At 37.8% G+C, this 288,358-nt stretch overlaps 1 protein-coding gene across 1 annotated transcript; it reads left to right on the top strand.

The window, feature by feature from the left end:
• The first annotated feature begins 154,066 nt into the window (after positions 1–154,066).
• On the top strand, positions 154,067–273,446 carry ST6GALNAC3 (ST6 N-acetylgalactosaminide alpha-2,6-sialyltransferase 3). Its single transcript, XM_070939447.1, has 3 exons — positions 154,067–154,425; positions 267,287–267,394; positions 273,260–273,446. Exons 1-3 carry the CDS (start codon positions 154,067–154,069, stop codon positions 273,444–273,446), a joined length of 654 nt encoding a protein of 217 aa, XP_070795548.1.
• The last annotated feature ends 14,912 nt before the right edge of the window (positions 273,447–288,358 follow it).

Below are 288,358 nucleotides of genomic sequence, written 5' to 3'. Positions count from 1 at the left end.
TCTCATACGTACTGGTCAGCTTTCTTGCCTGCTTCCTGCAGGCTCTCATGACAAGGCCCTGCTACTGTCAGCTTGCACCAAATCAGGTAGAAGGCGCCTTCAGACCCTTTGCCCAGGTTTGACTCTGAGGAAATTAATTTAATTATAAAGTCTTTTTCAGATGTAAAAATGGGCTCAGTAGACCAGAATCTCAGGAATCTGATGCTAATCTGCCTCAGGTACAAACATTCTCATCTTAATTTGCTTGTGGCAGCAGCTGCTCCGATGATTTTGAAAACAGGGAGCGCAAAGGGAGATTTCATTTATTTCTTCTATAAGGTGGAACAGCACCTGTCAGGACCCACAATTTCCATTAAATTGGAATATTTTTTTAAAAAAATTGATTTATATGCCGCCCTTCTCCGGAGACTCAGGGCGGCTTACAGTGCGTTAAGCAATAGCCTTCATACTTTTGTATATTTATACAAATATTTGTTATAAAGAAGTTAGATTTCTTTGCCATACAAAGAATTTCTTTTTTCCCTATTTGTAGAAATAATCTTACTTTTGTTTCTCCACTTTCTTGTTTTCTACCCTTGTATTATTCAGCAATTTATATTTCTTTGGTAAATGGACAAACATCTAAACATATCACGTTAAATAAATAAATATCTCCCCATTCTGTAATTTTAAATTACTGCATTTCTTATTCGATTCTTAGATTGACTCTAATTTTTTCTTTGATTTAACCTCATATTTTCAGGCTGTTGCTGTCTTCTTACAAGCTCCTGTACCCATTATCACTTGCTAGGTTTCTGCTGGATGGATGGCAGTAGTCATTTGAAGAAGCTCTTTTCTGAAAAAAGCTCACTGCCTTTTAATACTTCATTTGGGTAGAGATGGCCACCTTCCATAGGGTCAGTAGGATAAAAGGCAGATGAAATTTTGTCTTGCCAGTAAATCCTAAACTGCCTTAACTAAAATATTTGGTTTGTTTTCCAAGATTTTTTTAAAAAATTGGTCCTTTTATAGTTACGTGTAACTATTGAAAGGAAAAAAAAAGCTTTGGGATAGTTTTAATGCAGTACTTTTCCTCTTAAGAGTCCCTATCATTATAGTTTTCCAAAGTTTTATTTTGTAATTTTTGTGGTTGAACAATGCACTTTTGTAAAGAGAAAGTCTGGCAGTGATTTTTTATTATTATTATTATTTAATAGAAAAGCAGTTACTTCAATTACATACTGGCATTTATAGGAAAGGCTTTTCTAGTGGTTATTTAAGGAATGTTATTATGTGAAAGAAGCTTTTAAAAAAAGTTTAAACTCACCCAGAATTTGGACAAAGGAAACTGCTAATAGTAGAAAATTGAACTCTACATACTTCAAAAATCATTTGGAAGAAGTGCTTTGGACTTCATGCAAGCATGAACACATCGTGAGTCAAATATTTGAAGTTATGACCTTCACACCAAGGTTTTCAGTCGCTGTATGACTTCTTTCAGATAGAGACATGGTTTCAAATATGGTATACCCTTTGTATCCTTGATCTACTGTCCTTCAGTTTAGTAGTTTTTTTGGTGCCACAGATAAAATTTGTTCACTATTGTATGCTTACATAATGCCACTATATGCATGTGTAAAAGTCTATTTGCTGCTTAATAAACATTCAAGTGTAATGGAAACCCTTCTTGCTACTCACCCATTAAATTGAGGGTTTACAGTTTGTCACTTCCAGTATACCTGTTTGATGGATAGAAAGCTTGTGTGATGAGAAGGGAAGTAACAAGACTAAAGACAGGGCTTATAGCTTTGAAAAACTAATACCTTGTCTCTTTGTAAATCCAAGAAATGATTTTGCCTCAATCATCTATCAAAGCTTTGCAGCAGAATTCTAGAAATCCCAGACTAGACAGAAGTGCTTGAACATCCTATCAGCAGCAAGGTCTAACACTGTGATGGTGATCCTATGGCACATGTGCCACAGGTGGCACGTGGAGCCCTCTCTGCGGGCATGCGAGCCATCGCCCAGTTGAGCTCCACTGTGCATGCGGGGACACTTCCCACCAGCCAACTGATTTTCAGGTCTGCCCTGCAAGCGGGAGATGCCCGCGCATGCGCGGGGGATCTACCTTTCTCCTCACTTTCTGCTGCCTATGCCTTCCCTCCCAGCCATTTTGGGAGGCTTTCCTCCCCCGGCTGTTTTGGGAGGCAAGGCTTTTTTTTCCCCTCCCAGCCATTTTGGGAGGTTTTTTTCCCCCCTCCCAGCCGTTTTGGGAGGCAAGGCTTTTTTTCCTCTCCCAGCCGTTTTGGGAGGCGAGGGTTTCTCCCCCCTCCATGCTGTTTTGGGATGTGAGGCCAAAAGGGGGGGTTGCACGCACATGTGTGGGGGGAGGGAGGGAGGTCACATGTGCATGCGGGGGTCGCATGTGCGGGGGATTGCTCGTGCATGTGCAGGGGGCGGGTTGTGCAGGAGGGGCATTGCATTATGGGTGTGGGCATGTGAGCACGCATGCATACGCTCTTGGCACCCAAGGAAAAAGGGTTAGCCATCCCTGGTCTAATAGCAAACTTAAATAAATATGAACAAATTAACTATTGGATGTTGAGAAGATATAACTCTGGTGAAGGATTAATGTGTTTTATGAAAAAGCAGTGAAGAAGCCACTTCTGTCCTTGGAGGTAAAGCAGGAAAGGCTTTGTGTTTCTGTTACTTTGCTGCAATTAAAAATAAGTTAAAATTGAAATCTTGCTTCTCTTTCACTTCTGAAGAGTTCTTCAAACTATTTTTTTTCCTTCATGGACCAAAAGAGGCACAGTTTTTTAATATTCAAATAGACAATTCAAGAGTGTCATTCTATTTTTAACTTGACCTGTCATATACATTTAATTATGCCGATCACATTACTTATTTAATTGTATTTATGTGCATACAGGAAGGCATAGATATTTGGTCTATAATAAATCAGAAATGGTTCTGACAGATATTTGTCATTTGATATGGACAGTTGTACTCATTTTTTAATATTGTTCATACTGTTCAATTTTCTCTTTTAAGGTTTGATGGGGAAAGCTCTTTATTTTTAAGATTGATTAATTGATTACAGGTCATGACCTTCAAAATGAAACAATCAGATCAATATGTCAAAGTAAACCTTACAATGATTGTCCATTTTCTAATTTGCAAACTGCTTAATTAAATCCCTGAGCCAAACAGAAGAAACAGAACATACAGAATGAAATTACTTTAGCTCTAGAGTTGCCATATGGTGAGTGGGATCTTATCCTAACCAGAAGGTTTTGCTAAAGCGGTTTCTTTTTACCCCCTATCATTTAAATTCATGTCTAGGTGGTGATTTAAAATATATATATATATAATAATGAATAAGATGGATTCACTAAGATAGATTTTTCACATCTGTCAGAATGGAAGCCTAAGGCGTGTCTATATTTTGCATAATTAGATTTTCATTTTTTAAAAAATGGATATCTTTCTCCACTGCTGCAAAAAATGTTTATTATTTGATAAGGGACAAAGCAATCTGACAAGTATTTGATTTCATCAAAAAGTATTTTGGATGATTGGATTATTTAGGTACTTTTAATTGGTATTAACATAATTAACATTCTGCTTGTCTTCCAAGACTGCAGTAATTGTTCTCACCTGCCCTAATGGTGTTTTTATCCACTAGACTTAGTGATGGTCTACATCCCTTTAAATCACGGATGTCAAACTCGCCGCATCACGTTACCATCACATGATGTTTCACGACGTTTTCTCCATTCGTGGAGCTGGGGTGGGCGTGGCTGGTGTGTAACTCATCCGGCCCGCAGGGCACCAGTTTGACACTCCTGCTTTAAATGTACATTACTGTATGCCACTTCAGCTGTGAACTATACATATACTATGCTTCCTGATTAGCCAAGCTCTCTGTCATCTTTAAATGTTATGATTGCAAGGACAGTAGCATAAAACAAAAAAATAATGATGTGGAGGATTTTTTCCAAGGTATACACTAAACTGTTTATCCCAGATTCTATCAGATTGATTGCTGTCAACTGATTCATAATCCTATAATTGTAAGCTTTAATAAGCTGCCTTTATTACATTGCCGTGCATAGCAGAGTCATATACAGGACTCCAATTAGGGTATAGTTATCAGAAACAATTATCAGACAATCATAAAACAGCTGTATTCTAGGCAGAATAACTTTTATACACCCATACATACACACAGAATTTTAGCTATTCCAATTAATGGGTGCCCATGCTGTGCTGAGAAAGCTGTGATGGTAATTAAAGCAATAATTTGATGCTAATCAAATTATAGAACTGTCCGAACTGATAAACAAATCCAGAATGCTAGCCCACTTTTTTATTCATAAACCACCTGTTGTCCTTCAATGCCTGACTTCTGATTTTTTCAGGAACACAAGATCTTGTCAGAAACTAGTTTGTACTATAATAGTACTCCTATCTCCCAAGTGTCCAATGAAGCTCCAGCGGTTATCAGTATTACTGTTAGCCTGCTTCAAAACAGTGTCTGAGAACCCATAACATTGGGCATAGGCTAGTGTGATGATCCAGGGTGTGGCACGAAAGCAACACAGCCAGAGAACAGGTCTAACTCCCCTTTATTGCTCCAACTTTGCCCCCAAACATCCCCATGTTTACTACGAGTCCTGAAGCAAAGCTCTCACAGGCACCTTCAGCAACCTCTGGCTGTGAGTAGTCCAGTAAACCAAGTTAGCCAAACAGTAACCAGGGCCAGCACTCTAATAAGCTAGGTTATGCGAAACAGTAACCAGGGCCAGCAGTCCAATAAGCCAGGTTAGCCAAACAGTAACCAGAGCAAGAAGTTCAGCAAAGCAGGCAAACTGGGCAAGCCCCACAAGACAGAGCACAGTAATTTCCAGGCGTCAGCAAGTGTACATGAGGCTCCACAGATTCAATGCTTGTTCCTGACAAATGCCCTTCCCACTGGCACCTCCTTACATTCAGTCCCCAGGTATGCCTTGTGAAGGAGGGCAGGGCACTCTCCTCCTTTGTAGCCGGCTCAGTCTGTGTTGGTCTTCTCTCTTCTCTCCATGCTCTAGGATCAGGAGGAGGTGGTTCTTGCTCTTCGCCTGCGCTTTTGTCTCTCCTGCTCCTCCCTGTCTGCAATCCTAAAAAGTCTTGCCCATACTGACTCTGCTCTTCCCCAGTTTCCTCCAAGGCCAACGGAGCTGCGCTCTCAATCTCTGTCAGCTCTTGTTCCAGGTCATCTTCCCCTGCAGATTCAGATGGGGACATGACAGGCTCGCTCAGTCTCTATGGCTGTTAGACTATATAGTTTACCTGCGGTTCAATCAATATATAGTCAGCAGCACTGAAGATGTTGGCTGGTATAATTGTAAGCTGCTCAGAGTCAACTTATATGGGAGATGGGCGCTATAAAAATTTGATAAATAATAATAGTTTAATTAGTATTGCTTTGTCAGTGAAAGGCCGCCTGCTTCCTACTGACCTCCAAGGATGGTCTGTTTTTGGTTTATGATTCAAGGTTTAGGCATGAAACCCAGAACTTGGCCACAAAAGATGATCTTCATTGGATAAAGTTTGGTCTGTCAGTCTAAAGAAGCATTCTTTTGTATTTTCACCTCCACGGTCTATGTATCCCAAGAACTTTGAAGAGCATCAGGTTGGAGAACTATCTAAATCCTTCATGGTAGAGTGTTATGATGAAACACAAGTGATTCATTTTGGCTACAGTCAGGAAGGATTAAAGGAGTATAAACAGTGTAGAAATAAACATTGTGAAATTTAATCTGAGTGTTGTCATTAAGTTTCTGGACTTGACTGGGGAAAGCCAAATTGATATTCATACCCAGATATGGAGCTCATTGGGTGACTTCAAGCCAGTTACTCCCTCAATACAATTTAATTCATAGAGTTATTTTGAGGATTAAATGATAAAGGAATTTAGTGTGTATATTGTTTTGAGCTTCTAGAAAAAAAAACCATAATATAGACAGGTACTATTGCCTTCACCCTGTAGAGATTTTTTAATTAATTACTACCTTTAGGGCAAGTTATTCAATATCACTGGATCAGAAAGGTTTGTTTCTTCTGAAAAGTAGAATATATTCTCCACATAAATTGTAAATATTTAAAACAGAAACATTTTATTTGATTGATAGAGACAAAGTCATTAGTATAAATTTCAAATTAAATCCCAGTGGAAACGAACATTTCTCTGGTAAATACATCCAATCATGATATATTTTATGCTTGAAAGAATTGAGAATTAATGCAGGCAGTAAAACCTCAATCTATACAGGTTGAGTGACAGATTAAACTCAAGGGACTCTCAAATAGTTTAGAATCATAAATGTCTACATTATTTCACATCAGAGTTCTGAATGAAGTTGTCTTATGCCTCACGTAAGAAAAGAGCTGATTATGTTATATAAGATTCTTGGCTGGCCTGTCATTGGTCCATTTTATGTGAATCACTTCATTTCTAGAAGGCTTTTCTTCTGCTTGGAGAATCAGATTAGCTGTAGACTCCCTCTGTGTGGGAGATGGGCGGTTTCTCAATTCGATAAATAAATAAGATTATGAGGTAGTAATGGTGCGGTGATATGAAATGCACACAATGCTACACAAGCAGCTTATTTGTGAATGTGTGACTAGGTACAGATCAAGTCCTCTCTGCACAAGAATTGGAAATCTAATATATTACCTAACTCCTTTCTTAGTAAATACTCAGGTATTTGTATATGTGTATATTTGCACAACATAGGGTGAACATTTATAAGCATGGATTACAGGAAGTCCTTGACTTAGGACTGGAGGCTTAGTGATGGTTTGAAGACTCCAAAAAAGGCATTTGCGACCCAGATTGAAAGATCTGATGGCTGATCCCCACCTTCACCTCACCCCATGGTCACATGACCTCATTTTGGATACTCAGTAACCAGTCTGGATTTATGGCTATTTGCAGCCTCCCATGATCACATGGTCGTGATTTATTTATTTATTTATTTTTTGGTGAAATATTCCATTTTCTGGCAGAAAAACCCCACCCTTTGCAGTCATGTAATGACCACCCTGTTCTTTTTATAACTGCCACTTTTGTTTTACATCCACTGTGTTCACTAACAATCATCACAAAAAAAGTTTGTAAAATCAGGCATGGTCACATATTGACTCATTTAACGAGCGGCACAAGTTATGACCATAATTCCCGGCTCATTTACGGTCATTAGTTGAGGACTACCTGTACTTCCCTTGCCCAGAATAGCCCTCAGTAACTAACAACTCTCAAGTAAACTAACTTGGATGCTTTTTTCTAACCCTTGTATAGAATAAAGTGTACCTTTGAATAGAGCAAATTATTTTCTTTAAGACATCACGCTCTGTTTTCCTACACTTTCAAACCAGCCTTTGAATTGTGAAAGGTTATGTTTTAATTTCTCCCTCTTTCTTATAGCTTTAGATTTATAAAAACGTTCATACATGGAAAATGAAATGTAACATGGATCAGAAATTAAATATTATTCCTTTAACAATTTGACACAAATGCTTAAAGAACTTTACCTATATTTTGTTACCTTAGCAGCTGTTCTCTTTTATGATCTATTCTGGAATCTTCACAAGTATTGACAGCAGATTGACTGCTCCTTTTTACTTTTTTTTTTTTTTTGCTCTCACCTTTATAGTCATTTGGCATTTCAACAGTTTTCTAGGACTTTTCAAAGACAATCCCTATGGTTTGGACAGCTAGTTCCTTTAGAACTCTAGGATGAAATTTGTTTGATCCGGAAGAAAATTCCCTGACCACCTTACTATCAAACGTCAGTTCTATCCTTCCATTGTTTTTGATGGAAAAGATTGCATCAAAATATGATTTAAATAGTTTTGTTTGGACTTTATTACTTGTTAATAAATCATTTTGCCATTATTATTCAACATTTGGTCTACTGTTTTTTTCCTTTCCTTTTAATTAGAATATATTCTCTTTTTTTTCTTATACTTATTCCTAAAATGCATTCTTGAATCCATTCTTCATTTTGCTGACATCATTTCTATGGTTTTTGTCTACCTGTTCATATTCTTCCTTTGTGATCTTTTCATTTCCTAGATTCTTTTTTGTTTGTTTGTTTGTTTGTTTGTTTCCATAAACTCTTTTGTTTAAGTGCAATGGCATTTTCTACTGCCTTTCATTTTCCCCTGTCATTAGATTTATTTGCACTTAAGTTCCTATATCCTTTAGTTTCTTCTACATAGGATCTAATTCATATCGTTCCGGGTTCATTAAACCCACTTTTTTGAGATCTAACAAGCAGATTGAATAACTAAGCCCAGTAAAATTCCCATAAAATCAAGAGCTTCAGCAGCACATGGTAACTTTGTTCCAGTGTTTCTCCTACTTCTACTTACTTAACAAAGGATTTCCTATTGATTAGTATCAACTATCAAGATAACTACCTTCTATCCTCTGAAGAAAGTTGTCAGCAAGGCAACTCAAGGATTTCCTGGAACTACCATGCTTGGCAGAATTTGTCACCTGACAGATGTTGGAATAATTAAAGTCTTCCAGCGCTATGATTTCATGCTTCTTTGGAAAATCTGCAGTTGTTTCTGAAAGGCATTATTAACATATTTCCTTGGTTGAACACATGATAGTAGACACAAGCAGTGACCCTTCTTTCGTTTGTTTTAACTCAAATACTCTGTAACGTCGCAACATTATTTCATTTGGATTTCTGAGCATGCATTGATGCTTTTAATATATTGGGCAACTCCTTTAGGCTTTCTGCTGCATAGTTCATTTTGAATAAAATGTATCTTTTAATAGATGTATTTTAGTCATAAGAGTCATCCTGATGGGGTTTTATATACATAAAAGCCAGGGGTGAAATGCTCCCGGTTTGGACCGGATCGCCTGATCCGGTAGCGATGGCAGCAGGTGGTTCGGAGAACCAGTAGCAAAAATCCCTGCCCCCCCATGCCCAGCTGAGTCGCACGATCATCAGAGGCTTTTTTTAAAAAAAAACTTTTAAAAGCATTTTTTCTACAACCTTCTGACGAAAAAATGCTTTTGAAAGTAAAAAAAAAACATCTGATGATCGCACGGGATGGGATCCCGTGAGGCTTTTCAAAGCATTTTTTCCTGCAACCTCTTGGCCGAAGAGGTGGTAAAAAAAATGCTTTTAAAAGTCTCTGATGATCCCAGCTGAGTTGCCTGATCGGCAGAGGCTTTTCAGCATTAGAAAAAATGCTTTGAAAAGTTAAAAAAAAAAAAGTTGGCCATGCCCACAGAACTGGTAGTAACAAATTTTACATTTCACCCCTGATAAAAGCCATTTGCACATCAACTAAATAACTTAGGCCAAAGTCCCATATACTCTCCTATCTTCATCATTTGTATAGTCAACCATTATTTGTTAACTTTTAGTTTTTCCCATAAATTGGAGGTCTTGTATATTCTTCTGAATTTTTTTCATGTGGATAGCTGGCCCTTGCAGTATTGTTTGTACTGCAGGTGTCCTGATAGCAAGGGATAATTGCAGGGGATTTGGGAATTCTCATGTCTCTGATCTTTGCTTCTGACATGTAATGCACATCAAAAGTTGATGGACATGGTCAACAGATGATATTTTCCCCCTTTCTTGCTAGTAGTGAGTAACTCTTCTCTTTGTCTTTAATATGGCACAAATACATTTGCCCTGTTTTTTTAAGGATCGACTATCTCCTCTCCAATTCTGGAGTGTCCCTTTTTCTTCTTTCATCTATAAAGGTTTATTTTTGTTTTTTTTTTAATTTTTTTTTAATTTTTTTATTTTGTCGAGTATATATATATATATATATATATATATATATATATATATATATATATATATATATGTGTGTGTGTGTGTGTGTGTGTGTATAAGCATGAATTGAATACATAAAATGAATATAATTAAAGGGAACATTAGGACAGGGACGGTAGGCACGCTGGTGCTCTTATGCATGCCCCTTACAGACCTCTTAAGTATGGGGTAAGGTCAACAGTAGACAGTTTTAAGTTAAAGTTTTGGGGGTTTTGGGATGAGACCACAGAGTCTGGTAGCGTATTCCAGGCATTAACAACTCTGTTATTAAAGTCATATTTTCTGCAATCGAGTTTGGAGAGGTTCACTTTATCTATTGTATCTATTGTGTGCTGGTGTATTGTTGTGGTTGAAGCTGAAGTAGTAGTCTGGAAACGACTGCTATTCTTCAGTAGTGAAGAATAATTTCTGTTGTTTTGAATTCTAGTTGTTACTCTCATTCATCGGACTTCTTTTTGGTGGAAAGCCTTTTCCATTGTTAGTTTGTGTCGCCTTCCTTTGAAATAATGAATCCTTTTTTTTCTCATCAGCTGGTCATTCACTATTCCAATACTTTTTTTTTCAAGGACTGCTGCAAGCTGTATTAGCTGAAAATATATGCCAAATTGTTTTCAACAGGAAGACAAACATACCATCAACATTATAGATCACAACTGCAGATTTCTGCCCATGCATTTTCATTCACCTTTACTCACTCTATGTGTTATAGTTGGTGGTGCACCAGAACAAGTGATAACACATATAGTTCAAGAAGGTCTCCTCAGGAAATTTCAAGGCATCTGGGATGATCTCACCACAGCCATACCAGACGCAGTTAAATGATTAGCTTTCTTAGATATTGAATTAAAACATTTAACCAGTTGCAATTCTATGGCTTCATATTATGGCAATTTTATTATGGTTTAATCTTAATTTAATATATTATTTCCTGTAGTGTATTATCCACATACCTGCATTTTGCTTCCTACAATACCACTGGTAGAAAGACTTAATATCTGCCTATCCCATAGGGGAATAGGGGAATAAAATGTCAAATCCAGTCTAAACAACGCCTGACTTGTGTGACCAACTGTAATAATAATACTAAATTGTTCTTTTCTCAGATTCTTGAGTTAACCAAATTCTTGTCTTTAAGAAAAAAGTTCTTCTTGATATTGTCTAATCTAGGTTATTCAAAGAAAATAGCTGATTAGTAACTTAGATATTAACATGACATTATTTATATAAACAAATTTAATATAGCGATCCAAACCAGAAGACTCTGGGTGGATTACAGAATCAGAGAGACAATTAAAAACATGAAACAAACAAGGCAGTTTAAAAGCAAACATTCTAATAAAAACATTTGCATTAGGCTACTAGCAAGTATCAAGTGATGTAAAATTTACAATAAGTATTGTAGAATTTATAAATCCAGTATATGTGTGCTTTGTACTGTATGGCTAGAATCCACTTTAATTATTGAGTTCCCTTTAGAAAGAATAATTGCTGAGCGTGATACTGCGAAGCAGCTCTTCTCAAACCATCTGATGGTCATTGCTTCTGTGGATATGTGGGTGAAGGATATCTCACCTACCAAATATGCTGTATATTTGACATATCTAAGCAGCAGTGGATTTGTTTTGCAAGAGTAGCCTGTTCTGACCTAGACTCCCTTAAAAAGCAGGAAGCAGGAATGGGTCCCAGCAAAACCTCTTTTATTTACACAACTGTGAATTAGGTTCATTCACAGTCAGCAAGGTTTGTCCAAAATTTTTCAAAGGAATATTTCTCAACTCACCTTATCTCATTTGGCAAGCTGCCAAGTAACTTGTTTCCAACCACAGTACAAGGTAAAACTTGGCTGATTCCAATAAAAACGGGGAAGAACTTTTTCAAGGACTTTAACAAATTAATAGCAGAATATATATGGCAGGGGAAGAAAGCAAGAATTAAATTAAAGCACTTGCAGGACACAAGAGAAAGAGGAGGACTGGCACTATCCGATTGGGAAACATACTATAAGGCATCAGCATTAATTTGGATCAAGGAGTGGATGGAACTCAAAAACCAAAGACTACTGAATTTGGAAGGATTCGATCTCCAGCGAGGATGGCATGCCTTCCTATGGAAGGGCACAGACAAAAGACACGAATATTTCTAGAGACAATTAGACATGCATTATATCAAACATGGCAGAGTATTAAAAAGGCACACTACAATAAGATTCTGGAATGGTTGTCAACAACGGAAGCCCAGATCTACCCAAACGCCATGGATTATAATAAAACGAAAACCTATAAGGATCTACTAAATAACCTGGGGGAACTAAGAACGAGGCAAGAACTGAAGGAGATGGGTACAGACATTGACTGGTGGCCCTATGCACAAATAAAATCAAGATATAAGAAAGATTTGGCTCAATTTGAATTCCAAAAAGGTCAAACTGAATTAGATAAAATTTTGCAAGGGACACAGGATAAACTGATCAAAAAAAATTATAATTACTTAAGAGGATACAAATTAGAAGAAGAGGTAGTGAAAGAAAATATGATAACGTGGGCAAAAAATTTCGGCTATAATATTGAACTAGACAAATGGGAAAAATTATGGACAATAAATTATAAATTGACAATGTCTGTACCCTACAAAGAAAACCTCTATAAAATGTTCTATAGGTGGCACCTGCCACCAGCCAGATTGGCAAGAATGTTCCCCAGCACGCCACCAACATGTTGGAAATGCAGACACCACAAAGGCACTTATTACCATATGTGGTGGACCTGCCCAATGGCAAAACAATATTGGCAAATGATTAAAACATAAATAGAGGAAATAACACACCAAAAGATAGAATTAAGATCAGAAACCTTCCTACTTGGTATAGTAAATGGACAGTATGGAAAAGAAACAACATACTTAATCATACATATGATAACAGCAGCACGAATAATATACGCACAATATTGGAAGAGTAATGATATACCAACAGAAGACAGGGTAATTAGCAAAACCATGGAATGTGCAGAACTAGATAGACTAACAAAGGAACTACAAAACAGGGAGGAACATGACTATTACTTAGTATGGGAAAAGTGGTATGTCTGGTTGGAAGATAGGAAAGGGATAAAAGACTAGGAAATAAATGAAATGACCAAATATAGAAAGAGGAAAGTAAACTACAAATATAGGTCAACCAAGAATTATAAAGATAGATAGAAGGGAAAGATCAAACAAGGAGGAGTCAAAATACGAATGAGAGTATATATTACAGTTGCGATAAACTGGACGTGTATGTAAATTGGTGTCTATATGTTTATATGTTTTGTATGTTTTACTGTTTTGTTTAGTCTGTATTTATAAATAAAAAACTTCTATAAAAAAATAAAATAAAATCTCCAGGTTTGTGTCTTGCCCAATCTGGTAATGTTCTCCCAAAAAAAAAAAACAAGGCAAAACTAGGCAGAGTCTCTCAGAGTCATGGAATGAACGAATTGTTTCCTGCAAAAGCCCACTCCCTGTTCGCTCCTCTTTTATTTCCTATGGGAGGGGCCAATCACCTCCAAGGTGTGGCTTACTCCCAAGTCGGCCATGCTTTCTGAGTTGTTCTTGTCTTCTGGCAGCTCTGCGCATGTGCACAATGGGAATGGGCTCCAGCTGTTCCTCTCCCTCACTGCTGCCTAACTCCCTCTCTGCCTCTGACGCAGAGCTCTCGGCCGAGCTTTCCCCAGCCCGCAGGACTGACCCAAGTTTCTCCCCAACCTCCTCACTGTCCGATTCTGCTGCCAGCTCTGCTGGCCACTGGCGGGCCACAACACCTGTTATAGGCTATGTGGATACATAATTATTTGGCTCTGAAGGGATTGCCAATTGGATGCATGGTGTGAAGACACTAGTGTAACCACCTTTAACAACTGAGGAAGTTTGAATTTTTTGTTTCTTGTGTGTGTGTGTGCGTGTGTGTGTGTAAACACATACATATGCAATATATATAATACACACACAAACACATACTGGTACAGACTGTATGAAGAGTTATGTATACCTATAGCAGGAGTGTCAAACTCAATTTCATTGAGGGTTGCATCAGGGTTGTGTTTGATCTTGGGGGACTGGGGTGGCGTGGCCAGCTCAACGTCACTTGTGTCAGGAGGGCACCTGAGGTGGCCTGAGCGCTTTTCCAGCGAAAATGGCCTCCCAAGCTCCATTTTCAACTGTGATGGCTTCCTGCAACCCTCTGCCAATGAAAATGGAGCTCTGAAGTAGCGGTCACCAACTGGTGGTCCGTGGATCGCAGGTGGTCTGCGAGAAAATTTTGGTGGTCCGGAGAAAAATTATTTGCATCTTTTATATTGCACTAAATCAGGAGTCCTCAAACTACGGCCTCTGGAACGGATACGTGCAATGAACACTTGTGTTGCTGCAGAGAGTCTCCCCCTTTGGGGTCTTTTTGTGTGGGTCGGAGGGGGGCAGAAATTCTGACTTGGGGTCTGATTCGGCCTCCTGGTGTGGGGCTTTGGGTGAAGGCTGGAGAGAAGCGCCGCTGCTGGCTAAGAGCCGGAGGGCCTTGTTCCAGTGGGACTGCATCATGGCCTGGAACTGGCTGACCATCTCAGACCGCTGAGCCTCCAGTACCTGGTACCTGGTCTTGCACTCCTGCAGGTCTTTCCTCTGCTTGGAAAGCCTATACTCGTAGTCCTGAGTGAGGTGCTTCTGCTGAGCCTCCTTCTCGGCCAGATCCAATTTGAACTGAGCCAGTTGTTTTACTAACTTTCTCATGGTGGCTGCTTAGCTCCAACAACTGCTTCCTGTTGGGGCCCTAAGGAGCCCGGGCAGGCAGGCAAAGAGTGGCTGGGAGGGGAGGGGAGGGGAGGGGCAAGTAGAGGCTGTTGAGGCACCCTCAACATGAGTTGGCCATGCCCACCCAGTCACATGCCCACCTAGCCACACCCACACAGGTGGTCATTAGGCAGATCATATTAGTGGTCCATGGGATTTAAAATTATAAATTTAGTGGTCCCTGAGGTCTGAAAGGTTGGGGACCCCTGCTCTGGAGGACTGCCCGTGGCCCTCGCGAGCTCCATTTTTGGCTGTGACGGCCTCTTGCAACCCTCTTCCAGTGCAAACGGAGCTCTGGAGGACCACTGGTCCTTTGCTGTTTCCAGGGTGTCCCCATGGGCCAGATCTAAGCACCCTGCAGGCCAGATCTGGCCCATGGGCCTTGAGTTTGACACCCCTGACCTATAGAATGGCACATGGTACATCTCTGCTCCATGAGCTATATTGGCTGCTAGTTTGCTTCTGTGTGCAATTCAGATGCTGGTTTTGGTCTCTAAAGCTCTCCATGACATGGGATCAGATTATTTGAGGAACCCATCCCATCAGGTCTAGCAGAAGAGGTATGCTCTGGATCACTCTGCTAGGGAGCTCCATCTGCCAGAACCCAGGAAACATGGCTTTTCTGTTGTACTCTGTGTAACATCATTCCCCTAAACCCAGTCTTCAGGAAAGCCTTGAAAATTTGGTTTTTCCATCAACCCTGGGGATCCTATGGCAAGCTTGCAAAGTGGCTGAATGAGGATAAATGACGGTTGTCTCCTCGCTGTCTTGAAGTTCTTTTATATATTTTTTTAATTTTTTATTTCTGTTACTTATGTCTGATCTGTTTTATAGTTGGATTTTTGATTCTTACTATGTTTGCAAGTCATTCAGAGTCACTCTTTGTGAGATGGGTGGCTATATATATATATAGTGTATTTGCTAAATAAATAAATAAATCTCCGGGTGTTTTGTCAAGGAATAAATACACATATTTTATACACTTGCACATACACACATACAGAAAGGACCATTTTCCATGTGCTGAATTCTGATAATGCAGGAAGATGCCTTTTTGGAGAGATGAGACCATTTCCTCCCTTCTAATAGGGACCGACAGTGTCAAAGCTGACAGTTTCCATGATTTGTTTAGCAGGGAAGGTCCTTCTTACACTTATCAGCATGCCTGCAGCTTGTAACTACACTTCAGAATCTCTGGCTTGGAGCCAGCCTGCTTGCAGAACCTAATGTGGCTCGTGATGATATGCAAGGATAAACTCGATCGTGATTTATATGTCACAATGTTTTGAAGTTGTGAAGGATCCAGAAACAAAGCCGTGCCTTTTCAATACATAAAACTGACCTCTGAGATAAATGCTTTGCTTTTGCTGACCTTTAAAGCAGTTCTGAACTACCGTGTTTCTCCAAAAAGAAGGCCGGGTCTTATTTTATTTTGACACCCCCCCCCAAAAAAAATGGCTAGGCCTTCTTTTTGGAAGGTTCTAATTATTGACTCACCTCGCGGTGGTGCCATCGACAGCCCAGTCCAGGAGGAGCCTGCTGCTGGCCCACTTCTTCTGCGGCCTCTTGACGCCATTCACATGCATCGCCCTGGCCTCTGTTTTGCCTTTAGATGCCTGCCGGAAGGCATCTGCAGCCGATAACAGAGCTCTGGATCGATCCAGAGCTCTGTTATTGGCTGCAGATAACAGATGCTGTCAGGCATCTGAAGGCAAAATGGAGGCCAGGGCGATGCGTGCGAGTGGCGGCAAGTGGCCACAGAAGAAGGCGAGGCAGGTGTTGGGATGTGCGAGGCCTAGTAAATAGGGCAGTTCAACCCCCCATCCCCACCCTAGTTTATTTTTTACCTGTGCGCCTCGTCCCACCCCGTGTACCCCGGGGTGTGCAGGGTCTTAATTAGGGTTAATTTATAGGTGTGGCTTAATTTGATTGCATGCGCTCAAAAATATGATAGGGCTTCTTTGCAAGGTGGGGCGTCTTTTTGGAGAAACACGGTACTGCTAATTTTAAGAGCACCAAAAATGAGCCTGGTTTTGTGCGGTAAGCCGAGCCAGTTGTAGGGAAGAAAGAAGTAAGGGAAAAGTCTCACAGAAAATGTATTGTGTCCCATTATAAAGAATTGGGTAGGTGTATCTCCATTTTTCTCTTGGTTCCCATGCTGTTACTCTAATATTTACTGCCCTTGAGCTAAACAGTGTGAGATCCTGATTACCAATGGGGACTCTGTCTTATGAATCATGGTTCCTTGGAGTTCTTGTCTCTGTCAATGCCTTTTTATGACCATGGTGAAAAATGTTTGTAGAAGCTCTTTTTTCCCATTGCCAAGCAAGTACAAAGAAGCTGAGTGAAGACCTTATTAACTTTTTTGGGGATAAGGAACCTTGTTGCTGTTGTAATGGAACTTTCAACCTTTAGTGAGAAATAGATTCCCGCCCCCCTTTCTGGGAGTCTGAAAGGAACAAGGAGCCAAACAAAATAGGAAGATTTCTATTCTTGAATAGCTGTAAATCAAGAAAATATGTGATATGTATAACCTTTTCTGCATTTTTAAGTTTTTGAAACAAGACAGATATCTTTATTACAACCAAAGTCCAGTCGCAGCACATGGCAATAACAATAAAACAAAAACACATGGGGCACCTGTACATTTAAAAAAAAAAACATCCATGGAAATTTTTTAGCATAAGTAGAAGGAGTGAAGGGGGACGCGGTAGCTCAGTGGCTAAGATGCTGAGCTTGTCGATCGAAAGGTTTGCAGTTCAGTGGTTCGAATCCCTAGTGCCGCGTAATGGGGTGAGCTCCCATTACTTGTCCTAGCTTCTGCCAACCTAGCAGTTCAAAAGCATGTAAAAAATGCAAGTAGAAATATAAGGACCACCTTTGGTGGGAAGGTAACAGCGTTCCGTTGCGCCTTTGGCATTTAGTCATGCCGATCACATGACCACAGAGATGTCTTTGGACAGTGCTGACTCTTCGGCTTGAAATGGAGATGAGCACCTTCCCCTAGAGTCAGGAACGACTAGCACATATATGTGAGGGGAACCTTTACCTTAACTTTAGAAGGAGTGATTCCTTTTAATAATATTTTTTCAAAGGATCTCAAAGATTGTGAGAATATGAAGAAAAGTCAATAACTCAATCTGAGCACAAACCAAGCGTGGAGGACATCAGCAACAGAGTGAAAACAGTAAATCACTGAAGAATTCATTTTAAAAAGTTTTTTGGCTAAAAGAAGTTATTTTCAGACAATTCCAGAAATAAAGTCAGTAGCTTCTCCCTTTCTCAGGATTGGATTTCACCAATGCAGTTTATCACTTGAAGTGCTCAGCATTTTGAAAATTTCCCATTGCATTTGATTTAGAATAAAATAGATTGCAAATATAGGCTTGAAATCACCACGGTTGATGTATAGATTGAAGCATAGCTTTCCCTAGCTGATGTAAAGATCAATAAGAAAAGTAATTTGATTGAACGCATAATGGAAACTGAAAAAACTTGGAAGTAAAGTTCCTTATTGTATTTACCGCTATCTGTCCATATTATCCTACCCTTTCACCTTAGCAGCCACATTACAGCAAGAAAAAATAAAGGTAAAACAGATTCCGTGACTTCTCCGATAGCCATCAACAGGGGGGCGGGGAAGGTAATTGTCTGCTTTATCTTAGATACAATTTACAGTCGCCTAAAATGTGCTTTTGGAAAAATTAGATGGTGTGAGAACAGTGTGGGAAGGGTTTTGAGTTAAAAACCTACTTTTCTGAGGCTGGATGAACGAGTCATAATCAATATTTCATTTGTGACAATTGAGGAGCAATATTGTAATATTTCTTTCAGTAAAGCATTCAGTTAAAGTGGGAAAAGGAAAGTGTAGTTTAATTCTGATGTTGGGATAGAATTCTTATTCACATTCGAGTGAAAATAAAGTTGGTTCGTAGTATCCATTGATTTAGAAATAATTTCCCGAGCTAATGTGGGTGTGAGCCATGCTAATAAAAATACATGAAAGGAACTATTTATTGGCACGAGATGACCTTTAAAATGTTGCTACTATACTATTATTCTAAAAGCTAATCTGTGTTATAATAAGCTGTTGTATGTTGAGCAACTGCTTTTCTTGGTAGTTCATGTCCAATTATTTATTTCTTCCCTCTAATTTAATGACTTTTTCTTTAGGTTTATGATTTTATAATAGCTTATCTCTTGCCTCTGGCGAGTTTAGCTTCTATGATAATGACATTGGCTATGCAAATATTTTGTTGTTCCACAATACCATAGCTAATTACTAGCAGAAGACTCATTATTGGTTGCATGGAGAGTCTGATCAGAGATGGCTACAATGCAACATTACTGTTGGACACTAATGTTTGTTTAAAGTTTTGTTGCTTTAGGCAAATAATTAGAAAACTAAGATTCTAAGCATAAGATAAGAGCTCAGTTTTCAGATACCTTTTCAGAGCTTTCTATTTGGATGATAGGTGTTACTTTGGCATCCTTTACATTAGATAGCCCTTTACAGTTTTAGGTGGTTTAAGAAGAGAACCCAGATTAAGTTATTTGTGATAACAGATTTGAAAATTTAATAGTTATTAAATTATCTTGTTAATTCCCAGTTAGAACTATGTGCCACTAAGTTTGTTTGAATTCAGAAGGCAAATTTAATTTATTGGATTGCTCTACTGCACGATTGTGTTGCATAATGCACCAATCCTAAAATGGTTCGTTAAGCCACTTAGCATGATATGTAAACCCAGCCATCAGTCAGTATTAATTTGATCTGTAGCTCAGATTGAATCAAGCCATTGTGCTTTATTCAAAAGAAGTGATTAAAATAAGTCCATGCCTGATTGTGATCCATGTTTTTTAAGATGTCATTTCTGATTCTGGCCCATTAACTGAGAAAATAGAGAAATAAAACAATGCATCGTGATCAAAATGTAGGTTTTCTATTTCATATATATTTAGTTGCCCTAACCTGAACATCTTCAAGTTTCTGAACATAAATTATAACAATTCCCAAGAATATACACCTGAAATGCTTGAAGTTGAGTCCAAACATCTGAAGGGGTTCCTAGAATGAGAAAGGCTAATTTATGTAATACAAGAAATTCTTCAGTAACATCTTTAAAGCAATAATAGTACATTATTAGTAAGATAGGAATGTTACATACTGAAGATTCTGGCCAGGAATATAAAAAGCTACCTTAGACTAGAGCAGGGTTATCAAACTCAATTTCATTAAGGGCCGCATCAGGGTTATGTTTGATCTCAAAGGACCGGGGTGGGCATGGCCAGGCTGGGCATGGCCAGCTCAATGTCACTTGTGTTGGGGGCGCCTGTGGTGGCCTGAGCGCTCTGCCAGCAAAAATGGATTCCCAAGCTCCATTTTCAGCTGTGATGGCCTCCTGCAACCCTCTGCCAGTGAAAACAAAGCTTGGGAGGATCGCCCACAGCCCTCACAAGCTCTGTTTTTGCTGGCAGAAGCACTGCGGGTCGGTCCTTCGCTGTTTCCAGAGCGGCCCTGCAGGCCAGATCTAAGCATCCTGCAGCCCGGCTCCGGCCTTGATTTTGACACCCCTGGACTACAGCTAGGAAAGAACTGACAATTGGGGGCTACTCAATATTTTGTAGGGGTGGGAGGGAACAGGGAGGAGCAAGAACCAGAAGAAGTGAGAATCAGAGTCTCCAATGAACTAAAATGTCAGGTTTATCTCTCATTTACACCAACAAAATCAACTTTACACCCAAATCTATAGAGGTCTTTATATGGTTTTACTTTAATGGGATATTTGCCTGTACTTCTGGATTTTATAGTGAATAAAATAGGCCACACTTTTCCAAAAGCTTTAATGGAGCCAAATTTGACACTAGAACTCAAAAAGAGATAAATGCAGAACATTTTAGCTTCCCTGGACATTCCATTACAAATGTCAAAATAGCAGTTTTAGAGTAGCAACAACAACAAATTTCCGTGTCAGCACAATTGAGCTTGAGAAGGTAAGCTCATACATCAGTAATTTTCAGGCAATCTCAGAAGGCTTGAACAAACACAGTGAAGTTTTTAACCTATTACAATTGTAAAGTACTTGTAATCTGGCTCACATATAAATGCTCTCTTTCCCCATCCCTGGGTATTTGAGTCCTACATCGCTTAAGCCATACCGTACATGTGATGAAATGAGGGGAGGCTTATGAAGCCTAAGGGCTTATCATAAAAACTTTTAGCTTTAAATGGTGCTGCTAGACTCTTTCATTTTTTATGGTTCTTCAACAAGGGATGATGATGGCGACGACGACATGAGTATGTCTGTTTCTCATATATAAATGAGTTAGGGTTAGAACATTTTTTTTATCCTTGTTCAGTGCAAGAGTATTTTGTTTTTTCAAACCACCTTTTTGTCATATGTTCCCATTTTTTGTTCCCATTATTTGGTTAGTGATTAAGATATAGGGCAAAGAGTAGAGAGAGGTAGATTTAAATCCATCAATAGGAATGCATGCTGAAGCATGCAGTGGGCAGTCACAACCTATTTTACCTCATGAGGAAGAGGGAACCGCAATTGGAGGAAATGTAATATTTACTACCTTAAATTTCTTCAGGAAAGGTAGAATATACATTTAACAAAGGAAATACTTTTTTGCAAACCATTTGTGAAATACAAACTTAATATTCTCTTATATATGGAACTGCTTATTGGATCTTTTTAGGTCCGATAAAAGATTATAGAATATTTATATTGATTTTTTAAAATGTAAATATTTACATCCTGCTTTCCACTAGACAATTTCTCTAAAACAGCTTGCATTAAAACAGTTAAAAGCAGAGCTAAGGACTGCTAGGCTTTAAATCAACATTAAAATAAATTCTAAAGGGTTTTTGGTAAATAATGTATTCAGTAGGGGATTGAAAATAAAATAGAATTTATTTCTAGATGAGCTTTCTGGGATAAAATATTCCATAGTCAGAATGTTTACAGACTTAAAAGCCCTCTCTTTGTCATTGTTGTCTCATTCCCAGTGTATGCCGAACACACTGGAAGCTCTTGAAGGACATTTTTCTACCTAGGAAGTTGATGCTTCAAGAATTTATCTTTAGGGACTTCTATGAGATTTGATTAGAAGTTCAGTATTCTCATGTTTTGATGTCATTCAGAACTTCTTCGTTCCCCTCAAATGTTTCAATGCTCATTTTAAAAGCATAAAAATCCAAAGTGGTGAGAGCAGGGCTGGTATATGTGGGGTGTTGGATTTAAGTGAGGGACAGGCAAGCATTTTCTTTTTCTTTATATGCATACAGTTCTCCTTTTAATATGTTCTGGGTTTTCTGGGGCTCACACGAGTCCTACTAAAATTTGTGTATATTTTAAATTTTGAGAGTATAGGAAGAGGTGGCAAGAGAAGAAATTCCTAAATAAAATGATTTTATTAGCGAGGTCATGTGGGAAGTACACCCCAAAAGGACAGTGCCAGCTGTCACCCCAAAAGGACAGACACCTCCCAGCACCAGACACCTCAGAAAACAGTGCCAAGAGACTCAAGCTAGCCCTTCCCCTTTTAAGAAAACCAAGAAGAAACACTTAAGTAGAGCCATTAAGATAAGGGGAATCACATTAAAAATAAACTTTCCAAGATAAACCGAAACTCCATTTTTCCTGCCTCCCTGACAGGTTTAACTCCTAAAACAGGAAAAACAAAAGACCTGGGACTAAGATTAACCCAGTAAAACAGGAAAACAAAACCCAGGGTTATCAGAAACACATCAAAACCCATCAAACTGCAGGTGCTTCAAAGGGGAATTAAGCATAAAAGGCAAACTTGGAAGTTTGCTTGCAAGCCAGGAACCCTCCAGCTGTGTCACTACTTTTCTTGCCTTCCTGAATTAAAGAATCCTGCTTTCTGGCAGCTCCCTTCTGTGTCATTTCTTCTGAGCATCGGTGACTGCTTCCTACCTGGGAACGAACCAGGAGTTTTTCTTCCAACAATCACATGAAATGGTAGGAGAATGATTACATTTAATTGTGAATTCAGTGAATCTGGGTTGTTTTCATATTTCAGTGGGAAATATGACATAGGAAGGCCAATATATCCTATTCATTCCCCAATACATTTTAGGATACATGCCAAGATGAATTTTTGTTCCACGTTTATTAATTATATTACAACAACGTAAACACCATTATGGTTTCCTTTTGATTATTTTTTAGGTATTCTGATTGTACCAGTATGGTGTAATGGTTAAGTCATCCAGCTAGAAACGAGGAGATCACGAATTCTAGTCCCACCATAGGCACAAAGCTAGCTAGTGGACTTTGAGATAGTCATGCTCTCTCAGCTGTAGGAGGAAGACAATGGCAAACCAAATCTTCCCCCAAAAGTCCCATAAGTACTAGTACAGGTTATCACAAAGAATTAAAGCTAACTCAAAGGCAGTATTAATAAAAACCACCTAGAGCAGAGTTCCTCAACCTTTCTGGGTTGGTGGCCCGAAGGGGGGAGAGGGGCAGGCACCTGTATGTGTGCATATGTGTGCACAAATGGAGTTGCGAGTGATGCAAATGGGGCTGTGAGCATGCGTGCAACACTCACAGTGACACTAGCGCCAGCACAATGCTCATGGCAACACTAGTGTGAGTGGGAAGATGTGCATGCGTGCACTGGCCAGCCACTCACATGGCCAAGTGGCCACGAGGCTACAGCCTGGTAGTGGGCTGTGGCCCACAGGTTGAGAACTAGAGTCACTATCAGTGAAATGGGGAGCATAGAAATTTAATAATTAATTAATTATTATTTTTATTTTAAAAAGGACAAATTTAAAGAGTACCAAATGCATTTGATACTCTTTCACACAACTGGATTGAAAAATATCTCATCATTTTTGGAATCAGCAGAGACATTTAGCAATTTATAAATATTTTAATGAAGTTTTAGCTAGCAGAAATGATAACTAATGGGAAAGAGTTAGGAAAAGTCAAATACAAACATGGAATTTTCCATAGTGACTCGTTATCATCTTTACACTATATATTATCAATGGCCCCACTGTCAATAATTTTGATCAAGACAAATTGTAAATATGAATTGGCCAAAAAAGGAGTAAAAGTTTTTCATTTGCTCTATGTGGATGATTTAAAATTATTTGGGGGGAAAAAAAGACTGAACTAGATTCCTTATTAAAAAGCACAAAAAACTTCAGTAAAAAAAGGAATGTGATTTGACATTGACAAGTAGGCAACCATAGCCATAGAGGTACGCAAAATTGTTGAAGATAATAGAATACAGCTTAAATATGAAGATATGATAAAAGTAGTAGGAGAACCTGGAAGCTTCCAGTTTATTACAGAATGAAGTCAAAGAAAATACTTGACAAAATATATCAAATGAGTTTGGAAAATTTTAAAATCAAATTTGTGGAAACATCATTAAAGCAATTAATACTTGGGTTGTCTGTTATTTGAAATACATCAGGAATGATAATTTGGATGTTTTGCACCCAAAATAATCATACTGATCAGCTGTGTTTTCCAAGAGCGGAATGGAGCAGACGACTTCAGCAGGTGAAACAGACTTTGGAAGGAAAAGAAAGCATGACCTGAATGAATTAAGAACAGCCAATAATCCTTGCTAAAGAAAGTCAATCAAGAAAAGCTCTTGAAACAACAAAGAGGAAAGCTGAATATAGAAAAGAAACAATTGAAAACCATTTTGTTAATTGGAAGAACAAACCAATACATGGTCAATACCTGAAGGATATAGAAGGAAAAGCTCATAAGACAAAAACACATGGAAGATCAGAAGTATTAAAGAAAGAAACCGAAGACTTTATTTTAATGGCTCAAGAACAAGTTTTGCCAACAAATTGCATGAAGACAAATACTGTATGTTACAAGCAACAGCAAATGTAACCCTTGTAGTAAAAAGAACGAAACAATTGACCATTTAATCAATGACTGCAGCAAAAAAATGATTACAAGGAGGGATGTGACCCAAGTTGTCAGAATTATTCTTTGGAAACTTTGCCCAAAGTTTGAAACTGAATGTCATAAAAAGTACTGGGACCATCAAGTTGAGAAGGTTTTGGAAAATGAGTGGGCTAAGATCCTATGGGACTTTAAGATCCAAATAGACAGGCATATTGTCTATAACATGCCTGATAGAACAGTTCCATGATGTTGGTATTCTGGATGATGATAGGATTGAGGTGAAAACAATTGGAAAAAATTATGAAATACCAGGACTTGCAGATTGAAGTTAAATATTTATGAAAAAAAAAGTTATTATATCAATGGTGATTGGAACCCTTAGATCAATACCTAAAGGACTTCCTTGATTTCTGGAAATACTGAATTCATCAGACCTGAACACCCTAATTTTGCAAACTACCCTTCTTGGAACTCCCGATATTCTTAGAGGCTATGTTAATCGTTCTTAGATCCTTGGTTAGGACTTAAATCACTTCTGCCAGTCTTAGACTGTAAATCTAACTGTAGATTACCCACACAAAACAATAATAATTCTGATTATGGACACCATTTCTGTTTTGGTAAGATGTGGGCAGCAGTATGTTGGCTTGGGAAGTATTCTAAAATTAGAGATCCTAGCATAGCCCAAGCATACTAGTGATATCTCTGGCATTTCATTGTTTTTGTGGCAAATTGGTCAAATGTGCCCAGCTTACCTGAATTTCTTAACATTAGCAAGGGATGTTAGCATACATATTGCTGGAGTTGGTAACTTAATCTTCTCTATATCTATAAACTTAGTCCTAACGGACAGGAAGTAACAGGTGAAGCTAGGCAAAATCACATCAGATACCTGTACAATTATCACAGGAGCCCCCCAGGGCTGTGTGCTCTCTCCACTTCTCTCTATACACCAATGACTATGTCTCAAAAGATCCCTCTGTTAAAGTACTGAAGTTTGCAGATGATACAACAGTGATTGGTCTCATTCGAGACAAGGACGAATCTGCATAAAGACGGGATCTATAAACAGAAGCCCCCTACCTTTCGGGCATCAGGGACCGGTTCTGTGGAAAGAAGTTTTTGCGCAGATCAGAGGGGAAGTGGTTCCGTATGCTGCCTGTATCCCACAGATGGGGCTTCACTTGTTTGCATGGTCCTGTTTCTGCATGTTGTGTGCCGGTGCAGGGACCAGAGGTTGGGATCCCCTGTTTTAAAACATATTACATGAAAGGCATTACTAACCAAAGGCACGATGGGTGGTAGAGTTAAATACCTATGGCATGTGAAAGATTGTAATTTAGAGTGCAAGAGGAGTACATTGTAATAAGTGTGAATGAAGAAATAATATTAATGGAAGAAAAACATGTTGGTGAAACGAAGACAAAAGGAAGGCTAGGATAGGTCTCAGTGAAGATTGCCTAATTTTGTGGAGTTGATGAATACATGCTTCCCTCAACACCATAGCAGTAATAGAGAAAATAAAGAAGAGAAGATGAATACATGCAAGGAGATGGGAGTGTAAGATTCCGTATGAATGAAAGGACTAAAATTTATGTCAGAAAATATGAATTGAGATTCATCATTCATTATGGGTCCAAATAAAAATATGACTGTACAAACTAATAATTGATTCAAACTACATTCCCATAGATGGCATTGATGGAAGATGGGAGTTTGGGGGGGGGAATGTTCAGACTTCTAAATGTAATTTTATCTTCTGTGTGTGTGTGTGTGTGTGTGTGTGTGTGTGTGTGTGTGTGTAGTTATTCTGCTAGGTTTGGGGAGAAAAACGAACATGGAAGAAAAGGGAAGATATAAAAGAAATTGTAGTGAAAATGGAATGACTGCAACAAGAGGAACTGCAAGTCCTGTATGACAGAGTATTAGAAAATAGATTAATCTTCCAACAAAATGAATGAGGAATGGAAAGAGGATGTAGAAGTTGTTCAGAATACAATGAAAATAATTATGTAGCAGAATGTCTCAGAATTACAATAACAGAAGAATGATAAAGGAGGCTTGATGGAATAATGAAATGAAAAAATATTACAAGAAAAAATGCACATAAGGGAATGATTACAGATAGAAATGAGGATGAGAAGGAGTTATTCTATAATGTATGTGTAGAGAAAAAGATACCTGCAAAGACCGTATCAAAGAGAACAAGTAACAATTAAGATGAAAGAAATACTATAAAATATGAAAATGATTTTGATGGATAGAAAATATTTTGTAGGGTGAAGAGGTTAAATGAACCTCCTGTAGAATGAATGGAATTAAAATTAACTTATTGGGATGAAACTAAATGCAGGAAGAAGTATTTCAGAGATCCCTCCGGAAACACCAAAATACTAAAGGGAATATATACATTCAATGTTATAAATGTATAACTGGAAACACTTCTGGGGGCTTCAGCTGGCCTTGAGGGAGGAAGGCTGGATTGAGTGAGCAGAGGAGTGTGGAGGTGATTCCAATGGGAAAAGCACTTCCTCTCACTCAGCCAAGCCTTCCTCCTGCAAGGCCTAGCAAAGAACTAGTAGCTTCCAATGTGTGTGCTATGCCTCTGGGAAGACCTTGTCCTTCCCTCTCCCTCCAATCCTGTCACCACCCTGAACAGCACTTCTCTCACACCTGCTGTTTTCACCTGAGGAGCCACCACTGCTGCCTTTTTTCTCTTGCCCAGCGATGAAGTGCATCTCATCAACCCAGTAAACTGTACTCTCCACCGTCTGTGGGGTATTGCATTTCAGATAAGCAGCAGAAGTCAGGACTCCCCTTCTCTCACTGATGCCCTGTCTCCTTCGCCAACTCTGTCCTGCTGGCTCTTCCCTGGCCAGGCTCACCAAGCTACTTTCAGCAAACAGTGCTCTGCCATACTGCTGTGTTTGCTACGTATAGCCTCGGGTTCTGCCCTTGCCCAGCACATGCATCTTGGGCTACCAACAGGAGAAGAAGACAGCAAAGGTCAACTGGGGACAGTGATGACCGTGGGCAGTAGAGGTAGGCGGCAGAGTGCAGGGCAGCCAAATGGGTACAGATTGGTGGAGATAGGCAATTTGATCATGAGACTTCAACGGCCAAAACTCAAGGATTGTTCATAACCGCCATTTGTTCAGCACCGTCATAACTTCAAATGGTTGCTAAATAAATGGTTCTTAAGCAAGGCCTACCTATAAGCAAAATCTAGGAAGAGCAGAGAAGCATCAAATGAGTGAAGGAACGTTCACAAATTCCACTCCTTTGTACATGTGCCATTATGTCGCATGGAGGGCTATGAGCTTCCATTGTAAGTAATTATTCCTTTTCTGCGGTCTGCATGGCACAGTTTTAAACAGAAAAAAACCTTTTCATCGTCTTCCCATTAGAATATGAGTTAGAAAAGAAATGTCTCAACAGGCAGTGGTGGGATTCTACCAGTTTGGACCGGTTTGGGCGAACCGTTAACTCCAACTTTCAGCCGTGAGCGAACTGGTTCTCTCTTTCTTTGAAGTGGGCCTGCGCCCCCCCCCATTATACTCACCTATATTTCTGCTTCTGAAGTCCAGCTGATCGGGGCAGCAGAATAGATTGCAGCTCCTCAGCTGTTTTCCTTGCTCTCAGCAATGCGGAAGTTCAATTTTCTGCAAACTGCACGTGCGCGCTCAACGAATTGGTTGTTAAACCGGTAGGAACCCACCCCTGTCAACAAGAATAAAATCTTTTTCATCTCCTTCTTCTTAAGAGTGAATAATAGCCTGAGTACAGTACGTATAGTTTTTTTCCCACGAAGTTTAAAAAAAACTAAAAATAGACTGTATTCATTGTGAATTGTCATTAACACCAATCTCTCCCCCCCTCAGTTTTTTTCCCGCTCCTCCAAACATCAATCATTTCATATAAATCAAACTTTGATGAAGACACTCATGAACATTTCCTGTCAAAATTGATTGATAGGATTCTAGAAAAGAAACTATTTTTTTAAACTGCCTCCGTTAAAATCAGTGATAATGCTCCGATTGAGTTCAACCAAAGAAAGATTATTTTAGTGTAAATAGAAGAGTTATCTCATAACACTGTTGCACCAATTGTTTTTACCCAGGACCAGGATTTCCACAGTTCGAATAAAAAGCAAATTAAGTTACTGGAAACTTTTTTAAAAAACGTATTTATACATTTATGGAACTTTTCACTTTAAGTAGGAACTCTGGCTTAATTTTAGTTTTGTTTGTTTTCTTCAGAACATTGTACTGCAGCTGGCCTGATTCCAAATAGAGTATTGGATTTTTCAATTCTTGTTCCTTTTTTCAGTTGGCAGGATTATAGGATAAAGTTGCAGAAGATAGTCAGGTTGCAAAAGCAACAATCCATAGATGGAGGGTAGACCAGAACATGACATCACATACAAGGTAGGGGTGGGTTCTAAAAATTTTTACTACCGGTTCTGTGGGCGTGGCTTATTTTGTGGGCATGGCTTGATGGTCATGTGACAATTCTTTAGGATTTAGCAGAGGTACTACCAGGCTTTTAACTGCTTGTAGAGCTGTACCGGTCTACTCATTTGTTTTTGGAGGCACTAGTCTACCCATTTGTTTTTGGAGGCACCGGTCTACTTATTTGTTTTTGGAGGCACCGGTCTACCCATTTATTTTTGCAAGCACCGGTCTACTCATTTGTTTTTGGAGGCACTGGTCTACCCATTTATTTTTGCAGGCACCGGTCTGCTCATTTATTTTTGCAGGCACTGATCTACCCATTTATTTTCGCAGGCACCAGTCTACTCATTTGTTTTCTTTTAACACTGATCAGCTGTAGGGCGGCCCTTTGAAGCCCCACAGCAAGAGTTTAAACAGATTTTTTCCCTCTAGCTGATCAGCTGGGACTCAGGAGGCAGCAATAGATTGGGGGTGGGGCCAAATAAAAGGTAAGAATAATGCGGGGGGCGGGGGGGCAGAACCTGTTCGGTGATGTCATATCGTCACCGCTACCGGCTTAGCAGAACTGGGCAGAACTGGGAGGAACCCACCACTGATACAAAGGAAGAAGACTGTAGATAGTCCTCAACTTACAGCCATTCAATTAGTGGCTGTTCGAAGTTATGACACTGAAAAAAGTGACCTGTGACCATTTTTCACTCTTACAAATGCTGCAGCATTCCTGTGGTCACATGATCAAAAATCAGATACTTGGCAACAACCATGTATTTATGTCGGTTGCAGTGTCATGGGGTCATATGATCTCCTTCTGTGACCTGACAAAGAAAGGCAATGGGGAAGCCAGATTCATTTAACAGGTGTGTTACTTGAAATGTCTTTGAGTATTAGTAGCTTGGGTTGGTAGTTACCGTATTTTTCGGCATATAAGACAAAACTTTTTCTTTAAAATATTTACCTAAAAATGGAGGGGTGTCTTATACACAGGGGCCCGAGAGGAGAACCGCGTCGCAAAACTGCCAATACCGTATCTCTACAAACTAGCCTCACAAGCAAAACTTCCAATTGCAGAGATGAGCTAACAGGTTTCCTCCAATCGTGAGCCTTATGTAACTGATGTCAGATGATGCTGCGGAAAATGTATAGCCAGTGCCAAGATGTGACAGGGAACAGTAATATTGGAGCATTCTGAGCCCATAAAAATGTCAGAAAACAAAAAATAAATACCGATACCGGTAAGTAAATGTCTCAGTCTGCAAAATAAATGTCTTCTATTTAATGTTTAAAATATTGATTTCTGAATTTTGGTTAAGAAAAGGGGGGGCATCCTATACATAGGGGCATCTTATAGATGGAGAAATAATGTATGTTGTTGGTTTGAGCTCTGAGCTTGGCAATTGGTTGCAAAGGTTTCATCCCCATTCAAAGAAACATCTTCAGTGCGTCTCCTCAAATGGGGACGAAACCTTTGCAACCAAATCGCCAAGCTCGTAGCTCAAACCAACAACATAGTTGTGTTGTGGTCACCGGCAGCCTGCGGAGCTGGCAGCAGAGTTGGACAGTGAGGAAGCTGGGGAGGAACATGGACCAGTCCTAGAGTCTGAGGAAGGCTCAGACAAGGGCTCTGCGTTGGAGGCAGAGATGGGGCCAGGGCCATCTGGGAGTTATGTGCTGATTCTGGAGCCTCTAGAGCAGTGTTTCTCAACCTTGGAAGCTTGAAGATGGGTGGACTTCAATGCCCAGAATCCCCCAGCCAGCGCTGCTGGCTGAGGGATTCTGGGTGTTGAAGTCCACCCACCTTCAAGCTACCAAGGTTGAGAAACACTGCTCTAGAGTCTGAAGGCAGCGAGGCAGAGGAACAGGGGGAGCATGTTCCCAGTGCGCAGATGTGCAGAGCTGCCAGAAGGCAAGAACAGTTAAGACAAAAGGAGCAACTCGGGAGTAAGGCTTGGAGATGATTGGCTCCTCCTATAAGACATAAAGGAGGAGCAAAGGCACCTGAGCCGTTGCAGGAAGCAACTTGGTTCGTGCTGGTTGGTTTAAATTCTGAAGCTCCATTTTGACTCTGTGTTCTGTGTGGCCTTGCAAAACTAATTGCCAATTAGGTCTTTGGCAGTGTGTCAAGAGAGATAAAGGTGGGTGCTCATCAGCCTTATCCCGAAGGATTGTGGCAGACTTCTGTTGGACTCTTTACAAACTATCATCACAGGCTGTGAATGAACAAAATTCACAGCTGTTGAAATAAAAAGAGGGTTTTGGGGATTAATTGTGTGCTTTTTACTGTCTCAGGAAGCCTAGGTCAGAACAAGTTGTGTTACTAACTTAACAGCTGCAGGAATTTAACAACCACTGCAAGAAAGTTCATAAAATGGGACAAAGCTCACTTAACAAGTGAGCTCCACCCTTAGCAGTGGAAATTTTGGGCTCAATTGTGATTGTGAGTTGATGATTACCTGTATGCAGGTTCTTTTTGGCAATGAGATAATCAGGCTGCAGAACCAACCCTAAACCAAAGTCCTGTCAGTTCCCTAGTAACTTGCAATTTTCTCTCACTTTTCCATTGCAAGTCACTAGTTTCTTCTGCATAAGAGCCAGCTAGTTCAACATTATTCTGCCATCATAGACCATCACCAAGGGACTTCATTTTTAAAGAAGTAAAGACCAGCATCCTTGAATGAGATTCCTTATTGCGTTGTTTAGATAGGAAGTTGTCGTACATAAACAACAACAGATAGCATCACCGTAATTTCAAATGGCGAGCAGATCACAAAAGGATTTTTTAAAAATGTTTTAATTTCATGGCAAAAAGAAATGAAGCAAGTTTTCATTTGTATAGTCTATTTTTATTAGTGTTGGCTGATTTAGCGTAGGTAAATTTAGTGTGAATTTGGAAATACTTCTTTGCTTGAGGAAAAAGAGGCTAAAGTTCTGTTGGTATGCTCTGTAAGTGGAGCAGAGAAGGTATTTGCAAAATATTTTGTTTAGATGCCTCGACATGTTATTTTTCTTTCTTTCTTAAGCTGTTACCTCTCTGAAAGAAAATACAGATTGCAAAATAAAACATTAAAAATGAGCAGTGGAAAAGTTACCTTTTGGCACATTGTACACATATTCTTGCCAAGATTTCTTTTGTTGGGCAGTTATTGCCTTTTTATTTTCAGGTGGTGAATATACCACCGTTCTTCAAATAAATAAAGCATTGCAGTATTCATCTTCGTAACATTCTGCTCCAGTATCACAATTACTGCAATTCAGTAAAGGATTTTTAAAAAGTACTATAGTTTTTAGTGAGAAGAAGGGGGGGGGAGTCCTCAACTCATTGTTTTAAAGTATTTTGCATAGTTTTGATCTTTTTTTCAAGTAAGTAAGCGACACAATGTGCATCTAATTATCTCAGTTTCTGAGCGTCTATATTTATTTCTTGTGAAAGGCTAATCAAGTTCCTTTTCCATTTGCTGGTATAAAAGCAGAACAGATTACTTTATTGGTGCAAATATATTATGCCTGCCCTGACATTTATGTTTTCAACTGTGATTGCTGAATTATTTCAATAGATGTAAATCATGTACACAAGACTAATGGTGTAAAACCACAAGAGCTTATTTACTCCCTTTCTTGTAGGCAGTGGAGACTTTACAATAGTTTTAAATTTAACTTAATAGGCTTTCTCCCACTTGGTTTCCAAGAAGCATTAACCTTAGGTTCAAATACAAAACATTTTTTGTGACAGTTGGGAAATTTAGGTATTCAGTGCAAATGCTATAAGATTTTGTGTTTACTCACAACAGATTTGTTAAACTTTCTGATCCTAGAGCAACTTCATGCTGGAGGGCACATACCCCCAAATCATGTACCCTTTATCATAATTATCGTACTTTTCGGAGTATAAGATGCACTTTTTTGCCCCCTAAAAGAGGGTGGAAATGTTGGTGTGTCTTCTACACCGAATTTAGCCATTTTTGGTCTTCCGAAGCCCTGCCCTGCATGTCCCGTTTTTGCAAAAAACAGGCCCATTTTTCGCAAAAACGGGGCATACAGAGGCTTTGTGAAGTCTGCAGAGTGCTCCTGTAGGCTGGGGAGGGTAAAAACTTTTTTTTTCTTGCTTACCTCTTCAAAGTCTTGGTGCGTTTTATACACTGGTGCGTCTTATAGTCCGAAAAATACGATAAATATTGTCAGTACTATTCTTCAGTCATTTAAGGTTTTTTTTTCTCCATTTTTGTCATATGGAAAATTAGAATTTGATATCATAGTTATCTTTTAATTGTTCCTGAGAACATTATATAATTTTTATAGAAATATTTTCCAGGTTCAACTCCCAGAGGTTATTTCGTTGGAAAGTATTACATTTGAATGCTGCATGAGAAGCTATGTTTCATTGAAATAATGACTAATTTTCAACTGAACTTTAAATTACAATTTTGGGTTATTATCTCATTCACATTCTTGCCTTAAATGTACAAGTATATTTTAAATTAATTATCGTATCTAGTTATTTTCTCCTAGCTGAGAAGAAGGTGGATCAGGAGCCCTTATGTAGCCCCTATAAATTTGATCTATGAATTAATTGTTTAGGCCAACTGTTTTCATGTGAAATTTTGACAATTCTATCCTTGAACTAGCTATTAAAATACAAGTACACGTAATGCTTGACTTAAAACTACAATTGGGACCAGAATCTCAATCACTGAGTGAAGCAGATGCTACGTGATCACTTTGCCCAATGACCGCAATCCCTGCTCTCCCGGTTGCGGTCATTAAGCATATTGCATGGATTGTCAAATGGAGTGCCAGGGATAGACTCACTCTCTGTCCTACCATACCTATTGGGACCCAGCCCCTCTTCCCATCATGTCTGGTTCTTTCACCTTTTTCTGCAGGCAGGCCCATTGTTGTGATCATTGGAAATTGCACAATTTGGAGAAAGGGCTTTCAAACTAGCAGAATAATTGCATTCACTAGCCTTCCGGGTCTAAGAAGACTAGAAAACTAGTGAACATAATCATTCTGAAGGCTAGGAATCTCCGTGTGGAGAAGATAATGCCTCTGCCAAACTGCTGAAATCAGGTTTAGATCTTTAAGGTGCAAGCCCTGTTTCTGCAGCCTGGCAGAGAGGCTGAGTTGCCCTCTGTTCACAGAAGAGGACATCTCTGCTGGGCTACAGGTACAGGCCTCAGATCTTCAGGGAATCGTCTTAGCGGGTGTTGTCAATTGTAACCTTCCCATTGGCTTTAAGGGGAGGCCAGCAGAGAAGATTGAAAATGGCAATCTCATGACTGCAGGGTGCTTGGCAAATGGTTTTAAGTGTGTATAGGTTGCCAAATGCCCAAAAATGTAGTTATGTGATCGTGGAGGGCAGTGCTGCAATGATTGGAAGTGCTTTATGGACTGTAAAGCACCCTTTCTGAGGCAGTCATAACTCTGAACAATCATTAAACAACAGGTTGTACATCAAAGATGGCCTGTGCTGTGAATGTTGTCATATAAATTGTATTTATGTTTGCTAAGATTTTTTTTTTAATGTTAGAGGAATTGATTCTAGGAATTACATGCTAGTAATAGATGGATTGTAATATTTAAGATACAACTTTCTGAAAGAGCAGTATTGACAGGAAGTCTCCAATAAAGATCAATGAACTCATACAGAGATTTCCAATTAGCAGTACCATACAATTTGAAACTATTGAACTTTATTGAAAATCCTATCTTAATGCATAGTAATGTACCTCTTTCATGAAGGACACTTGTAAAAAAACCAAGGAGAGAATAATTCCACATTACTGTCAAAGATTCTGGAGATAACCTTGATTTTCATGATTAGCAGACATGGAGAAATCCTATTGCTAGTAGAACAGTTGAGGAAAGCAGTTGTATTTTTCTGGTTTTAATGTCATTATTCCAAAGTATTTGTTGCACTAGTGCCTGATATTTCAGAGTTATTTTTTATATTTTTGCCGAAGAAGATTATAGGTATCTTATCTTCCAAAAGACCCGCAACAAAAGTTTAAGTCCCTTGTGTAAACTAAATGACTGTTCTGAAGAGAAGCATTTTCTAGAAAAGAGGGGATACTTAGTAAGTGTTATATTCAGAATGAGTACCTTCCTTGGGTCATTATGTTCTCTCCAGCTGCTAGGTGTGCAATTTGCCAAGGATAGTTTAATGGACCACTATGATTTTATTCTTTGACCTCTTCACCTGTGCAATGCATGAGATTGGGATGGCTTTGGTTATCTGTTCATTTTCTGATCATCTACAGTAATGTTCAAAAGGATAAAAGTTCATCTGAAACTAGTACTTACTTGATTGTTGTACACTGGCCAGAGCTACTTCCATTGAGATGGGTGGCTTCATAAATGACTCATCATAGTTTTCTCTAATGAAGTGTTTTGAACTAATTTTGTGATGTAGAAAAATACCCATTCCCTGTTACTACAAAGCAGCCATGTTACTCTTAATGGAACAGCAAAAGGTGGATTGTGTTGCAGTACCTAAAGCTTCACAGCCCAGGATTGCTAAATTATTGTTCTGGTCCAGTATCTAAATTACTTAATGTACTAATGGCTACTTTATTAATTTGTTTAATGCTAAACCATTATGTTAATCAAGTACCTTAGGCATGGAAGCCAAAGAAAGCAGAACTGATATACCTACCCCATTGCATTGACTGTTCCTTTCCCTACCTTGTGGTAATATATGTAGGCAATTTCTGATCTGGAAGACTCGCATGGAGCTTTGCAGAACACAAGGACATATTTGAACTACTAATGTTAACACTAAATATCAAAAAGAATGTTGGAAATAGATTTTAAAAAGGCAAGAGACAATACATAATTAGCTCATGGTATTCAAGTAAAAGTGATTGTCATGTTCTTTGATAACTATAGCTATAGTTATAATTATAACTATAATTTGACAGTTTAAGTTTTTAAGTTACTAACTGTGCCATACATAGTTTAGAATAACAGGAGTTAAAACAAACTAAGAGAGAGCACTTCTTTTAAGAGTTATTTAAAGAGATTTGTGTAATGTAGATGCCCTTATTGGGTTAAATGTTTCTTTTGATCTTGAAAAAGAAGACTTCTTATTTTGTAAGGGATCTCAAAGCCCACCCTATATTACATTCCAAATCATCCCTATTTAACTCATGAAACATACACACACACACACATATATAGGCTTTTTTAAAAAAAAAATACATTGTCCATAAGTCTTATTTCAAAAGTTAACAGTAAGAAAATTGGGAAAGGCAATTTCAGTTCCGGAAACAATTTGACAGTATCCTCATATGCAATATTGTTGACCTATGAGAAACAGAAAAGATGACCAGTTGGTTGAAATTATAAAAAGGGGGTAGGAAAAGGGAGGAACAAAGGCCAAAGTAGTAAAACATTTTACTAAATGTCAGTGAATACATTAAGACATTAAAATTCAGAAAATGTTTCCTTCTCTCCCCCCCCACATCTTTTTGAGATAAAAGAAAAGAAATGGCATGTGAATTTGCTGTAAGATTAAGATCAACGTGGCAAACTTTTTACTTAAATATATAATATTGAAAACCTGGTATATCCCTCTGAAGAAAATAGTTTTCAATTAGAAAGGTACATCAAACAGGTGCCTAATAATGTGGGATGTACTTTGTTTTCTTTCTTTGTGGAATGTGTAGAACATCCAAATTGACTCATTAAATGCTTTGGGGCACTGATAGTATCATTGGAGTTTTAATTTTAACACTGTATTCAAAACAAACATTCTCACTACCACAAGCAATAACCTGGTATCTTAATCCAATGGCGCCACTAAGGAAAATAATTTCTTTATGGATTGATACTTTTCTCCTGCCAAATGGAGACTGTCTATTGTGAGGAACACATTTTACATTCCCACCCCAAATGAATGGCAGTGAGTGAACAAAGCAAACAAATAATATGAACCAGGAGATGATATTTATGGAACTGAAGCACAGTCAGAATAATACCCAACATTGGTTAGTACAATAATTAGACCTGTTCAAAAAAACAGACGTGGCAAAGTTAAGAACACTACATTTTGTAATACTATTAAGTCAACAGTATATTATTCACATATAGCAGGGGTGAAATCCAGCAGCTTCTGACAGGTTCTGGAGAACCGGTAGTGGAAATTTTGAGTAGTTGGGAGAACTGGCAAATACCACCTCTGGCTGGCCCAGGAGTGGGGTGGGAATGGAGATTTTGCAGTACCCTTCCCCTGAAATACCCACCAAGCCACGCCCACCAAGCAACACCAAGCTCACCAAGCCAGGCCCACAGAACTGGTAGTAAAAAAATTTGGATTTCATCACTGACATATAAATAATCCTCGATTTACGACCATTCCTTTAGTGATTGTTTGAAGTTACAACTTACATGAAAGGTGCTGAATGAAAGGTCTTACAAAGCTATGGCTGTTGCTGCACCCCCTGTGGTCATGTGATCAAAATTCAGGCACTTGGCAGACCACCCACACTTACCACTGGAAGGATATTCAACCTATCTCTCTCTCCGTACATGTTGTTATGGTCCCCTGCACCCTTCAGCCCTTGCCACCCTAGTTGACTTTTGCCATCTCCTTGCTGTTGCTGCTGACCAAGCATGTCCAGCCTGTCTTCTCCAGATCGCACTCCCTGCTTTTTCTTGGGAGACCTGGAGAAGATGTGCCTTGAAAAAAAGGCTAAGGGAAACCAGCCTTGTTAGCACTAGGAACAAGAAGGTCACCTATGGTGGTGAAGTACAAAATGTCAGGGGTCTTAGTATGCAGGATGACAATAGTGACTGGGCTGGGTTGGCTGGGGCTTCCTGAGATGGCTGTGACTTCACACCATGATGCTGGATTGTGACTTTGTACCACAATATTGGTGCTTCCTAGGATGGTTGTCTTTTTGTGCTGTACTGTTTGGATTTTCTACTGTGGTTGGGGCTTTGCACCACCTTCTGGTCTGTGGCATTGTACTCATGTTGCTGAGACTTCCTAGGTAGTAAACGTTCATGCTGTACCGTGGCTCAGGAGCTTCTTGCCGACCCAGAGGCATGGAATGCCAAGAAAGCCCTGACCTGCAGCATGGCAAGCAGCCCCAGAGCCAGTTATAACCAACTTAGCCAACAATTTAAATAGCCAAAGGACTTGCTGGACATATTTTATAGATTTAATTGAGAGGTCAATGTGTTCCATTTATTACCTTTAACCAAGAATAACCAGAGTGTGTTCCATTAAATTAGAATAAAAGGATTAAAACAGGTGAATTCAACTATTATAATGGACATTAAGCTAATAGCAAACAGGCAATTATAAATGTGATTGTGTTTAAAGCAAAATATGCAAATTTTCTTCTGATTGGTGAGATGATCTGAACTGTGTAAGGTTGGCACATGGCAATTTTAAATTGCTCAAAGTGCATTTTAATTAGCATCCTCTGCATGTCAAAATCTCTAATATTTTCCTTCCTTGTGCACTCCATTAGAAAAATTCTAAATACCCTGTATAAAACATTAAATATATAGACTCTAAGCCACACTTTGAAATGAAATTGTTTTCGTGTTTTCGATTGGATGTTGGATTTAAATCAGAACTGGTAACTGCTTTGTGAATATGTCACAATAAAATAACTCATATTAAATTTTATTCTTTTTCAAAGAGACTGGGAAAACTGCAGTTTATATTTATGATAAACTAAACAATTAAAATAGTATATTAAAGCCACCCTATGTTATGGTATCTGCATAGAACAAATTCTATCCTATCTGGCTGAATGTCTCATTAGTCTGTATAATGCTAACTCTCATTTCCCAGGATTTAGATATAAAAGTTAATATGTTACACTGAAGCAAAATGGTAGGAAGATATTATCTTTCATTCTTTGGTTCTCTTCCAGGTGGAGAGAGGCTCAGAGTTCTAGGTTTGGGGTGTCCATGTTACATATTGGTTTGGACCTATTTAATACAATCATGCAGTCTGCTATACTACAGTGTATAGACACTGCAGTGGAACCTACATAGACAACATTTAGGGTGGGACTTGTTTCTTGAATGCATTCTCCTGTCTAGCTAGCATGCTTTTTAAAACCAGTGGGGCAGTGGTGAAATCCTACGAGGATTGCCACTGGTTTGCTGCCCACGCATGCGCGCTGAGTGCCAAAAGCGTGCTGTGTGTGCATGTGCGGCATGCACCAAATGCGCACTTCATGTGGAAAAAGAAGACTTCACTAGGTAAGTAGAACAGTGAGGGGGGGAACAGCTGTGCCGCGTGTTTAGCTTCACTAGAAAGTAGGTTTTCCTGCTTTCTAGCGATTTTAAATTGCGCAGCACAGCTGATCATTGGAAATACCAGTTCAGATGAACTGGTAGCTTTTTTAAACTACCGGTTTGCCTGAACCAGTAGCTTTTTTTTTCTACCGGTTCGCCCGAAGTAATAGATTTTATCACTACCTGTTCGCCCGAACTGGGGCGAACTGGTAGCATTTCACCCCTGCAGTGGGGAGTCTCTCACTTGGTGCTCTCTGAGCTTGGTTGTTTTCTTGCAGACAGTTTATTACCCAAAGTAGATAACATCATTAGTGCTAGTAAAGAGTGGAATTTGCATTCAGTTTATATTCTAGTGGCTTGCCCTGTCAGTGTTAGTGGAAGGGATCTTGGAGGTTCTTTCATTGGGCTGTTTATTGTTTGGAAATTCCTTGATGAAGTATTGTTTACTTCTTGATTGGTGGTCTGATGTTAATCTTGGAGTTAAATCTATGTTCATCAGAGAACACCAAGGATCCCTTATTTCAACCCTGAGCTACAAATATCCTCCTTTATTGGTAAAACCAATGAACCAAAAACACTACACCGTACATCGGCAGCAGACAGTACCTGAATAGAGTTAGAACAGGGGTGTCAAACTGGCGGCCCATGGGCCGGATGCATCATGTGCAGGCCATGCCCACTCCAGCTCTGTGAAAGGGAAAATGTTTTGATATGTCATGTGTCATCAACGTGATGCAGCAAATGTGACAGCTGTGGGTTAGAATTATAAGGAGATGGAGCACTTTAACTCCCAATCCCACCATATTCCATCTGGAATCTTTTAAGTTCTGTAATAGAAAATATATTTGTAGCTGAAGAAACCTTGCCTGTTTCAGCAATGATTGGTTCCAGCCATTGGCTCCATTGTAATTCTTTTCTTGAAATTTTTGGGCCTGGTTCAACTTGTCAGAAAGTTGTTGGCAAAATAAATTCATGCTCTGGACATCTAAGGAAAAACAGTTTTTTATGGCTGATCTGGAAGACAATTTAATCCCATCAGTTTACCTGTTTTAGAGACTTTATTTGTTATCTAAGCTATGATAATCAAGAAAAAAAGCTTCAGGCAGACCCCAATGTAAAACATACATTCAGTTAGAATTAGGTAACAGATTTGATCTAAAACAATGTTTTAAGTCTACAATTTAATATATACAGCAATCATCCTTAATTAGATTTACATTTAGAGTATTGATGTTGCTTTATCTGTTGATTTTGAATAATGGCTGGTGACTGAATTAATATACACTGGTTAGATTGTTTGTAAATTTTAATGGCTTACAGAGTATATTTATGTTGTTCTTTCTTTGTAAAATAAAATAATACTGGCTTCTTTTTTCTACTCAGATAGTATAGCACCTACTGAAATCCTTATGGATCTGACAAAAATAGATTCCAACTTTATTTAGTTGAGTTATCCAGAAAATATCTGGTAGAGTTAGTATAGTTCCTTTTTCCAATTTAGGCATTCTAGCAGAACCTTAATTAGAATTATCACTACCGAGTACATGTTTTTTCAATATCCCACATTAAAAGATGGGTGCTTTTCATGTAGCTGCTGGTAATTGCAGCATTATACAGTATATTAATGATAATAAGTGAATTTATGAAATAAGGTGAGAACAGCTGGAAGATTATTTTCTTTGGGAGAAAGTTTTCTTATTGTTTAGGTTTGCTTAAAAAATCAGTTCCATTGTGAGCACAAGAAGTAAGAAACTAATGAATTAGTGTCCCCTTTATAACCTTTGGTTACCATCTACTGTTATCTATGGCTCAAGTAAAATAAAATTAGTTTTACAAGCATTATGGCTTTATTCTGTGTATTTCTCTTGCCTTTTAGAAGTGCCTTACTGATGCTTCTGCTTCAAACGTGTCATTTTCTGTAACCAATAAATGAAATGTGTATTGTATTTCTGGCAAGAACGTCTTTGTATGACGGAATCACTTCATTTGCAGTTTCAAAGAGCAGATTTAGCTGGCCATAATGTATCTTTCAGAAGATCCATCTATTAAGCAAAAACCGTAAATCCCTTAATCCCAAAAGCCCTGTGAAAATGGAATAATGTATGTCATAATGTCATGTCAATCATACGTTTATGATTCAAAAGAATTCATGGGAGCCCAATTCATTAAAGGCATATCTGGGCAACGATACACATAGAGAAAACCTACTATAGTTAATGTGTCCTATCAGATGAAAGTGAATATTAAACTATGTCCTTGTGCTAGATAACAAATTGTATGAAAGCACTAAATTAATGCACAGGGAAGAGAGATACAAGTTTATCGTGCATACATTGCACATTCTATTCTAGTACATGTCCTTTGTGGTCACAAATTTTCTGCAAGCTGACATGAAAAAAAAATCCTGTATCTGGATAGTATCATGGTGTAATAGTTTTAACATGAACCTTCAGCTTGTTCTGGGACCATTAACTCAAATAATGTGTACTATCTGGAATTTAACGCACATCTGATAGTGCTCAGAGAGATGAGTGACTTATCAAAGATATTTGCCTGCTAGCCCTATACCTCTAACCATAATTCTGGGGGGAAGTTCTTCCATAGCAACAGTCAGCTGGTCATCTCTTTCCAGGGGAAAAGTTGTATACTATGTTAATAAATTAGTTAATTAATAATACAAATCGTAAATTTAAGGTAGAACTTTTTGTTTTGTTTTGCTGGAAAAATAACACCAGGCTTCTGATTTGGAATATGCTTACAATTCATAGTGAGCATTATACTATATTTCTGTGAAAAATACTATCCCTTCCAACTCTTTGTCCTTCAAGGTTCTGTATTTATGCCTGCAAAAGTACTGCATAGGTAAAGAACAGATGCCATGATGCAGTCAAGATTCAGATCCTCGTTGTCTTCTTTTTTTTCAGAATAAGAAACTACTTTAAGTAAGCTTTCCCAATAAAGTTTGAATCTTTAGACTGACCCAAGGATGTGTTTGAAGACAAGAAGTTTATCAGTATTACCTTTAAATATTTTGAACTACATATTTGGGGCAGAGGTGGGTTTCAGCAGGTCCTGACCAGTTCTGGAGAACCAGTAGTGGAAATTTTGAGTAGTTCGAAGAACCGGTAGTAAAAATTCTGACTGGCCCCCCCGCCATCTATTCTCTGCCTCCCAAGTCCCAGCTGATTGGGAGGAAATGGAGATTTTGCAGTAACCTTCCCCTGCCACGCCCACCAAGCTATGCCATGCCCACCAAGCCACATCCACAGAACCGGTAGTAAACGTTTTTGAAGCCCACCACTGATTTGGGGGAAGATTTTAATGTGAGGTGAGAACCCAACGTTGCTTAGAGGCTAAACTTACAGTATACAGTTTTTAAGCTTGGAATGTCTTGAGCATTATCTATGAGACTCAAGTTCTGTATATTAACAAAAGGAGCTTCTTTTCCAAATCTGAATTCTTTAACCTGACAGTCATATCCAGTGCTGCTTCACAAGTGTTCTAACATCCTTGGCTGCTTCTTACTTAGTGGTTGAGTGCATCTTTAATATATATAAGAGGAATTATTCCCCGCATGATAGATTTTCCACCTTTTTTTTTCTTAATTGGTTGTTCACAGTTCAGTGATGTCACCATAAAACCAGCAATTCTTGGTCCTTACAGATGCAAATTCTTTTGAGTCTCTTTTCTTTATTCTGAGAAAATAACTTAGAAAGATGAAAATAATTTAAAAATGGTTCCAGATTGAGTACAAATTGTTTATTCAATTTATTAATTTTTTTATTATATTATTTTTTTATTTTTAATGCCTGCACCGATTAGGGTTTGCTGGACAGATGGACAGATTAAAGAATCTGAAAGGAATTTGAAAACAGTAAAAAAAAATTAGGATCTGAGTAAATAAAATATATAAAAGCAGCTATTTCAATATAGTGCAGGCAATTACAACACAAAATAAAGGAGCAACATTCAAAAGGCCTGGAAGAAGGTGAAATGTCTTAATATTAAATTTCAAAAAGACAATATTATGTGTACCAGAGGAACTTTAGCACTTGAATTAGGTAATTTTTAATCTGTGATTTGAATTTACTCATCACTAAATCTGTTTTACCCCTATTTTTCATCAGTCTACAAATTGATGGATTTTTGTATCAATAGGAAAGGGGATTTTCAAGATTTTTAAAAACATTTTATTTTAAAATAAAAAAAGTAATACACTCATATTTGTAACTTTTTTTTCAAAGTGTCACCTACCTGTATCGTTTGTCTCTCTCTAATTAGTCCTTCTTAGCTGATTTATTTATCTTCCTTGCTTACTTTTATTGCTTAAATATTTGTTAGCCAGCAGCAATCTTCCAGATGTCCCGGGAGCTCAAAAACATGAAGCAAAGTGTTTTCACTTAGTGTTTGATTGTTTTCCCTATTTCTCTTATTTTGGTTTATATTTTTCTGAACATGAAAACTCCAAGCTATAATCTTTGCAGCTGTAGCCATGTTAGCTAGCTATGAATTAGTGCAGTATTCCCTTTAGATATTTTAAACTACAGTTCCAAAAACAATATTTGGTTGAACAAGTTGTAGTAAGCTCACTTGTATATCACGCTAAATCACAATGGAGGGTTTGCATCAAGCTGTGATAAAAACAAATAAGTCATTGTAGGAAGTTAACACCCAGCCCTCTCTTAGAAGAATGAAATATTCTAGGAAATATTTAAAAAGGCAGAATATTATATTCCCTGGATGAGAAATGGAGAAACATGTTTTTTAGGCAGGAAGCAGACTCACACTTAATAGCACCCACCCTCCTCAATGCCCCATAGAAGATATCACACTTAAGAGATAAAGAGATAGCTAGGTCTATTCATAAGCAAATGCCCTCACCCAAGATCCAACAAAGATAGGATTAGTCCTCTACCCATCTAGCAACAGAATTCACCACATAGCACCTGGGGAAATTGTATCACCCCACAAGGTTCAACCAAGCCTGGGACTCAAAAGACAACTTACAAAGTTACCCCTGCATGGCCCTATGGGAGTCTGACAACCAATCAGAACACAAGCTCAAATTCAAAGCCCAACAGAAGGCATAAAACCCAGGCACTCTAACCATCTCTGCCCACTTTTCTGCCCATGATGTCAAGCCATGTGATTCTGTTCATCAATAAACTTTCTTTCCAAGCAACGTCCATGAATCCAGTGTCTTTTTCCCCACTTGGAACTGAACCCAGATGGATATTTCTTCCAACAATTTATATAGTTGTGTGACATGATATATAGATCTCTGTTTTTAGGGTAGGAGCAGATAATGTTTTATAATTTGCAAAATGTGATCACTGGCCATGCTAGATGAGGCTAATGGGATTTTTACTTCAACACAGCTGAGGAGCGTCACATTGTTTATTTCCAATTTATAAAAACTAAAAAAAGAAGAAGAAGAAAGATGGGTTTGGAATGGCAAGGCTGCACTTTGCAACTCTGTTGTGGATTTTAAAAAAAAACAAAACTATTTTTAAATGTCTCATTTCTCAGTAAAATAGCAAACAGTGTTTTTGTCCCAGGAGATATTTGATGTGTTAAGAATTTGGAAACCCCAAATTATTTACAATTGATTGATGGTAAGGATTTCCAGAATCAAATCCAGGCTTGTTCACTACTGTTAATCTAATCGCCTTATCCTCTAGAATGCCAGGGTGCTACCAGCTGTAACAAAGTACCAATAAATTCTGAGACTTGGGGAAGAAAATGAGGAAGAAAAAATGAGAGATCAAAAAGTGTTACTAATGATTGAGGTTAGATATCACATAACAAAAGCAGAATCAAATCTACTAATAAGGGAATTTGTCAGACAGGACAAACACGAGCTTGCAAAAGCACATAATAGGACAGGAAGAAAACCAGATTCAGAATGAAATCCTGTAATAAAAGAACTGTCAGGTATATAATGAGCCAAACCAAGATGAAAAATAAAGAGCTTGGAAAAGTAAAGATTGCACCTCTTTTAAAGTCTGAAAATAATCAAAAGGAATCTCACAAAGTAAGGTTTAAGAAAGAACGATATCTTTGCCAGATAAAATAGCCGGGCAAATTTTTCATACATTCATGAATACATTCATGTATGCAACAGGTGAACTGGTGATACTTCGGCATTAAAATACTGAAACCTGGATTATCATTTTTTGTAGAACTGTTCAGACAAAAGCTTCATTATGCAAAATCCTGATTTCTTTTAACCAGCTTTGTTGAACTATCCAGAATCAAACTTGTAGATGAGCAAAATAATCATGATTTCTTGGCCAATTTCTAATTTTTGTTTGCTTTGTACCTCTTGAACTTAGCTAGAAACTTTGACAGTGGAGCACAAAAGTAAGTCAGGAAATCACACTTTCCTACATCATCCAAAGTTGCAACTAGTGAGCCAATTGTGGATATAGATAATGATTCCAGACCCTTAACCATATTTATTCACTGCCTCTAGAACAGTAGAAAGGGAAGGACAACTCCTATTTGTTTCCTTTTTGCTGTTCTGTTGTACCTAAAGGTAGTTTCAGGGGTACTCATAGTTGTGTGTTACAGTGCAGACTGCAGAAATCGGAGTGGTTTACAAAGTGACAGGCAGTTCTCACTGGTTCTATGCAGGCAATTGTGCATACCTTTTCACTTAATTTGGTATAAATTAATGAACTGCATAATTAAAACTTGATGTTTTTGTTTTTTTAATAAAAGTATTATTGGATATTGCAACTTGGAATCCTTAAGAATCTTTTTCTCATGGACTTATCCAACCATAGTTGCTTAAAGTTGTCGTCATATAAGTGTAGGAAATATTTTCAGTGAGTCTGAAATATGGTCCTTTAAGGCATTCAGAACAGTGCCCAAATGAAGGGCTGGTGTGGCTGTCTTGAGCCAGAGACACTCCATTTCTGTTTAAATTCAATTTTTGTCTCTCTTTCCCTTATGTGTCCCCTTACCCAGCCCTGCAAATTCCTGGAAGGATTAATTTGTTAATATTATCAAAGAACTCCTACCAGCCTGCCTCAGAGAAGCAGCAGATTCAAGGCCAATTCCCCTTCTTGTTGTTGTAATTTTCTTCTTGTACATAAGTTATTTTGAAAATGATTTATAGTCAGCCTATCAGTTTATCAGTTAGGACAAGAGGGAAGGGGCCTGCAATATTTTAACCAGGAACCCACCTTTGGAGGAAGGTTCTGCACAGGTCGGGGGCATGAATAATTTACTCAATTTGTGACATGGGTCCCAGAGAGCTTCTCTTTATTGCTGTAAATAATAAACAGGTTACAATCACGGCCTAGCGGGATAATTGGCTCTTGGCACCAGGTAATAACAATCCCAGCATCTGACAGGGCCTATCCACAATTTGGTGAATATAAGATCAGCTGAATAAATGTCATCTTTGTGCTTGTTTATACAATCTATTGCTTCCATTTTGATTTTTCTTTTTCACATTTTGTGTACCAGTTGGTAAATCTTAAGAGCAGGATTGAAAGACACTTTATTGCCAGTAAATGATTGGTGTAAATGACCAGAACATTCAATGTGATAGCAACACATTTCAGAAATGAAAATTTCATATATTAATATTGGCATTTCTTTTTAGAAATTAGGCTTTGCTTTATAAAAATAGCAACTTTCTAGCCATATTATCTAGTGTGGGTGAATGGGTGCATGGTTGTGTGCAGGTAGTAGAAACACACCACCATGTAGAGTTCAGAAATACAGGTATCTCACAAGGCCAGAAATGCAGATATATTCAGTAACTTAGCTGGAGTGAGACCAAAAGAGATTTGCTTCCAGTTTAAAATAAAGTCTTCCTTCTCTTCAGAACAAATGACTCCTTAACACCACTCTCCTACAAGAAGCAGAATTAAAAAGCCTTTAAATAATGTAAACCTTTGGTTCCAGGACGATAAGAGTCACATTTGGAAATGAAGTTTTAAATGCGTAGAAACAAAAAATGTTAAAAGTGGAATCAAGCTACACTGTTTCCCTCAAAATAAGACATCCCCTGATAATAAACCCAATCGGGCTTTTGAGTACATGGCAATAAGGCCAAGCGCTTATTTCAGGGTTCAAAAAAAAGGGGAAAACAAATTATTTGGGGTGCTACCTGCTTCTAGAGAGGATAAGGGGAATGCCTATAGAATGGATTGTTTTTATGGTAATAGTGAATAATATACAAGATTGAAATACTAAATAAAAAAAGAGTCTTATCGTGACGGCCTAATCTAACCGTGGATCCGTTTCACATCATCTATTTCTCTGCACATCATCATCATCACATCATGTTTCTCTGCAGTGAAATGTTTATGGCTAGCATCTCACAAGCATTTCATTATAGGACTGTATATGCGTTTAAGTACAATTTGAAGGCAAATATCTAGCAGTGAAAGAAAAGGCAAGGAAAATCAGATCCGACAGAGTTAAGTTTGAAGATGAGCTTCAAAAATTTCATTTTTAGTTATGATAATACAATTTTGAAAATCTTCCTACAGCTAAAATTACTAACACATGAATTTCACCATACATACCTATTTGAGGGTCTGTTACAAAGACAAGGTGGTCAAAACTATTTTGCAAAGCACCAAAAGGCAAGACGAGAAACAATGGATGGAAACTAATCAAGGAGAGAAGCAACCTAGAACTAAGGAGAAATTTCCTAATGGTGAGACCAATCAATCAATGGAACAACGCCTTCAGTAGTTGTGATCACTCCATCACTGGAGGCTTTCAAAAAGAGACTGGACAATTATTTATCTGAAATAGTATGGGGCCTCCTGCTTGAGCAGGGGTTGGCTAGAAGACCTCCAAGGTCCCTTCCACCTCTATTATTCTATTTTGGTTATGTGGTTTTTTTGAAAGGAAATCCAGAAGTCACAAAGATCACAAGTACACCACAAACACTATGGTTGTTGGAAGCACTAAGATCTAAGGCAAGATCTGATGCCCAACACATTTTAAGGACACCAAGTTATGAAAGACCGACACTCCTATATGAAAGCACCATAGTACTGTCCTTTGCAGCTTATGAAGAAAAGACATGTAATTCTGCAAGATATGCCTTAGTCCTAGAACACAGATAGTATTGGATCAGCTTGAAAAACCACCTAGCCCAGCTATTGGGTTCCTTTACTGCCCTACCCAATTTCTTCGAATTTCTGATGTGCTGAGCATGAAAAAAACAACCCATACTTTTTTTTCCAGTATATGTCTGATGTTCATTCTCATTCTTGACACATATTCACACACATGTCTATAATTTATTTCACATTAATCCTTTGATTGATGGGACTGATTCGGTAGACATGCTTTACTGCATGGAGGGAAAAGGGAGGGAAATTTATGTGCACAGTTTTATACAGTTAGTTGACAGAAGTTATGATTACTTTGACAAGTTTGACTGTCATTGTCTTTAGAAAATTCAGAAATAGAAGTGCTTGTTTCAGCTTTCATGGGCAAAACTAAATGCAGAGCTTTAAAACAGAAATGACTTAGGAAATCTTCTCAATATATTATATTTTAAAATTATTTTTAAAGTTATGGGCACAATAATAATATTGATTTATTTGTCTAATAATTTACTATGGCAATATATAAATTATTCTACTTGGTATAATGGATATCTATTTTTTGGAATTTATTGTGAAAACAGTTAATTTCACTTACCTTGTTTGGCAGTAAATTACATGGTCTAAAATGAAACTAGATAACTTCAATATATATTACTGGTATTTGCATTGAATTACTAGAATAGAGTCCTGATTCTGGCCAGTACTAAGCCACACATTTCACTGAGTCCATCTCAGTGAAAACCTCACCTGGAAAAACAACACGATCCAGGTGATCAGGAAGGCCCAACAGAGACTCCATTTCCTTAGGGTCTTGCGTAAAAACAGGGTGGAACAACAATTGATTATCTCCTTTTACCGGTCCACAATAGAAAGAATCTTCACTTATTGCGTCATGGTATGGCATGCTGGTCTGACAGCCGCGGATATAAAAACATTACAGAGGATGGTGAGCACAGCACAAAACATGGTGGGCTGTCCCCTGATACCACTAGATGAGATCACTAGGGCTCGCTGCCTTAGAAGAGTGAGGAAAATTCTCAGGGATACTCTCACCCTGGTCATCCCTTCTTTACCCTCCTACCATCGGGAAGGAGATATAGAAGTATAGCCAGCCGTACAAACAGGCTGAAGAACAATTTTTATCCATGGGCTGTCAGACTCCTGAATGAGAAATAACATCATAACTATGTAATATGATGGACTTCAGGGCCGGCGCAATGTGTAACATGTTCACACTGGTGCAATAGGACTGGGTGTTTTGTTAATATGGGTTAGGGATTTTCTGTCTTCACTGTGAGTTGTATTGTGTTGGGGGGGGTGCACTGAGGGAGCTCATTGCACATACATTGTCCACTGACAATAAAGATTTGAATTTGAATTTGACGTACTATTTTAACTCATTTTTCTCTTCACATTCACATCACATGAACCTCTCATTGATGAAATGTGAGATTTTACTAAATAGAGTGAACATTTTTCCAAATGAAAACATCCAGATCCCCCAAAGCAAAACAGTCCTTTATTCCTGAAGTTAACACAAACACAATCAAGAGCTGTTATACAATTTTCTTTTCTACGGAAAGCGGAAAAAAAATTCCTTTCACTGATTTTTTTTTTTTTTGAAGTTATCTTCACAACCTTGATGTTAGAGCCTTTGAAAACCGACATAGTTTCAATTTCTTTTATCAAAGCGAGTCTTTTAATTTCTGAAGCATGGTGGGTGTTTGTTTGGTGTTTTGCCTCTAGCTGAAGTGTAAAAAAAGGGTTTTATTTTCTTTAAAAAGCTTCTTTTTCCTTATTTGGTATACATTACAGCCAACTTGCACATCTAATGTATGATTTGGATTCATACACTGCTCTGTATCTTCTGAAAATATTTTTTCCTTGATGCCAGCAGTTTTACAAATCAGAAATGTAAGCTGGCAGGCTGTAATCCTTTAAGACAGCTTTCACAATCTTCTGGGCACAGGTGTAATCAGCTGGACTTTTGTGAACATGGCAAAGCTATTGTAAACATGCTTTCTGCTACGTACAATTGAAGAGCTGGTATTTTGATCATTGTTGTAAAAATGTTATATCAAAATGTTAATTGATCAGCATCAACTGTTCTGCTCCTATTTCATTGTCTTTAAATTCGTTTTAATTTAAAAAAAAAGAAAACCTGCTAGTCAAGGCTAGATAATATAGCAGCACTGTTTTTGTTTTTCTTTCATTAATTCAGTTGGCAACAGTGTTAGCATTTGCTTGTTTGAACGGGATCGGCAAACATTCTCAACGTGTTTTAATGCTCAAGGCATTTGTAAATGTGTTATTGGCTTGCAAATGCTTTGGAACCTGCATGGAATATCAAAGAAACTTGTTCAATTTGTATGTTCGGTTTGGCCGCAAACTGAGGATTTTTAAAAAAATGTGATTTTTCTGATAATCAGAGTTTTACAGAAATATACTTGTCAAACTCTCTTCAATCAATACCTGTCAAACATTTATACAGTAGTATATCCCAAAGGTGGTTTTTTCAGAAGGCAACTGGACTTTCTTGTTTTTTCTTTTGAAGATGTTCGCTTCTCATCCAAGAAGCTTCTTCAGTTCTGCAGGGTAGTGGGGAATGGAAGGATTTATATCAGTGGTGAAATCCAATTTTTTTTACTACCGGTTCTGTGGGCGTGGCTTGGTGGGTGTGGCGTGGCTTGGTGGGCGTGGCAGGGGGAAATCTCCATTCTCAGCCCACTCCTGGGGGGTGGATATTGCAAAATCTCCATCCCCACATCCTTTTAGAGGGTTGTTGAAGCATTTGGAGATATATCTGTGTCCTCAGGGTCACCTGAGTAGTGCTCCTGGTTTCTATGATCCGCAATTTTTTTCCTCTGGAAATCCATTCCTACTGCCACACCATTCAAAGGGTGTTCATCCCACCTAAAAGCTAAAAGTCTTTTAAAAAGCACCTTTGGGACAACCATGACTTGGATGACTGAGAATCTCTACAAACATACGGTAGTATAGTTTGTGCAAAATCATTAACTAATGGAAAGGCTAGACCTGCTTCTACATCAGCTATCTTGCCTTGAGAAGTTCCCAGATTCAATTTCTGATATCTCAATTGGGACTAATAAAGGTTAAACAACTAGTGGTACATTCCTGGTCATTAATTCCAATTGAAATATAAACACAGATCAGGGATCAATTTGTTAACTCATAGCATCATTGTGCATATAGTTATTCAGAAAAAAAGATGGCTTGAATCAAATTATAGAATAGAATAACAGAGTTCGAAGGGACCTTGGAGGTCATCTAGTCCAACCCCATGCTCCAGCAGGAGACCCTATACCAGAGGTCTGCAACTTTAAACACTCAAGGAGCCATTTGGACCCATTTCCCACAGAAAAGAAAACCCTGGAAACCACAAAACCCTTCCCATGCCTGACTATTTCTTGAGCGGCCACAAAACTAGCATATGTAGTTGAATTAAATGTTCAGTTTTCTTCTGAAACTTTTCTTTTCTTGGATTTATCCATGGTTGGCCTACCGGGGGTTGAAAAGCTCAATAAATAGTGTGCCGGCTGGTGTCGCACACTGGGGGTTGTGATGCATATTTTGAATGACAGGGAGCCACAGCAGAGGGGTGAAAGAGACACATGCGGCTCCAGAGCCACAGGTTGCTGACCCCTGCCCTATACCAAGGTCCCCAACCCACAGGCCACGGACCAGCAGCTGACCATGAAAATCAATATACTTTTGCATCTCACAAATATTCAGGTGTAACATGCACCATATCCATTAATTTCAGGTTTTTACTGTGTAACTCATTGCATTACATGGTAGAAGTTGTCTCTCACTGACATAAATCAATACAGTGTTCTAATACTAGGTTATGTCATCATTCCACGCTCTCATTTGAAGTTCCACAGTGTACTTACATAAGTGTATTTAGTTGGAAATAATTTGTAATAATTACTGGTGTAATAATTTATGTTTTTATAAATATTCATTATTTGCCACCCTTAGATATTTTTTGAGAGGGGCGGTTCTATTTCAAACATACGAATCTGTGCAGCCTTTCTCTATCCCTTCCAAGTCTAATGGAAATTGAAATAGTTAATGGACTGTATATCACAGTCTCCTGGGGAATGGAATTGAAACACAGCTTGAGCCAAAATTTTGAAGCTCTGCGTTGTAACCCTGAATTGGGTCACCAGAAAAAATGGGAAGAGCAATAGTTTGATGGACTGAACTCATGCCATTCTTGAGCTGCTGCACATGTTACTCATTTTCTTTTGCTACACCTTGTTTCTTTGGGTCACAACAGAGGCCACAAGTGGTCAAAGGCAAATCAAATTTTGTTCAAGGTTTAAAGTGCTTATACAGGAGAGATTCTTGTGGCTTCACAGAAAAATAAATCCTGCTGAAAATGCCCTTATATACTTCATAAAAAAAAAAAAAGATTTCAGAGCAAATTCAGAGGCTGATTTCCTTCAGTATTTGAAACAGTGGAGATTCTACATTTGTTTTAAATGATTTTCAATCTCTCTCTCTATAGATGTTCCAGTTGGAATGTGTAAATTTATAAAGTCCAGACATGCAATCCCAAAAAGGGGTATGACAATAATGTACTCATCAAAGGGTTCTGCTGGTAGAGCCTTGTGTTTTGACCATTAGTAATAACACTTAAAATAATATGATAATGACAAGGAGGAGGAGGAGGATGCAGTCTTTATGCAAATTGTTACCTACTATAAATAATCCACACCTGTACTTAAGGTACCTGGATATTTCAAGTGAGAGCATAAGGTTGCCTACCATTTGTCATCATGAGCCTTGGCAGTAAATTCTTCATAGTGCAAAACCAATCCTATGAAGATGAGAAAGGGAATGTGAAGTACAACGATGGTTTCAGGGGGAAAGTAAAATTGTTCATTTCTTTCTTTTACTGTTATATTATTTTACTGTTTACTTTTACTGTTAATTATTTTAATTTTTGTCTTGTTCATATTTGAATGTATTTACTCTTTGTTTTTATCTTACATTAAGTAAAAACCTTCAGGTTACCAGCTTACAGAGTAAATCACCACCATAAAAAATATTTTAATAAGAAGGCAGACTGAGTGACCCATCTACTTTGGAAATTATGACTTCTCAATTGCTAATCCTTTCCAGGTAGGGAAAGATAATCTGGTGATGAAAAAGGTCAACTTCGTGTACTTTAAATTTTTATCCCACTTGCTAAAGTTTTCACTTCAAATTTATTTTATTACAAGTCTCTTTGATCCAAATAACGACATACAAATAATGCTAGAATAAGTACTACTTAGCCTCTAGGTCTTAGAACTAGCTTTATAGTGGGCAAGGTGGAGACATCCTTTGTTAAAGCTGGTGAAAATCTGGCATGTCAAGAGTCCACTACTTCATTAGCCCCATGGCAGGAAGAAACAGTATCTGTTCCTCTAATATATAGATTGAGCCACCTCATGTAGATGAACCAGGACTGTAATGTACATATTAACTTGAAAATCCCATTTTTATTTTTATCATATTAAAAATACCTTAATATTTGATATATCTTAAGGAGAGGTTAGTACAAATCTCTCTCTCTATAAAAATAGCTCTGTGTTTGTATGTGTGTGTGTGTATGTTCCAGCATAACTCTGGAACGCTTCGAGCAATTTCAACCAAACTTGGTACACAGATGACTTACTCCCTGGAAAAAAAATACTGTGGGGGTAAGATACCCATAACACCCCTCAGAGTGTGTGTTCTGTTAAGATACAGCCAGTTGTGCCTTAAAATGGTTTCTACTGTACAGCACAGTAATGGCTTCACAGTACTCCACAAGGGGCTCCCTCTGGTAAAGTGGAAAATCCAACATTAGAAACATTAGTTTGGTCCGGACACTTTCAACAAGGCTTTGATTATTCTTGAGGACAAATATGTGGCCATGATCACTAAAACATTACTGCAACTCGGCCTGCCTGCACCATTACGAGACCAACACAACATACTTCATGCAGATTACATACAAGAAAAGAACTACAACGTAGAACAACTTAATGCATATATCTCAGACAAGAAGCCACTTCTAAATCAAAGTCAGAAAAAAAGATACCAAACAGGGTGGATAAAAATCAATGATTTTTTTTAAAAAAATCAAAAAAATCAGATTTTTTTAATTTAAATCGGATTTTTTTGATTTTTATTGAATTTATTTTAATAAAAAACTTTTGGGGTAAAAATCTATCGTAAGATAGTTTTCTATTTAAGATACATAAATAATTTAGTTTATTCAGCATGAAACGGAGCTTAGTTATGTAGCATGAGGCTGTATATTCTGCAACACTGGGATTATCGGTGAGTCAACAGTGGGTCAAAGGAGTAGCAGAGATGATAGTTGCTCTTTAAAAATTATGATTTAAATCGAGTTGATTTAAATCAAGCCTTTTTACTAGTGATTTAAATCATGATTTAAATTGTGATTTAAATCAACTCGATTTAAATCAAATCCACCCTGATACCAAATGATCATGGATCAGCTAGCAAAACAACAAGGTGGTATCATTTTACTTGATCCTTCTGGGGGCACAGGGAAAACATTTTTAACTAATTTAATTCTCACTGAATTCAGGTTCAGGGTGAAGTTGCTCTTCCTGTCTAATACAGGATTGGGATAAATAAATACCTGTGCAACGCCTGGTTATCAGCTAGTATTCAATAAAGAAGAAAGATTTTACATTGTCACACCCAGGCAACCAGATCCATACACATAGAGTTCAAACTAACTACTTTATTGTATTCTGCCTACAATACCAGAGAGCCAATTTTGTCTAGTGGTTAAAGCATCAGACTTGAAAGTGGGAGATTTGTGAGTTCAATTCCTGCCTTGGCCAAGAAAGTTAGCTGGGTGACTTTGGGCCAATCATTCTTTGTTGGCCCAAGACATCTGGGAGTTGTTGTTGTGGAGAAACTAGGAGGAGGAAGGGTTCACTGCCTTGAGTTATTTGTAAAAATAGTAAAAGTGGGATACAAATAAACAAATACAGGATAGATAAGGGTTTGTGGTGCTGGGGGGGGGGGCTCAATCCATTCTTTCTCAAGGCTAATTCTCTGCTTGAGCCCTTCTCCCTGTCTTGATGGTTATTTCCCAACATACATGGAAGGAAGCATCCAAAATATTTTAGTAGATGAGAAATTACACCTAAGCTTAACCATCTTGGTCTTTGAACCTTCTTTGGAATAGAAACGTGCCCTTTCAGTTTGTTTTCCTGTGCAGATTTTCTAGATATAAATGGTTTGAAAGCAACTTGTGCAAGTATGAATCAAAGACATTTCCCTTTTTATTCTGACTAAGTTTTATATATTTTTTTTTGGTCTCCATAAAAGTGAGTTAGAGCTGACAATACATTATAATATTGTATGACTTTATATAACATCATTCTGGTGAGAGGAGCCCGTTCAAATTAAATCTCAGATGGGTATTAAAACCTACTTTGATGGAATAGTAATTACTTTAAAATCTCATTCCAGTGAAGTTGGATGGTTTATATTTAGGGAAGAGACATTAAAGATGAACGGCTCCCATGCCATTAATTATCAGAGAATATCATAATTAAAGCATTGTTCATACTTCGGCCTTGAAAATAAAAGTGGAAGGTATTGCCAATCTTTTTCTTCCTGGTAGGAATTAACATCTGCCTGACAAGCAAAAATATAATCAGGCTTCAGGTTTGTTAATAAAAAGATGAGAATACCCCATTGCATCTTTTGAAGTTTAGGAGAAGACATTGGCTATCCCACCTGTATCAACCATTTATTCTGGCGGAACTTTCTACACTCTTGAATAACTAACCCTTTTGAGTTTAGTTTAGTTTAGTTTATTGTCATTGCACATAGTACAACGAAATTAACTGCTGTCTTCAGTGTACATTATAACTATAAAAATAAAAACACAAATATAAATCTTTTACATTCTATATAATTGAAATTGAAATTGATATTGCACTATACCGTAGAATTCAATATGGTTATGCCCTGGGATAGAAGCTGTTTTTCAGCCTATTTGTCCTTGTTTTTATTATCCTGTACCGTCTGCCAGATGGTAATAGTTCCAAAAAAGGGTGCCCAGGATGAGATGGATTTTTAAGAATGTTTTGAACTTTCTTAAGGCAGCGGGAGCTATAAAGTTCTTCCAAAGAGGGGAGAGGGCAACCAATGTTCCTCTGGGCAATGATGTTGACCCTCTAGAGTGCTGTCCTATCTGCCACAGTGCAATTTGCAAACCATACACAGATGCAGAAGTATATGTCTAGTTATTATGTTAATTCAGCCTTTCATGATGAAAAGGAAAATATAAAATAATAACCAAGGACAAATTCAGGCATGACACTTCTTACATATTTACTCAGTAAATGGAAGGAGAGACAAAGTAGTACAGAGCGTTCTTATATCAAACATCCATATGCCTAAGTAAGTAAGTAAGATGAGAGATACATTCTGCAAAAAGTAGTTTGTTGACTAGAGAGCGCTAGGAAATTCATGTATTAAAAAATGAGTTGATAAGAAGACTTAGATATCTGTAGTACTTGGAACTTATTGCAATGACAAAAAAGAAGAGGAGCCAGAGTAGATCTGTGCATATTAGTAGAAGTGCTGTCTAAGAGTTATTGTTGGGTCCCTAAACAATGCCAGCTCATGACTGTTCTGTCTATTGATACTGCAGAAGAACGCATTATTTAAGATTATGGAGTGTGAGTAACATGTAACTAGGATGAGTGAGAGAACAATCTAACCGTGGTATGAATTAAATTACTTTAGATTTAAGTGTCAGAAGTGGTTTAAAAATATAATTAGAAAGGATAAAGGGTAATCTTTTCATGGCTGAGGAGCACATTATGTTTGAAGGACACAGGCCTTGCATTGAGCAGGAATTTTTCACACATGTGGGTGTGCCAAAATTTTTCCTTTGTTTTTTGTTTCTTGCTTGAAAATGGTGGGAAATTGAATTAACAATTTTCAAGAGTCTTAGTCAGACGTTCTACAGACCCTGCATGTGGGGCCTAAGGGCTGCATGTGGTTTAGGGGGTCATGGCCTTGCCTGATCTAAAAGCTAAGAAATTTAGATAACAGTGAAAAAAGAATGTTTTAATATGCAGGCTTTAGCTCAGTTCACCCGTGGGAAGATATGGTTCAAACCCAAAAGACTAAATAAGAAAAATCTGCCTGAACTCTGTTTATAGAAGAATGAATTTAAATGACATCTCTATGTATGCTTGATAATAACCGGGGTAGGGGGGAGGAATCACTGTGGAAAGTACAACCCATTCTTTGTCAAAATAGATTATTTGAGATCTTTGTGAAAGACTATTTTCTGGCATGAGTCATGTTTTTTCATCTATTGATGTATCTAATATAGAACATCCAAAGAGGAATTCACTTGGATTTTTAGTGCTTGAATGAATGATCATTGTAACTCTTTGTAACTCAGACTTTCCACCATCCTGTTCACAAAATAAATGGAGAGGTTATTTTCCTATTCCATTACACAACAGTGAGTTTAAGAAGCTGCTTCCTGCTAGGCAGAGTAAGTGTGAATATCCCTTGGGACACCTTTCATACTTCTTTAACCTCCGAAAGCAACATTACAGCTGATCTGCAGATAGACAAAATAGGATATAAGTTATTTAATACAGACTGCACTGTGACTGAAATGCAGACTGTAATTTAACTTGAAGCGTGCTATTCCATGCTACTCTCTGCTTGACTTGTTTCCCGGGGAACTTTTCAAAGCAACACAGATGTAGGTAGTGAAAAGATATTCCTTGGAGTATTTCTAAGGTGGTAAGATGTATAAAGGGAAATATTTTAGGAGGATATGTGAAAAAAGCACATCATCTTAACATGACATTAAGATTACCTTAAGAGCAAGACAGAGGTGAAATCCAGCAGGTTCTGACAGGTTCTGGAGAACTGGTAACGGAAATTTTGAGCAGTTCGGAGAACCAGCAGCGGAAATTTTGAGTAGTTCAGAGAACTGGCAAATACAACCTCTGGCTGGCCCCAGAGTGGGGTGGGAATGGAGATTTTGCAGTATCCTTCCCCTGCCATGCCCACCAAGCCACGCCCACCAAGCCACGCCACGCCCACCAAGCCACGCCCACAGAGCCCGTAGTAAAAAAATTTGGATTTCACCACTAGAGCAAGATTATTCAGAGTATCCCATATCCAAACATTTCCTAGCTAGAAGTGTAGCGCTTTTAAGTCTTTGACTTAAAACCACAGTTGAGCCCAACATTTCGGTTGCTAAGCAAGACAGTTGTTAAGTGAACTTTTCCCCATTTTGCAACCTTTCTTGGTACAGTTGTCAAGAGAATCACTGCAATTGTTAAGTTAGTAAGAGTTGTGATGGCACAGTGGTTAGAATGCAGTACTGCAGGGCTAACTCACTGCTCACTCCAGGAGTTCGATTCTGAGCGGCTCAAGGTTGATTCAGCCTTCCATCCTTTTGAGGTCAGTAAAATGAGGACCCAGATTGTCGGGAGCAATATGTTGACTCCTTAAACTCCATAAACTGCTTAGAGAGGGCTGTAAAGCACTATGAAGAGGTATATAAGTCTAAGTGATGTGCTATGGCTAGTAATGTGGTTGTTAAGTGAATCTGGTTTTCTTATTGGTTTTGCTTGTCAGAAAGTCACAAAAGGTGATTACATGAGCCTGGGACACTGCAACTGTCATAAATACATGCCAGTTGCCAAGTGTCCAAATTCTGACCACTTGACAGTGGGATGCTGCAATGGTCATTAGTGTGAAAAACGGTCATAAGTCACTGTTTTCAGTGCCTTTGTAACTTTGAACGGTCATTAAATTAATGGTTGCAACTATGAATCTACCTGTATTCACAGATTCCTGGAGGAGAAGCCAGGACTTCCTGTATTCCTGTCTGTGAATTGCTCTTTTAACTTTTCTACCATTGAAATGTCTGCTTTTATCGATATTTTGAATAGCAAACTGTTTGCAGCTTAGATTGTGGATAGCATATAATTCAATACATTTAAGTCTTATGAAAAAAACCATATTTCATTCCTAGTTGTTTTTGCATGTCTTATGTTTATCTATAAAAAAGATATATCTGGTTCAAATAATCTTCTGTCATATTTAGAAGATCTTCTTTCTCACCATGATCAGTGAGTTCTTTACACCAATTAGCTGAGGCAAGCTTTGTAGTTTTCCAAATTTAGGAAAGTCATGAGGCGGTTTCTGCTTCGTCTTGGTTAAATTTCAATCCCACTTTTAGAATTAGCCTTCCGTATCTGAGAACTTAACTGGATGGGACATATGATCAATGGATAGTGAGGCTGTTCAGCCATGAAAATATATTGAGGTTGAATTGTCAATTTACCCAGCTTGCAATATATGAATCGGTTCCTATGCTTTCAAAAATGGTTTTCTGCTTGTAATGTAAATCAAAACTATTTCATGCTCATGAGCCTATTTTGTAGTCGTTCATTCTGCATTTCACAGATTAGTCACTTGAAAAGTGGCAGCTGATCTATAGTGTAGGCACGTTTTCCTTGCCTGATAAAATGGCTATGAATTTTTCAAAATGGCAAACAGTGGTGGTCATATCCCTGATTATGAAGGCCTTGTATCATTCTGGAGAAAATTCTTCAGTTTGATGAATCACAAACTCTACTGTCTTCATCCTGATGAACCAGGACAGCCCTACTCTTATGATCAGTTTCTGATGACTGCTTCATAGCCTCTTTTGTCCCTCAACTGCATCAAAATGGAGAAAGAATCATGTGACTTTTAAGAACTATAATAAATATGTATAATATTGGCGTCATAATAATGCATGATAGGTTCTATCAGTATTCTTATGGACTGGGTTGCCTGAAGTTTTTTTCATGAGGATTTTTAAATGAGTGGATATTCCAGCTAGTATCACCTTGCTCTGTCCTGCCTCAAATCCCATAGCTCTAATTGTTTCAGATTGCTGTTGTGACAATAGGGAGTTGTTTCTTCACCTTTTGTTTAGACTAGACTAGAGAATAATTGTCTACATTGTGCTCCCGCAAAACAAGTCGCCTTATTTTGAAACCGTTTTTTTTTTCTGTTGTGAGCTATCTAACATGAGCTGCTATGAATCATTTTACTATATACCATTGATTTCTAGGCAAAACAAGATAGACTTACGATTTATACAAGTTAGCATGAATTCTTTATCTGATCATCCTAGGGTGTACAAAATTAATCAAAGTTGATTGTTTATAAATCAGGAGGACTAAATCTGGGTGAAACGTAAACCTTAGGATGTAAAAATAAATTCATAATTAGGACTCAAATAAACATTAGTAATTTGGCATACATTCTGTTTTTTTTAACTACGTATCTTAAATGCTATTTTAAAAGTTGATGAAGACTTTGGGGGGAGGGGAGAAATGGATGATTATCTTCTCTTTCCCTTAAGGTTCATTCATGTATGCAAGCAAAAACCAAAAAAGAACGTGTGATTGGCAACATATTCTATTTAAAGCTATAAAGATAAGTCTAATGAAAAAGGAAGGGCCCCATTAATTTGGGAAGGCTGAAATCAAATGAAAAATGATCAGCTGATGAGTGATATGCAATTTGTTCTCTAGCCTCTTTAATAATGTGCGAATGTCACATTACATAACAGTTAAAGTGATTAATCCTGGAAACAGACTAAGATAGGATAGATCTTGTGTGTTTTCCCTTCAGTATTGGATAACTTGTCCGATTAATCTCTCTCAGATGAATAGTCTTAAATTAAATAAATAGCATTATTTATCTGGATTTATGGCTAAGAAAAAACTTGCTTAGATTTTCTAAGGAAGTCTCCATTGTTATTTTTCTAGACCCAAAAGATAATTTTTCAAGATTTATGGGTATACAGCCTCACCATTAAACATTCCTCTCTCTGGTACTGAGTATGCAACTTCATTTGAAATCTTAATTTGACAACCAAGTTCATTGCCAATGTCTGTATTCATAGGAGTTTTAAGAGACTGCTTTTGGGTTAAGATTTATTTTCCTTATCTGGAACTTGCACCTCAATAGTAGAATGACTTTACAATCATTACATAAAGATGACAATCAGGTAATAAATGAAGACATTTGGTTAAAAAATTGACATAAAAGAAAGCAACTGGTGGAACTACTGAGGCTATCAGCTTATACTGATTTATATGGGACTAAGCCATGCTGAAATTAATATAGGAAGCAGCTACAGTTTCCTCTGATGCATTCCCCTAATGGGTTATTTTTTCTTCCTTTCAATCTGATTATGATTGATAAGTCTCTGCAGTTTTCTTGGCAAGGTTTTTCGGAAGCGGTTTGCCATTACCTGCTTCCTAGGGCTGAAACAAAGTGACTGGTCCAAAATCACTCGGCTGACTTGGTGCCTAGTGGATGAAAGCTATGGTATTCAAATTTTGTTCACCAGGCAAGGTTTCCATGAGAATTATCTAAGGGGTTGAGCATCACATTTTCAGTTATATTGTGTTATTGCAACATTCATTGTAACATTTTGTTAAAATAAACTATGTTTTTTAATGAGGTCTGCGCTGATATTTCACATTGAGTAGAGTTCCTTTGTTATCTCAAATGTGAAGACCGCTGCATTAGAAGAAGTGAATGGAGGAGGCCAACTAAGAGTGAGAAGTGTAGCTTCCTACTTCCCATGTTTCCCTGAAAATAAGAGTGGATCTTATTTTCTTTTGGGCCCCAAAATAAGCAGTAGGGCTTATTTATTTGAGTGTCTTATTTTGCAACATTCTCTCTCCCGGTACCTCTGCCTCTGGTGCTGCCAGTGCCACTGTGCAAGTCTCCTGTGAGCCAGGCAGCCGCGCAGCAGGTCTGGATCACCTGTCTCTCTCTCCCCACCTCTGCCTCTGCGTTCGGACTTAATCTGCACTGTGCCAAGAAGCCAGTGGGCTGCAGCTGCTGCCCGACACTGTTGTCTGCCTCTTGTGCTGGCCCACCCCCCTGGCTTGTTTTTGGGGTAGGGTTTATATTAGGCCCACCCAAAAATCAGGCTAGGATTTATTTTCAGGATGGGTCTTATTTTCGGGGAAACATGTAGTCATTCATTGATCTGAGATGGATGATGATGTCATTAAAACTGGACTGAATGTTGTCTGTTATAGAATTTTTCAAGTCTCCAAATTTCACCATTTAAATGGCACTCGAGTCCACTCTATTCCGTATTATAGCACACTATGGACACTTCTGTCCTCTGAGTCTGTAGCATTTTCAAGAATCAGCAGCCAATCTTAAAGTGCTCTTCTGGGTCAGTAATAAAGAGAGATAACTAGTCAATGCTCTGCTCTTGCCCTACTTCTGAAATGACAGTGAAATTCAGTCACTTCTGTAGCAATATTCCTTGCCGTTCTCTATTTGTATTAAATCTGCCCCCTCCCTCCTCAAGGAATTGTTCAGAAAAAAAGTTGTGAATTGGCTGCCACACTTCTAGTGGCAACATACACCCATTGGTAGACTGTCAATCCACCTCATTATTTGATTGGAATCCTTCGTTGGAAGCTCCTTCAGTCTCTTCCATTCCTTTCTGGTAACTGGTTTGAATGCAGTAACCGCTTAGTTCTGGATGCCACTTGCATTGAACATAGAAGAAAAAACAGCACCCTCTGTTCCCTAAAGTATGGCTCTCTAGTGAAAAATAGGCCTTCCTTCTGAATAGATGCATCATGTTGTTTCACTCGATGCTCATTTCCATGATGAATATATTTCAGTGAAATTAGGTTGTCATAGGTTAGTAACCTTGGCCAAGCACATTTGAAAGCAGGAAATATTTCTGAACTAAGAGGGATTAAGAGATGAGGAAACAGTTGTCTAAGAAAAGCGGCAGGATGGTGGTGGTTTAAGTGGGGGAGAAAAAGATAGGCTTGCCTTTAAACTCGAACTCTTCACCAAGATCTGCTATGTATATGAATACAGAAGATAAGCAATTTTCATACAGGAAAACGAGGCACATCACCTATTGCAGGAAGGTATTCCTCATAATACCCTCCTGCAATAGTGCCACAGGTAGTCCTTGACTTATTACCATTCATTTAGTGACCAAAGTTATAACAGGACTGAAAAAGAGACTTATGATTGATTTTCACACAACTGTCTCCATAGTCATGCGATCAAATTTTGACACTTGGCAACTGGCATGTATTATGACAGTTGCCTATCCTGGTGTCATATGATCAATCTTTGTAACCTTCCCAGCTGGTTTCCGACAAGCAAAGTCAAGGGGGGAAGCCAGATTCACTTAAGGACCGCATGATTCATGTAATAGCTGCAGTGATTCACTTAAGAATAAAAGGTCATAAAATGAAACACAACTCACTTAATTGCCTTGCTTAGCAACAGAAATTTAGGGCTCCATTGTGTGCATAACAAATTCACACAATACTTGGGTCAGCCAGAAGTAAGATTTATTAAGCTGTTTGCAAAGAGCAGGTGAGACTTCTCTGGCACAAGAATAGACATTCACACCAAGTTACAGATCTCAGCATATTTTCACCGACCTTCCTAGCCAGGCCAATTGATAGGTCTGGTTCAGTCACATGTTTACAGTCCGCCTATAATCTTCTATTCTACCTTTAAAATTAATCAGGCCTGTGTTGCTAAGCACCCAGCCCTCCTCAGCCCCCTTCAAGATGAGAATCTTCTTGTCACTCCCCTATCTTGTTTTTCTGTACAATTCAGTACCTGCTCCATATCTCAAGTCAGGAGCTGGTATGTTCAGGGGTCACAGGTCGGTCAATCATGGCTGTGCTCTAGCTATGTTAATATTGTGACTATACTTTAAAATACTAACTCTAGGCAAGTAAACAAAGAATATAATATACAAGCTATGCGCTAGTCTACATTATGGAAAATTACAACCTATTATTTTGTATTTATTTACTATCTTGGGTCAAACCTTGTTAACTCTTTGTGCTTCTATTTTGATAATAACTTGAAATCATCCCCTACAATTGTGATCATAAGTCAAGGACTACCTGCATGTGTGTTTGATCTAAAGAGAGGTTCCAGATATGGGAGAAGAAAACCAGCGATGAAATCCAAACCGGTTTGCTACCAGTTCGCTGGCCGTGCATGCACACTGCATGCCAAATGTATGCTGCATGCACAGTGCACACCAAAAATGTGGTCTGTGCATGCACGCACATGTGCAGTACATGCCAAAAGGAAGCTTGGAAAGCTAAGTAGAAGCAAGGGGGGATCAGCTGTGGCGCGCAATTTAGCTTTGCTAGAAAGTAGGATTTCCTGCTTTCTAGCAAAGCTAAACTGCGCTGTACAGCTGATCCCCCCGTTGTTCTATTTACCTTCCCATGCTTCCTTTTGGCGCATACTGTGCATGCGCAGTACGCACCAAAAGGAAGCTTGGGAAGGTAAGTAGAACAGTGAGGGGGGAAAATCAGCTGTGGCGTGTGATTTAGCTTTGCTAGAGAGCAGGATTTCTCGGTTTCTAGCAAAGCTAAATCCCGCTGCACAACTGATCACTGGAAATACTGGTTCAGAAGAACTGGTTGCTTTTTTTATCACTTTTTTTTTTACTTTTAGCTTTTTTTAAACTACATTTCACCCAAACTGGTAGTTTTTATCAACCGGAGCGAACCGGTAGCATTTCACCCCTGAAAAAACCCCTCTTGATAATTGACCAGGTGGTTCATGGCCTGACATATATAAAGCAGAGTCATGGAATTAGGCTTAGATTTGAGCAGGCATATGATTGAGCATAATAATAATTTTATTCAACATACTGTTGCAAATATTGCCATAGTGTTTGATTGATGGGTTGTGGGGACACTACTAATTTGTTTTGTTGATCTGGAAGTTTCATTGCAGTGATAAATGGCAATCATCTTTTAAAGAGAATAAAAGGCATGGCATTCTGGAATTATAGGTGCTGTTTTTATTTCAAAAGTAGTAGTCAGCCAAATGTTCAATTCAGAACATGTGGATAAATTATGTGGCTGCAAGTGCATGTGAATAAATGCTTAGCAAAACACTATGCAGCACAACATAGTTATAAATTGTAAATTATTATGCAATTCGAGAAAATTCTAAATCTTTGATTCATGGGGGCAAAATCACACACCTCCTTGTAACATTTGACACAGCATTGACCATCATATTTTGAATGTTCTCCCAGACCATTTCAGGCCAACACTGTTTGCAGAAGCAAATCACAGAATGTTTTTAGTTTCTCCAACAAACCAAATTTGGAAAGGATGAGGGTGATGGATGACTATGACAAGGTTAGTGTGCATCACTTCCTCTCTCTCCTCGCAGTGTTCCATTGTCCTAACCCCAGCCCCTTCCTTTCCTTTTATCTCTTCCTGTTCTTTTCGTTATGTAGCAAAATAGAATAGAATAGAATAGAATAGAATAGAATAGAATAGAATAGAATAGAATAGAATAGAATAGAATAGAATAGAATTCTTTATTGGCCAAGTGTGATTGGACACACAAGGAATTTGTCTTTGGTGCATATGCTTTCAGTGTACATAAAAAGACAAGATACACAATAGCAATAGCATATAGACATACATTGCTTCATAGTGCTTTATAGCACTCTATAAATGGTTTACAGAGTCCAACAATATGGGTCCTCATTTTACCGATCTTGGAAGGAGGGAAGGCTGAGTCAACCTTGAGCCAATCAGGATTGAACTTCTGGCCTTCTTATTTTTCTGATCTACAACTTCAGCTAGCATTAGTCAATAGGCAATGGAAATGTCATAGCAATCTAAAATTTTTGACGGATCACAGATGAAAGACTGCTGTAAGGTAATTGGGATGAGGATCTGCTTCCTGACCTAGGAATAACCTATAAATAAAGTAATAAGGTGAGAGCCAACTTGGTACAATGGTTAAAGGAACTAAGCTAGAGTTCTGGTCCTGCCCTAGGCACAAAGCCAAGTGGGTAATTTCAGCCTTAGGAAGAGGACAGTGACAAATCACTTCCTAAACAAGTAAAATGGCATGGAGTGTCTCAATGGCACACATGTTCACAGAAAAAGTAATGAAAAAAAATTAGGGAGTGCAGCTTCCTCCAATTACAAGAAACTGAAGATCTTCCTACCTTTACCCAAACCCTAAATAAACTAGGTTGGGAGTGTAGAGATGTGTTCAAATTTCACGACTTTGAGCAAACTTGTTTTATTTCCTCAGAGATACTTATCCTAAAGAAAAGTCATCCAATTTATTTTAGATTTGGCTTCAGGCAAAGTTATAGATAAAGCTCTATTTGTAAGAGGGTTGGAGAAGGCAGATGGCAGCAGGATCAAATGATGATACAGCTTTGGTGAAATTTCTTTTTGTTCTTGGAAGTTCAGTAAAGATTATAGTATTCTCAGGCAAGTCCACTAAATTATCATAGTTGTTCATCATACTAGATTCAAAAAGGTAAATATGAATTTGGAGTACCCATAAATTCACACTGCATTTTCCCCCCTGGGTTTATGTGCCATTTCAGGAAAAGGGGGATTTAAGGAAATGCTGCAATTCTTACGGATATCTGCATATGCTTCAGATCACTTTCTCCTCTTTGCATCTCGATTGCTGTTCCACTGAGTTGCATATCAAGAAAATAAGTCCAGGTGCTAGAAGCTTCCTTTGGAAAAAAGAAATGTAAATCTTGTATCTGATTAGACTAGCTTTTCAGCAACCCATACAGAATGAATCTGTCTTCTGTTTGTGTGATTTGTCAGAGTTTATGGTAGGTTTTTACACAGCTCACACCATTACTTTTAAAGCAATAAAACCAACCATGCAGAAAAGCCACCAATAAATGTTAGGAAAAAGAGATGTTTTGTTACATTCTAAAGTCACTGAAGGTTGAGTTCAACTCAGCTGGCTGGCCCAGAAAGATACTGGTGATATGATGATGAAATATGTGTTTAGCTGGATTACATGCATATAAATTACCACCTCCTTGCTGCTTTATTGGGAATATTGAGGGATTAGATTTCATTATATAAAGGTGATTTTCTGGAAAAATTCAATTAAATGTTGAATTTTCTCTTGTTCTGCAGAAATCATTATCGGATATAATGAAATCATGTTTGCACTTTCTTTAAAGTGGCTTCATGAATATGATTTGGGCCTTTGGTCTGTAGTCATTATATTAAATATATAATCTATTAAATAAAAATAGTAAAAATATATCTCTGAACATTATGTAATAAACTTAAGTGCTATAGATCCCAAAGTGACTGCATTCAGGCTGATGAAACCAGTGTAGAACATATTTCCTGCTTATGAACATAATATGAATAAGATATTCTGGACTGATCTTTTCCTATTATTCTAACCATATTTTTCCTTATATAATATAGAATATTTAAACAACATTCTATATTTTATTTTAGTTTTTTTTCCCCACTTGTTCTCAGTGGCTTTAGTGACTTAATATATAGGATGCAGTAGTCCCAAGTACTAACAAACATGATTTTAATGCATGTAGTTCCCTATTGGGTTCATGCCTAAACCGCCTAGAGTCACCTGGCAGGAGAGATGGGTTTAAAATTTAATAAATACAATGAATAAGAAATAAAGTAAAAAAAAATATTAGTCTTTGACAGTGGTGAAATGTAAAATTTGTTACTACCGGTTCTGTGGGTGTGGCTTGGTGGAGGGGGGGGTTAATGTGACTGGGTGGGCGTGGCCAACTTTTTTTTTTTAACTTTTAAAACCATTTTTTCTACAACCTCTTCGGCCGAAGAGGTTGTAAAAAATGCTTTTAAGAGCCTCTGCCGATCAGGCAACTCAGCTGGGATCGTCAGAGGCGTTTAAAAAGATTTTTTCTACAACCTCTTCGGCCGATCATCAGCTTTTTTTTTTTTTTTTTACTTTTACTTTTAAAAGCATTTTTTCGGCCAAAGAGATTGTAAAAAAATTGCTTTTAAAAATTAAAAAAAAGCCTCGGATGATTGCGTGGCTCAGCTCAGCTGGGCATGTGGGGGGGGCAGGGATTTTTGCTACCAGTTCTCCAAACCATCGGTCTCCATTGCTACTGGATCAGGTGATCCGGTCTGAACCGGGAGCATTTCACCCCTGGTCTTTGACCTTTTCAGGTAGGAATAGGAACAGGATGTAGTTTGGCCAGGAAGTTGCTTGAGCTTCAGAAGGTTTTGATTGATCCGTATGCTCTTGAGTTTCATCACAAAACAGATTAAATGACTCAAGGTAGAATATCACATTAAGATGCCATAACACTGTGCTTTTTTCCTCCATTAGTGGTGAGCCTTTCCTAAGGCATCTCGTGATAACCTTTAGAAAGATCAAATTCCTGGAGAATGAATAATGAGATAATTGTAAATGTTGTACATATCACGAAAAGACATGTTGTGCTCTTAGCAATAAGGCTTGTTGCTGTGGCAATTATCTCAGGTAAACAAGCTAAGGGGGTTAGGCCATATTAACCTCCAGGGATTTTGTGGAGGCACCAGGTAAGGATGATTCAATAATAATTTTCTAATTAATTTGCCAGTCGAATGTATTCATGGACATTTAGCAACAAATATGCTTGCTTGGAGAGGCAACTTAACTGAAAGCCTCAAACTATGTATTTATAATTATAAAAGGGGAGGAGAATTTTCTGTTTCTTCTTTTTCTTTTTTTCAGCCAGGGTGGATTCTACATGCTAAATGTTATATTTATTTAATCACTGTTTCCTCTTTTTTTCTACACCATGTTTTCTTCTTTTTTGCTGTTGTTAGGGTTGAATGTATGATTTTGTTTCATTTCATTTTGTTTGTTTTCTGTTTTGTATTTTACTTTTTATGATAGTACAATAAATAATATTTTAAAAAATAATTCATTATTTCAGGGGTTTAGATGTGGATATCCAATAGACACACACACCCCTAAACATGTACATGTTCATGTATTTATCTTAAGAATTTATCAACTCATACATAGTAAAGTTTGGGACCCTCACACACAGTTCTAACATACATTGTTCACTGCACACCTGCTATATAGTGTGATTCTGGACACGTATGCACATATTTGACTTTTGAAATGTCCTTCTTTCAGATTGATTGTGCACTTAATTGGGGTAGAAAGAGGTTGCCTCTGGGCCTTGGCTGTAGTGAGTAGGGCTGAATATGTTTTTAAAAAAATTCCTTTTGGCATTTTTCAGTGACTGGAAAAATTAGGGCCAAATGGATGCCTTAAGCATCCGGTAGAAAATTATGCCCTTAAAATCTCCCCACCTTGCTTCCACAAGGCCTGAATGCGATTTTTATGATTTACAAGAAATGGAAAATAGCGTGTTATGTTTCTGCAAACTCTTCCCAGATATATCAAAAGCAAAACAAGTAGGTTCAAAAATGTCAGCTGTGCTAACAGTTTGCAAAAAGTCAGCAACAAACAACCTGAAAAAAAGGCTATTACACCTAGTCCTAATTTATTGACTACAATTGGGACTGGCAACTCGGTCGTTAAGCAAAGCAGTTGCTAAGTGACACTGTAACACAAATTGTGATTTAACTTCAACTTTTCTTTTCTTTATAGACTTGTGGAGGTCATATATGGGAGGGCTGGTGGCAAGATTACTTTTCCAATATCACTGTAACTAAACAAGGCAGTCTCTAAATAAGGACTATCCACTAAAATAAGGGACAGGAGGGAGCAATTCCTCCCTTCCAAAAGTAACACCAAAATTTAAACTTCAGTTTCATTGTGAATATGATTTTCATTTGATATATAGCAGTCCTTGGAATTATTTTAGAATAACTTCGTCTCTTGTTGTTTTACCAAAGATTTAAATTATTTTAATATTGTCGAGAGAAGTCAGAGTTCAGTCCATTTGTAGGAGCTCTGATGACTTCAAACTGAGTGGTGAATAGTTCTGGGCTGCCCACCTTTAGCCTAAGAGCACTGTGGCATTCACCGTAGACAATTATTTATGCAGTTCTTGTCGAACAGAAAGCATATGAAAACACTGCCTAATAACACTGCACAAAATCTTTTCCACTTTATGACCATTCACCTCATTTTTTCCTGCAGGTTAAAATGTAGGAGATAACATAGAGGAAAGATGCTAGTTTCTAACGTTGTTTATGTCAGCAAGCATCTCGAGATATAGCTCTATATTCGTGAAACTATTTCAGGGATTCAAAAGTAAACCTTCAAATGCTCTCCTTACTGGCTGGAGAAAGCTAGTGTAAAGAATATTTTTAAATCCAACTACATACCAACATCCATGCATAGATAATGTAAGAGAATTAAGAAAACTGCCCCATTTATTTTTGGGGAGAAAATCTGGAGTGGGCACAAGAGCATAACATGTTTAGTTATGCTTAGTTAATGTTTAGTTAAACATTAGATTACAGACAGCATTCTAAATTGTTATCTGCTAATTTTTGGACAGGCACAGTGTAAAAACATTAACATTTCAAATGAGCATCAATCTCGCTTATGGATTGCTGTAAACACTCACTTTGTGGAGGCAGCAAATTATGACTAGCAGCAGTGTCCTTGGATGTTTGTGTGTCTGCATGTCTATATGAATGTATATCCATAGAGAGAAGGAGAGGGAAAGTGAATGAAAGAAGAGTATCTATATTTCAAGGGAAATATGGCAGCTTTTATCCTCAAATGTCTACTAAATCTGGTTGCCTGTCAGAGAAATATGGCTTTGCCAATTCTTTTTGAAGCCATAATAATCTTTTTGTTTTATTTCTTCTTTCAAGTCGAAAGTGCTGCGGAATGACCTCTTTCTCCCTTTTTGCTTTGAGAGCAAACTGCTACTCTGATGGAACTTGAAATTCTTTTTGGTTATTTGGGCGTGGTCTGAAGGACAAGAAGCAGGGGTGAAATGCTCCCGGTTTGGACTGGATCGCCCGATCCGGTAGCGATGGAGGCAGGTGGTTCGGAGAACCGATAGCAAAAATCCCTGCCCCCCCCCCATGCCCAGCTGAACCGTTTGACCATCAGAGGCTTTTTTTCTTTTAAAAGCCTCTGCCGATCAGGCAACTCAGCTTGGATCGTCAGAGGCTTTTAAACGAAAAAAAGCCTTTTTTTCTTTTTAAAGCCTGTGACGATCCAAGCTGAGTTGCCTGATTGGCAGAGGCATTTGAAAGCATTTTTTAACAACCTTTTCGCTTTTCGTCTTACGAAAAGCATATGAAACCTTCTTCCACAGGACAGCTTTACGAGAAAATATTTTATGGGTAGTCCTTGACTTACAACCGTAATTGAGCACGGAACTACAGTCATAAGTTGTAATAGTTGTTAAACGGCTCATGATGGAACTGATCCAATTTTATGACCTTTTTTTGTAGCGGGTGTACAACCACAATTGAGCCCAACATTTCTGTTGCTAAACAAGACAGTTGTTAAGTGAGTTTTGGCCCATTTTGTGACCTTTCTTGCCACAGTTGTTAAGTAAATCACTACAGTTGTTAAGTTAGTGACACCGTTGTGAAGTGAATATGGCTTCCCCATTGTCTTTGCTTATCAGAGGGTCACAAAAGGGGATCACATGACTCCGAGACCCTGCAACTGTCATAAAAACATGCAAGATGCCAAGCGTCTGAATTTTGACCACAGAGTTGTTGAAACAGTCATAAGAGAGAAAAATTATTGTAAGTCACTTTTTTCGCTGCTGTTGTAACTTTGAACGATCGCTAAATGAATGATTGTAAGGCAAGGATTACCTGTAACTGGAACACAGTCATGAAGTGAATGTTGCAGTCATTAAGTAAATTCATTGTTCACAATAGTAATAGCATTTAGCAATAGCACTTAGACTTATATACCACTTTACATGCTTTACAGCCCTCTCTAAGCGGTTTACAGAGTCAGCCTATTGCCCCCAAACACTCTGGGTCCTCATTTTACCCACCTCAGAAAGATGGAAGGCCAAGTCAACCTTGGGTGCAATAGGAAGTAAATGCTAGTTTCCTGCAAAAAATATTGTGAATTGTGATAATATGACAGTGGGGTGCTGCAAATGGTTGTAAATGTAGGCTGGTTGCCAAGTTCCAAAAATGTAGTCATTTGACCATGAGAGAAGGACATCAGAACTTCGAATCCAAGTCATAAGTACCTTTTTCGGAGTTCCTCATAACCTCAAACAGTCACTAAGCAACAAGTCATTAAACGAGGATTACCTGTATCTACCATCTGTAGCCACTCATATCTCATATAAACTGCGTAATATATAGACGTGCGAACGGTCTCTCAGATTTCTGGACCTTCCATCCTATAAGGGAAAAGAAGGACGAGATTTCAGATATGCTTAAATGTTGCTTCAATATTCCAAGGAAATAGACAGGACAATATCTACATTTTGTGCTGAAGGAAGAAAATGGTACACATACAATATATGACATTAACATTCTAATATTGCATAAAACTTCTGACACTGCTCACTCAGGATTTTTCTTTGACGGTTATATTAACTGGGCATTAATTTGTAAATGCTTCTGGCAAGATGGGCATTGTGATTTTTGCTTGCTCTGTACATAAAGAACGGCATATACAATATAGGTATTTTGCAGAACAACAGACTGTGAAAATCCTTCTTATTCTTGAGTGGCTTTTAAAAAGAAAATGAAGTGAGAAACTGGTTTCTATAGTTAGCTGGAAATCAGACAGGCTGGCTAGCAAGCGTATCAGAGCTATTTAAAGAAAAAGCAATTTTGTCCAACCAGTGATAGGCAATTGCTTAAAAGTTATGATTCCCTTCATTTTAAAATGCTTTCATAGCCACAAATGTTTTCACTGTCCATGGCTCAATGGAAAAGATAACAGGATTCAATTTTTTTCCCTCCTCTTCTGCAACAGTCTCTTCTAACTTATGGCATATTTCCTGGGGAATGTGGAATTTGGGGCATTTGGATACTACTATGCTTGTTTTATGCATGAAAAGGACTTTCTTACTTTTCTTTCACAATCAAAAAATAACAACCATGAACAGATGGAAGGGGAAAAAAATAGGAAATGCTATTGTTTAATACACTGTTTAAGTTGCTTAAGTAGAAGAGGATGGTGATCTCTTTGCCATATAATTCTGTCATTTGATATGTATAAATGGTTTGATCTTTTCATTTATTGTATTAAAATGCAACAGAAATCTTTCCCTTCTCTTTCCATTTCCTCATCCCCCTTTCTTTCTTTCTTTCTTTCTTTCTTTCTTTCTTTCTTTCTTTCTTTCTTTCTTTCTTTCTTTCTTTCTTTCTTTCTTTCCCCCTTTCCCTTTTTCTCCCTTCCTCCTCCTTCTCCTCCTCCCCTCCCCTTCCCACATTTCAATGAACAGGCAGTATTAAATAAAACAAGTTTCACTCCAGTAGTTGTTAAAATAAAAGCAATTTATTAATTGTAGTCATTATTGTTTTTAAATGCATAACACATGAGTAAAATGAAATGAGGCCTGAAAAGTGGCACCAATTTGATAATAAACTGCTACAATGTACTGTACAATTGAATTTATTATAGCTGTAGAAATAAATTCTAATAGACCAAGGACTGTGTTACATATTATTACATCATCTAAAATATTCTGGGTTTTTACATTAATCTATACTTTTAAAGTAAAATCTTCTAGGTCAGCCACTATCACAAAACCAGCGTGCACATAGGCATGTTCTCGCTGCTACAAATATTTGTATTATCCATTTGGCTAAATTTTGCATTTTATATCCAGGTCATGCCCAACATTTGTAAGTAAACAGATTATTAACCCTAGCTCTTGGAGGCCATTCTTCATATTCTAATATGGCTGCATGCCTTTCACATTCTTATTCTTTTTTTATTACTGCTATTATTTTACCACAGAAAGATAGGGTATTTTTGTTGAACATGTTATCTGAGTTTCCAATAAATCAAAGAGAAAAAAAAGACAGCTTTAACATCTAAATATTTCAGTGGATCAACATATAAGAGGTTCTGGAGAATAAATCTTATCATCCCCCACTTTTTAAATTGCTCTTGGAGGACTTCAGAGGATGGAAGAATAGCAAACAAAGTCATAAAGACAGATCAGCTGAAGTTTTAAGCCCTTAGTAGTTTTCTATTCATCAAGATTCTTAAAATACCCCAAACAAATACGCTAATTTGAGAGTAATCAGAAAAGGGGGAAAATCTGCCTCTGTGTGTGTGTTTGTGAGCGTGAGAGAGAGAGAGACTGTAAACAAAATGTAGCTTGCAAGTGGCTTTCCCCTGTTTATGGCTTAATTAATTAATGAATCAAATTAATTTTGAGTTATTCAGTCAACCCATGGTTATAGAAACTAGGACTCATGACAGAAATTAAGAATGGTGTATTTATGGGCCCAAATGCATCTGCAACATTTCTTGCAACACTCATAGTAATCAAATAAGTAAATATTCATTAAAAAAAGAGGACATGACAGAACTTTGGAGAAATTACCTAATGTTGCAAGATTTTAGTGTTCTCACATGAAGTCACAGAGGTGAATTGCCAAAATCTTGCAGGACCTGTAAAAAAGCAGAGGGAAGCAATTGGCAATTTTATTGATATAAACAATTAAAAACACAATTTTAGCTTACTTTGCCAATGTTATTATTCAAGATTTCAGAGAGTTACCATTTTCATAAGAAGAATTGTGAAATTTGTAGTGCCAATATATCTGGACAGCATATAGTATCAACACATCTGACAAAGATTAGTCAACTCTAATATGATTTTCAACACATTTCTATTATTTCAACATTAGTCAACACTACCTAGGCCAAGTTTTGCATCATTTTAGATAGGATTTTCCTAACTTTGCTTACAGAAACTTATGCAGATTTTTTTAAATCTCATTTGAGTTCATGTAACAGGTGAGATTTAAACCAATAACTTTTGATACGAATACCGGTATCATAACAGTTAGCATCCAGATACAACCAGTTGTAGTAAATTTTAAGTATAAAGAGGTATACTTAAATATATTGAAGTATATTTCTTCAGTAAATGCTGAAGAAATACTAATTAAATTTGAAATTAACCCTAACACTAATACTGTCATTTATAGCATATCAAGTCTTGAAAGACATGTAATATAATAATTAGTGAAAAATATAACTATTTCCATTCTAGACATGAACTAATGAATAGTTCAGTTAAAAGGGAATTGAACAATTGAGCCTTATATTTAAAAGAAAATGGAAATGACACAATTATACGTTCTTTTTTAGGAATATGACATATCTACGTATATCCTAATTGTTGGTATGTGGGCAATAGTATATTGTCTAACATGACAGTGTCCAGATTAGAGAACTATGGTGTACAGAATAGCATAGACATGTTTGCAGTACCAACCAAAACATGCTCAAATAAATAAATTAGCAAAGAGTGGATATGACTAAGGATCATAACCTAGTCTACAATACCTTTTCTACAATACAAAGAAAGCATTATTTGAAAGCCTTGAGTGAAAACATTCATGATGGATAGCTATTCTCTGGTCAAGGTCCAATCACTGACAACAATAGAAAATAGAAGACTGTGACTTGGAATGTAAAAAGAGTAAATGAATTAACAGATGAAATGAAAGAAAAATGTGTTGTATTTATGAAACTAAGAGACAGAGAATGGAAACAATAGATACGAATGAAGATTGACTAATTTGGTTGAGGGGAGCTGATGAATACATGCAGCGAAGTGAAGGTGTAGGTTTAATTATAAATACAATGGCTAAAATGGATGTCAGAAAGTATGACTATATATAAATGTAATTCCAAGATCCCAAAATGAATAGAATTGTGATTATTAGTATCATCTTACAAAAGATCCATACATAGATAGAAAAATAATAAAAAAAGAATGGGTGATTTGACTGTATAGCTAGAATGAAGGACACAAGAATAATGAGAGGCTCTGAATATGATCAGCCCCATTTGGTAAACCAGACCAGGAAATCAACTCCTCTGGAAGACTAATGCTACTTTTATTGTGATTGGCTATAATTAGAGATTATTGCAAGTCTGATTGTGCTGTGCCTTTTCCTCCTTTCTATAGTTCAGTGGGTTATGGGATGTCTGACTCAGCTGCTTCCTAATGTTATTTCATACTGGACTTTAAACATGCTTCAGTCCTTCTTGCCTAGATAATGGTTCCTTCATACTTCTGTCAAGATCATCTTGACACCGAATGTCAGGAATTGATCTTGAAGAAAAATAGATAGGGGGAAAATGAGGGGGGAGGGGGGACAGAAATTATTACTGGAAAAAGTATTACTGTAGAATATGAATTAATCTCTCCAGAAGGAATGGAAAGTGGATTTGGGGGGGGGGGAGACTATTTGGGATGGAGTGAAATACTTTTCACACCACAAAAGTGATATAGAATAAAAATGTGGCATAATGAAATGAGTTTCTAGTTTAAGAAAAAGTGCTTATCAGAGGATGCTGCAAAAAATAGTAAAACAAATATATTGTACAAGATATGTAGAGAGAAGAACTTATAAAGAATATAAAAGAAAGCAAAGCACTGTTAAGGTTAAAAGAGATAAAGAAAATGCAGAGTGATTTTTGATGGAAATGAAAAAAAATGGAGGTGGGAAAAAGCGCTAAATGAAGAGCCTCTATAGCAGAGAGATTAGAATCAATCAAAGCAAAGATTGATCTGGAATGAAACTCAAATGAGAGAATGCTAAAAGCAGTATTTTAGAGAGCCGTGTGGGAATAGTAGTGATGTGTCAAATAATGGAATTAAAAATAAATTTTAAAAGATGAAAAGGAAGTCATAAATGTCAGAATGATGAAAAATTCTGATGGTATGGTTACAAGTGTAGGGAATATAATTTGAGAAGTGTTGAAATATGGATGTGGTTTTTTTATGGAGTATCTGTGAAGCTTGTTTAATGTGTGTTTGGAGACTGAGAAAACTGATGAATGATACAATGCTGTTAATATTCCCCTATATAAAAGATAAGCAGAAAGAATAATTGAAAATACTTTTTTTCTTTCTCTTATTTTTTATTTTATTCATAAGGAAGTTAAAATGCAAAACTAAAAAAAAAACCCACAAAAAACACAAAACAATCAAGACATTAAAAAAGTGCATTGAAAAGAAAAAAGCCAACATATATACACATGTCATCCCACTATTTGAATTTTGATTAATATATTAGTACAATATTGGTTCCCGACCCTTGCAAAACAGTCCCCCTCCCCAATTTTTAAATTAGTAGATCTATTTGAAAATTATTCTCCTGTCATCTGTATACTATATTAATGACAAAATATTTAACAGGAAGAATACTAATAAAAAAGACAAGGTTAAAATTTCAGATCCTCTCTTAACAAACTGTTATTGTAATCAAAAGGCAAAAGGTTTCTGTGTCTAGTCATGTCTGACGCTAGGATGCAGTGCTCACCTTCATTTCTTGGCCAAAGGAGCAAGCGTTGTCCGAAGACATTTTCCATGGTTATGTGGCCAGCATGGTTATATGCCAAAGGTGCATGGAATGCTGTTACCTACCCACCAAAGTGGTACCTTAATCTACATGCATTTGCATGGTTCTGAACTATTAAGTGGGCAGGAGCTGGAACAGGAATGGGAGCTCATCCATTTCATGGAGTTTGGGTCTCGAACCTGGGCTGTCATCTTTCCTTGATCATTCTGTTTCTCTATTTAGGTAAGGAAATATCTTTGAAATGATGACTCAACAGGGTATGGGTTACCTAATAAAGATCAAAACTCAAAGCAAATTCAGGAAAGGAGTGAGTAATGAAGAGGAAGGGGAAGAAGGAACATGGTTTGATGGAATTGAAGAGTACCTCAAAAGAAAAAAAAATGAGTAGTTTAAAGAATGAAAGGCAATATATGAAACTGTGTGGAAATGATGGAAAGAAAGATGGGTTGTAAGTTATGGAGAGATACTATTACTGATTTTTATGTAAACCAAATTCCTTTACTTTTATTCAATCTCATACTTTAAATTTTTGACTCAATATCCTTACTCTTTTCTTGTGATTTGCATAATGTTGCTTATTCCAAAAGGAAATAATATGATTCTTATGCATATGTGCATATGTACATACTATTAAGTTAAGTCACATGTGATTATTGGGGAAAAGTTACACAGTTATACATATTCCATTGCTATCTGCTGTAGTATGCAGATTTAGTTATAGAATAATGGACAAATTTATGATAGAATAATCATTTGGTTATTGAAAATGAAATGCACTCTTTATTACTTTTAAGAAAAATAACATATGACTCAAAGACATGATAAATATATCGGGTAATCATAGATATTTGGCAATGATTAAATTCTGCCCACGCACAGCTTTACAGTATATGAAAATTGGGAATAGTTTCAATTTGCTGCTTTAGGGGGAAAGAAAAAGGAAAGAGCTGCATTCCTTTTCTGATTAGCGCAATTTGGGATTTTGTAGCTTGACTAACTGAGTGAGTGTGGATATGTGTATATATGTATATACACAAACGCACACATATATGTCTGAAATTTCATTGAACTAGACTTTTATTCATTTTCATTCAAAGTACTACTAGAAAAAGCATAGGTCAAATTTGAAATTGCCCTGTCCTTTGTCTTCAGTTCTCATAAATTTAATTCTAAAAAGAGTGATTCATCTTGTCTTCTGCTTATTGATTTTGATATACACACTAGGCAGAATGATTCTGATTGCTTTATGTGAGACAACGATCAGAGTTTTCTTATTATTGAGATTGAATTTTCAGAATTGCTAGAAAAGGATGGCAATACTCATAGATTGCTTGGGTATATTAGGAGTGTGAAGAGGTTGTGTTCATCCAGTTTTATCCTATACAACATATTGATCATAGCAATACTAAATTAATGCATGTTTCACTTAGTAAAGATCAACAAAAAGGACTTATGAATGTAATTTTATTTTTAATATTTGAATAGTGAAGTGTATGAAAGGATCGGAGCACATTAAAATTATTATAAATTGCTATTAAGGTTTTACTGAGTCTTTTTGGTACATATACTTTTTTAAATAAGATCATAATCCCTAGAAAAATGTTCTTGGTATCAGCAAGTTATTTTATTGGTACTTTTTTTGGTATAAATTCTGAGGTGATGACGGGAATGTTCAGATTAGCGTAAAAAAAATACGACCAGTTTAATCATGTTGAAAGATTGGGGACAGCGTCATGGTTGAGAGTTTACACCAAATGGCATTGGGAATAAAGAGGAGAGAATAAGGAATTTAATGTTCATTCCATTCATACAGACTACACTATTTTTCTCTTTAGAGAGCGAGCCATCAGATAAATAGATTTCTAGCCTTTAAAACAAAATACAAATTATAAAAAAAATGTTATAGCAACTTGAGGTCATGTTTAAAAAAACAATAATGAGCACACAAGATGCCGTTCAAGCTCATTAATTTATTTTCCTTGCCAGTTTAGAGTCATTCAATTGCTTTGAGTATGTAGGAGAAGACCAGGCAGAGCTGGGGGATGGAGTTAAGCACGTCATCAGCTTAGATTTGTTATGTTCCCACAAATGGTCTAAGACCAATCCCTCCTGAGTTCCACTGACCTTTATCTGGCACCAATTTAATGCTGAATTTTAATTGACTAGATTCTTGTATATAGATTTGAATAAATCTTCTATGCTTCAACTTAACTGATGATCCCGATTCTTTGTGTCTGATGCTGTAAAGTGATTGAATAGCTGCACATAGTATTTAAATAGGGAGATGTTAAGAAATATAAACTCGGCGTACTTGAAGGATTATTCAAATGAAAGATATTTAAGAGACTGGAGAAGATGGATAGATTATATTCAAAATAAATATCGGAATAAGAAATTGCAGATAGGTTATGAATGACTATATAGATATTTGGTGTGTCTTTAAGTAATCAAGTTAGGGGGGTAATTAGGGAATTGAAGGAACAAGAGATGTGGAATGTTATAATTATTTAGACTAGGATTGATCATGATTGTTGAAGATTATACCCTGTAATTTGTTCCGGGAAGAGGAGGGGGGAGGGGGGAGGTTGGGGCAGGGAAGGGGGGGGGGGAATATGTAAACTTTTTTGTAAAACTTTTCAATAAAAAAAAAGAAGAAAGAAATATAAACTTGAAAATAGATACCCTATTTTCCCCAAAATAAGACATCCCCTGATAATAAGCCCAATCAGGCTTTTGAGCACATGGCAATAAGGCCAAGCGCTTATTTCAGGGTTCAAAAAAATATAAGTATTACTTATTACTTATTTTTGGGGAAACACAGTAAAGTAATTTTCACTTCTCACTTTATTCCAAAGTCATCCCAAATATGGTGCAGCCCTCAGTGTTCTTACGATTATTATCTTGATCTATCATATATTTTACTTGCTATCTTCCTATAAACTACAGGGAATGAGGACTGTCTTCTAAATTTGTATTCCTTCACCTCCCTGGAGAAAATAATGAGTAGCTGTCAGTGAGCAGTCCAAAGATCCCTTAGGAGAGGGCTGTCCAAACTTGGCAACTTTAAGACTCATGGACCTCAACTCCCAGGATTCCCCAGCCAGCTAAACACTGAAGTTATATTGACAGATAGTCCTTGACTTAAAATCATTTGTTTAGTGACCATTTTGAACTTAACAATGGCACTGAAAAAAGTGACTTACACACTCATGACCATTGCAACATGTCTATGGTCACAATGATCAAAATTCAGATGTTTGGCAACTGGCTTGTATTTATGACGGTTGCAGTGTTCCAGGGTCAAAGTCAACGCGGAAGCCAGATTCACTTAACAGCCGTGTTAACTAATTTAACAAATGCAGGGATTCACTTAATAACTGTGGCAAGAAAGGTGGTAAAATGGGGCAAAGCTCACTTAACAACTGTCTTGTTTAGCAGTGGAAATTTTGTGCTGAGTTGTGGTTGTAAGTCATGGACGGCCTGGTTGGTTTTCCCCCCTTAGGTTAAAAAATAAACTCGTGTTGAGGTGTTTTTTTGTTAATTATTTTTTTTAATCCCATTTGCAGCGCAAGACCATTGTTGTAATTGGCTTTGCAGTCGCTTTTCTAGTCGTCATCATTGCCCGCCTTACAAATGAAGTCAGCTTTCCTCTCATGCTCAGCTGCTTTGGACAATCCAGTGTCCAATGGATGCCATTTTCCTATACACAAAAACGACATCTAAGGGCACACTATGGATACCTTAATGTGAAAAACCAAGAGGTAAGGATTCACGTGGAGTTATGTGATGTTCTTTCATAAAGCCAGTTTTAAGGGGTAAAGTTTATGTGGGTAAATGGAACTGTTAATTGAAAATGGAAATGTTATTCATTTTCTAAACAATGAATTAAAATTAATTAGCAGTAATTATTTATGGTAACTCTTTTTGCATGATTTTAAATAAAGTCAGATGCAGGTAGTCAATCAATCAATCAATTTATTAGTCTTAGACCAGAGACCAGAACAAATAAAAACGCTCAGTAAATATACAATTAAAAATGCTAGTATAAAATAATAAATAACAATTAAAATCTATAATAAAATCCAGTCTGTCAATTATACATGATCTAATTATACTACCGTGTTTCCCTGAAAATAAGACATCCCCTGATAATAAGCCCAATTGGCCTTTTGAGCGCATGCGCTAAAAATAAGCCCTCCCTGAAAACAAACCCTCCCCGAAAATATTTAAAAGCATGCGCAGCCGGTCCCCGCCATTTCTTCTGGTTAGGGTTAGGGAGACAGAACTGGAAATCAGGTAAGGCGGCAAGAGAAGCCCCGTCTTGCTCCACGCGCTCCAAAATAATAAGACCAAGCGCTTATTTCGGGGTTCAAAAAAAAAGACAGGGTCTTATTTTCGGGGAAACACAGTACAATTACAATCCATAAACTGTGTGGCCCGTTGTAGCTTCAAGACTAAAAGGGAAAAGACTAAGAAGTGCAAAGGGTTTGCCACCTTTGTTATATAACACAACTATGGTGGAGAAGACACGTGTTTACAACGAATCCCCAGTGCTGCTGCACAGAATCTGGCCACCTGCTCTGTAGTTACGGACTGTACATCCTTAAGCAGCCACTCAAGATAGGTAGAATCAGATCGGCCAGGTAGTCCACGACGTACAACCACAATTGCGCCTAAAATTTTCATTGCTAAGCAAGACACTTGTTAAGTGAGTTTGCTCCATCTTATGAATGTTTTGCCACAGTTATTAAGTGAACCATAGAGTCATTAAATGAATCTGGCTTTCCCCATTGACTTTGCTTGGTGGAAGTCAGCTGGGAAGATTACAGATGGTGATCACATCAATCCAGTACAACCGTCATAAATACATGCCAGTTGCCAAGCAACTACATTTTGATCACGTGACTGTGGGGCTGCTGCAAAGTTGTGTGAAAAACGGTCATAAGTCATTTTTTTCAGTGCCCTGGTAACTTTGAACAGTCACTAAATGAGTGGTTGTAAGTCAAGGACTATCTATGGAACAGGATTTATTATCTATTAAGTGGAATTGGGATTTGGGCCTTGAATCAAGGCCCTCAAGCGCTCTTACAAAGCAAAACGAGTAGTTTGCTTTTGAAGGGATAAATAATATTTCAGTTAGAGTGTAACTTTCTTCTGTGAAGATTTTTCATTTAAGCACAGCATCTTCATCATAAGGTATAATTAAAATATCCTCATTCATTAATTGCCGAGAAAAGACATGCCTTGCCTAACTTTTGATTAAAGTTCTTTTCATGATGTGGTGCTATTAGAACATTAGTCTGGCGTTGTAGCTATAGCAACAGTGATCAGAAACAATTTACACAAAGATACTTATAGAACTGTTTACAGTTTAAATCATTTCTGACTTTGGGGTTATGCCTGTGGGAACCCAAGGTGAATTCACTCATTGTATATAATTTGCTAAACTCTTATGAAAAACAGCTATTACAGACTTTAAAAGAATTAGTCTGTAAATTGAGGATGCTGGTTTCCCCCCTCCTGAGAATATAATTACTATTTTTGCTCTAATGATACAATTTTAATTGATGAGCTGAAAGAATGCTGTATTAATTCTCTTAGATTCAGTAGATTAAATGTGTGTAATAAAGAGAAGAAAGAGAAAAAGTTTTTTTCTAATGATATAATTGTTTTTAATATTTTTTTTAAAAAAAATAGTGTCTAGAAAATTACATTTGTACTTCTTTAAAATATTTTAAAGGCTAAAACAAAATTGTTCTTCTTTTCATGTTACATGAGAGCATCCATTGCAGGGCTCTCCAACCTTGGCAACGTTAAGTCTGGAGGACTTCAACTCCCAGAATTCTAAACTAAAGCTGCATTCAAAATTATTTATTTAGCAAAGATCTGTAATATTTTGCTTATGAAATTTAATTACAGTATTGTATATTCTATTCACAAAGGAAAGTTGAACAAATACATTGCCTTGTCTTTTTTAATTTTAATGTATCATCTGTTTTGATTATTATTCTGTCCTTCCTTGGGCTTTCTAAAATTTCCAAAGATATCTCTTTTGTTTGACTTTAATTCTATTTATTTTCACAATTCGGAAAAAAAAGTCTTGTTTCATTGGTCTCGCTCTCTACCTACCCTAATTTTTCTCACTATGCGGTAGTCACAGACAAAATTCTGATATCTAACATGGAATTTTGTACGGAAAATGGGAAGTAACATCTTTAGAATTGCATAAATTTGGGACCAAGAAATGAAATCAGTATCTTGTGAAATGAAAACAACAAATCTCTTTTCTTTCTTTTGCTTTGTTTTTTTTTTTTAAATGTTGCCAAAATTGGTAGATAGATTACATTTAGAGATGATTTCATTAGTTTTGAATTGTCTTGTGTTCAATTATTTGAATAGGAATAGGAATAGACAGTCTCAGGTTTACAGGTTTAATAGAGCCCATAGCACTCCTGTCTTAGCGCTACAAAGCAGGTTATTGAGCCTTGGTGGCGCAGCAGACTAAAGCATTGTTAAGTAACACCAGCTGCCTGCAATTACTGCAAGTTCAAATCTCACCAGGTTCAGGGTTGACTTAGCCTTCCATCCTTTTGAGGTAGGTAAAATGAGCACCCGGTTTGCGGGGGCAATAAGCTGACTTTGTATAAAAAAGAACACCGCTTTGGGGGGGCGGGTGAAAGCCCTACTAAGCAGGTATATATAAAAGTATGAAGGCTATTGCTTAACGCATTGTAAGCCACCCTGAGTCTCCGGAGAAGGGTGGCATATAAATTGAACCAATAAATAAATAAATAAATTACCAAAACTAAGTTAGCTGGAAAGCTACCGAATTTTTTGGACTATAAGATGCACCGGAGTATAAGATGCATGAAGATTTTGAAGACGAAAACAAGAAAAAAAGATTTTTTGCCCTCCCCAACCTCCAGGAGCACTCTGCAGGCCTCCCAAACCCTCTGTGTGTCCTGCTTTTACGAAAAGCTTTTCACAAAAACTGGATGCGCAGAGGGTTTGGGAGGCCTGCAGAGTGCTCCTGGGGGCCGAGGAGGAGGGCAAAAATGTGACGCATGGGGGGTTTGGGAGGCCAAAAATGGACCATTTTTCGTAAAAACTGGGCATGCAGAGGGTTTGGGAGGCCAAAAACAGGGTTTTTTGGAGTATAAGACGCACCAACATTTCCACCCTCTTTTAGGGTGGAAAGTACGGTAATTAGATTAGCTGTGTTTCCATAGTAGGGACAATACAAGGCAGCTGAAGTTTCTCTGATGTGGGGATGAAAGCACAACTAACTCATTGTTTCCTCCTGCAATTACTTCTTTGGAAAAACAATCCTTTATGTGGATGCTCACTGTGAACCACCATGACAGGAGAATGAATAATGGGACAGTGCTGCTTTTTTAAAACCTATGAAGACTTTCTGAACTTTGTTTTCCAGGAACAGGTAGAAAGGAGAAGTATTTCTTCAGATTTATTTCTTGCTTCTATTTTATAGAAGCAAAAACATCCTAAGACTCATTTGTTGTTTTCATTTTCTACCTTGACATGTTGACTCTATTTTGGACATAACTCTTTTATTTTGCTTACTGAAAGCAACATTTAATTTAAAAGATTTTTAAAAATTGTAAAATATTTAATCAATACAAGATAGCTTTCTTCTTCTTTGCTTTATGCTACTTTGTTTTCATTATCATTTCATCATTAGGCAGATGGCAGCGGCCAGCAGAATTTTTATTACAAGATGGACTTAATAAAGCAAATGGTCTTTCTGGATAGGAATTGCATTAGTATGATATGATATTTTATGTTAACTGTTTTATAGTTTTGATGTGTGCCACACAGAATCACTTTTTCATGAGATGGGCAGTCATAGGAATTTGATGAATGTACCCCATTAGGAACATCAAAACATATATTTTGAAAGAGGGGGAAAAAATCCATGGTGATCTGATTATGCTTTTTGAAAAATACATGATTACACAAGGAACACATACAATGACAACAATTATTTTCTTTCTGAATAGCACTTTATAGACATGACTTGTTTATTTACAGTCAACAACTAGTTTAGGGCAATAATGGCTACTTATTGAGTTTTGGAAACATAAACAAAACATATGCAGGTAGTCCTCAAGATATAACAGATCACTTAATGAACATAAACGGAACATATGTAGGTATTTCTCAAGATATGATAGGTCACTTAAAGAACATTCAAAGACAGACACCCGAAAACCACATGACTCTGTTTCAAAGTTATGACAGCTGCAGCACTCCTCATTCACCTTCATTCAGCCTTACAACAGACCATCCGGATGCTGCAGTGCCCTCTCCCCTCTCTTTACCCCCCCACACTAAGATGACCCTTCCCCATGCCCTCAGGAAGCAGCCACCATTTTCGGGGGTGTCTGACAATTCCTTGGGAAAGTAGTGGCTACTTTCAGAGTTTTCTGCTCTGGTCAATTGGCCATCAGGAGACCTCTTAGCTCTTGGTAGGCTTTCAAAACCACACCCTGCATGCTAAGGCAACATGTTTAGAATGAACAATGGGTCAAGTTACATGGAATGGAAACGCATGGCAAGAAACTGGAAATGTTTTTCCAGGAATGCTCATCTCTCATGTCGGGATTAATTAGGCAATGCTAGTGTGGCCCTTCACGATGGACAAGGTGGCCTCCTCGCAAGTAGCCTGGCCACCCAGCATTGCGCCTGTCTCCACTCCACCCTGCACATCCTTGGATCAGGAGGAGGTGTGGACTCCACCTCATCATCTTTGCTGACACCACCAGCAGCTCAAGTTCTTCACGTGGAGCCTCCAGACTAACTCACTACAGCTGCGTCTCCCTTAACTCAGGCTCAGCGTGCCACCCATCCAATCAACCCAGCTGTGGTTGCTTTGTCAGGCTGGAGCCCTCTGCTCCCCAATCCAAACAGCCATGTGGCTCTGTGCTCTCTTTCCCCAAGGTGGCAGGACCTGGCTTATCCTCCTCCTCCAAACTCATGTCCAGAGACGGGTTCTGAGGAAGGTCCATGACAGAAGCAAGCAAGGAAAGAAAATCTTTCTGTAGCTTTTTATCTTGAGGAGCTGCAGAAAAAAAATCAGTTCTTAACATTTAGGCTAAAGCACAACAAATGCAAACAAGGAAGAAGTTGGGTCCTTGTAAAAGCTTTTTGCTGTTCGACTGACTGTCTTTGGGGCCCAGCTAGACAACATTTCTGGCAAGAAAATGGCAACAAATTTAACAAAAAGCATCCAACATTACCTATTGTTGCATGTGGTAGTACAATTTAAGTGAATCAAAAGCCAAAAAGAAACATAAAACATATAAAAGTCAATAATTTTATGCCTATTTTTCTTAATTACAAGCCTCCTCAAAGTTGTAAAAAAAAAAAGTAATACAGAAAACAGTTTACAGTGTACAGAAAATTATATTCTCCCTCACGAATTACACATTGATAAAACGTTTGACCCAAGAATATTTTAAGATTTGAGAAGGAAGAAAGTGTTATGTCAGAATATCTACCAGTGGCCACATGATACATAAATTATTAGAGAAGTGTAATAGATGTAATAGACGTTTTGGTAAAATGAAGAACATTCACTGCCCCAGAAAATTATTAATGCTATGCAAAAACCTAGGAAAGTTAGGTGGTAAATTTCAAAAACTCAAAATTTGCTCGGCCAGCAGTAAACAAATGTTGCTCCAGAATCACATGATGAGACTGATAAATATAAAACAGTAGCTTATGTTACCTTTTCCATCACCCATAAATAATGAGATAAGAAGCAACCAGGAGTGCACAAAACATAGGTGTCTTTTTGTGTCCATTGCTTTGATTGGGCCACAGTTGAGATACAACTGTACAGGTAGTCCTTGATTTACAACAGTTCATTTAGTGATCATTCAAAATTACAATGGCATTGAAAAAAGTGACTTATGACAATTTTTATAGTTATAACATTTGTAACATCCCGATGATCATGTGATCAAAATTCAGATGCTTGGCAACTGGTTCATATTTATGACCATTGCTAAGGTCAAGTGTCTACCTTTTGCAAACTTTTGACAAGCAAAGTCAAAGGGGAAGCCAGCTTTACTTAACAACTGAGTTACTAACTTGTCAATCGCAGTGATTCACTTAAAAACTGTGGCAAGAAAGGTCGTAAAATGAGGCAAAACTCACTTAACAAATGTTTCACTTAACAACATACATTTTGGGCTCCATTGTGACCGTAAATTGAGGACTACCTGCAGTGGTGGGATTCAAGTAATTTAACAACTGGTTCTCTGCCCTAATGATTTGTTCCAACAACCAGTTTGCCAAACTGCTCAGAAAGTTAACAACCAGTTCTCCTGAAGTGGTGCAAACTGGCTGAATCCCACCACTGATTACCTGTATTCTGCATTTTGGCTTTTCTTGCTACCTCATGAAATTGGCTAATTCAAGCAGCATCAGGCTGAAAGCTAACATACAAAAATCTCATACCCTGCTTTTGACCCAGCCACCTGTTCTACATTAAATGAGAACATGCCATGAAAGAAACATCTGCAGTGAAGGATAGTGGATATACTCTTTCATATCATTCCATCACAACATCTTAGAAAAGATGGGTTGATGAAAGAATGAAAAGACCTCTTGCTGGTCATTTAGCTGGTCCCTGGTTCTTGCCTCTCCGAGTGAAGCCAATATTCAGAGACGAAAACACGTCTTCTACTTATCTTGCTGTTCTTAGCAATTAATCCTTAGATATACTGTAAAGTTTTTAATTCAAGAGATTGCATATAGTCATCATGGTAAATTCTGGAATGGCAAAGGATTTCTACTGACACCAATAATAATGATTTATGATGTAAAGGAACATCATATAAAAGATACACAATAGAAAATCTAACCAATTAAGCTAAAATAATAACATCTGGCTTATATGTATCTCAAGGTGACTTTACTGAATACAGTTGTGTAACTGAGAAGGGCAGTCTCTTTAGACATTTCATATAATCAATACAAATATAAGCTTAGCTTGCTCTTACGGAAGCCGAATGCTAATACCTTTGCTGACTTCAACCACTCTTTTTCATATAAAATTTTTATCTCATTGCTCTTTTAAGTATCCTCACATACTATTTTCTAAAGTGGAAAATTTCCCAATCTATCTCTATTTGCGTTGTTTACTCATCACAATGCTTTACTTTCTAAAATCTTTGGATTTTTGTCATTGAGACAATACATTGTACAACATCCCATCTAATGTAGCCTGTGAATACTTCATGAATTACATAGACTCTGATGATAGCAGGATATGTTGCATAGCAAGTCTTAATAAATAACTCTGGCAATGTTTATATTCAGAGCAAATTAGCCTCTCAAATTGAGTGGAATTCAAACCACTCTGTAGTAAATTTGGGTAATCCCGTTGTTAGAAGAAACATCCTTCTAGGTTCTGCTCCAAGTGGGGAAAAAGACACTGGAAACATGGAGACTGCTTGGAAAGATGGTTTAATGGTGGACAGGATCACATGGCTTGAGTTCCTGAACAGAAAAGGGCAGATACAGTAAATCCTCAGGTTTTTATGCTCTCTCTGGCTCTGCATTTCTTGGGGCCCCGAAAGAGTATCCTGATTGGTTGTCAGACTCCCAGGGGGTGGGGGCCTTGCTGGCTGATGGTCACATGTGCTTCCCAGGTCACATGTGGTGAGTTTCTGTTGCTATTGTGTAGAGAGCTAATCCTATCTTTGGCAATTCCTACTATGGCTCTGCCTGAAGGAGGTAGATCTTTGTTATGTAGAATAGACTGGCCTGGGCCTTAATGGCCCATTGACAAAGGGTGGGGGCAGGAAGGTGGGAGCTGCTTTGTCTGTAAAATATGCTTCTCATATTTCTCATCCAGGGAAATATAATATTCTGCCTTTTTCATATTTCCTAAAATATTTCATTCTTCCAGGAAAGGGGTGGGTGCTAACTTCCTACACCGTCAAGTGACAAGCCTCACCCAGTGTAATTGTTTCCATTTTGAGAATGGAATCCAAGACTTTAGATCAGGACTATAACAGTAAAAATAAAAATGTAATAATCGCCATATCAAAGGGAACAAAGAACAGTAGCTACATAAATCATCTGCAATCATTAGTAAATATTGACTTTTCGTACATACTTTGTTTCTCGTTCTCAACACAGTTTACATCTATTAGGCAAATATAAAAAGCAAATAATGACACATTGTAGTTAAATCTCATCAAGGTTATTAATCTGAGTACAAAAAGAATAATGCTAGAAATGGCCAGATTCCTTGATTTGAAAAATTTACAAATGGTGCCTGAAAAATCTTCCCAAAAGGAAAAAAAATAAAGTATCTTCAGGATTAAAAGTCTTTAGTGTGGTGCTGGTAGTATTACTGTTGTTGTTTTCTTCCGATTCCTAAGCATTCTGTCTTCAGCATGCCAAAACAAAGTACAGCTAGAAGAAATGCTCTGGCTGATGGCTTAATGTTCAGTATCTGACACTGAATAGGCCATCAGTAGCTGGGCTATTGTCTATGTCAGTGCACAGCTGAAGCTCTTCTCAATTTCTCCACTCGCAGGATTCACTTAAAGAGAACTAAGACATACTACTGGTAAGTGACAATACAGAGGCCAAGTCAGTCACAAAATAAGATCTGATTGAGGCAAAGGTTGGCCTAGTCAGGGTTTGTACTTTTCAGTGGCAATCTGGAAATTGTTCAGTCCTTTACACAGCATGTGTTATGGAATTGTATGTTCAGTTTTCCTCAGATCAAGAACAAACATTTGCTGTTTGAATAGCTTGAGCCTACCTCTGCCTTTTAGGCAGAAAAGTGTGGAATGTTCTCTATTTTGTAGAGTTTACTTCCCTATGTAGGAAAAAGACACACAGGGTGGTATTTTTGTCTCTTATTTACATATGCAGGATCCATAAATGTACATGTGATTCATGGTGAGAAAAAAAAAAACTCCTGCCCTGTTAGCATTATCTGCATACCTACTTTGATATCACCTTGTTTCCATTTATGTAGACCCAATACTATTCAATGCATGACCCTTATCGGTTTCATAGATATAGTTCAGCTAGAATAGAATTATCATGCTAAAGTGGGAAGGAAACAACGTTTGATAGGAACAGCCTAGTGATATCAGAAAATTAGCATGAAAAAATGTCATAGCAAAAGCACTTTAAGGCCTTTCCTTAGTTAATAAAAATTATACTGTACTACACCCAAAATAATGGGTCTCACTGCCTAGCAGAATAGTAAATACAGTATGTCAATAAAGGTTTGCATTTGTGTATTTGCATACACAATACAGCATATTGTGTAGCTGATTCATTATCATCTAGGAACTAACATCACAGTTCTCATTCATTACCTGTTTTCTACTTATTCCAGTTAAGTGGTACTCTTATTTTCATTTGCTAGGGAAAGAATAACCTTGTAGAAGGTCACTCAGTTTAGAGGGTTTTTATAAAAAGAGCCTTAAGAACAAGACTAAAGTCTCAATATATTTACAATAGTGATTAGCCCAGTTCTGAATGAATAATAACATGCACTGAAAGAGTTTCCAAGTTTTCTTTCTTTTTTTAAAGCTTCTTCTACATGCACTCTTGCTCCTTGGAAAATGCAGTTAAGTACAATAGCCTCCAAACAGCTGCAGGCACTAAGGACAATGAGCCAGTGACTTAGGTAATATTGGCACTGTGAAATATAACTGCTGGTAACAATCAGTTAATAACCTAACACCTCAATGGAGTAAATTGCTCCCACCACCTATAATTTTTCCTTTCCTATTTTTCTCCACCTTTATTTCTGGCAGAGAAGGATGAAGGTGAAAACGGTGGCTGATGCCACTTGATGCATTTGGTTCCCCTAAGAGGCGGTTTCTGGGATGGTGAGACAGGAAAAGTGTAATGCCTGGAAATTGATGATGATTCAATAGAAGCAGCTGTAAATGAAGACTGCTTATGTGGGAGGCTATAATTAGTATCAATTTGCCTTAAAAAGTAGTTCAGATGAAAAGAAACATGCCAGCAAAGATAAGGTTTATCATTTTTTTTCTAGAAATAAGCTATGAATATAAAAAGCTAAATCTCACTTTATTTTGCCTGGACGGTCTGTTGTGTTGTGCATTCAAGCATGAGGTACAATACACATTTTGCATGAACACCCCTCTGTGCCCATTTATACTGATATTGTATATAGCCCCCTTTCACAATTTGGAGCTTCCTCCACATATGTTGAGATCACAGTTCCTCACTTTCCAAACAAGCATGCCAAAGAGTTACATAAATTGACTGAAAATTTTGAGAGTCGTTGCTCAAAGACATTTGGTGAACATATCAGATTGGGTAAGATTGATGTGGTGGGACTTCCGTTTCTGGATTTCAGAACCAAAAGGTTTTTTTGCAAGGCTTTTGGTGGTTATTATCAAAGATGTAATTTCTACTGTTGAGAATTTTGGCAAGCTGATTTGGATGTATTTGGCAATTATTGGGCAGAGCATTGCAGAACGTGCTTATATGGAGGATAACTGAGCAAGTTGGAAATGTGCTTTTAAACTCTGCTTTTTCCAGACATTTTGTTGGATTATGATTTCTGTGTTTCAGTGTTCTCTAATTGATTTTCACCGAGTGCTTGAAACAATATCTATAATTTGCCAGTTCAAGACCAGGAACATTCCAGTTTTTTACAGGATGATATTTCCTAACTAAATGCATTTTGATCCTGGAAAACATAAGGAAGCAGTTCTGCCTGTATATATAGTTCTACTTTATTGACTTAAATATAGTTAGTAGACATGGTTTATCATCTTAGGTGGAGACTGCAATAATGCTAAGAAATTTTGGAATCAGATATTGTTATTAGTTTAAAAAATTTAGAAAATTTTATAATACCGAAACCTAAAGCTTTTCTTATAGGGATGGGGATAAACAAGTGGAGAAAAAACATGGGACTTTGTTTTTATTATGACTATGATGGCAAGATTGTTATATACTATAAATGTTTTATATACAAATATTAGGTTATTAAGATGGAAGGAAAGAAAAATATACACCCACAATGAAAAAATGGACTTTGAATTTAATTCAACTACCAAGATGATGAAATGGGTCGATTTGTTCAGAGGCAATAAATTTCATGCAATCCAGAGGCCATTGATAGATTTCTTACAAGGTAAAAGAAAAGCATCAGCTTTTGACCTTGAGTTTTGAAGATTAGGTTGAATTTGACTTGAGAAGTATTGTAGCTTTTTTAAACATAAGACTACTTAAATTTGATAACGTGTTATCTTTTAGATGAAATTAAGACAACATTTTATGAATACTAGCTTTTAGTATTTTAAAATATTCTATAGATCAATGTTACTTCTTTAAACTTAAAAAGAAGTACCGGTAGTTGTATTGTTAGTATCTCTACTAAAAGAAAGTCAGAGGTCACTTTTGTTATATTTGTTAGATGTATATTTTTGTCACTTTTAATTTGTTGTATTGTTCTGTTTCTTTTTTATGTTAGTTGATATTTTAAAGTGGTGAAATGTAAAATTTGTTACTACCGGTTCTGTGGGCGTGGCTTGGTGGTGATGGGTAATGTGACTGGGTGGGCGTGGCCAACTTTTTTTTTTAACTTTTAAAACCATTTTTTCTACAACCTCTTCGGCCGAAGAGGTTGTAAAAAATGCTTTTAAGAGCCTCTGCCGATCAGGCAACTCAGCTGGGATCGTCAGAGGCTTTTAAAAGCATTTTTTTCCTACAACCTCTTCGGCTGAAGAGGTTGTAGAAAAATTGCTTTTAAAAGTTAAAAAAAAAGCCTCTTATGATCGCACGGTTCAGCTGGGCATGGCGGTGGTGCAGGGATTTTTGCTACCGGTTCCCCGAACCACCCGCCGCCATCGCTACCAGATCAGGTGATCCGATCTGAACCGGAAGCATTTCACCCCTGATATTTTAATATATGATATTGAAATGATAGATGATAGGTAGATGATACATGGATGGTAGATAGAAGATAGATAGATGAACAGATAGACAGATATAGGTGTCAAGGATAAAAAGCCTAGGAAATGGAACCCCATTCCTCCCCCAACATCTCATTGGGAGAATATTGAAGCAGTTACAAGTGTTGGATTTGGTTAAGAAATTGCACACATTTTACAATTTAAGAATGAAATTCAATCGGTGAGTTTCTCTATTGCGCGTTTTAATTTTCATCAATGTAATTTAATGGGTGTCTATTCTTTAGGATTGTAATTATGATTGTATTAGTTTTAGCAACCTAAAACAGCATCTATTGATGTATGTTCATATTCATGACTGAATACATTGCCTTTGAAAATTTCTATCTCCTGATTATTCAAGATAATCAATCAATATTAATCTCATGTACTATTTGAAGTCCAGTTTAATTTTAAGCTTCAACATAGCCTGAGCTTTGAACTTGTGCAATAGTTTCCTGAAGACTTAATCTTTCTGATGAATTTTAATATGTGAAACTGGCATACTGAGCGATATCAAGAAATCCAGAGTGGCTTGCAAAGATGTGTTTGATCTTAACATATCTGAAGGCTATTGAATAGTTTTTTTATGAGACACATTAACATCTCGCCTGAATAACTTTTCAGTTGAATCTTTCCATACCATTAAGAAGAATGCTTTGGGAAAGAATTATGTCACTGAAATATAACATCTGTTATTTTTTATTATTCAAGATAATAGCAGCATTAACGTCCTGATTCGCAGCAACATCTTCTAATCTTGTGGGGTACAGAACTCATATTTTCATCTGTAATTGATACAAGATACAAATTTGTTCAGCCTCTTGGTGTAATTTATTGTTATGCCCGCAGGTTTTAACAAACCTTTTTTTTGGCGGGGTGGGGGGGGTATAGTTATGTTTCTACTTATGTATTATTCATTCCCATATCTGGGTGTGTGTATATACTTATATATACATATACATAGATATAAACATACATATCACATCACATCTCAGAATCTTACTCAGCTGGAATAATAGAATCATGGAATAAGAAGGAGCCATTAATCCAATTCCCTGCTCACTGCAGGAATCCAAATTAAGTCAGCCCAGACAGATGGCTGTCTAACCTTTCATTGAACATAGCCAATGCAAGAGAGCTCACCAGTTCTCTATATATTATAGGTTCCACTGTCAAATTGGTCTTACTGCTTGGAAGTTTTTTTTTTATAAAATTCAATCAGAATCTCTTTTCCCATAGTCTGAATCTGTTATTCTCTACTCTGCACAGTGAATGATGAAGAGCAGCGCCTGACCACCTCCCATGTGATATTATTTCAGATATTTGAGGCTGGTTTCTTCTAATTCCTTCCAGAAGTTCTAATTCCTCTTCATAAGTTCGTCCTTTTTGCCTGTGTGTGAATGGTTCCATTTTTCTAAAACCATCTGGAAGAACTGGACAAGAAAACTAGGATTGTGGTCTGACTAACTCAAAATTGAATCGTTACTTCTTGTGATTTGGAAACTATTTTTTTTTGGTTGAGTCAAATTGTATCAACTGCTGATTCACATTTTGTTCATAATTATCCACTATTCCAATATCTTTTTTTCACATTTTTCAAGCTACTGTATCTCCCTTGCTAAGCATGTGTTTTTTATTTCCTAAATTAAGAATTTAGCATTTTAATCTGTTAAATATCATTCTGATATTTTCTGTCCATTTTTTAACTTTTAGGATTGCTTTGGGTGTTATTTCTTCCTAGTAAGGCATTAACCATGATACCTAATTATGTGTTATTTGCAGCTTTGAGAAGCATTCCCTAATTTTGTCATCCAGATCACTAATCATCAACATCTACAGGAGGACCAAGAAATGAACCTTACAGCATCCCTACTTCACACCTCTTTCAGTTTGCAGATTGATATAGAATCTTTGAGTGCAATTTTCACACAACCAGTGTAGCAGTTTAATTAGGCCACCCAAGCCTAATGTCAAATTCACACAATGCATTAAGGAAATACCCAATGAAAAAATGAAGTAAGATTAACATGGCAAGATTGTTCTTGTCAAATCTGTATTGAGCCTTTCCTGAATTTTAATCCCATCGTTTCCCAGTGCTCAAACTTGTGGAAAACTGCTGTCTCCTTGTAAGGACAGAGCATATTTGGGCAATCTCCCATCCTCTCCTTATCTGGAGAGATTCCAAGGAACTAGTTTACTCACCAATTCCTTGTATTTGCTGTGGTGTGGTCATTGGCTCCACTTTTGCAGAGCCATTTGCCATACCTACCGAAGAAGTCAGTACATCAAAATAATTTTAAGCAAAAAACCACATTCATGAATTGTCCCTGCTATAAATATAGTTCAATATCCAGAAAAGCATATCAGCATGAATACAAGTTCTACATGTTGCCCTCTGTGTAATGATTAAAATATCTAGATCTCAGTGGAGAAGATATTTACAATACTACCAGTTCGTGTTCAGAAACAAGAACAGCTGTGCTGCTAACAGAAAACACACATCTCAAGTAAGACAAGCAGGCTGAAAATTATGTATTGGCAGTTAACATTTTTATTTGTACATAGTGCTATGCAAAACTAAAAGGAAATATCACTCCTCTAGGATTAATACATTCTGCAACATAAATGGACTAATAGTCTGACATCAGAAGAAGGTTTAGCTGATTAAAATATATATCTTTACTATTGCATGTTCAGTTTATAAAATGAAATGAAAGCGATGTGCATGGACCCTTTTGTTTCCAAACTGGTTGTATAAATACTTTAAGTACTGGATTGGACCAGTAAAACCCTGCTTTAAATCCCCACTGAATAACAAAACTCTGTGATCTTAAACCAGCCACCACCAACAATGCAACTACCCTTCAAAAAGACCTTGACTAAGTGTCAGATTGGTCTAACAAGCGGCAACTTCAAATCTCAACCAACAAATGCTCTGTGTTGCACATTGGCAAAAAAATAAAACATAAAAACATAAAAACATAAAATACAAATTAGATGGACATGACCTTGTAGATGACCCTCACTCTGTCAAGGACCTTGGAGTACTCATTTCTAAAGATCTAAGTGCCAAAGCCCACTGTAACAACATTGCCAAAAAGGCATTAAGAGTTGTTAACCTAATCTTGCCTAGCTTCTTCTCTGGTAATATTATACTACTAACTAGCGCATACAAAACATTTGCTAGACCAATTCTCGAATACAGCTCATCTGTCTGGAACCCACACTGCATATCGGACATAAATACAATTGAGAGTCCAGAGATATTTTACGAGGAGAGTCCTCCATTCCTCTACCCACAATAAAATACCTAATGCCACCAGACTTCAAATTTTGGGCTCGGACAACTTAGAACTACGGCAACTTTGGTTGCCTAAGAGTAGTTCATAAAATTATCCGCCACAATGTCCTACCTGTCAATGACTACTTCAGCTTAAAGCACAACAATTACACAAGCAAATAATAGATACAAACTCAAGGTAAACCACTCCAAACTCGATTGCAGAAAATATGACTTCAGTAACAGAGTGGTCAATGTCTGGAATGCACTACCTGACTCTGTGGTTTCTTTCCCAAACCCCCAAAACTTTAACCTTAAACTGTCTACTATTAACCTCACTCCATTCCTAAGAGGTCTATAAGGGGTGTGCATAAGTGCACCAGCGTGCCTACTGTCCCTGTCCTAATATTCCTTTTTTTTTTTTTTAATACCACAAGGTTATTGCAGGGATAAAAGAGAGATCTTCATCTATGCTTCCTCAAGCTGTCAGGGAAAATACAGAATAGAAATATTTTCCTGGAAATATGATACCAATTGTCATATAATTATAAGAATACTTTTTCACACTGTTAATATGTCTAGTAGCAGTTACCAAAATGATCAACACATGGAAACTGCTTAATCTTCGCAAACAAAATAGGTTTCCACTCACTTGCTCCACAAAGTATAATAAAAGATGCCAATCTCTATGGCTTATGATGCCTGCATTATTGGTTCCTCATTTGAAAGCAGAAGCACAAAAATCCTGTGCTGTGACTTTTTGTCTTCCTTCTAATAAATTAACTAATCAGAGGTCTTGTTTTTTTGGATGTTAAGAGGGAACGATAATCCTGGAAATGCATTGGTTTCCAGAGAAAGTTGGAACAGTAATGATATTTATAACTCTGAATCAAATCAAGCCCTAAATTTTACATACATCCTAGGTAACATTTGGATAAAGCCATATCAGACCCCAATTATTTTCCTTATTGGTATATTTATGGACATAGGATTTTTAAAAAGCATCTCAAAAGTGTACCTGTTTAAAAGAATTAATTTTGCATATACAGGTAGTCCTTGACTTACAACAGTTCGTTTAGTGAGCTACATTCAGATGCTTGACAACAATTTATGACAGTTGTTGTGTCTAAAAGAGGTCCTGTGATCATCTTTTGCAACCTCCTCAATGGGGAAGCCAGATTGACTTAGCAACCATGTTACTAATTTAACAACTGCAGTGATTCGCTTAACAAATGGGGCAAGAAGAGTCGTAAAATGGGATACAACTCACTTAACAAATTTATCCCTTAGCAACATAAATTCTGGGCTCAGTTGTCGTTGTAAGTCAAGGACTACCTGTATTTTACAAATTCAATATCAGGGTTTTTTTTTCCCCTGGTGATTTCATCTATAGCGTTGTCAATCATCTCCAGTTGTGGTCTACTTTCATTCACATTTATTTTTGCTTCAACATATTATGGGGAAGCCCAATGGTGAAATATAAAATTTGTTACTACCGGTTCTGTGGGTGTGGCTTGGTGGGGGGGAGGTAATGTGACTGGGTGGGCGTGGCCAATTTTTTTTTAACTTTTAAAACCATTTTTTCTACAACCTCTAAAGAGCTTGTAAAAAAAATGCTTTCAAAAGGCCCTGACAATCCCAGCTGAGTTGCCTGATTAGCAGAGGCTTTTTAAAAAAGCCTCTGCCAATCAGGCAACTCAGCTGGGATTGTCAGAGGCATTTAAAAGAAAAAAAGGGTTTTTTTCTTTTAAATGCCTCTGACGATCCCAGCTGAGTTTTTAAAAAAGCCTCTGCCGATCAGGCAACTCAGCTTGGATTGTCAGAGGCATTTAAAAGAAAAAAAAGTTTTTTTCTTTTAAAAGCCTTTGACGATCCCAAAGCCCAACTGAGCCGTGCAATCATCAGAGGCTTTTTTTTTTTACTTTTAAAAGCATTTTTTCGGCCGAAGAGGTTGTAGAAAAAATGCTTTTAAAAGTAAAAAAAAAAAGCCTCTGATGATTGTGCGGCTCAGCTGGGCATGTGGGGGGAGCAGGGATTTTTGCTACTGGTTCTCCGAACCACCCACCTCCATCACTACCGGATCAGGTGATCCAGTCCGAACTGGGAGCATTTCACCCTTGGGGAAGCCATAGCCAAAGATCTCTGCCACTGGTAGACAGTGTATGGTGTATATGTAGAAATGTATGTGTATCCGAGTCAAGACTGCATGGTTGGTCACATTTTATATAATACATAGTTTCTAGAAGAATTAATATTGAGCTTTTTAAATCTACTGTCTTTAAATTATATTAAGATAATCTTTTATTATCTTAAATGATTAATTAATTATCTTTTATTATCTTGATAATATGTATCTATTAAACATAATTATATTAATCCAATGTTAAAACTTACACTTCTGTTTTAATAACTATTACAGATACTTTTAGGTTTATTTTCCCTACATGTATCATGTCTTTGATGGGTGACCTATGCTAGGAAACTGAATGGGGAGAGTGTGATCCTGCTCTACCTCTAGCCTATTAGCAGCTATTGAGACCATCATTTATAGTATCTTTATAGATTTCCTGGAAGCTTAGGCTTTCAGAAGTGGTGCTTTACAATGCTTGCAGTCGTTCCTGTCTGGTTGAGGTCCAGAAGGTGGTATTAGGGGACTTCTGTTCAACAGCTAGGGCCACTGACTTCTGCACTGCAGGTTCTGTGTTCCCGTGTTTTTCTACCTCTACATAAACATAATGGTATGGTGGAATGATCTTGAGGGACCAGAGAAAGAGATGCTGCTAGGGATTGGTCAAAGAAGAGAGGAAAGAGTCCCTGGTCATGGCTTAACAGTCAGAGAAAGAAAGTTAGGGAGGAGGACCTACCTTAATAGACCAGGCTATTTCTTGATTGCTTTGTTTTTATATTTTTAAAATAAGTGGTATTTATCAATTGTTTTAGCTTTGTTGTATACTGTCCAGAGTTGCTTTTGGTTAGATGGTTGGATATATAAAGTAGATGAGAGACGGAGACAGAGACAGAGAGAGATGGCAGGAGATTGTACTTTCAGACTTGAAAGATTCTATTAATATACCCTTACAAAAAAATACAAGAAGCTCACCTGATTCTGTTTCTTGTCTGGTTTACCTGGAAGGGCTGAAAATAAACTACTAGAGGAGATTAACTAGAACTATATGGTATAGCTTTGGCAAAAAGAGAGTGATTGGTAGAAAGTCACAAGGTTTGACGTACTCAAATATCATGCAACACATTTTGGGTAAAACAAGCATGGGTTTAAGATTGTTAAATGACTTTTTTTTTTTTTGAATAAAGCAATGCTCCAGATTAACCAGATTCCATTTTTGTTGCATATTTAATTAATTAAGTATGACTTAATTTCACTGGTGAAATCCAAATTTTTTTTACTACCGGTTCTGTGGGTAGTGGCTTGGTGGCATGGCAGGGGAAGGATACTGCAAAATCTCCAATCCCTCCCCACTCCTGGGGGAAGGATATTGCAAAATCTCCATTCCCACCACACTCTGGGGCCAGCCAGAGGTGGTATTTGCCGGTTCTCTGAACTACTCAAAATTTCTGCTACTGGTTCTCCGAAATACTGAAAATTTCCGCTACCAGTTCTCCAGGACCTGTCAGAACCTGCTGGATTTCACCCCTGCTTAATTTCTGAATGAAGAGCTACCTGCCAGATTCGTTTTCACATAATTAATTGTAAATATATTTGGGTCTCTTTCATTTTCTCACATAATTCATCATTTCACAACGTTCCTTCCATTGATCTGAACCTTACATATCTATAAAAATATATTTTAGACAACAAAAGGTTTAAAATATAGTTCTATAGATTATCATGTTTATCCCTGTTACAGCATGCACTTTAAAAAGTACAGTATGCTTTCCCTTTAGAAATGGGCTGCTGCTGGATTAAAATCATTTGACAGTGAATTGCACTATGGCATATCTCAAATTATTGTTTTATAACAATATGAAACTTTAGTACCTTCCCGTTTGTTATTTCTAGAATTGCCTTGATAGAGGATCTGACAGTCTTGGAGTGATATGTAGTTTCAGAAGCTTCACTTGTTTTATTATTTTGATATATAAATGGCTATGCTATTTTGGGCTCATTTTTTTTCTCACTTACCTCACTGTGAGAGATTTATGAGCTCACACATTTATGTAACATGCTGTTCATGTGAATTAGGATTGGAAACATTTTTAAATAACATGTAGAGATGTCTAACTGGCAGCATTCTCGGAAGTAAATGGAACAAAAGAGCATAGAAGAAAGCTTTAAGTTCTTTAACTAGTACACTATTATCAGAAAATATTTGATGATTCAATAACTCATTTCAAAACTAAATGTCTGGGGTAGTTACATCTTATTTTCTGCTTCCCAGCTGTAAGGAGAAGCACATTAATATATGGTTGTAAAACTTTATGTTTTAGTTCCCATTATATATCTTCTGTCTGCTATAAAAGTTGTAAATTTGGGAGATGTTACAAATTATAAACCTGATATGATTACATGTAGATGGTGTTGCTTAAAAGTTTGTGAACTCTTTTGAATTTTCAGTATTTCTGTATAAATATGACATGTGATCTCTTCCCCACACATCCTAAAACTAGATAAAGAAACCTTTATACAAATGAGACAAAAACAATATATTGGTTAATTTATTTATGAAAATTATCCAAACATCTATATTTATGTTTGGCAAAAGCATACAAACCTTTGCTTTCAGAAACTAGTGTGTCCCCTTGGACAGTAAAACCTGCAACCCAATGTTTCAAAAAACTGTTGATCAGTCCTACACAATGACTCAGTGGTGGGTTTCAAATTTTTTTACTACCAGTTCTGTGAGCAAGGCTTGGTGGGCGTGGCAGGGGAAGCATACTGTAAAATCTCCATTCCCTCCCCACTCCAGGGTAAGGTTACTGCAAATCCCCAATTCCTCCCGATCAGCTGGAACTCAGGTGGCAGAGAATAGAAAGGGATGGGGCCAGTCAGAGGTGGTATTTACCGGGTCTCCGAACTATTCAAAATTTCCGCTACCGGTTCTTCAGAACTGATCCGAACCTGCTGAAACCCACCTCTGCAATGACTTGAAGGAATGTTGGCCAGTTCTCCTTACAGAACAGCTTCATTTGAGAAATGTTGCTGGCCTTCCTCACGTGAACTGCCTACTTCAAGTTCTTGTATTTACATTTCTGTAAGATTAAAGGTAAGGTCTTTTGATTTGGTAATTCCAAAATATTAACTTTCTTCTGCTTTAACCATCATTGCTTTAACCATACAATTTGTATATTTTGGATGGTTGTCTTGGTACATGACCCATTTTGTCTTGAGCTTCAGTTCATGGATATATAATCCTGACATTTTTTTGTAGAATTTGCTGGTACAATTCAAAAATCATAATTCCGTCAATGTGGGCAAGCTGTCCTGGTTCAAAGGCAGCAAAGCAGACCCAAACCATTATGTCACTACCATCTTTCACAGATTGGGATTTTGTAGGAGAAGGACTGGCAGAGCCAGGGAAAAGAATAAAAAGAGGTATCAGCCTAGAATCATTACGTAGCCACAAACAAACTAAGTCCAACTCTCTCCTTGATTGTCCTTACCCTTATCTAACTATAACCAGGTACTGACCAATAGGCTTTTAGCTGGACATAGGCTTTTAGCAATAAATCAATTATATTGGACTCTCACGGGTGAATTTGGTCTTTCACCCCTAACAGTTTTTTTATGCAAGAATGGAGCATTTGCCTTTTGTCAAACATAACATTTTCATTCGAGCTGAAAAATCATATTTTGGTTTCACCCATCCACAGATCATTCTTCTGCTTTCTGGCTTACCCACTTGGTCTTTTACAATCTGTAGATGGGCAGCAATGTTGTTTTTGGAAGGCAGTCACTTTCTCCTTTTGTAGTCCACACATACCACTGTTGTTCAGTGTTGTTCTGACAGTGGTCTCATGAACAATGACTTTGCCAATGAAAGAGAGACTTTTAGTTCCTTGGACATTATTCTGGGCTTCGTTGATGTATTACACACATTGCTCCTGGTGTCGTCTTGGTTAGTTAACTATTCCTGGGATGGGTAACAATGGTGTTAAATTGTCTCCATTAATTCATGATCTGCCTGATAGTAGACTGGTGGAGTCTAAACATTTTGAAAATAGTTTTGTCACCTTTTCCAGTCTGGTGAGCATCAATAACTGCTTTACAGAAATCCTCAGAAATCTGTTTTAGTCATAACACATTTCCACATACCGTGTTGTGAAAACCAGCTTTTGATAGTGAATACTAGAATTCTGTTCTTTAAATCAGCGGTCCCCAACCTTTGTATCTTGGTGTCCTGGCTGGTAATAGAGGGGAACTGAGCCACGTGAGTGGTGGGCTGGCACGCATGCGCAGCTCCACTCACCAAGAGAGAAAAGAAGCTTTTGGGGCGCCCCTCATGCGAGTGAGCTGCATTTGCACATTGGCCTGCCTCTCACACGGCCCAGTTTCAAATAGACGGCCCAGTAACGGGCTGTGGGCCAAGGGTTGGGGACAGTGGTGAAATTCAAAATTTTTTACTACCGGTTCTGTAGCGTGGCTTGGTGGGCATGGCAGGGGAAGGATACTGCAAAATCTCCATTCCCACCCCACTCCAGGGGAATGATACTGCAAAATCTCCATTCCTACCCCACTCTGGGGCCAGCCGGAGGTGGCATTTGCTGGTTCTCCAAACTACTCAAAATTTCCGCTACCGGTTCTCCGAACTATTGCTGGATTTCACCCCTGGTTGGGGCCCCCTGCTTTAAAGAAGGCAGGACTTCCCACACTCACATCTGATTATCATCCCATGAATGATAACATCTGATTCTAATTCCCTCTTCAAATGAACTGGTAATCCTAGAGGTTCACATATTTTCACTATACAAATATGTACCTTTGGTTCATTTTCCTCAGTAAAAAAACCCGAATATAATATTTTCTATTCATTTGTTTAATTGGGTTTTCTATGTAGTTTTAGGACTTATCTGGAGAACAGAATAGGTCACATTTATGCAAAAATGCTGAAAATCCAAAAGGGTTCACAAACTTTTAAGCATCATTCTATCTCTTTACATTCCTTCTCAGTATGTATATATGTGTGTGTGTATATACATATAATACCTACACACAGATACAGATAAACTGGGTTATTAAAACATTGTGTGTGTGTGTGTGTGTGTGTGTGTGTGTGTGTGTGTGTGTGTGTGTGTGTAGCAGGAGTGGTATGGAGATAATGAACGAATGGAATAAAGGAGCTGTATTCAAAATGCTCCATCATAATATTCTCAGTTGGGTGTATTCGAAGGAGACAAAGCTCTAAAGGTTGAATAATATTCTGTTTTCTCCTAGGGCAAAACTCAGACCATCTCAAATGCTCTTAACTATAGCAAAGAATGAGTTCTCATTCAGAACAAGATTCTCACTCCATTGTTTGACTCTCTGAGCTAAAAAAAAAAAAAATGTGGATGGTTATCCAAGGTGACCTCTTGTGTATAACCAGACTGCAGAAAAGTTTGCAGAGAGGATTTTTAAACCCCTTTTTGAAAACATAAAAAAGAATCCTCATAAGAAATGATGGAAATAATTGTTATCTTACATTTAAATACTGGAATCTTTTGTTTAAATATTTCACATTTTTAAATACACCCTGAAGCAATTCAGACTTTAAAGCGGAGAAGAACAAAGTCATGTCATCAACATGTTTTCAATTACCAACTAAATGTCCGTGCAATGTCAGAGAAATTGTAATTTTATAAATGCACTGAGATTTCATTATTTTAATTAACGTTCCCCCATTCCCAGTTTTTCTATAGTTTGCACAATATATTTCTATGAGCATGGACTATCACTATTTAATAAGTTGCAGAAACATGTCATGTTTAGACCATACCCAGCTGCTGCTTAACTCTGGCAAAATTAAATTAAATAAATTATAGTAAAAATTGCATAATACATTATTATATCCAGACTTAATTGGTAAGTACTTCTTTATTTTATATTTTAAAATGTTAAGAAGGCAAAGAGGCGGAAAAAAGACCATTAATACATACAGACATTGTAGCTTGGGGCCATATCTTTCAACTACAGAAGGTCAGAAAGCTCAATAGCCTAAGTAACCAGTTCTAAATGAACCATGAATAGCATCACTGAGTCACTCCACAAACAGTTTGTGCAGATACCAACAGTGTTTTGTATCAATAGGTACAAGAACTAAATCTCAACCAGCACAGAGAATTCTGAAAAGATATTAACATCCATTGCCTTTCTGAAATTGAGGATGCCCATATGTGCCCCCTGATCAAGCCTCTTCTGTTATATTCATATTAAATGTTCATAAAAGTCTTTTTAGATAAAGCATTGCATCATTTTAAAAGATGGCAACATGGACGTAAGATTGTGTATCTTCTTCAGCAAGTAGATCTGTCCACCAGAATTTATCAAGAGAATGAAACACTTGAAACAATGCTCAAAATGGCTGCAGTATTCTGAGTAGGAATAACAAAAATAGGGAAAAGAGGCCGTATAAGACTACCCCTCTTCCAACGCACACCAAATAAAAATTAAAAAATATCAGATTTGATTTCAATATGGTATTTCGTACCAGGTTTTTTTCCTGTCACCCTGTCCTGTCACCCATGCAGCCTTGATGAGATCGACACAGCTTCCCCTCAATGTTGTCGGCACTCCCGTAGCGTCATTGGTCAGTGCCAGCAACTCAGATTTAGGAAGCTGTGCCGATCTCGTCAAGGCTGCATGCCGCTGAATGCTGGACCCATCTGGTTGCTGAGCGGAGCTTCCCCCAGGCATCCAGGTGGATATTACCGATGCTCTGACTTCCCCAGCTGACCCCCAGTGATGACGAGCCCCCGCTGTCTGGGGAAATGCCCACCTTCGAGTGATTTTTTAAAAAACTTGTTTCTCCCTAGTTTTAAATTAGGATACTAGATGGACCGGCTTTGGGTTGGAAATTATGTCCATTTTTTAGTAGTATGTTTACATATTGTTGGTCTTTTATCTTGTGAAGAGACCCAACATTCTGGTCTAGGGTACATATAATAGATTTTTGCAATTGAGTTCCCTATAAATGAGAGGATCAGTGGAAATAAGGTTAGTTTTATTTAATAGGTAACAAAGGCTAATAAAGAGCATTCTAAATATAGTTTATTATTATCTAAACTAGGTTGTTTTATTTCACTGCAATGAAGAAGGTGAAACTAGTTTGCTGGGTTGAACATGTACTATTTAATGTTGTGCTGGCTGGGGATTGTATGAATTGAAATCAAAACATACCTGGAGGATTCAAGTTTGGAACATGCAATTGTAGAAAGTTACTCTCAGTGAAGGTCATCCCTAACTCTAGAAATGTGCATTTGAACGGCTTCTTTTGGAGCTACAATGCCTTTTTTCTCTTGCGGGATGGGCAAAGTTTTACGGAGTGCCTTATTTGGCGATGTGCTATATGAGCAATTGGATAACGTTCTCCATACGGTCCTTTTTTTAAAGTACAGCGAGGTAGGCTGGAAGAGCCGAGGAGGACTTGCATGCACGATCGCCTCCCCGAAGTGCCCCACAGCAAGAAGGTCGAAACTGAAGCGAGGCATTTATCTGCTTTCGGTGAAGGCGCTTAGAACCGCTTCTAACGTGGAAGTTTGAAAGCTGGTTCCTTCAACGGATTTTGTTCCCCAATGTATTTCCCCAAGAAATTCTCAGCCTCCAGCCGAAGGGGGGGGGATTGACTTTGAAACTGGATCCCCTCCCGCGTCTTCGCTTCTGCATTGGCCGATGCCGTGGCGAACTTAAAAGAGGCTTAATGAACTACGGCCAAGTCACGGCCTTCCCTTTTGACGGGATTTTTTTTCCGGGGGGGGCGGGGAGAGTGGGAAGAAGCAGCTTCCCGAATAAAACAGATCTGCAGCGTCAACAAGCCTGCAGAGAAGTTTGCACCAGAGTGGCAGAGCACCGGGTTAGTTGCCGAAAGGGAATTGCACCGGAATGTGACCAAAGAAGAGGCCCTGCAACCGATGAAAAACCCAGGCAAGCCCCCACAGGAGAATAACTTTTCTTCCCTCGCCAATGGGCCAGTTGGCGGGCAGAGGCCGGTCCGGCTCCTTTGCACATCCGCCCCTGCAGGTTTCAGTAGAGGCTGCGAATAGGCGCGCAAGGGGCTGGGCAGGAAGCTCGTCCTCCCTTCCCCCCTCCCTCCCGCGGCCCCGCTCCTTTCTTCCCACGGCTCCGGGTCTGCTGCCTGCTGTCATGAAGAGCCAGACTAGCTGCAGCCGGGGAGGGACGGGAGGGGGCGGAGGAGCCGGGAGCAGCAGACGCAGCCTCCGCGCGCAGGAGACAGACTGAAGGGAGGAGGAGGCGGAGGCAGCTGCTCTGCGAAAGGCAGCCTTCCGCCCTGGGGCGGGTGAGATGGAGGGGCTTTCGGAGGGAAGGTGAGTGCGGACAGCCTGGCGGGCTTTTTCCTTCTCCAGCCTTTGCCTGGCGGCGGGATGCGGCTGTTGCTCCCCGCCAAGGCAGACAGGAGTTGCTACTCCAAGACGACGACCTAGACAGCTAGCAACTAAGTGTCGGGCAAACCGATGACACTATGGGAGTGCCGACAACATTAAGGGGAAGCTGTGCCGATCTCGTCAAGGCTGCATGCAGCTGAATGCTGGACCCAGCTGGTTGTTGTGCGGAGCTTCCCCCACCGTCCCAGGCATCCAGGTGGATATTACCGACGCTCTGACTTCCCCAGCTGACCCCCAGTGATGGCGAGCCCCAGCTGTCTGGGGAAGTCGGAGCGTCGGTAATATCCACCTGGGTGCCTGGGGGAAGCTCCGCTCAGCAACCAGCTGGGTCAAGCATTCAGCGGCATGCAGCCTTGACGAGATCGGCACAGCTTCCCCTCAAAGTTGTCGGCGTTCCCGTAGCGTCATCGGTCAGCGACGGCAACTCAGATTCGGGTTAGAAATCTCTAGCAATGACTAGAGATGGTAGTAGCTGCTCTTACCGCTTCCATCAGTCTGTCAAGGTAGATATCGTAGGCTTATACCCGGCGCATAAGACGACCCCTGACTTTTGAGAAGATTTTCCTGTGTTAAAAAGTCATCTTATACGCCGGAAAATACGGTATATATATTGATCAGGGAAGTACACTAATAGTGTCTATTCCAGCACAGATGGCAGCAATTCCATGTTTTAAAAGAACATGTGTGAAGAAGTACTTCCACTGTTAATTTCAATGGATGATTATGGGTTCTGTCTTCCCATCCACATTTTATACACCATGCTTGATTTTATATTCTTTATATTTTATATTCTTCTGTTGGGTTTCTCCTATCTTTCCTTTGCTTTTAGTCAAGAAGCCTAAATTGCTTTATACTTTCCTTGCAAGGGAAAAGTTAGTTCCCTAGTAATTTTGCATAACCTTTTTGTTTGTTTTTTTCAGCTTCACAGTATTCTTTTTGAGACTGTTGATTAGAACTTCATCTAGTCTTACAACTAACTGTAGATAGCATGAAATCTGCTGTTCCTCAAAACATCTACACAGCAGGGATTTTATTGAAATGTCCATTATAGCCCTAAATTCAATGTTCCAGATTTTTCCCTGACTGTTTTCATATCTTTTGCAAAAATATTCTTATTTGTACAAACCTTAACATGACTTGTCTTTTCTAAAAGCAGCCTTTTGTTACTATAGGTAGTCCTCACTATCATAATTAGGACCAGAGTCTCAGTCGTTGAGTGAAGCAGTTGTTAAGCAAGATGCCCTTGTGAGTACTTAGCTCAATCACCACAATCCCAACACTTTCATCTGCAGTTGTTAAGTGATGTCATGGGTTATTTGAACATACCCAGTTTTGATAAAGGTCTGGATGAGACCATATTGACCTCCCCAAGTATAAAATAAATCACTGGGCTTTATATTTTGGCAATCTTGTAATATGGCAAAAACATAAAACTGCCTTTGCTGTTGGACACAGACTTTATAAATTAACAAAGTTACAGCATTTAAGAAGTTAATTGTTTACATGAGGACTTAAAACATTTTTAAATAGCAAACTAGACTGACTCAACTGTAGTTAGATTTTAGTTATTGTTTACTGTTTTTGTTCTTGAGACAATTTTCTTGTCCTAGTAAACTTACACAGAAGACCTTGGGCCAGCCCTTTCTAAACTTTCCGCAAATGCAAATAATGCATACAATACAATAGACTTCCCTGCTTTCAAATCATTTTATTCCCTCCAATTTTCAGGGAGATTTTAGTTTTTCTATATCTTTCCTTTATCTCTTGAGTTGACTCTAATCAAAACTTCTCCTGAAACCATCTCCTGCTGCATCATTTTGCATTCTTAGAGGTTTTCCATCATCTAAAAGCACAACTTTTACAACTTCAGCCACCAAATCTGGTGTAAAGCACAATACTGTTATGTTTTGCTAGCATTTTCAGGCTGGAAGTCTTCCCTCAGCTCTGAGCTTTGCTTCCTTCAACCAATTCAGCAATCGTCAACTTCCTTTTACTATAATCATTGTAATTTACTGATTGCCTATTATTTTCCAACTGACCTTTTCTTTCTCTCTTTCTTAAAAATCCCAGCCAGAAGTTTTTAACCAATTACAAACCATACGGGCCTTCTAACTACCATTCCAAATTTGTTGATACCCCTTCATTTTAGTCAACATCAAGCCTCTCTTACATAGCAACTGTAACCAAGGCAACCACATCTGTCTTTGGCCCAATGCAAAAAAGCAAAACTGAGTTTCTGGCCTGCTCAGTTACATAGCAACCTCATCCAGAGGTCACTCCCAGGACACAACATTTACACATGCACAAACAAAAATACAGTAGTTCTTCAGAAGTGCATAGCTCTCCTCTTCCATGAAGCATGCCTCACGTTCATTAACGAGAGGTAACTTTTGATCATGCATAAATTACGACTTTATCATGTTTGCATTGGGTGAAGAGGTTTATTATTTTTGAAAGAGCCTTAGATGATAATCTATTTGTTGTGATTTTCTCTGTTAATTATATATATATTTTCAATTTAAAATGCATTGTGTATAAAAATTATATGACTTTTGTGTATATACACAATTGTATGCCTTTTCTGCAGTGAACCCAATGTTGCTTAAGCCACATTTACAAAAGGATTTTCATCTGATTCTTTTAACTATTTTCAATAATATGTGCATCATATAGGTTTATGTGCATTTTTGATATACACAAACATATACTGAATTGCAACGTTTTGAATATTTGTAGGATTGTGATGGCGAACCTATGGCATGGGTGCCAGAAGTGGCACGCAGAGGCATCTCTCCATGCATGTGAGCTGTCACCTGTTGCTTTTCCGGGTTCCGGTGCCCCGGGCAACTGCTCTTCTGGTTTCCAGCGCATGCATGCTCACCGGCCAGCTGGTCTTCATGCGTGCACGTATGCCAGAAACTGGAAGATCAGGTGGCCGGTGTGCATGCGCATGGCGGAAACCAGAAGAGCAGCCGCCCGGTACATGCATGTGCACTGGGCAGCTGCTCTTCCGGTTTCCGGAGCACACGCACGCACTCCCGTTTCAGCACTTGGTGCCGAAAAGGTTCACCGACACTGTTGTAGGATAACCAAGCCTTAATAGTTTAAAAATATTAAATATTAAATATTAAAAATATTAAATTAGATATGGTTGCCCCAAAATGCAAGCCAAATGAATTTCTTCCTCATCTGCATTTGGTGACTTTGTCACACATTTAGAATAGACAAAAACATAAGACACATCTTTTCAAAACGAAGCTTTTGCTCCGGTCACATATTAAAGCAAATCATTAACAAATCTTATTTTTCAATTAGCACAACTAAATATTTTAAAACAAGTATTTCCCTCAAATCTATCTATATAACTATGCCATTATCCCCAAAAACCCTTCGCTTAAATCTTAAATCCTAACCAATTATCAATCTATTTTCTTTTTCATTTGCTTAGATGGATATATTTTAACATTATAAATCATACAATTATTTTAAACATTCAAAAAAAATTTAATTTCAACATACCCATTTTTTTTCTAACTATTAAATTCAAAATTTATATTCTTTATTTCTATTATTAAATCTATCATTATTCATTTTATCTTAACTATCACTCTCACTTTAATTATCCCACGTCATTTTATATTTTCCTAAAAAACAAACAATCCCCCCCCCCAACATTATTGTCTTTATTTTTGTTGTTAAACCAATCATTTTTATTTCTTGGCTGTTAAACACAGCATAACCATTTATTTTGGCTGTTGAACACAGCGTATCCTTTTTTATTTTTTGGCTGTTACACAGCATGCCCTTTGTTTGGCTGTTAAACACAGCATATTAATTTTTGTTTTTTGGCCGTTACACGGCATATTCAGTTTGGTTTGGCTATTATACAGCATAATCATTTTGTTTGGCTGTTCAACACAGCATATTATAACTTTTTGGCTGTTGAACACAGCATATTCATAGTTGGTTTAACTATCAACCTCTACTTAAACCTTTCTTTGTTGTTTCCATCTATCCATTCATTGCTTTTTCACATAATCTTATTTTTCTGTATCCTTTTTCATGACATTCATGACATTTTAACATTGAGACATGGTTCTTGTACAATACATATCTTTAACTGTATTTATAAATTCCTTTTAACATTTTCAATTAATCATATTTCTTCTTATTTCTTCTTCTTTTAATTAAATCAAATCTTCTTTTTAAAATCCAGTTCAAATTTTAAAATGTTTAGTCTTTTAGCCATATCTCCAGATTAATTCTCTTAGTTCTGTTCCAAAATTAGTTGTTTCTTGGGTCTTTGTCTCTTTAAAATTGTAGTTTTAAAAAGTTTTTCCAAAGCCCCTTTGTTGCATAGCCACTGTTTTAGGCTAGGGGTCTTCTAATTATTAGTGATATTCCAAACGTTGTTACAAGCCTGGGCTGTTGTCACTCACCCGGCTTCAAAGAGCTCTGTTTTTCTCCGTTTTCCTCCAGCACTTTTCTTGCTTGGTTGTCACAGCTTCGTGGCAGCCACCATGGCTGCCACCTCCCGCCACCGACTCACAGAGGGTTCCCTCCAACCTCCAAGGAACTTGCCTGTTCCTCTCAGTCGTCCGAGGTGCCCCTCTTCTTCCCCCACCCCTGCAAGATGGGTTCAGTCCAAAGACCCATCGGTGGCGGTTCGGCAGCTGGGGTTTTCGCGGGGCTCATCAGAGCCTGCTATTTCCCCGACTGTCTCGCCGCGACACCAAACCGGAAATCCCAGCCAGGAACTTTTGGAGGTGCGTGTTTAGAGCTTTGTTCCTGATCTTGCGGTGAACAGTGGGGCTTTTGGGGGAAAGTTGGAGCAATAAAGGAGAATGAAGCCTTCATTCCGGCTGTGTTGTTTCTGTGCCCAGCCCCAGGTCATCACAGTTATGTTTTTCTTTCCATTGTCTTGTGGTGTGGTGTGGTATGGTGCGATGAAAGGCTAGCCAACTCAGGTATGCTGTACTGAGAAATTATTGCTCATATGGGATTCTGGAATCAAATAATTTAGGTGAGAGGACAATTCTTTGGTTTTCTTTAATTACACATACTTCTAAACAAAACTCCAATAATATTTTAGTTGATTTTTCTGTAATGATGGAATGAAATTACATATGACACTAATCTATATGGAGTTCCCAATCTTGAGTTTGAAAATCAGACCAGTTCCTGCTAAAAATATGTAATACATTTCTTTAAACATGTAAGGCATTATACAGATGGTTTAATGTATAATTCATGATGATTCTTGAGTCTTCCAACTGTGAAGGGCATGCTATTGTTCTTTTTTCTTTTGTGTTTTATGTTCAGTTATTGTTGTAGTCCCCATGCTTTGCTTACAATCTTCTATATGGCTCCAGAAAACTCATTAAGACATGAATTATGTGTAACAAAGTGCCATACTTTGTTGTATCCCAGTTTGGCACAATGACATCTGTAATTTATAAATTCTACGTAAGAAGGACATTTTACATATTGGATTTTAGAAGGAAGACTGCAGGTTGGAATGTATTAATGGATAGATTTATTATTATAAGTTCTATACTGTAGTGCAAATTTTAATTTTAAGATTAGGTCAGTAAAGCACATGGAAAGTACCTCTAGCTATTTGTGTTCATTTGAGGAAAATATCTAATAGGATGTTAAACCATAGTGCTTCATTGACTTGAGAGTATTTCACCTGATAATTTAGCATGTGTTTAGGTACAAGAAGTAATAGGCTAGTTACGGAAATAAATATCACTTCTTGCAATATTATTTATATATTTATTTAGATTTAGAGGTCACTTGACCTTCAGAACATCTCTAGGCAACTTACATTTTAGAAAAATAGAAAATAATAAAAAGAATTTGGCAGGTCCAAAGAAACCACACTTCGTTTAATATAAAACACAACAAATGGGCGATCTCTGCACCATCACTCAAGCCCTAGGAGGACAGCCAAGTTTTTAAAGACTTCTAGAACATCATTAGGATGTTAGCCAAACAGATATCTGGAGGTATATCATGCCAGATTCCAGGAGCCAGCCACTGTGTCAGAGAAGGTCCCAATAGGTGGCATTGTTTGAGTGAAGGAACTTGAAGCACACTACCAGCCATCTCCTGTGCGTACTTATTAATTTTTTAAACATAAAAATAAAAGTTTACAAGCTTTAATTGATGCCAAATTGGAAAGCCAAATTTTAAAGGAACTTTATTGTTATGGTTGATTACAAATTCTACCAGATTTGGCAGACTGGATTTGGTATTTTTATCCACCTATGAAGTTCTTTCCAAAACATCATCATCATCATCATCATCATCATCAGTCATCATCACATAAATAAACATGCATTATGGGTGATTCTCCAGCACATTTCTTGAAACTCGAGGAATTTGTAGAGATTCTATGGATTTTTATGGAATTTAGCAGATTGTTGGTTTTCCAATTGGAATTAGCGATTGTGCTTTACCTGTTTTTAAATTGAAGACTGAATCAAAGCTTATGAGGCCAGAGATTTACTGATTACATGATTTATGGTTGAAGGGAAAAAAATTTTTTTGCTAATCAATTATTTTTTTATACAGCATCTCAACAGTTTCTGAAAACCTGCTCTAGAGGATCAGAGGTGCTCTGAAAGAGCATGGAAAGTAGCCACTGGGGATTATAAAGAAAAGTAAAAAAATCAGCAAAAAAATAATATTTTAAAAAATTATTTGCTACATCTCATTCTTTTGCATGGAAGAGCAAGGTTAGCTCCAATAATATTTTGTTCAGTCTAAATTTTGCTCTTAACATAGTTCATTTACCAGATACTGTGCAAGTAGTTATCTCTCAATTTAACCATGGACTACTCTATGTTTCCCCAAGACAGGTTATTTCATGCTGTCATGGTTACTTCTCTGTAAGATGACAATAAACCTACAATGTTCTATTTCTATACCTCTATTATAAATAAAAAGTCTTGATATATCATACTAATAAACATGATAAGTATTATTGCAATAGTATAATATTTGACAGATAAAATATTGTTATATTACTAATTCACCTTTGTTTGTCTCCAAGCAAAACAGAGGAAACTATACTGACAAAGGAGAATAGAGCACATAAACCAACTAAAGCCTTTTGAAACACCCTAAGTAAGCCAAAAGTCCCAGCAGCTTCAGAAGAAAAAAGAGAAGTCATCTACAACATACAGTGTAAAGACTGAAACAGCCACTACATAAGATAAATAGGCAGAAGACTAGCAGAACACGTCAATGAACACTAACTAGCAGTCAAAAGACATGATGAAAACTCTTTAATTTCACAACATAGAGTCAGAGTTAACCATAGTTTCAACTGGGAAACTGTGGACCAGTGCTGAAATCCAATTTTTTTTACTACCGGTTCTGTGGGCGTGCCTTGGTGGGCATGGTGTGGCTTGGTGGGCCACCCCACTCCAGTGGAAGGATACTGCAAAATCTCCATTCCCACCCCACTCTTGGGCCAGCCAGAGGTGGTATTTGCCGGTTCTCCGAACTACTCAAAATTTTTGCTACCGGTTCTCTGAACTGCTCAAAATTTCCACTACCGGTTCTCCAGAACCTGTTAGAACCTGCTGGATTTCACCCCTGCTGTGGACCATCCTAAACAAAGCCAAGTCCAAAAACACTAGAGAAAAAATTTCTGGAAGCCTGGTACTCTGACAAATTGGCCATCAATAGACACATAGACATAAATAACATCTACATATTATGCAAAGCAGACAATCAACAAGCCAGAAAGGGAACAAAATGACCAAAATACCTCCGTCTTCCCAGCAATCAGCATTCAGATGAGCATAGATTAACACCAAAATTAAGATCAGGCCAATAAATCAAGAAGTAAATATTGTCCCAGCCCAACAAGCTAACAGTTAACAGCCCAGCCAAAGAACATACTAGATCATTCACACTAACACTGACAGAGCAAGCCACCAGAATATAAACTGAACGCAAACCCCACTCCTTAGTAGCACTGATGATGTTACTTAGTTTGGGTAATGAAATGTTTGCAAGAAAACAACCAAGCTCAGAGACCATCAAAGACCCCTCAGAGATCATTGTAATTAATCTCTTGATTTCAATAAATTTCTGCAGCACCTTTACCTAACATATTTTTAACATTACTAAGTTTGTTTCATGTGACTATTGAATGAGAATTCATAATATGTTTTGAATGTATGTCTCTATGAAAGTATATTTTGGCTATACTTTCAAGAGAATTCAAGATGCTAATGAGACTATATTTGCACCACATTGTACAGTGTGCACAAATACCACATTTATCCTGATAACACTCTGTTTTCTGCTTAAACAAGGACTATGCATAGAATTTCCTGGAAATGATAAAATATTTCAATTAAAAAGAGTGCGCATAGACCTCTAAACTTTACAGAAAAGGTTGCTATCTTTTGTATTATAAAATCGCATAAATGCCTATTGCAAACTATCATGACACAAAGGTGACAAAACGTGTGTTGTGATGTCATGATGCAAGCTTTGCCCTTTCATTTTTGCATCGGGCTACACGTTTCATCAGTAACCTTCGTTTCTCTTCTTGTGAAAGCCTAAATGGAAAAGATCACTGTAGTATTATCAATGGTTTGTATATCTGAAATACACAAATGCAGTAATTTCATGTTTTCTCCCTTGAAAGAGGATTATTTGAAATCAAACATCAGTGGATGAATCTTTGTGATACCATACATATTTGTGCTCAGACCTTGAAGTGCTTTGTTTTTTCAAGCAGCTTCAATTGCTTCATTTTGCGAGATGATTTACAGTGCGTTCTGCTTAGCCTTTTCCTCAATGTCATGCTTTCTTTCATTGTAAATCAATTGAGGAGTGAAACAGTATAATTTTTTTTTCCTGAGAACTCAAGATAAATTATGTCTGCTCTTCCACCAATGTAGAGGTATACTCAAGAAATTCAGCAAATTTGTCAAACACAATCTCCCTTTAAATAACCTATTCTCAGTGACCCTTAAATACTCAGTGATACCACAGTGTTCTATCATCTTGACAACAAATGAGTGAAAATTTTGCAAGGAGAAATTCCATCATCAGAAATTCTGATTTGTTTGTGACTCTAATCCAAGCACGCTGGGTGGTAGGGAGTTTCTAATAGGAGGTGATGGTTTGGCATTACTCATCCATTTACTATATAGAACAATGATGGCTAACCTTTTCTGGACCGAGTACCCAAAGCACGTGTGTGCACAAATGCATGTGTGCGCGCCCAACCTCCCAAAATGCATGCGCTTGTGCCCTATACATGCGCCCCACCCCCATGCATGTGCACCCACTCCAGCATACGACCCACCCCACACACATGCACACACCTCGCCCCCGCGCATGCACGGCAGAGACCCAAAGACCAACTGACCGGTGGGAGGTGCATGCACATGCGCAGTGGAGCTAAACTGAGGTGATGGCTCATGTGCCCACAGAGAGGGTGCTGCGTGCCAGCTCTGGCACACTTGCAATAGATTTGCCATCACGGATATGGAGTATATTTCGAAGTCAGCTTGGAGAGAAGTATCCTATCTAAACTGCAATAATCCAGACAACCACTAGGTCTCAGGAAAGAGACCCAGAAAGCTATAACGCTTTGCTGCCCACCCAGTGATTGTCTGCTTTTTCCCCCCAGTCCCAATCAGCTAACCTAATGGTGCTCAGTCATTTTAAATTGATTGATCTGTTATGGCTTTAACACATAACAGGTGTGAATTAATTTAAACCTCACCTGAGTCCTCAGTAATGCTGCTTAAGGTACAAAGTACAGACAGTCCTTGTTTAGCAACCACAACTGGGACCAGCAATTCAGTTGTTAAGTGAAATGTTTGCCAAGTAAAACCACAAATGTGCTTATGATGTAACTTCAACTTTCCTCTGCTTTACACACCTACAAAGGCATAAATACAAGGATTGGTTGCAAAGATAATTTTTCATTGCCGTCGTAATTACAAGTGGTCACTAAACAAAGCAATTGTTAAACAAGGACTACCTATATCAGTGAAGTTACCTTTCCATTCACCTATGTAGATATTCACTAACTCAATCTTCTCTTTGTTTCTATTTTCAACCCTCAACTGTTCTTTACTTTTTATTTATTTATCATTCAAATTTATATAGCCACCCATCTCATATATATTCTGGGTAACTTATTAACAATTAAAACAAATATAAAAACAAAACACCAATACAACAACTTAAAAAAACAATATAAAAGTATATTAAAACCATAACAATTCGTAGCCAAGGCAATCATACCTGACAATAGCACTCAATGCAACCACTGGCTTTGTTCTGCCACTTTCCCTCAGGATCATATGAAAGACCAGCAGGATTGTGGCCAATCTAATCTCTGGGACAACAATCTAGGCTTTCCTTCTCCTAGATCTCCCCAGGTGACACTCTTAATTGACAGGACCTGGAACATGAGCCTCCTGCTGAACCTGGACAGATAGATGCAGTTAGGAAGAGATGGTCCCTCACATGACCCAGTCCAGTTTGCATAATCTTTATCTTTATCTTTTATTTGATTTGTATACCGCCCTACTCCCGAAGGACTCAGGGCGGTGAACAGCCAACAATAAAATACATAAATACACAAAATTTAAAAACCCGATAAAATCAAATTAAACTTTTTGGCCCAGACAAATTAAAATACCCCAATAATTTAAAAACAGATTAAAATTTACATATTTAAAAAGGGAAGAGATCAGGCCAAGCCCGCTTGATGGAATAAAAAGGTCTTCACAGCACGGCGGAAGGAGCGCAGATCCGGGATCCTCCGTATCTCCGGGGGGAGCTCATTCCAGATGGTAGGTGCCCCCACAGAGAAGGCTCTCCCCCTAGGGGCCGCCAGTCGACACTGTTTGTCGACACTAATGTGCAATGTACCATATTCATTCCTTTACAATACCCAGGGTTTCTTAATTATTGGAATTCCCAATTTACAAATAGTGTACAATTGCTGTACTGTGTTTCTCTAGTTTCCTCTACTCAAACTTTCTTGTTTGTCCTAGACTTTCTTCAGATTTCTTTTCCAATTTCCCATAAGTTCATTGTACTCCATGGATGTATGAGTGGCAGTTCAGTTTAGAAGGTCATATTGTCTTTGAGGGTCATATCTGCCTTTTTAATGGACATTTCATGATCTTCCACATCCAACAAACACCTAACCTAAGGATCAATTGGACTTGGCCTGATATGCTAACATGAGAGTTAGCAGAAATTATCTACATCTTCATTTTTAAAACACTCTCAATGTATTTTCAAAAATGTTTTTAAATTCATCATGTGGAAATTACAAAAGCGCATTTACCTCATGTTTATATCCTAGACTGGACCAGAGATGGGTTTCAGCAGGTTCTGACCAGTTCTGGAGAACCAGTAGCAGAAATTTTGAGTAGTTCGGAGAACCGGTAAATACCATCTCTGACTGGCCCTGCCCCCATCTATTCTCTGCCTCCTGAGTCCCAGCTGATCGGGAGGAAATGGGGATTTTGCAGTAACCTTCCCCTGACATGCCCACCGTGCCACGCCCACCAAGCCACACCCACAGAACCGGTAGTAAAAATTTTTGAAACCCACCACTGGACTGAACATATTAATAAACTTTTTTCTTGTGTGCTTTATAACCATGACTATGTTGGTGAATGCGCAAACCTAACGTGGGGAAGGTGCACATATTTGTTCCAATGAACAGGGCAAATGTTATATATTCACTAAGGCTTCTATATTACTAATACCTAAATAAAAATTATTATAGCATTAAGCTGTATCCTGGCAATAATATTAATTATAACAGTTATAATGTCAAGTGGTTACATTCTATTTTGTAATCTTTTACAAAATAGCTACAGTAACATAGATTTAAATACAAGTAATAAAAAAAAAAATCTTGATCCTCTAAGGAAAAACAGTTTGCTATGTATTCATTCCTTTTGAATATCCAAGGTTTCACAGGTTCATCTTAATTACTGGAATTCTGATTTACACATAGTGTTTTTAAGATTTGTCACCAAAGTTTTTGTTTTGTGCATTCCTAAAAATATGCAATATATACATCTGGAAATACATTTGTTGGGGTTGCCATGGTAGTTGAATATGCCCTATTTTGAAGTCTTTCATTGTAAAATGGAACAAGTCAGGCTGACGGAGATGACTCGATCAGTTGTGCTATCTGTAATAGGCAGGCAGGAAAATACATAAAGCATTAACACTTGTTTTAGAATCTATAACAATACCATTTTTTGAATGACTATATTTATAAATGAGCTGGGGTGGCGCAGTGGTTAGAATGCAGTATTGCAGTCTACTTCTGCTGACTGCTACAGTTCGGAAGTTCGAATCTCACCAGGCTCAAGTTTGACTCAGCCTTCCATCCTTCCGAGGTGGGTAAAATGAGGACTCAGATTGTTGGGGGCAACATGCTAACTCTGCAAAACACTTAGAGAGGGCTGTAAAGCACTATGAAGCAATATATAAGTCTAAGTGCCATTGCTATTGCTAAATAGTTCAAAGAGTGATATGGCAGTATGCAGGCAAAATGTCTCATGTTTTAAAAAAATGAATTTGTATTTTGTTGAAACATATTTATTATTGTTATTATATAAATATTTCTTCCTTGAAATGTTTTGGCAGAATATCTTACCTAAAAGCAAAATTGCATAGGAACCTGGATGCTGTCTTTGTCTAGATCAGATAATCAGATAATATTGTAGTGCTGTCTGTAGTAACTGGCATTTCAGACATCTTTTTCCCTTATACAGAGAGAGGTACTGGAATTGATACTACCTAGAGTTTATTTATTGATTAGGTTTATGTACCGATTATCTTGTCTAGAGATGGGACTTAAGATCTTCTGCGTAAGAATCTGAGTTATATCCCACTGTAACAATAAAGAATAGCAATTAATATAGCAGGTAAAGCAGCACAGGCACTTCTTTTTTCAGTATACCTTGAATATTTATATAGACAAATCATTCTTTTTAGTCTTACCCCAGCCTTATCTCTTTGCTTTTCCCACCTTACCCCAACCCCCTACAGAAAACTGAATTAATGCCCTTGGTTGAAGGAAAGCATTATCTTTTGCATGGCGCTCTGCCCTTGCTAAGAAAGTGACATTTTCATTTTGTCTTTTGCTTTTAGATTGGACAACGGTAGGGATTCTCTTAGGTCACAGGGCATCTTGTATAAAAGAAACACTTTTCAATAGTGCTGACACTGTAGGAAAGCTTACTGAAGCAATTGAAGGCAGAATCATTTTCACAAGAATCCATGTATGAAGGTCAGTTTGCACCTTGACTTCTCTGAAACAGGGACAGAGAGGAAAATGTATTCTGGTGCAGAACCAACTACTTGTGTGATATAAATACCTGAGGATAATCAATGGACTGTGTACAGAAAGACTTCCTTTTCTATATAATGCATAGCTTGATTCTTCTTTAACTCTGAATTCTTCTCAAATCTGCACAATTTTGAAAGTGTACAAACTAGAGGTGAAATTCAGCAGGTTCCGACAGATTCTGGAAAACTGGTAGCGGAAATTTTGATCAGTTTGGAGAACCGGTAGTGGAAATTTTGAGTAGTTCAGAGAACCGGCAAATACCACCCCTGGCTGCCCCCAGAGTGGGGTGGGAATGGAGATTTTGCAATATCCTTCCCCCAGGAGTGGGGAAGGAATGGGGATTTTGCAGTATCTTTCCCCTGGAGTGGGGTGGAAATTGAGATTTTGCAGTATCTTTCCCCTGCCACACCTACCAAGCCATGGCCACCAAGCCACACCACGGCCACCAAGAACCGGTAGCAAAAAAAATTTGAATTTCACCACTGGTATATACTAAATAACATTGGGTTTGATCGGGTTGTAAGTTGGTCTATTACAGTAGATATGACCATAGTGCAAAGTTAAATAGGACGCGCCAGTGACCTTCCTTCTACCCTTAATCTCTTTAATCTCTCCCTCTTTGCCTCTCTTTCACACACATATCAGTTGGAAAAAAGAAGAGGTTATACCTGATTAGAATGTGGTAGCAGCTTGGCTGACCTCCCTCGAACAGTCCTTCCATATTATGTTACATGCCAATTTCCTATGGCAATGAGGTTGAGAAATGCTTTCGTATGATTGCACTAATTTTTTAAAAAGCTTGTAGTATCTAAGAAGTAGAGAACATGAGAATGACATTAAAAAATGGAGCGAGACCTTGAGATAGGATGCTTTAGGACACAAATAAGGTTTCTCTCAGAAGTAGAAGTAGAAGTTCTCTCCATCACAGAAGAATTAGATGGCTAGACTGGAGATTTCCACCCTTGATGCAATATTCCAAGAAAGTAACACAGCTGCATCTGTTCTTTTACCTTGTTTATGTTTAAGTAGCACTTCAAATGTGAAAACTGTTTCATTGTGGAAAAAAACCCTGGAAAGCATATACAGGTAGTCAGGGGTGGGTTCTACTTACCTTTACTACCGGTTCGCAACGGGATTGCACACACGCGCTCGCTTCGCTCGCACACACGCGTTGCTTCTTGCAAACCGGTCTGAACTGGGGGCAACCCACCACTGCAGGTAGTCCTCAACTTATGACCACAATTGAGCCCAAAATTTATGTTGCTAAGTGAGAAATTTCTTAAGTGGTTTTTGTCCCATTTTATGACTTTTCTTGCCAAAGTTGTTAAGTGAATCACTGCACTTGATAAGTTAGTAACCCAGTTGTTAAGTGAATCTGGCTTCCCCATTGACTTTGCTTGTCGGAAGGTTGCAAAAGGTGATCACATGACCCTGGGACACTGCAACTGTCATAAATGTGAGACAGTTGCCAAGCATCTGAATTTTGATCATGTGAGGCTGCAACGGTCATAAATGTGAAAAATGGTCACTTTTTTCAGTGCCATTGTAATTTTGAACAGTCACTACCCTGTTTCCCCTAAAATAAGACATCCCCTGATAATAAGCCCAATCAGGCTTTTGAGCACATGTGCTAAAATAAGACCCCCCCCAAAAAAATAATCCCTCCCAAAAAATATTTAAACGTATGTACAGCCAGTCCCTGCCATTTCCTCTGGTTAGGGTTAGGGAGACAGAGCTGGAAATCAGGTAAAACGGCAAGAGGAGCCCCATCTTGCTCCATGCGCCCAAAATAATAAGACATCCCTGAAAATAAGGCCAAGCACTTATTTTGGAGTTTTAAAAAATGTAAGACAGGGTCTTATTTTCGGGGAAACACGGTAAATGAACTGTTGTAAATTGAGGACTACCTGTGTAGTGGTATTGCCTGATGGACTCCAGACTGGAAATCTATGTCAGACAGAGTTCTCACTCATTCACTTACCTGTAATGACATATAGGTGTGTACAAAACAAAATATGTAAAATTCCTGTCTGGGACAATCCACAGAAAATTTGGATACTGTTTACCTATGGAAGTGCTTTTTTTTTACATACTCTTACAGTCCCCAAAACATTCAGTGCCTTGCTGTCCAGTGGCAAATGACCACTGTTTTTAGCAATGCTCACATTTACTAGAGCCTGCTTTGTTTTGAAAAACATACTTAAGATTTTTCAATGGTGCTGATGCTAAGCAATCAGCAAAACTGAAGTCCTTTGCTCCTTCATTACAGAGTCATGTTCCCTGCATCTTCATTGTTACTTTTAAATTAGATCGTAGCATTACTGTAGTTAATTGCTTTAGACAGCAAATGGAAGAGCAGGCAGGGATTTTATTTATTTATCTATAGTGCCTAGTGGAATTTAATCAATAATAAATGATACTGTGTTTCCTCGAAAATACAACCTACCTTAAAAATAAGTCCTAGCCTGATTTTTTGGGGTGGGCCTAATATAAGCCCTACCCCAAAAATAAGCCCTAGTGAAGAGTTTGGGTGTGGCCAGCACAGGACGCAGCCCTTCCATTCCCTTGAATTTTTTCCCATTGCTGTTCAAGCTTTTTGAAAAATATATTAAAAGTTTCTTCCAGCATATGTAAGCTTTATTCTACTTTGTGAAGGGTTCTAAGTAGAAGTGGACAATAAACCATTAGATATTAAACATTTAAAATGATAGCTCTGCACATCTTTAAATATTCATATATGCAAACATATGCACAAACCCAAAGATTCTCATTTTTGCAGTTCAAGGGAAAAAATGTCATAACAGCTATGATTACAGGTGGCTTTCTGGCTCATATGCTTGCTTATTTGAAGAAGACAGTAAAGTACAAAGGAAATGCCTGTCGATCATAGTTCATTTATATGCTAGTTTACTAAACCAGAGTGCTATAGAGTGGACTGGGTTTATTGTATCATAGAGTGTTTGTCTATTTAGATCCTGAATTAATGAGTAAGTTACTTCTCCCATTCATAGTGGGTTGATTCTATTCTTTATCCTATTTATTAAATTTATTCTATAGAGACATCATAATCCATCAGAATTGTTTATTTTCACTCATGAAATAGAAAAAGAGCTGCTGTGTTATAATGGAGATAGAAACGGAGTACGTGAGGTTTAGTAGCCAAATGGTGGATTTGTTGAATGTAGTTGGGGAAAGAAAATAGGCAGATACCATATTACATATATTTCATTGCTACACTGCATTATCTTAACTGAAACATTCCAATCCTTGATGCTCATACAGGTGATCTTCATTTAGCAACCACTTGTTCAGCTTCTGTCCAAACTTGCAACAAGGTTGAACAAGGGGTCCTTATAAACAGTCCTAAAAATTCCAGATGTCGCAGCACCCAGACACGACAGTTGCAGTGTCCCACAGTCCTGTAATCACTGTTGGCAACCTTATTTGTTGACTTCCAAGAAGCAGTCAATGGTGAAGGCAGCAAGAGGTTGCAAAATATGGCCATGTGGCATCCTCGTTTAATGACCTGAAATGATTCACTTAACAATGGCAATGGGGAAGTGCTGGAACCGTTGTTGCTAAGCAACATGGCCATGTGATGTCACGCTTTAAAAACCGCCTCACTCAGCAATGGAAATTCTGGTCCCATTTGTTATTGTTAACTAAGGATTACCTGTATTGTGTTATAATGCAACAGTCTAATGTGCTTTTCAGGAATTGCATACTAGGAGATAACATATGTGGAAATCCATGGAATTTTCTAAAGAAAGTTTAAGAAAAACGTACTAAATTCTAAAAAAAAATTCTAAAATGAATAATAAACGCAAGGATGAAATTTATATTACGGCTATGAATGGTTTGAAAGTTGATTCCTTAGAACAGAGGCATGTTTGAAAGCCTGGAAAAAAACACACCAGAGGCTTATGTGAAGTCTAAAACACCTCTTTCAAATAATTTCTTATGGGTATAGTGTCCTATTGTATAGTCCCAACTCTTTACTAAATCCCAGAATTCCCTTGTGATTTTCTTTACTTGGTGCACTCAAAATGTTTTAAAATCCATTGTAGCATCATCTTTATTTATATATGCAATAGTTTGATTTTGCATATCAAATATTAGCAGCCTAAAAAAGAATGTGTGAAGTGCAAATGTAATATTTGATCTACATTTTGTAGGTCAAACAGCATAGTTACTCAGTGATATTAAAATGTACAAAACAGCAGAGTTGTTCATTAACACACTGATATATTAGCTGTCAAATGACATTTCCTAATCAACAGATACCTATACTATGCATATTAATAAGCCTACACATAGTCTTTTAAGAGATTACCACTAACTAGTTATAATGAACAGGGTGACGTACCATGTTGAAAAATGTTGAGCTGTGACCTTTATGACTCTATTTTCCATTAGCAATTAATAGCACTGGATCAATTTTTGCCACTGTTATTTTTGTCAGCACAAGTAAACAGATGAAAGGAAAGATTTATTAAGTCATAGAGTGAAGATGTTTCTGATCACAAGCCATGTTTTTCATGTTCAGGACAAAATATTTTGCTGCAGGCTATAAAGGCAATCTTTTCAAGAGCAGAATAATTTTTGCTTATGGAATTATGTAAATGAGTATCAGCCTGAAGGATCCATTTGCTTGTGGGAAAACTTGGCAGCAGTGGGTAAGGCTGGGACCAAGCATAGATTAAACTGATGCTATTCTTCCTTTTTTGCCCATTATCTTCTCTATTTTCTTTTCTTTTTTTTCTCCCCTCCCTCATCCCACCCTCTCATCTAATTATTAAGTCTATACTCAACACAGCATATTTTTTTTTAGGAAAGCCTGCATTGGTACCACAGCAGCTCTTCCTAAGCATTTTACTGGTAGCAGTGACTACTTTTTTCTGGTAGAAAGCTCTACTTATTGTTTAGCTTGCTGGTTGATTATGTAGAAATGTTTTTCTTCAGTACATATAACTCGTAGCCCTTTGTGTTCTTGTTATGCCATCCTACATGCTGGTTCACAAGTGCATCATCTGGGGATGATATAAGGTTTTGAGCACTGTCTCCCTTCAAATATATTGGTTTTCAGTGAAGTAGTCATGTACAGAGAAGCACAACCCCACAGGGGCAGCTGTTGCTGGCAGCTTTCATGACACGAAGAAGTGAGTAGGCCAGGAACAGTTCTTGCCACAATTTTGCATTGCTATGCAGTGGAGAAAAGAGAAATACAGTGAATGGAATGAGTAATAGGACTACAGTTGTAACATGTGTTGATGATACTCATTAAGTGCCAAATAAATAATTGAGAAAGCTGCTTGTTATTTCCTTTTTTTTTAAAAAAATAATTTTTATTGAGTATTTTACATTTTAAAACAATACACACAATAGCAAAAAAACAACAACAGAAAAACCAAAAAACCAAACACACACACTAAACGTTAAAATACAATACTAACTACAGATATATACAATTTTACAACTTTATCAACTTTTGTCTTTACTCTTAGCTTTTATCCTCCCACTTCTTCTCTTTATTTTTAAATATTCATAATTAAGTGTTTTGTCAGCAGGGTCATTATTTACATTCATATCCAGTATGTTAATATCAAATTTCACTTTATATTCCTATTTCTTAATTTGATTTCTGTTTTCCAACCATGTATAAAACCTATTCCACATTTTATAATAATCCGAGTCTTCTCTTTCTTTGAACTCAGTAGTTAATTTATCCATTTCGGCGCATTCGAGGATTTTCTTTATTATTGTTTCTTCTGATGGTGTATTGGACGACTTCCACATTTGCACTAAAGTAATTCTGGCTGCCGTTAGAATATGCAATATAATATAATAGAGACTTTTTTCCATTTTTCTATCAATCATTCTCAGGAGGAACATCTGTGGTTTAAAATCTATCTTTTGGAGTATAATCTCTTCCAACCACCCTTTAATTTTATACCAAAATTTCCTCACCTTAAGGCACATCCACCACATGTGGTAGTATGTCCCTAGTTTGTGACCATATCTCCAACATTGAGGTGATAAATTGGGGTACATTTTTGCCAGTCTCGCTGATGCTAAATGCCACCTATAAAACATTTTATAGCTGTTTTCTTTGTATGATACTGCCATGGTCAATTTATAATTTTTCTCCCACAATTTTTCCCATTTATCCAATTCTATGGAATGTCCGAAATTCCTAGCCCAACTTATCATCGTTTCCTTTACTGTTTCTTCTTCCAATTTGTATCCTAGTAGGTAATTATAGATATTTGTAATCTTTTTTCTTCCCGATCCTAATATTAATTTATCTAATTCTAATAGTTTAACTGCTTGTTATTTCCATGCCTTCCTATTATCTACAGCTCCCTCTTCTTTTCTGTTGTTACCTCTCTATTCTACATACATTCTGTTGGTCTTCAAGGGTACGTTAGTAGAAGAACCAGTCAAACTCTGTTGGTCAGTCAAAAGTACCACTCAAATTTGGTTGTTCAAAAAGAGAAAATAAAAAATGAAAATATTAACCTTAATGTGAACGTGGGTAAATATTTACAGGAGCATTGCATGACAATTGAGAATTTTTTTTTTCTGGATAAACTTTTCTTTCTTTTAATGAGTTGGCTTAATGGAAGTTTGTACTTTCTCTAGGCGAAAATTGGTACTTTAAAACTCTATATGTATTATATTACTCTCTGCAATTCTATCCATATTATTAAATTAGTAAATTTCTTGTAAAGCTTCAAGAAACTTTTTTCTAAAAGCATTTTTGTGTACAGACAAAGCATGCTCATCATATCATATGTACATGTTGATTCTTGCATGTGATGATGTGAAACACATGGCCACTATTTCCTGTGTATTAAAACAAGTTGAGAGAGAACTTTTTAAAAGGTTTCTCATGTTTTATAATCTGTTTCTATTAGTTGTAGAGAGAACATCAAAGTGGGAGGATGGAGCTTTCATTTTTAATGTAGATTGAAACTTCTAAGCAGTTGTTGAAATTTTAAAAAAATCAAATAGAAGTCTCGCAGGAAAATGACTACTCTTGTTCTAAAGGGTTTCAGGTATTAGATAGTCAAGAACTATGTATGAATACATATATGTTGTTGGATGACATGGACTTCTATACTGAACCAACTTTTTTAAAATCGTCACACTAGTAGTAATGTGATACAGCATTATTTATTCCTCCTTTTGTTTATTTTTATTTTTTCAATTTGATTATGCTTATAAAACTTTTAACCTTTTTCAGTTGGATCTTCAGGGTACTAAATCTTTTTACCCTTAGTGATGGAAACGAAAACCTTAGTATTCCAAATAGATTATACTATTCAGTCATACATTTATACATGGATACAGATCAGGGGTGGTATTCACTTACCTTTGCTACCGGTTTACAAATGTGAGCGTGTGTGCTCTCTCGCGCGCTATATTCACAAGTGCCACTTCTGCGCATGCACAGAGCCTCCCATGCATGTGCAGAGCATCAAAAACAGGACGTGATGACATCCAGGCGGGTGGGCGGAGCCTCCCGCAGCTGCCACTACCGGTTCACCCGAACAGGATAGAACCAGCTGAATACCACCACTGGTACAGATCCATGTCACTGCTATCACTGAAACCAGGCAAAAATATCCCAAGAAGGATGCCTTTCGACAGCAGTGGTCCCCAATCTTTTGGGTACCAGGGACCGTGAAGAGAGGTTTTTCCACAGACCGAAGGGGGCTTGATTTTGTGTGTGCTGCCTGAGTCCCGCAGATGGGATTTCGCTTATTTACGCAGACCAGTTTCTAGCATGCCACGGACTGGTCCTGATCCATGGACCAGGGGTTGGGGACCTCCTGCTCTACAGCATCCACCCAGCAATTCTTGACTTTTTAAGTTTGTTGATATAGATCTATAATAAAACATAGTTCAGGTGCACTGAGTTAAAGGGGAATTGCAAGATTATTAGAAACATCAGATCTATGCTGCGAAACTCTGAATGAAGCCTAGATGGTAGGAAAGAGATGTAACCAACTCACAGGAATAATTAGAGTACTAATAAGCATGATAACATATTAAGGCATTGATAGAGCAAAAAAGCAGGACTCTACCTTTGACTGATCAAATAGCTATGAACAGCTACTGAATGCTTTGCTCTTTCCAAATATACTATGAATCAGAATGAAAGCACATTACTTGTTTTGGTCATTAGATAGTATTATCTCTGTGGAATGCCAATTCATATCTCTTTGTGCTATGCACAGTTCTCATATACAACATTTTAATAATCTTCATGCTGTGCTATGAATTTGTAAGTAGTCTGAAAATGGAAAAGCACCACAGGACCGTATGTTTTTTAAAGTTTATTTTCATTATTGTACTTCAGGAGGTGTGGTTAGAAAGAACAGGAAATAAAGGTAGCAATAGCAATTTGGGAAGTAAAGTATTAAGGTAAAGAATTTGCAACCTTAAAGGGAGTGAGAAAAAGGGTTCTGATTCATTATGAAAAAGGGTATTTTCATCCAGGATTATTTTTCACAATCCTCCATAGTAACCTACACTGTAGATAGTTTGTGTGAATTATTTCTGCTGAGATACAGAGGTTGCATTTGTAACTCATGTACTGTTACATTGCCTACTGTATTTGCCCATAGTTTCTGCCACTTCTTGTTCAGCCATAAGTCGTGTCCAACTCTTTGCAACACTACGGACCGCAGCACACGAGGCCCCCCTGTCCTCCACTGTCTCATAGAGTTTGCCAAAATCCATTGCGTCAATAAGACTATCTAACCATCTTGTCCTCTGCTGTCCCCTTCTCCTTTTGTCTTCAATCTTTTCTAACATCAGAGTCTTTTCCAGTGAGTCCTTTCTTCTCATTAGGTTTCCAAACTATTTGAGCTTCATATTTTAGCCTTTTAGTATTGTCCAGGGGGTTTTCTTGCAAAAAGGATACTAGAGTCCCATTTCCTTCTCCGGTGGCCCACATTTTGTCACTCATACATCAGTTATCAGACACTTTATTTTCCTTTCTGATCAAAAAATTACAATCTTCGTTCTATAAAACCTAAACTGAACAATATTATGTAAAGGTTGCCAAGTTTCTAACAATAGCTATGGCTATGGCTGGCAGGAGCTGGTGAATATCTTTTTCTCATTATTAATTGTTTCAGTTTTAGGTTTTTTATTGCTGTGTTTTAAATTGTACACTTGTTTATTGGTCTGAGTGAACTATAAATTTCTCTTCATTCCAGTGTTTAGGTATTTGCTTATATGATAAATGGTTTTGAAGATGGATTCTGGTTTTCTAGTATAAACTGCTCATCTCCTATTTTATGCCCTCCAGATGTGTTGGATTATAATTGCTATCATGTTCCACCTGAGCATGATGGAAATTCTATGTCATATCTAGAAATCACTAAGTTGTGAATGATTAATAGAAACAGAGCTCTCCATTCTTTGACTGTGCGGTGACATACAACCTTGCTTGTGATCAAGTACACAAGGCAGCAATCATTTGACCTTTTGTATTTATCTTCCCAAATTCATTTTATTGTCTCTGTAAATCATTGAGATTATTACAGCCAAGTTTGAGATTTTAAAATGGAAATCATTTAATATGCTTGATTATTGTTATTATGATTAGTGGCACAATGAGACAGATGTTCAGACTGGATTTGGCATTTTTATGCATCTATCAGGTTCTTCCAAGGACCTGGATAGTCAGATATCAATGTCTAATGATCTTAAAGGTATCCCCACAAGATGTAAGCTGTCCCAAATAAAGCTGCCTTTTGCAATTGATTGATGGTGATTTTGTCAATGCTGATGAGAGGTGCCCCAGGTATTTTGAGATTACATCCACTATTGATGCAATCAATCTACCTATCACTATTGATACTATGTTTACTTCCTTTTCCTCACAGTCATTCTACTTCTATTTGCAGGTCTTTATATTTTGTGCTTTCCTTCTGTTACACCTATTTCTTCACATATAATAAACTATATTTAGGATTGTATTTTTGTAGGAACCTTATCAACGGACATCAAAGTGTGAGTTTTATCCTTTGTTTCTTTTTAGGCAGCAACAAAGATAAGAACAGCTGTAACTTAAAAAAAATTATAATGACAAACCAAAAATAGAATAAATTTCAAGGGCCTACAGCTTCAGTTTTTTATTTTCTTTGTAAGTCATCTCATAGAATCTATTTGACAGTTTGCCTAACTTCAGGGTAAAATAATTTTTGCTTCATTATTTATAATAAATCCATAGTCATGGTTGTCACTTTTTTGCACATTTCCAGTTACTAAAAACATTGTGTATGATCAAAATCTTCCCATCCAACTATAGAGGTCCAAAGTGTATAGTTTGAATTAGTGATGATGTCCAAGCAGAGAGCATGAAGAGACAAGCATGTTTATCTCACCGGTTTCTTTTTGTCCTAAATGACTTTGTACCTATTTCCAAGGTTTATGATGGGGAAAATTTTGAGATATTTGTCAAAGAGGAACATACAAAAGACACTAGGGATTATAGTGATTATAGTGATTGGGTCTTTAATGGTAAGGTGACCAGATTTTAACATTGGTAAAGAGGGACATTGTGGGCGTGGCTTATTTTGTGGGCGTGGCTAGCTGGTCATGTGACTGGGTGGGCGTGGCTAGCTGGTCATGTGACCGGGTGGCCATGGCTATGTCTATAGGGTAAGGTGAACAGATTTTAACATTGGTAAGAAGGACACCATTGTGGGCGTGGCTTATTGTGTGGGCGTGGCTTGGAGGCCATGTGACTGGGTGGGCGTGGCCACCTGGTCATGTGACCGGGTGGCCATGGCTATGTGTATAGGGACTACTCAGAGGGCTGAAAAGTCATTTCTGACAGGTCCTCACACTTTTGACTGGTCCTCACACTTATGACCATCCTCACATTTATGCCCGTGCAGCATTCTTAACAACCATGTCACTCATTTCACAACTGCTTCTCTTCAACATGGTGACAAGATAGGGCAAAAATGTAAAATGTGAGGACAGTCGTAAGTTCGAGGACTGGTCAAAAGTGTGAGGACCAGTCAAAAATAACTTTTTCAGCCCTCTGAGTAGTCCATATGCACAAAAGGACTAACCAGAGGGCTGAAAAAAGTCATTTCTGACAGGTCCTCGCACTTTTGACTGGTCCTCACACTTATGACCATCCTCACATTTATGCCCGTGCAGCATTCTTAACAACCATGTCACTCATTTCACAACTGCTTCTCTTCAACATGGTGACAAGATAGGGCAAAAATGTAAAATGTGAAGACAGTCGTAAGTTCGAGGACTGGTCAAAAGTGTGAGGACCAGTCAAAAATAACTTTTTCAGCCCTCTGAGTAGTCCATATGCACAAAAGGACTAACCAGAGAGCTGAAAAAAGTCATTTCTGACAGGTCCTCGCACTTTTGACTGGTCCTCACACTTATGACCATCCTCACATTTATGCCCATGCAGCATTCTTAACAACCATGTCACTCATTTCACAACTGCTTCTCTTCACCATGATGACAAGATAGGGCAAAAATGTAAAATGTGAGGACAGTCATAAGTTCGAGGACTGCTCAAAAGTGTGAGGACCAGTCAAAAATAACTTTTTCAGCCCTCTGAGTAGTCCATATGCATTAAAGGATTACAGCAATAGAGAGGGATGAAGGAATGGAAATTAGAGTAGGAGTGAGGGTAAGAGAGGGAGGAAGAGAGGAGGAGAAGGAGAAAGACAGAGGAAGTAGGGAGGAGAAAAAGAGGGTGGGGGGAAGAGAAAGTAAGAAGGAAAGAAAAGAGAGAGGTGGTAGGTTTGAGGAGAAAGATTGCTGTACAATAAAAAAGATGAAAGGGAAGAAAGCCAACCCCAAGCAAATATAAAGATATTAAGATAAAGAAGAATTGTTAAACTTTAAAGAATAAAAGAGAACAAATATGAATAAATAGCAATAATTAGAAACACACATACAAACATACAATGTATTTTCTTTGAACAGAATATTTGGCTGGTTCACAAATTTAAACAGCGTTTAGTCATTTCAATTAAATTTACAATTTCTATATTTCCTTTTTGCCATATTTATTCCTCATCTATTTTTTAAAAAAACCAATATTACCCTTCATCCTCATCTCTAATCTTAATCAAATTCAATTTTTCCCTTCTATTCTATATTATACCCCTTCCCATTGTCATCTATTTTTATATCCATCCTCACATTGTTTAATTATGTAATTATGTAATACAGTTGTTTAATACAAATTCAACATTTTAATATAAATCAATTAGTTATAAAACTATCTTTTTTGTATATTAATCAATATGAACATGAATATTCCAATTATTTCCATGCAATCCAATTTCTTACAAATCAATTAATTATATTTACCAATAATAATAAACCAAATAATTTCTCCCATATATTCCTCCGAACCACAACTTAACCATTTCTGCTTTCAACACAATATACAATTAATAGTATCTCAATTATTACAATTCCCTAGTTAAATACAGCTTTTTTTCCTTTGTGTTTTAAAATCTTGAACTCTCCTCCTAAATTTCCCAATGTTTGCAGTTTTTCACCTACCTTTTTTGGGGAGGAAAAATAAAAATAAAAATAAATCTCTCTCTGCCTCATTTTGTCACGTTGCACCAAAGACCCTGGTTTCGTTTTCGTTTCTGAAGTTTAGCTAGGGGAAAAAAAAACTGCTTTACACTGATTGCCTGTAGGGCGGCCCTTTGAAGCCCCGGGCAAGAGTTTAAACAGTTTTTTTTTCTTCTAGCCATCAGCTGGGGCTCAAGAAAAATCGGGACTTTTTTGAAACGCCGCGGGACGCGGGACAAATTGCTCAAAAGCGGGACTGTCCCGCCAAAAGCGGGACGTCTGGTCACCTTATTTAATGGGGATGTAAAACAAACATTTGGTCCAAGTAACACATTTACCATTTTGAGACTATCTGGAGGATGTGACCCAAAATGGGGAAATCTACTGAATGCATGACTTGACAGGAAAGCAAGGGATAAGAATGTACTCTTTCCATGCTCAGTACCTCAGTTTACCTGTGTCCTTTTTTCTGGAGAGAATGGCTTACTTCCAAACAAAGCATTGAACTACAGTCATCCTCCACACTAATTTTCTAATACTACTTAAAGGGTCAAGTGGGACCAAGACAACTTCATAAAAATAAAGAATCTACTGAATGCTATAAAGGCATGTCAACTTCCTTCCAATGTTTTTTTTTTAAGCAGAACATCTCAGACTAGGCAAGGTTTCTATTAGGAAACAAGAAGTATATAGGCATAATCTTGTCCCCTGGCATTACTTTGTCTACCTTTGATTTAAAGTTACTGAATGTAATTTTTATAAACATTAGGAATGTAAGTTTTCCTTTTTCCCCTCTCAATTTCTTTTACTTTAGTATCAGGTATTTCCAAAGGCTAAGTTTGAGAACAGAGGCTTGTTTCTTAATATGAAATTTCCACCAAGGTTTTTTCAACGAGGAATAAAGGTTTTAAATAAATATTGGTGATTTAAAGAGAATGTTACTGTTTTAAATATGAACTACCTTAAAGGAAATCAATATTTCAGTAAATAACTGAACCACAAGACAATTCTCTTGGCTAATGATATACTAAGTGGAATCACCTGTAACTAGGGTGACACAATACAAGATAAGTGTTATCCTTCCTGTTGAGTTATAATTTTTCAGAAGTTAAGTTAAAAGAAAAAAAAGGGAATAGATGAAATTCAGCACTGAATTTTGTACAGGAAAATAAAATGAGACTTGGTATCACAGTCAAATACCAGCCACAAATTCCTGGCTCTGAACATGTTTAACTTTTTCTACAAAAGTAGAGAAATTCCTGAAGCAAATGATTTTGTGCCTTCGTTTCCTGGACTTGCCCTGCTTTTAGAAGATTTCCAACATATAATCATGATGGAAGAAGTCCTCTTTAACTCTCTAAGTCTCTCCTGCTCCTCCTCCTCTTCTCCCTCTCCCTGCCTTTCCCTTGCCTTCTTCCTCTCTTTTTTACCAAAGAGAAAGTTTAGGATATTCTGACTCTGAGATCATGTATGTGAACAAAGAGCCCTCTCTCACTCATGGGAATTTAGACTGTGAAACTGACCCTGTAGTCTGGAATGCAGGTTGTGTTCACAAGACACATTCTCAAAATGTTCTCTACCTCACAGGATTTCTGTTTTGAGGATAAAATGAAGGGAGAAACACATGTACTGTAAGCACTCTTGAGCTTCTGGAGGAAAGGCAAAATGTAACGCTAACAACTAAAATTAAAATAAGACTGCTGCTTAGGGGATACATCATTCTGCATTAATATTGCCTGCCTATTTAAAACCTTCCAACTTAAGGAGGAGAGAAATTGATTGGTTTCGTGTTTGTTCTGTAATAACAATAAAAACTTTACACATGCATATTTTAAAACAACTTCACTCCTCCGCTCCAAGAATTAATCCTGCAGCTAAATCCTATAGCAAGTTGCTATGAGTTTTAAAATCTCCATAAGCATTGTGTAGTTTTACAAATAGTCCCAGTTTGACTCTGAATATCTGGCTGGAGGGATGCATGCATTTGCTTAATAGAGAACGTGACTAGTCATTACAAATGCAGGAACTCTTTGGCATTTTATTTAGATTTGCTGGTGCTGCTTATTCTTTTTTTGCAAATTTTGTTTAAAAAGTCATGGAATAATGGCACTGTAATACTACTTATTGTTACTACTCTTTGGGATTTTGCCTGCATATTAAAAATGATAGGTTTTTTGGCTTTTAGTGATGACATATTAAATAAGAAACTATGACTTCAATGAAGTTAAAGTTCATTAGAAAGTTTGAACTTGGTTGTCTGAGCTCTACTGTTGTAAGTCAAGGTAGTCCTTGACTTACAACCATTCATTTAGCAACTGTTCAAAGTTACAATGGCACTGAAAAAAGTGACAACAGGTTCTCACGCTTATGACCGTTGCAACATCCTCAGAATCACATTGTAGAGTTGCCAGGTGTCCACTATTTGAGCGGACAGTCCACTTTTTTCACATTATGTTCACTATTTTTTTTCACAAAATAGTGGACATTTTTTTTATTCAAAAGCTTTATGATGAAATGGTACGTAATCTAAAGCTGTACAGTCTAAGAGAATAAGGATAGGAGAATCGCGTTTTGTCTTTTTTTTCATAAGTTAGAATGAGACAAAGATCGAATATCCATTGAACTCGATTCTCCGAAAAAATTAATGATGAGATTAAAATAAAAATATATTATAAAATTATGTACAGTTCACATTTTTAAAATGTATTGTAGCTTGTGTCGACTGACCTAAAATGGTGTCGAGTGATGAGAGTGACAGCAGCGAGATTTTGAAATCTTTAAAACGAAAGAGAGGAGTGTGCAAATACACCAAAGACCGGGAAGCTCCTTTTGCATGGATTACCAACAATGAAACTGACAGAACAAATACAACGGCCTACTATAAATTGTGTCAGAAATCGTTCACAATTGAATATAATGGTATAAAAGCTGTCACACAGCATGCAAGCACAAAAAATCATTTAGATAAGGAGAAAATAGCTTCCAGCAACAAGCGAATCAATTCATTTTTCATTGTTAAAGACTCTTCTTTCAGTGAGAAAGTGACTGTAGCTGAAATGGCTGAAACTTACCATGGGATCAAACACCATATTTCTTTCCTGGCTCAAGATTGCGGTATTAAGTTAATGAAGCAAATTTTTGATGATTCAGAAATTGTAAAAAAGATGTCTTGTGGAAGAACCAAATCATCAGCTATTGTCAATGAGGTTTTGTATCCTTTTTCTATTGAGTTGGTTCTCAATGATCTTAAAACTGGAATTCCATTTTCTCTCTCCACTGACGTATCAAACAAGGGAAATTGCAAAATGTATCCCGTTGTTGCACAATATTTTACTTGTGAAGAAGGACTGTATGTGAAAATTTTAGACTTTTATGAGGATTCTTTCGAAGATTCTACATCAATAAAAAATCAGCTGTGTCAAGTTCTTAATGATAACGAATTGGAAATAAATAATGTTTCAGCTTACTCAGCAGATAATGCATCGGTCAATTATGGAGTGAACAAATCTGTTTACCAAAAATTATTGCTGGAAAATGACAATATTGTAGCTGCTCATTGCAATAATCACATTTTACACAACAGCGCAAAAAATGCATTAAAGCAGTTATCTTTTGATATCGAAAATGTAGTGCTGAAGGTTTTTGCCGAATTTTCGAATTCTGCGAAGAAACGAGAAGAGTTGAAATCATTTTTTGAGTTTTGCAAGTCAGAATTCCATGAAGTTTTGTGCCATGTTCCAACACGTTGGTTAAGTTTGTTTAAAGCGGTCGAAAGACTTCTTTTAAACTGGATACCTCTAAAATCGTATTTTATTTCTCTTGGATCTGATGAGTGCCATAAGGTTATCTGGAACCTTATTTCGGATCAGGAAAATGAACTCGCAAAGGACGATGAACCAACAATTTTAGAATTGTATTTATATTTCACGCACTTCTTCATGTCAATAATGCAAGACACCCTACTGAAGCTGGAAAGCAAGAAAATTCTTGCATGTGATCTTCACATTATCATGTGTAAGCTGCGTGATTCTTTGCAAAAAAAATACGATGAGCAGTTTTTTGGAATGAAAGTTTTATTTGCCTTACGTAAAAAACATTTGCTGAGAATGCCGTGCAAAAGTTCAAGAAAGAAGCCATCAACGTGTATCAAAGAGCCATTGCGTACCTAGAAAAGTGGTATAATTTCACCAATTCAATATATGAGACGCTAAATTGTTTCAATCTAATTGATCTAATTAATCCTCCAACTTTAGAAGAAATGATGAACATCTGGTTATTATCACCATGGCGAGAAGAACTTCCACCCAACACTCTCTTCGATGAAATTTCTGCCTTAGAAGAAGTTTATGTTCATCTGCAGGGCGATTCATCCCTTGATAAGTGGACGTACTTTTTCAAGAAAGAGCCAGTTTACTGAAACTGTTCCAGTATTGTGCATCAATTCCGGTATCAAATGCAAACGTTGAACAAATTTTCAGTGTCATGGGAAATTTGTGGACTGACGAACGTAACCGACTGCTTGTACCATCAGTTCGAAGTGAACTTTGTATATTTTTTAATATTTCTCAACGTTGTACTGAAATTAAAGAATTATTCCTTAAACACAAAGAATTGATCAAAGCTGCGCAGTCAAATAAAAAGTACACACGACAGCAAAGTAAAATGTAATTTAATATTTTACATATTATTATAATATATTTTATGTTTTGAATTTTAAGTAAAGTTTTGAAGTGATTATTTTAATACGTGTTAAAATGTTTGTAAGAAAATATATAATTTAATTGTAATTTTTTTTTAATTTTTTTACTACTTAACCCCCCTCCCCCCGCTTGTCTGCTATTTTTTGGAAGCAGACCTGGCAACCCTAATCACTTGATCAAAATTCCCACACTTGGCAACTGGATTATATTTACAATGGTTGTAAATTGAGGCCTACCTTTATTTCTATTTTTTTAAGGTACACAGTGACTACCTATGCAATTTAATTATGCAAGGCTGTATTTCTTAATATAATATTACTTGCTCAGATCACAGAAAAAATAATTGCAAGAAATAAATATTGGTATGGAAATATTGAAGTGATTTGTTTCCGTTGGGGAAAAAAATCAGTTCTCTAAATTGATGCCTTCCAAGTTGTTACTATTAAAGTATGATTCCCTCCAGGTGTATTGGACTTCAGCTAAGGAATGGGGGAATGCAGCAGAAATCATAATCTGATGCCTGGAGGCTATTAGAGCCTGAATGAGGAGAAACATGTTCAAATTCAATCCAAGTAAAACAGAGTGGCCATTAATTCACCAGCTGACTGATTCTGGGATAATATTGACTTTGACAGGAGCATTTCCCCAGACGGAGTAGACTGTAACACAGGATCCTTCTGGTTTCATAGCTCCTGCTCTAAGACAAGTAGAGATTGTGACCAGGAAGACTTCTGCACAATTCTGGCTGGTGAATGGGGTCGCAGCATTACCTGGCATAGGATGGACTGAGAATGGTCATGAATGCCCTTGGAATCTCACAATTGGATTGATATTATTCGTTTTACAAGGTGCTGCCTATGAAGACCACCCAGAAGCTTTAGCTGCTTCAAAAAGTGTTATATAGCATATAAGGAAGTAAGGAAGTGAGCTTCAGGCTTCACTCAGGTCTCCAAATAGGCGGGAAAATACTTGAATCTCATTGGCTAAGCCGTCTAGCAGCCCTCTATAAAAGAGAACACTGCCAGACAAACAGGTTGTTGGGTTGTACTGGTCTACTATTAAAGAGCTGTCGTTACTCAAGAACTGTGTCCGTCTTTTCTTTCACCAAATCTAACAAAAAGCAACAGCCTATGTGCATACTGGGTGGCTTTGATCCTGCCATATTATATTACTGCTGTGAAAACCACACTGATTACCAGTGTGTTTCTCAGTACAGTTCAAAAAACAGGTTGCTATCTATAAAGCTTCGTGTGGATTGAGGCTTGGATTTCCAAGGAATTAACTTTCTCAGCTAGATTGTACCTAAGAAAAAAAAAATTAGGCCAGTGATGGCTAACCTTTTTGCCATCACGTGCCAGGAGAGGGGGGGGGGAATCGCGCATGCCCACACCCATAATTCTATGCACCCCACCCCTGCACATGTGCGTGCGACTTCCACCCGCTCCCGGCACGCTATGGCTGGGTAGGCCCCAAAATGGGAAGGCCGTTTTCGCCCTCCCCAGACTCATAGAGAGGTTCTGGAGCCGGGTGAGAGAGAAAAACGGGCCTTCCCCACCACCTCCCAGGCCCTCCGGAGGCAGGAAACAGTTTCCCTTCTGGTGGGCCCAAAACACCCAAAAATCAGCTGAGCTCACGTGCCCACTGATATAGCTATATAGGTTTGCCATCATGGATTTAGGCAACTAAACAGCACCTGCTAAAGGCTTCTTCCTATTATGAGTACAGTGGGAGGGTATGTGATAGCAGGCATTATTTGTGTTTCATTTACACCCCTGAAGCAAGGGTAGTTCCCACTCCCATGGTCTTTTTAAAAAGCTAGCATAAACAGCTTTTTTAAAAAAAGACTTTGGGAATTATTAACACGGACATAGAAACAAGCTACTATGATTACCACCCAGCATGCCTAACTTGAAATTTGTAATCCAAGTCTTGCCTCACAAAAGCTAATGCATATGGTAGGTAGTTTCTGTTATTCTATTACCTATGCCAATCTGCTAAATTTCCTGCAGGGATCATGGTGGTGGCGTTTGTGTATTCCATTCTCAATCAAAATGTTTGATGGATGGGGTATCTTAATATTCAGGATCTAATTAACCAATTTAATTTGGATTGGAGGCTTTCCTGTCCAGGTGTTTATTTAATGAGATGTTCAGAAATTACTTTTTTGCTGGAGCTACCTGCAGATGCTAAAATTATAATAATGCTTCCAAAGCTCATTGCCAAGTGCCAGTTTTCTCACAGAGTAAGTATGTATTGCAAACTGCCTAAGATTCAGGGTTTTACTGGATATGAATGGTGCCTCACATGCACTTAGAAAGGACCTGGCCTAAGGACCAGGGGTGAAATCCAGCAGGTTCGGACAGGTTCTGGAGAACCGGTAGTGGAAATTTTGAGCAGTTCGGAGAATCGGCTGGCTCCAGAGTGGGGTGGGAATGGAGATTTTTGGGAATGGAGATTCCCCTGCCATGCCCACCAAGCCATACCATGCCCACCAAGCCACACCATGCCCACCAAGCCACGCCCACAGAACCAGTAGTAAAAAAATTTGGATTTCACCACTGCTAAGACAGTCTCTGTGGAGAATGCTTTCCAGCATGGTATACATAGTATTTGTATGTTTATTTATTTATTTGTGGCATATTGACTGTCAGAGTAGGGCCGGGGGGTCATTGCAGGAAGGATGTAAATGTGCTTCAATATAGCAACACAGTCAATCATACATGGAACTCTTTAGAGCTCAACAGAAGTTGGTGTCAGTTTTGCATCTAAGTGGAGAGACACTTGAGAAGCAAGATGCCAATTCTTTCTGAAGGGTCTCCAGGAACAGCTTTCTCTGTGTGTGTACGAGTGATGTGTTTGAAACACCTACCAGGCTCAATAATCAAAACAGCTGATTATTTTGGTAGCCCAGAGAATAAAATCTGAAAAGCATGAATGATATGATAAACACTGGATCAAAGCTTCACCTTCATTCCGATGACAGCCATTACTGTGAGCCATATATTTTATTATACGTTTTGACACTTCAGGAAATAAAAACATGCCTTTCCATCATGTGCATCTCCAACCTGTCCAGATGGCAGGAGACCACAACTCACCAAGTACATTTAGTAAGTTACATTTCTTATCCTTTAATCATAAAAGAAGCTAAATGGCCACCTATTTTTTGCACACGCAAAGGTGCTCTTTTTTCTTTGCTCTGCTTGCTTCAGGCCATAACATATGGTTTCTCCCACGAGGAAAACTGTCTCTTCTACTCAGTTTTATGTTCTCTGAAGTTACTGCTTTTGGTTCTTTTACCCTCAGTCAAACAATTAAAATTTTACTTTATCAAGCATGAGAAGAGTACAGAGAAAACAAAATAACTTCTCTTCTTTAATGCCCTAATTTTTCCCATGACTTTCTTTGAAATGTTAAGACTGTGTAAGCGTATTAACTGAATGCATATAAAGAGGGAGAATCGACTTTGCTCTCTTCTAAAACATTAACTTCCAAAAGAACTTATTAACATGTAAACCATAAAACACGCACCCACATGAATCTACAGGTGTCCACGTTTTTCTCAAAACATACATATTTTCTATCTGTTTCCTAATGTATGGGTGTTTATAAGCAATGTTTTAAATAAACACTTCTTTGGGTGTGATTTCCTACCTTGAGGCAAATTCTTATTTTTAAAAAATGATTTAATACACATTTTGAATACATTTGGTATTCCCAGCTTTGTGTGAAATTGTAAAGCCAAGCAATGCTTCAAAGATAGATAGATTACATTTTGGATGTTCTTGTTATTTTTAGAAGAAAATGTGCGATGGAATTGTTTTACATCCTGACAGCTTATCAAAGGCCTGGTATTATTTATCTTACTCCAACCATCCCAAATCTTTTTCTTTGTTCCAAGGTGTCTTATACAATGTTCCCCTTCTTTCTTCTATCCAAACACATGGTGGTCTCTGTCATAATCCAACATCATTGAACATTTCACCTTCCGATTACTCCATCTCAAGATTTTCTTCTTCATGGTCACAAATCCTGGATCTCTTACTTTTAGCCCACCCACCCCAAGACAAGCATAAGTGTGAGAAACAATACAGGTAGTCCTCATCTTACAACCACAATTGGGACCAGAACTTCTATCACTAAGTAAAGTGCTTGTTAGGTGAGTTTTATGATCAATTTTGCTCAGAGGTGGTATTCAACCAGTTCGGTGTGAACAGGTAGTGGCAACCTGCGGGTAGGCCTGCCTACCCGCTCAGCTGCAGTCCCGTTCTATATCGCTGTGTTTTTGATGCCGCACGCATGTGCAGACGGCGCACATGAGCAAATTGCTATGTTTGATGCCGCACGCATGCACAGATGGCGCACATGTGAGAATTGCCATGTTTTGTGACGCCGCACACATGTGACTGTGTGTGCTCACATTTCCGGTGCTGGACGAACTGATTGCTACAGTATGTGAATCCCACCTCTGATTTTGCTGCTGTCATTAAGCAAATCATCACATTATTGTTGTAAAGTGAACCACATAATTTTTAAGCAAATCCCCCATTGATTTTGCTTTTCAGAAGCCAGCTGGGAAAGTTACAAATGGTGATTACAGAACCCCAGGATAGTGCAACCATCATAAATACATGCCAGTTACTAAGTGCCTAAATTTTTATCATGTGACTATGGGGATACTGTGTGAATGTAAGTGTGAGGATCGGTCATAAGTCACTTTTTTCCAGCACCATTATAACTTCAAACGGTCACTTGATTGTACGTTGTACGTTGTCACTAGTGTTTGTAAGTTGAGGACTATTTGTATCCTGAACCACCAGTAATTGTTGGTTTGATCTGATCCAGAAATTTATTATAACATATTACTCATATGTTATAGTGTTATTAGTTCACATGATGTTGTTGACTCTATTCAGATAGGCATTCTAAGTCCCAACTTCTCTTTATGTTGCTACTTTTTTTTAATATAGGAATTAAAATTCTATTCTCTTGGGAGAGAGAGTTAATTGAAATTGTATCAGTCAACACAACGCTTTCTCCCTTTTAAACATCAGTCACTAAGACATCAGCGACAATTAGCAGTGCAATCTTAGTTGCAAATTGGAGGCAGCAGTAGGTTGGACAACTAAAATGTTGACATTGCTCTCGCTAGTTTGTATTGCACGAAATTCAAATGGGAAATGCAAAAATAGATTATAGTGATTGGGAGCTTTAAATCATTGATTTTTTCCTACATGTAATAGCATCACATTTATTCTGTGTGTTGTTTATAACCAGCTGTTTCTTGTTCCTTGAAGGCAAGAAGAATTCAGCCTAGCGTAGGGTCTTCATTGTGTAACATAGTGCCTAAGAAAGGTTTACATGATGCATGTTGGAAACATATTGTGCTACCCTGTGAGATACCAGAAGCGAGAAACTATTTTGGTCTCTCCTGTTGAGAATCATTCACAATTCAGTCCATGTACTAACATTATGTTCTTTCTCACCATGTACCCTTCAGCTGCAACTGACATTCTACCTCCTGGTGTTTTGTGCTCTTCATCAACGTAACATGCCTGGCACAGAAAGAAATCTGTCTCCTTGCCCGATTTCTCAAGCATATTAAATGCTCTCACTAATAATCACATGTAAAACTGTAAGGCAATGTTCTCGTAATAGGACAATCTTCAAAAACCCTCCAAACTGAACTGCTAATAGCTCACTGGACCCAGCATGCAGCAGCTAAGTGGCGCTAAGTATTTTAGAGCAATATTCTTGCAAGCAAATTAAAGAAAATGACTAAAAAGCTTAAAGTAGAAGGGGAGATTGGATGGCATCTGTCCCATGTGGAAGGCTGATTACTTTTTGTGTTGCCCACTTAGTGCAATTTGATGGAACGGCTTCTCGTTCAAATGCCATATTATTGTTGGCTACAAGCAAGCAGTTGTGCAATACTAATGAGGGGCAGGTGAACAGCATGGTGGTTTTTAAGACGAATGGCCTCTTGGCTTCAACATGCAGCATTCATTTGGAATGACTCCCAGTTCTTGAACTAATACTGTGCAGTATTATCCCAGTGCTCTCTCTCTCTCTCTCTCCCTCCCTGTACGTGTGCGTGTATGTGTACTTTCCAAATGAATTGGAGAGTCTCTTTGCTATTTTCCACTGTTTAGCCAAGGCCTCTAATGAAATGAGTAGCATTCTTAAAAGTGATTTTTCTAGCCGTCAAGAAAAGAACAGATTGGCTCTCAATGGCATGCCCATCCTGACAACTATAGAAGGAGAGTCTCACTATACAAATTAGTAAGGGATGTTATTTAGGTGCACTTTGGGGAGAAGTCAGTATAAGCGACATCAGTGATGGGGTGGGGGCATATAGGACTATCAGAAAATTCCTAATTTTCTGAGGTAATGAGGATAGAAAAGTAGGGTAATTGAGAAGTATAGACACATTTAGTATGTCCAGCCTTCCTTGGTCTGTCTTAATTGCACACAAAACATCAAAGTCTTAGTAGATATATCAGTAAATGTATCCTTCCTTTGAACAAATGCGAATGTTGCAAAACCCGCAAAAATTTATTTATTTATAAATAAGATTTAATGGCTGTCCGAATTATATACAATAATCTGGGAGGTTTGGAAAATAATAATAATTTTAAAAATACAAGTGTAGAAATAAATAATCCCACCCAGTGCAAAAGAAACATTACTCTTCTCACCTTGGCACCCCTTCATCTTCAGATCAACTCCACAATAAAATGGCTGGGATTGCATTAGATGGAGAAAGAAAGTTTAACCTTTGTCCTTCTGTGATCCAGATGAAAATAATTCATCCTAAATTTCTGTTTGTATTGGGAGGAAATAAGAGTGGTGAATTTCCTCTCACTGCAAATAGCTCCATAGGATTGATTTTTATTAGGACTGCAGAGTGTCGGAAAGGTTTAAATGTGTTTCCTATATCTGCTGCGATTTTTACAATTATTTTTCTTCTCTGCAGCTACTTGCTGATGAACATTAAACACAAAGATATATTGTGATATAACGTATCTAACTTAGCACTACAGGTAGTGCTCGATTTATGACCACAATTGAGCCCAACATTTCTGTTGCTAAGCAAGACATTAGTTAAGTGAGTTTTGCCCCCATTTTATGACCTTTCTTGCCCCAGTTGTTAAGTGAATCACTGCAGTTGTTCAGTTAGTAACAAGGTTGTTAAGTGAACCTGGCTTCCCCATTGACTTTGCTTGTCAGGACGCAAAAGGGAATCACGTGACCCTGGGATACCCCAACCGTCATAAATATGAGTCAGTTGCCAAGCATCTGAATTTTGATCACATGACCATGGGGATAATTCAACAACTGTAAGTGTGAAAAACAGTCATAAGTCAGTTTTTTCAGTGTTATTGCAATTTTGAACGGTCACTAAACAAACTGTTATAAGTCGAGTATCACCTGTATCCTTACCTATTTTATATGATCCACTAGTGCAGGGGTGGACAAATATGGCCCCTTTATGTCCTGTGGACTTCAACTCCCAGAATTCCTGAGCCAGCTTGGCTGTCTCGGGAATTCTGGGAGTTGAAGTCCACAGGTTGTAAAAGGGCCACAATTGCCCACCCCTGCAGTAGTGTGCTGTTAGAATAGAAAATGAGAGCTGAGGAGTAATTTCAGTGGAATACACATTTCCTATGGGATTTTTTTTTTCTTTATTTGGGAAAATGCACTTTCTTATTTTGCATGTATGATTCGATTTGCTGTTTTGTGTAATCTTACTGGCCAGATATCAGCTGCACATTGTTTTCTTGATACGCATCATATTAAAATAGGACTCTACCCATTGCACTTTAATCGTAATTTGCCTTTGTGGCTGCTGCTTTGCAAAAGACCATAATCTTAAACTTGTTTTGAAAACTGAAATCATGCTAAATAACTTCGAAATGTACATCAAATTTTATGAAGATGGGGATTCTTCCCGCAGCACGAAGCTTGCTTGCTGTATGTTGAAAAAGTATGGGAATCAGGGGACTAAAAGTCTCGTAAAAATAACCAGATTGAGCTTTTTGTGTCTAAGTGTATGTGTCATGGTGCTTATACAATGGGATTTTTATATAGCGCTTCTGAGAGCTGTATTAAATTGGCCCATCTGGTTTTCTCCTCTGTAAAGGCTTAGCTGTAGAAAGCCATAATTTCTGGATCAAAGCAGCTCGGTTAATTATTCCTGAAACATAAGAAAATTAATATACATATTTTGTTTCCTTAGAAAGCACAGGAAGACAATGAAAGTAATGTCAGCCACTTAATGACTCTTTTGTACCTTTCAACCGAGAGACCTCAAAAGAACATCAAGAAAAATCAAGGCAAATGCTATTCCCAGCTGGTATCATTAAACATCTTGTATTCTCCAGAAAGGGGAGGAAAAAAAAACAACTTCTGTTGGTATTCTGGAAGGGCTGAAGCATAAATAGCACTAAAATAAAATATGTATCTCTGGAGCCTTAGTACCTGCTTTATTAGAATTCAGACAAATTGGATAATTACAAGAGAAGCTCAATTTAGAGGACTCAATTAATATGTGGTATGACTTGTTAAAAGTTGCTCCTTCCAAACAAAGGATTACTTCACTGTTTTCGAATTACAAAGAAAAGTTCGCTCCATCAATAAGATAGCAGGTGAATTGAGGAATTTCGGCTTTCCTGGGTATCCATTATGATTTCTTCATGAGATTAGTTTTGATATGCAGAACAAATTGCTGGAAGGAGAATCTGCCATCCAGAAAACGAGAGAAGGGCAGATCCCTGCTAATCTTTGAGATCAAAATAACATTTTCCTTTAACATTCTGGGAATCGTACTAAAAACAATTCTTCAGCCACAAGCGAGTAAATACATAGCAACTATTAGCAAGGACCAGTTAGTTTGACCTTTTTCAGCTTGGTTGTACTCATTATTTAATGGGGATAACCTTTGTTTCTGAGCTATTTCAGTGCAAATGCAAAGATTTAATCATTGGGATTGTTTAATAAGTGACCTTTTATTACATAGCTATTTCTTTCCTACAGTAACCACATTGTTTTTGAAGCCCTAATTCACCATTTAATTATGCTTTCTATTGACCAAAGGCTTTTTTGGAAAATGGAAAGGTCAAATACTGCATTGTTCCTCACTGATTAAAATATACTCCTATGCATGTCACGAGTGAGGTTTATATGGGATAGGTTTCTTTGATATGTTTGATATGTTGAATTGATCAGAGTTACAGGATCTTAAATAGTTATGCTAAATTACATAGTTATACAGGCAAATACAGGTAATCCTTGATTTACAACCACAATTGAGCCCAAAATTTCTGTTGCTTAGCAAGACAGTTGTTAAGTGAGTTTTGCCCCATTTTATGCCCCTTTTGGCCAAGGTTGTTAAGCGAATCACTGCAGTTGTTAAGTTAGTGAACTGGTTCTTAACTGAATCTGGCTTTCCCATTGACTGTGTTTGTCAGAGGGTCGAAAACATGATCCTGGGACATTGTAACCATCATAAATTTGAGCCAGTTGCCAAACTTCCAAATTTTGATGTATGTTCATGGGGATGCTGCAAGAGTCATAAGTGTGAAAAACGGTCATAAGTCACCTTTTTCAGTGCTGTTGTAACTTCAAATGGTCACTATATGACATAAATGCAAATCGAGGATTACTTGTAAAATGATTAGAAAGAAGACACTCCAAAGCAGGGGGCTCCAATCTTGGCAACTTTAAGCCTGGCGGACTTCAAATCCCAGAATTCCCTAGCCAGCAAAGCTTCTCCAAAGCATTTTAAGCAAGTGATAAATCTTGATCAGTCAGCATTTTTCCCAGGTGAATCAGGGGAAGATTTAACTTTGACAAGCTTAGCTGATTTGGTGGAAAAGCAGGAACAATAAGTAACTTTTGCTTGAACAGAGGGCCATAAAGATGAATGTCCTGATGAGAATCTGCATGCATTTCCACTCAGCTACCTCAGCTTGTTTCTTAAGAGCAAATCAAGCAAACTAGGGCATAATGGCCTACCCTTTGGGGACATTCACCACAGTGATCTCAACATGCGGATCATAATTTGTACACGAATGAGACTCCATCCTGTGCTTTATGAGTTTTGCACAGGAAGAAAACAATCGTTTACTTTTCTATGATGGAAATTGGCTTTTTGCATTGGTCCATGCAACACTTGGAAATCATTTTCTTACTTCCTGTTTTCTCTTAGAATTTGTTGAACAATTTGGATACTGTAAGAAAAATGATCAGTGATGTAATTGAAAGTACTGTCTTAAGAACAATCTCAATACTATTTTTTTTTTTAAAAATGTAATTATTCCATTTTGGAATAAACAATGTCATGCAAAGCACTGAAAGGAGTGAGAAGATAGTGTGCAACCATCCTCCCCTCAAGACAAGATAAAAAGAAAAGTAATATATGGAACTAAACCAACTTTATACTAGCACTTGTAAGAAAACTCCCGGAAAGTGGGGTGAGGATGAGCAGGGACTATTTTAAAACATGACAATTGAAGAGGAAATGCATGTTTCAATCTCATCTGGTAAAACCCATTAGTCCTTCAATTAAACCATCTACAAGTTCAGGCAATTCACAATTAATGAATTCATTACTGAATTCTCTTGTAATGAATGCGCTAGTAAACTGGGATGTTGCTCATTTAATTTTTAAAATTCTCAATCTTATCCATTTTTTTCCTGGCAGTAAACCTGATTAACATTGGAATCTTCCTGTTCTGATTTGCATTTTGTGGTTTAGGGGCTTGGCATCATACCTCTGCGTACTATTCTATCTTTGCAAACTCTCCTTGTTTTTACTACCTCCCTACTGCATGGTCTTTTGTTTATAAAACTTCAAAACTTTCTTTTTGAGGATCTCACTGGTTTCTTTCAACCACCATTGTCTTCTCTTGACCCAGTCATTATTTCTTCTTTGTTTTGTAATTTGATCTTTATTCACTCCTACCATATGAGCAAACCATACCCATGTGCATTTCCTATACTGGTACTTTATATATTTACTTTTATTCATTATTATTTTCTGCTCCTCCTCCCTTCTTTCTCCCTTCTTCTTCTCCCTCTTTTTCTTCTTTGCACATTCCTTAAGTATCCATTACAACTGCATGCAATTTAGATTATGTTTTTCTGACAGATCCAATTTTTACATACTTTATATATCTACTTTTATTCATTATTATTTCCTGCTCCTCTCCTCCTCCCTTCTTTCTCCCTTCTTCTTCCTTTTTTCTCTTCTTCACACATTCCTTAAGTATCCATTACAACTGCATGCAATTTAGATCGTGTTTTTTTTTGACATATCCAACTCTTAATTCTATATAACAAAATGATGAGAACTTATACACAATCAGCTTTTCCTTTCAACAAACATTCATTCCTTACAGCAGATCACGTGCTACCAACTAATATTCTACCAGCATTGGCAAGTCTTAATTTTTTTTCCCATTCATTTTTCAGTTTTTACTAAACTTTTATTAGGCATACAAATGAATTTACTTCATCTGCCTAATATGCATTATATGATTGTATGATCTGGAAATGTTCAAATGTTTTCCTGTCAAACACAACTACCTTGATCTTTGATACATTATTTTTGAGCCCTATAATTATTGCTCATTGTGTCATGCAAACTATCTGAAGTTTATTGCAAAGCATTCTCATTCTCTGCCAACAACACAGTATTGTTTTCACAGAAAAGCAAATGCACATTCACATACTCCCAGTCAACATGCTACCACAAACATTTCCTATATATTTATCCATACATATCTTAAATGATTATAAATCCATCACATTTCCTTGTTCTATTTCCTACTAACACTGAATGACTGTGGAAGCAAATTACATCATATTTTAACAGTTGTCCAGTTATACCATCAATACTTATTGCTCTACCATTTTTCAATATACTCCCAGCATTTATTACTTCCTTTTCATCAGTGGTTTCTTGAATCCTAATATTTATTGCCTTCATTTCAGTTTCGCTCATTGACATATCAATATCACTCCTGTACAAAGTCTAAAATACTCCTTCCAGCATTCTCTCACTTCAGCTTCATTGCAAATCAATTCATCATTTTTACTTTAAAGTCCATTCACTATGCTGGAAGCATCTGGTTTAGCAATTTTCACCCACCTCCAAGCCAATTTTTTATTTCCATGAAAATTGCTTGGTATTTTCTCTTCCTATTTTAATATTAGCCAATCACTGCTCTCTTTGACTGCATTCTTGGCAACAATCTTTTTTCCTTTTATACAACCATATAATCTCTCTTTCTCATCTATTGTAGTGATTATTCTCTTATATGCGGTTTTCTTCATCTGTAGTTTCTTTCAAATTCCACCAAACATTATTTTTCATATTTCTCATGCATTTCTGTGGCACTTGGATAGATAAAGGGATAAAGATATATAAATACAATTTCTTCTGTCTCAAGCATATTGCATATATTGTTTTATTACATCCATTTTCCATTCAGGCAACAGGAATAACCATAAAATATATTCCAAACAGGAATAAGCAAACAGGAATGTGCAAGGGTTAATATATAAGTATAAATGGGTTGTTATAGATATGTATGGAAGCACAAATAACTGAAGAAAGTCATATGTTCTGCTCCAGCGGTGGGTTTCACATTATGTTACTACTGGTTCACCCCATGCGCGCACACTTGCTTCATACGTGCGTGTGCCTGCTTTCCGCGCCTGCAGCCAGCCTTCCATGCATGTGTTTTGTGCATGTGCCTCCCGTGCATGCACCCAGCCTCAAAACATGCCTAAATAGGATTGCATAGAGCTGGGGCGGATGGGCGGATGGGTGGGCCCACCCGTGATTTCTGCTACCGGTTTGAGCGAACCAATCTGAACCGGCTGAATACCACCTCTGGAATGGTGCTAATGGAAGAACCAGATTACAGTTTTGATAAATATTCTACAATTGTATTAATGAATCTGGTTCAGGGGAAACATTTTGCTAGGCAACATGAATAAATGGTTGGGAATGAGACCCGAAAGGGCAGGAAAAAAAATGATTGGGTCATTTGTAGATTACACAATGAATGAGAGTGATGATTTCTGTCAAATATTTGGCATTGCCAGCCACATGACCACGGAGACGTCTTCAGACTGCGCTGGCTCTTTGGCTTAGAAACGGAGATGAGTACCACCCCTAGAGCCAGAAACCACTAGCACACATGTGCAAGGGAGCCTTTACCTTTACCTTACAATAAATAAAGTAGAATAAACTCATTTAGCTATGTTTCCTGGGAGACCTCATATGCCCAGATGGGTGCATAGATATTGACCTCTGCTATCTATTCTTTCTTTGGTCAGGGATAAAACTTTTGTGTAAGTCTTTAGTAAGACAGTGGGTTACCTGATTTAATAGCATTTGTGCCATATGCAATATTGTCTGCTAAAAGTAAAGAGACTTTGGGCATATTTTGGCCAGCCATAATTGAAATTCCATTTTACTCCAGGTATGCTCACACTATTAGATGCAAGGAGGATCTGTAATCTAGAGACCAGCAAAGCATTTGCTTGCATCCTGTGAACTTGTATTAATATTAATACATACTGATACAAAGTATGTACTGGCACTACACATACTAATATGCACTGAGGTTGCATACTAATGGCGATAAAATATTTAAATTGAGAAATAACGCTGACCATAGAAGATTGACAGGATCTATCTTGCTCATGTGAACTTTCAATGCTTCCCATTTCTTATCAAGGATATACATATTTGGTTCCTTTATGCCTCTATTAATAAATATTTTATTTGTCGAAAATGCATTAGAAAAAAAACGTGAATTAATATATCTCAAGTTTTTAGTGTCAAAGCAGTACTGACTGCAGATCAATGAATATATGTAGAGAGCAATGTATTTGCTCTTCTTTGCAGTCCATTTTGGAATAGAAAAAGAGATTTTGAAACAAGCAATAATTATCTGCCTGACTTAAAATCACAGAGAATGGAATACACATTTCAGGCAGTGTTCAGTGATGACATAAAAAGAGAAAGAAATTTTGCTGGTGGCATTTCCATCCTATTATTAAATAGTTATGCCAACAAATGAGTTGATTCATTTTATCTCCCTTCAACATTTTGCACTTATTTTATTTTCTTAACTGCCCTCTTTCAATTAGACATATATATAGAAGTGCAGGAAAAAGAAACAAATATGATAAGGGTTCTGGAAGTTAAACCATATGATGAACAGTTGCGGGAACTAGGTATGTCTAGCGAAGAGAAGGAGTAGGGATGAAATGATAGCAGTCTTCCAGTATTTGAGGGGTTGTCGCAGAGAAGCAAAGCACTTGAGGACAGGACAGGGAGTAACAGGTGGAAGATTATTAAAGAGATCCAACCTAGAATTAAGAAGAAATTTCCTGGCAGTGAGAGGAATTAATTAATGGGACAGTTTGTCTCCAGAAATTATGGGTACTTCAACACTGGAGGTTTTCAAAAAGAGACTGGACAATCATTTGTTCTAAATGGTAAAGAGTCTTCTGCTTGAGCAGGGGCTGGATTAGAAGACTTCCAAGGTCCCTTCCAACTCTTTTATTCTATTTTCTATCCATCTATTTATCTGAATACCATATGGAACAATGTTAGTTTTCTAATAATTGTATTATATCATAACTGGACTACTTATTTTGAGCAATCTTGCACAGGATTGAAGTAATGTGCAAATAATTGAGGTTCAGGGGGTTTAGGTCAAAAGTTACTTGATTGCCTCTGAATCAAATTTACTTTTTTGGATTCAATCATCAAATCACTTGCCTCCAAATTAATCCAATGACTCTATGGCTGGGTATCTTATTTGCAGAAAGGTCCTTTTCTAAATTGAATTTACTTTCCAAATCAGTCTGACTTCCTTAAATTATCTGATTTGGAAACCCAGGATAGTTCAGAAATCCAAATTGAATCAGTGAGCCAAATTGATCCAAATTGAACTGACATTTGGATTGGTGATGTATTGATATGCACAGCCGAGGTTGCTTATCATCTCAGGATACCTTTCTTGTATCCATTGAACTTCCAACCTGCTGACCTTTCTTCTTTTAAATGCACGACGAGTATGCTTCAGAAACAAGTCTACGAAGCTTCTTTCATGCTCTATCTTAATAGTTCCACAATTCTTTCTATTGGCCTTTCCTTTTCACTTGCTCATCCCCTATAATTCTGCTTCTTTCATGTCACAATTTCTTTCATCAAAATTCCCTTTGGCAGACTTTTATCTCTAGTATGCTGTTTTTGCTTCTTCCTGTTTTGCTCTTTTTAAATCTACTTTTGTGCATGCTGCAGTTTTCTCCAGCTATCCTTTTTGCATTACAATCAGAGCTGCAATTAGACAAGTGAGCTACTTACCTTAAGCAGCAGATTCTGACTGAGGATAAAAAGATGCTGAAAAAGATAATTTTATGTAGACTTTACTCGGTGCCCTCTAAATTAAACCCATTGTTGGCTTTTGCATTATAATCATTCATAAGCTAACTAAAATAAAAAAGATATTTTTTGATCCGATCTAAAAGTCACCATGGCCCCTGATACTCATAGATATAACTGCTGTTAGTAGTGGATCAGAGATCTTTGGTGGGTACTTATTCATGCATAGAATCCATATAACCTGATTCCAGATCTTTAGATCCTCTACTCCCCAATTGCTTCCAAGTCTCATGCAAAATTGATTGACTGGTTTTTTCCCCCATCTTCCTTTCCAACAGCCTCTGCAGCTGGAATGTGATCTCTGTGCCATTATTTCAAACTCAGGTCAGATGACAGAACAGAAAGTAGGATCTGAAATTGACCAAGCTTCCTGTATATGGAGAATGAATAATGCTCCCACCAAGGGCTATGAAGAAGACGTTGGAAAAAGGACAACAATAAGAGTTGTCTCCCATACTAGTGTCCCTCTTTTGCTGAAGAATGCAGACTACTTTTTCAAGGAAACCAATAGTACAATTTACGTCATCTGGGGACCTTTCCGAAACATGAGAAAAGATGGAAGCGGCATTGTATATAATATGCTGAAGAAAACTGTGGACAGTTATCCTGAGGCCAAAATCTATGTGACCACTGAAAAACGCATGAGCTACTGTGATGAGATATTTAAAAAGGAAACTGGGAAAGATCGGTAAGTCCTCCATTGCAGACCAAAATAATTATTTCACCAATTTAATAAGAAAGTGCTGTGTTGGGTTTTTTATTTATACATGTCACTAATAAATCAAACTCTCAAATTAGTGTTTTTAAAAGATACACTCTTTTGGCTGGTGTTGTTGCACTTCATTAGAAAAAGTCCTGTCCACTATCTTCTAATTGTCATTTTGTTTCTTTTTGGCTAAGATCCTCAATCATATATGTTAATACAAAGGATTTTAATACTGTATGTTTACTTCACTCCATTTGCTTAAGGTGCCAATTTCCATGCTTTAAAATTTGTAGGCAGGATAGCTTCATACTTAAGTGTTTAGGTTGGTACTGTCAAATGATATATGACTATTGTACTAGTTGGCCATATACAGAAAGAAACACAAGAGAAAAATACATTATTAGTGTACTGCTTGTTAGAGGTTTTATGAATTTTCAAGCCTTTTGGTGTTTTTATAAGCATCGAATGATAATGTATCCCAAGGTAGATACTGTAGACTATTATTATGTTCTATTTAGCTCCAGATGTTTGTATCAAAACTGCTTTGTAAAATTTGAAGAGCAAAAAATAGGTTAAACAATTAGTTGGGCATTTAAGAGAGCACCGTTGTGGTCAGTTACAAAGAGAAAGCAGAAATCTCTTAGGCCTATTTTGTGGAACAAACTACACAAGATCCAAAAATTGAAGTAATACAACCCAGGTGTTATTTAAACAAATTGTAATGAAATTAAAATGGCTTAGGTAGAGATTATTATTTTTTTTTCTGGTCATGAAGAGAAAGGTGAGAAGGAAAAAAATGGATTTTGAAGCCTTTTCTGCAACTTTTTGAATAAATGTTGTATGTCTTTGTATGCTCCCAAAGGAACTATATTTGAAAAGACAAAATGTGCTTAATAAAGCTTTTTTTTACAAAATAGCACTAGATTACACAGCACTATACAGAGTATAAGAAATTGCTACACCGTAAGTTGGTCATGTGAAGGTCAATAGTGGGCAACAGCAGAAAAGAAAGGAAGTATAGCTCAGGGAAGACAAGAATTTTGAAGTAGAACTGACAATAAATTCATACATTCATTGACTGGAAAAATATTTTTTACAGTATGGATTTGTATGTTGCATGAATATTAAGGCAGGAAAACTGTTAACATATAGCCCTATTAAGCAAACGGTGGGAGTTGTAACTGGTATTTTCTTACCTCATACACTCTAATTCAGTAGTTCTCAACCTGTGATTTACAGACCACTGGTGGGGCCACGATGACATCACAGGCCCCACCAGTGGCCTATGATGGGGTCCACAAAGGCTTGAAGAAATGTTATGATTTAAATCTTGAGTTAAGTCTTATTGGTCCATGATCATAAAAAGGGATCCATGGTGAAGAAAAGGTTGAAAACCACTGTTCTAGTCAATGTAGAGATGCATAGAAAAAGTCTTCTATTTTTATATATAGCTTTCTATAAAACCCAGCAACTCTGTTAACACTGTCTTATACCTGGAGCAGAGGTATAGTATTAGTCTTCCATTGTATTATTCCTCTGTACCTCTGAAGCAGACTGATAATAGCACTTAGACTTATATACCACTTCACAGTGCTTTATAGCCCTCTCTAAGTGGTTTACAGAGTGAGCATATTGCCCCCAACAATCTGGTTCCTCATTTTACGGACCTCAGAAGGATGGAAGATTGAGTCAACCTTGAGTCCATGAGATTCAAACTCCTGGCAGTTGACAGAATTAGCCTGCAATACTGCATTCCAACCACTGCGCCACCACACCCCATTTCAATATGAAAGAGTTGAACACCTAGTAGAGTTTAGAGTAGAGTAGGACTCCAATGTATAAATTTTAGATCAAAATTTTAGATCAAAATACAAGGCAGTCATTGTGGACCATGTTGACACTTCTGTCATGTTCCATATGTTGCTGTCTCAGTCTTGGCTCCACGGAGACACCAGAGTCATATAGAGAAGTTTATTCTGTTTGTGAGCCATTTGCTGAACTGTCAAATAGTAACTGAGCTCCATGTGTGAAGAAAATGACCACATATATCTTGCCAAACCATTAAACATTTGTTCACTCTTGATTTTTCTCCCTTAGTTCCTGTTTTGTTAGAAAAGCGAGATTTTTTTGCTTCCTCAGATAAATAACTTTTCTTTCATTAGGGTGGTATTAAACAACACTCTGACTTTGCAGCAAAATTAGGAGGAAGCCAAATGCTGCTCATAGGACACACAAATGCACAGCTTGTGTTGGAAATGGAAATTTTGGGAGGCTTATTCTTAAAATATTAACTGTGGAAATGCTATACATGGCTAATGTGTGATAATAGTCTAACAAAGTAACAAAGTTCTAGCTTGTTGAGCCATTATCAGGCATTTGATGGTTCTGCAGAGTAATATGAGCCTGGAAAACGAAATGCTTCTGTCATTAAAGTATCTATATTGTATGTTTCTCAGAGATACTTAAGAGGCGTGTACTATAGTCACTTCTATAATGCAAAATGTATCAGAATTAAGAATTTATTAATTATATTTACATATGCTGATAGAAGAACCCAAACTAGCATTTTTAACAATCCAATAATAACAATTTGTTAGGATTGATGGCAAAATATCATCAAAGTTCCTACACTGCCATTCATTCATTCATTCATTCATTCATTTGTCAGTCATCAACTATAAGGAAACAAGTAACAGTATAGACATAGACATGGACACATGAAAAAAATTTGTCACAAATAAAACGATATAAATAAGCAAAACCACCATAAACACGTAAAATGAGTACATATAAATGGGAACAGTAGGACAGGAATGATAGGCACGCTGGTGCACTTATGCACGCCCCCTTAGGGACCTCTTAAGAAACATGAAAGATCCACGGTAGACAGTTTAAGGTAAAAGGTATGGGGTTTAGAGAGACTAACAACAGGATAAGGTAGAGTGTTCCAGTTATTTACTACTCTATTGCAGAAGTCATATATCATATGATCAAGATTAGAGTGAATTACATTGAGTTTGAATCTATTGATAGCCCTTGTGTTATTACGGTTGAAGTTAAAGTACTCATTAACAGGTAGGACGTTATGGTAAATAATCTTGTGTACTAAGCTTAGGTCGGAATATAGTTCAAGGCTATCCAGGCCTAAAATTTCAAGCCTGGAAATTACTCCTCACTGCATCCTGCCACCCTGTATTATCTATTATTTTTCATTCATTGATGTTGAGATGCAATATATGGGAAGCCTAACAATAAAAATTAATTTATTCACATTATATTTTAACTGGTTTGTTTTACTGGTGGGATAAGATGTCCATCTGATCATTTCAGAATGGATCATAGTTTGGAAAGATTTCTCCATGCACGCAACTCAAGACTATTTTGTCCATTGCTTCTCTGTCTCTGTCTCTCTCTCTGTCTCTCTCTCTCCCTCCCTCCCTCCCTCCCCCCCTCTCTCTCTCTCACACACACACAGAGAGAGAGAAGACACAAAGGTCCTTTACCATTAATTAACTCTCCAGGCTCCCAAACACCTCTCATTTTTATCTTAACCAAGTAAAAAATAGATTTTATAAACAGGCTGCTAAAAATTGTGATTGGTCTCATTTCCATCTTGATATGCCTGTGAAGGCAAATTTATTCTTTATGGAGACTTTAATTAGTAAGGTACTTTAAGTCACTGCGAATTCTCCTTTTCTGTATTATTGTTGCGCATAAAAAAAAATTATACTGTGGCAGAAAGACTTTCATACTAATGTGTTTTTAGTTTGTATAGTCTTGAAGGTGCTCAAAAGCTGACAGCTTCTTTCAGTATTTCATTAGCATCATTCGGAGCAGTATTAAGATGAAAGGAGAATTTAAGCTATATGTGAAGGGATGCCAGCTAGTAACAAAATGTGAAAAAAAGATTTCCCTCCTTTTTGGAGTGTTTACCTGAATTCTGATGTGCAGTTTTGTTTCCCTGATGTTTTAAAATGTAATAGAAATTCTTACAGCATCATTTAATTAGTAATAGCTAGGGGGGGCAAAAATCTTTGTAGATTGCATTGAAAGAAAAAGAGTTCATTTCAGCCTAGTAAAATGCATGGAGAGAAACTCTAGAGAGCATTTAATTAGCTGGCACCAAAGTTGTTCCATCTTCAGGGATCTCTAAAATTAATGAAGGTTAGAATCAAAGAGATCAATGCACCACATACTGTAGCCTTATCAGATAATAGTGTAGAAAGGGGGAGTGGTTTAAATGGAAGGTTCAGCTTTCAACTATTTACAAACAAGTCATTTTCATAGAAATGATGCTGAAAATATCACTAAACAATGCTGCTATCAGTTAGGTTCAACCAGAGCCAACCTGAAATTTGTCTTCCTATAATTGTTTATCCTGCAGTTTACAACTTGACTATGTAGTCCCTAAAACAATTAGTGTGTCCTCTCATGGCCAACTCCTTGACTAGTGGGTCTCTATTCTATTCAGCTATTTCCACAGGTTACATATTACAAAATGTGACTGTCACCTGATCTCAAAGATAGTATTCCTACTAATAACTTGGCACAACTTCCTGATCTGATGCACTGTGGATGTGTTAACACTTCTTCAACTCCCCAGTTCCCAACCATATGCTTTAATATACCATAGTTGCAGATATGCTCATTCTGAGTGCAGATCTCTATCACAGCAAATACACATTGCTTTACACAGACTTAGGAACTGTCCTTGTTTTATCTGAATTTTTTAACATAACTTTGAAATGCAGGGTTCTTGGAACACTTGAATCCGCTGTTCTGAGCTTGGCGTATTCTGAACTCAGAAAATTTTGCAGTACTTGGCTTGATTTTATTATTCTATTCTATTTTATTTTATATTCTATTTTATTATTATATCACTGTGATGGCGAACCTATGGCACGTGTGCCAGAGGTGGCACGCAAAGTGCTCTCTGTCGCCAGCTGCTCTTCTGGTTTCCGGTGTGCCAGCCAGCTGGTCTTCATGGGTCCTGGAGCACCTGAAAATGGCCAAAAACCAGGCTGTTTTGGGGGCATTTCCAGGCCTTTTTGGGGCTGTTTTGGGAGCCTTTTTCAGGCCGTTTGGGGGGTCATTTTCTGGGCTGTTTTCAGGCTGTTTTTCGGGCCATTTTCAGACTGGCATGCACATGCCAACCAGCTGGTCTTAAGGTTTCCAGTGCACATGATGCACGTTCTGGTTTGGGCACTCGGTGCCGAAAAGGTTCGCCATCACTGTTATATCATATCATATATCATATCATATCATATCATATCATATCATATCATATCATATTATTATATTATGCTTTTGAGTCAGTATTGAGTCCTGAAGACTGCCTGGACAAGTCCTAAAAGTTTTCTTGGCAGGATTTCAGAAATGTTTTGCCATTGCCTGCTTCCTAGGACTGAGAGAGACTGACTTGATTCCAAATCAACCAGTTGACTTCATGCGTAAGGCGGGACTAGAACTCACAGTCTCTCAATTTCTAGACTGATGCTTTCCCCACTACACTAAACTGGCTCTCAACAACTCTGTTAGTAACCTTTCTGTTACAAGTTGAAAATTATGTACAAATGATGCCAGAATATTAATCTGATGGAAGATCTTTTATATATGGAATTCCAATTTGGCTTATGATTTGGTGGGTATTTTATAAATTGCTTTTATTAAAAAGCCAGTCTGTGTTTCAGATACTTTGGACTAATTGGTTTGATCCAGTCCTTACAGAAGATATTCCAAAGATATATTTAAGTTCTTTAGTTTTTAACATAAGTTATTTTCTATTTTTTGATTGAAATTTATAATGTATTCATCCTAATGCTTTTTTAATGTGAATATTTAATGTGAAATAGTTTAATCCCATTATCATAAATTCCAGTAGACCAACTATTCTATGATTTCTGTCCTTTCCATTCACGAACATCCATTTTAGCTTCAATTTTTGCAGAAGTGGGAGTAATATTTATTTTTTCTGGAATCGGAATATTTCAAGAAGAAACACATTTGCAGGGAAATATTAGTATGCTAGTAACACATACTCTTTATTCTCTACCTTTGGAAACCAACTTATGGCTATGTTATCTAATTTAAATATTTAGTATTTTATTAGGTCCTAAGGCAAAAAAATGCTTGTGAGTTTTATAGGATAGTGTTCTTACTTGTATCCTTATAATAAATGTGCCGGAAAGTGTAGCATACTTGGATTTGAAAATATGTTTTATCATGCGAGGTAAATAAATATTTTTTTGCTGTTCATTGACTTCATCAGGTTTCAAGGACTTGGCCTATGAAACCTGGTTAGTTACTGTATATTGGCATAATGGGTTTACTACTGCAACAATTCATATATGGCCATATGACTAAAGTAATTCAGCAAATAAAATTATTTAGTTCAAATGTCTATGGAGATTCTCAGTCAAAGGTGCTTTTTCAAGAGGCAACTGGCCTTTCTAGTTTTTCTTTGAAGACATTTTGCTTCTCATCCAAGAAGCGTCTTCAGCTCTTTGTTTTGTTCAAAGTAATCTTTATTGAGATTCATTTTCCAATCAGTTGTGAGTCTGAGTGTTACTGAGAGTAAGTCTGGTTTAGGTGTATCATATTTATCTCACTTTTCAACCTCATTTCTATCTTGCATTTCAGGTTGGTAGGTCATGATCTTGAGTTCAGGTGCTAACCAGATTCATATCTACTTAGTTCTGCATGAAGACTCCTTTGAAAGTCTTCTGATTGAGCTTTGTCTGCCTTTTCAGAACCAATCTTTTCCAAAGTACAACCCTCAGAATTCCCGGGCAGTATGCTTATTAGGCTCATTAGAATTTTTTTTTTTTTAAGTGCCAAGTTGAGGAAGTCTACCATAACAATCTGTAATTCTCCAAATTTTGCTTAGCATTATATTCTTTCTTCCAAGATAAACTACATCAACTTTATGCCTCAAAATGTAAAACCATTTCATCAGTGTTTTTCCAGAGATCAGATCATATTCCTTAGTAAAGTTGATCTCATCTTAAAGGTATTTTGATCTTTTTAATAATATACCTGAATGTGTATAAATCCAGGGTACATGGTGGCTCAGTGGCTAAGACACTGAGCTTGTCAATCGAAACAGTTCAGCGGTTCAAATCCCTAATGCCATGTAATGGGGTGAGCTCCCGTTACTTGTCCCAGCTTCTGCCAACTTAGCAGTTTGTAAGCACATAAAAAATGCAAGTAGAAAAATAGGGACCACCTTTGGTGGGAAGGTAACAGTGTTCCATGTGCCTTTGGCATTTAGTCATGCTGGCCACATGACCACAGAGATGTCTTCAGACAGCACTGGCTCTTCGGCTTTGAAACAGAGATGAGAATCACCCCCTAGAGTCAGGAACGACTAGCACATATGTGCAAGGGGAATCTTTACCTTTATCTTTACCTTATGTGTATAAATGCTTCCTAGTAGATGTGTATATTAGAAGGAATAATACAGGTTCAGCCACTGGTATAGAATTTTGAAAAAGTCACCTTTTGGAGTGGTAATGTTGAACTTTGTTTCACATCTCCCTTTACTCCAAATAAAATTCTGTTTTGAATAGTTCGTATTTTTGTGTGTGAGAACATGCACTTCATTACATTCATCATTTATCCAAATTCCAGACTTGATGTATCCAGAAACTTCTGAATATTTTCCCAAGATACTTCCTTAATGGTTTTGTTCATCATCATTAATGGAATGACTAATTGCCCAATTGTCTGAGAAGTGTCTTTCATTGATGAGAAAATACAAAAGCACAACAAATTAATGAATTAAATAGATTTTTTTTCATTCTCTAAATAAGCAGTTTTAAGTGTTTTAAATGCTACATAGTATGGGAAGATCTAATGCTAATGCTAAAATGCATCCTCTAAAACTCTGAGATGCTAGCAATAAGTCTGATAGTTTTTGGTGGTTTGTGTGTGTTGGGATAGATATCAATGTGCGAGTCCATTTGGGGTAAGCAAATAAAGGATTGGATGTCATCATCTTGTCTCTGAGTTTGAGCCTGATGATCAGGAATTCTTTCCTGATTATTTCCACTACAAGTCAGGAATTAACTAATGAACTTAGCAGTGGTCCTTCTAAAGTTCTAAACTTAATCCTCCTAGTTTATTATTAAGTGTTTTAATGTTTCTTTATAAAGCCATTCTTAATGAATAAACACATTTATTTTTATTAGCTGAGAACTCTAGTTTGGTTTTTTTTTTACATTCTAGGAAATGAATATAGTTTGGAGCAACTTTATGAAAATCATGTCTCTTAGTGCACAGATAATGAAACAGCCAGTTAATTTATATTTGATTTATATTTTTATAATCAAAATATCTGAGAATATTTGGATTGTATGATATTGTGTTTGTTTGCCTTTTACCTATAAGTAAGTCCACTGAACAAAGTGCAGTGTTTTTCTGAGTATAGATTCGTGGGGTTATATTAATGTGAAGCAATTTACATACTTTTATTATCTTTTCTTCAGTTTTTTGTTTAATCAAGCCGGGGATATCACTTTGGATAAAATCTAAATTTGTATCTGCAAAAATTGACAAGTGCTGTAGAATGTTCTATAAAAAGAGAACTGCTTATGGGACTAGGTTATGGGCTACATCCATTCGTTTTTATATTTTATAGCTGAAAAATGGCTATGTACTTACTCTGTTCAATTCTCAAGTCACTGAATTACTACATTAAAAGGGGTATTTGCTTCTACTACGTTATATTTATATTCAGTAGAATTCCACTTGTGCTAAAAGAAGATAATTAAGCCTCTTCTAGATCTTGAAACTCAGGTTCAAAGGATGTTTCTCTGGAATAGCTCATGATATTCCAGAGATAAGAGAGGAAAGTAAATTGGGGGGAAAATATCTCTGTCATGTTCTGACATTTGCAGAAAGCCAGATTTTAGATCAAACCAACAGGGTGGTATTTTGTTTTGGGTTTTTTTGCCTATTGCTTCTTTGTTAATATTTATAATTTCATGGTTGAGGCACCCATCTTTTTCATAGCATGATGCCAATCAATCAGAAACATAAATTGAGCGCATTTTCCTCATAGGATGAACAGCCAGTTTGGTAGTGAAAATAGTCCTGTTGGAGCAGGCCCATATTAATCAGTTTCTCACAGTCGCCAGCCGGATGACTCTTACTTTATATTCTCTAATCGTTGTAAGTGGTATGTAGAGAATTGTTTTCCCGAATTGAGGCCATATCATCCTGGCCTATCACTACCTACCCCTAACTTAAAATCATTTATGAAAAAGGGTAAACATCTCACAAATCACTATGGAGCTTGTTATCTGTCTCCATTGACAAAATTGTCCACTTTTTTGAACTCTGTTTTATGTTTTTAACTATGACTTAGCCCATAACAGCAGAAGAATCTTTGATGAAATTCTCAAAAGCTTGTTCAAAGTCCAAGTATCTGAATTTACCTTTGCAGAATCCAAAGTGATTTCTCTTAGCAAGGCCTATTCCTCTCTGAGTTTGGTGATATTCTTGTGAGCTACAATTTCTGGGACGTCCCCAGTCGGTGTCTTATGTTTAAAAGCTAGTTTAATGTTGGCTATTTTCTGATCTTCTAGTAGAACTGAGGGACAAGTTATATAATTTTATTAAGAGGTCAGCAATTTTGTGTTCTTAAGGAACTCTCAGACAGATGCCATCAGGACCAGTTCTTTGCTCCTGTGTAATCTTTCAAGTTTTTCTCTTGCAACTTTAATTTACTTTAATTGTCCCAGTTGTCTCCTTGAGAAAATTAGTACAGACTCAGGTATTTGTACTTTGTTCCCTGCAATAATTCAATAATATAAAGAATTCACTTGGTTTCTGCATCTCATATTCTTCTTGATCATTCCTTTCAAACTGTTCCCCATCTAAAGGCCCAATGTTTTTCTTGCCAGTTTGAATAAATTTAAATTTTCTTAATGTTGGTTTGTTTGTTTCATCAACCTTGCACTTTTTATGTACTTGTTTTTGTTCTATCAATCATGTGCATCAGGCTGGATGCCAATAAAAGGAAAATTAAGGAGATTTAAGAGTATGAGAAATGTTTTGTAACCTGGATACATGATGTATCTAGAGCAGGGCTAAGCTACTGTAACTTATTGATGCAGTCATCTGCAAGAATTGTGCATCTTCCTGAAAACAACATTCCCTTTATATACCACCATCCTCAGAGAGCAACTCACTTCTGCTTCAGCAATATCCAAATTTTAAATATGCATGGAAATTAGAATTTCCATGTTAATCTTTTTCTGGTAGAACATAGGACTAGCACTAGCACTTTGACTTATATATTGCTTCATAGTGCTTTACAGCCCGCTCTGAGCAGTTAGCATATTGCCCGGAACAATCTGGGTCGTCATTTTACCAACCTCGGAAGGAGGCTGAGTCAACCTTGAACCGGTGAGAATCAAACTGCTGGCAGTCGGCAGAATTAGCCTGCAATACTGCATTCTAACCACTGCGCCACCACACAACATACCAGAGAAAGCAGATTCTTTCAGGATATTCTTCACAATAAATTGAACCACTAGCATTTCCTACTTCTCTTTCTCTTCTTATTTGTCAAAAGTAAACATGCTTGTTGTTTTCTTCAACAATGCTGAATAAAAGTGTAGAATAAAAGTATTATTGTTGACATTATAAGTGCATAGGCAAGTCCATCATGTTTATTTTCAAAAGACATTACTATTTTTTTTTTAATTTGATTTATATGCCACCCTTCTCCGGAGACTCAGGACAGCTTACAATGTACTCAGTAATAGCCTTCATCCTTTTGTATATTTATACAAAGTCAGCTTATTGCCCCCACAACTGGGTCCTCAATTTACCTACCTTAGAAAGGATGGAAGGCTGAGTCAACCTTGAGCCTTGGCGAGATTCGAACCTGCAGTAATTGCAGGCAGCTGGTCTTAATAACCAGCTTAATAACAGGGTGCCTTAGACCACTGTACTACCAAGGCTCTTGGTATTTTTATCGATTTTCAGAATTATTATTTTTTTCTTTTATAAAAATACAAGTTTATCTATTTAATCTGCAGTATCTCTGTTGTAGTGCAAAAAAATGGCAATTTGGGGAAGCATTTGACAATGTGCACATTTTAAGGGGCATTTTCTCTGCAATCACAAATAAAGAAGTTTAAACATTTTATTACAGAAAAAGCAACTCCCCCCCCCACCAAAAAGAAGTAGTTATGTAAGTTAATGCAACAACAACATATTTGTTTGACCAAGTGAAAATTCACAGACTGTGAAGAACAGTGACTCAGATGAGCGAGATCTTATTGAAGGAACTTAAAAGCAGCCTTGAAATCATGTCCATTTCAAATGTTTAAAAGCAAATATAACACCAAGAAGAATATCTGTTTGTACAATAGAGATTCAGTGTCATGCTTTTATCTTTTGTTCGGTGCTGTGTATTTTTATATTTTGTTTGAATTTTATTTACGTGTGAGAGAAATTCTTGGCATTTTTGCCACTGAAAATTACATCCAGGGATTTCATGTACTAAGAAATATTTTACCTCAGAAACTGAAGAGCTTAGTGACACAAACATTGATCGTAAAGTATAAATGAATAAATCACTGTAAGGTTGTATTTTTTTGCAAGGGGTAAAGCACCTGAATAAATCCATCAAAGTCACTCTTTGAAGATACTTTCCAGATTACATAATGCCGGTAGATCCAGGTTTCACACCGAAATAAAGATAAAAGGCCTCTTTTCTGACTGATTCAGATGATGGGAGCTGAGGAAAACCTTCATTAATTTTGTTATCACAAATAATACTCATGTACCTTAAAGTGGCCTTATTGGTTTTACAGCATTCTATTGGGTGCACAATTTCTTTATGGAAATTCAGGGGTGTTATTTTAATATAAAAATCAGAAATTAATACTTGTAATTGCTTTTGATTCAGTAGGATGAAATGTTCACTCAAAAGGTGCCCCTCAGCTGCTCGCTGTCTGTGATCTGGAATGATAAAAGATTGATAGGCTATTGAATCCTACAAGTCACAGAGACTTAAAAATACTATATTGTTGTAAAATTAAAGTTGGATGAACAGTATTAGCTATAACATTAGATTTCTATATAACAACATTCTGCCCAGTTTTATGAGATACTTTATTAATAATACTATTTCTCTCCATAATACTAAAATCTACTCATTTTGTTATGCTTACTTAAACAAAGGTCTTATCAGTTTTGAGACAATATAAAGTTATTAATGTTTTAGAAGAAACTACAGAACAACTACTACCACCTCATAACTGATGCACATATATCATTAGTAATGTTCTTCATTCTAATTTTTAACAAATTGTTTTAGTTTAAATTTGGGATAAAAAAAAGGAATCACTGCAGATTTTACTCTGCTAGTCATTGCCGACTGTAGGGGCTATTGTTCATCTCCATTAAAAGGCCATTGAGCCAGTGCTGTCCAAAGACAGTTCTGTGGTCATGTGGTCAGCATGATGTCATGGAGTGCTGTTACCTTCCCACCAAAGTGGTATCTTATTTATCTACTCTCATTTATTTACTCCATCTATTTTTTTTTATTTCCATGCTTTTGAACTGCAAGATTGGCAGGAGCTGAGGTGAGGACGGGAACTCACCCCATTGTGTAGCGCTTAGGTCTTGAACCTAGGCTACTGGCTTTCTAGCTGAGAAGCCCAGCGTCTTAACCACTGAGCCATTGTGCCATCCCCTAAACTTGGGGAAACTATATTAAATCAAGCTAAAATTCAAATGGAAGTTACTAGTCACATATCATAGAGCATTTAATTCTCTATTCTACAGTATGCTCCCAAGTAATATTTGCTGAGTTACACAATATGGGCTAGTTTGTGAATTCAGATCACTTTCTCTGACCAATTTTATTGACACACACACAACATGACTACAGTAATAATATGGAAGCCTTAATAATTTGGCCTCTGTGGGCGGGTAGATTATTAGAGAAGGCAGTAGAAATAATTGCTCGCTAATGTGAAAAAGTAAAAATATGTACTGTATTATATTGCTCATAATGTAATAATTAAAATAACAATTATATGATAATGAAAGTACACATCATGCTTAAGTTTATCTTTATATAAAGTTAATAGCTAATGAAGACTGCAAAGATTATGTCTAATTAAACTGAACACCATTATCACTGAAAGGTGAGTTTTAGCACAGCATTTGTAAGAAACATGGCTATCTACTGTTTAGAAATGTGACCATTTTATAATTCACCAGCACTAATTCTTTTCTTCTAAATGAATTGGAAATGTATTCACTTAGGACAATTCTGTTAAGTGGGGTTACAAGTATGTTGAGTGCATGGGAAAACGAGAAATAAGAAATTATGCTGCTATGATTATTATATCCACAAAAATGACAAATCTTCAGCTGATATTGGCTTCATACATTTCTTCACAAAAATCTATGATCATGTTGATTATATACACAACTATGTGAAATCACAGCTGCCAGTTATTATTGTGTTTCTGATTTTTACTGTTAATGATTCTACTGCTAAGATCTGGTATGGACTGCAAATAGTTTTTCAAAGATCAGATGCTGCCAGGGAGACAGCATTAATTAATAGAATATTCAAATAACTTGACCTCCTATCCTCCAGCTTTTAAAAACACTTTTCAGTAATTGGATTTCATACAAGTTCAAATTCTGCTTCTGCTCTTCACTCCAAAATATTGTTGAAGTTCATCATAACATGTAAGAAAATCCATACCTCCTATTAACATCTGCATGAAGCCGCTGGTAGAGTTCATTTGCTACCATGAGTTGAGGTATCATCAATATGCTGATGATACTCAACTTTATATTTCCACCTCGGTGATCTAAGTGATGCTATTGCTGCCCTCTTGCTGTGCCTAGAGGCTCACAGGGGCCTGGTTGGGGGGCAACAGGGTTCAGTTGAACCCTGACAAGATCAAATGGGGTCCTGGAGCTTCAAGATCCAGAACTTTAACAACTTTAGTTCTGGATGGGGTTGTACTACCCCAGACACACCTGGTTTGCAACTTGGACTTGGAAGAGTAGGTGGTACTCATCGCTAGGGCAGCCTTTGCACAACTTCTGTTGCCTACCAGTTGTGGCCTTTTCTGGATCAGGAATCCCTGTGTTCAGTCATTCAAGCCTTGATCATCTCATATTTTGGACTACTGCAATGCACTCTACATGGGGATACCCTTGAAGAGTATTAAACTGGTGCAGAGTGTGGCAGTGCAGGATAGCCCATGTTATACCACTGCTCCACAAGCTACACTGATTGCTGGCTTGTTTCTGGGTGAAATTCAAGGTGTTGGTTATTATCTTTAATGCCCTGCATGGCATGTGTCCAAGTTGCTTGAATAATCTCTCACTCCAATGGGACTGGCCCACCCCATCTCCACTGGCAGAGGGGGGCATGCTGTGGCCCTCGTCAGTTGGAATTTCTACTGGCAGGGTCTAGAAGAAGAACCTTCTCTGCTATGGCTTCCACTTTTCTGACCTTATTAAGGGCCTGAAAACCAGGTTCTTCCAGCTGGCTTGAGGCCCCAATGAAGAAGTACCATACTGGATATGGTTGTTGAATTAAGAGAAAATCCCACCTCTTCCCTCCCCTTCTTGCACCCTGCTCCTTCCCTCCCCATATTTTAACATTACTTTGGATTGTGAGCAGAAATGACAGCCACTGTGAAGAACAAGAGACCAGCGCATAGAGTGGTTCTTTGAATGTTTCCCAAGGAGAGATTGGGAGATAACCCATGAGTGCTCTGAATGGAAGATCAGAAAACAGTGACCGGCTTTAGTTGAGTGGAGGAGTCAAGGCAGACTACATCTTTGTTCTCAGAAACAGCAAAACTCTGAAGAAGCTTCTTGGGTAAGAAGCAAAATATCTTCAAGGAAAAGAAAGTCCAGTTGCCTTTTGGAAAAGCACTTTTGGCAGCAGAACCATTCATAAGTACGCTAAGCCGGCCAGACACACCAGCAGAACACGCTTCCAAACAACATTTGGAAATATTCAGTTTAACCATCTGAGTTAAATTTAGATATTAGAGACCTTCAAAATGGTGAGCTTAATTTTACAATGAGTTTTACCTTCCTTGAATTTAAGAAATTTTAAACAGAGAATTAAGAATTTAAAATTATATAAAATTGAGAAAAAGCAAAAATAAAGGACTTGGTTTAAGAGTTTTAACTGGATTGAGAGACCACACAGATTTTGAATGTTGGTTATTTTTGCTGCAAACTTTGAAAACCAAGCATGTAATATAGTCATGAAAAACAACTGAAATGGAACAAAATACATATTTGGAATTGAGGCTTGATGAAGGTTGTAAGGTAGAACTAAAGGAAGATGAAGATGGAACTAAAGAATCAGGAAGTAAAAAGTTAAAATGGGTAAGCAGGCTATAATATAAAAAAGAAGTGTTTTTTTAAAAAAAAACATGGACTGAAATATTAATAACTAATACATGAGAATTAGGGATACAGAGTTCAATGAATAAACTCAAAGATGATGAGAAAAATTTTAAAAAACTATTACCTTATTACCTATTACTTTAAAAAACTATTACATTGGCATAATAGAGTTAAAAGATACAGAAGATAACAAAATTGAGATTACCAAAACGGGAGTACAAAAAACAAATCAAGGAAAATATCTGATCATACAACAGCTGAGACAAGAAATTTTGGATGATGCCTCTTTACGGTATTTTCAAAGTAGGCTGGTGAAAGCTTTGAAGACTCTTTTTAAATGCCAAAGAGTGATGAAATATCAAATGCTGTAGAAATGATTTAAAGGTCAAGATTGTGAGGAGCAAAAAGAAAAAAGAAAAGAACATGGGAATATAAAGTTGGACCATTTGACCAGGAATAAACTAATTGTTCAATGTTTCTGGTAACTTCTAGTGGATTTTTTGCTGAACCAGGAAAGAAAAGATAATGATTTCTGGATTGTAAATAGATAAAACTTTAGCCAGTGGGGACAAGAGTTTTCTTTAACTGTAATTTTAAAAGAGGATGAAAAGTTAATATATGAGCTAATGCTTGGTTTGATAAAGGTTGGAAGCTTATCTTTATTATTGTCTTTCTTGCTTTTCTTCTTCTTCTTTTTTTAAAATTTGATTTATATGCCGCCCTTCTCTGGAGACTCAGGGCGGCTTACAGTGCGTTAAGCAATAGCCTTCATACTTTTGTACATTTTATACAAAGTCAGCTTATTGCCCCCACAAACTGGATCCTCAATTTACCTACCTTAGAAAGGATGGAAGGCTGAGTCAACCTTGAGCCTGGCAAGATTCGAACTTACTTTAATTGCAGACAGCTGGTGTTAAATTACAGTGCCTTGTCTGCAGAGCTATCCAGGCTCCTTTCTACTTCTTTCTTTTTCTTTTCTTTTTTCTCCATCCTCTGGACATTCATTTTTCTCTTTTTCTTCTAGTTTAGTTTGTATTGGTTTTTACTAGGCGTATTACAAACATGAGTAAAATTATTAATAAAAAAAGAAAGAAAGAAAAATTGGACTCGATTTTCTCACATTTGATAGTGTGGGGGATGAAGGTAGAACTGCAATTCCCAGCAAGGCAGCATCTCTTTAACCTAGTTCGAAGATTATCAGCATGACTACAATCAAAGTCCTCTGATATACCTCTTTTATGCTCAGTGGGATCACTTTCAAATATAAAGAATAATGGGAAGACTCTTTGCTATCTATTCTGTTTTAGATGCAGAGTGCCTAGAAGGCATGCATTCATTTTCATTCTTATATTACTGATTACTGGTTATATAGGTTTTATTTAATGGGTTGGACAAAGCTTGTTACATATACAAACAGCTAGTGGATAGTACATACCAGATTCCAGAATCAATAAATGATTTTTAAATAAATAAGAGATCGTTGATCAGGTATTTTCTCCGTAGCTGTCAGTTGATTTTCTGGTAATAGGGGAAAAAAACGATTTCCATGGGATGTTTATAATTGTCACATACAATAGCTACTGATACTTTAAAAAAATTAAAAGATGGGTGACTAGATTTGTGGCAATAGGTATTGTGCTATTTTATTTATTGATTTATTTATTTGTATCCCACCTTTATGGTTTTTACAAATAACTCAAGGGGGCGAACATATTCAACACATCTTCCTCCTTCTGTTTTCCCCACAGCAACCCTATAAAATGGGTTGGGCAGAGAAAAAGTAATTAGCCCAAAGTCACCCAGATAGCCTTCATGGCTAAGATGGGACTCGAACTCATAACCTCCTGCTTCCTAGTCTGGTGCCTTAACCACTAGACCAAAGTGGATCTCTTTTGGTTTTGAAAGAGAATAACAGAGTTGGAAAGGACTTTGGAGTCTGCTAGTCCAACCCCTTGCTTAGGCAGGAAACCCTATACCATTTCAGACAAATGATTGTCTAATCTCTTCTTTAAAACTTCCTGTGTTGGAGTATTCACAACTTCTGTGTCAGCTCCAGCGCGCTGTCAGCATGGAGCTGTCATTCTTGGGGGGAGGAATGCACAAACCTCGTTTCAGCCCAGCATCTGCTTCGTGGAGCCTCTCAGGTACTGATAGGATTGACGGGAGGGAATAGCTGGGGGATGACATCATCATGGCCAGCCGGAAATAACAAGTGGATTAACTGTTTAGATGCTGGTTGTAATACTCAAGTGAATTAACTGTTTAGATGCTGGTTGTAAATACTCAAGAATTAAACATAAGCCAACTCCCGGGTCACATGGGAGGGAGCAACGCTGGTGATCGGGTGGGTGGTGATAAATAATGAATAAATGGTGGCGGGAAGCACAGGACAGTAGCCCTAACAAGATTTTCATCTGCGATTGTCAATGAGTGCCAAGAAGTGATTAAACTAAGGTAGCAGCCATCCAGGTTTGTCTCCTTTTATTTCCTTCTGTTTATTTCCATTGAGTGAAGTGTTGTCCTGAAGGTGTGAGTAGTGGTCCAGGAAGTGGCCGCCCTTGACAGTCTGCTGTTTTGGGGTTCCAGGGTTCTGGAGGCAAGTTCTTCCACTGATAAATTGTTCTAACTGTCAGGAAATTTCTCCTTAGTTCTAGGTTGCTATTCTCCCTGATTAATTTCCATCCATTGTTTTTCTCTTTTCTCTTGGTTTGGAGAAAAACCTTTATTTAAATTTCAATTCAGATAGTTTTTAATAGCAGAGAAGCAGCATGGCAAGGGTACAATGGAAAGAATTAAGCTACCCTTTTCTTCTCATTGAATAATAATTAGTACTAGATAGGAGCACTGCAGTGGAAGTAAAAAAGACGACATGAAGGCTGCAATTCTGTGACTAAAGTCCTATCCCTTTTTACATGCGTCATACAACACTTTAAAAGAAAGAGTTGAGTTTTTCTTGCAGCCACCATTTTGACTTTTTTGACTTTCTCCCTGTAGTTTCCTAGTACCGGTTTGGACTGTTGCAATCTCAAATTATTATTCTTATTAAACAGCTAATTTCACAAAACTGAACACTGGTGAAGAGAAAGAAAAGGCAGAGGACAGACTATATATATATAATATTCTAAATAAATACAGTAATGGAGCAAAAGCAGAGGGCAAACTATATATAATATTTTAAATAAATCCTATAAGGGATGAAATGAAGTTTTTCCATTGCTTTTAGGCAAAATTTATTACATGGGCTTAGATTTTTATCATCTTCAGTACGACCTCTAAAGCACCAGAAAAGGATAATGCAATATGATGATTCATGCCTGCTGTCTCATGAATCCATTGGTAAGTTTATACCAAATACAGTCATAATAAGGTATGCTGGGTTTGGGACACAGTCTGTCAAACTTTCCACTATAGTAAATAAATCTTAGTGTTCTGCAAAGCCACCAACAGTTAACAAACCATAAGTAAGCCAACTTTGACTGAACCATGGGATGATTTCATGAATATACATAATGTATATGGATTGCTTTTGATTTGAGGCACTATTGTAATTCACTAATATGGCTTACTATTACCATGCTTCTAGCTTGTTCAGCTAAATTTCCTGAATTAATCCTGCTTTAATATACATATTAAATATGTATAATATACATCTCTGAACTCAACAAGCCAGTGTTGATGGTAAGAACATATTGCTATAGAGATTGCTAAAAGAAAAAAAATGCATTTTTTATTTATTTATTTTATTTATTTGTTTAAATTTCTATACCGCCCTTCTCCAATATAGGACTCAGGGCGGTGAACAGCCAAAGTAAAAACAAGACATACATACAAAACATACAAAATCTAAAAAACTGATTAAAATAATTAAATATCTTGGCCATAATTAAAACTGTTCCAATTTAAAATCAATTTAAAATTTGACTCAAGCCAGCCCAGCTAGTTGAAATAAATGGGTTTTCAGGGCCCGACGAAAAATCCGGAGGTCTGTTATTGTACGTAACTCTGGGGGGAGGTTGTTCCAGAGGGTGGGCGCCACCACAGAGAGGGCTCTCCCCCTGGGGGTCGCCAGCCGACATTGTCTGGCGGACGGCACCCTGAGGAGGCCCACTCTGTGTGAGCGTACTGGCCGGTGGGAGGCTATTGGTGGCAGAAGGCGGTCTCGTAAGTACCCCGGCCCTAAGCCATGGAGCGCTTTAAAGGTGGTCACCAACACCTTGAAGCGCACCCGGAAGACCACCGGGAGCCAGTGCAGCTCGCGCAGGAGAGGTGTCACATGGGAGCGCCTCGTCGCCCCCATAATCCCCCGCGCGGGGGGATTTAATCTAGTTGTTTAAAAAATAGCTGTAAACAGTGTTTCTACTCTATCCTATCCTACCCTACCCTACCCTATCCTATCCTATCTTATCCTATCCTAAAACCATGCTGCAGGTAAATAACTTTGAAACTGTTTCCTTTTAAAATCATATTATTAAGAATAACTACATCAATGTTAGAAAAGGCTTCCTTATAAAACTTTAAAGCTTTAGTGACAGTCAGTGGATGGTTTTAATTACACATAAATTTAAATAGCATTATGGATCCAAATGAACCGTTTTTCTTCCTCTGTGGGACAGATCACAACTGCACTTATCCAGGTAAATGGTTGATTACGCAATCATGTACATTATCTGTATCTGTTTTTTAATCTTTATCTGAATTAAATTGCAAAAAGAAAATGCATTTACTTTTTTTAATCATAAGATCTCTGGGCTGCATAAAGTATGCTGCATATTAAACAGCTTTCCCTGCAGAGTGGAAGTTAGTACTGTCTGCTTTGACAGAGTTTACCATTTGTTGGAAAATAAAAGAGAGCCTATCAAAGCTGATTGTTACAAGGACTTTCATCTCTGTTGGAGTTTTCTCCAACATGGCTCTGTCCAGATGTCTCGAACCCCAAGTCTTAGAAGTCCCAGCCAGCCTGGCGATCATGGAAGTTTTAATCTTTGTTTGGAGGGCGTCAGATTGGGAATAACTACATTAATGAAAACTGATAAACATATTTGGAAGGACAGGCTCTGCAAAGGAATCCATTTCTCATACCACTGTTTTATCTGAGCAAATCATCTTTAAAATAGTTTCATCCATATCTCTTAAAGTAGTTTATTTTTAAACAAGATTCCTCAATTTTAAGAAAGGACAATTGAAAAAAAGATGCATTTTGAGATAATCACAAAAGTAAGGTAAACTATTCATTCTCTGCCCCTATCAGTTTGCTGTCTTGCTTATGATCTGAAGAAGAATTATGAATAAATATATCTGGTGTTTGGATGTCCAGGCATGTGCACAGATACTACTCTTCTTTTTTTCCCATTCCTCTGTTGAAGTACAGACAGTTAAACATTTTGAGACACTTTCATTTTTGTTTTCCTTACAGCTAGATAATTCTGACTGCCTTATTGAATACTCACAGACCTGTTGTTTCATACAAGATCAATTCTAAACTGAAGCTTTCTCATGTATGGATGAAATTTTTTTATGAAAATTATGCAATTGTTCTTCATCAAAATTTGATTTTGGATGCCCAGGTCACAATTGTGGGTGGGCAGGAATACTTTATTCAGCTGAGATATTGTGCCAATCATTTCAGTTTGACCAAAATGCCTTCTTTGAATCATTCCTAAATTATTGCAGTGTAATCAATATAGGGCTGCTTTTGAAGAATTCAGGACTACAATTAATCCAGAATGCAACATCCTATTATTAACAATGGCTAGTAGATGTCTATGGAGATTCTCAGTCATCTAGGTCATGGTTATTTATTTATTTATTTATTTATTTATTTATTTATTTATTTATTATTTATTTATTTATTTATTTATTTATTTATTTATTTATTTATTTTATTTAAATTTGTATATCGCCCTTCTCCTGGTGGACTCAGGGCGGTGCACAGCCAAGTAAAAAACATCCAATACAAAATTTAAAAATTTAAAAGAATTATACCCTTTGGCCAAAAATTAAGAACCTTATGACTAAAACCCATTAAACAATTAAAAATCTAATATCTCAAAAACGGGGGGGGGTTCACGCCAGCCCTGCTTGATGGAAGAGAAAAGTTTTTAGGGCATGGCGAAAAGCCCGGAGATCTGATATCCTCCGTATCTCCAGGGGCAAATCATTCCAGAGGGCAGGTGCTGCCACAGAGAAGGCCCTCCCCCTGGGAGTCGCCAGCCGACACTGCCTAGCTGACGGCACCCTGAGGAGTCCCTCTCTGTGGGAGCGTACTGGCCGGTGGGAGGCTATTGGCGGCAGGAGGCGGTCCCGCAAACTGGATAACCCCAGTTGCCCTTTTTCAAGAAGTAACTGCTCTTGCTGTTTTTTCTTTGAAGACGTTTCGGTTTTCATCCAAGAAGCTTCTCAGTTTTGAGCTGAAGATGCTTCTTGGATGAGAACCAAAACGTCTTCAAAGAAAAACCAGAAAGATCAGTTGCCTCTAGAAAAAGCACCTTTGGAATGGCTATATAGGAAGTTTGTACATCCTTTGTTGGAGAGGCTGTAAATATAATACGAAACTATAATGCTATTAAACCCTGAATGATTTAAGAATAAGATGCCTGAAAGTTTGCTTAGGCTTTTCAGTTGTTCTCTTTTTGAGTCCCAGCTACCATAGAGGTTATTTAAAAAGGTCAGTCTCACTACAGATATTCCTCGATTTACAAGTCCAATTGGGACCAGAATTTTAGTTGCCAAGCAAGACAAGTGTTAAATAAGTCACACCAAATTTTATGACTTTTTTTGTCGTGCTTATTAAATGAATAAGTAACTTTATAACTTTGCCACTGTAACTTTGAATGGTCACTAAATGAATGGTTGTAAGTTGAAGACTATTTGCTCTTCATTCTTAAAATTTAGGATTTTTTTTTAAGGAAAGCATTTAGCATAAAATTTTAAATTGCTTTTATAGTCTGTTTGCCTAGTTTCCAGTGTACATGCTTTGATTTATTTTAAATTATTTCCACCTCAGTCTGTCTCATAGGAAAAATAAAATTTAAAAATCTATAACTTAAATATTTAAAACATCCTTTCATTTTACAGTACATGTTCCAAGCGCACTAAGGAGAGAAAAAATAAAGAGAAATGAAAAAAGAGTTTATATTTGGAGAGAAAAAGAAATAGAAAAAGAAATGTTTGTTGTAATATACAACTATAAAGAGATACTGCCTAATTGTTGTGAGTCATAGTTTAGCAATCTCTTGCTTATCTTACTAGAACATGTCAATGAGAAGCCAATTGGCAATATATAACTATTAATATATATTAAAATATACATGTAAGATAGGCAAATGAAGTACAAGTTTTCAATTTTCAGAAGACAAAAATATCTTAAATATGTAACTCTAAATATACATAATCTGGGGGGAAAAAAACCCCCCCAGACAATAAATATTATGAATTTCTTGGGCTGCTAGAGAAGATAATAGAAAGTTTAAAACACATTTAGTGAACATTTTCATAATTAGCAAATAATATTTGGGGTTTGAATCATGATCTCAATTTTCTCCCCATGTGATTAAGAGAGGCTCATCTAAGCACATTCTTGTAACGACAAGCCTTTTTTAAAAAAAAGATATTTAGCTGCAACCATGAGATTATATATACTATGTAATGCCTCTGTAAATCCAGAAGAGAGTGAAGAGCACTAAAATAGTATAAAATAATTCATTTTGTTTAATATAATGATCATACCAATAAAGAACTTGTGGACTATAAAATAGTCAAAGTAATAAAAACGAAGAAGCTAAAGTAAAGATAGTACATTGACAAGATTATCTTCAGTCAATTGCAAAAGGCAGCTTTACCTGGAACAGCTTAACATTCCGTGATGATATCTTTAACACTATCAAACATTCACGTTTCCCTATCCCAGGTCCTTGTGAAGAATTTGCTAGGTGGATAAAAATGCCAAATCCAGACTGAACCTATGGCTGAATAATTGGAGAATACTTGAAGAAAAGAAATTGAAAAGTTACGGCATAAGCCCGCTGTAGTGATCCCAGTGGTTATCAGAAATACCATATCAAAAAAACCTTAGATGGCATTTAGAAAATAGGTGCGTCGACAACATTTCCATTAGTCAATTACAAAAGGCAGCTTCTTGAATCTGCACATATACTATGCTGATATATCACAACATCCTAGGTTCTTTGGAAGAACTAGATATGTAATGAAGGCCAACACCAACTAAAGAACTGGCAGCTGTGATTTCACCCTGGTCTGTATACAATAATAATTAACACATAGGATAGTGCTTGTGTTACTTTATAGACTGGGATATACTGCTTGTGATAGATTATTAAGATAAATGTCTTAATATAGAGTCTTTCCTGTTGAACCCCAAAGTTCTGTTCTCACTGTGCACAATCAGATGCCTCTGACAACTCTAGATATACATAGCGCATAGTTCATCCTATGAAAATTTCCTTTCATTAAACTTGATTCCTGATGAGTATTCTTGGCAGCAATATGGAAATCTTTTGCCAATGACTTCTCCAGTTTTTTTTTTTTTCCTTTGCAGTTTAGTCCTCAGCTCTGGGATTTTCAGGTGGATTCCCATCCAAGAGTTTCACGAATGTGGTTTAAAGGCAGCTTCTTTATGTGCTATAAACCCTCTAAGTGGGGCTTCAAAGCTGATATCTAGGCCATCTACGTTTTGTGTGAAAGAAGGCAAATTGATATCACATTATCAATTTACTTATTGAAGTTTCATTTCTATGTCAGACCCAAAAGATGTTCTCGGAGCAGCTTGTTCTGACCACTAATAAGACAGTCCCAGCCTCAGGCTCTCACCCTAAATGTGTCTTACGTCAAGTTTTCATCTGAGTGGATTTAGGACCCCTTTTCTCTTGATTATCAGTAGAGCACCATGCCATAATACTAGTCTAGACATTAGAAGGTCTCTGTGAAAATAGTGTGTTTCCAAGGCAACTATTTACACGTCCAGCCTATGTTTAATGTAGTGAATTGAGAGCATGGAACATGCTGCATATGTGTTTTCTAGTCCAGATTCTGCTAAGGAGAGTTATTAAAAAATAGTTGGGCTTTGTCTCTGGAGCAGCCTACAAAGTTCAAGGATTGCCTGTTTGAGTGTTTTAATCATGATTCTCAGTGTCATATATTCAAAAGTAATTTTCAGTTCAGAGTGATGCGGGGGGGCGGGAGGGAAAATGTGAGGACAGTTTTGTTATTAACATTGACATCCCATGCTTCCAGATGCAAGTCTTATCAGGAAGATGAATGGGACAGCTCATCTGCTTCTAACGGAGAAAGGAAGCTCTACTACTTAGCTAGCTTGACAAACTTTAGATTGACATACCACTGAGAAAGATGCATTAATATCTAGAATGTAGGAGACAAGGACCAAAAGATTTCTTTGCCTTGCCCTCTGCAAAGATTTCCTAAAAAGCTACTACCTATAGGACCGAAGCTTTGTTATGTCAATGTAGTTGCCGAATCTGCAGCAAGACCATCTCACAGGGAGCTCAACTATCCAAAGATTAAAATGCTGTTATTGATATGGCTCTTCAGTGCTTTCATCTTTCAAGTTCTCAGAAATAAGTAATAATTTATGGCTCATGCAGAAACAATAACATAATAACTAACCATCATGAGAAGTTAAATCCCTTGACAATACTGTAATGTATTTCTTACTGGTATGCCATTATAAGAAGTTTTTCCAATGGAAAGCTATTATCCATTTTTTTCCCTACATAAGGAATTCATATAGATTAAATTACAATATCCCTTTATAGGATGAATAAATTTTCAGTAGTGATGGATTAAATCCATCAGATAACTCTATCTAAATTTGAGTTTAATTCTTTTATGAAAAAAAGGCTCCAAAGTTAAGCTACTATTTCAGGATAATTTTTATGGAAATAGGTATTTTATAGATTATTTCCCATTGGAAAGCATTACAGTATTTCCTCAATATGTGATCTGAAAAAGCCTCTCAATCCTATACATGAATGATTGAGAAATCCATTAATATGCATCTATTGCATCAATTTATAAACTAAACTAAAGGTAGTCCTTGAGTTATGACTATTTGACCAGTTGAGCCCAAAATTTTCATTGCTAAGCAAGGCTGCTGTTAAGTGAGGTTTGCCCCATTTTACAACCTTTTGCCACAGTTGTTAAGCAAATCACTTCAGTTATTAAATGAATCATGTGGTTGCTAAGCGAACCTGAATTCCCCCATTGACTTTGCTTGTTGGAAGCTGGCTGAGAAAATTTCAACTGGTGAACACATGATCCCAGGGTAGTGAAGCTGTTATAAACACATCAGTTGCCAAGATCCTGAATGTTGATCACATGACTATGTGGATGCTGCAACAGTCATAGGTATGAAAAATGGTCAGAAATCACTTTTCTTCAGTATCATTGTAGCTTCTAATGTTTACTAAGCAAATTGTTGGACCATTTGTAATTGAAAACCCATTTTAGAATCTGAAATTATATTTCAGATTACAATAGTTAAATTTCATGGGAAAGAGCTGTCTTTATAGTATCAGGATTTAAGGGATTTAAAAAAAAAGCAATATCTGAAATCTCCAGTCACTGATTTTCATCGAACCTAGGAAATGTTGCTTTTTTTTCAGTTCAAATAAACTCAAACTTGTTGTAAAAGTTTACACTTCGGAAAGTCATTCTGTCTATTACTGAAGGAGTATACCGTGCTACATACTGAGAAAAATAGTCGAGCTTTTTTTATTTATTTTTTTCCTTCAAGACAGATCAAATACAAAATTGCCAGGCTTCACTTTCACTTCTCTTAAATAGACATTTCTCCTCTGTATTCTTCCATGTCTCTCTGATTCCATTTTGAAAACAGTGCCAAAGACAATGATAAATCGTGACATGAATTTTTTTTTTTTGTATTCTATGGTGTTCTAGCAGTAGGTTCTTTGATGTACCTATCTTATAAGGAATAAAACAACCTATTTTTGCCACAAGTCAGTAGTGGAACATAGTGGGGGAACAAAATAGAATATCTCCAGGGATATTATTTTATATCACCACACACCAGTATTCTTACATTCATTTCTTTTTCTCTTTGTATATTATTATCACACTGGCCTAGACTTAATATCTAGCAAATTAAAGTTGTGATTCCCCCTCCCTTTTTATTGTCAAACATATTTATATTCTTTCTCATTTCAACTATGGTTATGGTAGCCCTGCCAATTCTGCTGTCAACAGTCTGAAAAAGTCTACACAAGAAGTCTACATATTTCTAGCCATAAATATTCAAGTCTTCCATAGGATTTGAAACTTTAATTTAGAACAATTTACTTAAATAACTTTAAGATGTTTTTCAAAATGCATAGAAGTCAGGGACATGACCAGAGTAAACTCATGTAAATCTTTAATAAAATGGAACACAAAAATAATAGGAACAAAACAAATTTCTCTAAATAGTTATTAAAATAATTACAAAGCATATCAAATATTACTAGATAATCATTTTAACTCAAAAACCAAGCCAAAAAAAATGTTTGAATCAGCTTCCTAAGTTTTGATTAATATAGACTCCATGTTTGGCCTTTCTCCAGTATGAAATTATATTGATATTGGAAAAGAAGATTCATAGTAAAAAATGCAATCCATACATATTCCAATCCAGATAATTACCTGTATAGTATATAAGAATAGCATCTGAATTAACCTATAAGTATAGGGTTAATTCAGATGCAGTTCTTTACACAATTTACTTAGTTTTCATCAACATTTCTGTAATATCCAATAGTATAGGAAATAATACATTTGAAATAATCTAGCAAGCCATCAAATTTAATTACTTTTTCAAATAACATTCTTTGTACATCTCTATTGAAACAAAGTCTAGGCTGCAGTTTTCCAAATACACACTCCAAATATCTGAAGAGTAAGTAGTAAGTATCGCAGGACACAAGAACAAGCATATTAGGAATATACATTTTTACACAATCCTACTTTACACAATCCTACTTTCACATTTTAAATTCACTTGATTGGTGAAGGGAGAAGTATAAAAGGAAATATTGGCAACAGAAATTAAACCTGAATGTTCCATTTATTAATGAGCAAATTTCACAGGTGTGGGCACATATTACCCAATCACTGATATAAACAATTTGTTTTGCATTATAAAGATTATATGTGTGTATTTAAATATGTGCATGTAATTGTGTATGTGTATGTGTATGTGTATATACATATAGATGCAGGTGAAATGCTGCATCATGATTCATGAAAACATTCAGAAAATATAGATACAACCACAATTGGGACCAGAATTTCATTTGCTAAGCTATGTGGTTGTTAAACGAGTCGTCATGTGACTGGATCAATTTTAGGACCATTTTTTTACTAATTATGTCATTAAGTGAATCCTGCTTCCCCAATTTGTTTCAAAAGTTGGCATTGTGATCACATAATCACCTGGTGCTATAATTGATGTAAAGGAAAGCCAGTTGCCAAGTCCCCAAATTGCGGTCATGTGATTGTGGGGGGTGGGGTGACTATTGTAACTTTGAAAATAGGTTATAAGTTATTTTTTTTCTAAGGCCACTGTAACTTTGAATCTACGTTAAATGAACCATCCTTGAGGACTACCTATATTGACAAATACCATATTTTCCGGCGTATAAGACGACTGGGCATATAAGACGACCCCCAAATTTTCCTGTTAAAATATAGGGTTTAGGCTATACTCGCCGTATAAGACTACCTCTCTTCCAACGCACACCAAATAAAAATTAAAAAAACATCAACTGGCTCACCCACAATGTAAAAGCAGCTGTGCTAGACCCAAAATGGCCCCTGCAACAAGCAGGAACCTCACACAGCCACAAAAAGCCCAAAAACCCAACTTTCACATTTTACACACACAAAATTCCACATACAGCTTTGTGAGATTTTGTGTGTTTGTGTAGTTAGAGTGAAACACTACAGAAACACACTAAATCTCAGAAAGCTGCACAAATATTATATTATATTATTTTATTTTATTTTTATTTTTATTTTTATATGAAAGCTAAATTTAAAACTTCCTAAACTTTAAATGGCTAGGTCTAAAAAAGAACAACTAAAAAAAACCCCAATTAACTATTTTTTTTAAAGATCCCAAAGGGGAAAAAAACTTACCCAATAGAACAGGGGTCTCCAACCTTGGCAACTTTAAGACTTGTAGACTTCAACTCCCAGAATTCCTCAGCCAGCTTTGTTTTGCTGGCTGAGGAATTCTGGCAGTTGAAGTCCACAACTCCCTGCCTGCTTGATTGCAGGCAGGGAGTGGCTTGCTGATGGAATGGATTCAGGCAAGCGAAGCAAGGCAAGCAGCTAAGGCAGTGGTTCTCAACCTTCCTAATGCCGCGACCCTTTAATACAGTTCCTCATGTTGTGGTGACCCCCAACGATAAAGTTATTCCTAAAACCATCAAAAATATGTGTTTTCCGATGGTCTTAGGTCAGGGGTCCCCAACCTTTTGGACCTCAGGGACCACCAAGTTCATAATTTTAAATTTCGCAGACCACTAATACGAATCCAGTGTGCCGCTTGCTGAAGCACCTGGACTCCCAGTACGGGATGGGGTCCTTCAGGCACTCTCCCTCCTCTCTGTCTCTCTCTCTCTGTCTCCCAGTCTTTCTCTCTCATTCTCTCTTTCTCTCTCTCTCATTTTTGCTTTCTCTCTCTCTCTCCCTCTCTTTCTTTCTTTCCCACTTTCTCATTCTCTCTTTCTTTCTCCCCCTCTCTCCCAATCTCTCATTCTCTTTCTCTCCCCCTCTCTTTCTTATTCTTTCTTTCCCCCACTCTTTCTCTCCCCCTCTCTCTCATTCTCTTTCTCCCCCCTCTTTCTCTCTCTCTTTCTCCCACTCTCTCTTTCTCTCTTTCTCTCTCCTCCTATTTCTCTCTCCCCCCACTCTCTCTCATTCTCTCTTTCTCTCTGTCCCCCTTTCTCTCTCCCCCCCACTCGTTCTCTCTTTCTCCCTCCCCCTCTTTCTCTTTCTCTCTCTCCCACTCTTTCTCTCTCATTCTCTTTCTCTCTCCCCCTCTTTCTCTCTCTCTCCCCACTCTCTCCCTCTCATTCTGATTCTCTCATTCTGATTCTCTTTCATTCTCTCTCTCTCTCTCTCTCTCTCTCTCTCTCTCTCTCTCTCTCTCTCTCTCATTCTCTCTCTGATTCTTTGATTCTGTTTGATTCTCTGTCTCTTTCTCTGTCTCTCATTCTCTGTCTCTCATTCTCTCTCACACACTCTCTCTCTCTGATTCTCTCTGTCTCTTTCTCTTATTCTCTTTTATTCTGTCTTTCTCTCTCTTTCATTCTTTGTCTCTTTCTCTCTCTGTCTCATTCTGATTCTCTCTCTTTCTCTCTCATTCGCTCTCTCTCTCATCTCATGGGCCAGCCAGTGTCTTGGGGATGAGAGGAAGTCAAGCATCTCCCTGAGAGACTGAGGGCCGGAAGAAGTGTGGGAGCGAAGCACTAATTGAACTTGTGCGGCATGAGCATTCGCCTTGGTATATTTGCGCCAGCTGATGGCCAAGGCAGCCCTCATCTGTCTGCTGAAAGTGCAGCATCAGGATTCTGCCTTGGTATATTTGCGGCGCAAGGCAGCATTCGTTTCCTGCTGCTTGGGACTCAGAGCGGTAAATGGTGGCTGGTCCGGGGAGCAGCTGGATTTTGCTCTCCATTGTGGACGCCAGATCAGCCCCCTGCAAGATCTCATCTTTCGAGGAGCCCTCCCTGAAACAGGGCTGGAAACTTTGGTCGGGCTCCTTGAGAGACGAGATTTTGCAGGGGGCTGATCTGGCGTCCGCAATGGAGAGCAAAATCCAGCTGCTCTCCAGACCAATCACCATTTACCGCTCTGAGTCCCAAGCATTAGGAGATGAGGGCTGCCGCTCTTACAGCGCTCTTACAGCGGAGAGAAAAAGCTGGATGCCGCTCTCCATTACAGACACCAGATCGCCCCCCTGCAAGCTATCCTCTAAAGTAGTCCAAACAAAGCTTCAGGGAGCGCTCCTCAAAAGATGAGATCTTGCAGGGGGCTGATCTGGCGTCCGCAATGGAGAGCAAAATCCAGCTGCTCCCCGGACCAGTCACCATTTACCGCTCCGAGTCCCAAGCATTAGGAGATGAGGGCTGCCACTCTTACAGTGTTCTTACAGCGGAGAGAAAAAGCCAGATTTTGCTCTCCATTGCAGACACCAGATCGCCTCCCTGCAAGCTCTCCTCTCTCAAGCAGCCCAACCAAAGTTTCCAGCCCCGCTTCAGGGAGCGCTCCTCGAGAGACGAGAGTTTGCAGGGGGCGATCTGGCATCCGGATTAGAGAGCAAAATCCAGCTGCTCTCTGGATCAGACGCCATTTACCACTCTGAGTCCCAGGCAGCAGGAGAGGAGGGCTGCCTTGCGCCACTGGCTGACACAAATATACCAAGGCGGAATGCTGTTGCCGTACAAATGAAAGTAGTGCTTCACTCTCACAGCTTCCAGCCATCGCAAACGTTGCTTCTTCCTGCTTCTGCCGCCCCCTCCCCCACCGCCACAACAGCACCATTCATTCCGGATGGCGAGGGCTGCGCTCATTTTTCTGTATTGCACCACCTGCAAAACCCCTGTGAAAGGGTTGTTTGACCCCCAACCACTGAGGTAAGGTAAGCAAGCTGGAGGGGGAAAAGTTTTTCCCTTCTCCATGGCTCTGGCGATCCCAGCTGAGTTGTCTGATTAGCAGATCGTCTGAGCTTGGATCACCAGAGCCAAGGCTCGTCAGAGCCTTTCGGGCTGGTCTGCCTGGTTACATGAGAACGACACCTGGCGTATAAAACGACCCCTGACTTTTGAGAAGATTTTCATGTGTTAAAAAGTCATCTTATACGCCGGAAAATACGGTATTTAAAATCCAAAGACGATATAAGATACTTATATCAATTTTATGGTAAATGCTGGGGCAGTGTATTATGAAAACCATGCTAACTGTGATGGCTTCATTTATAAATGAAAAGTAGCACACTATCCAAAACCAAATATTATTGTCATAGGTTGGGCATCTTTGACAGGGAGTATTAACATACAATGCATTGACCTAATGAGACTTAGATCAGCAGTCCACAACCTTTCCAGTCTGGCAGCACGGTACGGGTGATGAGTGGCAGGCGCATGCGCACAACCTCAATTGTGTGAGCGATGCGTGCACACCCGCCACTCACACAAATAGAGCTATGTGCATGAGCAGAGCATCCTTGAGCTCACGCACGAAGCTCTACTTGCATGAGTGACAGATACTTGCTCTCGCATGTGAAGCTCTACTTGCATGAGTGCAAAGTGCCCTCCGCTTGTGTGAGTGGAGCTTTGCACACTTGCTCATTTTTCCCACGGCCCGGTTTCAATCAGGCTGTGGCCTGGTAGTGGGCCACGGCCTGGGGATTGGGGACCCCTGACCTACACCTTTTTCTTTGGGATTTAATTAAGTACAGTTTAGCAACTTAGGCAATACATTTATCATTCCAAGTATAAAATATAGATACCTATGTAAAGTACTGCACATGAAGGGGGAAAACTCAACAAAAAAACACCCCTTCATGCCAATAAAGTTAATCCAATTTCACTGTGCAGATCATCACACACAGTTTATATACAGTATTACTGTATAAAAGTTGAGGATTCATAGCGATGGTTACAGCAAGGCTTGCAAAACCAACATCTCGAGATAATGTTAACTCAACATGAATATCTAAAAAGGCTTCTTACCTTGTCACCAGCCTGTTTCTCAACCATTTGCCTTTGGGAAATTCTTAAGTGGAAATTGAACATTATGCAACAGTGGCAGATCTCAGGAGACATGGTATTTCCAGGCTTGCTGAGAACTAAGAGATTCCAGGGCTAAATTGGTTATTAAGTTGTCAACCTCTCATTTTGTATCTACAGCGTAAAGAAGGGCTGCCTGTTTCTATTTCAATTTAGTGTACTACTGGTAGTTGATTCGCACTCTAAGGAACATTCTGCACCTATAGATAAGTACACAGGATCTTGGGCTGTCAGAAATGACTGTCTTTACTAATTTTAAAGTAAACTGAATGTTACTTTTTCTGTCTGCGTAACCATACCCTTATGCATGGCAGGGCAGAGAACCGCCTCTTCTTGTGGAGAAACTATCCTATCCAATACAGGTAGTCCTTGACTTACAATTGAGCCCAACATTTCTGTGGCTAAGTGAAACATTTGTTAAGTGAGTTTTGCCCCATTATGACCTTTCTTGCCACTTTTGTTAAGTGAATCTCTGCAGTTGTTAAGGTAGTAACACGGTTTTAAGTGAATCTGGCTTCCCCATTGAATTTGCTTATCAGAAGCTCGCAAAATGTGATCACATAACTCCAGGACACCGCAAGCATCATAAATATGAGTCAGTTGCCAAGCGTTCTGAATTTTGATCACATAACCATGAAGATACTGCAATGGTTGTTAAGTGCGAACAACAGTTATAAGTCACTTTTTTCAGTGCCATTGCAACTTTGAATGGTCACTAAACAAACTGTTGTAATACGACTACTTGTAACATTATCACATTATATTGGTGGAAGTAGCACATTTTGCTAACCAGAAACGTAATAAGTTATTAAACGAACACATTCCTCTATTGATCTTCACTGAGTAAAAGTAGTTCTTTAACGAAATATCTCCTTTCAGAGAAGTTTCAGTTTCTTTCCCTAAAGTCCAAGTGACAAAGGATAGTCACTGAGTTTGGTTGTAAGTTGACCAAATCCATTTCAAACATTGCTAAATTTCAGTTTCATAACTAATTAACAGCCACATCCTGATAGAGAAATAGAAAAGTATTGTTTTTCTTTGTGTTCTGTTTTTGCTCCAGATATTATTTTAGCCTTTGGCTATAGTGCAAAGAAATTAAATTAAATTGTTTTTAATTTAAATTAAAAATTAAATTGTTTTTCATTTAAAGAAATTAAATGTAATTTTTTTTTTAATTTAAGTAATACTTAGCACCAAATGCTGTGGCCAAGAACTGGGATTGTTATATCTTCACTTTTATCTTTTATCAATATGAATGAGATGTTTCTGGTTCCCACATATATTGAATTTTTATGTAGCAACAGAAGAAGAAAGAATTCTTGCTTTCATTGTTCTGAAGGCCACCTGTCTTTCCAGCAATTCAACTCCAGAAATTGGCATTTCAAAGTCATTTAATGTCTGCATTTATTTGAAGCAATTAATGCTTCTAGACTCTAGACTTTTTATATAACTTTCTTTGAATAATATTGTATAATCATCTCTTCCCAGAGCACTATATGAGTTTTGGAAGAGAAGGCAAGGAATTGATTTATTCAAGTATTGTAATTTGAGAATATTTAATGCTTTAGTGGATTATATGTTTGAGAACTGAGTTTGCTTGTGTTGTCTTCTAAATATATTCAAAATTAACTGCACTTACAAAGAAGTTCTCATTTTGATAACAAAAACTCAGTTTTAAGTATGTTAAGTATTTTAATGTTTTTTATGTTTTTGTTTTTATGTTTATGTTATGTTAAATATACAGTATCATAGCTGATGGCCTCTGCATTTAAATTCTTATGAAATCAATGCCTTTGGCATTTCTCCAGATCGGAGAATAGAGTGAGTCTATTCTCACTCACAATAGCTTTAGTTGTTTCCTGTTCTTCATAATTGAACTGATTATATATAGGAAACATGTGGTACATTTTATCCCAAATATTATTGAAAGGATCTTAAATTGAATAGTTTATGTGTAGTTGCTAGATCTTTTAATAATGTAAATCAAGTAGAATAATTTAAGCTTGACTATTTGTTCGTCATATGATGACTCTGTCTTAAATGAAAAGTTGACCTGCCCCCAAAATCTTTTTCTTATAATGCAACTGAGACAAATTATTTGCTATACCAGCACAGCAATGGAATGGATATATGGGTACCTTCAGGTTGTATCACTAATCACAGCACCATTGACATGAGATTATTCATGACCTGCCACATAGTGCTGCCAACTTTTCTATTATTCCACAATGCAATACAAGCAACTGGTACCGTGTTTCCCCGAAAATAAGACCCTGTCTTATATTTTTTTTAAAACCCTGAAATAAGCGCTTGGCCTTATTTTCGGGGAGGTCGTAATATTTTGGGGCACGTGGAGCAAGACAGGGCTCCTCTTGTCATCTTACCTTATTTCCAGCTCTGTCTCCTTAACCCCAACCAGAGGAAATGGCAGGGACCAGCTACACATGCTTTAAATATTTTCTGGGAGGGCTTATTTTCAGGGGAGGGCTTATTTTCAGGGAAACACAGTATTTATGGTAGCTGTTCCTCTTCCCCTCAGTAGGACTTGATAATCAATATGTAGAGACTTTTAAAAAAAACCATCTATTTTACAACTGTACGTCTGAAAAATGAAGAGACGAAACCTACTGTCTCACTCAGGTTTCCACTGATAAAATGTTACATTTAAAATTAAAATGAAGGAAATAATCCCTAAAGCAAAGCTGTATGATGGGTGTTTGCACCACTCATTTGTATTAAAAGCTGAAGGGAGGCAGAAAGAATTGGGACAGTTTGTTTTTCATTATAGCAAGTATTAACATTCAGGCAGCTGACTAAAATAGATTTGCATAAGGCTTGCTATTTTCAGTTATTTGGAATTCAATCTTATAGAGAGAAGTCAGAATTTTGAGGTATATTTGGAAGTCTTCTTAGTGCAAAGCAAGATTACAATAGTTACTGGTGATTTTGATTAGGTGGCATTCTTATGCATAGCTCATTTTATATTATCTCCATTCTTTTCAGACAACAAACTGAATAATGCAAAAAATATTAAATGCAAGAACCTATGTAAAGACAACATTCTAGCTGAAATTTTTAACTGGCTATAAAGATAGCTATAGCTTTATTCGGTACATTATATATAATATAATTGGCAATATCCATTGGCCACACATCCTGGGGCATAAGTGGACTGAAACATCTGATCTCTGTCCATTTGTGTACCCTTGAAATAATTGGTTATGCCATCCAGCTTTCTGAACTTAAAGGTCACATTACCAAATGAATAAAAGTTATTCACCTATCAGATATAGAAGTAGTTATGCGTGGAAAACAAATATAATGCCTACAGATGGAAAAAATAATGAACAGTCGAATAAAAAGACTTGTGCTGTTGGCAAGCTTAAATGGATGATAAGAGCAGTGATTAGTAACCCATTTTTGCTAAATTGTCTGTCCTTTTATTGAAGGTTTTTGAGATTTGCATGGAAAATACAGGCAGTCCTGGTTTAACAATGATGGACCTTTTTCCTGTTCTTTCCTTTAAAATCTTTTCAATTCATCTTGCTGATTTGTTCCTGTGCTTTCATGTTATCAGAATCCTCCTGAATCAGGATACTGGTCTCAGATTTCTTCACTATTCCCACTATCAAACCTTCCTCAAAGTCAAGAAGTTGAAAATTGACCTTGATCCTGCAAGCAAACTATCTACATTACTAATGTGGGCAGCCTCAGGCCCACATCCTATTATCTTTCTTAGGTGACCTCAATTTACCTCTTATTAATTGGACCCTAAATGAGTGCTCATCTGAAACAATACATATGACCCTGTATAATGCCATCACTACTTTAGGACTTGATCAATTGGTAACTATCAACACTAGATTCAACAACTGCCTCGATCTAATATTCTGCAACAGTTTAAACACAATTTATAACCTTCATATCAAAGAACCTTTTCCCAACAGTGACCACAGCATGATTGACTTTTGTCTAAATTTACATTTTTTTTTTGTTGGTTCATGTTCCACCTGTGAACTACTAAGGTAACCAACTCCTTCTTTTCATGTACCGAAGCCCAGCTGAGTTTCACCTACACTCATGTGTTTGATTTTTCTTACCCAAATATAAGACTTTGGTTTTGTCCCTACATTTGCTGGCTTCTTTCTGTGCTTTCAAGTAGTCAGACTACTCCTAAATCATGACATTGTCCTCAGAGATGTTCATTATCCCCACTATCTACCCTAACTTTGTTTCACCTATACATTAGTTGATGTCTTCTAATCTCTCCGAAATCATTTATAAACATATCTTTCCAAATATTACTCTTTCCTTTATGACGTGAAAGGGATTGAAGTCAGAAGCACTGTTTTTCTATCATGACAGCTGTATTCTGGAAGCTAGTCTGGCCTTCTTGAGATTATTTTCTCAAAGTTTGTGAAAATTATACTTCTTAGGGAGTGATTGTCTGCTACCTCAGATAAGATTTTATTTATGTAAATGTATTTTGAGCTTTGTTTCATATTTTTTACTCTGGGTTTCAGCTACATTTTTATGTGGTTACAAGAAGCCGTGAGTAACAGATTTACTGGCATACAAATTTAATATGTAAAAAATAGAAATCTCAAAAATGAACTGCATGCTTATAATACAGTAATCTGAGGCTATTCAACAAAGAGTTTGCTACTCTTTTTAAACCATTTCTAGAATTACTATATGTGACTAGTAATTCTACTGGAACTTTTAAGTTAATGTTATTTATTTTATTTATTTAAAACATTTACACAGACACTCATCTTTTAATCAGTTCTGGGCAGCTCCCCAATCAAAAACCAAAAGAAACATAAAATCACATTAAAACTGTAAACCCAAATTAATTAAAATGTTAAAAACAACAAAAACTTGAAAAAAAAAACCCCTAGCTGTGGAAAGAGAAACCGTCTAAAACAGGTGTGTCAAATTCAATTTCATTGAGGGCCACATCAGGGTTGTGTTTGACTTCTGGGAGGCTGGAGGGCATGGTCAGGGTGGGCATGGCCAGCTCAATATCACTTGTGTTGGGGGAGCCTGTGGTGGCCAAAGTGCTCTGCCAGAGAAAATGGGCTCCCGAGCTCTGTTTTCGGCTACAACAGCCTCCTGCAACCCTCTGCCAGCGAAAACCAAGCTCAGGAGGGCCCTGAGGGGTGACCCTCCTGAGCTCCATTTGTGCTGGCAGAGGCACCATGGGCTGGTCCTCCGCTGTTTCCAGGTTGACCCCTCGGGCCAGATCTAAGCACCCCGCAGGTCGATCCAGCCCCCGGGCCTTGAGTTTGAAACCCCTAGTCTAAAACTATTTAGATCACCGGGGGGGGGGGGGTTCTCAGAAGTGGTCTGTCAACTGCCCAGCTTGGGCACATAAACAACTGCAAGGAAAGGAGGAGGAGTTTAAAATTCCTTAGAAGCACCTCTAGGTTGGCTTAAAAGTGGTTAAAAAGAATGAAGTATAAAGGAAGCCAGAGGAAGCAGACAGAAATAGGGATTTCTTCTAAATTTGGCAGGAGACATTACTGGAAAGAGAAGCAGCTGGACAAGACCCGGAGCAGAGGAGGCAATGGCTGGGAGAGCCAGAAGAGAAAATAACCAGGGAGAAAATACATGAAGATGCCTAGGAAATGGTACAGCAAACTTCATGTGGTTCAGGTACTGAATAGCTGGTCAGAAGAGTATAAAGGAGAGAAGCAGATACTGTAGCATCCCTAAGCTTCTGGAAAAGATAGCATGGGAGGAAGAAACAACAGTTGTACTCTAAACAAAGTTTTCAAGATTTAAATGGTTTTAGTTAAGTTCAGAGTAATAAGGTCTATTACCTTATACATAATTATCCTAGGCCATAATATATAGTTTTGGATCATTTCCCTCAACAAAGAAATAAACAAGTACACTGTTTATACTCATTTAATTGGATTCTCTTTTATCTAGTTTTGGCACTTGGAGAACAGATCATGTTTTAGGTCATATTTAGCAGAAATACTGAACATTCAGAGGGATCCACAAACCTTTAAACATCACGGTACTACGATAGGTAGATGAATAGATATACATGTATCATCTTGTATAAACAGACAACATTATCTACTTATATTAGCTGTATATTTCTGTCTGGCTTCTTTTCTAGCCATCCCCAGCTTTTACTTCTCCGGTAAGACAGGTCCTTGGATGAGATCGGTATCCAGCAAATATCCAGGTGCCATATTCAGTCTCCTTCTTTCTCTTAGATAAATGAAAGAAGGCAGTTGGTTGAGGGGCGTATTTGCACATAATTGCTTCTCATTGTGTCTAATAAAAAGCCTGCAGTTCGGGAGGTTCATCAGAGTTGTTCCATTTCACATCAGAAATATGTTTTATTGAGGAAGACAGGAAGGAAACGATTTCATTTAGCCAGTGAAATGCGAATGTGGCATTTTCCTCCTTCCCCATTTCTTTCTGAAGCTTAATTAATGCATTAACTAGTATACTTTGCAATCAATTTCATGTGAGATTGATGCAGCCTCCACTAATGGCACCATTCACATGAAGCATGTCAGATGTCACAGATTCTCACTCTTTATGCCTGGGTTTCCATTGAGATCTTCACTTAATGGTAGGAATATGTTATCATTTCAATCGGGGAAGTGGTGCTGCACAATATGCTTTATATCTTGCCTGCCCTAGTTAAAAGACAAATGCCTGTCGGTGATGTTTCCCAGGGCTTCTTCTCGTTGGTTCAATAAATGGCAAAGTAGCCCATTTTCAACGGTTTTCTGCTGTTGTAGTGCAAGAGGTATAATTAAGTTGTGTCCCAGTAGTGAAGGTTTCTAAATGATGATGAGCCAAAACTAATTGTATTGATTTGTTTATTACTGGCTTAGGAAGCTCATCAAACAAATGGACTGAAACTATTTCCATATTCTTATCTGTTTGCTAAATGAGAAACAAATAACACTTCCATATGTCTGTTGCGTAGTGTCACTGCACTAATACTAATACTGATGAGAGACTCGGGCAAAAGAAACACGATTACGCACATGTGGCATTGCTGAGATTTTGGAATGCACAACATTTTCAGCAGGCTGGAAAAGCAGAGATATCGAATAATTTTAAAAGATTTGGCATTTAAGCATTGCTGGGTGGGTCGAACAAAGCTGGATTGAGGGATAAATAATCTGTCCTGCTTTGATATCATTTGAAACTAATTATGAATGATTTGATTTTCCACAATCTAGATTCACCACAGTTACAAGAGATCCATAGATCGGGATAACCATGATATCCAATAAGAACAACCCAGGGGTGAAATGCTCCCGGTTCGGACCGGATCGCCCGATCCGGCAACAATAGAGGCGGGTGGTTCGGAGAACTGGTAGCAAAAATCCCTGCCCCGCCCCCCCCCATGCCCAGCTGAGCCACACAATCATCAGAGGCTTTTTCTTTTAATTTTTAAAAGCATTTTTTCTACAACCTCTTCGGCCGAAAAAATGCTTTTAAAAGTAAAAAAAAAAGCCTCCGATGATCGCGCGGCTCAGCTGGAATCGTCAAAGTCTTTTAAAAGCATTTTTTCTACATGATTGATCCCAGCTGAGTTGCCTGATCGGCAGAGGCTTTTTTTCTTTTAAATGCCTCTGACGATCCAAGCTGAATTGCCTAATCAGTAGAGGATTTTTTTCTTTTAAATGCCTCTGATGATTCCAGCTGAGTTGCCTGATCGGCAGAGGCTTTTAAAAGAAAAAAAGCCTCTGCTGATCAGGCAACTCAGCTGGGATCATCAGAGCCTTTTGAAAGCATTTTTTTACAACCTCTTCGCCGAAGAGGTTGTAGAAAAAAATGGCTTTAAAAGAAAAAAAAATTGGCCATGCCCACCCAGTCACATCACCCCCCCAAACCACAGAACCGGTAGTAACAAATTTTAGATTCCACCACTGGAACAACCATATTCTAAATTCAACTATGCTCTTCCAGATGCTTTTGCAGTGGTTAGAGATGCCTTGAAGATGTTGTGTGACTTTATCTGATGCATTTAAATGCTACATAAGACTTTATTCCTGACATGTCAGAAACAACCTTAGGAGAACACCATGTAGATTGGATGGTTTGCTTTGCATCCTGCAATAGGTATGTGGGTTAATAGTGGGAATGTACATTTGGGGTTTATGTGATATGTGAAGGTAGAAAAAAATGTTTTTATTAACCCTAGCATGTATTTGTGTGCCTTACGCTAGGGTCAAAATGTGCATTTAGTAGCACCCATTTCTTCCCTTCCTTCAAGGATATCAAGTATGTGCTATATAAGCCACACCCTATGTCATGATAAATGGGTTTAATATCATCGCTATATTAATTCTTCACTACAGTATGAAGAAATAGAACTCTGATGGCATTGTTCAGAGTTCTCTTAATGTCTAATGGAAATGTCAATAGCATTTTCAAACTGAAGGTTGCATCTGAGGTCAACAATAGATCCTTTGTGTACTGCTTTTAATCATTCCTGAGACACGTGTGACATTATTTTACAACTAATGAAGGATGGTGCTATGATATACAGTAGTAGAATGGAAATGCTCCTGCAGTAAAGAATTACACCCCATTTAAGAGGACAGCAGATGGGATAAGCCACTATCTCAAAGCCATTTCATGATAATAAATAGCATCTATATAACAAGTAGATGTATTGTTCAAATGTTAATGAACTGGAGTTTCAAACATCCCTCAACACTGGTTTTCCTGGAGAAGGGCACAAGAGACTTGCAGTTGGAGTATCACAGCTGGAGTGTCAAGAGACAACAGCTGGAGTACCACAGATCCATCTTGGCTATTTTCGAACACATTGTTTGTTTTACTTAGCTTACATTCAGCCTTTTTCAGCAGCTGTAGATATGGTAGCTTATACAGAAATTGCTCCTTTATTTTATCCCAATAATAGTAACCTGTGAGATAGCTTTGGCTGAGAGACTTCTGGTCATCCAAACCACCCAGTGATCTTCCCATGACTAAGAATGGACTTGGATCAAAGTCTCCAACAGTTTAATTCCCCCTCCATACTGTCAGAATCCCACAATATAGGCAATAACATCTAAGGACATATCCCACTAAACTCGATGGATTCTATTGCCAATGCCCAATCAGCCAAATGTTTTAGCTATCCCATAGCCTATTCAGTTTGATTATCTTCTAAAATATATAGTTAACTTTCTTGTGTTAATCGAGTTTAGCATTCTGCATCTATTATGCAGAATGATTTTTTTGGCACTTTGGCACCATGAGCAGATTTTGCTCCCAAGAAGCTTCTATAAATCTGGAGGCTGAATTATTCTTCCATCTCTTGAGAAGTCAATCTTGCCAGTTTGGCAAAGCTTTATTCCAGCTTTATTCCAGCACTACTATTATGTTGAGAGGCTGTGGATAAGTTAATAACATTCTAGAAGTGGATCTAAAGATATAGAGAATTATATAGCACAGTTATTAATCTTTCACCCTTCCATATGGCTTTAAAAACATAAAGTCTCCTTTAAAAGCTTTGTAGTACATGCAGAACAAACACCGTTAAAGCAAAAGCTGCATTTTCGGGCACTGCAAAGTTACAGGTGTCATTACCGGTCTGAGACGAGGGAATGAAGAATAATCGCTTTAACTTCTGAGAGAGTTGAATAAGTTCCCAAATGCTATAGAATGGCTTTAAAAACTATTATTAAGAAATAGTAAAAAACAATAACAACTGAACATTTTGGTAGCTTTTCTGCACTGCAAGAACAGCTATTGAGCTGTACTATTTCTAAAACCGATTTCTTGAATCCCAAGATCTTTTAACTGAAAACCAGCTTGTAATTGAAGTTTTTTTTGCTGGAAATGCTTTGGTTAATCTTAATTTAGACACTTGGCTGGTATGTTTTTACCCTGGTTTATTAGGTTGGCCTGGCTCTTTGACCTTCTTATACAGAAGAAGAGAGAGAAAAAGAGACAGAAATCATTGTTTTCCATAAACCATATATGCATTTCAGAGAATGTGGGGGGGCTTCGTGTACCTATGGGTGCCCATCTCATCCTCAGAAGATAATGTAAAGCAACAGTCAAACTTTCGGGTTCTGTGGACCAGTGGCGGTGGTGATGGGGGAGAGAGGATGTTTTTGCGTGCATGCCGTTTACACAAATGCAGCTTTGAGAGCTTGCCCACTGCTTGCATGGTGTTGTGACCCGGGCCCAAGTAAGTAGTAGGAAAATCAGCCAGTGCAAAAAACAAACAAAAAACAAACTTTATTCGAACAGCTTAGAATTACTTCATTCCCAGCGTCGTTCAACTAAATTAAAGCAAATTCCTCCCAACACAAATTCCTCAATCCTATCTCAAAACTTGTCCAATTAGGCAAACTGCCAAAGGCCTTTCTTGGAAACATTCAGAAGTCCCAGATACAAAAATAAATACAAGACGTAGACGAAAAAGAAGACAAAGCTACCAACGTTGCTTTCTGGCAAAGCCCAAACGCGTTGCTGGTCAGTTTTAAGCCTTATGGGAGGGGCCAGTAATCTCTTGGCCCTACTCCTGAGTTGTCCTCTTTGCTTGAGCTGTTCTTGCCTTCTGGCAGCTCTTCTCATGTGTGCATTAGGAACAGGCTCTTCCTGTTCCTCTGCCTCACTCCTATCAGTCTCTGGAGGCTCTGGAGTCTGCACCTCACTCCCCAATGACCCTGGCCCCATCTCTGCCTCTGATGCAGAGCCCTCATCCGGGCCTTCCCCAGCCTCCAGGACTGGCCTATGTTCTTCCTCAGCCTCATCACTCTCTGACTCTGCTGCCAGCTCCGCTGGCTGCTGGCAGACAACAACACATGGCCCAGTTTCCAATGGACCACAGCTCTGTAGATTGGGGAGCCTTGGGCTAAAGGGAACTGTAATATCACAGAATATTAATACAAAGCAGGCTTTCTGGCCACTCAAGTAGTTTTACTTATTTTTTATTTTATTTTATATCAAATTTATATACTGCCCTTCTCCCTAAGGACTCAGGGTGGTGTACAGCCAAAGTAAAAACATAAACTACAAACATTAAAATATATATATATATATATATATATTTGCATATTCTTTCTAGCCAGGTTTTACCTACGTAAACTAGGTTGTTCTGCAGCCCTGGTTCTGTGAAATCTCATTCACAAGTTTCTGGGCCTTTTTTTTTGCTGACAAACTGCAACTCTGTGTTGCTCTCTGGGAGACTCAGATAGCTATTTCTGCCTTATAAGGCTTCGTCAGTGAGCCACACCCACTTCTCAGATATCCTCCCTGTAAAGGTACAATGTGTCTTTATATATATTTATATATATATATATATATATATATATATATATATATATATATATATATATATGTATATATATATATATATATATATATATATTTGGCCCCATAATTAAAAGCAATGACAAAACAATTAAAAACATTTTAAAAAGTGTTAGGCCAGCCCGACTTGCTGAAAAAAGAAAGTTTTAAGGGCACAGCGGAAGGCACCAAGGTCTTAGATTCTCCTTATCTCTGGGGGCAGCTGGTTCCAGAGGGTAGGTGCCCCCACATAGAAGGCCTTCCCCCTGGGGGTCACCAGCCTACATTGTTTGGCTGATGGCACCCCGAGGAGGCCCTCTCTGTGGGAGCGCACCGGTCAATGGGAGGCCGTCGGTAGCAGCAGGCGGTCTCGAAGATATCTAGGTCCTATGCCATCGAGCACTTTAAAGGTGATAACCAACACCTTGAAGCGCGCCCGGAAGACCACTGGGAGCCAGTGCAGCTCACGCAGGAGAGGTGTTGTATGGGAGCGCCAAGCAGCTCCCGTAACTACCCATGCAGCCGCATTCTGGACCAGTTGGCGCCTCCGGGTGCCCTTCAAGGGGAGCCCCATGTAGAGAGCGTTGCAGTAGTCCAGGCAAAGTTTTAAGGGCATGGCGGAAGGCACCAAGGTCTTGGATTCTCCTTATCTCTGGGGGCAGCTGGTTCCAGAGGGTAGGGGCCCCCACAGAGAAAGCCCTCTCCCTGGGGGTCACCAGCCTACATTGTTTGGCTGATGGCACCCCGAGGAGGCCCTCTCTGTGGGAGCACACAGGTTGATGGGAGGCCTTATAACTTTGCCTTATGTTCAGGCAGAGGCAGATATTATTCCTCTGGTCAAAGTGAGATAGGAGATGAGTAGAAGGAAGGCTGGTGCACACCGGCCTTTCGACTAGGGCAGGGGTCAGCAACCTTAAACACTCAAAGAGCCATTTGGACCCATTTCCCACAGAAAAGAAAACACTGGGAGCCACAAAACCCTTCCCGTGCCTGACTATTTCTTCAGCAGCCACTAACATATGTAGTTGAATTAAACATTCTGTTTTCTTCTGAAACTTTTCTTTTCTTGGATTTATCCATGGTTGACCTACCGGGGGGTCAACAAGCTCAATAAATTGCATGCCAGCGGGTGTCACACATTGGCAGTTGTGATGCATATTTTGAGCGACAGGGAGCCACAGCTGAGGGATGAAAGAGCCACATGCAGCTCCAGAGCCACAGGTTGCTGACCCCTGGACTAGGGGAATATATATTATTTGTTCCTTATACCTTGGCCAATATGTTTCATATGGAACAACATACAGACGTTCCTATTTTCATAGAACCAGGTAATAGCGAAAAACTTTTCTGGTGGCAAAACTACTTCAGTAGAGGTAATCCTCATTTAACAAACATAATTGGAACTGGCAACTCCATCTTTAAACAAAGTGGTTGCTAGGAGAAATATAATTGAGCTCCTAATCCTATCTCAGTTTTGCTGCAGGTCGTAAATGTCAGCTTTGCTATAAAATTACTTTATTGTCATCATCATAACTGCAAACAGTCATTATAACAGGGACTATCCCCAAGGACCTTCTGTGGACCTTCCCTGAAACTGATATCTACCAAATGTTTTATAAATACAACCAAGAATTCCTAGTTATCAGCCATGAAGCACTTGACATATTATTACCAAAATATCCTCTGCACTAGAAATGCGAATCATTTGGGGAAAGCATCTGAATGTGCTTGTTGACAGATCATGTTTTCACTAAGAATCCCTGAAGTTGATACAAGTAACATAACAAGAAATGAATGCATCACATTCCAGAACTATGTTTCCTTATTGTTAATTAATAATTTTGTCATTATTCTTCACGTTTATTGGAAGTATACCCTAGTAGTTTGGTAAGCCTTAATTTTGAGTATCCCTTTACAGGTTTCCATCCTTAAGTTTTTATTATTTCTTTGCTCTTTTCAAACTGTTTGTCTTACCTAGTTGGGATTCATTTTTTCATTTTTCTCAAAAATCAAAGTCCATGTCTGAAGTTGTCCCCCCATTGAGTGGGGGGAGTGTATCCAGAAAACTTGAGATGGCTCTATTAATTATTGAATGGTGAGTTCAGTGCAATCCTAGAAACTGTACCGTTAGTGTTTGACAGTATTTGTTGCCCGATTTATCCAGACAGTTTTAAGAGAGAGGAAGATAATAAAATTTTGAGATGAAAATAATATCTGTAGAACTAACATGAGGAACATTGCAAATCCTCATTTTATTAAAGACAATATAGAAGACTTAATGAAAATTATTTCCATTGGGATGGGACGATATATGTATCTGCTAAAAGCCATTAATATCATTCATGGTAGACCTTACCTTTCCTACTTGGAGATGCCTTCGTAGCCTCTTTTTTCCTTTCTAAAATCTCTCATTAGCTCTAGGATGAAAGAAATTCTGCAGCCTTCAGATATCCCCATAAGGTTTATTCAGTAATATTAACCCTCATTCTTTTTGGTGAACCTGAAGATAACACAATAGTAGACCTCTTATACCGAGTCTCAGAGCCAGCTGCCTGGTAACAGTCAAGTACACATTTGATAAATCGTTGCAGAGCAACAGGTCAATAACCAATTAAAGAGAACTATAGAAGAAAAGCTGCTGATCTAGAAAAGGAAGAAATTTATAGTCATTAACTTACTTTTCTTAAAACCACAGAGACATGACCCCTCAAAAAAAAACCTAGAGGAAGAAAATCTTGATGTCTAGATAAAGTGTAAATAGTCCTGGAAGACCGCAAGCTCTCCCTGAGCATAAAAAAGTCAGTAAAAAAAATTCTTAGTATTAGAAGTAGCTTGGCTTTATGCCAGACTTGTGGAAGGTCAATGGATCTGAAAATGAAAATATAAGCAAATCAAGTTGGAAATTCACACCTGTTGCCAGGGATGGGTGGATAGACAAATAATCATTTTGTCTGAGAGCTGAAAAACTAACAGTCATATAAAGTAGATCGATGCAATTGTGGATAGTGCCAGAAATTATTTCAAGACACATATTCCAATCATTCTCAAGTAGACTTTGCACCTCTGGGGAAAACAGTAGGATGGTGGATTTTAATCATTCTCACATTCCTTAAGACTTGCAGGGAAAAAGTAAAGTTACAAAGAAAATTCCATTTTCCTACTGTTGACTACCATCTCTATCCCTTTGTATTCTGCTAAATGTAAGATGGAATGTTAACTCTGTTTATGATATCATCATCATCATCATCATCATCATCATCATCATCATCATCATCATTTGCAGCACTTCCACGTGTTTCAGAATCAGTGCATGTAGTCAAGCACAGAACGTGGGATGAAGCTAGAATTATTTTGACATTTTTCTGACTAGTCACAGGATATTTCATCTAGGAACAGGATAATTATAGCACCTTGAACATATAATATAATATAACTAATAATAGTTCTCCAAAGATGCCCATGTACATGTATACATCCAGATTAGACTATGTTTTTTATTTGTGTCGTATAATATATGTGGGTATATGCATATTTATTTATTTATTTATTTTGTCATGTTTATGTAATGTAAATTGGAGGTGGTGACCTTCTGAGAGCTGTATGCAATGAAATTTCATTTTAATGTATGCCAATTAGTGTACATTTAAAGCGACAATAAAGTTAGTCTAAGACTAAGTCCAAAGATGCCCACATTTTAGACAGACTTACTTAGAACAGATTCTCATAGCTACCTGGGCCTTCCAGGAAAGCAATGGTGGACAGAATGGATTGGTGTTGCCAAATATCTGTTCAAGAAAAGGGAAGGACTTCAGATCAACCACAAGTACTCCAAACAAAGGCTTCCCACCCCATCAAATGGTGGTCTCCGGCGTGTTTTAGCACTCCAGGAAAGTGAGGCACTTGTCCAAGGCATAGCATGGAATCTTCAAACAGACACTGGGTTTGGCCACTTCCTTTCTTCATCAGTTCAGGAAATTGGTTGTTAACTTCTTTTAGGTATTCAGAACCATCAGAATGAGAAGTTTCATCACACAAGTGATACCGAGGATTTTCCTTCAATCCTCAGTGAAAGAATTGTGAGTTGAAGAATTATATATAAGAATATTAGAACGTTAGACTAGAACATTAATTTTGGAAGGTTATAAATGGACTAAGGCGCCAGAAGGATTGAAAACAAGATTTTTTTAAATGATAAGAATCCTTCCTATGAGTTTAAAATCCTATTTAAAATATATGAAGATTTTGAATCTAAGTGTAAGAAATTTTCCTGTGGCAAAATGTTGTGGAATAGAAAAAAAATACGATAAGAAGAGGCTCTGAAGTCTGGACACTAGGGGTAACCAGAAAGAAGTGAAGATTATAACTAAATGAGAATAGAGAAAATCATTTTAACTTTAGAAGAAATCAAGGACATTTGGGAACAATGAACTAAGTAATTTTTACTAGGATTACCAGATACCATAAAAATGGCTTTAAAAGAATACAGAATAACAGAGTTGGAACGGACCTTGGAGGAAGAAGACATAGAAAAGAATACAACTGAGAAAACAAGAGAAAATGATAAAATATCAATTTGTAGGACACTAATTGAAGGATTAAAATGAAGATTCTTAGTATATTGTTTCTGGTAGTTCTTAATGTATTTTTCTTGACTGGGTACAAATTTTAAAAAAATTAAAGATTGTTTAAGAGATGATATGGGAAGATTTTTTGTGTTGTATTTTTAGAGAAAGTGGTAAGTTACTGCATTTATTTATTTATTTATTGGTTCGATTTATATGCCACCCTTTTCCAGAGATTCAGGGCGGCTTACAATGCGTTAAGCAATAGCCTTCATACTTTTGTATATACCTGCTTAGTAGGGCTTTCGGGGCCCCCTAAGCGGTGTTCTTTTTTATACAAAGTCAGCTTATTGCCCCCACAAACTGGGTCCTCATTTTACCTACCTCGCAAGGATGGAAGGCTGAGTCAACCTTGAGCCTGGTGAGATTTGTACTTGCAGTAATTGCAGGCAGCTGGTGTTACTTAACAGTGCTTTAGTCTGCTGCGCTACCAAGGCTCTATAAAGTAAAGGCATTAAAAGTAAAAGAATATAAAACATTTAAGGTTAACTCTTAGATGAGGGATGGAGGGATGGATGTCATATTGTTATTTCTGCTACCTCTTAAGGGACTTTTGCTGAATTAGAGACTATAACTTGTTTATAGATAAGAAATGAGATATGGGAAGAAGAGATCTTTTGTTGAAATGTTAAGAGAAGTTATTGAAATTGTTTGGACTTGCTAAAGGGGAAAGTCATTTGTTTTTATATATATTTCTTTACATTTTCTACTTTTGTCTCCCTTTTTATATTTTTTATATTTTTTGGTAGTTTGTATTAGTTTTTATCATGGTATTTTTAAATTTTCATAGAAATTATTTAAAAAAAGAGATTCCTTTAGCTGCCAGGTGAAAATGAGCTATATATATAATTTTCATGTACTAGTAACTCCAACATCTAAAGCTATTTTTTTAGGATGGCATAGAGGAAGAAACATAGAGGCTTAAGAATTGTAACAAGAAGAAAACGCAATCATGATATATAGTACAGTATTATTAAAGTGCTTAGAGGAGCTTTCCCAGCTTGAAACCCTCCAGATATTTTATAATTACAGTCATCAGATGTCACAGTATGGTAGCTGTGGTTTTGGAAACTATACCTCCAAGATACCTGGAGAAAACAGATTGGGCATCAGTGCATGAGGTTGATGGATGATCCTAGGATGGATCAATAAAAAACATAACAAAATATAGCAAAATGTGGGCATACTTCTCCTCCTCCTCCATAAAAATCTCAATCATTTTCTCAAGTGACATTCAAGAAAATGCCTATTAAGGAAAAAAGCATCCTTTGGAAAGAATCTGGTCTTTGTTCAAGTAAATGAGTTGTAAATGTTGCCAGTATGGAATAGTTTATATGCGGTAGCAGCAGCTTTGCTACCCTGCGATAAATGCAGCCTCAAGCAACAGTTTCCACTTGTGTGTATTTGCCTCTAACATGAGCAAGGAATCCAGACTTAGAATAGTGTTTATCAAAGAGGAACAGCTCTTAATTTGTAACTGCCACTCATAATGTTCTGATTCCCCTTTATGACTTCATTTAATAACAGAGACCAGAACAACCATCAATAAAAGAACACATTGAATTTATTTCAGTACCAAACTACTACACTACTACAATAGCCAACCTAAACAGGAATTGGGATGGAAGCCCCTGTTATGGATTTATGCAAATCAAAGTATATGTGTAAAGGTCAGAGATAGGAAAATTATGAAGATGTGACCACGGAGATAATGGTTTTATTAAGAATACAGAGACTGCAGAGATACTGGTTAATATTTCATGTGTACTTTCTAAAAGTTATGAAAGGTGTAACCAAAAGAATATGTCTTCCAAGATAATAAATCAAGTCTTAGATATATACTATTTATTTTGTTATTCCTGCATTACTATGGACCCCCCCCCCCCCAAAAAAAAAAGACAGCCCTGGGAACTTTAAATCAGTTAAGGCAGGATAACAGTTGAAAATTAGTGACATTCTACAACCAGAAGTTTCCACAGACAAAACAATTACTAAACGCACTGCAAAAAAATTATAAACCTTAACCCAAAAGACAAGTGACTCTTTAAATTCTTCATTACCTTTTACAAAGGAAAAGTATTTGGGGGGGGGGGCAAGATCTTCAAGAAAGCGTAACAATTGCTGAGCTTTCTATTTTTAATGAGGATGATATGCATGCTTTAGACAATACTGGTTTAAATAATATTCCTCCTAGTGTTACTGCCACCAATATTGTGACTAAGTGCCAAACCAGTGAGACCGGTTTTTAAATAAATTGCAATTTTGACAAAAACAGATAAAATAAAGAGGTATTTTGATTGTATTTATTAATAATTACGACAACCTCTATAACACGGGTATCAAACTCGCAGTGTCACATTGCTATCGTGTGATGTTTTGCAATGTTTTTTTTTTCCCCTTTGCAGAGCAGGGGTGGGCGTGGCCTGCATGTGACACATCTTGCCCACAGGCTGCCAGTTTGACACCCCTGCTTTATAATATTGTAAGGCCCTCTAACTTTAAATGAAGTCCCTAAATGGCAAAGGATTCTAATAATTATTAGCAACAAAAGAATTTGCTAACAAAAGAGATTGTGCACTTAACTATCACCATAAGCAAATTGCTTTACACACAGCAACTAACGGTGCCAAGAGATGGTTCTCTAAAGAGTCTATTAAACTTTCCTGCAGCCAACTTCTTCATTGCCAGCTGCAAACAGTTGATATTAATAGCACCACCTGGCTTGCCTAGCTGTAATGGAAGAAAGTAGTTATATTGTCAGGTAACTATTTAACTAGTTTATCTATGTTGTTAAGGAGAAGAACTTACTTTTGGAATCTCGCCTCTATAGGTCTTTAGTGATTATAATGTGAAATCATTCTTGAATAGCAATAGGTATTTCCTCCCCACTCCATATAAAGCATCTCACTGGGGAAGCTACCAGTGCCAATGACCCACGGCCATTGATAGCTGAAAGCTCTGTATTCAGTCCATCTGAACAAGAGTTGGTTGCTTTGTAGAGACAAATGTCAAAATGCAAAATACAGATAGAGGAAAAAAATCCCAGATATGCAATAAAGGTGATTTGAGGGACACAAAACCTTTGGTGGCTTTTGCATTCCCTCAGAACCACTTTGATTTAAGTCAGCAGGAGTTTTTAAAATCAAAGGCAGAAGAGGGAAGATTAATTCATACTTGATATACCCTTGTATTATTTAGAACTTTAAAGGGACGATGTGGATACAGGAGGCCACTATATTGCTCAGTGACAATTGTATACAGGTAGATCTAGATTTTCTACAAGACTCTCATTCATTAATTAATTTTACAGATGGACATAATCTGTAGACAAGACTCCTGTGACCATTTTAATAGCCGATCAATAATGTGAAAGCCACATTTCTAATCTAGACAATTCTTGTGTTTATATTTAATTTTTTCTTACCATAGAAGAGAATATTTGTAGGTCAGGGGTGAACTGTGCGGTTCTGGGTGTTCTCTGAGCTTGGTTATTTTCTTGCTTTATTACCAAACTAGATAACACCATCAGCCTACTAGTAGATAATGACACATGTGCATGAAACAACTGAACTCGGAGAGCACCACCATTTTTAAAACTGTGTGTTGGCTCTGCTCCAGTGGTGAAATCTGAATTGGTTTGTTACTGGTTTGCTGGACGTGCATATGCGCTGCACACCAAGTGTGTGCTGTCCGCATGCATGCACAGTGCACACCAAACACGTGCTGTGTGCGCATGCACCAAAAGGAGGCTTGGGAAGATAAGTAGAACAGCGAGGAGAGGTCAGCTGTGCCGCACGATTTTGCTTCGCTAGAAAGCAGGATTTCCTGTTTTCTAGCAAAGCTAAACCACGCAGCACGGCTGATCATCGGCACAGCTGATCATCGGAAATACCAGTTCGGAAGAACCGATAGCTTTTTTTAACTACCAGTTCGACCTACCGGTAGCTTTTATCACTACCAGTTTGCCAGAACCGGAGCTTACCAATAGCATTTCACCCCTGCTCTGCTCCCTTAGCTTTCTTTGTTTCCAAGTATCCTTTTTCCTTTACTATCCCTTTTCCTTTATCTTCTAATCATTTTTAAGGCTGTTCTGGCATTTTACGGGGGCCCAGGAAAGGTGACTCTGGGGATGGGGAAAAGGTATCTGGTTAGCTTAGCTCAGGCCACTTTCTCCTTCAGTATCTTGTGGCTTCCTTTACTTTTTTTCACAGTCATATATATTTTTTTAAAAGTCTCTCTCAACTAGCAGTATGTGCCATGGTAATAGCCTTTCTTTTGTTCTTTAGCTTACAGCAATTTCCAATGGAAATGATAAGAGCTTTACATTCCACCCATAAAGATCATTGGATATAAGCAGAGAACCGATTATATTTCTGTTTGGGAGATAATTGCATTTAAAGCCCATTGCTCTGCTACTCTTGTAATAACATTTTAGCCCCAGAGCTCTCTTTTCAACATAAATATATGAATTCTATGTGCATCTATTATTTCCCCATAGCTAAGGAATATTGGGGGAGGCACAAAGAGAGGATGAATTGATTCTATAGTAAGTACATGATTTTTTATAAAAAAAATTAATTGGCTCTTTGGGGATGATTCATTTTGATTACAGAACTGGGCCAGAGGCATATATGCCTATAAAGGAAAGGTTAAGATCTAATCCAAAAAAGTATTTTTAAAAGATCTAATATGGAAATTCCTATAATTTTCTAGTTGCATGCATGTTTTTTTAGTTGCTAGATTAGATTTTCTTTTCTTTGGAAAGTAGCAGTCTTAGGAGGTATTCAGGCAGAATTCTTCCACCTCCTGGCAGAGATCAGTAAGTGTCATCAAGTTGATAATCCTTTGCAGTGAGAAGTGAACAAGCAGAGCCAAGAGAAGGTAATTGTATTGTCAGCAAGACTAAATACTTTTCCTTTTTTTCCTTGGCAAGAGAAGAAACGAGAAGCTCAAAAGAAAGAAAGCCGAAGAGGAAGGGAGCCCATGAGATCATTCTAATCCATCTCCAATTTCTTCAAGATACGGTCCAATAGGGAAAATCCCGCTGAACCAAGAGTAAATCTTTCCTAACATTGCTTATGCTTAGCATTTCCTATGCTTAGTGTTTCAAATATTTGCACAGAGGAAGCTTTCATTAATATGGATTACAGACTCTGGCTTCTATATTATCTGGAATTTTAGCCATAGTCATTTCCTGTTTTTGCATTAAAAAAGTTATAAACCTGCAACTCTTTTTCCAGCAGACTTTGCAATATATGAGTGAAGCCCATATAAAGCTATAAGTATTTAAAGGTAAGGGTATGGTTCTTTTGATAGAGGTAGCTTCTCCCTTATACATTTATCCCCCATGCACAGCAGACTTCTAAATAAGATAAATTTGAACCATTAATAGTAAGAATAAAAGTGCATTTATCGAAGAACAATAACATTTATCGAAGGACAAACTAAGACTTACAGTAGCGGCCAAAATTGTGGAAACCTTTTGGGAAAAGTATTTTTGAGGTTTGATGGCTAATAACACCATTTTTTTTATTTTTTTTTATTTTTTTTTGAGTTTCAAAATAATCATATTTCATTGCTGGAATGGCCTGGGAATAGCACAGACCTTAACCCAATTGAAAATCTATGGAGCCGACTAAAGAAACTTGTTAGTGAGAAGCGACCCAGTAATAAAACCCAGTTAATAGAAGCAATCATTCAATCAATCTTGGTTTCACATTATAACAGCTGCAGAACTAAAAGACTTGGTTCACTCCATGGAAATACGTTGTAAGGCCCTAATTTATGCTAAAGGTTACCCAACGAAATATTAACTGACGTGATAATTTTTGTATATCTTGTTTTTTCCTATGGTGATAATTTTTGTATGTCTCGTTTTTTCTATGTGTTTCCTTTTCTTCTTTATACTGTAACTGCTATTCTAATAGCAAATCCTTCATAAAAGTTATTACATTACATTCTTGATTAAATTATCTTTCCATTGATAATTTTATGGTACTACTCCAAAAAAAAGTGGTGTTATTAGCTAGTTTTAGAAAATACACTTTTCCCAAAAGGTTTCCACAATTTTGGCCACTACTATATATACTGCTTCACAGTGCTTTACAGCTCTTTCCAAGCAGTTTAAGAGTCAGCATACAGTCTGGGTCCTCATTTTATCAATCTGGAAAGGATGGAAGACTGAGTCAACCCTGAGCCTGTCAGAATCAAACTGCTGGCATTCGGCAGAATTAGCCTGCAATACCACATTCTAACCACTGTGCCACCATAGTTCAATGCACCAGTGCATTGAATTGGTGCAATGCACTGGTTCTAAATAAGACATATTTGAATTACTCATAAGAATAAAGGTGAAGACAGTTGAAGAGACATCAATATTATATTAATATATGTCTCTCAAACTGTTCTCAACTCCAAGAAGTTCTAGAATCACAACTGAACTGATAACTTCATATCCTAAACACACAAATGCATTGGAAAGGCAACCCCAAGAACAATTTTCTACAGCAGTACCATTTTTGTATTTTTTTTAAAAAAAATATCTTTTTTTTCAAGAAGTTGATAAAATTAGAGAAACTCCTTAGTTTCTCTAGTTTTGTCTGTTTCTTCATGTCGAATGCTTAATTCTCATTCATACTTAATTTTCCCAGTTAATAGCTCATCTCCTTATGCCAAAGCATTCAAATCTATTTCCTGCAATTTTCTTTAATCACTTTGTTTTTCCTTCACTAGGCTATTTTGTTCTATTGAAGCTAGGACTCTCTTTCTCTGTAGCTCTTTTCTAGCATTCATCTGAATGCATAAAGGATTCTAAATGGTTGAAGCTGGGACGAGACGTGCGGTCTCCACCTCCTACCATATTATGCACTCAATTATGGAACTTCTAAAAGGAAAGAATTTTGTATTGTATGCAAATGTAATTCTTTTCATTCTCTAGTCCATAATAAAACAGAGTCCTCAATTTTGGGGAAAGCTGTATACACACTGAGGCAGAGGTAAATGTAGTTTCGTTTTTAACCTCTTCTCTGCATCTTGCCAAAGAGAGAGGCAGTAGAAGCGGATGTTTTTTACCAAATGTGTAGCTTTTACAGGTTCAACCGACATATTTTGTTTTCCACTACCAAAATTTGATTCTAGACGTTAAAGTCTAATATCTTTGATTTCCATTTAATCTTTCATTTTCCAATAAACTACATCAGTATCTGAATTATTTGAATATTGGAAATAAATGTATACGCAACACTTCAATGTGATCTTGTTAGAACAGGTGTTGACCTAGGTCCATTATTGGGGAAAATAATGTTGGCCAGTACAGGTAATCCTAAACTTACAACCACAATTGAACCCAATATTTCTGTGAAACATTTGTTAAGTGAGTTTTGCCCCATATTATGACCTTTCTTGCCACAGTTGATAAGTGAATCACTGCAGCTGTGAAGTTAGTAACACAGTTATTAAGTGAATCTGGTTTGACTTTGCTTGTCAGAAGGACAGAGAAGCTGATCACATGATCCTGGGACACTGCAACAGTCATAAATATGAGCCAGTTGCCACACATCTGAATTTGATCATGAGGATGCTTCAATAGCAAGTGTGAAAAAGAGTCATAAGTCACTTTTTCAGTGCCATTGTAACTTCAAACAGCCACTAAATGAACTGTTATAAGTTGAAGACTACCTGTAGAAGGAGAAGTAAGGATCATTTTTAATATACATCTAATATATTTAGATGGTTTTACAAATATAATAAAAACAGATACCGATAACATTTGAATCTATTCTAGAAACTGCATTTTCTCTTGAACTTAATAAAAGTCATATCCTTAACTACAACTTGATTGCATATGGCACAAAATACTATTAATTTCATAGTGCAAGACATCCTTTGAAAGAAATGAATAAACTGTTTGAAACAATATGGGGACTAGGCTGATAGTTGCTTGTTTTTGGGAAAAAATATATTTACTGAATGTTTTCTTCTCTATCTGTATGCATTTGAGCTTTTGTGAAATACTTATCTCTATTCTTACTGTAGATATTTATTCATTTAGTATTTTGCCTTACTGAGGTAGCACAGAGTGAATTTATAAGGATTCAAATGTATGATACAAAGGAGGGTTTTTTTATTAAGGAATGGCAGGTGGTAAAATCTACTTCATTTCTTAAGATGAAAGAGAATAGCGAGTGCCAAAATAATAAGCAGAGGGCCACAAACAATAATTTTCAAACAATAAAATAGCTCTGCTTACCTTTTCTAGATTATAAATACCAATGTATATAGTTGATTATATTTTTATATGTCTAAGGACAAAATACACAAGCTATTGCTCAAAGTATTATTTCCGCAATGTTCATGAACAGGAGTTGGGTTTAAAGCAGAACCTATTATTATTAAATTTTCTGATTGAATCAACAGCAGAAGGGAATTATATGAAAGTCGTGAAGTTATCTCAATTTATATCTGCTGATAGGAGGGATTAATTTTGCATTTTTCATTTGTACTTGCAGTATTTCCTAAAACTTTGATTTCCAGAAGGAACAATAAATTGTAATAAGGCTTAATGGATGTTTGCTAGAACAACAGCAAATGATTCTTTCAAGAGATTTATGCAAAACCTTGCCTTTAAAAAATGGTTTTATGAAGCAACCAAGAGTTGGAATTGCTCAGTTTCAAAATGTATGCCTCAATGTATTGTTTTCAAGTATAATTTTTTTTTCCTACCTAAACTGGTCCCTCTGAATTCTGCTTGCCAAATCATTTTCCTCTTTGTTAATAAGAGAAATAATTAAATGGATGCTTTGTCTTTGGCACAATGGCAAGGATATTCAGATAGAAAGGATAGAAATTACAATCTAGTTGTATCACTAGCCTGAGCATATAACCCTATAATCTAGCTAATCAAAATCAGAATATTATTTACAGAATTTCCCTTAATTGCTAGGCAACTTGGGGAAGTTAAGTATGTGCTTATTGAATATATAGAATGACTGAGCTTTTAAATGTTTTATATTTATTTACTTTTATATCTATATAATTTAGAGCTCTGGATATAATATAACTTGTGACAGTGATCCTTGCCATATAAGAAATTATTTTCCTTCAATATAAAAAGTCAGTCATTAACAATATACTCCATACAGTGTTACTCTGTTATATCCCTTTGAATTCAGTGGATCTTACATTCAGATAAGGAGAAAAATTGTTGTCTTACATAAAAGTATGCTGGTCTTTTTTTTTTTTTTTAATTTGATTTATATGCCGCCCTTCTCCGGAGACTCGGGGCGGCTTACAATGCGCTAAGCATTATAAGATACTAGTAGCTAGATACCCGTGCTTCGCTACAAAACTATGTGATTGGGCTTGATAAATTGACAGTTAAAGCTTGAACATTATTGAGTAGTTACAATCAGCCTCTCCTCTCCCCTTCTCTCCCTCAGGCTTGCTCCACAGAGGACTCTCCTATCTTATCTCCTTCTCTCCCTTTCAGATAGAAAGGGGGAGTAGAATGTCTAAACTCCCAGCCCGCAGGCCGGATGAGTCACATGCTGGCCATGCCCTGGCCAAGCCTACGCTCAAGTGGCAGTTGGAGGAGCCTGACTATGGCTTAGCTCAACTGTTCTGTAGTAAAGCTGCTTGCTGCTTTGAAAGTAAAACTGAAACTGAAACTTCTCTGCTTATAAAGCTGCTTGCTCCTGTGAAAATAAAACTGAAATTCCTCTCCTCTGCTTGTGTTTTGCATTTGGAACAGAGTTCTTTTCAAGTGGGGAGGGGGAGTAGAATGTCTAACTCCTTGGCATCAGAGCATGTTAATAATAATAATATAAGAAATGCTAATGATCTGTTGGTCATTTCAAAAAATCCTTCTTAGCGAGCACCTAGAAACCAAGAGGAAAATACCTGCCAGGTTTCAAGTTTGTAGGCTTTACGGTTCTGGAGATTTCGTGATGATGTGTGTGTGGTATTTCGCTTTTATATATAGAGATAAAGATGCTAAACTCAAAACAAGCTGAATATAGAATGAAATGTAACTGTTTCACATGGTTTAATGTTTGTTGCCCAAAAGCAGTCAACTCTAGCTTCTGTTTTACACTGTATTGCTTGTTTGTGTATTCAGCTGTTGGTTTCCTTTATTAGCTCAATCAGCATACATTAGTAGCCTACATTTTTAATTCAACAACTTTGGAGCTAATTATGCTTTTCAAGTGGATTTTTTTTAAAGGTAAGATAAGTTGACATTACAAAGCTGGGTCTCAAAAACCCATGTGCAGAGTATGTAGAGAATTTCATTTATCATACAGTGCTATTCGCAGAGGTAAGCACTATTGAATTTAGTGGAATTTATTCCAAGCAAAGCAATATAAGGGAATGTTTAGCAAGAGGGATTAAGGAGGTTTTAATGGCTTGCTTGCACAAACTTATCTAGAGGTAATAGGTGTTTCTATGCTTATCTGGAAATAATAGGTGCATATGAGGTACTCAAATGCACAGATTCATTTTCAAATGCAGCAAGAGCAATTAAATATTCCTGAATTCACCCACTTTTAATTATTAAGGTTTCATTCTTTTCCATAACAACTGTGCTGTATGTTCAGATAATGTAAGGGAACTTAATTATAAGGCTGTTCTAAACCTGCCTGGAACAAATTGTCCTTATATTGTGCTCCAGTTATTGATCTATATTAGTGAGAATTGAGCCACAACTTTACATCTTCCTCGTGGGTAGGGAGAGTTCAAGGGGGCAGTGAAAGATGGAAAGCAGTGAAGGGGAGGGGCACATGGTAGTTCAACAAATAGTAGAGTGCCCATTATGGTGTCATCCATCGTTGCTGGTGGTCATAGCTGATCTTTTCATTGTGTCATTTGATACCTTATCTAGAAGTTCTTGATTCATTCATACGATAGAAAAATGAAACTGGAAACTGGAACATAGAAAGCAGAAGTGGAACATCTCCCATTCATTTGTACAGGTTCCTTGATAGGCTTGTTGAAAGGATCTATTGCTCAACTGACCTGGTTGGTCCCAGTTGTGAAAATGAGGCAGCTTGCAATTAACATTTCATAACATTTTAGACTTAACCAAAGACAATTTGTTTTCTCTGTACTCATGTATTAAACCATCAGCTGAGGATAATGTCCCTGATAAAATCAATGCAGGAAGTTAATAAATGTGTGGCTTTAAGGGGCTACAAGTCTTTTAATATATTCTAGATATTGCTGAATGCATATTAAAGCTCTTGCCAATTGATTGAAAGTGTGTTTATTCAGTCCAGTTGAACTCGGCATTTATTCTTTGGACATATGTTTAAAACTATACTCTCAGTCTGTGTTTTTCCAGTGTTTTTTAAGGCAATATTTGGATGGGGTTGTTTTTAATGATCTAGGATAAAATGGGGAGATATATACTTTAGCCCTTTGATTTAGATTAAGCCCTTTCATTTAGATTAAGGGACGTGGTGGCTCAGTGGCTAAGATGCTGAGCTTGTCGATCGAAAGGTTGGCAGTTCAGCGGTTCAAATCCCTAATGCCATGTAACAGAGTGAGCTCCCATTACTTGTCCCAGCTTCTACCAACCTAGCAGTTTGAAAGCACGTAAAAAATGCAAATAGAAAAATAGGACCACCTTTGGTGGGAAGGTAAGAGCGTTCCATGCGTCTTTGGTGTTTAGTCATGCTGGCCACATGACCACGGAGATGTCTTCGAACAGTGCTGGTTCTTCAGCTTTGAAACAGAGATGAGCACCACCCCCTAGAGTCGGGAATGACTAGAACATATGTGCAAGGGGAATCTTTACATTATACTTTAGCCCTTTCATTTAGATTAAGCTCCTCTTATATTTATGTACACTGGAGTTATAGATTACAATAGAACAAGATGTGTCCATGTAAATGGACATCTAAAATATCCTGTTAAAACTAGAATTGTTTCTTAGTGCAGTTGCCATAACTAAAGTCCTTGTGAGTTAGTGGAATTTTTAAGCTAACTGGTTTGGATCTGAATCAGCCTCATTTCCATACATGTCAGTAACAAGTTAAGATACCACTTTCTTGGCTGCAACTCAAGTTTACTAAGATGAGAATCCTGGAAACTGCAATTCCAATATATTTGGATGGAACTACTGCCAGATAATTTGCCCTTTTGCAATACAGTACTGTACACTACAATGTCTTCATTTTGGTGTTTGACCTGCATAAAATAAAAAAACATAGAATCTGTGAAGTGAACCACTGTACTGTACCAAAAAAGCAACTTGTCTAAAACTGTAGGGACAATGGCTTTAAAGTTAAAAGACAAAGAGATAAAAGCTGTAAGTCTGCTATAAAACCAAAATCAAAGATTTTGAGACGGTATTGTGCTGTCTCAAAAGCTAAAAAAGCAAGCCACGAATAACTGAAATTTAGTAATAACAATATCATAATATAGCTCTATTATACCAGAGGATTTTGCTTGCTGAGGTACTGATGCTTACAACATTATATGTAATGACGAACTTGGGGAATGGGCTAGTTTGTTTAATGTGTTGACAGCTGAACCTATCTGAGAGATAATAATCTGTATTCTGGATATTTTACATACAGTGGGCTAGAAACCTAGTAACAAAATCCTCACAATCTACTGACTGATCCAAGACTGTCCTTTGTGAATTGCTGAATTACCCAATGGTTGCAAAATTCTGTTGCATTTTCTGAGATAAAATCATGTCAATGTACAGAGAAATAAAAATAACCTGTCGTGTATAAGAAAAATGACCAGTGTTTGTTCTATGCGTATCGTTTTATTAAAATAACATTTGAGATTTATATTACATACTATAGGCTGTGACAAAGACTTCACAATGAATTTGAACAAAGAAATGACAATTCCACCTATACGAAAGAGAGATCCTATGACAGATTGATCTCTACTAAAAATAAAATACCCTATTTTTCCCAAAATAAGACATCCCCTGATAATAAGCCCAATCGGGCTTTTGAGTGCATGGCAATAAGGCCAAGCGCTTATTTCAGGGTTCAAAAAAATATAAGACAGGGTCTTATTTTCAGGGAAACACAGTAGGATACACAGTGCAAGGGTTGACTTCAGAACAGAACCTACAGGTAGTCCTCGAGTTACAACCATTTATTCAGCAACTGAAATGACGATACTGCTGAATGAAGGGACTTAGGACTGGCCCTCAGAGTTCTCACCATTGCAGCACGCTCATGGTCATGTGAACAAAATTTGAGCATTGGCAACCAGCTAGCACTTACGACAGGTTTGAGCATCTCACAATCACATGATCACCACTTGTGACATTCCCTGCAAGCTTCCTACAAGCAAAGTCAACGGGAAAGCTGGCAGGGAATGTCACAAGTCACTCGGTTTGTCTTCTGCACCCCCAGTCTTCATTTGCATGCACAATGTACCATGCCCCTCCTTTCCTCTTTGATCGCATCACCCCAGCTCCTCTTTCCTTGGCCTCCCTACACTCATATACAAGCATGCACCCCTGCTTCTCTAAACTTGCACACATGCACTCATGTACCCCATGCTGTCTTTCCCTGGCCACCCGGCATCTGTACACATGCTTGCGCATACTCCGTGCAGGTTTCTCAGCCTATCTGTGTTCATATGCTCATTCCTCACCCTCCCTGTGCTGTCATATACCCATACCTTCCTTCTCTGGTCTCCCTGCACTCACACACATCCACACAGGAATCCCATGCTTTCTTTCTCCTGCCTTCCTGACACTGCATTGCCCTCTTCCCCAACTCATGCTTAACCTGTGCTTAGCAACAGCAATTCCAATCGTAACTCAAGGACTACCGCTAATCTAATTGGAGCAAACGTGCAATTGTAACTCAAGGACTACCTCTAATCTAATTTGGCATTAGATAAACAGATGTCCTCCAAATGTTTTGGACTTCAACTTCTTCTAACCCTGTGAGCATGGCCAAAACAAAAAGAGTGTGTGACATAGTCTCTAAACCAGCTGGAAGATAGCCTTCAATTCCCAGAATACCCAGTCAATGTCTATGCTAGCTAAATATTCTGGGAACTGAAATTCCCACACAGCTGGAGATGTTAAATTAGGAATTTTGTTAAATTGTGATTTAGTTTATTGTTTAACGACATAAAACTAAAGTAGACATGTATCCTGTTGTGTAAACAGTCTCAAGAAATGGAAAGCAAATTGAACAAGAAGGGATAGAAAACAAAGTGCTTGACTCTTTCTACACTGCCTATATCCCCTAGATTTACTTGCCCAAAAATTGTATGATTATTTATACCGACAACCTACCATCCTTTCATGAAATTTCCCTTCCAGCTTTGAACAGGTTTTCTCCCCAGGGACCAGAGTAAGCTGTTATTCTTTGAAAGTACTTCAAGGGCTCCCCTACGTTTGAACAAGCTGGTTTTTCAGGAATCTGGCATCACAACAATTTTGATCAAATGAATATGTTACTATTTTAAGTGTAGTAGAAAAGTATGGGAGAACTAGGAATCTAAAGTATCAGCAGCAGATTTAAGATAAACAAAAGTAGTGCTCTATTAATTGACTTCTCTTCTAGGCTACAGGGATCTTTGATGACCAGTTAAACAACAATTGGACAGAAGTATTTCTTCTTCAGAGTACAGAAAAGCTGGAATCAATAATTTTGACATTTTGCTTGATCCGGGATATGATCCTACCCAATTCAACCAATTGTTGTTGGATAAGAGCCTTGGTAGTACAGAGGTTTAAGGCACCCTGTTATTAAGCTTATTAAGACCAGCTGCCTGCAATTACTGCAGGGTTCGAATCTCGCCAAGGCTCAAGGTTGACTCAGCCTTCCATCCTTTCTAAGGTAGGTGAATGAGGACCCAGTTTGTGGTGGCAATAAGCTGACTTTGTATAAATATACAAAAGGATGAAAGCTATTGCTGAGCACATTGTAAGCCGCCCTGAGTCTTCGGAGAAGGGCGGCATATAAATCAAATTAAAAAAAAAAAAACAATTTACATTGTTGACCAGCAACTGACATTGTTTTCTTTCTGAATTCCATTAAAATTTTATCAAGTTTTCCTGTGAAATATTTATTTATTTAGAAAATTTATTTTCCTGCCTATTCATACATGGCGACTCAAGGCGGCTTACAGGAATCATATATAAAAAATAAAACTAATAGAAGAAAATAATCAAATAATCAATATAATATATAATATAATAGTCCCCCGCCCCCCACTCTAGTTACAATGGGCTCCATCCTGCTCTGGGTTCCCCAGGCCCGCTGGCGGAACCAGGTCTTCAGTGCCTTCCAGAAGAATGTTAGAGTGGAGGCCATTCTAATCTCTGGGGAAATGATGTGCCAAAGAGAGGGAGCCACCATGGAAAAGGCCCATCTTCTGGGTCCTACCAAGTGTATCTCCCTGGGGGATGCAACCTGCAACATTCCTTGCCTCCCCACTCTAGTGAGTTGAGTAGATGTGACTGGCAAGAGACGGTCCCATGAAGGGCTTTAAAGGTGACAACCAGCACCTTGAATTGCACCCAGAAGCAAATTGGCAACCAATGCAGCTCCCGCAGGAAAGGTGATACATGTGTACACCGAGGTCTGCACAAAACCATGCGGGCCACTGCATTTTGCACCAACTGGAGCTTCCAGATGCTCTTCAAGGGCAGCCCCATGTAGAACGCATTGCAATAGTCAAGACAGGAAGTGACTAGGGCATGAGTGACGGTGATTAGGGATTGTCGGTCCAGGAAATATAATTGCATTTGGCTATAGAATAGGAACTCAATCCATTTCTTCTCCAGTTCAGCAATCTTTTTTCTTAGACTAGTTTTCTGTACTCTGTTCATAGAGACGGAAACAAACTGAACTTTGAAGAACGTGCAGAATCAGATCAATCGGTGCATATTCTTGCCTTTTTGTTTTTAAATATATCCCTTGCTCTTTCTATACCAATGGGGATGTTCAGTATAAACTTGGAATGTGAAGTCCTCAGGCTGTGTGTGGGAAGACAGAAATCATTTATAAATGTTAAACATAGCAAATCACAAACAAGATACTAAAATTAAAATAAAATAGAATAAGGCCACAGATCCATTATTGTCTTGAAGAGATCCTCTATACTCTGATTTTACCACATGACCCCTGTTATTGTGAAGACTTAATTAAATTCGAGATAACCACTTTAGTTGATCAGATCTGTATCTTTATGTGGGAAAAGTATGTTTCTCCGTTTAATGCAGGTTTATTAGGCTATATTGGTTTATAAAGTTGTCTTTAGTTGGATGGATGTAATTATCTGAGTTTAGAAGAACTCTTTCAAGTAATTCAGCAAAGAATTTATCAGTGGATTGGTCTACTGTAGGTATTTCTCAGACAGCAGGACAGTATGTTAATCTTTTTCATGAGTCAAGGGCTCCAATTTTATTTAGAACCAAATGTTACTATTCAGAAGCAGTAAGGACAGCCTGTATGTGCATATGTAATTAGGTACAGATTTTTAGAGATATTTTTAAATATTATAAGAAGAGCAAACCAAGACAAGCTTTAGAATACTTTCCAAGTATAACATTATTATACTGGTTATGCTATAACTATATTTTTCTCTCTAAATGATACAGAACAAATTTTAGGCAAATTATAACTTATAAATGTATCTGTCCAAGTACGTCGATGATTGCTTAATATTTGGGAGAAGGTGGATGGTCAAAATCCAATGAAATCCTTTTTTTGCAAGAAAAACTCTAAAGTATATATCCAGAAAGAGTTTTCAGATGCATACAATTACATCTGAAGTGCAATAAAATGTTGTGAGTGCTCTGACTTTTTTCTCTGAAAGGAGGGAAAATATAGGATAATAGGACATAGGAAAATAAGTACAGCTTTAGATTATTTATGTGCTGGAGGAGAACCTACGCTAAGAAAAAAAAAAGCTGAGAAGCCTACCACCATGAAGGAATCTTGTGCCTCATGAAACTTGAATCAAGAGGGAGTTGCCATACTCCTAGATTTGTTAGAAGGTGTTGACTGATAGGCACTTCGATATGGTTGTTCAACAGCCCTTATGGGCACCACAGCGGCTTCCCAGACATATATTGTGCTATCAAGTTAGACATAAAATATTGTAAATTTAGAATCCAATGCTGATTTCAAATATTTGGGTTTGTAAAGTTCACATGGACATTTCACAAAAAACACCAAGTTTGAAATCAAAAGTATCTGTCATACTTTTAAAAAACTAGGTGTTCCTCTATTTCATTTCTCCCCTCCACTCTCACCCCTACCATCACCCCAAAATTGAGATTCTAGCAGGAGAAGGCAACAACAGAGCTAGAAGTCAGTAACCTGCTTGCAGATTCAAATATATATATACATATATATATTTCATATTAGAGGAATGGGTAATGCTAGCCTAGGATATCTCAATCCTATCATCTACAAGAGGGAACTGAAGTACAGTAAGTACATTCATTTCCTGAAGATAACTGGGGTCTTCGTGGTCCTAATGTCCTTACCCCCTGAGAAACTTTGACTTTCTGAGTTTCTTAGATGGCTGCACAAGTTTACTTCTTTTACTTAGTGAAAAACGAGAAGGTAACAGCTATTCACAGAATTTGAATGGATGGAGCCTCACTTACTTCACTTAGCAAGCATTCATTTCCTTCTTGGATATCACTAACTTGGATGCCCCACTCCCTCATATATTCTGTGTAAGTAGTATATGGAAGTTCCTCCCTCCACTCTGGTTTGCAATCATTGAGTATTGTTCCCCTTAATTCCTAAGTCTAATATAATACAAAGCATATTTTGATCTGTTATGAGGAAATATGACACATATAAATGGAACTTTATTATTTGTCTGGAATTTCTGGTTGAGATGGGAGTCACTACTTGATTTTGCAACCATTCAAGGTAGAAGATAACATGAGAACTAGGCTGCATTTTGATAAATAATCTTCAATATCACAGAAGGATAATATGGCATCCCTAGACTATATAGGGAAGTGCATACATCACAGTAGGCCACACTAATTATTGATGTGACCTTATGCATCTTATATACCAAATCTGAATTTTCAAATGGATTTACCTGCTAATCGTATTTTCTGGGTTACCTTGTCAGCAAACAATTCTGCATTAAATACAAACCCTCTTTTAAACTTTTAGAAGTGTTTTAATATTTTTATAATTGTTAGCTGCATAATTAAATATAGAAATTGACCTTTTCTTCTTTTCGAAAACATAAGATAGAAAAAGCGATCACTTTAAGTAAAATCAGCATCATCTGAATTATTTGGTTAAAAACATTCATTTTAATAGTGGACTGTTTGTCAAGTGAATAGGGAGAAAAAAGATAAATATGTACATAGAAATCTTCTCTCTTCCCTTCCCCTGCTTGAGATTGCAAAGATGGCTTAATCAACCTTACTGACATAACAAAATTAAATCATTTTTGTGTTTGCTTAAAAAAATAGGGTTGAAATGAAATGATTGAATGTATCTCTTTTGAGGCAGCTTCCTTTTTAATATGTTTGCAAAGATTAACCAGTCCTAATAGTTTTTAGTGAACATCTTAAGAATCTAAAGTAGTTCATATGACAGTTTGATATTTTCTGATCATGAGCACAAACTGTGTGGAATGTTCAACTATACTTGTGTTTAAGAACAGCTCTGGGGGGAAATATCTTTAGAGATAGATATCCATAGCTCCAGCACCTATTCAGAGTATTTTGATATGTATGGCATATATCCGTGATAGCAAATGTATGGCACGCATGCCAGAGGTGGCCACTGAGCCCTCTCTGTCGGCACGCATGCCATCGCCAACTGCTCTTCCGGGTTCCGTTGCACGCATGCACGCTGTCAGAAGAGAGCAGCTGTCTTGTGCGCATGTGCACCAGAACAGCTGTCCAGCGCGCATGCACGCAATGGAACCTGGAAAAACAGCTGGCCACGGCACACGTGCACACACACGGTCCAGTTTTAGCACTCGGTGCCGAAAAGGTTAACCATCACTGGTATATATAGTACTATAAACTTAACCTATTTGTCTTCATATTTCTGCTAGAAGAAGGTAAAGAACATAAGAATTACATTCTTATTGTGCTAAAATTTTATTGTTGCCTCTTAAACAATTTATTATGGCTAGATATAAATAATCTAGTCACAGTTACTGTCATATTTACAGTAATTATATCCCTACAATCAAATACTGAGGGAAGGAGATTGAGCAAAGAATTTGGATTGTCCAATTCATTTACACTAAGGTTTGTGGTTAAATGAAGATCTGAAACTCAGGTGTCTTTGTCATACAATCATAACCTTAATTACACCAAATTTAAAAATGAAACTTATTTATCAAAAAAAGAATATTTTGTAGTTATTGGACCTTCAAAGAATGCTTGAAAAGAGATGGGTATTAGATTTATTTTGCTGGTGATGTAAGAAATATGAAAGTTCTGTAACTGATATGATATGGTTGTGTTAGAGGTTTGTTTTGGTTTAAAATTACTAGATATATTAATACAAGCTTGGTAATAAATATAGTCAGGGGTTTCAATATCTCTAAAACATACAGTCATTATTTTGTTATTAGAGCTTTGGCTCTATACAGCCTGAGGTATGACAAACAGAATGATAGTATGTTATTGGGAGAAAAAGTACTCTGATTTTAAGAAACAAATCCACAATATGAATTTGTTATATTTTTGAAAAGTATCTGTATAAGCAAAAATAAGAAGATGATACAAAATGTTATATGGTCTAGAAATAATGTATATTATCAAATGTATATTATTAATAGTTATGGATTTTTTTCAGTTTTGTGTCACAGTTTATTTTAATCTCTATCACATCTTTATCGTCTTTATTGTATAATCACTTGTACACGTTTTTCTATTTTACCGTGTGTGTGTGTGTGTGTACTCTAAAAGGTCACACTAACTGCCAGTTTTACATTGCTGCCTTATCTATTATGGACCTTGACCTTCTTCAGATGTTAATGGCTATGCCTTTCATTTAGAGGGAAAACCCAAATTAAGAAAATTCCTGCTCAGAGCTTCTGTCTGACCCATGGTTATTTGGCAGGGAAGGAGGGGTAGATATCAAAAACAATCAAAATTGAAGCTCTGATCTTTTTTACAGGTAATATGATACATTCAAAAGGATGCCACTATGCATCTAGTTATTGCTTCCATCTTGACTTTTTTGAGACACCCCTCCCCAGTCTAAACCATTCACGACTGGCCTACTTCAGTAGGAAATGTTTCCTTAAGTTATCTGTATTTATTTACCAGTATTTGTATTCTGCCTATTATTTTTATAAATAACTCAATTTAATTTAATTTAATTAATTTAATTAAATTTAATTAATTCAATTTATATGCTGCCCCTCTCCGAAGACTCAGGGCGGCTCACAATACATTTTAAAAAATCATTATAAAAAACATTTAAACATTAAAAACATTATTAACTCATTCACGCCATTCATGGCCGGATCTCGTCAGATCACAAGAGCGAGATCAATGGCCCTAGACCTGCCGGAAAAGCCAGGTCTTCATCGCTTTTCAGAAGGCCAATAGGGTGGGGATAGTCCGGACCTCAGGAGGTAACTGGTTCCAGAGAGCTGGGACAGCCACAGAGAAGGCCCTCCCCCGCAGGCCCGCCAGCTGGCATTGTTTAGCTGACGGGACCCAGAGGAGACCAACTCTGTGGGATCTTACCGGTCACTGGGAACTATGCGGCAGAAGGAGGTCTCGAAGATAACCTGGCCCTAAGCCAAGGCAGTGAATCTATCCTGAACACCTTTCTCTTCCTATTTTCCCCACCACAATAGCTCTGTGAGGGAACCTGGGCTAAGAGAGAATGACTAACCCAAAGACACCCATCTGACTTTCATGCTTAAGGACTTGAACTCATAACTTCCTACTTTCCAGAATGGTGCCTTAACCACTAGACCATTGGCTTTCTTGAAATGAGTGCAATTCGTAAGAGCTCTTGCTGTTGTTGGTTTTTAAGTTTGAATAAATCTCTAAAACAGCTTCTTTCCTGAAATGGATGAAAAACTCTTCAGTTTCAAGGATGCAAAGAAACACTTATTTGAACCAGCAGGGAGAAACAAGAAGGCCTTTTTTTTTTAGCCCTTACTTATTTGTTATTTTGCTTCCTTTATTTATTTTCCAGTTTACCTGCATTTGATGTGCCACATTGGGTCGGCATATGAAAAGCTAAATTTACATTGGAAATCTAAAAGGAAGAGGGGAGGAATCAATCTATTACTTTTTAGAACCAATTAAGCCTACAAGTGAAATAACCAAATCATGGCAGGTCACTTGCCAGCTGAGTAGAGAGGCTTGAGTGAGGAGGCCTTTTGGTGCAATGTGACTTTGATAGATCACTTGTCTTTCCTAGCCTCTCAACATCAAAAAGAGGCTCGCATGCAAATCAAAATGACACGTTCCAAACAAAGTATGCTAATGCACTTTCTTCTTTATCCAGTTGTTTTTCTTTTGCCAAATGCTGCTTTGCTAATGTCAGTTTTGACAAGCGCACAACCTCTGAGAATGACTTTCCGAGACTGTAGACCCGATTGCTTTCAACTAAAAGCCAATATCAGCTCTTTAGATGAGTCAAACTCTGTCATCCCAATATAAGAAAAGTGCTTATTAGCTTTGTCATTAAAGTCTTCCCCTCCTCTCCCATATTCTTTATCTTTAGAGGCTGTAATATAGTTTGCATTAGAAACTGCAAATAACTGGACACTGCAGAGCTGTTGAGATTATACAATAATGAGCTCTTTGGAAGAACAGGGGCTATGTAGTCTGCCCTGAAAGCAGACAAAGGTGAGCATTTTCTTTTTAAAGGTTGCAATCTTAACAGCCAATGACTAAGGTGCCAAAGCCTTAGCGCTAAACCTCCAAAACCTAGTCTTGGAGCCTATACTTGGAAAACAAAATAGAAATGTGGGGGAGCAGAATTTTAACTTCATATCTGGCCATTTTCCAACCTTTGTGAAATTAACATTCTGCCACCCAAGTTTAAAATATTGGACTAACTACCCTGTTTCCCCAAAAATAAGACCCAGTGGAAAAATAAGCCCTAGCATGATTTTTCAGTATGCTCATAATATAAGCCCTACCCCAAACATAAGCCCCAGTTCAAATTGGCAGCCAGACGGGTGCATTTAGTACCGTATTTTCCCAAAAATAAGACCTAACTAGAAAATAATCCCTAATGTGTCTTTTGGAGCAAAAATTAATATAGGACCCGGTCTTATTTTTTGGGAAATACGGTATACAGATTATCAGAGCAGATTTAAAATGGCTTATTGCCATGGGTCATAGATCTGCATCTTATCCCCATTAATAGTTGACAGGCAACCACCTTATGTAACTTTGATAAGGTTGCATACCAAGAGTAACTCCAAGTCTTTTTCTTGATTTGCAACACTATTAGGCTGGATTCAAGGATTATGTTCATACAAATTTGATGATCCTATGCATGCTAAAAATATTACTTCTGATGATCCATCCCTATGTCTCTGTGGGGAAACTCCCAGAGCATGTTTCTGCATGTATTTGCTAGTGCTATCATCTATATCAGGGGTGTCAAACTCAAAGCCGGTGGGCCACATCCAGCCCGCAGGGTGCTTAGATCTGGCCCGTGGGGCCACCCTGGAAACAGCAAAGGACTGGCCCACGGTGCCTCTGCCAGCAAAAACGGAGCTCAGGAGGACTGTACGTGATCTCCTCTGAGCTCCATTTTCACTGGCAGAGGGTTGCAGGAGGCTGTTGCAGCCAAAAACGGAACTCGGGAGCCTGTTTTCATTGGCAGAGCACAGACCACAGGTGCCCCTGATACGAGTGATGTTGAGCTGGCCACCCATCCTGGCCACGCCCACCCCATCCCCCTGAGGTCAAACACAATCCTGATGTTGCCCTCAATGAAATTGACACCTATATTGATCTATATTATGCATGCTAGAAGCAGCCGATTCAGTCAAATTGAGGCACCTACAGGCATCTTCAAGCTATATCAGTTGCATTGGTGTCAACAGCAGAAGCCTGGATAGAATCTCAAATTCTATCCTCAAGGGCTCCCCTTGAGGAGCACCTGGAGGCTCCAGCTGGTGATTATGGGAGCGACATGGCGCTCCCATGTAACACCTCTCCTGCGTGAGCTGCATTGGCTCCCGGTGGTCTTCCGAGTGCGCTTTAAGGTATTGGTTCTCATCTTTAAAGCGCTCCATGGTTTAGGGCCAGGATATTTGCGAGACCACTTGCTGCTACCGATAACCTCCCACCGGCCAATACACTCTCACAGAGAGGGCCTCCTCAGGGTGCCGTCGGTCAGGCAATGTTGGCTGGTGGCCCCCAGGGGGAGAGCCTTCTCTGTGGGGGCACCCGCCCTGTGGAACGAGCTGCCTCCTGGAATACAGCTGATCCCGGACCTCCGTACCTTCCGTAAGGCCCTGAAGACTTATTTATTCCACCAAGCCGGCCTAGCCTAAATGGCTCTTAATTGGGATTTTAAATTTTATGGACTTGGGGGTTTTAAATTGGGAAGCCAATGATTTAATTCTTTTTAATTATCTTAACTTTTGTATTTGTATGTTTTTTAATTTTGTTTGTTCACCGCCCTGAGTCCCTTCTGGGAGAAGGGCGGTATACAAATTAAATAAATAAATAAATAAATAAAATATTGCCAAATAAATTTCTCAATATTAGTATAAGAGAAACTAATGGTAGAAGCACAAGTCAAACCAGTATGTTTGATCAGTATATTTAAATTGATTAGTTTGCTCTAATGGAGGAGACTGGGATTAACTTCTGAAAAGTAAACTTCAAAGGACTGTAGAGAACGATAACAATACTGAAGCCTTATCACTCTGTGTTCTATTGCTTTATTTATCAGTCTATATTCAATTTTGGAGGGAAACTAGAATTTTTTTATTTTAAAAAAAAAGCTGTATAAGGAAGTGGAAATGTTAACTTCTCTCTTTTTCCTTATTGAACTTGTCTTCATAGATGAATCAACAAATGCACCTTTAATTTTGTTTTTTAAACTTTATGTATATTTGACTTGAGACCCAGTTTGCTAGGTAGTTGATAAATTATACAAAGAATTAGAATAATGCAAGCTGGTTATTTTTAGATAAATCAGAAATAAGCAATGTGTATCTCTTCAGGTCTTACAGAACATCATCTCTCAGCATCCCTCATCCTTGATCATGTTGCTTGGAGCTGCCACTATAGAATTGTTAAACCCGAAAGGCAACATATATGAATATTTCAAGACTGGACTAATTTTGTACTTTGTGATTATAGCCCAAACAACATTGGTATCTACATGGAATTTTGAGATAACTGCCCCAGTTAGCCATCTAAAGTTCTGACTCACCATGGAATCGCAAGCCTGGGGTGGTTCAATCCAAATGTTTTGATTTAACTAATTTGAATTTCTGAGCCGCTATCTCTTAAAGACTTGCATAGCCTGGACTTCATTTTTGTTTTAATGGCCCCTGACCAATATTTAGCAATTATGTCAGAATATTTATATTCAGCAATTATCATAGCATCAAAAGCTTCTTTCCCCCCCCCCCCCAAACTATGAAGCAGTTTTTCTTAAGCGCTTGGTACTTGAGGCATTTCTTCTTAATTAGCTTTATTTTATGAAATTAAAAATCAACATCAAGGAGGTTATAGAGAAATTGTTGTTCAGAATATGCATGTATCCTGCTGCCACAAACCACATGGGGAAGCTATGGGACACTGATGTGATTTTCAATCTCTCTGTCTCTCAGACACAGAGTCCAAATCAAATCTCGATCCATAAAAATCATTTTAGCTTGAGAGAGATGATATTATTTGCTTCGAAATGTTACTCCAGATTTGAACCTTAAGCTTTGGTTTATCCTAAGATAATAAGGAAATTGTTATACAATTTAGGAATCATTTCTGGGAGATTTTGTTTTTGTTTTCCACATGAAACCTTAAAGGGTCATTATTTTCTGATATCCCTTGTAATCCATTCAGATCAAAACAGTCTTATCAGTTTTAAGTTTAAATTAAACTGTGTGCAAAAGTGATCTTCTGTCCTAGAAGAATGAACTACTTGGAGTTAATACAGATTTATTCAAAGGGTTGAACTGTGAGTAATGAATCTTTCAGACACTTAATTCAAGCAGAAATAGAATCTATCTAAATATTTCCAGCAACTAAGGGCTAAACCTTCCTAAGTTGAATATCTCCAAAATTCTTGGAAATAACAGTTGGATAAAGCTAAAGAAGAACAATAACTAAAAAAAAACTTGATTGCAGGAAATATGATTTCAGCAACAGAGTGGCCAATGCCTGGAATGCTCTACCCTACTCTGTTGTTACAGCCTCAAACCCTCACAGTTTCAACTTCAAACTGGTTACTGTGTTCCTCACTCCCTTCTTAGGAGGTCCATAAAGGGGATGTGCATAAGCACACCAGCGTGCCTACGTCCCTGTCTTACTGTCCCATTTATTTGTATTTACTTCCTTTGTTTATGTTTATGTTCATACCTATACTTGTCATCTTGTACATGTTTGACAAACAAATGAACAAACAAACAAACAAACAAATAAATATCTGACTTACATTTTTTAAAAATGGTAAAGGAATTGGCAAAATACCCTTTACTTTTAAATCTGTAATTATAACTTCATTTTAATAGATTGACTTTTTACAATTCATTACTTTATTAAATTATTAATGAATTGACTATGTTGAATGTATTTAAAGACTAAAGCATACGATTTCAAAGTAAAGTAGACCAATCAACTATTTTTAGCAGCATATTTTAGATTATTTGTAGAATGACAGCAAATGTGGTAAACAATGTTGTATTTCTTTCGAGGAACAACAATTAAAAGTACGTAAATCTTGTTCTAATTGATTTAGTGAGGAATGAACAATCAATAGCTTTTACGTGTAATCTTTCTATTTTTAAATTATAGGTTTTTATACATTTTTTTCCCCAGTAGAATAAATGATTAGTGTACGAATAGGTTTATCTCTTCTTGGTTATTTGATATCTGCAGGATTTAATGAAGTGGGAAATTTGACACAATTACAAAAAGTAAGATAGAGCTGACTACTGTATGCTATAACACATTTGGATATATAGTGCTACTTTTTTCTGGGCTAGTTGTGGTTAATTCAGTGCTGCCAGTCCAATTTGATTGATGTTCTTCTTTAGCAGTTTTTTCTCCTACCTGCAGCATTCAATATTGAATCAGAGATCTTATCCGTACAAACCAATGACTTTGCTAGCAAGCAAGCACCAAGGGCTGTCCTGTGTTAGGCAGAGTGTGATTGTAATCTCAGGTAGCAAATGCCAAAAGGCAATAAGAAGATGAAAAAAAGAGCTATATGATTTTGGTTTTACTAAGGTAGTCAGCAGGAGAGAATGTTATCCCTTCCTCAATGCTTAAGAAAGAATTGTTGACTTTTGCACATATGATGTTGAATTTTGTGCCCAGAACAAGAGAAGATGTCTTTCGATTCTTTTCTCTGTGTGCCTAATGTATTCTTAATAGTTACTATCACATTGTTACTATCATAGTTACAGTGTTAGTAGTTGAGTTCATCCATTATACTAAGGCACAAAGCTTCAATCATATTATGGCTTACAATGTGTATAAACCCAGATATGGGGGTGCAGTTAAGACGCTGGGCTGTTGACCAGAATGTCTGCAATTCAAAACCCAAGCACCATGTGATGGGGTGAGCTCTCATTCCTGCCCCAGCTCTTGCTAACCTAGCAGTTTGAAAGCATGCAAATGCAAATAGATAGGTACCACTTTGGTAGGAAGGTAAGCATTCCATGCACCACATGGTATGCCAGCCACATGACCATACTAACATATTCGGACAATCCTGGCTCCCTCGGATAGGAAACTGAAATGAGCACCAGCATTGTTAGAGTCAGACATGACTGGACAGGGAAACCTTTACCTTTTATTTTATTTTATTGAAGTATGGTGTATGAGGAGGCACTTAGGAAAGCTCTAGTTGAAGAAGAGACAATGACTGTAGAGGTCTGTGGGGAGTTTTTTGTCATTCTTATTACTGATGTTTATTCGCTCTATACATTTCACCTTTCCATACTTTCACCTAGGATGGCAGATCATTTGAAAAGAAAGTATCTAGAACCTTTGTGGCCAGAATAAATATATCAGGCTTGCAAAGCAAAATAGGTTATCCAATATATAAATGCATAAATAAATAAAATATGGAATACTGTCAGATCCACCAGCTTCGGCTTGGCACCTTGTCAGCATTCTGTCATCAATTGGGGAAGGAAGAGGGGAACAAATGGGCAATAAAGTTGAGGTAGAACAGAGCATTTGGAATCTGGTCCGTACTGGCGCCCTGGCATCTTGAAGGCCATTTGCCCTGAGGGTGGAATTTCACCAGCCCAAACACCTCAGAGTTTCTCATAACATCTCAGCAGTGCTGGATTGGCTATGCACAGACAGACCAGGGATTTCAGTTCTGTATTGGCATATTTTCTATCAGACTGGGGCAGGTCTGACAAATGCGTTTTGGCTTTCCACATTGTCATTATGCAGAAGCAATAAAGTAATTAGGAATATGATGCGCCAGACAAATAATCATATATAGGTAGTCCTCAACTTACAATAACAATTGAGCCCCAAAATTTCTGTTATTAAGTGAGACATTTGTTAAGTGAGTTTTGCCCCATCTTACAGCGTTTCTTGCCACAGTTGATAAGTGAATCACTGATATGTTAGTAACCTGATTGTTAAGTGAACCTGGCTTCCCCATTGCCTTTGCTTCTCAGAAGATTGCAAAAGGTGATCACATGACCTTGGGACACAGCAACGGTCGTAAGTATGAACCAGCTGCCAAGCATCTGAATTTTGATCACCTGATCATGGGGATGTTGCAACAGTCTTAACTGAAAAATGGTCATAAGTCATTTTTTTAGTGCTGTTGCAACTTTGAATGGTTGCTAAATGAACTGTTGTAAGTCGAGGACTATCTGTAATTCAAAATACACAATGATTACTAGTGGGATCTATTAGGACAGTGTTTCCTGTCATGGTCACTGCCCTGTGGGATATCATTTACTTTTCCCTCTCTGCCCCAAGGTGAGACTGGCTCCAACCCTGTTGGTCTTTCAGAAGGGCTTTAAAACAGGGGTGAAATACAGCAGGTCCTGACAGGTTCTGGAGAACCGGTAGCAGAAATTTTGAGTAGTTCGGAGAACTGGCAAATACCACCTCTGGCTGGCCCCAGAGTGTGGTGGGAATGGAGATTTTTCAATATCCTTCCCCGACGAGTGAGGAGGGAATGGGGATTTTGCAGTATCCTTCCCCTGGAGTGGGGTGGGAATGGAGATTTTGCAGTATCCTTCCCCTGCCACATCCACCACGCCATGCCTACCAAGCCACACCCACAGAACTTGGATTTGGATTTCACCACTGCTTTAAAACACTGTTTGATGAACTCACCTGGAGATCTCTTGAGTGCAGCGCTGCTATATGACTATTTGATAGTTCATTGGAATTCACTCTCTTATATGATTTTTTTTCAGCACTTGTATCTTTTAATTTATTTTTGTTGTATTTTATTGGGTTTAAATGTATTTGGATTGTTTTACTTTGCACCCATCCAGAGTCACAATGTAAGATGAGTGGCTAAAAAAATGTGGTAAATAAATGAATAAAATCCCTTTTGCATGCCACTTTTAACAGGGTTGTGCTTGGGGAGGCTAATAGTGTGTCATGCAATTTTTTTAAAAAAAGTTGGCTTTCAATATTGATCCTTGGGTTCATTCCAAGCTGAAGCACTTCCTTAGTCAAGTACCTTCCTTGGTCAAGATACTTGAATTGGAATCTCCTCTGCCTTCTGTGACATTCAAAGAGCAACTCTAGGAATTTTTTCTTTGTGGCCTTTTCGATGTCCATTTCCTGTTGACATAGACATGGGCTGTGGATTGGACAGGCATGGTACAGAGAAAAGTAAATTGTCATAGTGAGGTGGGCTCCCTTCTGTACAAGGATAGACTGTGAAAAATTAAACATTTTTATTTTTGTCTTTTATTTACATCCTGCCTTTAACTCCATCCAGTCACTCCGAATACCCAAAACTAAGGGATTGCAGGGTTGTAAAAAGGGAGGGAGTTTTTATTGTTTTAATAAACAACTCAAAGCAGCAACATTTCTAATACTCCTTCCCTGTCCTCTTTTCTGCACAACAACAACCCTGTGAATTCAGTTGGGCTGAAAGGAAGTGACTGGCCCAAAGTCATCCAGCTGGCTTTTATGATAAGATGGAATCAGAACTCATGGTCTTCAGTTTCTCAGCTCTCCTTTGCTGCCTCGCTCCCTCCCACCCCCATAAACAGAAAGGCTGATGCCACTTAAAACATATTTTCCCATAGAGAAATACACTGTCGGATTTCATTTGTAAATGTTGGGCACACAATTTGCCTCGGTGACGAAGTGGTTAGAGTGCAGTACTGCAGGCTACTTCTGCTGACTGCCGGCTGACTGCAATTTGGCAGTTCAAATCTCACCAGGCTCAAGGTTGACTCAGCCTTCCATCCTTATGGGGTGGGTAAAATGAGGACCCAAATTGCTGGAGGCAATATGCTGACTCTGTACATCGCTTAGAGAGGGGTTGTAAAGCACTGTAAAGCGGTATATAAGTCTAAGTGCTATTGCTGTTGTTTTGCAACATATTATGGTTCCCCTTCTAGTATCACAGTTTTTCAGAATATCTTATTCCATAGCATTAAGGCAAACGGAAAGAAAGAGTTCTGTTGTCCGTTGCTTCACAACTGGTATTATTTTCTGCTTGTAGAGTCATATTTATGGCTCTATCATTCAGTTCCCCCCAGTTCTTTCAAATACTGAACCAGTTTCTTAATTAGGTCTTTTTCTAAGTCCTGTAATCAAAAAGAGGCTTCCATTTCAATTTTCCATTTGGTGTCTTCTGCAGCAAACATAACAGTTAATGTGACTATACATTTTAGCAACAGTAAACCCAGAAAAAATGACTTTAAAAATTTCTCATCTTGCTTATTTGGTCACATACCACATATTGCTACAACATTTCTTCCCTTTCAGCATAAGCACGGGAAATTATTTCAGCTAGCTTTATTTCTGGAGTATTACTGGAAGATAAAACTAGTAGAAATCAGGAATCAGTACTGCACTGTAATCTTTCAAGCATGCTTTTTGCAAAATGCGAGGGGAAAAGTCCGTATTAAAATGGCAAGCCTGAAGTACAGCTCAAAAGAAAAATTGATTTCATGCCTGTTGTACTTGACAAGTTATTTTAGAATGGAATATATGGACTGTCACTAAACGGTGTAAACTATTCTTTGTTGGCTACAGATAAACAGATCTCAGAAAATACCTTTTTTTTTCTGAGAGGATCCAGCAGAATATTGAATCTAAGCAATTTTTTTTGCCAAGGGACTTTTGCTTAATGCTTACAAAACTGTGCTTTTTTTTATCTCACTTGGAAAAGCCCAATAAAATGTGGTTCACATGGAAAAGCATGGTACAGGTAGTCCTCAACTTATGACCACAATTGAGCCCAAAATTTATGTTGTTATGTGAGAAATTTGTTACGTGAGTTTCGACCCAATTATGACTTTTCTCACCACATCTATTAAATGAATCACTGAAGTTCTTAAATTAGTAACATGGTTGTTAAGTGAATCTGGTTTCCCCATTGATTGTCAGAAGTTCGCAAAAGGGGATCACAGGACTCTGGGACACTGCAACAGTCATAAATGTGAGTCAGTTGTCAAGCATCCAAATGTAAATCACGTGACCATGGGGATGCAACAATGGCCATAAGTTTAAAAAGTGATTACAAGTCATTTTTTTTAGTGCTGTTGTAACTTTGAATGGTCACTAAATGAACTATTGTCGAGGACTACCTGTATTTCTAAAAGCCAGATGAGATAGAGCCTTTCTTTATTGACTAGCAAAGGCCCTCAAAGGAGAACTGATATACTACCCTGATGTCAATCACAGGAAATCAGGAGTCAGTTCAGATGAATATATAGGTTTATTGTATGCTAAAGATTCTCTACAAGAATCTGAACTACTAACGGTAAAGCGAGTTGGCAGTCAATACGAGTCAATGGAATTCAAGGTAGGCTGGACTTACATCTCTTGTGATGCAAAGGGATTCGAGGCTGATGATGCACTTAACCCTTCCCTCGGGCTCAGCCTGGTCATCTAATTAATATATATATATTCTTTTATATATATATTTGTTTTCTGAGGTTTTCACGGGTGTTTGTATGTAGGTCTTTGGTTATTTGGGTTTTCTCCTGCATAAAATTGGAGGTTTCTTGGCAACGTTTCGATGAAGTCTCATTCGTCATCTTCAGGCTGGTGTCTTCGGCTTCGTGCTTCTAGGAGCAATTCTAGCAATTGCTCCTAGAAGCATGAAGCCGAAGACACCAGTTATGGTTTGAAGAGAGGGGGCTTGAAACTGATTTACCTCTTTTTAAAATACTTTTATTTATACTATTTAAACATTGTCTAAAAGTGAAAGTGGATGGGGACTCTCAGTTACTACTTGCTGATTCGTTAAAAGTATCAGAAGGATAAAAGGAATGATTCCATTGAAAATGAAACCACAATAACACTGACAGATGATAAATTAGATTGAGCGTGAGGAACTCAAATTGCAGGGCCGAGCTGAGGATTTTGTACAGTATCTGGATGATAAAATAACTCAGATTCGGGAAAACTTGGCCACTGACTGGGTTAGTTCAGACGAGATGACTGAGGCAGGCCTTGAGAATGTTATCTGGGAGGAGTTCGATCCTGTGGCTCCCGAGGACGTGGACAGGATCTTGGGACGGCTGAACGCCACCACATGTTTATTGGACCCGTGTCCCTCCTGGTTGGTGCTGGCTTCCCGGGAGGTTACACGAGGCTGGCTCCAGGGAATTATCAACGCTTCTTTGAGTGAGGGTGTCCTGCCGGCCACCTTGAAAGAGGCGGTGGTGAGGCCTCTCCTCAAGAAGCCATCCCTGGATCCGGCTGTTTTGGCTAACTATCGTCCAGTCTCCAACCTTCGCTTTATTGCGAAGGTTGTTGAGAGTGTGGTGGCGCGACAGCTTCCCCAGTACCTGGATGAAGCTGTCTATCTGGATCCGCTCCAGTCCGGCTTCAGACCTGGGTACAGCACGGAAACGGCATTGGTCGCGTTGGTGGATGATCTCTGGAGGGCTCGGGATAGGGGTTACTCCTCTATCCTGGTCCTGTTAGACCTCTCAGCGGCTTTTGATACCATCGACCATGGTATCATGTTGCGCCGGCTGGAGGGACTGGGAGTGGGGGGCACCGTTTTGCGGTGGTTCTCCTATCTCTCCGACCGGTCGCAATCCGTGTTGACAGGGGGGGAGCGGTCGACCCCGAGGCGCCTTGTTTGTGGGGTGCCACAAGGGTCGGTCCTCTCGCCCCTCCTGTTCAACATTTATGTGAAGCCGCTGGGTGAGATCATCCGTGGTTTTGGGGTGGAGTTCCATCAGTACGCTGATGATACTCAGCTGTACATCTCCACCCCAGACCATCCCAACGATGCCTTGGAAGTGATGTCCCAGTGCCTGGAGGCCGTGCGGGTCTGGATGGGGAGAAACAGGCTTCGACTCAACCCTTCCAAGACCGAGTGGCTGTGGCTGCCGGCGTCCCGGTATAGCCAGCTGACGCCATCGCTGGTTATTGGGGGTGAATCATTGGCCCCCACGGAAAGGGCCCGCAACTTGGGCGTCCTCCTGGATGCACGGCTGTCCTTAGAAGGGCATATGACGGCCGTGGCCAGGGGGGCTTTTTATCAGGTTCGCCTGATACGCCAGTTGCGCCCCTTTCTGGATCGGGACTCCCTACGCACAGTCACTCAAGCACTCGTCACTTCTCGTCTGGACTATTGTAACGCTCTCTACATGGGGCTCCCCTTGGGGTACACCCGGAGGCTCCAACTGGTGCAGAATGCGGCCGCGCGGGGGATTATGGGAGCGACTGGGCGCTCCCATGTGACTCCTCTCCTGCGCGAGCTGCATTGGCTTCCGGTGGACTTCCGGGTGCGTTTCAAGGTGTTGGTGATCACCTTTAAAGCGCTCCATGGCTTAGGGCCAGGGTACTTACGGGACCGCCTTCTGCCACCAATAGCCTCCCACCGGCCAGTTCGCTCCCACAGAGAGGGCCTCCTCAGGGTGCCGTCGGCTAGACAATGCCGGCTGGCGACCCCCAGGAGGAGAGCCTTCTCTGTGGTGGCACCTACCCTTTGGAACAATCTACCCCCAGAGATACGAGTGATCTCCGACCTCCGGACCTTTCGTCGGGCCCTAAAAACTCATCTCTTTCAGTTAGCCGGTCTCTCTTGATTTTATGATTTTATGGTTGGTTTTAAATTTTGATATGTATTTTAAATTGATAAATTTTAAACTATGGGCCAAATTTAATTATTTTAAATCTATTTTTTAATCGTATTTATGTATAAATGTTTTTATTTTGGCTGTTCACCGCCCTGAGTCCGAAAGGAGAAGGGCGGTATAGAAATTCGAATAATAAATAAATAATAAATAAATAAATTTATAGAGCCAAGTACCACCTTAGAATGGAAGGCACAGAAAAAGCTAAGGTAGCAATAGTTTTAACTGTTCCTATCTGCTGCTCATTTTTGTCTAAAGGTCTTCTAGTCATTTCAAGATAATTTTTCATCTATTTAAAATCAAATTAATGGAGCAGGAAAGTCAAGAACCTCTCCCCTCATCCCAACCCTTGATTTAATAGAAATACCAGTTTGCAGTTGAAAGCATGCATTTCCTGAAGAAACCTGCCAGTCCATCTTGATATTAAATGCATGCAACTCAAGCTAAATCTCACAGGGAGCCATAATAATATAGCACCACTAACAAGCTGCCTGTTTTTCCTGCCCTATGAACTTACCAGCTCAATTACTCCCAACTGATCCTCCCACCAACAAGAGCAGTTAAACCAATCAGAAAGCTTCCTAATTGCTTGCTTAATGTTATCTATGATCCCTGGTGTGTTGCTTTCTTAAATAAGCCAAATTCATAAACTGCATTTATTACTGATTTACATCTCTGGCTCATTAGGAGAGGACCTAGCCATGGATCCTCAAAAAAAAAAAAAAATCACAAACTTAGTTTTCTAGTTCACTTGACTCTCATCAGCATGAGAATCCTACAACAGTGATTATTGTTATATATGTTATTATTTGTTATAATTTGCAAACTAGTCTTACTCTAAAGCACTTGAAAGAAAATCTTGTTCAATATAACTAAAATTCATTGTATATACTGTATTCTCAGGTTTACTATGATCATTCATTGTTCCTTTTTAAACAGCAAGAACAATAGTAACTGAATGCATCTTGGAGAGAGTAATTTAAAGTACCACTTTATTTAAATTAGACTTACGGAAGAATAGAAAGCACATTTCTTCCGTGGATTATTTGCAGAAAGATTTAAGAGTAAAGTTTCAAGAGATTTAAGAGTAAAGGTCCTGAAGAACTTCTGTCTGAAGCCCCAGTAATGGGATTATGATTAAATTAACGTGCAGGTATTCTGACAATAAATCATTCCTCTTCAACAGCACTAGAAATAGAAGCATTTGGTCACTACTCTTCTGAAGGATTTTCATATATGATGGATAGCACTGAAAAAAAAATCACAGATAATTCATACCATATTGGCTAAAATTAAAACATGAATATTTTATAGATATGATTATAGGATGAAAAATACCACATGGCACTTAGACATTTCCACATGCTAAAAATAAAAGAGAAAGAGATGTTAGAATTGATCTTGACTTTTGGTAAACAACAGTATAGAGCTGGCTTTCCATTCTCATCTTCTAGGATGTTGTTTGACCTCCTAGTCTAGCCAATAGCCATGAAATTCCCAGATAGTCTCCTATCCAGGAATAACAACTGTATTGTTTTGTCCCAGAACTATATACAGTACAGAGACAGAATGTCTATGGAGGTCCTCAGTCATCCAGGTCATGGTTGTCCCGAAAGTGCTTTTTCAAGAGGCAACTGGACTTTCTGGTTTTTCTTTGAAAACGTTTCGCTTCTCATCCAAGTAGCTTCTTCAGCTTCTCATCCAAGAAGCTTCTTCAGCTCTTCTTGGATGAGAAGTGAAACGTCTTCAAAGAAAAACCAGAAAGTCCAGTTGCCTCTTGAAAAAGCACCCTGGGGGATCACCTTTCCCCAATTACATTTGCCCATTCTGCAGCAGAGAAGGCATGATGCAGGTCCCATCAACTAGAGAGCTACATTTGGCAGATCCTGGGTGGCAGGCCTTCTCTGCTGTGGTGCCCACTTTATAGAATATTCTGTCTTTGTGATATGAGACTGGCTTCATCCCTTTTGAGTTTATGGAAATTCCTCAGGACTTGAGGATCATAGGGGACTGGTGAAATGTTGAGATGGCTCCACTGGTTTTAATATCTGCTCTTCATCCAATATTCTGTGTATTTTTCTCTTTGCTTTTTTATAATTGTAGAGCTTTTAATGCTAATTTGTTATTGTTTTGTAAATGTTTTTTTTTTAGCTTTTTTCCATTTTCTCTTCTCCTTTGTTATAATTCCCTCATAGAGTAACCTTCAGGTCAGATGGTCAGAGCTTGGCATAAAAGCTCTGATTATTTCTGATATAAGGCAACAGATATGAGCTGAAAAATTGCTTTAAAAATAAGAATCTGGCTTTATACAGGGCTCTGAAGCCACATATTAGTTTAATTGGCATTAAACTGGTAAATCTCTTTGAAATAGACTTGGAAGGAAAATGACCCTCCATCCTCAAAACACACGCATCCCCAGCGTTGTGACCCACATTTTGAGAAATGTTACCTTAGATTCCAAAAAGAAGAAAATATACCATCTCTTATTTTAAAAAAACAAAAACAAAATGTTGGTCTTAATTTTTCTATGAGGAGCAGCTGTATCAAATTATTTCTATATGGAGCATTCTGAAAAGTTCATAATCTACTGTAGCTTTTCAATGATACCAAAGTAGGACTTTCACTCACCTTGTCCTGAAATGGGACAAATCTAAGCCAGTTCTTTAAACCCTACCCGTGCCTAGAATAAAAAGAAAAATATCATGTGCTGCACCTGTACTTCCACCGGAAGGGAGTAATAATGTGTGTTCAACATGAAATCACAACAGAACTCACGTTGATTTAACATGCTTGCATCCTATGTTGGGACGCAAACAGTGGTGACTTTCAAAAAAATTTTACAACCGGTTCTGTGGGTGTGACTTGGTAAGCGTGGCATGGCTTGGTGGGCGTAGCAGGGGAAGGATACTGTAAAATCTCCATTCCCTCCCCAATCCAGGGGAAGGATACTGCAAAATCCCCATTTCCTCCCAATCAGCTGGGACTCGGGAGGCAGAGAATAGATGGGGGTGGGGCCAGTCAGAATTTTTACTACCGGTTCTTCGAACTACTCAAAATTTCCGCTACCGGTTCTCAAGAACTGGTCAGAACCTGCTGAAACCCATCTCTGGGCGCAAGTAGAAAAGAGCACACTATACACATGTTGAGTATTTCTGCAACATCATTGTTATCTATAAATAGCTGTAGAGTACATTTGTATGCAGCTTTTCATTTCTCCCATAAGCTATTCGTCTAAATCAAAGAATAATGCAGAGTGACAACAGAGCCACTCAGAGTGATAGCAGACCTTTCCAGTCTACACATCCATGAGACTTATATCATGCCTGATTCAATTTTACACACAAACATGAAAACATGTACTTTAAATATATATTTTTAAAATGTTGGTAGCTCTAAAATGACCCTGAGCATTCATTATTTTGCCTAGTTCATAATGGATGCTTCAGCAATGTCTGTTCTGAGTATACATCTTGATCTTCAAAAGAATTTGAGGGGACTTTAATGTGTGATTCCTTTGATATGAAAAGACTGCGAGAAAATGATTCTTTTTATCTACAAATTGGTGTTAGCTTTCCAAAATCCAAAACTGTTTATTTTCTTTACAGAAACTGTATTTCAAAGCCTAACTATCCTGCAATGGCATATTCTTTCAGACACTTACCTGAACTTATACTATGTTCTGCCATCAATGCAGTAGACAGATTTAACAGTAGAAAAATGTGCATGCATCATTGATCAGTTCATACATGGATCTTGTATAGTAATGTACTGTAGCTAAGTACCATATAGGAAAACTTGGAGAAAAACTCTAGCAAGCATTTACAGCAATAAAAAAAAATCTACTTGTGGTTCATTAATCATGGTATATGTTACTGAAATAATTGAAAACATACCTGTAAATACAAGTTTGCTTGTTTCTTTAAATTCATATACTGGTAGAATTCAGTTTTGCACTCTTTGCATTCTGTGAATATTAAAACTCAATTGGAGTTCCACCTCTGCATTTCTCCTTGTACAAGTTTTCATTTCCCTACCTCCTCTTGACAGTAATGACTGCCATGGTTTTAATTCTTTTCCTCCAAATGGACTCTTTTATGTTTTCTATTTACTGTCCTTGGCAGAACAATTGAGCACAAGAATTACACTTCCTGCAAAGTTCCAAAAGGCAATCTTTTTAGTATTCAAGTAATAGATAATCAGATGGTTCAGGAAAGGATGTATACTCCAAGTTTTACCTAGTTATATGTAAGGATTGGATTTTATTTGAAATGAAAGGCGTAAACTCTGGATCTAAAAACTAATAGAATTCAGGTGTTTACTTGCTGATCCATAGCCTTTAGGTTAGATTGTGTGTCAACCCAGCAGTCAGCTTGTAGAACAAAGAACGTTTTTGCACAAAAATGAAAAAAGATTTCTGGTAGATGCAGCCAACCAGAAGATTCAGAGAATGCTTCTTGTGGATTATTATCAGAAATATTTTCTACTCTGCCTGATTGCTGTAAAATCCTTGGGAGAGAAGTCTACTCAAATAATGCTGGCTTGTGAACCATCCTATATTTCACCATAATGTAATGTTGTATCTTGCAAAATCTATCACTAGTAAGGCTGCACAATATATAGAAACCTACTTCCTTTAGCTGACATTTCTTATTTTATATTATTTTAAACATCTGGGCACCATCAAATCAGATCCCAGGTGGGTGTAATAAAATGTTTTTAAAAAGAAAAAATCTAGCAGTCTATCAAATATACATGATTTTAAATATATATAAATTATACGAAGGGGGCAACATTAAGAACTGTAGAGATTAGATCAAAGTGAATAAGACTCTATCCCAGAATATTATATATCCTAAACATGATTTTTAAAAGAGAGCTATCATTGTGATGATCCTATCATTTTGGTTATGTAATGTATGCAATTTTTAAAAACCATTTGAAGTCAATCACGGAAGATCTTAAGACTTGGTCAATATGTGTATTTGTATAAATGACCTGTTTGTCTAAATACACAGCAATGGAAGCAGGTCTACTCTTAAGAGTTTTGGTAGCTGACTCAAGCAAAAACAAGATTCCCACAGGTACTTCTTAAACAAGATTTATTGAATAGGTAAGGGATAAGGTTTCAGAAATTTCAGCCCTGGACCGCTTTCAATATACTGTAGAACCAATTCATCTTTTGGTTCAGTAGGATGGAGGCGTTTTCCACCTTTGCTCGACAGCATTCACCACATGGAAACGCTGTTTTCTTCCAAGATTATTGAGGAATGCGTAGGTAGAGATTTTCTTACTTTTTTTTTTATAACTTTATTGGGTTTTTTTAAAAAAATATAAAGTTAGTTAAAAGATAAATGGAAATAGAAAAGTAGGAAAAGAAAAGGCTTAGAAAAGAATAAAAGTGCAGAAAAGGGAAAAAAAGTAAGAGAAATAAAGAATGACTTCCAACTTTTTTTTGATATAGATATAAAAATACATCAAACTCTTGCTCTAACTTTTGTTACATTGTTTTGTTACAATAATCCTATGTAACGCTAAGCATCAAATCCCAAAATCAGTTTTTCATTTCTTTCAGTTTCTTGAAAAATGTCCAGTAATGGTTTTCAAACAGAAATAGTTTGCCAAAATCTTTTCTTAGATCAAGGCTGCCAATTTCACAGTCTCCACCAATTCCTCCAAGGTTTTTTACCCATGTGATCATACAATTTAACTTGTTATCCTTTGTTTCCATTTTCAATACATTTTTATACATTATATCAATAGTACGATCCTCAGTTGAATAAAGCTTTGGATCAAATTCAGTTTTACCCCTTTCAAATTCATAATTCTTCTTATCCAACTTAAATCTTTCCATTAACTGAATGTAGGGAGGCTGATCTAATATAAAACCTTCTAACTCCAAGTTTTCACTTGTTTTAAATTAAATTTTCCTTGAGAACAATTCAACCGGTTAACTGTTTGGATGATAGTTTGGAAAACTATCATTTCCCATCTAACAAAGGCTTCTTGAGGGGACAACTATAAAAGGTTTTAGGAGACAGTTTTGCCTTATACCTATTCAAAATTCTCAATATGACTCAGGATTTCTGAGAACTTCTAATAATTCAGGTACCTAATCATTCAGCAATTGTTTTTTTTAATAGATGATTTTGTAGCTCTCATTAGCTGCAAAAATACAGAAGGAATTAAAATCATTACAATCATTACAGCACATTATGACTACACTGAAGTAATTGACAGTGTGTAGATAATCCAAGTCACTGCATTTAGTTCTTGGAGGGAAATTGTATCAGCTAAAAACCTATTAGAATAAAAAATAAAATTATTTATGTATGGGGAAAAAAATCTGCATTTGTTTTTGTCTACCTTTTATTTTCTCCAAGTTGAGAAGAACTTACTTTCCGAACTAATCCTACAGCTCTTGTCATCAGCAGTTTATCATATCTTGCCAGCAAGCTGATATTATGATATTGGTTGATAATTATTCTCCCTGGCTTTTAATGCTTTTATTTTGACTTATGCTCAGTAGTTTAAAATTGGTTGTTTTAATTGTTGCTGTGTTGGTATGCTACCCAGAATCAGGTTATGTGAGATCGGCAGTCATATACATAAATGTCTTTGACCCCTCAAAGTACTCTTTTCATAAATTTTCCTTCTTTAGGAACAATGATTAACATACCATATACACTAAAAAGAAAGAATTGTCTTTCCTTCTTCCCGCTCCTTTCTCTAGCCCTGATAGCTGTTATTGGGATTTTTAGAAATGGAGATCCCATAAAGGAAGATTTTTCAAACTTTTTCAGGTTGTAGAACCTATTAGTTAAAAAATAAATAAATAAAAATCCCCTAACCAGAAGCAATGCTCTAGTGTACAATGTTTCTCAACCTTGGCAATTTTAAGATGTGTGGACTTCAACTCCCAGAATTCCTCAGTCAGCATGCTCTAGATCAGGGGTCTCCAACCTTGGCAACTTTAAGACTCGTGGACTTCAACTCCCAGAATTCCTCAGCCAGCAAAGCAAAACTGGCTGAGGAATTCTGGGAGTTGAAGTTCACAAATCTTAAAGTTGCCAAAGTTGGAGACCCCTGATCTAGTTTGCATTTGAGAAACCTATTTTATTTGTTTCATAAAATCTCATCCAGTCATCCAGAAGTGCAGGGAGATGACCAAAAAAAAAAAAGGAAGGAAGGAAGGAAGGAAATATTTCTCTATTTAATTTCTTGTCTCCATTATCAACACTTAGCAATTTATAAAGAAATGCACAGACTGAACAGTGAGATGGTCTGGAATGGCCAGTAGGATTTAGAAGGTGAAAATTGATATTTTTAAAAAATTCATATTTGGATTTAAGGTTGAAAAAAATGAGAAATTTCAAAGTTTTCTACTCTTCTGGGGTGGATTTTTACAAATGCTGAAACACTTTTTGTAACCAAGATAAGAAGTATGTCACCCACAGAACTGTTACTATTCATTTTAAATTTAGTTTTTTAGGTAGACAAGTATTTGATGGCTTACTTATATAAACAGAAACATTCTCCACATAGCAACTTTCAATTTGTATCTGATCAGACACCAGGAAAATGTTCTTGCCCAAGGCGTAACACCAATTTGCCATGTTGTGGAGAAAAAAAGAAACTTAAGAAAACTAGCAAGGCCACAAAATATTTTATTTGTCTATTATATGTAGTCTAGTCAGTGGTGGGTTTCTACCAGCACGCGAAGCGCATGCATGATGCAAACTAGTGGTAACACCGGTTGAAACCCACCACTGAGTCTAGTCCAATGTTTCCTATGAGGAGGAAAAAATTATAGCTTTTCTATCTGTTCACCTCCTTGTATTCCTGCCAAGTTCAGACTTTAGAGCCAGCATCTGTGGCATATTTATATTGCATTTTCATAGCAAAACATAGTACCCTTGTTTAAGTCATTTTATTTTGTGATATGCTCTGTCATTATTTTAAACTAATATTTATTTACTCAGCCATGGCTTACTTTTAGGGATACCGAATAATTCAATCTTGTTTCAGCTCAGAATTACATATCTAATATAATAATATAATCTAATTAATTTAATATTAATATCTCTAAGATTATAATTAATTAAATTTATAAGCCACCCATCTCATTATCAAGTGACACTTGTGAGGTTATAACACGATAAAACAACAAATTACATATAAAATATATAAATATATATTTATTATGCATTATAAACATCATAATCAGGGGTGGGTTCTACTTACTTTTACTACCGGTTTGCAACGGGGTCGTGCACGCACGTGAACGAAGCAACTGCATGCGTGCGCGCGCTCTTCTGCGCAAGCGCAGAAGCGTTTTCATGACATCAGGGTCAGTGGGCGGGGCCTCCCGTCAGTTTTAATACTAGTTCTATAGAACAGGTGCAAACCAGGAGCAACACACCACTGATCATAATACCTCCTTCTGCACGCCATTTGTAGGATGTTCAGAAATCTGTGATCTGGATCTTTCATTTACTTCTTGTTTTAATGACTGCTAAACAGTCATTAAATGGTAGGATTATTTTTTCAAGGTGAAATCAATAAATCTGTTATCAGTTTCTCCAGATTATATAATAAATTGTAATTATCAGAGTCCCTTTGTTGCCAAAAGTTTATCAGGCAGACAGGATTTGGAACCAGGAAAAAGGTTGCAAAACAAGCTTAATATAGTTAGTAGTATTAGTTCTAAGGCTTTCGCTGGTACCCTGTGTAACTGAATTTGTTAAAATTTAATCTGGTGTCTCCATTAGCACTTACTTTTGCTTCCTAGCAACACATTTGTTTAATAAATTACTGGAGCAATGTTATCAGTTTTGAATTAAAAATACTTGCCTATGGCAGAAAAGTCATTTAAAGATATTTCACATTTTCCTTTACTTCAAAGAATATTTATAAAAACACCATCCTATATTTACTTGTTTAAAATGAATTTCTGGAACTAGCTTGTATTTTTGTCAGTATAGTTCACTAATCACTTTCAAAAGCAGTCCATCTGTAACATTCACTAAAAGATTTAGCAATATTGTGGTTCTGGGTTTAAATAAATTATGGCCAGAGCCTCTGTGGTGGCATTACTGCCGGCTTCACCCACTGAGAGATCCCTACTCAAAATATGGCTCATTATCTGAAATGGTTGGATGAACTGATACTTTTCATTTAAAACAGTAGTTAAAATATGATCCCAAGAGTTACTTCTGTATTACTTTCTTACACATTTCTGTTGTTGGACCATTGATTCTAACTTAGCATTCAAGGAATCAGTAGAACTGATTAGAATAAGATCACATCTGTGAAGACCCAGCCAAAGAGATACTAAAAATATGTAATGCATCACAAATCTGTCCTTTTTTTTTAAAAAAAAAAACTTTTTCAGGCTTTATTTCTAGTGTGTTTGTGAGATTTAATATATGGGGAAAAGGGGATTTCTTTTAGATTCATTCATTCATATAGCCCCCATCTCATACCAGTGATATACTATTCTAATGCCCACCTTCAAAAATCTAATTTGCTTCCCCTGAGTTAACGAGAGATTTAGCAACATAATTTTTTTACGAGGAAAAGCACCAAAAAGACAAAAACAAAAGCACTGTGAAAATTTAGAAATCTGAATGACTTTTAGGGTTATATTCTGTTTTCCCATTCTAGAGAGACTCGTAGTTGTACTGTATTATCTTGTGGAAGGGAAAATAGCATATTCCAGAGGCTTAAAATACATTTCCAGTTTATGCAGCAATATGGTGTGTGTGTGTGTGTGTGTGTATAGAGAGAGATATAGATACATATACATATACATACATACATACATACATACATACATACATACATACATACATATATATATATATATGTAAAGAAAGAAGCAGACATTCTGCGAGCTCCGGAACTAAAGTAATTAAAATTTTATTCTATTAAGCTTTCGTCAGCCATCTGCTGACATCGTCAGAGTATTAAACTACCATTACAGAGATCTCTTAATCAAATTAAGCCCCACCCACAAAATTTGCACTAATTAAGACCCTGCCCACTCCAGGGTGCAGGGGTGGGGCAAGGTACACAGGTAAAAAATTAGCTAGGGTGGGGCTGGGGGTGGGGATGGAGCTGCCCTACTTACCAGGTGTCGCACACCCCAACACTTGCCTCATCTTCTTCTGCGGCTGCTTCTTCTGCGGCTGCTTGCCGCCACTCACATGCATTGCCCTGGCCCCTGTTTCACCTTCAGATGCCTGCCGGAAGGCATCTGCAGCCGATAACAGAGCTCTGGGCTCTTGCTGGGCAGGGTTGTCGGTGCCACTGCAGTTAGGTGAGTCAATAATTAGAACCCTCCCAAAAGAAGGCCAACCTTTTTTCGGGGGTCAAAAGAAAATAAGACCCGGCGTTCTTTTTGGAGAAACACGATATACATATATATAAAGGTAAAAGTAAAGGTTCCCCTCGCCTTGCACATATGTTCTAATCATTCCCAACTCTAGGGAGCAGTGCTCATTTCCGTTTCAAAGCCGAAGAGCCAGCACTGTCCGAAGACGTCTCCGTGGTCATGTGGCCGGCATGACTAAACACAAACGGTGCACAGAACGCTGTTACCTTCCCACCAAAGGTGGTCCCTGTTTTTCTACTTGCATTTTTTACGTGCTTTCGAACTGATAGGTTGGCAGAAACTGGGACAAGTAACAGGAGGTCACCCCATTACGCGGCACTAGGGATTCAAACCACTGAACTGCCAACCTTTTGATCGACAAGCTCAGCGTCTTAGCTACGGGGCCACCGCATCCCTATACATATATGTACATGTACATGTATATGTATATACAAATATATATTCATACATACATACATACATACATACATACATATACACACACACACACACACATACAAATTTAGATAGCTGCTGTCTCTTTTATAAAAATCAAGAAAGAGACCTAGAAATTTTATTGATGACCTTCTTTTCCCTGATTTGAGGTAATATACTGTATAATAATGCAACAACTATATGTATGCATTTATTTGTTTGTTTGTTTGTATGTTGTCTTTATTATTGTAATGTATAACTCAAGGCAGCAAAGGTATCCAACACGCCTTCCTACTACTACTTTTCCCACAGCAACAACCTCATGAGGTGGGTTGGGGTGAAAGAGAGAGATTGGCCCGTAGTCATCAAGCTGGCTTTCATGGCCAGGGCAGGATTTGAACTTATAGTCTCCCACTTTCTAGCCTGTTGCTTTAACCATTAGACCAAAAGGGCTCTATTTTGATAAAATTAAATAAATAGGTAGAAAATAAAACCTATCTAAGTGCCTCTTTAAAAACACTGAGATGAAAGGGTTGTTTTCGTTGTTGAACGCACATGATTTCATATCCCTCTGGAAAATGATATAGTTCTAAAACCATTTTTTTCATCAACTAAATTACATTTAGTCTAACTATCGTGGAACGTAGACTGCATTTGATCCAAGTGGCAATCCTTGGCAAAGAAATTGCTGAGCTTCTTTTTTTTCCAAATGTCCCTCCATCAGTACTTGACTTACAACCACATGTTGCTAAGTGAGAAATTTGTTAAGTTAGCTGTGCCCCATTTTACGACTTTTCTTGCCACATTTATTAAATCAATCACTGCAGTTATTAAATTAGTAACACCGTTGTTAAGTGAATCTGGCTTTTCCATTTACTTTGCTTGTTAGAAGGTTTCAAAAGGGGATCACGTGACCCTGCAACCGTCATAAAAGTGAACCAGTTAGCAAGCAGCCGAATGTAAATCACATGACCATGGGGATGCTGCAACGGTCGTAAGCAGGGGTGGGTTCTACTTACTTTTACTACCGGTTCGCAACAGGGCCACACATGCACATGCGCAGAGCATTCTGATGACGTTGGGGGTCGGTGGGCGGAGCCTCCCACCAGTTTTACTACCGGTTCTATAGAACCAGTGTGAATCGGGGGCAACCCACATTGGTCGTAAGTGTGAAAAACAATCATAAGTCAGTGCCTTTGTAACTTCCAACAGTCACTAAATGAAATGTTGTAAGTCGAGGACTACCTGTATGTTTTCGCCTTTGTAAAAATAAAAGAGGATAAAAAAGAAAGAGTTTGAAACTACGTACCTGGAAATTTTAGCCATTAAGCTGCCCAGAAAAGACATCCAATAAGACATACAGCACAAAATTTGCTTTCTCCTTGACTAAGGGGAAAATGGAGATCATACTAAGGAGCCCAATATTCTTTTGTTCTTCTAAATCTACATGTATTTTTGTAGGTTTGAAACATATTTGTGCCTTTTCCCTCCTTTTACATTTCCAGCTGTGTAATAGGAACCATATTGCAGTTATGATGCTCAGGGTGATAGCTTTTTGATTTAATTCCTTTCCTCCTTGCTTTCTTGTCAGCTTAAGGAGAGGAGGCTTTTGGCAAGAATATGAGGGTTTCGAAATGTTTTTCCCCATCCGCGTAGATGATATTATTAAGGTTATAAATTATAAAGTTGCGTGGATATCCATTTTGTTGGAATATGTTGTATAGATGCTCTATTTCTTTTCTTTCTTTCTTTCTTTTTGCTGTTCTGGGTTACTTCAGTGTATTTGGGCTTCTCTAAATAAAGTCCGTAAGCAGCTTCTCTTGTGAGAGGTTGGATTGTTCCTTTGGTAGTAGAGTATATGGTTAGTATCAGTGGTGGGTTTCAATTTTTTTTACTACTGGGTCTGTGGGCGTGGCATGCTTCGTGGGCATGGCTTGGTGGCAGGTGTGGTTCTACTTACCTTTACTACCGGTTCACAATGGGGCCGCGCACGTGCTCTTGCTTCGCTCACGCTCATGCACACACTTTTGCGCATGCGCAGAAGCATTTTCATGACATCAGCGTCAGTGGAAGGGACCTCTCGCCATTTTACTACCGGTTCTATAGAACCGGTGCGAACCGGGGCAACCCACCACTGCTTGGTGGGCATGTCAGGGGAAGGATATTGTAAAATCTCCATTCCCACCCCACTCCAGGGTGGGAGAATAGATGGGAGCAGGGCTAGTCAGAGGTGGTATTTACCGGTTCTCCGAACCACTCAAAATTTCTGCTACCAGTTCTCCAGAACTGGTCAGAACCTGCTGAATACCACCTCTGGTTAGTATGGGTGGTTTAGCATGATGATCTCTGCTATAAGTCCTGAATATGGAGGTCATGATCCCATAGGTGTCCCTTTAATTTGTTGGTAGATATGTCCATCGAAGCGGAAGTATGTGGTTAAGCAGAGGTTTATGAGATCCATAATCCTGGGTGTTTCAATCTTTATGAATTTGTTCAAGTCAGATGTAGTGTGTAGCAATACGGACATGGATTCTTTGCCTAATTCTGGACTAGAAACACAAGTCTACAGAAAAACCACCCATACTAACCAGGTGCTCCACTACCAAAGCAACAACCCAACATCCCACAAGAGAAGCTGTGTAAGGACTTTATTTGGACAAGCCCAAATACACCGCAGCAATCCGGAACAGCAGAAAAAGGAAATAGATCAAATATACAACATATTCCAACAAAATGGATATCCATTCAACTTTATCAAAAAGCCCCTGAACACTCAACCCAATATAACACAACCAACATAAACCCTAAAAAGAATTACACTGCCATACATCAAGAATATGAGTGCCTGGCGGAGAAGTATGTGTATTGTCTATCTTCTGGAAGTTTTTCCCTCCAAATGTCTTTAAGTTCAAATCCCTCTTGTATTTGATGGCAAATAATAGGCAGTCTTTTCTTTACAGAGCTCTTTTTCCCCTCCTGTTTCCTGTTTCCAGATATATACTCTTTATCTTTATCATCTATGGCGTTAAAGTCCCCCACTACACAAATGTGTGAGTAATCATATTCTACCAATTTACTATAGAGATTCTGAAAAATGTCTTTCTGATTCCCATTGGGTGCATAAATACAAACCAGTAAGCATTTTTTACAACAAATTTCTACTTCAATCATTAGAAGTCTCCCTTCTTCATCTGCAAAAATTAATTTCGAGTTTATATGCCTTTGGACATAAATTGCTACTCCTCTTTTTTTAGTTTCCGCTAAAGATGTATATAATTGACCCAGTTTGGTATAATTCAATAAATAAAGATGATCCCTTTTCACATGTACTTCTTGAAGGCGTATTATATTCAGACGTGCTTTTATTAATTTATTAAAAATCTTTTTTCTCTTATTTGGGCTATTCAGCCCATTGATGTTAACTGACAATAGACAAATTTCCTCCCCCATCCCTTCTCCCTTCTGTTGCCCTTACTTGCCTTCTGCTTGAAGTTTCTTTTTTGTTTATCTTGTTTCTCTCTGGCTCAGTCCCTCAACTCCTATCTCTGCCTCTATTTGTGTCTGTCCTCTTCCTTCCTTTCTCCCGCCTAGCTGTTCTGGTTCCCCTCTCTCTTCCTCCTCTAATAGTTCTTCCCCACTCTTGCTCTCCGACTCTTCTCCCACATCCGATTCTGAGGGGTTCATATATCTGATAAGAAAATCTCTGGCATCTCTAAGGTTGTCAATTCTCACTTTTTTATCTGCCCACGTAAATTGTAACCCTTCCAGTAATAGCCACCTATATAGCACTTTGTGTTTTCTTAGTTGAACAGTTAAGAAATGATAATTGGGGAGTTGTTTCAGAATTATCAGTTGTTTGTCTTTATATGTTACCGTTTTGTCTCTGGACTTCAAAATCACTTCTTCCCTAAGTGCTTTCTTGGATAACCTAACATGGACCTCTATTGGGAGTTTCTGCCTCCTGGCGTAACTCGTATGTACACGGAAAACGTAATCAATATCTCTCAGAACATCTTCCTTAGCTATCTCCAGAATCCCAGCCAGAATGTCTGCCACTATATCTCTTAGAGGCTCCCCCCATTTTTCCACCACATTTTGTATCCTCAGATAAAAAGCTGATCTTTCCATCTCGAGAAAAATAATTTTTTCTTTGAGGGCCCTATTCACCGAGAACTGCTCTCTTTCATTTCCGTCAGTTCTTCTTGCTATGTGGCCAGCCCAATTCCATTTCAATTCTTTTACTCTCTTGATGATATCATATACTTTCGTCAGTAGTGGGTTTCAAATCCCGGTGCTACCGGTTCGCTATCGATAGCACATGAGCATATGGCACTCCTGCGTATGCGCAGAAGCTTCTGCACATGCACAGAGCATTTTTGATGACGTCTGGCAGGTGGCTAGAGCCTGCCACCGCCACCACTACTGGTTTGCCCGAACCGGGGCAAACTGAGAGCAACTCACCACTGACCTTCATTATATTTACCTATATTTCTATACAGTATACTCTTGGATGCAAGAAATAGAAATTATAGCCAACCTTAGGATTTCCCATTTGTACCCCATCAAGAAATGCTTTTACTCAGACACTTATCTTTAGGAAGAAACCCACAAAAATCTTTGCTCCGTGATCTAGTACTTAGATATGGCAGCAGAATCAGTCAAAAAAGCATGCCTATGCTGCTGAGATCAGTAACTTGCTAGTCAAAATGAAGTAAGATGGAGTGTTATTTGTATTATAATTCTTTGGTTTGAACCATTCAAATTCAATTTATATATATATATATATCAGAGTTTTCAGTTTAAATTATCTTCCTGTATTTTAGATGTACTGGTACCCCAGTTTTTTTTAAAAAAAAATCTTCAAGATTGTAGAGATAAAGAATACATAGCAGAAATAATTTTTTTCTGAACAGGATTGAAAGATGCTTGTGTTTGCAGATTTATTACCTAGCAGTGGTGCAAAGCTACCTGTAGGAAGGAATTGATTTGCAGACTTGAGATATTCAGCCACTTCTCTGGCTCAGCAATTCACAATGTCACAGTGTTGATAGCTGGCCTTTTCTGCTATTTACATTCTTATTCTTGTTTTCACTCACCCAAATATTTCTGGGGTTTTTTTTAATTGTCCACAAGAATGAAATTGTATCTCAGATAGATGGGCTGCTAATCATCAGAAATTTCCCTCCTTTCTTTCCTCTGTTCATTTATTTAATTAAAGTACTTTGACGGCACTGGGGGGAACCTGATTAATACAATTACAAGGTTTCACCTATGATAATACAAGTAATTCAGTAGCTGTCCTTGACATAGGTACCAGCTAACTAGGCTATTATTTCTGTATTCATCTATTGTAAAGTTCACTGAAATATGCATTTAGTAGCTGTGCCATGAACTTCATAATGTTAAAGAGAAAAAAAATACTGAAAAAAAATTGTTGTCTAATTCAGTTTGTCATAAGGTCCTGGATTAACCTGAATTGTGTTTATCTTATTTTCTCAACAATGCACAAAAATAACAGACATTGATTAGAATACATATTTAGGGAATTTTCATTTAGTATAATTTTGAGCTGTGGCTCTTATATGTTGATTTTAAAATGCATGCAATTTTTCCCTTGTAGCATTGTTTTAATGAAAATGTTGCTACCTATGTCTTACCTATATCAGGTAACCTAATGTCCTCAGTACTTAAATAATAATGTAAGAATTTTGTGTATTTTTTTCCACTTTTTTTCATTACAGGTTTGTTTTGAATGTAGGCCTTGTCAGATCCAAGTGCAAAAATCCAGATGAACCCTAGTAGCATTCAGTCCTTGAGCCTGTACCTGCATACAGTATTATATATGCCATGCAAATGAGCCAATGTATTTCCTAAATTTTTTTTCTCTTAATTTCCACTTACATGCCCATGAGTTGATTACTTAGTGCTTGACAGCTCTCATTCATAAAATATGTATTTGTACAATTAAAAAGATACAGTAGTTTTAGATGCTGAGGATGGTGTTAGCTCCAAAATGGCACAAGCTATAAAGAACCATCTAAACTTCCAATCTTATAAACTAAGATAGTATTAATCATATTTGCTGTCTATTTAAGTCTATTGGATGCTAGAAACTGATAAAATCATTCCAAGTCCAGACTGACTGATTTTAAGAAGGTGGAGGTGAAGAAGAGGAGAAGGAGGAGGAGGAGGAGGCAGGGGTGGGCTTCAAAATTTTTAGCAAGGGGTTCTCTGCCTGGTTGCTGGGTGGGCATGGCCATGGTGGGGGTGGCCTAGTCGGCCTCCTGCACCAAGGCAGGGGGTGCGTTTTTGCCCTCCCCAGGCTCCGGAGACTTTCTTCAAGCCTCCAGGAGCCTCCCCAGGCTCCAGAGGCACTCTGGACTTCCTGAACTTCCGATAGGCCCGTTTTTCGCCCTCCCTGAGCCTCCATGCACGCCCTGCACTTACTTGCATCCAAAACAGGCCACGTAGGGACTCTTGGGAGGGAAGGGGAGGGGCAAGGCCAGCTAGGAGTGGGATTTGGGGGTTCTCCAAACTGCACAGAATCTTAGCTAGAGGTTCTCCTGAACCCTTGCAAACCCCCAGCAGCCCATTCCTGAGAGGAGGAGGAGGAGGAAGAGGAAAATAAGGATTCTTATACCTATTACTTTGTTACACGTAACAGATACAATAGAAGTAAATGCTCAAAATAAGTTTTATTTGTTTCAATAAAGGCACCTACAGTAGATATGTCAATGTAAACATATGAGCCCTCAATGGTTTGTCCCAGAATATAAATTCAGGGGAAATTGTATGAAATTACGTAAATATTTTGCCTAATAAGAGTAACAAACACATGCTTTGTAAACTAAAACCTGAAGTTCCATTGCTCTTAGAATGGTTTGGTACTTGGTATGTATATGTGAAAATGTCAAAAGAATGATAGATGTTCTTGAGCTCTAGTAATCTTGAGATAAATGGAAATCTCTATGGCAGCCCTTTGCTTTATATGAGTAGAAAAAAATGGGATTTTCTATTCAGAATTTCCACATAATAGTATGGATTTGCAGTAACGTTATGAAATGGTATCGTTCTAAAATGTATTGAAGTCTTCCTTCCTAAAAGTTATATTTCAAAAGCCAAGCGTTTGCAGCTGTTCTTGGTAAAACAATATTGTTTTCCTCTTTCTCATCTCAGTGCAATCTTTGTCAGCAGCTTTATTGTGCATGGATGAATTAACTATATTCTGTTGTCACTTGGTTTCATCGGAGAATAGGAGTGTACCAAACTCCATGTCAGATAATCAGAACTGGAGTTGCTTTACAAGTCAAGTCATTCAGACTCTTTGGTCTGGATTATGTGTCTTGCTTATTTGTCCTCCTTTATTGTCTTGTATCTTGTGGTGGAAGAAATAAATTAGCATGAGGTTCAGCACAAGGTAGCGTGAAGTAAAATGGCTGAGGGAATGTGAATTGCAGAACTTACATACAGTATATAAATCTGAAAAAAATATTAATGTACTTAAATAGATCCTGGAAGGTATGGTATCTGTATAGCTGCCATAGACCTCAGGTTCTTTTTTAAACTTTCAAGGAGGCTGTGCAATTTCTTCAAGACATTGATGTATGATCAGAATGTTTCTTATATTCTGTTATTCTGTTTATTGTGACTGTTTGGACAGTCAGAAGGGAACACACCTATCAATCATAAAGAGTTACATTCACTTTTGTTCTCAACTTAAGCTGCTGATACTTACACTTGAAATTTGTGAGTTTCAACCGAGTAACATTGTTCAGTTAATATTTGCTAATTTATTTTTGAGTGTATGCTGGTGAGTCACTTAACAACCACAGTACTTTTTGACCATATTTCCAGGTTCAATTACAGTCATAAATCAAGGACTACCTATATCTTAGAGAGAAATTAAATAAATTAAAAGTAATAAAGTCCGATATGAAGTCCTTGTCTTAAAATTATGACAGTTATAGTCATGGGACAAAAAAATCCCATTAAAGTCAGTCATCTCAAGATTATTTATTTGATTACATGTTTGCTTAATAAATTTATAAAGCTATCCAACATATAATTTATTACTCTGGAGTAGGGTATATTACAGGGGTGGATTCTAAAATTTTTTACTACCAATTCTGTGGGCATGGCTTATTTTGTGGGCATGGTTTGATGGTCATGTGACAATTCCTTAGGATTTAGCAGAGGTACTGGTCTACCAGGCTTTTAACTGCTTGCAGAGCCATACCAGTCTACCCATTTGTTTTTGGAGCATTCCTGTCTACCTATTTATTTTTGGAGTGCACCGGTCTACCCATTTGTTTTTGGAGCATTCCGGTCTACCTATTTGTTTTCGGAGCGCGCTGGTCTACCACCACACTGCCTTTTACTGCTGATCAGCTGTAGGGCGGCCCTTTGAAGTGCCCAGCAAGAGTTTAAACAGTTTTTTTTCCTTCTAGCCGATCAGCTGGGACTCGGGAGGCAGCAAATAGATTGGGGGCAGGGCCAGGCAGAGGTGGTATTTACCAGTTCTCCGAACTACTCAAAATTTCCACTACCGGTTCACAAGAACGGGGGAGAACTGGTAGCAACCCACCACTGGTACATTAGTAAAAAAAACCCAATTCAAACAAAATAAAAATAATATAAACTACAAATGAACACAGCAAAACTGAAGCTGGGAATAGCGAACATTCTCCCAACAGGACGGGCTCAATTATTATCCTGGTCTAATGCATGAGAAAAAAGCCAGGTCTTCATATCTCTATCCAAGGCTAATAGTACTGTATATGGAGACTAAGGAAATGGCCTTGAAGGAAATATTCAAGAACCAAAAAGGGGCAAAACATTTTTTAAGTTCTGGTGAACAAGATATTATATGGAAGCAGACTAGGCAGAAATATCACACAATCAAATTTGCATATTTTTGGTATTCTAGCCTTCTTCTGAAGTTGATTTCCTGGTCTGGCCTACCTAGTAGGGCCAACATAGAGACAGATCCTGACTCTACCCAAACATTGGGTAGTAGTTTGTTCTAAAGTGTTCCAGATCGGGGTGTCAAACTTGATTTCATTGAGGGCTGCATCAAGATTGTGTTTGACCTCGGAGGCTGGGTGACTGTGGGCGTGGTGGGCGTGGCCAGCCTGACATCACTTGTGTAAGGGGCACCCCTTCCAGACTCCATTTTCAGCTGCAAGGGCCTCCTGCAGTGCGGCCCTCCTGAGCTCGGGAGGGCATGCAGCCTCCCAAGCTCCATTTTCACTGGCAGAATGCTGCTGGAGGCTGTCGCAGCCAAAAATGGAACTGGGGAGGGCCACACATGGCCCTCCTGAGCTCTGTTTACTCTGGCAGAGGAACTGTGGGCCAGTCCCTCGCTGTTTCCAGGGTGGTCCCGCAGGCCAGATCTAAGCATCCTGCAGGCCAGAACTGGCCCGTGGGTCTTGAGTTTGACACCCCTGCATTAGATGATACAGCCCCACAGAGGTCATCTGGGACACATTCAATTATTGGGAAAGGCAGAAATAACCAGAACTAGGCAAAAAAACCCTGTGCTACTTAGGACTTTATAGGGATAACCAGCTTCTTGAACTGAACTTGGAAACCTACAAGAGTAGTGTTGCTATGCAGATGTATTGAGATGTTCCATTATTACTAGCTACTTGCTTTCCTAATCATTTGGTTTCAGGATTGTCTTTTAGGGCAATAATCTCTTGTAGATTATATTGCAGAATCTAGCCAATTTAGTGATATCAATGGTGACAAAGGCATGAATGTTTATGAACGGACTTCTTGACCCAGAAATAGGCAAACAAGATGGCAGGTCTTCCTGGTTGCAATTGTTATCAGCTCTTCAAGCTAGATCAAATGAATACAATTATTTACTAGTACCCACTTTCCTTAACATATAAGAAGTGAAAAATAGCCTGCTTCAGAATGGCCCCATAAATGGGGAAATTAATTCATATGTTGAATTTGTTTGTTTGTTTGTTTGTTTGTTTGTTTGTTCGATTTATATGCCGCCCTTCTCCGGAGACTCAGGGCGGCTTACAATGCATTAAGCAATAGCCTTCCTATTTTTGTATATACCTGCTTAGTAGGGCTTTCGCCCCCCCCCCCCCAAGCGGTGTTCTTTTTTATACAAAGTCAATTTATTGCCCCCACAATCTTGGTCCTCATTTTACCTACCTCGAAAGGATGGAAGGCTGAGTCAACTTTGAGCCTGATGAGATTTGAACTTGCAGTAATTGCAGGCAGTTGGTGCTACTTAACAGCACTTTAGTCTGCTGCGCCACCAAGGCTATTGCATTGATGGCATTAATCATGCATATAGACTGGTGTTAAACATATAGTTACGTAACAAGATAAACTTTGCAAAGTAAGGTGATTAGTGGAAAAGTTTGAATTCTCCCTTCCGGAACTTGATGGCATTAATCCAAGTCAAGCCATCTCATTCTGGTAGCTTATTATGCAGATAGGTTAGCATTCTGAAACAAACCAGGCTATTCAGAGTTATACATCTTTTGCTACAGACAGGCCATTTACCATGGCATACTGCATGGAAGTAAGCCCCATGAATATAGCCATAAATGTTTGTCTAGGTTGCTTCCAAGATTTGCTTCCATAAAGCAAATTGTTTGCTTTTGAGGAAGTGCTTTTGCATTTTGCAAAAAGAAAAATTTAGTCTATTGAATTTGGTCATTCATTTCTTTGTGGAGTTTAAAATCTGAAGAAAGTAACACCCAGTCATTTTAAAGTATGCTTTTCTATTTTCTTTGTGGTGTTGAGATAGTTTCTTCAATAAATATAGAATCTCATTTATTTCAGAAAACAATTTCTCCACTCCCAAATCTTGAGTTATTGTTATTGTGAAGCTTTGCCTGCAGATTTTTTTGAGCAACTTAATCTTGACACGTCCCAGTTTCTCCATCAGTGAAGTCTCTATTCTTCCTTTAATAGTTTTCAGGCTTACCTGTATTTTACTCTTCTGCTACTATGATTACACAAAAAGTTTTTTAAATGATCAAGCCGTTAATTTTACTAGCAACATCTATTTTTTCATTATCACTATAGACTTTAATTATATCAGAGAAATGTGTTAGCGTAAATGCAGATTTAGAAACTGATAGGATACTTAATTAAAATTCTGCTAGCACCCTGTATAAAACGTAAACATAATTTTAGATAAAATCCATTTGCTAACATTCTTCTTCAGAAAAGAAATAGGAAAAAAGGAAGATAGTTAGACATTATGAATATCTGTGCTGCGTAGCTGAAACACATAAAACTCAAAAACATTCAAATTCCATTTTAGAGTCGAAACAACACGGGATATTTAGGTTATCAAGAACTTATAAAAGGTTCTTCTATATTGACATAATATAAGGTCCAGCAGAAAGACAAATCTCATCTCTTCATAAATCTGCATTATGGCAACCAGTCAGATCTCCAGGTCATCAAGATAATTTATGATGCCTTCCAGATAACAAACCATCTTCTTACCTGAAACAGAGTATTTAAGTTTTAGATCACATTCTAAGATGGCCTGTTCAAGGAAAAAAAGCATGAAGGGAGGGCAACATAGAAGTATAGCAAAACTTCAATTTAACGGCTCATTTGGCGGGAAGGGGCATTCATTAAATCTCAATTTATGTCACTAATGTAATTTACATTTTGGTTAAATTACATAATTGACATTTTTATACCATTCATATCCATTTATGTCAATTACATAATGATGCAAATTATACAGAAATGACATGTCTGGACTTTGTCCTTTGTTTTGGGGTGAATTCTATTTGTCCATTCCATGCAGTAGTAAATGGCTGGACAAAGGTCACAACAGACGAGCATACCTTAAAACAAATCTGATCACAATCAACTTACAACTTTTACTTTCTCTTGGAGAGGAGGGATTCTCCCCAGCTTGATTCTCCATTAAATCATAGATTGCAACCTTCAGTCCAAATTTTAGATACATTTCCTCCCGGTTCCTGTTTATTCCCTAGGCCCTTAGCTCTTTCCTTACCCTGTGTTTCAGACTGTCCTGTCTCTTCTCTGTTCAAGCAGGGCTTATTCTCATCCTGAAGATTTCCTTGGCTACAATTCTGCTTCTTTTCTCGATTCCAGCCCAGAGAAGGGCTTAGATCCCTTCTCTTGAAAATTACTTCATCAATACCATGTGATTTCCAGTCTCCATCTTTTTCTATATTGAATTTTCTTTGTCCCTGGTGAAAGAGCTAGCTGTGCCTTGCCTGAGTGAATAGGAAGTCTTGAATGGAGCCCTGAGGATCAAGGTTTTGCTACACGGTATACCAACAGACATAGGTAGGGTCCTTGATCCATCTCTTCTGAGCTTGATTGTTTTCTTACAGGTGTTTCTTTACCACGCTAGTTAACATTATCAGTGCTAAAAGGAGAGCGGGGATGGATGATTGGATGATGTTGCCCAGTGTGGTAATGAAATAACTGCAAGAAAACTACCAAGTTCAGAGAGAGCACCAAGGATCCCACAGTTGAACCCTGAGCTACAAATATTCTCTTCCACTGGTATAATAGAAGTAGGATCTGTCTTCCAGACATGTCCAAAAGGGATACTGTAGTAGAGTTTGCTGGTTGTTTATATACAGTATTTGTCCCAGAGGTGGGATTCAGCTGGACCGGTTCAGGCGAACTGGTTATTAAAATTCTGCTCAGTTCAGTGAACCAGCTAATCCTACCATGGGCTGGCCCCACCCCCACCCGTTTTCTGGGCCATTTCAAGACTGTTTTCTGGGTCATTTTCTGCTGTTTTTCGGGTGAAAAATGGCCTGAAAAACAGCCAAAAGATGGGCCAAAAATGGCCAAAAAAGGGCCCAGAAAACAGCCGGAAACAGCCCAAAAATGTCCCGAAAATGGCTGAGAAAGGAAGGAAGAGATGGGAATGAGGAGAAGGAAGGAGAAAAAGAAGAAAGGAAGGAAGGAAGGAAAGAAGGAAGGAAGGAAGGAAGGAAGGAAGGAAGGAAAGAGATGGGAATGAGGGGAAGGAAGGAAGGAAGGAAGGAAGGAAGGAAGGAAGGAAGGAAGGAAGGAAGGAAGGAAGGGGTTAATATTGTCAATCCTTCTCCTTCTGCTATTTATTTATTATTTTTGGGGTGCAAATGGGCTTTAATTGTAAATTGTTTCTGAGGAGTCAATGAAATTTATTGCCTCTGCCACTTCAGGTGTGAAATGTTGGCTATTATGACACAATATATTGCTTTTTAATAAGCTCAGCCTCCAATGTCTTACTTTCTTTGGGGATGGGAGCAGAATGTTTTGCTGGTCTCTCCCCATCCTTCTGGGGAGTGGGGGCGGGCATTTGCATCAGGAAACTGAGGGTTGGTTAACCCTTTCATTTCTGGAGGTGTTGCATATTGGCCTAAGGCCTGGGCAAACGGAGAGTGGCCGGGAGGTGGGGCTGGGTGTGATGAGTGACGTTGAGTTAGTCACATGACCACCTGGCCACGCCTACTCTGCCAGTCATTAGGGCAGAGAACCAGTTGTTAAATTATTTGAATCCCACCACTGGTTTGTCCTCTCAGTCTTGATTGGGATATAGTCTCTTCTTTCATGGGGGAAAAAAAAAAACCCCACACACATATCATTTAAAGGATATAAACAAAGGCCAAAAAAAGAAAACCAACAGCCCAGAGCACATTATTATCAGCAACCAACATTCAGATATGCAGAAAACAGTCAATAAACTATCAGGGAAGAAACAATACCCTAGTTAAGAAACTATCGAGGAACCATAATTGGCAGGACAAATTATTATATACAAACAGTTCAAACTATTTTATATAAATAATCAGCAAACTTCACTCCCTTGGAAACTGATAATGTTACCTAGCATGGTAATGAAACATCTGATGGAAACAACCAACCTCAGGGAAACCAAGACCCCACAGTTCATTCCTGAGCTACATATATTCTCTATTACTGGTTTCTGGGGAGCTGTTCTAGAATAGTTATTGGCCCTTGTGGCATAGTTTTGTCTCCTATCAAGTAACGGTACTGGGGTGGAAAGACCCAGCAATAAGTTTTTATTCCCTTTAGAATTTTAAGTCACAATATTCATATAGGTTGGATGCCACTGTTCACTTTTTCTGCATTTTTTTCTCATACTTTTTCTTTAAGTTGGAAAGGATTATAGCTCTCCAAGTTGCCATATTTAGAGAGAGAGAAAGACATTCTAGGAAGGGAATGTTTACGTTAAAAACAGCAACAAAGCCTGGATTTATTTATTTACATATTTGCAAGCTCCTCTACTACAATGAAAGTGAGTGGCTCATTAAATTAGGTATGGTTCCCACCAGAGCTAACTGGGCCTGAAGCAGTATTTCAAAGTCGAAGTACCTGTCATTTAAAGCAATGTTTGTGGTGTGAAATTACACCTCTCTGCCACTTAAATCACTATTTCCTATCTGAAGTCAAAAGTCATTGACATTTAAACCTGTCTTAGCAAAATCCTCTCTCAAGCAAAAGCAAACAGGAAACAAAAAAAGTAACCAAAGAAACAAATCAAAATACCGGATCTTGCCTTTTGGCATCTAACAGACAGTGCTGATAAGTTTCTAGCCACCCGTCCCCTACCAACCAGAAGATTGATTATTTGGTGGTTTTGTTGTTGTTGTTTTAGTTTCCTGCCTTTATTGTTTTTATTAAAAACTCAAGATGGCAAACATACCTAATATTCCTTTCTCCTACAATTTTCCCTACAACAGCTACCCTCTGGGTTGGGTTGGGTTGAGAGAATGACTGGTCCAAAGTCACCGAGTTGGCTTTCATGCCTAAGGCAGGACTAGAACTCACTGTCTCCCGGTTTTTACCTGCTGCCTTAATCACTGGACCAAACTAGAAGGTTGGTCCTATTCAGTGGTGGGTTTCACTTACCTTTGCTACCAGTGTGCGCATGCATGCACGCATGCACGCACAGAGTGTATTTGATGACATCTGGGCGGGTGGGTGGAGCTGGCCGCAGCCGCTGCTACCGGTTTGCCCGAACTGGGGCGAACCAGTAGCAACCCACCACTGGTCCTATTCCCTCTTTAATGTTGAATATTGCTTACTCCCACTCTATATTGAAATGTCCAGAGTTGAAACTTTTAAGCCAGCAATGACGAACCTATGGCACGTGTGCCAGAGGTGGCATGCAGTGCCTTCTCTGTGGGCACGCAAGCTGTCACCCCAGCTCAGCTCTGCCATGAATGTGCGTGCACCTCCCATCGGCCAGCAGGTCTTCAGATCTCTGCCACACATGCGCAGGGGGCAGGATGCATGCATGGGAGGCCGCACACGCATGTGTGGGGGGCGCATGTGGGGGCCACATGTGCATTGCATTTGTGGTTTGCATGCGTGGTTTGCACACGCATTCATGTACGCACACTTGCGCTTTGGGCACTCGGTCCAGAAAAGATTAGCCATCACTGTTTTAAGCTATGATATATTGGAATAAGTTTTATTCCTAGCCAGGGAGAACACAACTGTGGGAGAAGAGCAGGCTGACCTGGAAGGCAGAGTTAAATGTGTCATCAGTTTGGAGTCATTATGTTGCCACAAAAGACCCAGGCTCAGCCACCCGATGAATTTGGTTGACCCTTATCTAGCACCCATTTAGCTTTGAACTTTAATTGACTAAATCATTGTGGTAGCAATAATAAACCCTTCTGTCCTTTGAACACAACAAATGTTCTTGGTTATTTGCATCAATTTGCACAATTAGATCAAAACACAGATGTGTCAGAATCTGAATTTGTTGTGGCTCTACCCAAAAACAACACTTTCAGGCCCATTATATGTATGTGATCAAATTTCCAAGTAAGCGGTTGCATGATATTTGCATGTAATGTGGTACACATATTCAGCCTGCACAATTTTTCATGCAAACATATAAGAAACATTTAAGAAATTGCCCCATGCTAAATGATTTTAGAGTGCAAGTTCTTTATTACAAACCATGTAAAACTTTGCTGACTTTCTGTATACTGGCCTGAAAATGAAAGTTCTGTTTATATTATTATTGTTATAGCTTTGGACAGGAGGTATAACTTTATTCGCAATATGTTTTGGAAGAGATTGACAATACTACTTAGAAACTTATGACCTTTCTGGAAAATTTAAAATTGTTTTTCACACTTCCAATACCAACTTCTTCATTTGGTAGAAATATGTTTAGAGAATTCAGATTGAATTGTAAGGTGTTACAAACCATCTGTTTTCATTTCATTATATACCTTTCTTCAGAAGGGAAACAGATGAAATTGGACGTTTGCTTTAAACTATGGAATTTGTATTTTGTCATGTTTTCCATTTCTTAGGGAAAGTATCTGAGTACGTGTTATTTTTATTTATCTTGCCAGAAGAGTGTACTGATGAGAAGACTAGTACTGTTAAAATAAGACAGGAGGTATTGATTAATTTTTTTTTATTAAAAAAAAAAGCTTTTCTTTTGCTCCTGTTTATAGCAGTTTTAGAGGCTATTGGCAATATTTCATTTCCAGGAAACATTCATTATCAGAAGCATCCTCTTTTTTCATAACCTCTGATAAAAGAATCCTCTAAAATCCTAAAGTTGATGCTCCTATTGCACAGACAAGACACTGGTTAAAACAAAGACAGCTAAATGCAAGGCATCAGGCTTAATAGCTGTTCTTTGGTCTCTTGCCAAGTTTAATAGGAGAGCTCTGAATGTATTTAGCAGTAAGTCCAAGTGGCTAGAGGGAACACTTTTCTGAGTGGCTGGAGAAACTCCGGGGATAAATAAAGACAAGGATAAAGAGAATGGAACGAAGCTGCAGTTGAGAGCATTAAAAAAAAAATAGCTGGGCTTCAGTATGGCTTTATTTGTACTTTTTTTTTATTTATTTTTTTGCAAAAAGTTTTTTTTTTCCCAACACACAAATTACATCTTTTTGGAACAGAGCCCTGATCCGGTCATCAATTTATACAATTTTTTATCATCTTTGATAATAGATATAAAAGATATATTCTATTTTGCATTAACACTTTTTCTTATGTGTACTTCTCACATTGAATGAGTTGTATTAATGGCAAATTTCCAGCTTGTTTTCTTTCTTAAGTCTCTCTGAGTTCAGTGAGAGGTACTTCTTAGTAGGTTTTTTTTAAGACTTTACAGCAGGAGTGTCCAACCTTGGTAACTTTAAGTCATGTGGACTTCAACTCCCAGAATTCCTCAGCCAGCCAATTCTGGGAGTTGAAGTCCACAAGTCTTAAATTTGTCAAAGTTGGACACCCCTTCGCAAGATTGTGAAGACACCTCCCACCAAATAGTGCAGTAGTGATTGCTTCAGAGAAGGAATAATTATAGACATCAAAATGCACAATTTTATTAAAGAAATATCAATATTTCAGAAATATTTATAGAAATATAACATTACTACACAGACCATCAAGATCAGAGTGGAGAAGGATTCACTTGTAGTATTCTATTGAAATAACATGTTGCCAGCTTACATTTTTATGTATAAATGCCTTGGATAGATGACAGGTCTTTTAAATGTGTTCAAGAAATCTTTTTTCCTTTTCTTTCGGTCAACACAGGCTGAAAAGCAATGTGAGCATTTTTTCCCCATAAATTCCTACAACATAAACGACAACATTCATCTTTATAGATGTTTACCATAATCAGTGGTGGGATTCAAAATTTTTTACTCCTGGTGTGGCTTGGTGAGTGTGGCAGGGGAACGATACTATAAAATCTCCATTCCCTCCCCACTCCAGGGGAAGGTTACTTCAAAATCCCCATTTCCTCCCGATCAGCTAGGACTAGGGAGGCAGAGAATAAATGGGGATCGGGCCAGTCAGACATGGTATTTACCGGTTCTCCAAACTACTTAAAATTTCCGCTTCCGGTTCTCCAGAACTGGTCGGAACCTACTGAATACCACCTCTGACCGTAATTATATAGGAAAGTGATGTATTGTCAACATGTACTTTTAATTTTTTTGTTTTGGCAAAAGCAGAATTAGCTCCTTCTAAAACAAGAACGGATACAGGTAGTCCTTGACTTACAAATTCATTTAGTGACCATTCAAAGTTACAACAGCATTGAAAAAAGTAATTTATGACCGTTTTTCACAGTTAAAACCTATGCAGCATCTCCAGTATCATGTGATCGAAATTCAGATGCTTGGCAACTGGTTCATACTTATGACCATCCCGGCCATAAGCAGCATCCCGAGCTCATGTGATTCCCTTTTGCAACTTTCTGACAAGCAAAGTCAATGGGGAAACCAGATTCACTTAATAACCAGGTTACTAATTTATCAACTGCAGTAATTCACTTAACAGCTGTGGCAAGAAATGTCGTAAAATGGAGCAAAACTCACTTAACAACAGAAAATGGGCTCAATTGTGGTCGTAAGTGGAGGGCTACCTGTATTTGAGGTGATTTGGTAGTGATGGAACAGTTTTACCCAGGACAGATTTGATAAAATCCTCATCATGTCAGTGGAGATTAAATTGGACAAAAAACTGGTGTATTTCTTGGTGACATGTAAATGCTTTTGTAATGAGAAACTTGATTGATGCATGGGCTTGTGTAGCTCTGTTAATGCTGTGCACAAACAGCAGCATTTCATTTCTTTTCTAGATCATCCATTTTTTCCTCCTCTAAGAAATGCTTCATAGGTTTTCTACACTTTTATTTCAAGTCTGCCCTGCTACTGAGAATGTGGTACACTGGGTTTTAAATCATAATCAGTGTTTATTGGTGACAGTTACTGTGTATTCTCCTATATTTACATGAATTATTTGACAATGTGTCAGGTGAGTCAATGAAAGCTTCTTGTTCCAAGTGATGGAAATGCACCTTCTTCTTTAAAACATTTTATTTAAAACAAGTGAGATGTAGTGATTAAGGTGCTAGATCAAGAGTGAGAAACCAGAGTTCTTGTCATGACTTTGGTACAGAATCAAGTAGGGTGACCTTGGCCCAGTCACTCTCCCTCAGCCCTAGAAAGAAAGAAAGCACGCACACCATTTCCAAAGATGTTGCCTAGATTACTACGTAGATTTGTTTAGATATTCCCCAGGAGTTAGGCCTGATTTTAAGGAGGAAGAAAGAAAAAGAAGAGTCTGGTGACATCATGATTTTTTTATTCCAAGCAAGATGTGTAAAATATGTTTAAATCCAATTGAAAATAAAGATTTTTATAGACGGATGTCTTCCATATTAAAGGAAGCAAACATTCTATTGCACTGTGTATTGCATCATTCATCTGTAGAATATACATGATAATATTCTAGATATGAATCAGTGGTGGGTTTCAATTTTTTTTACTACCGGTTCTGTGGGTGTGGCTTGGTGGGCGTGGCATGGCTTGGTTGGCATGGCTTGGTGGGCGTGGCAGGGGAAGGACACTGTAAAATCTCCATTCCTACCCCCCTCCAGGGGAAGGTTACTGCAAAATCCCCATTTCCTCCTGATCAGCTGGGACACAGGAGGCACAGAATAGATGGAAATGGGGCCAGTCAGAGGTAATATTTACTGGTTCTCCGAACTACTTAAAATTTCCACTACCGGTTCTTCGAACTACTCAAAATTTACGCTACAGAACTGGTCAGAACCTGCTGAAACCCACCTCTGATAGGAATATTAAAAAAATACAAGATTGTTTTAAAAACAGGTAGTATTTCTTAATGCAGTAATTAGTGCATCAGTCATGAATAGAATTAGCAATTAGGATTCTCTGAGATCTGGGCAGAAATCAATTTCAAGCATCCCATATCTGTGACTGTGTTTAGAACACACGAGGAATAATTGGCAAACTCTATCAACAAGACTACTAGTTCTCATGGAGAAAATCCTGTCTGCATGGGAAGATCTTCTCATAGTTGGCAATATTAAGAGAGCCTACGTAACCTTTATGTTTTTGCTGGCTTCATCACACCTAGTACATATAAGTACAAAATCAACTAGAATAAAATAGGATTTGGCTAGCTAGAATTAATTTATATTGATTTGTATTATTACATTGATTTCTATTTATTTCTTAATTTAAATGCAAGGAGTTCAGGAGGTTCACCATTTGAATGTTCAGTTAACCAAGTCAACATTCTCATTCTAAACATTTCTCCTCAATTTGTACACTACTGTCATTCTACAACAGTAATAATAAATTCCCAAATTCAAGAAATAAAAGTTTAGATTTATGCATGTTTACATTTTAAAAAAACCAACAGCTATTCTTATTTCTACAATAAGAATAAAACTATTCTTATTCTTATTTATGAAGCATTTATTTTTCATGCTGACCCTTGCAGGTCAAACACACCAGTATGATGGACTTACTCTAATTCAAAATCATTAAACATTTTAGTCAGTTTATCAATGTTTTTGTTCATGTAACAAATAATAATGTCTTTAAGGAAGTATAAGCAGTTTCTCAGTGATCGTCTTTGTATTATTTCTTCTACAGAATCCAGTCTGGCTCCTATCTCAGCACTGGTTGGTTCACCTTAATTCTAGCGATGGATGCCTGCTACAGAATACATGTCTACGGAATGATAAATGACACCTACTGCAAGTAAGATCACAGCACATTATTTTGATGCGTCCACAGATCTAATGCCCTGTCAAAGTTTCACGATTCATTTTAATATCATAAACCCGACAAATGCATTAGGCAGCCGACGCCTAGCAGAACTATATTGACATGGCACTTTATTGACAGTGTATTTAGACCCCGTATGATACGCTGTATTGATTAAATAAAAGTATTTATAAAAATGCAATGACCAATGTTAGAAAGGCCTTTCAACATCAAAGAACTTCCTGCCAAGTTGGACTGAATTGGGGAAATAGGAAAGTATATTTGCTTTCCACAGTTTTTGTACAGTTGAGAATGTTCAGGTTAGGAAGCGCAAATGTGTTCTTGAGCAGATTTCGAGCAAACTTTCCCCCATCTTCCACAGTGCCATCACTTGAATAAAGTGGTGTGCAATTATTTCCTACCAGATTAGAAACCTATGATATAAACCATGTACACATTAGGAACAGAGGTGGAATTCAGCAGGTTCTGACCAGTTCTGGAGAACCGGTAGCGGAAATTTTGAGTAGTTCGGAGAACCGGTAAATACCACCTCTGACTGGCTCTGCCCCCATCAAATCTCTGCCTCCCGAGTCCCAGCTGATCGAGAGGAAATGGGGATTTTGCAGTAACCTTCCTCTGCAGTGGGGAGAGAATGGAGATTTTACAGTAGCCTTCCCCTGCCACGCCCACCAAGCCACACCCACCAAGCCCTGCCATGCCCACCAAGCCACGCCCACAGAACTGGTACTAAAAAAATTTGAATCCCACCACTGATTAAGAAGTTCTGTTACAGCAGTAAAAAGCTCAGAGTTGGCTACAAAAATCAGTGCTTTGTGGACATAAAGTGAGATCCAATTTAAGGAAAGGCCAAAAGACAAAAAATATTGTGTCTGCTATTTATCCTTCTTTGCAAAGCCTCCTTATGTTCCACGAATTAAGAGGTTGCACTCCCACAGCTTAATTTGGCCCCTACTCTCCCTTCCCTGCCAATTACAAGCCTCAAAAAATAGCAACACTGTTTCCTGTCATTTTGAAGAATGAAGCTTATAAAAGCTGTTTTGTGATCTCCCCAAAGGCTGAACTTTTTTTAAATAATAAAAACAGACACACAAACACCCATCCCTAATATGCAGGAACAAAACCTATAAACTCACTTATAAGCCTGGTGTAGCCTAATGAACATGTTTTCATAATTCCCTGTTGAAGCCAGCATTGCTTTCCTTTCCTAATTACTTTTTGAGTCTAAAAGTATTATGACATAGTCATATATATATTTGAGACTATATTCTATGGCATTTAGATTTTATCTAAATGTAGATTTTAGGTTTTGTGTGTGTGTGTGTATGTGCGCGTAAACACAAACATACACAAACATACACACACACACACACAAACTGTGTAAATATAGATACATAAAATCTAAATGTAATAGATGTACAGTATACATACACACACACCTGAATATCCCAAATATATAAAACCTTTATCTGTTTATTGCCATGTTTCAGAGATATTGATTAGATAGGTCAAGGGTGTCAAACTCAAGGCCTGGGGGCCGGATCTGGCCTGCAGGTTGCTTAGATCTGGCCCACAGGGCTGCCTTGGAAACAGCGAAGGACAGCCCACAGTCCCTCTGCCAGTGAAAATGGAACTCAGGAGGGCCGCAAGTGGTGGTCCTGAGCTCCATTTTCACTGGCAGATGGTTGCAGGAGGCCATCGCAGCCGAAAATGGAGCTTGGGAGCTCATTTTCGCTGGCAGAGCACCACAGGTGCTCTCAACACAAGTGACATGAAGCTGGCCATGCCCACCCTAGTCTCACCCACCCCAGCCCCCTGAGGTCAAACACAACCCTGATGTGGCCCTCAATGAAATCGAGTTTGATACCCCTGAGATAGATAGATAGATAGATAGATAGATAGATAGATAGATAGATAGATAGATAGATAGATGGATGGATGGATGGATGGATGGATGGATGGATGGATGGATGGATGGACGGACATAAAATCATTTTGTAGAAGCTGCTTTTAGAAGCCTTTTTTAAAAGTATTTGTAAGGACAATATTCATTTCTTTTAATGGATAAATTTTGCTTCTAATTTACCGGTACCTGTATATCTCAAAATTTTAAAACTCTTTATTAGTTTATGGCCTTGTTTCAGAAAGCTATACTGGATCGTCACATCAGGTATTAGATGGAATAATTACCATATTTTTCAGATTATAAAACCCTACTGAGTATAAGATGCACCTAGCTTTTGAGGAGGAAAACAAGAAAAAAAAATCTGCCTCTGTCTCTGCCTCCCAGCAACTTGCCTCTTTGTAGCAGACAGCCTGGTCAGCTTCAGCACAGCCTGATTTAGCATGAGCAACTGATTGGCGATTGGATCTACCTCCCGGAATACCACCTATCAACAGTTCCAGGCTGCAGGGATCGCTGCTGCCCATCAACACCGGTGCCGCCCTTTGGCACTGCCACCTATCACCACCTCTGCACTCCCCATTTTTGGCCTCCGCACGTCCCATTTTCAGCCTGTTCCAAGTGGTGGGGATCGCTGTCTAATGCCACCACCTGGAACAGGCTAAAAACAGAATGTGCAGAGGCCGAAAATGGAGCATGCGGAGGCAGCAATAGGTGACAGTGGCGATGGGCAGCAACGGTGGTGATGGGCAGTGGCAATTCCCACAGCCTGGAACAGCTGATCAGTAGTATTCCAGGAGGCATATCCAACCACCAATCAGCTGCTTGTGCTAAATCAGGCTGTGCTGAAGGTGACCAGGCTGTTTGCTACAAAGAAGCAAATTGCTGGGAGGCAGAGGCTGAAGCTGGTGGGTGAGCGGGGCTTCAGCAATATTCACTCTATAAGACGCACAGACATTTCCACCCAATTTTTTGGGGGGGAGGAAGTGTGTCTTATAGTCCAAAAAATACGGTAAATTAAATTTGCTGAGCTTAATCAAACTAAGATGTTACGGGTATATTTCTTTTCTATAAATCTAGTGCTGACAGTTCATCCATTGTTCCAATATTATAAATAATCGTTGACTTATGACCATGTCAGAAAGAATGTTTTTATTGCCCATAAAGCAGTTCCAGCTGTTCTGAAACATCATACTGCCCCTCCCTTGTGGACACAAAACCACATTTCAGTTACTTGGAAATCTGTTAGCATTTACTATTAGTTGCAAAGTATCCCACAATCATGGGATTACCATTTGCAATCTTCTCTGATGGCTTCCCCAAAAAGTAGATCGGGTAGCTGGCAGAGTTGGTCATAAGCAGATGGGGCAGAGGGGAACATAAGAGCCCTTGACTGCCTCCAAGGGTTACTAAGACAAATGAAGCTGCTGTTCCCTGCACTGCTTCAGCCTGCTCCCCACCCAGCCATACACAAGAGCCCTCCAGGGCCCAACAGATGAACACCTTTCTGTTCATCTACAACTTTTGACAGATGCACTCAGCCGATGTGAGACACAACCCTCCTACAGAGGCCATCTTGTACCATTCTGTAAATGGGCACTAGTCTCACAATTCTTTGGGCTCCATTTTAAGGAGGCTTTAAGGATCATGGTAATAACATCCATTTGCAGAATAGTGCAAGAGGTGGGGAACAGGCCAAAAGTCTGGGTGAGCCAGGATTGCAGTCATTGATCAAAACAGTCACGTGACATCTTGCTTAATAACTGCTTCACTTAACAACTGAGATTTCAGGCCCAATTGTGGTAATAAGTCAAGTATTGCCCATATAATCATCTTCTTTAAACCCATAATCCCTTGTGTGGGGATGTCTGGGCAACTGAATGGAGCTGAGTGTTTACTGGCCAGATGCTCTTCCTGTCGCCAATGCGGAGTTATATTCAGCAGATATATTTTCAATATGCCCAGAGAGAGAAATATCTGCCTCTACCTAGGATCGAACTCACAGCCTCCTGATTGTGAGGCAAGAGCTCCACCTCTAGGCCACCGCATCACTAGTATTGCCCATCTAATAACTGTAGAATATTATAACTGTGGTTATAATATTTGAAAGCTATTAAGAATAATACTCTTCTCAAGCACAGTAACAAAGTGTAGTTATTTCCCACAAAAATATTCTGGATCTTCTACCATCTTTGATAGCTTTGGTGTCTGTGTGTTCAAATATGTTAATCGGCATATTTCTACCTTCTGATTTAGGCACTTCTACACTGTCACTGTTTCTATCCTCCAGTTCCATGAAAGCAGTTTGAAGATAATAGATAGTCTTCTCTTCTGCCAACTTCTCAATGCTGGGGGGGGAGGGGGGAGGGCTATCAATTCTTCAGTTATTGGAGGTCTTAAAGAACAAAGCATTCCCTCACTTCTCCTCCTTACAAAAAACAGCTGGGAAGTTCATTGGGCCAGAGTGTGTACAAGTGTGGAAACCGACCACCCATAATGTCTCATAGTCCTTCAAAGAAAAGACTAACTTTATTGTGGTTTCAAATAGCCTTCAGCTGAGCCAGAATATATATCAATTGACTTATATTTTTTAAAAAAACATGCTAATACCCCAAAGCTGCTTTCACACTGGCCTTGAATCAGGCTGTAAGAAAAGTATTGTTGGCGTTGGCTTTTTCTGTCGTGAAGTTGCAGAGTCAGAATCTTTTCATGCCCAGGGATGACAATCATGGCCATTTTTGGAACTAGAACAAAAGGCTTCTCTCTTTGCTTTGTCATACTACAAGATGTAATTCAGCTAGAATCTGTGCATTAGCAGCCATACTGCATGATAAAATGAAGCCATCATAATTCTCCACCATCCTTACAATATGCCATAGAACAGGGGTCTGCAATCTTAAACACTCAAAAAGCCATTTGGACTCGTTTCCCACAGAAAAGAAAACACCGGGAGCCACAAAACCTGGGTGGGTGTGGCCAACTCCATGTCACTCATTTCCACCAGTCACATGACTCCCTCTGTATTTTTCTGTGTCTCTCTCTCCCCCTCTCTCTGTATCTCTCTGTCTCCGCCCCAGCTGTTTCTCCATCACCCGCTGTCGCCCTTACTGTTTCAGGCAGGTGAGGAGTGACTGGTAGAGGAGGGCAAGAGGTGGACCCAGCCAGTGGTGTGATCACCCAACAGGGAGCCATAGCAGAGGGCCCAAAGAGCCGCATGCGGCTCTGGAGCTGCAGGTTGCTGACACCTGCCATAGAACTTTACCTGTTACAGTCGCAAGTGTGAAAAATGATCATAAGTCATTTTTCCCCCCAGCGCCATTGTAACTTCAAGCAGTCACTAAATAAATGGTTGTAAATCAAGGACTACCAATCTGCCCTTTTTATAGATAGAGCAGCCTTCCCTAATCTGGGGCTTCCCATTTGTTTTGACCCGTTACTTCCAGAATTCTAAGTCAAATTCTTTTCTGGAATTTTGATGATTGTTATTACAAATATGTGGGTGTTACAGGTGAGAAAAGGCTGCTTGTACCCTTATAGATAGATGTGTGTATAGCATGTTTATTTATCAAATGCCTATCTAAGTGACTCTGGGCAGTTCACAAATACAAACAATAAAGCCATATAAAAGAGACATAATTAGAGTGAAGAACAGAATAAAACCCGAGGTTAAAAGGAGAGTTATAAGGCAGACTTAACATCCTCAGGCGACCAATCATCAACAACCCGGGTTGCGTGCCACTCTTGAATCTCCAAGTCAGTTGACAGAGGCAAGTCTTCACACAATGCCAGAAAGCCAAAAGACTATGGGTCAATCTCATTCTGAGAACAAAATATTCCATGGGGTGGGGGGCAGCAGAAGAGAAGGCTCTCACCATTGTGATGGCATAGGGGGCGGGAAGACTATTTCATGGATGTCTTATGTTTTGACTTTGTTCTAGGTCAGAAGGCTTTAGGAAAGTCCCGTATCACTACTATGAACCTGGGAGGAGTGAATGCGATGAATACTTCCTTCATGAAAACGCACCCTACGGAGGCCACAGGTTCATCACAGAAAAGAAAGTATTTGCCGAATGGTCTAAGAAACATACGATAACATTTACACACCCTAATTGGACTTTGTCTTGATGCTGGTTGTCTCAGACTTCCACAACATAGGGCCTGGATTTATATGACAATCCTCCTTAGGTGATAGCGCAGAAAGTGATGATTCTGCTGTGTGCTGTTTGTGTGTCTGTGTGTACTCAGCTGTGGAGGATTCTTCTTCTCTCTCATTTTAACTGGATTTTTTTTTCCTTAGAAGTTCAATATGGCCACAGCTTATTTGCTAGAGGACTTCTGCTACGAGGGGAAAACACTATCCTATGCAAGCTCAGTGCTCTGGGTTCTGTGGATAATGTCTCTAGTACTTGAATTTCAATGATAAATGTTACTATGAAAGCAACCCACCCACCTTTTGGGCAGTAACAGCCAGACAAATCAGTCTTGTAAATGTACAGTTTGCATGGCTGCAGATTTACTGCAAATGAGCCACTTAGAGATGTGCTAAGAAGATCCTGATTGCACTTGATTTCTATAAGAGGGCTGACTAGGTCTGAACTCAGAGACAATCCATATGGCAGAATGCCTCCATCACCTCCAGGTGTTCTGACGTGGTCTCCATTTTCTCAGCATGTATTTATTTAAGTTATATCCCCTTTTTGGAGCACAACTAAGAATGGAGTCTAAATCCAGGTATATAGTTTTGGGCAATGATATTTCTTGTGATCTCGAGCGATTCTCAGTTCTCGAACAGTTACCTCACCAAGGGTGTTGTGAAGAGAAATCAATGCAGCTGCAGTGGATTTTTTTTTAACCAATCAAATATGCTTATTTATATATTTTTATATAAGTTAATGGATTCTTGGCACATATTCCTCCTTATCTGCTATTTAAGAATACTAAACCCGTGTGTATGAAATCATTTCTTTGAAACTCTACAGCGACATTCCAACTCCAAAAGCTCGGTGTGGATTAATTTCTTCAAAAGATTCTTTTTCGCATATTTTTCCCCCCTTTGATGGTAAGAGAGCCTGGAATGCTTAATAGCTGCCCATGTGTAATTGAAGTGCTCACGCCTTGTTTTATCCATGCCACAGAGAGCATACAAAGCATTCGATCATTTAAATTCCATTTTACTTAGAAAGATTTATTACAGAGATATGAGATCTAAAAAGCAGGGAAGAAAGAAGTGACAGACATTATAACGAAATTTCATTCTATTTTTAAGTTAAGGAACCATTTCAATTTATATCGGAGGGGTGTGTGTGTAAAACAGCTTAAATAACGTCAAGTTCCATATCATTTCTAAAAGTTCCTTTAAAATCTGCAAAATACTTGGATATCCTTACTGCAATACTGTAATCATACTGCTAAAACTTGAAAAAAAGGTGTATTGATCATTTTTGTATAAAATGCTCAAAGAGGCTAAGTATTGAACTCATCCCCCATTTTGTATTGCTTTGCTGAATCATGAACAGGCGATAGCAAAGTCATATTTTTTTACATATTAAAAAGTTTGTATAAGGACTGATTTTTGTATTGTATATTTATATATGGAGGTCTGTAGGTCCTATATAATTCCATTTCCATTGTTACCAAGTGCCATGCTGCTACATATTGTGTGGTTGTGTATTTTGACCCAAGGATAGTTATCTTCTGCTCCAGTATCCAAAGGTAAATTGTTTGCTCTCATCCTGAGAAATTTTGGTAACATCTAGTAAGTTACCACACATCTCCGTTTTATTTGGGAGCTTGTCACTACCTCAAAGAAAACACAAAGTTGTGTCAGATGGTTCAGCAGTCAAGGTTTATAACAGAATGTGTGTATGGAAAATATCATTTACCATCAGTATATTCCAGTGCTCTGCATTTTTACTATTCTTCTGTTGATTCCAGTTTTTTTCTCCATGACTATATTATTACTTCTGATTTGTTGGAATTGTTTTAATATGCTATATATCTTTTTGAAAGCCAGATATTTCTCTTTTTTATAGAACTCCATATGCATTGTACTTGGTAGGTATAGCATGATATGAATGCTAATGAGATATTAAAGTAGGATTTAAGAATTTATGATCACATGTATAACACCCACATATATTCATTTTATACTACCTCTATAATATAGTTTCCTTCCAGAAAATCTTCCTAGTTACAACAGTGTCAAGAATACTTGATTCCTAGACATCCTCAGTATTTCTCAGAATTACATGATCAAATTAAATCACTTTGGTGTCTATAGGGTAGATGTTCACAGAGAAGAACCAACCAAAGTGGGAGCTGAAAGTTGTAATACTAAGTTGATACTGTGGTCATTGGCACAACATCTAAAAGAAAGAAAGAGAAGAGAAACTTGGTTGTTGTTTAACTATTCCCTTGATTATGTTGTACAGATCTCTTTGATCTTAATAGTTTTCGGGTTTGCCATTAGGGAGAAATCAGAAGTTGGCAATTTGAATTTGCTGCCCTTGAACTAATTCCAAACTTTTCCTCTGAGCAATCAGTTCTTCAGCTTTGTAGAAAGAATAGTTTGTTATTCTGTAGAGGTGAAGAGAAGAAAAAGCAGGAGAAGGTAAGAACAAAAAAATAAAAATAAGGGGATGGCAAAGGAAAAAGAGAGTAACATCAGAGGTGGGTTTCAGCAGGTTCTGACCAGTTCTGGAGAACCGGTAGCGGAAATTTTGAGTAGTTCGGAGAACCGGTAAATACCACCCCTGACTGGCCCCACCCCCATCTATTCTCTGCCCCCCGAGTCCCAGGTAATTGGGAGGAAATGGGGATTTTGCAGTAATCTTCTCCTGGATTGGGGAGGGAATGGAGATTTTACAGTATATCCTTCCCCTGACATGCCCACTGTGCCACACCCACCAAACCATGCCATGCCCACCAAGCCACACCCACAGAACTGGTAGTAAAAAATTTTGAAACCCACCACTGAGTAACATCCATACCATATTTGGCTCTGTTTCTGTATTCCATAATCCTTTGCTTTTTCCATTGCTAGCCCACATTATCTATGATGGAATAAGACCTTCAATACAAATCTACTGATTGTACATTTGAATTTTTTTTTCCACATAAACACTACCATAATGATTGAGTCATGTGCCCTGCAGTGTTTTGGATTCAATTACAGGTAGTCCTCAACTTATAACCATTTCTTCAGTGACCATTTGAAGGTACAAGAGCACTGAAGACTGGTTTTCATCCTTACAATCATTGCAGCATTTCCATTGTCATGATCAAAATTCAGAGGCTTGGCAACTGGTGTGTATTTATGACAGTTGCTCTGTCCTGACTCATATGATCACCATTTGTAATCTTCCCAGCTAGCTTCTGACAAGCAAAGTCAATGGAAGAAGCCAGCTTCACTTAAGAACCATATGATTCACTTAACAACAGCATAAAAGCTTGTAAAATGGGGCACAACTCATTTAACAACTCCTGCTTAGCAAAAGAAAAGTTGGTCTCCATTGTTGTCATAAGTCAAGGACTACCTGTATATAGAATTTGAGTAATATTTGCATTAATAGCTCATACCATTCAATTCACCTTCTGTCTTATCTTTTACCTTAGCACCCTCTGTACTGTGGTACAATCATTTTATTACATAAAATGTTTTTTTCTTTATCTTGATCTTAAGCAATTATAGGCTAGCATAACTGAAGGCCCCAATTAATGAGCACATTTCCTTATGTTGCTTTTCTATGTTTACATATCTTACACCTTTCAAGATTGCCACTCAAGTGAAGATTTAAGGATGGGGCTGGAAATTATTATGTTCCTAGCATAATTTAACTAATTATACCTGGCATTTATACTCACATATTCCTCCAAAGTATTCCATTTATTGAAGAGTATAATTTCTGTAATAAAAGCTGAAAAAAGTATTGATTTAGTAACTGGTAGTAATGATGAAGAATCCACTTTAATTCCAATTGATTATAGGAATTGACTTCCAAGTAAATACATTGGAATCAAAAGCTAACTTTAAAACTATAAGATTTCCTGACTGAAAGTAGGTTTCAGTGAAACTTACAATAGTTAAACAGTACAGAAATTATATTTAACTTGCACTTATTTTACTGAATTTAATTTCATTCCACAAGTAAAACATATTTGAAAAACCTATGCCAAATAGCGCCAACTATCACTAATTATCATAAAAAGACCTAAGAAAATCACCTAGATACAAAAATTAATTTGGTATTAGCTACTTCACAATTCAGAGCAGCCCAAATTATATAAATACTGTATATGTTGCACTGAGAGAAATTTAAACCATACGTTGCAACTTTTTTTTTCAACTATAATAAATTAATTAAGAAAGCTTTAATGATCCACTAATTATGCCCTCTCTTTTGGAATGGAGACAAAGAATACATTTAGGAAGTTAAAAAGGTAAAAACTCAATGATTTGACCGAATAAGAAACCCAAGCTAATAAAAATAAACATGGGGAAATGCCTCTTCTCCATTCATGAGATGTCTGAAAATGATTTGGTGTATAGCTTGAGATGCTTGAAAGAGCAATTTAGCTCTGCAAGTGCAAGTTAGGATTTTAAAAATGCCATTGGAGAAATTGAAAATTGAAATATAGGAACAAGAAAATCATAGGAGAAAGATAGTATCTTGACTGAGCTCAGTTCCTGGAAGCTTATATGAATATTGGAGGGATGATAGTGAAGTAATTTGCCCGTGTGTTCTTCTGTGATTTTTTTAAAAAAACATACCTACTAGGATTTTAATATGGAAATAAACTGGGAAATTTCTTAGCTCAACCTAACACCTATTAAAGTAACTGATAAATTTGTGGTAAGCTAATATATAAATATATTGGTTGCTTTTTATCTGTATGTGCCATTACTTCAGGAGGCCATTAGATTTGCAATAACAGAGATAATAAAATTATAGATAAACTAAAACAAATGAAAGAAATTAGAATGGTTATTCATTCTTGACCACTTGCTATTGGTCATCTTCTTTTCGTTCCTTGCACCTTTCCCAACATTAGCATTCTCCAGAGAGCTTATTCTTTGATAATTTGAGCAATCATTTGTGTCTCAAGTAAAAAGTCTGGATTGATTTGTTCGATAATCCATTTGTTTGTTTTCTTAACAAGCTAGAGATAAGTAAACGGGCCCCCTTTTTAAAAACAATTCACTCTGTTTGCCTCTATAAACTCTGTTAAATAATTCAAACTTCAAAAGAAATAAGAAAAATGGAGGTGATGGGAATACAGCTTCCATTGCAAATGGTAATACTATAGGTGGAATGGAATTTATATTCAGTTACCTAGAACTGTCAAGAAATGGGCTGAATTAATATATAACAATGTCAGTGCTTTATAAAAACATAGCTCCTTTTTTCTGAAAGAAAATGTCCTGAGGGTATCACCGACATGATTTTTAGATTTTTGCAAGCTCTACAGGAGTGGGTTCCACTTACCTTCGCTACCTGTTCAGAACTGGGAGCGCACACATACACAGAGCATCCGTGATGACATCCGGGCGGATGGGCAGAGCCTCCTGCCACCGTGAACTGGTAGAAACCCACCACTGAAGCTCTAGTAGGATTCAGGAGATGCTAAGAGTATCTAAAACTGTCCTTCAGAGAGACAACAGTTCCAGATATTATAAATTATCAAGCAACTGTCATAAAAACAATTGCAAGAAGATTTCCCAAACCATTTTCACTATATCCTTGGCCCAGAATATTAGTCCATATATTCATTCCAACTCATCCTAAATCTGGTCAATGAATAAGAAAAAAAATGATATTCCATTTTCCCATTATCTAGCATGCAAAAATAAACAATAAATAACTACACTCATCCCTCCCTCCTTCCTTCCTTCCTTCCTTCCTTCCTTCCTTCCTTCCTTCCTTCCTTCCTTCCTCCCTCCCTCCCTTTCTAAAAGAAAGGTTTGGAATTTGCAGAAGTATTCAAACTTTGCAAACAGGAAAGATACCAAATATCATAAGAATAACTCAGGCTTTTGAGCTACATATCTTAAAAATGTATTTTACAGAGTTTGTCATAGTTGTGATGAAGTCCAATAGATTAGACATGTAACAATACATAAATACCTTTTGTGTTTTGAGATAGAAAATTGATCCCCAGTGTAAGGAATATCTGATAAATGCCATACAGCTTCATGGGGCTTTTGTACAAAGGAAAAAAGTGGCAGCAACTAACAATGTTCCTCTCACAATGTGATGGAGCAGACTCTAAGGCAGTGCTTCTCAAAATTTGGATAAATTACCCAAAATTGGGTAAAATGTTTTCCCTTTGGATAATGCTACCCAAACTCATTACATATCAGAACACAACACAATGACATTTACGTTGACTTAAAGTGTTTTACCCACATTGGGTGGAAAGGATAAGCGGTTTGGAACAGTGAAGGAAAATGTTTGGAAAGCCCTTCCCTGAGGAATTGTACAGTAGGTGAAGAAAATTGAAAGAAAATATCATTCTTAAGCCAGCTACATATCCAGAACAGCAACAAAATGTCTTCAGTGGATAAGAGATTAAAAAACTGTGAATTAAATAAATGGTCAAAGTAAGGATTCTCTCGGAAGAATCTCCTTGTGTTTACTCAAGACATTGATAAGGACAACTGATTATCATCTGATCACAGGGTGATTCTTCTCAGAGAGCACTTGGTCTTTGAATTTATACTCTGTCTTTTCCCTACAAAGAAGAATGATCTTTCTAAAAAGGGATTTGAAACAGGGCTCCTGAACTAAATGATGAAGGCAGAATACAAGATTTTAAATTGGACCAAGTCAAATTAGAACTATTTTATCTTCAATACTTTATTACAATACACTACTTTAAAAATGAAGCCCAATCCACTCTAGTTTAGGATTTATGCTGATCAGAAGATTAGCTCCAATAAAAGATAAATCCCAGATTATATTCTACCATGTGATTATTTATTTTGAAGAATTACCAATATATACCAATACATACCAATATATACAATAGCACTTTCTTTAGCTTGGTGTGAATTGAAAAGCAGATTATTACATTAAAACAAACAGACTAATATAGACAATTTGAAAGAGAACATTGAAAGCAATACAACAGATTTAGTAAAATATTTTACTTAAAATATTGAGAAAACATATTAAGTAGCCTTCAATTTCAGTATATAACATATAGATCCCCTTTTCCACAAGAACTATTTATGAAGGATTTAAAGATTACATAGATTATGTGCATAATGATTGGTATCATTTGCAACTTTCTCTTTTGAGTATAGTTTTTATTAAGAATTTTAATTACAATACTAAACTTAAAGAAAGAGAAGAGAAGAAAAAAGACAAAGAAAAAAAGATTATAATAACAAAAAGAAATATATGAAATTATTCCCAACCTTCATCACAACAGATATAAAGAAATTTAAAAATGCTTCACATCTTATAAAATTACATAAAGATCTCTTCCACCCATATCCTATCCTTTATCTATTACCAAATCCATAAAACTTGAACTGTTCAACCTTTGTGTCAGCAAAAAGTCCATAGTTGCCAGATTACAAAACAAGATCTCATTTTAAGCTTCATCAAATAAACCAACTTTATATTCCTTCCTTTTACGTTTAATACTCTTAATATTTCATTCAATCAAATATTGTCATAAGATTTGATTTTTCTTCGATTTTTTTTTTAGCCCATTGCACATATTTCTTCTCTTTTGTAAATCCATTAAGAAAACATTTTCCAGCTTTATAACTTAATCAAAATCTTATTTAGCTTTCTGCTGTTTATTTCAAATTCTTTTTCTTAATCTTATAATTAATTTTTGTTTGTTCAGAGTTTATCGTCAACTCACCCAATAATGACTTTTCAAAATTCTCATATCAGAGGGTTCTAATTGCTTTAATGTGGTTAATAGGGCATTTCTGAAAGTGATTAGACAGTGAAATTTTGAACTTAATGTTCTTTAGAAGGGTCTATGGGTGCTATGGTTGTGACTAAGATGAAATGGCCTTGTGCTATCTCCTAGCAAGAAGCAACCATCTGGAATACATGTGGTTGATTTCCCATCCTCTCCTTAACTAGAGACCTTCCAATGAACCAGTTTACTCACTGATTCCTTGATTTTGCCCTGATTGTCAGCTTCACTCTTGCAGAGCCCTCTTGATATCTCCCCTGGGAATCCACAGCTTTCTGAAGACACTTTTGTCCAAAAGTGAAGACCTTTTTAGTTCTTATTTAAAGATGCTGGAATCTTCTTTTTTTTTTTTAACTGATGGCATAGAAAAGAGGAAAGTTGCAATTAAATTATGAACATAATAACACCTGGAATGATTGTAGTGAGCTACTCATAGGCACCTTGGCCTCCCAGCTGAAGAAAAATCACATTGTAGTTTGCTTTTACAGAGGAGAAACAAATGAAGCTCAGAGCTATTATTTAAATTAGCTAATCTTTAGCTTGAAGTTGGCATAGATTTGCATAATCCGGGCTACTTGAACAAGAAATAGCATTTGCGTGCACTACATGATTTATTAATCAGTGCTGATGCAGAATATGCAAAACACTGAGCAATACACTCAGATTGATCTGCAAGCATTTGGCCATCTTGACCTTGGCCCTGTTTGCTGGCTGCTTACCTCCATGAGTCAGATTTTCAATCAATTTTTGGCCTCTTTCTTTCTGCTTCTCCTCCCTCTACAGCGCTTTTCTCCTTGGTTAAATGTCCAAGCAGCTTCTCAAAATCTTTCACTTGGCTGAAACTTCCAGCTCTTCATATTGCTTGGATTATCAAGCATTTCTCTGGTAGGCCTCATGAGTTCTCTCCTTCATCTCTTTCACACAAGTAGTCTTCCCTTTCTCTCTCTTTCCTTTCTCTTCTCTTCCCTTTCTTATTTCCTTGTCATTTGCCTATCTATCATGCCTTGAGTTGTATTTATTAAGTTTCTTAAATAGCTTCCTAGCTCCTTCTCTTACTTTCTTTCCTTCATTCTATCCTCCTTTCCATTGTTTTAGGGCTGGTATTATTTGAGCTATAATGAGACATCAGCATATATCTTAGGAAAATTTTCTATCTCTTCTTAAGATCTGTATCTCTGTTTACCAAAATGGATATGACATAAATGGAAAGCCATCAAGATTGGATGTGTTGTACTTATTTTATTGCTCTCAGGTTTTTAGATTTCGATAAAATATCAAGCAAAGCTAATATACCTTTTCAAATAAATATTAAACTTACAAATTTCTGCTCCATTTTTGTTTCTTTTCATCTTTACCTTATTGTCAGTTCTGCCTCAATTTTAAGCAAAAACCATTTGTTGAGAAAGGTATCGTTTACTAAAGGTCAAGTGAAACCCAGGAAAGCAAAGCCAGAACTGAAATTCATGCGCCAAATCCCCAAGTGAATTTTTTCCCTGCTTAGGCCCCCTTCATCCAATTCATTTCCAAGAAGATGAGTTTTAAAACGGTCACTCTGGTGATAGGTTGGCTTGTAGCTGCATTCTTCTCATAGCGGAGCGACCTTGAAACGCTGTCTCAAAGAGGCACTTCACTTTCTTAACTTTCACTCCCCCACCCCCAAGCACTCCCCCTCTCTCTCAAGATTCCCTCAAGGATTCATAGCAGACTGGAACTGGATGATCATTGAGGGCAGCATGAGATGGCAATTCTGACACGCATGATGCAGTGATGGTTCAACACTGTTGTTCCTTAGATATGTTTTTCCAACATTGTTGGAAGAATGAGCCGTGGTGGCGCAGAATGCAGTACTGCAGGCGACTTCTGCTGACTGCCGGCTGCCAGCAGTTCGACAGTTTGAGTCTCATCAGGCTCAAGTTTGATTCAGCCTTCCATCCTTCCGAGGTTGGTAAAATGAGGACCCAGATTGTTGAGGGCAATATGCTGACTCTGTAAACTGTTTAGAGAGGGCTGTAAAGCACTGTGAAGCAGTATATAAGTCTAAGTGCTATTGCTATTGTTCTACATATATCTAAAAATGATAAATTAGTAATGAATAATCTGTTGCATTTAAAATACCTTGTGATTTGCTGGCTCCATCTCATATTATCTATAAAGCCATTTCCTGAAAATATGTCCCATATATTTTCAAGCAGTTCCATATTAGTATGAAAATATGCTCTGAAAAACACTGGGAATTGCCTCCCACCTGATCTCCTTTACTATTCCTTATCCCAAAAGTAAGTATTAAGCCTGGTGTAAATAGAAAAGTCAGAGGGAGAGGGAGGTAGCTGATAAGTTTGAGTGAACATCCATATCTGCTCAAATACTCATAAAGCTTGTAGTACAAACTGCATTGTGCTAATTGTGAATAGATGGTGGATGTTTCAGCAAAAACAAGGTTGTCTTGGATAGCATGAAGAGGGTGTATAGGAGACAAGCTAAACTGAGTTCAAAAAATATTGAGGATAACCAAGCAAATAAGACAGATTCTGTTGATTTCTTTTATTTATGTCTGTAGCTATCTCATATGCCTTCACATGGGTTATGTTTCATGGAAATCAGAAGCCTTCATTTTTCTGTTTCCAAAGCTATGTAAAAGGCATCATTAGTTTCTAGAATTATGTTTTATTTATTTTTATTTCTTTCCCTCCAGTTTATATATGCAATCCGTTTTTTTAATTACTAATAACCATTGTTAACAAAAACTATTTACACATTTTAGTTATGTTTCTACATTACTTTGAAGTTTGGCTAATACTGACAGATTTGTGCATAATATATTTCCCTCTAGAATCTGGAGTCACTTTTTACTGTAGGCATTTTAAAATACACTTTTGACATCGCCATTTGTCTGTTTTCTAACTGTAAATTATTTTGCCTTTCATTTTCCATTTCAATATTTTTATGCTTTGGAAAGGATTTTTCTTTGTATTTGAAAAAAATGTGCCTGGAATATTTTAAACTTAATAAACATATACAATTTTTCTCCAGATTTTCTCTTTTCTTTAAACAACATGACATAAAATCTATCAACTGTATTTTATTGATCATTCATTAAGGTTAAGAGTTTATGGTAATTTGCAAAACAATAGGCTTGCTGCAATCAAATTAACTTGAGTTGGGGGTGTTTTTTTTTTTGCCTGAACAAAAGCTGGAAAAACTTGTGTCTCAGAACTTGTTCCAGAGGTTGAGAAACAGTTGTTGTTTTGTTATTATATTTAGCTGCCAAGATCACCATGGTCACAATTTACACAATGTCTTGGATAGTAACATAATAAATTAAAAATGCTACCATCTTATGCAAGTTCAATACAATTTTGTGAGGCTTTCTGAAAAGACACACAGATCTTCCAAAATTTCAGTCACCTTCAGGATTCTTGGAAGATTACGTTCTTTTTAGGCTTTATCTGGGAGCAGGGGAACCTTTTGAAGTCAGAAAGCTGTTCAATACCTGTGATTATTGAGTTATTGGCTTTCTCATGCCCTTCTACGGCTCTGCTCAACTTGTGTTTGTGTCCTTGTCAAAAGAGGAGCATCCATCAAGAACAACATGATAGATACAATGCAGCTCAAATAAATGTCTGGCTAATAGCCCCAGTTCTCAGAAATAATATATAACATGTAGGTTTTAGGGAATCCAGCTTTCCAAGTGAGTGTCTTTTCTTCTTAAGTATTACTGCTTCTTCAGAAATCCCAGACAAATACAACATAACAGTATATAATTTCCTCTGTATCAGTGCAAACTACTCCCTGGGCACTCTTATATATTGCTATAGCCGAAAAGATCTTTCAAAATATATTTTATAAAGTATAGAATCTATCAACAGTGCCTCTTGCTTTTTCAGAATTTTCTTTTTAAGTTTTATTCGGGATCATTAGCGTAATATCAGAAAGGAATACTAATAGGGTGATGCAACCTTTTGGATAAATTACGTCTTCTCCATTGCATGCTTAGCCATACATCTGGTATATTTTTTTTTTCATTTGTAAACATCCAATTCAGCGGCAGAATAAACTCTGATATAGCTCACTTTGTATGCACAATCACAACTCATTATAGCATCCATTCTTTTAGGTTGGTTTGGAACACGTTCATGCTATTTCAGGGTCCAACCAGATTTTCAGCTTTTTATTCCAAAGTCACTTAAATGTACAAACCTCCAGATAGCATTGCCCTAAATCTGTCTTATTCAAGGAGAGCCCCTGGATCATACCTGAATGCTCTGTTCCTCAGATGTAGCACAAAGAAACAGGACTGATCTTATAATGATGAACCTGTACTTTCTTCCCCGGATGTGACTGGAGCCGGGAGAGGGCTTTATAATTATAATATAAGCTTTCCAGCTATATTCTTGGGCCTCACATTTATTTGTCAAATGTATGTTGCCTCCCATCGCACACATAGTGGGTAGCATACAATAAAACCAGCAATTAAAACATTCTACAAAACCAGTTAAGACAATAAACATAAAACAAGATCACAAGAGGGAAGATATTACATATAATTCAGCCAGTGTGTGAGCTTTCCTATTACCTGGAGATCCCCCAGGCTAATGAAACATATTTGAGGGCTTTCTCCAGAGCCACAAGACTTGGGGTGAACTTCACCTTGGGAGGGATGATGTTCCAGAATGCAGAAGCTATGGTAGAAAAGGCTCATCTGCTGAGTCCCATCAAATGGAACTTCTTTGCAGATGAAACCTGCAGCATGTCTCTCCTGCCAGACCTGATGAAACAAGGAGATACACTTGGGAAGAAGGGGGTCCTTCACACAACTTGGCGCATACCACATAGGGCTTTAAAGGTCAAAACCAATGATGGGTTGCCCCCAGTTCAGACTGGTTCGCAAGAACTGGTAGTAAAACTGGCCGGAGGCCCCCACCCACCACCCTGGATGTCGTCATCGGCAATTTGTGCATGCAATCCCGTTGTGAACCGGTAGTAAAGGTAAGTAGAACCCACCCCTGGTCAAAACTATCACCCTGAACCAGATTGGAAACCAAACTGGCAACCAATGTAGCTCACGATGTAGCGGTCTAGCATGTGAAGATATTGGAGCACACATAACTGCCTATGCCACCCCATTTTGCACAAGTAGATGAAGCTTCTGGATGCTCTATATGGGCAGCTACATGTAGATGATTTTTTTTTTTGCGGTGATCCATTTGGGAAGTGACCAGAGCAGACCCTTACAAACAGGGACTGGTGCAACTGATGCACAATACAAATTTGTACAAAGGTTCTTGCTGATAGAAAAATCACTTCTTGAGATAATCACTATCTTTCAAATCTAAGTGGAGATTTGAAATCAGATTTACTTTGTTCCTAAATTAGAATTATTTTATTGAAGTAGGGACCTTTTTTTTAAAATTCAGTTATCATGTTTCAAGAGCATGTTACGGATGCCCTACAAACTGGCTGCTGTGGTCATTCAAAAAAAAAACATCCATTCACGAGAAAGTAGGAATATGTTGCATTTTCAGATCAGAAGCCGAAGAAGTTTTCCAGTGGGCTGTGCCACTCCTCTCTGAAGTGGTATCTTAATGATACCACAATTTTTCCTGGGCTTGCTTACTTTGAAAAACACGACTGTGGCAGTGGTAGGTTGCCCCCAGTTCGGACCGGATCACAAGAACTGGTAGTAAAACTGGTGGGAGGCTCCGCCCACCCACCCGGACATCATCAGGAAGTTTCTGCTCATGCGCAGAAGTGTATGCGCGGTCCTGTTGCAAACCAGTAGTAAAGGTAAGTAGAACCCACCCCTGGACTGTGGGGTTGAGAAAATAACAGCAGGTTTGAAAAAGTGCCTTGCAGCCTAGCATTTGCATAGCATCTTAACTCAAATGTGCACTTTCCTGGAATCATGTAGCTTCTGAACAACCCAATGAAAGAACTCAACAAAAGCTGATTTAAGGATCTGCCAACAAGGGCAACTGGGCACTTTCTCTGCTCCAAAGCAGCATTTTGGCTTTGGATCCAAATCAGAACACATTTCCTACTAAAAACAAACAGGTAAGGTCACTTTCCACTAACCTCTTTTTCTTTCCAGGATGTCCTACCACCCCAAGTGAAGAATTTATTGGTGTACTGGTACCTGTGGTGCTAGTTGCATAACTCTTGATTTAATGTAATAGTTGGCTTAAGGATTAAAACCAGTAACATTCGGCTGTAATTTTAGTTCTTGAAGAAAAATGGTTCTGGGCACATTAGGAGAATTGGACTGGATGCAGCTTTTTAAAAACTGACCACTGCTATGAGATTTATATCCGAATAGTACTGCTATGTTGGCTGCAAGTGTAGATGCATTTACTCACTTGGAAGAACACTTTATTTCTGAGTAGATGTATAAGACTGACTGAGCAAAAATTTCAGCTATTAAAATCAATCAGAATTGCAATCTCATGTTTGATGTAATAATATGTGAAAAAGACTTTGGGAGATGGGGACAGGAGGACACTGATGTTAATCATCATCATCATCATCATCATCATCATCATCATCATCATCATCATCTTATTTCTATACCGCCCTTCTCCCGAAGGACTCAGGGCGGTGTACAGCCTATTAAAAGCACAAAGACAGACATCAATTTCAAAATAATTAAAATTATTAAATAATTTCGGCTCAGATTTAAAACCCCAAATTTAAAACACCCAATTTAAAATCATTACGTTGATAGCCCGGCCTGGTGGAACAGCAGGGTCTTGAGGGCACAGCGGAATACACGGAGGTCAGAGATCTTACGCATTTCCGTGGGCACTTCATTCCACAGGGCAGGGGCTCCCACAGAGAAGGCCCTCCCCCTGGGTGTTGCCAGCCGACATAACTTGGCTGATGGCACCCTGAGGACACCCTCTCCGTGGGAGCGGACTGGCCGGTGGAAGGCTATTGGTGGCAGAAGTCGGTCTCAAAGGTACCCGGGTCCTATGCCATGGAGCGCTTTAAAGGTGGTGACCAGCACCTTGAATCGCACCTGGAAGACCACGGGGAGCCAGTGCAGCTCGCACAGGAGGGGTGTCATGTGGGCACAATGAGTTGCGCCCATAACCACCTGCGCG

The sequence above is a fragment of the Pituophis catenifer genome, unplaced genomic scaffold (assembly GCF_029215685.1).
Source record: "Pituophis catenifer annectens isolate HBS135680 unplaced genomic scaffold, rPitCat1.0.hap2 SCAF_3, whole genome shotgun sequence".
Lineage (NCBI taxonomy): Eukaryota > Metazoa > Chordata > Lepidosauria > Squamata > Colubridae > Pituophis > Pituophis catenifer.
Note: the sequence above shows the minus strand (reverse complement) of the source record. Positions and strands in the feature narration are given on the sequence as shown.

What these genes read in the sequence shown, in the direction of transcription:
- ST6GALNAC3 (XM_070939447.1), top strand. Translation starts at nt 154,067, where the DNA reads ATGACAGAACAGAAAGTAGGATCTGAAATTGACCAAGCTTCCTGTATA. An exon ending in AAGGAAACTGGGAAAGATCG is followed by an intron (nt 154,426 to 267,286) that starts GTAAGTCCTCCA and finishes TTTCTTCTACAG; the next exon opens with AATCCAGTCTGGCTCCTATC. An exon ending in ATAAATGACACCTACTGCAA is followed by an intron (nt 267,395 to 273,259) that starts GTAAGATCACAG and finishes ACTTTGTTCTAG; the next exon opens with GTCAGAAGGCTTTAGGAAAG.